This window comes from Chelon labrosus, assembly GCF_963514085.1.
Source record: "Chelon labrosus genome assembly, chromosome: 18".
NCBI lineage: Eukaryota > Metazoa > Chordata > Actinopteri > Mugiliformes > Mugilidae > Chelon > Chelon labrosus.
The window spans coordinates 3,117,654-3,350,470 of record NC_140351.1 but is presented as its reverse complement, the minus strand read 5'-3'; the positions used below and the strand labels follow the sequence as shown (position 1 = coordinate 3,350,470).

Sequence of the window (232,817 nt, the reverse complement as noted above, 5' to 3'; positions counted from 1 at the left end):
TCAATCATCTGTTCTAACTTGTTATTGAGATTTTCTTCCTGGTTCTTAGTTCAGTTGAAGCTTCTAAAGGTTTTAGATAAACACAGACAAGAGCAACAACTACTTTGTCAGAGTTAGAGTTTCTTCTTTCCAGCATGTGAACACATTAAAAACAGATTCATTGATTCATTGTCAGTCTGACACCACAGCACAGCAACTAACATACGTCCAGAGATGAACTCCAGTCCAGAGCAATGACAGTACTGACTGGAAAGTAGAAACTATTGCTACTGACTAAACTGTTCTGGTCACATTTTCCTTGGATCAACACAAATCTACTAATTTTGGAGGACCTTCAACAGACTCTGGTCCATCATGATTAATGTCTTCCACCCTCTACAGGACACCATAGTCAGACAGAGAAGCTGGTTTAGTGTCAGGCTGCTGTCTCTGTCCTGTTCCATGGACAGGTTGAGGAGGACGTTTGTCCCTCAGGACATAAGACCCTACAACGTCTCCCTGTGAGGAACCAACTGGACTGTGGTCATTGATCATACTACTGAATATTTTTCTACACAGAATTATATATTTATATTATTATATAACTTAAATATCTTTCATGGGAGGCACAGTGGTGTGGTGGTCAGCACTGATACCTCACAGCAAGAAGGTTCTGGGTTCTAATCCACGGGCCGACTGGGTTCTCTCCAGGTACTCCAGCTTCCTCCCACCGTCCAAAGACATGCTGGTTAGGTTCATTGGTGATTCTAAATTGGCCGTAGGTGTGAGTGTCTCTCTGTGTTAGCCCTGTGATAGACTGGAGACCTGTCCAGGGTGGACCCCGCCTCTAGACCAATGACAGCTGGGATAGGCTCCAGCCCCACCCCGCCACGACCCTCCAGAGGACAAGTGGTTACAGAAAATGAATGAATGAATTAAAGATCTTCCACATCTTCGACTGTCATTCCTCCTGTTTCTATGTAATGAGCCGACCGGACACCGAATCTCCCATGGGATAAATGAGAGAGATGGTGGCAGTTTTCAGGCAGGTGAGAACGGTAGCTTGCTGCAGCTAACGGTTAGAGATGTTACTAATACTGCAGCAAGTTGATGGGCACATGATCTCAGCACCTTCCCTGGTGCTCCATCCGGTCCTGGTGGTTAGATAGATAGATAGATATCTTTATTTGTGCTTTGACTGGACCTCAGTATTTAGTTTCCTGTACCTAATGTTTTGGAATGACAGTTAAAAACTTAAAACCTAGCTGAAGAGGGACAAACGCTGCAGCCTGGGACTGATGTTTGACATTTCCTCCACTAGAGGTCCCTATAAACCTACACAACAGGATGTGGAACCGTTACAGAGCTGACATGTTTTACATTTTTGTCCTATGTTTGGATTTTTACAAGAAGCACCGTCCAATTCTAGTTACCCCCCGCCAAAAAAACCCAAAACAAAAATAAAAACAATAAAATCCAGCCGTTTCTGTTTGTCCACCACACACGTGAACGTAATTCCCGTCCACCCGGTGACATTCCAGTTTTCAGGGCGGTTTAAGGGCGTCTTCCTGGGCCGTGGCCGTATCTAGAATATGTTCCCCCCGGCGATTGGACCGGCACCGTCCCGTAAAAGGAGTCAAACTTCTCCATTGTATGCGCACGCTGTCTGTCAAAAGTGTGTTTTGCGACGGCGGGGAGCCGGAGAGAGGTTTAGGAGATGTGATTGGACGATTAGGCCGTCACTCAGAGCTTTGCGTTAATCTGATTGGACAACGGGAGAGCCAGTCCGCGGCCTCGACACGCGATTGGAGTAGACGCTGGGCCCCGGTGGGAGGAGCAAGTTAGTCTGCGCCGCGCGGAGAAGCACTCTCAAGTGGGCGGATCGTAGCGGTGACAGCGACGCTCGAGACTCCCGACAAACTGTCAAACAAAAAACGAGCGGACAACAAACGGTGAGTCGAGTTGAAACAAAAACGAATGCTCGGTGCGTGAGTGTGTGGGAACCGGCGCCGTGTGTGAGCTGCTTTGAGAGCGGGGGTGGTGCGCGGACGGGCCGGAGTCTGTAGCAGTGAGAGGACGGTGATTTTGGATGAGTGATCTCACAGCACGCATCACGGCGACGGTGTACGGGTGTAGGTTAGTGCTGCCTTCAGGTGCTCCTCGGAAACTCTCGCTTTTCTGGAACACGTCGTGCGAATGCTACCAATACACTCGCCCTTCTTATCAGTTAATAGCCGCGTACGGTTGTTGTCGTCAAGTTGTTGAATTACCCCGCCACTCCTGACTATGAGCTTTCAGTTTCCCCTTCGTATTTATCACAAAGTTGGGTAGGTCATGCGCGGCTCCTTTATTCCGGACGGCCGTAGAGGCAGCGCGGTGAAGTTGCACTGTCACAGCAGACAGAGCAAAGTTATGCAAGCTAGCTCCATTCATTTGTGCTGTTATATTTAATACTGTAGCTCAATAACACACACTGACTTCAATCCATGGGAGTGAAATTACTAAGTGTGTTAGTATTTTGTGCAGAATAGTTGTATTAGTGCAAAATACATCTATATTTCACACACACATGCCTTGCAAATCATTTATTTAGTTCCAGTCTGTGCATAGCTGCTGTTGGTAGACATTTTCAGTTTCATTCAAATGTGCACTGATCGTGTAAAGATGAGCCCCTCTCTCTGCAGGTGCATGATGCAGAATTGTCAAATAAATATAAGTGTAAATATGTTGTATTGCTAATAGAGCTGAGCGGTGTGGTTGCAGTCATAACTCCACCAAACGACAAGGATCTGTAAAACCTCAGTAAAACCATCAATGAGCGCATTGTTTGTCTTTACGGGCTTTTGCCGAGAGCTTTGAGCCACATCTGTCGGCCCAAATTAGTGGATGAGGTTTGTTCCGCACTAACTCTGCTAATTCCATCCTTTGATAGAGACCACGTCATTCTCTGGATCTGTCTTCTGTTGGGAGTGGGCCGTATTTATTTGAAGAAAGGCATTTTGAAGTGCGCGCCTTTCCCACGGCACCGAAAACTCATGCAAAGTTTCACGCCGCCGTCGTTGAAACTGAACCTTATTGTACAGCTTTGCAGCAGAAATTTGACATAAAGCAGAATGAAAGCAGAGAGGATTGTCCTCTTTCCATCCCTCCCTCCCTCTCTCCCTCCCTTCCTCACTCCTTCTATCCAGATTACTCTCCAATCCTCCACCCGCCAGATTACTGTGTGGGGAAATAAGAGGTGGGACTGATCTAAGGCCTTGTATTCATTATGGACCTGATCCAGTCCCATCCCTAAAATACCCCGGTGCTTGTTGCTTTGCCGTAAGCCCACCCCGAAGTGATCAGGTATTAGGCTTGAGCGGCCGCCGGTTATCAAACAGGTCAGAGGGCTAGTTGGTGTGTGCGTCTCTCTGGTGAATCGCTGTCAGAGCTGCTTGGATCAGCAGAAACGCAGAGAATCTCTGCGTGTGTGATGTGTGGACGCACATTCTTCAATCAATCCCCATCAGAGGTTTCTGTTTGCAATCATCCGAGTCCCTCCCTGCTCCCCCGCTGTCTGGACAGACACAGACACAGATGTTGGCAGAGACAGATGAGTAAAGGTGTGTAGGTGTCCAGAAATCTAGTTTGGTCAAAGCGAGAAGGCTCTGGTTGTAAAGCAGATGAAGTTAACTCTACTGGCCCGACGTCAAGACCGTATTATGCATTTACTTAGCAGGGAGGTTAACGCAACGCTTGGTAGTCTGGTGCAGCGTGTCTCCTTTTTAGGTTTCTGTATTTTGTTCAGTGCAAAATCAGAAGTTAAGAAGGGAAACTACCTTTAAAAAAAAAAGTTTTTACTGGAGTAGTTTTATAGAAATACCACAGCAGCGCCTGTGCTAGTAAGGGCTGATATTTCCAAAATAACATCTGGTTATTTCCTTTCTGTTTTAGAAATACACGAGTCCAACTTGTCAGACTGTTGTACATTATCACTGTCACTCTCTGACCACTCACCAGTGTCTTCTAAAGAGGCCTTTTCAGTACTTTCATAGTACAGTTTTGGATTCTGGGGAAAAACTCATGAGTGAAATTAAAAGTTAAAAGAAGACTTAAACGTTGGGTTCTGCTGAATATCAGGTATAAAACTTCCTAAACCTGATTGGTGAATCATGTCACACATTCCAGGTCAAACCGAGTTAATAATCGCAGACACATTCTTAAATCTGATGACAGACATTAACCTTGAATAGAAAGCTTCGTCTGGGGAGTGTAATCGTAGAGTTAATGAGACGGCTGAAAGACAATGCGGCGCGCAACCTTGAAGCGACCAAAGCTAATGGTGGTGTTTGCACGAGCAGGTCAATTGTTTAGCCGTGCAGCCACACCCAGACTCGTATTAGAAATCTTTTCCTCATCAGCAAACTCCAGGAATTTGTCAGTGTTTGATGTTTGTCTTTTAACGTTGCGCAGCTACTGAGCTAACGTCCAAATCGTCACACCTAGATTTCCTTCCGATTCAGGGAGTAATTGATAAAATGTTGTTACAGTGACGCATGGAACGGTAGTTTGGTTCAGTTTCAGACGGCAGTTGAGGCAAAGCAATTATGATATTATTGTGATACGTTGAGAAAACAGCGTTTATGTATACGTGATGATAAAACCGATAAACTGCTGGGTTGGGTGCACGCTCTTGCAAAGACACATCAGGTAAACTGCTTGGTTTTTAGCATTATACCCATTATCGTAGTCTGTCTGGCTGCTGCACACCCAACAGTTTCTCTTCTTAGGTATACATTCACACTCAGTAAGGATATTGAGTGTGTTATGTGTGTTCACACTGCTCTGGGGAGCGATTGCAAGCAACCTGAGACCACCCCCTCCAACATGGCTCAGCTCGGTTGCTTTGTGCCGGGACGGAGCGCAATGGCTGCGTTCACGCCAGCCCAAACGAAACCGACCTGTTCCCGGTTTCCTAACAATGACCTAGGTGAGAAAGCATCCCTACTATTCTGCCTCCTTTTTAATACATTATTTAAATTGTCCTTTGCAGGGATTTTTTTCTTTATGACCCTGATGAAGGCCACGAGTAGAATAAAGTTTAATAAAGTTGTTCCATTTACTACAAGTGCTGCTGGAGTCTTGACCTTTGTACAGTTTCTTTTTCTCGTCCATGCACCTTGGTAGCAGGTAGCAGAAACTCTACTTTCTATACCTGATGCTCTGTTTTACAAATAGATATTGGTATGGACCAAAAATGATTCGAGGTTTGATATGAAGCCCAGTGCCCATTTAGGGAATTAAGGTTGGCATTGTTTATAAGACAATGTGTAATGCTGTAAAGCACACGCTACTGGCAAAAAATGAAATGTTTTCAATGGAAACCCCTGATATGTCGCTCCAAACTGACATCCAGAACATGTCGCTATGTGACAAGACATGTCTATGTTGCAGTGATGGGTGAACCAATCATATGCCTTTGTATCGGCAGTTGATTTATAAATGGAACGACAGCACAACATCTGCCAGAGCTTCAGAAATACTGAAAATGTGGCCGGCCATGCTTCACTTTTGTTGCTCGTAGTGTGGACGTAGCATGAAGAAGGCATAAACCTCTTCAGGCAAAGGACCACAAAACAAACTGAAATATCTTAAAATGCTTTTCAGTATCACATTGAGTCATTTGGAAGTATCAGATACTGTTATCCGGTAGTTCTTATTCTGATTTGTGATATCTAGTTGACGAGTTCCTCATTCGATTAAAACAGTTTTTCAAATTTATTAGATTAAATGAGCTGAGAGCCAGCAGCTCGTTGTCTGTAACCAACTAATACATAACTGGTCATGTATATGCTCCGGCATATGCTCATCATCTGCTTGTGTTAGACCGAAAGTATTTCTTAAAAGTATTTTTTCACCATTAAGTCTGGTGACCAGAGGCTGGAGGAAACAGTTTCCATCTGTTCTTTACTTTATAGTAAATGAATATTGAAGCTATTTTGGTTGTGTCAAGATTCCAGTAGTGTTTTCCACTACTACAGTATCTGAAAGATGAAGACAGGGTCCAGTCGTTTATATCCTGTTGTTTATGGTCTCTAGCTTTGGTAGCAATTATTAATGCTGTTTTTATCATTTTTCCTGGATAGTATCCTCTTTCAATAAAGAGTCAGACCGTGGCCCAAAGCAGACATGATCATTTCCCTTCCAGGAAGTCCCAAGCAAGGAATAAAAGTGATTTAAAAAAAAGAAATCATCTGTTCAGACAACAGTGGAGCTCTCACATCTTTGAGTACAGTGTGTGGGTTTGTTTTTCCAGAAATATGGGTGATTAGACAGATATGGTGGAGAGGTCTCTTCTGCTTTTTCTCTCCACATTTCTATGTTTTTATCCATAATTGAGTTGCCTCGTGCTTGGTGGTTGGTCCAGGAACAGTTGATTGATGCTATGCATTCAGGAAGATCTGCGGCTGGGGAAAAAAACAATCAAACTGTTAAATGTGTACCTTTCATGGTACTTTAAGTTGGACATTAATACACTGTATTTATTGAAGTATCAAGTGCCATTTGTGGGAAATTATTAAAATACCAGTATATTAAATCGTAAGGCAATGCACTTACTTTGTGCAGCAAAGAAATGGAAAGAAACCTGTCATGAAAATGTCAATGAATAAACATAAAAGGTAGGAAGGGAGACCCAAGGAGGAAGAAATGATGGAAGGAAGGGGTGAGTCAGGAAACAATGACCACAGTAGGAGGGGGGACGAGGAAGGAAGGGAGGAAGTATTTAAGCAAACAGGTTCCTAGAGTTACTCGGTTGGAGCGACCCTGAATTCTTCTCAGGCCTGTGGAATGTCAATTGACTGGACCCAAGAGTCATTGACTCCCTGTCGATTGCTCTCGACCCAGACATTCCTGGGAATCATCATTCATCCTAGAATGAGCCAGAGAAGACCCTTTGCAGTTGTGTGAAATTGCAGATATTGAAGCTTCTTTGGGAGTTGTCCGGATGAAGGAAGAGCCAGGGCTGGATGTGAAGCTAAGGAAAGCTGATCTGTGCTCCCCGGTCAGGGTCGTCCTGGCTGTAGCAGAATACTCTCTTCAAGGTCGGCCGAGTTGCTTCATCCCAGCCTCTGTCTAGGAATCAGGAAACGGAGGAAATCCATCATCCATTTGCTTCACTGCTGCCAAACAATGCATGTTTCCAAGTGCAGTTTAGTCTGGGACAAGGACTGCTTTATTATCCGTATGTAATGACTCTTTCTCAGTTTTTTTCTCACAAACCTACAAAGTTGAACAAGCTTTGCTCAATAGTTTTACTTCCCAGCCACTCCTTACCCGTTCGTGAATACATTTCAGACATCAGCCCTTTTATTGGTCCCATTATACTCTATTGCCGCTTGGATGTTGGGAATACTGGGGAGTCAGTCGCAAAGTTTCATGTGAAACACAAGCATCATGAGAAAGGTATCACCGCTAATAGAGTTACAGATATTTTTGGACATACTCCCCCATTCCCACCACTGGAAAGGTGTGGAGGAGGGAGTTTCAGACTATTTTCTTGATTCATTGCCTAATCCTTTAGTCTAAATGTCAGAAAAATGAGATTTCCTGGAGTCAGAGTTGATGTCTTGATTGCGTTTCTTGTCCAGCAGTCCAAAAACAAAATGTATTCAGTTCAGTATCACACAGGGCAAGGAAAAAGCCATCAGTTTAATATTTTTGCCTGAAAATATAACATAAGGGGCCGATTGATAGCATTTTTGCTTATACAGTGCCACACAAACATACTATCAGTTTCAGGGAATTCATTAAATAGTGGGCCACAGTAGTAGTACGCATTATTTTCATCTACGACACATTTTCCATATTATACAACCGAACAGCAGGAAAACCAAACGCATCTCCTGTTCCGGATCCATATTTACAAGCTCTGTTAGAGATGATCAAATATGTTCCTGCTTTGTCCAAAGCATGCTCATTGTACCAGGACAGGTTTACTGTCATGTACTTAGTGAGGCCACGCGTACCAGACAGCTTGACCCGGGAAGAGCATTTATGATCGGCAGTGGTCAGTACTCGGCAACGCGGTGATAAACAGCTCCAGTACCTCCGGTAATGCTTTCCATCAGCATTGACCCTGCAGCGATTCAGTTTGTTTACAGAGAAATCTATGGGGCTTTAAAACCCGGTGATCCATTGATGGGGACTGTGTTATAAGGCTTTTAATTCACTGAGCTGGGCTGGGCTGGCTGTGATTCAGCGGTTTTGGGACCAAAGCATTAGTTTTAGGTCAACGCAGCACCTTTTGTCTGTTCTCCACAGCTTAAGAGGTCTAATTTATACATGTTCAGTCAAGTCTATTGGCAGAAGAGTTTGTAGCTTAGCACATAGCCGGGTTGTAGCCTATCATTTAGTTTTGTCCAAATCTCAGATGACAAATCAAGTTGGACTTTGTGCTGCTGTCCATCTGCGTATTTGTCTTTTAATGTTGTCTTGGCTTGTTAAGAATCATTTTGGTGGAACGCAGCCAAGTGAATTTACGAGTCTTTCAATGCTGTATCAAATCCCAAACCCATTTTCATCAGGCTCTCCTTTTCCTTCCGGACAGAGAGATAAAAAACAATTTCTTGACTCAGGTTCAACTCTCTACTTTCAACGAATTATTCATTACTATTGATTTATATTACATCAATATTGCAGCCATTGCATGTCTAACTGCTCAAGAGATATGAAGCGTTCTAGGGCTGCTGCTAATTTTTTCTTTTGATTAATCAATTAATTATTTAGTCTGTTGACTGCAAATTCCAAGAACCCATGGTGATTATTTTTCTATCCGAACAACAATCCATAATCTGAGGATGTCCCATTTACAGTGATGGAGCACAGATAATCAGCACACCCTGGGAACCAGGAGCCAGCAATGTTTTGTTTTTCCTTTTTGCAAGTTAAATGACTCAAACATAAAGAGTTACTGTATGTAGTCTTTATTGCAGACAAACTTTGGTTAGGGAAACATAATATTATATATGTTTAGTCAAATATAATCTATTTACAGTAGAAAGGTGCACAACGTAGTTCATCTACATGTTATATGTGCCTCTAGGAACTCACAAAGCTACAGTGGTTGGAGAAATAACTGGTGAAATTACAGATACCACTTTAGCATTTATGTTTGATAACTGTCAGTAAGCTGAGGATCAAGACTGGTCAATCACAAAGAGGTAAACTATTCATCTTGAAATCTACACGATGCAACCAAGCTGTGTTAACCTGCTATTGACTACACATAATGGTTCTAAGTAAGGTAAAGAGCTCATGCTTTGTTAACATACACACGACAAACAGCCTGCAGATAAAAATCGATGCATTCAGTTGTAAAAGTATGGATGTAATCATGTATGCATTTATACATATATAGTAATTTTACATTAGCATGAAAGCCCAGTTAACCCCACCCACTCATTTTTTGTGGCGGAAAGTTGGTCTGGATTCAGGCCGTTGGGAACTGATTATGCTCCAGCCAAGATCTGAACTTTTCATATAGATGGAGAAATAAAGTCCTGTTGATTTCACCTTTTGGTTGCATTGCTGTGCAGTTTTATCCGTGCATGATACATATATAAGGCAAATGCAAATGACATCCTCTTTGTTTAGTTTCCAAAAACTCAAAATAGTAACAATAGAAACAGGAACTATAAGATTGCTGTGTAAAATTAGTTTTCTCAATGACTCAACTTTCCAAAGTATTCAACTACCTTTACTAATCTACTCTCACTCACTCATACTCATCCGGCTGTGATTGGTTGTAGGACTATCCAGTTGCCCACAGAGGTATTTCTTTTCTCTGTATCTCAACTTACTTGTATTCTCCTAGATCACGTGTGCACCAAGTGACTGGATTCAGTCCAATAAATCATTCTGTCAAAGTTAATGTAGTGTGGAGAGGGTAGCTGGTACCTTGTGTTCTCTACTCCAGAAATGTTCTGGTCATCCAACGCTGCCATCAACTCCCTAACCCTCTCTGGAAGATTTTTCTCCTTGACCCTGTCTCCAGAGGCTCCTTTTTCTTCTTCTTCTTGACACATTCTGTTTTGTAATTATTATTTGATTAAATGAAATTGGTAGTATTGAATAATCTCCTACTACCTCCTCACCAAACATCCTCTTACTCTTCTTAATTTTTTTTGGCTGCTTTGATGCTAGCCCTACACAGTCCAAGCGCTAGCCAGTTAGCCTGTTAAAACCAAAGAGGACGAAAACGTTTTGGTGCTACAGGAACGTGGTTTTGGTTTATCTCGCGATGCCGATCATGACATCCCTACTACGGACGTTCCACAGCTGTAAGAGTTAATGCTGTATGGGGACTAAAGGGTGGAGTCTGAGATTGCGTGACAACGGCGGATTGAATGAATGAAATGATGGAGGGATAGAGGGCTGGAGAGGATGGAAGAATGGGATGGTACAGAGTGAATCGGTCGCTGTAATCCTCCCCCCTCCCCATCACACATCAACAGTAGCAGCTGGACCAGTGTGTCAGCAACCGAGGCTTTACCGATGCCAATCAGCCTCGCTGGGAATTATGCAGCAGACTGAAGAGCCGGATGCTACACAGATGGATGGATAGGTAAACTCAATTTGTTCTAAACAATTAAAAACGGAATCTGCATTAAATAAATAAATAAATAAATAAATAGAAGACTTCCTGTTTACCTTCATTGCTCATATATAGTATCAGGAAATTGAAAACCAGTAGAAAAAACAACCTTGGTTCCTAAATTAGACACACGGGAAAGGCTAAAAATTACAAGTGTGGTGTCATCCAATCGTCAACAGAACATCTCACGTCTAAAGTCATTTAAAAATTCACACATTCACGCACACTTAACAGATTACGTAAGTGAGCAAGTCGGCAAATTTGCCACTGAACAAAACTTTAAGACAGGCCTCTGTCTGTCTGTTATAGTGCCCATAAAGTCTGCTGATTTCACATTTAAGCCGAGTTGCTCTCCGGTGCCGTGAATCTTAAATGCTAAAGGGCTCTTATCCTGTTCCTCTACTCATAAAACAAGAAGGCTTGCCCTTTCGAATGGAAGGTGCAAGGCTGCAAATGACATCCTCTTTATTTTAGTTTCTAAAAACTCAAAAATAGTAATTTTTAGAGGAACAGGAACTATAACATCACTGTGCAAAATTAGTTTCCTGAGTGAAACTGTCCAAAGCATTCAACCCCCTTCACCCTAGTGCTGTAGAGACTAAAACTGACATTGTCAAAATCTCTTATTTACCAAATACGATTATCAGACTTTTAATTCATTACTGTGTAGAAGCCCCTTTGACAGCAGGGGTGGGGTGGGAGGGTCACGTTAGTTCAAACTTGTCTTTGATAACAGGAGGACAGAGGGGTGTACACGTCATGAGTTCAGCTCCCTGTAGTCATTCACCCCTCACTAATACAAAAGGTTTTCTTCCTCACTTCCCATGTATTCGGTAAATAAGTGCCAATTTGAAAAGTCCCCCGCAACTGACATTATTGTCATTATTGAATAAAATATCACAAGATTACAGGACGTGATTTTGTTTTGGAATAATCATTCAGAGATAATTCACAGACCGTGCAACTTTCACTCACTGCAGATCTCTCACACAACTCCACAACAAATCTTCTCCTGCTTTAACATTTTTGCCGATATCACGCTTGTTCTTTGTCCACGATTCGTTTTCTTATCGCATTTTAAAATACACGGGACTTGCGGAAAATGGAAAGGAATCCGACCACGGTTGCAGTGTGCAACCATGAGGTATGTGAGGAATTTAAAAATCAAGTTCACAAGTCACTGGGCAGCAGAGGCACTTTTTTTTTTTTTTTTTTGGTCTTACATTGTCTCTGCAGATCAGGCTTCTGTGTGCACACACACACACACACTATAATTGAATACCCCCCTGACATGTCCATGTCCCAGGCCTGGATGCAAACTACCTGTGTGCGATGGTGTTTGTTTAGAGTTTGGAGTTCGACCTCTGCGTATCTGCGAGTGTGTGTCCGTCCGTGCTTTGCATTCCACTGCGATGAGTAAAGCCTCGCATCGCAACAATAGAGCAAAGAAACACTGTGTGTGTGTGTGTGTGTGTGTGTGTGTGTGTGTGTGTGTGTGTGTGGGCGAGACCACTGGGACATACAGGGAATTCATTCAGTGTTTTTTGCTGCCTGCTGTGTGTGCGCTTTCCAAAGGGGACACGATGTAGGGGTGTGGACATCGCTACCCATCCGTCCGTCCGCTCTCTAATATGCGCTCTAATGGGCTGCAGCAAGAGCTGAATTATAAAAACATGTCCTGAGAGTCCCGTGTAATTCTGTTAGTGGTGAAAGACTCTCTGCTCTCTCTCTCTCTCGCTCTCTCTCACACACACATATACATACACACTTACGATCAAATACCAAACACTAGCCCTTTCACTTAGCCCTCAAACAGGCCCACTGTGAGCTCCATCAAGGCGCTTGTGTGGGTGTTAGAGCAGCAGCAGGACGGACACTCACACACTCACATACTCTGGGCACATATTAACATTACCTAAAGTGGAGCTCTGTGAATGGAGCCAAGCATCAAAGACGTGGAGGCTGTTAGGAGTGAAACAGAAGGGCAGGCAGATTCAGACGAGTGCAAAGAAGTTTAGATTTGCTCTTTTTAACCGTCCAACATTTCTGCGGTGTCTGCTAGCGGATTTTGCATGTTTTCTCTCCCTACCTGCACGTGTTTCTCACTCCAAATGAGTGGGTAATCAGCAGATGCATGCTCCACGGGAGGAATTTCAAGAATTAAATGTGTTGCTCAGGTGCAAAATATTAGTCTGCACTCAAAAAATGTGTCGTATCACACTTCCAAAATGAATAATATATTCAAATATAGAAGAGAACCACTGCAGCCTGTCGACCCTGTGTAAGTGTGAGGCTGCTGATTGCTGCTGATTGCACAAAAACAGTATGATGACACATTTCTAGAATAAGGATGTCGCAAAACGCTGTCTAGGAGATTGCACCAAAACAGGAAGTGTGTTCTTGAGTGGCGGGAAAGTGTGATTATTACTTTAATGCTTTGATACTACCATGATTACTTCCTGGCGTCTTCTTCTTGAGGTTGCCAACTTCCTTAACCAGTTGTGGACCGGGATGTGAATTGTGTTTGCACCTGCAAATGAAAGAGGGATAAATTTTCGGAAACGGTCCTCCATAGCCGATGCTACTGGTTAAAGCTTTCGTAGGTTTATTTTTAAAGGACCATTATCTGGCTGGGAACTAGTGGCATCTAGAGGTAAGGTTGTAAGCCAAAGCTAGTAGAGCTCCCCCTGGTGTCTGGCTGCAGTATAGGTCATAAGCTCCACCCCCTCTATGTTAGTGGGCGGGACTTGAGCCAAACTAAAACACTAAAATACACATCAAATAATATGATGATGAATGATGGTTTCTGATATTTTAGGTATTTAACATTGATGCATGTTCAAGTGTCTATTGTTTGGATAAGTTATATGACGCTGTAGAAACAGGATGTGACATAATGGTGACTGCCAGTTGCCATGCCAACCGCTTCGGAAACCATGGGACTGTGAGAGTTGTAAAAAAAAAATTTTTTAAAAATAAGTACAGTGTATAATCCATCATTTCCTTGTGGAGGTAGATCAGAGCGTAGTATTAATTAAACCGAAACGTGAGTGAGTCTGGAGGAAGTGTGGGCGGGGCATCGATATCACGGCTCCACGTGGCTCCGCCCTCGGACCGTACTGATCAGACTCTGGCTCCAAAATCGCAAGATGGCGCCGCCCGTATCCCCGGGAAAATAGCGTCAGTTTGGACCAATGACAGGAAGTGGCGACGTATTGTCCATATTTATATACAGTCTATGTTTGCAGGCAATTTAACACCCCTGTCTTTCCAAAATGATATTGTAGAAATAATACTGTATATCCAATTACCTACTACCTGGACTTTTATGTTTGTTACTTAGCTTGGTGTGGTGAAAGGCTTTTCAACTCTAAGCTTGAGCCTTTCCTCCCCGGCAGATATTACTTTCGATTTTGTGTCATTCACTCTTCTTCTCCGTCAAATCCTCCACCTTAAATCCTTTTCTACCCATCAGAGGATAGATAGAGCCATCCTCTCCTCTCCTCTCCTCTCCTCCCCTCTGCGTTTAGCTGGTTGACAGATTTTGTTGGCCGTAATGGTTTTACATCACCACTGATTAGGAAAGCAGTTCTCTGTGTACTTTTTCAGAGCGCACACTCACGCACCCTCTCCCCTCAGTCAGTGACGACACAAACTCCCGGTGCTTTTGCCAGTTGCATGGGAAACCCCTTACAGACCCACAGCGTCCTCTGTATTATTCATCTGCACATATCCTGCTATTCATAATGTATTATGTCGGATACCGTGCATAAAAGCTGCTGTTACATAATGTCTCTGTCCATATGGTGGAAGTAAAGCAACGGAAAAGACTTAAAACCACATTATAAGGAAATACCAGGAGTTTCCATATCACCACTCGTGACATTTTAAAGCACCAGTGCAACGATCTTGTAGATATTTAAGTCACAAATAAGCAAAGCATGAGCAGGACTTTAGTTTCTGTCTGAATCACATCGGCCTCATCTGCTGGCGTTTCATCCGGGAAGGCGGGATTGATGGTGAGGTGAAAATTAAGGTTTCAATTTGTCTAAGCGACAGGTTTTTGTGGGGTAGGTGTGTTTGCTGCGCAGCGGCCCATCCCCGGGACGATCACATTATGAGCACATCAGTCTATTTTGGGCCGCTCGGTGTCTTACTCCAGCTCTAATGTATTTGGGACCCTGATGTAACTGTGTCTCGTCCGGGACTCTTCTGTCATTGCTCGATGGGAAACGTCCTCCAGTGTGGACACAGATTAACTTTGTGATTATATTCATGTGACATCTAGTCGGCTTCCTCTTTAATTATCCCTGCTAACGTTGTGTGTGTGTGTGTGTGTGTGTGTGTGATCGATCAGCTGTCCTCTAACTCGTACAAACTAACTCCAATACTTTTCACATAACAAGCTCGTAAAACACTTACAACCTCTGGCTTTTGATTCATTTTTACAAATTATGAATATTTCATCTGTGGATCAACCGCCTCCTTCTTTGGAAATGTGTGTGTGTGTTTGCTGAACCAAGTACAGGAAGTCAAAGAGCAAAGTTTACTGAGAGATTGCAGAATTAGCCAGTAGCAGGTGAAGGTAGGGGTTTTCCTAAATTAATTATTGAACAATACCTCCGGCCTCTGCCTTTGACTATCCTACAGCTCTCTCTTAATTAGTTCCAGCTATCTTTTCCCGGGCCCGTCCTGCTTCTTGAGCTGCCGCAGTAGTAGTTTTTAGTTTCTATTTGGATTAAAGGAGCAAAGATTCAGTGTCCTGCCTCAAGCTGTCAACATTTGAGTACAGTACATTATCTTAAAGTCCACCATAACACTATTTGAATATTTTGTTTTTTAAATTGCACGTTCAAAATGAAAGATTCCGATTCAGACGATTTATTTGTCTCCGGGACATGCAAGGACAAGACACTATTAACGAATAAAACAAAAAAAAATAAAAAATAAAATAAATAAAAAAAATATAATCCCTGTAATTCCTGTTTAAATTTGCAGTTAAAATATTTTTAGCAAATTTTTTAAAAACATTTTGTATATACTTTGTGTATTTTTTATTTTTTTATTTTTGGTATATAAAATTTTTTAATTCTATAAATGTTTTAATTATACAAACTGCAACTTTAAACATGAATTACAGGGATTATATATTTTTATATTTTTAGGGATATTATATGTTATTGCAGAGGAACTATGGAAAATAAATATAATATAAAATACAAATTTCAAATAAAATATATAAATAAAAAACATATAATAATACATATAAATAAAAAATAAAATACAATAAATAAAATATACAATAAATAAAATAAAATAAGGTGCTTAGGGAAAAAACTAACAAAAAAAAATGTGCGTGCGGTGGAGGAGTGTCCATGGGCAGCTTGTTGATATAAGTTTTCAACTATGAGTCTGGTCTGTTGTTTGTGTGGTTGGGGGTGCGTGAATGTGCTAGAGAAGAGTCAGAGTGTGTGTGTGTGTGTGTGTGTTTGTGTCGAGGGCGCGTAAAGCTTTTACTACCCAGAAGTGCTATTCATGTCCTGTTGTGAGGTTTTGCATTCTGTCCACAAAAGGAAATGATATTTTCACAGTGCGACTGATGCAGTCTCCACGAAATGAGTTATACATATGCACACACGCATAGACACACATAGACACCTATGCAGTATCCGTCATGGTAAGTGATGGATGCAGGATTACAGAACTGCACCTGCACGCCTCCCGAGACTAATTACAGCTCACAGCTAGTCTGCCTGTCTGAGACACCAACACACACCGACACACACACACACCCTTAGGCTGCAGGCCACTCCCTGGATCCTGTGACTAAGCAGAGGGCCGTGGGACCGTCCCTGTCTTTGTAGGCTCTGCCTGCGCCTCCGTCAGTTTCTCAACACCTGTAGTGGTCCTAGTAGTTCCCGCAGAGCCTGACGGTGGACATACCTGCAGCTTCTTACATAAACAGCCGTGTGTTTGTGTTTGTGTGTCGAAAGAGGAAAAGAGAGAGTGAGTCAGAGAGAGAGAGAGATCGAGGGCGGCGGGAGGGGGGCGCTGGTTTCATGTTGTCAGCTTGTGGTGTTTGTTAATTGCCTGAGTTGACACCTGAAGAGTCTAAATGTGAGCGAGGAGAAGCATGTGGGTGTCGGAGGTTATCTCGGAGGTTATGCGTGTGGGCGTGCACGCAGCTGGGTGTGTCGGGCTACGTGCACAACAATACGCTGCCGCACTTTCACACGAGGAAACAGTCTGTCACTAAGGAGGTAGTTTGTAAAAAGGTGTCGGTATCGGCTTTCGTTACCCAGTGAAACGTCCACTCCTTAATGACTGTTTAATAAGGTTATTACCAGATTATAATGCAAATGTTCAAACAAAAGGATGTAGAAAGGTGTATTTGACAGATCCACATTTTAAGAAGATTAGCATTGCAATACATCTTTTCTTGCAGTGCTTCCTTTATTGTTTTTTCCCTGCAGGTTTTGCAGCTTTATCTAGACAGTACTGTAAATACAAGCTTTGAATTTGCCAAAGGCCTAGGTGTGAACGCTCTGGACTTGGACAGAGTACCAGGATGTTTTACATAAACTAGGCATGCCAGAATATTACTCAGGCTCCACCAGAGGCTGCTTCTTGCAGCAGTCGTTTTTCTGTTTCAAAAGGATTCTCACGCCAGGTTTTCTTTCTTGTATTTGTATATGTGACCGTCGGGTCGTATACTGACATGGTGATGTGAAACAAACCGAACGGCCCGCTAGGAATGTCAGCGATAGCATCCCTCGCGGATTAGTGTCACGGCAGCTGGACGCAGAACACCTCGGATTTTTAAATCTAATTAATGGTATATACAGTGTCGCTTGCACCCGGCGAAATGGTCTACATTTCTGCGTAAAAGTTAGAGTTGTACTGAAAGTAGAGAACAGAAATATTAAGCTTGTGTTTTTGTTTATTCAGGAGAATGAGCCAATATTACATATCAGTCAGGCACATCTCATCAAGTTGAGTTCAAAGCCTAATTAGAGTCCATCTGTCCACTTCTTCATCAGAAGTGTTGTTCAGTTACTCGTTTTGTTTTAAAAAATCAGGGATTTGTCTATTGGTCTGATCTTCACAACAGGTTTGTGTACTCGTATGATGGCACTGACAAAGGAGTTGTCTCCTTTCTCTGTCCAGTGTTGTACCTAAAGTTCATATGAGGAAACCAACCAACATCTTTAAAGCGAAGCCGTTCTGTTCTGAGGAATGGGCTAAAATCCCTCCAAGCTGCTGTAGACGACAGATCAGCAGTTACCGGCAATGTTTAGGTGCTGTTGTCGTTGCACAGGGAGGTCACAGAAGATGCTGGATATAGAAATATTAAAACATTTTAGTTTCAGTTGTTTGCCTGGGTTCTCTTATCTACTTTTCAGGACTTGTGTGAAAATCCGTTGAGGTTTTGAGTCATTTTTATGCAGAAATGTAGACAATTCTTAAAGGAGAACTACCGTTTTTTTACAACCTTGACCTTATTTCTGGCATAAAATATGATGGTTTACTCACCCATATAACTTTGGTCATTCGGATGACATTTACATCTGCGTATATCCATATAGTGGGTGTGACTGGGGCACCGAAACGCTCTAAATAACGCATTATCTGCCGCGACACTTGTTCATTTCATCAATATTCAATGCGTTATTTAGAGCGTTTCGGTGCCCCAGTCACACCCACTATATGGATATACGCGGATGTAAATATCATGAGAACGACTCCAAATGACACTAAAGTTATATGGGTGAGTAAATGATCGTATTTTATGCCAGAAATAAGGTCCAGGTTGTAAAAGACGGTAGTTCCCCTTTAAGGGCTTAAGCACCAAAGGTATATGCTGTACACGTTTTAATCATTTCAGACACCTATATGTGATTTAATTGTGACAGTATTTCCTGATTTAGTGTTTATATTTAGTTTACATAATCTAATGATTGTTGCAGTTTACATAGGAACAAGCGCGTCGCGTCTTTTTAAGGCGCGACACGATGGAGGATTCCCCTGCGGGCGTAGTTAAGTCTTGATTTACTGGGTGTGAACAGGCATCAGATTGCGGAGTCTCTCACCTCGCTGCCTCCGTTCAGCTTTCCTGTAAACTTATCGAAGGCAGGCCGTGCTGTGTGCGAAGCGCCTCCGCGTCATGTGAGTAACGACACTCTTCCTAGAAGCATCTCTGCTTGTTGTAGACTGCGTCCGCTTCGCAGGGAGAAAGTATGAGGCGTTAACGAGCTCGACTGGCTTAATGTGGCGATGCTCATTTTTCGGATGCTTTGTAAATGAGGCAAAGAAAATGAACCTTACATGACAAAGCGTGGAAAATGCCAGGGCAAACTTACGCGAGCTAAACTGGCCGAGCTGGCACATCGAGAAAATTCCAGTCTCCTGCAAAGTGATAATATATTTGATTTATTGTGAGCCATAAGTAACCAGTCATTCCAGTAATAAGTCATTTTTTAATGCTTAAATGTGATGGTTTGGTAATTTATCACATGCTTATGAGGCTGTAAGTCAACCGTGTTTTCAACTGTTTCTTTAAGTCGGAAAGTTTTCATTTGTATTGTGGTGCAACGCAAGTAAGGAATTTATTCACATACTTGTACTAAATTACAACACGGATGTATTTGTACATTACTTCAGGATTTTATTTTAATGTCCCCTTATATTTAAACCACCACTAAACTTCAGGAAACATGCTTATAGCTTTACTTGCTTGTTCCTAAATTAAACTAAAGATCTCTTGCATGCCAAAAAAAATAAAAAATGATGTACAACATATGTGTCTCAGCAAAACTGAAACAAGTAATGGCTCAACTGCAGTAAAACGTAATCTGCGACTATTTAAATAATTTGTTATGCAAACACACTGGCGTTCCTGGTTTCTCAGATGTGGTAATTTGCTGCTTTGCTGCAAGACTTCAAGAATCATTCAGTTTATTTATTGCGTTGTCTATTGCGTAATGGTAGAATAATCCGTAAGTAAGATAATGGTAGTAGCGGCAGTCCTTAAAAGAAATATTGTAAAATTATCTTTAGTAGGTACAGGTACTGTTGATAAAATATAGCCGTGATAATCTAACATTAACGTTTATAGACTTTTAACTTGTGGCAGTAGAACGAAATGAAAGTCCATCACTGTAGTAATTTAGATGATAAGAACATGCACATAGAGCTGCTGCAGTGTCAGCTGTGAATTGATAAAGCTGTAGTTGCATGAAGTTGTGCAGTAGTTGTTTAAGCTTCAATTCATGTCCATTTAATTCAGTTGCATGTTTGATTCAGTACACATATGGACAACTTGTCCCCACTTCCTTACATTGGCCAACCTGATGCTATTTTCCCGGTGATACAGGTATCGCCATCTTGCGAGTTTGATAGGGACAGTGGACATTAATGAACATCTAGTCAGACAGCAATAGACGTAAATATGCTGGATTATAGCAAAAAATCAGCATCCACAGTCCCTAGGCAGGTAACACCCAAAACATGATAAGACATAGGACAGGACAATAGAGCACCATAAGAGCACATCACAAGACAGTACATCACTAAGAAGATAGAAGTCAATGGTTACAAGACTGGTTCCCTTTCAACCAAAGCTCATTTTTGTTTAATTAATACTGCCCTCTGCTCTACCTCCCACGGGACTTTTAATGTCAACTGGTAGTCCCCCATTATGTCACTTCCTGTTTCTATAGCGTCTAAAACAAAACTTATCCCAGAAATCAACACTTGAACATGCTTCAACATTATATCAGCTACCTTAAATGACAGAAATATTAGTGTTTTAGTTTGGTCCAAGTCCCATCCGCTAACATGGAGGGGGTGGAGCTTAAGACCTATACTGCAGCCAGTCACCAGGGGGAGCTCTACTTGCTTTGGCTTCATACTGTCTATGTGCATTGAAGCACATTGAGGGGAAAAAAAAAAGACTTTGGCATACTTGAAATTTCTCGAGAACCGGTCAAACAACTAACAAAAGACGGAATAAGTTGAGCCCCACTGATGACCCTACCTCCTTTCCTCAAAAAAGGCATGGGACCCATTCAAACTAGCGTGTTAGGAATTGGCTGATTGCAGCTGTAAATGGCCCCGATGATGATGATGGTGATGAGGGCCCATTGAGGACGAAGCATGACAGAGAAATCCTTAGTTTTCTATTTAGTAAAATATTATTTTTGTGTCTATGTAAAAGAAACCACTATCTCTGTTGAGCTGCGCCATCTTAGAGTTAAAAAAACTCACAGTTTGTAATTGAATCCTTCAGTTTGTGTATGAGCAGTTCCTGTGTTTGTGTGTGTGTGTGTTTGTGTGTGTTTTGCAGCCAGGGCTAAAAGTCCCTCGTCAGCTGTCTCTGTATATCAGATGAAACACAAACAGAAGTGTGGCTGCAGAAGAAGAAGAAAAAAAAAAACGAAAAATGGGGAAATGGACTCAAACACACACACACTGACAAAATAAAGTCATGTGCTCAGAGACAAACAGGACATACTGCACATATCACAGCCTCTTCAGCCCGCCTACCCACTTAAACATTAAAGACAGATGAACTAACTCTTCATCATGCAGTCCAGCGGAATCAAAGTGGACACTAATCTCTTGCGTAACGACGAGGACATTAATCCAGATTATGCAGCTGCAAGTTTATATTGTGTTAATGATTATTAATTATGTCTTGTGCCAGTCAGAAATATTATTCGTCAGTAGATTTCTTTAAATTCTGACTCATCCCAGGCGGTTAAGAAGACAAGCTTGTAGCAGTAACCACACATTAGCAAGTTCACTTTTTGCACACACACACACATTTTGAGTGTACACACCCATTTGCATTGTGAGTCGAGCATTTAGAGGAAGTCACCCACCTCTCTTAGACAGTGACATCAGAGATGAGCTCTCCGCTGTGCACTTTGTTTTCCCCTCTAACATATATTACGCTCTCAGCGCCGTGTGTGTGGGTGCTTCTTTATTTATTTTTTGACCATATTTGCATAACTTTTTTTTTTTTTTTTTTCTTTGAGAGTTGAGCACCAAAGCTCTTATAGGCAAGTCTTGCCAACTGGCATCTATCTTGGCGAGCCCCACCCCAGATAGTTATTTTTGGCAACCACCAACTAAATGAATGGGGGAAGGAGCCGTAGTTGTATTTTTAATAATCACAGAGATATATTAAAAAAAAAAGTGCATGCATTGATAGACTCATTAGTGAAATCAGATTTTAAAAAATGCTTAAAACGTTTGGTGAGTTTGCTTTTTTCCTCACAGGTTGGCGTGACGTGACCAAAGTTACTACAGCACTTGAACAAATGGCTTTTTAATTCACAATATGAAAAGCGATATGTACACTTGGCACCGCCTGCACCTGTTTCTGCCACAACACAGCTGGGATTGTTGTGAACCGCAACTGTACACTAGCAATACGACAACATGATCGGCTTGAGTGTCTTGTGAAGGTTCTCAGTCATCCAGAACATAGTACATCCAGAGAAAAGCTTAAACGAGGGCACCTGGAGCTTTTTTTTGAGGAGTTTATTCTGTTCTAAAAGACTGGAGGGAACATCTGTGGGTTTTGCCCATCAGAAATTGGCATACTTGTACCTGTAGATGTGTCCCCAAGAAGTTTACCTTGAGATCAGAGTTGATAACGGGTTGTTAGAGTACCGTTGGTTGGAGGAAGAAAACAGGATGAAACTGTTACCTCAAGCTACCTGTAATTATGGATTATTACTGTTTGTGTCTTATTTTTGTTGTCCCAACTTCCTGGTTCAGTTCTGACCTAGTGTACTGTACTTGGATGCACGCACATTGTTTTGGTGCAATGAGTGATTATTGTTTAAAATTAATTTTGTATAATGTCAGATTATAGGGAAATGCACATTGCAAATGCTTCGTATGGTTGCCCACAGAATTCTTATGGCGGAAAGTTAGTTTGGGGTCACGCCATTCGTAACAAACTGATTATGTCCTGGCAAAGATCTGCTGGTCCAATCAAATCGTTTGGGTGGTCTTTATGAGGTGATGGACACTGATTGGTTTATCCAATTATATGCAGAGTTTTATTTTTTTTTTCTCTGTATCCGCTGAAACGCATCCCATAATGAAATCCAAATATGACTAGTGAGTCTGGCTACACCAGGTGAATTGTATACAGTAAAGACTATAGACTGTATATAAACATGGACAATGCGTCTCCACTTCCTCTCATTGTGTATTTTAGTGTTTTAGTTTGGTCCAAGTCCCGCCCACTAACATGGAGGGGGTGGAGCTTATGGCCTATACTGCAGCCAGACACCAGGGGGAGCTCTACTTGCTTTGGCTTCACTTTTGAGGAGACAGTGTCAACTGCTCATATTTTATACATGTAAGTTTTATAAAGTGCAGTTTGCAGCTCAGTATTATCTTCTGTGTTCACACACACGGTATACAGTACATTCCTCCGTTGTCCATGTTAACTTTCTTTGCCAGATGTGACTTCATACAGCATATCTGACGGCCAGTGAGGTCAGCCTCTCAGTCCACGAGACCTCACATAATCATAGGTCCACATGGTGGTAATGTAGGAATATTTAACTGCCCTGTAGTTGTTTTACAGCCACATTGTCCTTGGACAGTGAACAGCTCCAACTGCCTAAACTTCCAAAGTAGTTAGTGTAGCTGGTGAAAGGCAAATATTGACACTGAAATTGCAGATTTTCATCTGTGCTGTCAGGTTTCTTTAAAATCTGCTGCTCATAAATACCAACTGGTGTGTTAGAGCCTTCCAGCAGCACAAGGATATCATTTTGAGAAGGGTGATAGCTGCTCAGCACTTTAGCCCCCACTCTGTGTGACGCAGGCTTTACCTCTCACTTTTCTCTCACTTTTTTAGCCATGTTACACCAGGGAAGAGACATTTGTCTTTTCACATGTCTGAGATAATTATAGTCCCTCACAAGTTTTTGGCTGTGGTGCCTTGCTCGTCGGCACAGTTTAAAGCATAGAACATATGGCATGGATCTGGTTTCAGACCTGCAGCTGGACTGTAGGGGCGTGCAGAAATTACACCGGCATATGTTTGGTCAAAAATTGTGACCAGAAATATTAAAATCAACTTGTGGAATGTTTTTTTTTTTGTTTGTTTTTTTTTGTGGATTCTTGGGACTGAGCTGTGAAATAATTACGGGTCAATGATTTACAAAGAGCAAACATCATTATAATTAATCCAGTACAACCCGGATTGTTTTTCAATGTTTAACCAAGGAAGATGAAATCTAATCCAGCTCATGCAGATTTTTTTCTCTTTATAAAAAAGCCAAAGGTGGCACCTGGATTATAAAAAACGACTTTAGGCCGAACCCTCTGGGCTCAGAAAGGATCTACTTTAAAAGTGTCCTTGAGATGCTAAAAGCTCCAAGACTCCTGACCGCAAACCTCCTTGAAAATTAATCAAGCCGTACATCGTGTTGTCATATGTTAAAGGAGCAGGAGGAGAAAAGTGCTGAAGGATTTATTGGATTAGAACGTACATGTTATGTCACACATCAGCCTGACAACAGCTGTGCATTAGATAAAGTCCATTTAGTTCCTGTCAGTCTGTAACGCTAACATTAACATTAGCTACATTGGCTACAGTCTGTCCTGTCAGTCTGTGAAGCTAACATTACCTTTAGCTACACTAGCTACACTATGTCTTTTCAGTCTGTGAAGCTAACAATACATTTAGCTACAGTTTGAGAAGCTAACATTAATGTTAGCTGCACTAGCTACTAGCTGACGTGTCAGTCTGTGAAGCTAACATTGCCGTTAGCTACAGTCTGTGAAGCTAACATTAACGTTAGCGGCATTAGCTACACTATTTCTTATCAGTCTGTGAAGCTAACATTCCCGTTAGCTACATTAGCAACACTATGTTTTGTCAGTCTGTGAAGCTAACATTACCGTTAGCTACATTAGCTACACTATGTCTTGTCAGTCTGTGAAGCTAACATTCCCATTAGCTACATTAGCAACACTATGTTTTGTCAGTCTGTGAAGCTAACATTACCGTTAGCTACATTAGCTACACTATGTCTTGTCAGTCTGTGAAGCTAACATTCCCATTAGCTACATTAGCAACACTATATTTTGTCAGTCTGTGAAGCTAACATTACCGTTAGCTACATTAGCTACACTATGTCTTGTCAGTTTGTGAAGCTAACATTACCGTTAGCTACACAAGCTACACTATGTCTTGTCAGTCTGTGAAGCTAACATTACCGTTAGCTACACTAGCTACACTATGTCTTGTCAGTCTCTGAAGCTAACATTGCTGTTAGCAACATTAGCTACAGTCTGTCCTGTCTTTATCATCCCATGTGTGCTTGTCATGGGGCAGTAATGTTTACATACAATAGTAGTGTGTGGAAGCAGATTAAATGAAGGCTTAACCTTCACCTCTGCTTATTTGGCAGCCGGGGGTCAAACACCCACCGTCCTGTCAGCCCACACACGTACAGGCTTACACAAACCAAAGTGCTCATGATGAATCCACACACGCACACACACACACACACACACACAGACATCACAATGGACGCTGCCCTTTCAGTGGATTTCCTTCCTTTGTTGAAACCAGATTATTTCCGAGTGACCAAACCAAAGTTGTGAACAGCGGGAGCTTGAAAACAGGAGCAGAAACAACAAAAAAAAGCATCTAATTTATGACTCTTTCTTCTCGGGAACCAAATCCATCCCACTGTAGGACCTATGCTAATGAAAAGCTTCTGCTCCTGTGGTCATGCGGTGACCTGCTGCAGAAATAGAAGCAGCTGAAGACGCGACAAACACAGACCTGTGCAGTGTTTAGACGACTGTGACAGGCCTCATCCTGCTGTGCATCAAGTCCTATTGGAAACTGGATGCAACAAATCGCTCGGCAGCTAACGGTGCAGCTGGTGCAGATGATGCACAGTATTCTAAACACACTGATGATGATGTGGGGTTAAATATGGAAACTGGGGCAGTGTTTCTGACCAGCATGGCTTTGTGGTGGAAGGCAGCAGTCTTCCCGAGACACACCCTGGCCTCCACACTGGGGGCTGATACACTGGCAGGCGTCAGGCGTGTAATACGTCATACAGTTTATTTATAAGCCTGATTGAGAAACTTCCTTTTGTGTACTACATGTAAACTTTGTAAGACTTTGTTATGATTTTATTTGATTTCTGAGTCTTTGTGACTAACTTTTTCTAATATACAAAATTAGGTCTAGATAGCACAGTGTGTACAGTAAGTAAAACAAGAAAATGACAATGATCATAAATGAGCTGCAAGGGCACCATTTATTATGCTTTCAAATTAAGGAAGCGTCAGCAAAACGGTTCAAAACAACATTAGAAATGTGCAGACAGACTGGCCTCTGATCTCTGGATCTGCAACTGGTGGTGCAACTTCCTCCAGGGGTCAGGAACAGGGTTGGTGAGGTTCAGTATAACTGTAGGATGATTTGCCTCACAGCTAGTGTGCATTGTGTTGGACAAATTATGACTTGACACGCCGCTTGTTCTCTGAGGTGATCTCAATTTTTTCTGGCAATTGGATTTAAACAACAAGAAGAACCACCGTGTAAGCATAATAGCCCTGATATTGGATTTAGCGACAACTAGCAGTAGCCTGTGCAGTTCACGTGTGTAGGAAAACTAAACAAAATGCTGTTGAGATGTGGCGTTCTATGGACAAATGTATGTAAGATTAAATAAAGTATCGGCGAATAAAACAACGTCATACTAAACAGTTGAGTTTCAATCTAACTTTGCCAGCTAGCACTTATAAAGTTAAGCTAGTTCGCGTTACGTCTGTTTCCTCCGGGCTTTGAAGGCCTAATTTTACAAAATGAATGTACAGGGGGTACCAAAGAAGAAGAAATCATTGAGGAGATAGCTCTGACCCTAAAGTGATGCTTACACAGCGGCTTCTAACCTTTTTGACAGCCAGGTGTATAAACATTTTGATAGCACAACAGATTTTGTGTAGTTATAACAAGATATTTATGCATGACCCTGTTACAGTAGCGTTAAGATTCATCCCACAAGTGTCTGACCAGGCTGAGGTTAGCGCTGTGTGCAGGTCAGTCACATTACCCCACACCAAACTGTAAAAAACATTTATTTTATGGTCTTGGCTTTGAGTTCTGTGACATCATGTGTGTGTACGTCCGTGTATTTGGCAAATATTAACCGTTACGTGGTTAATTATATACCGCCATAGCTCAAATCGCCTGAGTGTACCTGTACCTGTTCTCTTAGTAGTAACTGGGTAGATAACCCAGCAGATGGGGACAGAGAGTTGTGTTTTGATTGCAAGAAGAGTGTATTTCTATTGCGCATGCCGCTGATAAGGTCAGATCCACTGATAACGCCGTGTGCCTGCACTTTTAAGAAGGAGGGTCAACAGAGGAGGAGGATTTGATTGATGATTTGATTTAATTGAGGGAGAGATGATAAATGAATTGTCATGGTGGAGGCTGATAAACGCAGAGTCAGTGTGATGAGCAGAGAAAGGCCGGCTGCTGCTGCTGGCGCCCAAGATAATCTGGCATTATAGTTGGAAGATGACACAACATGACTATGCAGATTCTCCTGGCGGCCATTGGTCAGCTGAGCTCCTAGATGAGCTGATGACTGCCTGTGTGTGTGTGTGTGTGTGTGTGTGTGTGTGTGTGTCCCTGTTTAGGTACAGATTGTGCTTCTGCGTTTTTCCCGGTAATCTGTGTCTTTCATGCAGCACAATCCCAGGTGAAATTCTGCCCCTGTGTGGAAGGTAGTGGTATTGCATTCAGGTTATTTGTTTTTTGTGTGTGTGTGTGTGTGTGTGTGTAGATGTCCTCCAAAGAGGTCAAAGGTCAGACTAAGTCCTCGAAGCTGGTGGGCATTCATTGTGTCGCTCAAGAGCACTTCAGCAGGATGAATGCCTTCCACTACCGGGGTCTGGGTCCAGGTCCTCTGGTCTTGAGTTAGATGCCGCCCCAGGACGCACATCTTCAGCTCAGTTTACATCACATTTTCCCCTCTGATCACTAAAAGCAGCTATTTTTTTTTAAAACAGACTCCCCACGCAGTACTATGCATTCCAGAGTAAACGTGTGTTTTCTGCTCATTTTGCGACATTTGAGTTTTGGATTCAAATATTTTTTCTTCGCTCTCACTTCCTTCAACCGCTTCCTTTCCATTTCTATTCCTCGTACTCTCTTCCTCTTTCTGCCTGGTGTTATAAAAATGTCTGTGTAGAGATTTAAAGGTTTCACGGAGCAGTAGTGATTAAGGTTTCCCCCCCCATTATTTTCAGATTATTGCCTCCCAGGGATTTAAAAGACATTTTCTTTGATGTGAAAAAAAAAGCAGTTATCACATTGAACCATTTATGGTGTATTTTCAGCGTATTATGTTCTTTTTTTATGCACTTTGAGAGGATTATCTGTTAATTCTTTAAGTCAAATGCACCTTCGGGTGTGGTCCCCCATATATTGGTGAGAACTCAAAGGAATACACTGAACACCGTGTTTACTGTGCCTCTTGTTTATTCCCGTGTCTCTGTGTTTGTGTGTGCAGTCATGGCGGAGTTAGACCTGAGTCTGAGCGATGCGCTGACGGACACCGTCCCCCAGCCTGGCCCAGAGGGCATGGTGGAGAGGGACTTTGTGGCTCAGCTGGAGGCGGAGGCCTTCGACGATCAGGTCGGGGAAACGGTGGGGAAGACGGACTACATCCCCCTGCTGGACAACGACGACACCAGGGCAGGTGAGAGTCAAACGATGGGTCGTGCACAGTTTGTGCGAGATGTTAAGAAGGCCGGACAGGTCTGACTATACTTGGACGTTTCCGATTGACTCCCCGACTAGTTCGAGTCCCTTGAAGCTTTAACTTTGACACTTCAGTTTGCCAGAAACAAGACCAAGAGCAAGAACAGTTCATTGAGAGTCACATCCTGTCCCTCACTTCTGTTTGCGCTTATGACACCAGGACAAGGTGCGAACTGGGTGAAGAATAGGCGTAGATCATAACGTAATGTGACAATAAAGACAGAATGGTTGTAGGAGTGAGATGAGAGGGATGCAGAGCCAGTCCACATGTTTTCCTGGTTCTAATTCAAGATAGATTCATAAAGTGACCACGTTTGCATCAAGACTGTTGCATGGTAGTAAACTTAAAGCTGCAGTATTAGATTTTTGTCCACTTGATGGCAGCAGAGCAAGCTGACGTTGGCATTTTCATTTCTCTAAAACTGCAAATATACTCAGCGTGTCCACACGGAGCTACGTTGTCATTTATTTGAAGGAAAATCAAACAGTTTAGCTGCTAAATGTTCAGGGATGTTCACCAGCTACATGATGTCGTTATGGCTGCTAGGGTGCATTAACAGGATGCATGAGGAGGGCGCATATCAGCTGCCTTGAGTAGGAAAATCAAGTAAAAGGAAACCGGAACGAGATTTCGAGTGCATGCAGGAAATGGCACAAATCAAAAAAATCGATTAAAGGATTTTTATGAATTATTAAAACCTAGTCCCACAATCCATTGTTATTAAAAAAGAAAAAAGAAAAATCCAGCTTAGTGCTAAACTAACATCTAACTCGAGAAGTGAAACTTTAATTCATACCACTATAATATGCAGCGTATAATAGTATAAAGTATGTGCTGAACCACAAGTGACTCGTGAGTTATGTAACGTGAGCTGCAGCTGCTCCTAAATGACCGATACTGTCGGGCACTGCTGGACACTGGCTGCCATTTTGGATCCGTCTGGGTGTCATTCAGCTGCGGGGAGGGCGATAAACTAAAGACGAGCAAAGTGAGTAGCGGTCACTGATTTGACCATCTCAGCCGGCCGGTACTGTAAAACGCGTGGCATGTGCGCTCCGGCAAATGAGTTCCCCGTCAGAGCGGTTACTTTTCAAATGCAGCAATGGCTCCAGAGAAGAGTTCCACATGCATATGGTGATAATTCATCCAGATGCGACGGTCAGAGGCCCCTCCTCTAAATAAACATGTGTCCTTGACCAACTTGCTCGGTTAGCGAAAGGTTAATTAGCTGTAATTGGCCAACTATTACTGGCTCCTGCTACTACTACACAGTGCTCTTATCACTGTACATGTGTTTAACGCATAGACTGTATATAAATATGGACAATGCATCACGGCTTCCTTACGTTGGCCAAACTGACGTTATTTTCCCGGGCATACGAGCGGCGCCATCTTATGGCCTCTTAGTGGAGCCATGTGGAGCTGTGATATCGATGCCCCGCCCACACTTCGTCCAGACTCACTCTTGTTTTTGTTTATGCTTTGAGTGTTTTAGTGTTTTAATTTGGCCCAAGTCCCGCCCACTAACATAGAGGGGGTGGAGCTTATGACATATACTGCAGCCAGCCACCAGGGGGAGCTCTACTTGCTTTGGCTTCACTTTTGAGGAGCAGTTCCACCGTCCATATTTATATACAGTCTATGAGTTTAACCTGATTTAACTTTTAAAATCAGCTACTGCTTCATTTTGTAGTAAACCTTACCACTTTCATGCTTGTACATCTCTAAGTATGATATCAAATACACAAAGATAGTGATGCAACAAACACACACACACAAAAAAAATACTACTTTTTGATGTTCTGCAGACAGATCAGGACATCCAAACAGATACTGGACAGACATAAAGCAGTTTGTCTTTATAATTATAATGCTAATATCCCACCCTGCAGCGTGAGAGAGGATGTGACATAATTTATTAAGGAGGTGGATAAGGGAGGCACGCGAACAAACAGTATGTTGATCAGATAAACAGCTGAGAGAATAAGGCGGTAAAAGGAAGTGACAGTTAACAGGGTATGACTCAGCTCTTGGGCCTGTTTTGGTTACCCAGACACTATGGTCAGACAGTCAGACTGTGTGTGGGCCCTCGTCAGTGACAGCCGGCTGCAGGACGGGCCGTGGGTGGCGTTGCCAGTGATCAACTGTGGCACGCTGTGTGCATTTGGACAAACGCAGACGTGCTGACACGCCGAATGCCAAACAGCGGGGCGAGGCAGTCCGCAAGTTATTGTTCTCTGTCAGCAGGAGAGCGAGACAGAGGAGGCACAGAGTTGTTGTTGTTGTCTTTTCCTCTCTGACTTGCTGTTTGGGAGCCGTGATGCACATGTAACGTGCGCTCATGATGTCTGATGGGTGTTTCACCGACGTGCTGTTGTTTTTATTTTGTCGTATTTGTCACTTGCGTGTTTCTTTTCTTCTTTTACAAACTGTTTGTAGCTGGTTTGTGTGTGTGGTCTCACATGTGGTCTTGGCTCTTTTGCATGCCTGTACTTACAATGCTTGGCTCTCCATTAACGTGTGTATGCGCTGCATGCACCGACTGCTAAATGTCCTGGATTCTGCGCCGTGGCGTCTGCATGCTCTCGTGTGCATTTTGTTATCGAAAACAACATATGCAGAGGCCTTTGTCACAGAACAAGATTACTGGGTTAAATAGTAATCTTGTGCAAATATTTCAGGTAGCACATTGTTCACCATGGTAACCGATTAGGCGCTGCAATTTGAATTTCAAATTCACTAGTGCAGGGCAGCTCTGTGTTCCAAAAACATAAAGGCGCTGGCTATGGCATTACTCCCCTCACTGTTGGACTACAACACCGAGAACTGACTGTAACAATACATCTGGCTAACAAGAAACCATGCACATAGGGAGAACATCTGCAAATCGGTGTCAGCAAATGCACCACAAGTCGCTGTTTTGGGATAGTCCTCGCCGGTTGTATCCTCTTGCAAAAGCTAATGCAGCTGCAGCCTCGACTTAGCTCCACTGGATTACTTCCTGCTATCTCCACTGCAAAAATAAATAAATAAATAAATTATTTTTTGATACAAGTGCTCCCCTTAGATTCCCAGAGAGGGTGACTAGAAATCCAAGCTGAAACAACTTGTTCTTAATTCAGGAAAACCAGAAACTCCCACTTAGAACTGATGAAGCCACTTGGCAGAGCGCTGAAACATCTTCAAGAAAACGTCAAAAAAGTCCATTCACCTTTGTTTTAACTTTGTTTTTCCTATGCTTTGTGTTATTTCTGTCTTAGATACTTGTGTGTGTGTGTGTGTGTGTGTGTGTGTGTGTGATAAAGAAAGTGCGATGATTCATCGGTCAGATGTCACATAGCATCACCTCGTTCGCCATCTTCCACTGACACCAGCCAATATACGCTGCCCTCTGCCTGCCCTAGCCTCACCACAGCAGGCCTGTGTGTTACACCCACAGGCAGACGGCAGACAACACACACATCCAAGTGCACAACAACCGTTTCGAGGTGCCCTTTAAATAGCCTGAAAAGTTGGGGTCAGTGCTTTCCATTTGATTTTCTGACTCCGTCATATTTTTCCCCTGCACAAACCAATGTGGACCAGGGCTGATTTCTTTTGTCTCGTCGAGCCATTAGCACTCAGACAGATAGTAATGTGTTTGCTTGTTTTTTCGTGTGTGTGTGTGTGTAGACGGGGGTACTACATTGGAGAATGGAGAGCAGGAAGCTCATGGGGCGCAAAAGCCTGGTAAGAGATCGCGCTGCCGTCGGCCTGTTTGATGAGGCCATCTGGTCACTGTCATCCACCAATCACAGCCTTTTGATCTTCTTATTTTCTCGTCTTTTTCTCACCTCCTTTGCTTTCTTCTTGTTTCTCACCTCAGTTTGATTCTGAGTTTGTGTGTCTGTGTGTTTAAGCACCGCTTCTTATTTATTATTAGTCACCTTACAGAGCAGGATGTGCCCTCAGCTGCTCTCATTGTTTCCCAGCATCCTTTCAAGGGTCTCTTAAGTACAAGGCCTCCGCTCTTGGAGAAATAATGTTTAATTCTTTATTTATATACTTTGATTTAGAGCCCATATATGTAAAGTTTCATTCTAAAATGTCTACATTTAGTTCCCCACAGTGGTAATGAACTTAAACTCAACTTAATCCTGAAAAAAGTTCAACATTTTGGATCCCATCGCTCCATATCTATATAAAAATATGCATTCTGACCCTCACCCTTTGTTAATAGTGCTGTTATATAGATATTTTCTCCGTCACCTCATCACTTATGCAGTAAACATAAATATACAGCCAGCGACCGCTTTATTCAGAGCACCAGATTAATACCTGCTCCGACCTCCCTTTGCTCGCAAATAGTCTCATGTCGGATCCAATCCCTTCAGGTCTGGCTCCGTGTTATCATGATTGCATCACATCATTTCAGCAGATTAGTCAGCTGCATTAGCCCCGGCGTAGCCAGACTCAAATCTTATCAGAACATGAGAATATGGATCCTCCAGGATACAGCTGCAAATCACATAGATGTCGTACATCAGACACGAGATTACAAGATCCAGATCTGTTGGAAGTAAGCAGCGGAAACTGGTCAACAAAGAGCTGCACGTGATCAGAAGCAGTACTGTGGTATTTACACTACTACTGATTTGAAAAGCATTCCTATGCCACCTGCAGCAGCAGCAGCAGCAACCTGGACTGTTGACTCAATGCAGATGCCTGTTACACCCCTAAGTTGTTGGGATCTCTCTGGTTGCCAGGGACAGCAACACCACAACCGACAGTTCCACAGAGTTTGAGTGATGTAACAAATACAGGCTTTTTTAGCGACACTTCAAACTTAGATTAGGGACATGAGACGCCCGGCTTGACCTCTCAGGTGAGCTCGGTCTATAAGTCGTTACCTGTGGAGGGGGAAGACAGAGAGATAGTGATAGAGAGCACAGAACACAGACACATATACAGTTGCCCTTGCACATAATGATGCCAAATTCTGCAGCAAATAATGGAGATCATTCATTCATTCATTCATTTTCTGTAACCGCTTGTCCTATGGAGGGTCACAGTGGGGCTGGAGCCTATCCCAGCTGTCATTTCCATTCACATTCACACTCACACCTACGGCCAATTTAGAATCACCAATTAACCTTTGGATGTTGCGAGGAAGCTGGAGTACCCAGAGAGAACCCGTGCAGACACAGGGAGAACATGCAGACTCCACACAGAAGGGAAACCAGTCGGCCTGGATTAGAACCCAGAACCTTCTCGCTGTGAGGCAAAATGGAGATCAGAAATTTTTAAAATGTCTACTTTTTGTCGAGCAGTCCTCACTGTAGCTTTGGAGTTCTGTTAATTGCTGACAGGAGTAGAACCGGTTGTTGTAGCTGCATTCACAGTTGTCATTCTGATATAAATTTAACTGAATCTACTCACTACTTTAATAATTGCACAATTAAGCTGGTGAACAGCTATTCTTGATGATTGTGCTTTTGTACTTTTGTGTTACATTTTTGCAATCAAAACATAATTTGGAGCAGCTAGCTTATCCCGTGCAATCACACACAGTAAACATCCTTGACCGTTATCTCGTGGGTCGTAGCTAGAAGAGGGATGTGAAGGGCTAGAGTTGCGTGTTTGGACGTCCGTCGGCAAAAACATTGTTGACATTTCCAGTGAGTTCAAACATATTCATCTCTCTCTGTCTTGGGGTGGGATCCAACAGTCAACAACATTATATCTCCTCACAGCGCTGCACAGCACGAATTCACTAAGCAACGCCATGGAGCATATAAAAGTGGCTCCTGTTAATATAGTCTCTTTTTTTGGTTGTAATTTTAACAGAGGCAAAGACATGACAGAGAAATATGTCACCTCACACTGATGAACGCTAAATGTCTGCCTTTTCCTCAGCTCAGAAAAAAAGAGACTAGACTTCATTTTAAATCCCACAGAAACACAAATCAGCCAATTCACATAATCAATGCATTAAAACAAATGTTGAGAGACAGTCAGGTTGTTGCTCAGGTGTTCCACAGCTATCCTTTAAATTAACGAAATAGTCCGTCAAGGCCTTTGTTGCTGCATAAACTGCTCTAGTGTTGTTTCATATTGGGAATAATTAGCTGCAGAGATGAGATGCAGTCCCAGTGAAGGCTATTTATTGTGCCTAATGGAAAAAAAAAAGCCTACATCTTCCCCTCTGGCTGTCTGCTCGTACCGAAATAGACTGAGAGGAGAACTCTTTCTGATGTGTGTGGGTGTCTGCTTTAACATTTGGTCCATTTTGGAAAGCTTTTTTTTTTTTTTTTTTTTCATCCTCCATTTCTCATCCTTAAAAATATACATACACTCCATACACATCCCTGGTGTTTGGTTCACTTCATTTCATCATGCACATGTTCCATAAACTGCAGAGCTGCTGAGCATGTTTTACACAGAGAATTAATGTGTCGCCTCCTCCACTAAGAGCAAACAATTCTTTTAAAAGAGAATCACGAAAAAGTTTTGTTTAGTTTAGTAGTTTATAATATATTTAATCATATTTGATGAATCTTTACTTAATAAAATATTTTAGTAAACAGCAGGATGTTTGGTTTGTTCTGAAAATACCAACTGTTCAAATCTCAAAATTTTCACTTTATTTGAACTTTAAATTTATTCCCAATTTGCTGAAAAATATATGAACAATAATAAGCATTGTGATTTTCATTAAGTTCGATTTTTTATTAAACTAAGCTAGTTGGCATAGCTTTCTGTGTTAACATGTTCATGAGTGGCTAGCCTGTTAGCAGTTAGCTTGTTACTAAAACTAGCACAGTTAGTGTTTGTCCAGCCAATTGTTCAAATCTCAAAACTGGACAATATTTATTTATTTGCTTATATGTCCTAGCCTAAGCTAGTTAGGGCAGCTGCCAGTGTTAGCATGTTCATAAATCGCTAGCCTATTAGCAGTTAGCTTGTTACCAAGCTAGCTAGGACAGCTGTCAATATCAGCATGTTCATAAATCACTAGCCTGTTAGTGGTTAGCTTGTTACCAAGCTAGCTAGGACAGCTGTCAATATCAGCATGTTCATAAATCACTAGCCTGTTAGCAGTTAGCTTGTTACTAAACTAGCTAGCACAGCTTTTAGTGTTTGCGTGTTCATAAATGGCTAGCCTGTTAGCTGTTAGCTTGTCAGTTGCAGTACTTTGTGAGCAAGCACTACATCAAGACACTCGAGTCTCCCTTTCTAGTGGCATTTAAGTTTTTAGTCTGTAACTTTATTGACTGTCTTTTTCTCAAGAAGAGATGTACAATGGCTAGCCACTGCTACGCTGGGCTACAGAAGGCATACGAGATATCTTTTGTAGTAATTTATTTTAGGTATGCCATAAACCGAAACCACATCCCTGTAGCGTCAAATCGTCTTCTTCCTCCTCTATGTTAATGCCGGTTGTCTAAGCATCAAAGCTGCAAAAAAAAAAAAGCAGAGGAACAAAAATCACGTGACTAAATATGTCTGCTGTGTGGAAGAACTTTACTCTGGAAAATTAAATCAAGTCAGGCAGCAGTTTGTGTAATGTGGATGTTTGGCGAGGTGGAAGGTTGTCATTCAATACCAGGTCTCATATATGATATATAAATAGTTTTTAATGGTTGGGATAGCATCATGATTATGCCTGATTAGTATGGTTATTAAGCAAAACACCAGGGTCTCACGAAACACTGAATACTACCGACTTGATTCAGCACCTACAGAGTCCACTCAGGCAAAGGCTGCACCCACAGAACAGACATTGAACGCTGTTTGGCAGGAGGCTGGTCCATCATTTAAGTTTATTCTTGAAAAAAAAAAAAAAAAAAAGGATGTTAAGAAATGGAGCGAATGTCAAACTTGTCAGGTCATACTGTCGTCGTTTTCAACACGCTGTGCACAATCCGCTGAGAAGCCTCGGCGCCTATGGATGCCGTTGACAGTGGGAGGAGTGATCTGCATGCAAATCACCTGCGTTGGCATGTTCTCTGGCTCTTTGCATGGCGCTGCTAGCCTGTGTTACCGTGGTTACAGAGTCCTGTGTGTGCATGTGTTTCAATTTTTTATTTTTTTTTTATTTCTCCGTCTCTGATTCCCTCTGATACCACACTGCATGAGAACTTAGACGGCACACATAGAGAGAGAGTACAGTGTGAAATCTTATTATTTTTTCTTTCTTTCTCTGCGGGCCTACTTTAGTAGACAGAGCATCTGGCCTTGTCTAGGTGCGTTGGATCCATTCATCATTGTTATTCCCGCGGTCCCCGGGGAGAGGACACAGGCGGTATAAGTAGTAACTGGGTCAGAGAATTGAGAGCGCAAGCTGAATCCTGACAGAGCAAATGCAGATGTGTGTGTGTGTTTGTGTTTGTGTCGGAGATGCTGCATGTCACCTCTGCCTCGTGACGCATCTGCATGGCGATGTAAAGACCAAAGGGTTGTGATATGTTCTCCCAAATATTTGGCCAGCAGTAAAAAGAAAGAGACACCTCTTTGCTGTTTGTTGGTCAAGTATTTGACATTTTATAAAATGGTTTGATTTTGTGACAGCTTTACTAACCTGCTTTCTTCCCCTTTTTTCCTCCCTTCATCCCTTCCTCTCATCCAAACTTTTTTCTTTCTCCTTTCACATTTACGCTCTTCTCCTTCGTTGGTTTACTTTTTCGTTCTCCTTCCTCTTAACTGCTTCCATCGTTTTTATTTTTTACTCTTCGTTCCCATTCTCTCCCTCTTTTCCCCCTACCCCCCACGCTTCAGAGGACTAGAACCCGCCTCCACCGACATGCCGTCTATCAGTCAGCTTCTGCTTCTGTGCACCTCCTTCCTCCCTCTCTCTCCCTCTGCAGCACACACACATACTATAAGTCCTATCTATGGGCAACCACCCCACCCCACCTTGAATTAGCAGGAAGGAGAAGGTTGTGGACCAGAGCCCACATTGCTTCCACAGTCATGCCATGCTTCCCTGACTTCAGCACATGCTGTTCCTCCCAATAATGTGTTGGCACACTGTGATTCACTCCGCCGGGCAAACTGGGTGTCTCCGGCACACGGCTGTTTGAATTTGGTATCTATCTGGCTCTTCCTGGCTGCAAAAAACACAAAATATCCACCATGTGCAATGCAAATTTAATTCTCCCCAATGTAATTTTCATTCTGGTCGCTTTCTGTTACCAAATATATTTTACCAAGCGTAGAGAAAGCGGGTTTAGATTCTTTCTCAGGCACATTTAAAAAGGCCCTTCCCTCTTTCCGACTCACTTTCACATCAGACAGTGAGTTCATAAGTCCACGTCCTCGCACACATCAGAGGCTCGGACGCCACCCAGCAGTCCTCCAGCCTGAAACCTTTCAAACCGAGTCTCCAGCGCTACAAGCCTGATCTGTCAACACCCAGCAACCGGCGCACATGTGCACACACACACACACACAAAAACATATTCACAGACGTATCCACCAAAGGACTATTTGTGTTTTTTCCTCCTTCCTTTTCCCTCTAACCTGAACTCTCTTTCTCTTTTGCACTATTGTCTTCAATCAGCCAAATAAATAAAAAGAGGAGTAAACACTAAAGCCAGGCGTTCTGCAAACAATCATCGTTGTGAATAATGTCCCACTAGATCTGTGATGTGTTTTATTTCACCGGTTTGTAGAGCTGTATATCTCAAAGCTTTAAATCATCTTATATTTTAAATTGTTCTTTTGATAACCGAGGACTGTGAGTGGGAACGTCAGAGCCCGACTGATACTCATTCAAATTCTGATGTCTCTTTGCCGGACTAGCTAGCCAGAGAGCTAGCTAGCTGCTTCAGCAAACAAGGCTATGTTATAGTTTTATTGAAAATAGACAGTTATGAACTCACAATGCACTTTTTTATCTACTTATCTGTAATCAGTGGAGCTGCTGCATATCAGTCGGGCTCTGGTTTGTTGGTTTGTTGTGTCTGCTGCTGCATATTATCAATAAATATATATGCAATGAATTCAATCAGCCCAACACGTGATGATATGCTCACGTTAGCCACGAGCTAATGCAACAAACTAAAAATAAAAGCTTTTAATGGCCCTCGTCCGCAAATGTGCACACTATCAGAACATGCTGGTATTTTGGCACTAGGGAAGATTATGGGACAGGCAGCGGGACTGGGGTGTTGTGCCATGAAAGATGTCTTGAATAGTTTGTTATTTTTGACAAACACAATTTCCGTCACCTCCGTTGTCACAGGACGATGGCAGGAGTCTTCAATAAGTGCAATAAATCCCAACTTTTTTGGTGTAATTCGTCCGTGAGCGCACTTCCTTCTGTGTGCACGAGATCCCACACTTGGGCTACAGTCAAACCAAAGAAAATCTACTCTTCCTACTAATTGATCGTTTATGGAGGAAATCGATCGACAGCCTCCACTTGGCAGCGATCTTAACCTTAGATTGACCGATGAGTGAATTACTAGGCTCGTGTTTGCGATAAGAGTGCTCCGGTCAGTCGGCAGTCATTAATCAGTCGGCGACCTCTGTGAGGGTCGATCAAAAAAAGCAGATCATATGACACGTGGCTCGCGAGCTCATTTCCAGGCTCGCACCCAAAAAAAAAAAAACCCAGAGCAGCAGAAAGGCCCCTGCGCCCCCAGAGGAAGAACAATGAAGTAGCTCCTTGCATGCTACGTATGTTTTTTTTTTTTTTTAGCTTTGGCCCAAACAGTACGAGACCCCATCAGTGCACCGTAGATGAGCGTTGAAAGGGAGTGACTTTTCAGCACGGCAGGTCATATTGCACACGAGAAGAAGACGGCCGTTATCGGAGCGCCTCTAATTTGTAGAATATTTAGTAATTTTTAACCTAATGACAGACCAGCATGCCTTAGGGGGCGATTAACATGAGTTGACAGGCCGTCGCACGTAATGCAGACAGGTTAGCATACCATACCATGATTAGACGACATGCACAGTTAGTTGTCGAGCTGCGATATGCAAACAATTCCCAATCAAATTTCAAATTTCAAACCTTTTTAATAAAAATTAGACATGGCGTCCAGTCTGAGTTAAAGTTAAATAACTAGCAGGCTCCATTAGATTGGACAAAGATCAGCCTGGAATCAATAGCCCGGTAGCTGATGTAGCACTAACACTGGTGATTAGTGAGAATCTGGTTTAGAAGAGACACTTTGACTCTCTCTCTAGTTCTCTACTGATCTTCTTTTAGCTAATAACGGACCGGACGTCACTCTGATGCAGCAAAGACCTCAGCGGGTCAGCCGCAGACACAACAACAGCTGAGCAGAGATGTCACTCTGGGGTACGACGAACCACCAGTGAATTGTTTGTTTACCTGTAGGAAAAAGGTCAAATGTGTTAGACGAGGATTTACTTCCTGCCTGTTTTACGTGTCTGTTCCATTTAATATCCGTCTCCTTTTCTATAGACGTGCCTCTTTCTCTTTGTTGTCTGCCTGCACCTTGTGCTAATAAACCAATATAACCCACACTCACCTGGCTTTTGGTTTCTCTTTCTTCTAACCGAGCCGCGCTAAAACCTCTTAACTAATGTCTGAAAGTTGCTCTTTGTCTGCTCCTGGTTTCTTTCTATTCCTGTCCCTCACAGCCGCAGCATTATTCCCTTATATTCTGGAGGCTTTCTAAGAGAACAGCATGCTTAGTCATCCTGGCTGTAACCTTTGGAGACGGTGTAAAGCTTAGAGATTAGCGTGTGGTTGCATGAAAACGATTTTCTGTTGCTTTTGAGAGATGTGCTCTTTTTGGTTACAAAACCGATTTTTTGTTATTCCTCTTTCATTTCTTTTCTTTCTTTTTTTTTGGAAAGAGTACAAAGAAGAAGAAGAAAAAAAACGTCATTTCATTTGCAGTTTTTTGCTGCAGCTTTAAAAAAACACATCAAATGGAAATAAAGGGTCTTTTGAAAAGAGGTTTTGGCAGTTATCAGTAATTTTACAGCTTCCTTTTCAGAATTACCAGCTGGCTAAAGTCAGGATTCTAAAAACACATAATGATAGAAGCTCATCTGAATTGTCTGCAGCTTTTGCTAAATCTAACTAGTTCTCCAGCCTAAACATCATGACTAACTAACTAACCACAGATATTTGATTGCGAGATCGCAAACCTAGTCCACAAAGATATGATCACGTATCTTTTATTAACATTGATAATTCACCATCAGGCTCATAAAAAGGTGCAGTAAACTGTCTAATCTGAAGCAGGATGGAGCTGCTTCTGCATAACATTACAATCAAGAAACCACAGAGCCATTCAGATGAGCATTTTGTGATCAGTGCACAATGTACGCTGACCGTCCAGGCTCAACTCTTTGTGCTAATTTAATTTGCCCATAAAATAACCTGAGTCTTACAGAAATAACATCATTTACATTATATTTACTCTTAGTGTTGGTGGAAGCAATGATGTATCGACACAAACTAAAGACAGTGGCATCACAAACAGTCAAACATATAAAATCTTGTAGACTAACGAGAAACAATCCTCAAATTAATATTCTGTCACGTTTTTCCATATAGTTGTCTATCATGCCGACTACCGAGTTCCTAATGTTTTCCACAGTTTGAGACGTGACTCTCATCTTGTTGCACCTCCTCCTCCTGCAGGAGGCAGGAGGCATCTGGAGAGTTATCGCCATCAACTAACAGAAGAAAAAGTCATTATTTGCGTGGTCGCAGGACGTCCTCAGAGGCGGTTTCAGTCATTAAAGTTTCTGCAAGATAATCATCTAAGCTTTCATCTACAGTTCCAGGTGCTATCACATGACTTACATCAGTGGTGTCAAACTCAAATACACAGTGGGCCAAACTTAAAAACTTAAAAAGTTGAAGGCCAAAGTCGACTTATATATATAATGATAAACTTTTTCATATAGAAACAGACTTAAGTTGCTTAAACATTGAATTTGGAACAAAGCAAAGCAAATTTGAAATAATAGGCATTCGTTTCTTATTGTTATTTACATAAATAAAATAAATTCTTATGCCTCTCTCTGTAGTCTGTCTATCTGTAGTCTTTCGAGTTTATTTTCAGTGTAAAATATTTTTCACAGGCCAACAACAAAACAAAAAAATAATTTTCTTCACTAAAAATGAATGCTATTTATAGTCCTCGCCTTGCAGTAGCAGCACGTTTCCTTACAGCCACGTCGGCTCCACACACGAGGCAAACACGGAACCATTCAGATGACAAAATTGACTGAAGAAGTAAGGCTGGTTTGGAATTGGCACTGCAGTTAATCACCTTTTTCCAAGGGCACTCCCATAAAGTACGGTGAAAGGAGCCCAAACTTCTATAGGGTCAAAATGGGCAGTTTGGATCCGGTGCCAGTCCCATCAGATGTCTGAAGTTTCAGAGTTAACACCTAAGCCTCAACATGTCCGCCTTGACTTTTTTGATTCTGATCTTTAAAATCTGTTTATAAGAATGTAATAGCCTTCCGGGAGAGGAGCAAGTCTTTTAATATTCAGTATTGTCCGATCCGATCTTACTCCCCTGTAGCTTCCTAAAGTCTTTCCTTGTCTTCTCCTAGAGTGGACTGGATTCAGTCCAATAAATCTTTCTGTCAAAGTTAATGTAGTGTGGAGAGGGTAGCTGGTACCTTGTGTTCTCTACTCCAGAAATGTTCTGGTCATCCAACGCTGCCATAAACTCCCTAACCCTCTCTGGAAGATTTTTCTCCTTGACGCCGTCTCCTGGAAACTTTTCTCTTCTTTTGAACACAGCGTTTTTTTTTTTTTGTAGGTGTTGAATCGAGTTAGTAGTATTGAGTGACGACCTCTTACTTTCACCTTACGAAACATCCACGTTGCATAATTAACATGTTTTCTGTGTGACTGACTTCTACACAGTAGTCATGTTTAGTCACAAGATTTGGGTTCATCTTCTTCTTAGACTTTTGGCAGCTTTGATGCAAACCCATCGCCATAGAAACCGAAGAGGAAGAAGATGTTTTGGCACTACGTGTTTGGATGTGGTTTTGGTTCATGGCAGAACTACATCTAATCATTTAAAAATGCCTGGTTAGGTCCTGGTACTTTAAATGCTTTTATTTGATTGCCCCATTGACCTTCATCCTTTATTGTTTCGTTGAGTAGATTCCTAGCTGGGTAGCAATGAGACGGTGCCTTGTGTTGCTTTACCTCCCACTATACCGTAACCTCCAGAGATCAAGCTGACCTGCGTGATCCTCTCTGTCAGCATGTGCATGTTTGCGTGTGTGGGTGTATATAGGACAGCCTGCCCTACTTAGACTCACAGGGTTGTGGTGTGGCTGATGTAGGGAGAAAAAGAGAGAGAGATGAATTGAACGAGTCCTCTGTGGGAGCAGATGTGCTTTCCAGCGGAGGTATCGTCCCGCACCTTTCCAAGTGTACACCCCCAAAGACACACACTCGCATGCTCCAAGATCCCAACTCCAAAAGAACCTCACCTCAAACAGCTGTTCCTCTTCATTCCCCTCAAAGTGAGCTGAGTGAAGAACGACTGAAAGGATCAAGAAACACTTTAGGAGTCTCGTAGACAATATATTCAGATAGATCTTAGCCAACATCAACATGGCACAACATGTGCATGTGTCGGCCCACATACAGTGAAGACGTACATCATCTGCAGACCTTGACGTCTGGACATAATTGCACCAAGCTTTATAAATTATTGATCTGCTAAACGAAGACGTTACATAACATCCTTCTTTTTTGGATCATGCTAGCAGCATAGCTCCAGGGATGACGGTGTCCGTCAGTCAGTTCGTGAGTCAGTCCACCACTTTGGTCCAGACTGTGCAACGACTTGTTGTTAAAAGTGGGAGTTGGGACGTTGAAACCTTCTTCTTTTTTTGTAACTCGGTAGGAAGGCTGAGTGCAAGGCTGTTTGAACCTGCACCATCTGGTATTCTTGAAGATAGAAGTAACCAAGTAACCAGCTGTAGATCCATATAGATAGATAGATAGATAGATAGATCTGTCCATGGAGCAGGACAGAGACAGCAGCCTGTCACTGAACGAGCTTCTCTTCCTGACTATGGTGTCCTGTAGAGGAGTGGTTCCCAAACAGTCTCAGCTTGGGCCCCCTTTTATTTTTTTTTAATACTAAACTTGAAATACTTAAAAAAATACTGTGTAATTATGTTCAGTGTGACAGGTTTACATTTGCGTGGGAGCCCGTCAAAAACTTGTCCATCTCGCTAGCAGTGTCCTTTATTGATTCATTCATTCCAGAGGGTGACACGGGAATCAATTGTTGCTCCCATCCCATCCCGAGCCCACACAAATACTCCCGTCATATCCCGATCACTTGACTGCTCCCGCCCCCAAACAATCCTGTCCCGCAAACTCACGAGAGAAAGACTTCTAATTCTCGTCCCGCTCCCTATGTTGTCATTTTTTAATCTCCGGCTCCGTCCTCCATCCCGGTCCCGCCTGCTCCCGTTGATTATTTGCTCTATCTTGTCCCTATCACGTTACCAACAGTGAAATTGACTCCCGTACCGAGGGTGGTGGACATTGTTCATGATGAACCAGAGTTTTTTCAAGGTCCTTTCATCTGCCACTGATGTCAGGGACTCCAGCTCTGCCCCCCTACCACCGATCCCTCCTTCTGGATCAGCTTGTCCAGCCGTGAGGTGTCCTTCTTCTTAGTGCATCTCAAGGTCAAGGTGACAATCACAGTTTTGTGCTCTTGATGCAAATTAACACCAGCATCAATTCGGATGCAGTAGAATATTGTAACACCTGCATTCTACCAGATCTCTACTGACTGCTGTATCAGAACCACGGACAGCGCCGTTTGTTGCGTATGTGTGGCATGGCATGAGGACTTGGGGGGATGACACACATGTTGGAACAAGCTGTAAAGCCTTTCTCACCCACTGGAAGTAAAACGTTGAGTTATCTCCGCCCTGACATCAGGTGTTTTACTAACTTAACTACACACGCACGGCAGTTGACAAGCGACTCCTTAATGTGACGCGGGACGCATGGTGTGTGCACACTACTTAAAGTGGTGTTAATGTGTCCTCAGCGTGTACCACACCTTCAAGCTGGTCTCTTGTGATTGGAGCGCTCTGTGCAGATTTTATTGCAGGGTCTGAACAGAGGCTAAGTCATGACATATGGAGATGTCTTTGGTTTAGTATGACTGACACCACCAAACACAAGGTTGGCGTGATTTCAACTTTCATCCCTGCCAGTATTCTAACTGTAGCCTCTGTTGTACCACTGATGTCGGGTTGTGTGACTGTCAGCGTCCTGCATAAATCAGATTTTCTGTCAGAATGTAAAACACGAGATATCTGAAAAGACTGGGAATCACTTCCAACCTTTTTACACATCCTGGACGTGGACTTTCTATCAGTGAGACACCGTGACCCCTAACGTTTAGCCCGAGCACATTCTCGGATAATTTGATAAACTCACGCTGTCTCCCTGTTTTACTTGAAGAACTGATTTGGCGTGAGTGCAGAATAAATCTCCTTTAAATATTCATGGAGCAGCTTTAATCCTTGAAAGCCTGAAAAAGAAAAAAGAAAAAACCTAATTCTCCCTCTGTGATGTCTCCTCTGTAGACAGGACGCTGTTCATGTGACGGTGTGTGTGCTGGACTCTGAATGTGTTCAGGATAGCCTCATGTCAGGATACAGTGTGTGTGTGGATATCAGAGCTTTAGACTGGAATCTGAGCTTCATATGTGAAAGGCTCCGGATGGGAAGCATCAGCATGGGCGGCTAGTAAAACGCTTCCCGCTGCACTTTGAAGTGAGCACTTGTTCATCTGTTGATTTGACAGGAACTCGCTGCGCAATCCCTGCCGGTGGGCGCCGAACGCTCCTCCCTCCCCGGCTCGACGCCGTGAATTCCATGACAGTGAGAAGCGCTGGAAAAGCCGTGACAGCTGGAAATGCAAATGCGAACCAAGAGAATGCAGAGGGCAGCCAGAAATCCTTTGCGATGGGCTCCGCTCCGTCATCCCGCCGACGCTGAAAGCTAACGCGCATCGACACGAGGGAAGGTCAAGGAGAAGTTACTGCGCCACGGAGGGGTTACCCTGGCGTTGTTTGCTTTGTTCCAGACGAGCGCGGGCTTGTTTTCAGGCTAGGACGAGGAGGTGTGGAAGACGCGGTGACACGATGGGCTCGGATTCAGAGAGAGGAGAACGAGGGTTTCAGCACCAGCTGTGTTTATGTGGATATGTGTTTTACCTGCGGGTCCTACCAGCCGCCCGCCTCCTGCAGAAACATAAAACACATAAAAACACAGACACTATAAAGACATTGTCACATCTGATGCACCTTACCTCTCTACTGCATGTCAGAGCACATCAGCGTGTCACACACAGACATAAACACAATAGAAATTACTCTAATTACTTGTTTTTCGTCAGAATAGCACCAAAGTATTACCATATAGATGCATTCCTCCATCCATAACCCACCTCTCCCTCTTCCTCTCTTCACTCACATTTCTACAAGATCAGACACTAGACTCTGGCTAGTTCATACAGAAACAGTCGTAGGTAAAGATGCACAGAAGGTTTTCTTCTTAATATCTGATCCAAGCTGATTCAAAGGACACGGTTAACGCAGCAGCGCGGCTGAATCAACGGGACAGTGTCCTCGCCAGAAGGCAGCGCCGTGTCCTCTCTGCGAACCGTCACCGCGAGCCCGTGGTCCCGCGGCCCCGACCCAGCCGCTTCACAGTGTCCGTCGCAGCTGGAAGAAGCTGAGGAAGCTGGGGAGACGGCGGGGTCAGCCGGAGGACAGATGCTGGACCTCAGCCTGTCCCGCGAGCTCATCCCAGATTAGACAGTTTGGGTAAAGCAAACCATAGGGTGCCGCCCTGAAGCTAGGATGGAAGAAGATTGAAATAGAGCCAGGTTTGGTATTAAGCTTACGCGTCTTAAAGCTGCTGTTATAACCAAATGAACCGCCGTGTGTTTCTTAAATAGTCATTTTAAGCGACCGTTTAAAACCCCTAAAAGTTTCCTCATATGCTCATTTTACGAGGTACGCCTGGCTTCCTCTAGAGCGTGACCTTATTTCCCTACTTGATGGAAAATCCAATTCTCTCAAGCGTAGAGGTCCGAGGAGGACTCTGCCCTCCCCTCACGGTTTCATCGCACGCTAGGGTTTGCTCCGGTTTGTCACTGTGCTACCAGAGTGTCTCATTTCTTTGCTCCTGGTCTTGTGGCGGCCCCGACCCAGCCAGCACGGTTCATCTATCCCGTTTAGAGGAGAGGGGATCGGGGCGGATGAGCAGAGGCTTGGGTCAGCTGGGGGACAGCAACTAGCCCACAGGTTATCAGCCATACGAGAGAGAGAGAGAGAGAGAGAGAGCATAGTAGGGTTCAAGAGAAGGCAGTGTTTAGTGAGGATAAAGAGTCATAATGTGTAGCAGTACTGTCCATGTCCATGTAGGTTGATGATATTGATTGTATTACAGATAATAATCAAACTGAAGTACATAAAATGTTCAGATCCGGTCAGTATCAGGCTTCAGCCAATCCCAGTCCCAACCAAAACCATAAAAACGTCCCTGTAGCGTCAAAATGTCTTCTCCTTCTGTTTTAATGGCGGTTGGCTAGCGTCAAAGCTGCCAAAAACCAAAGAAGAAGAGGAACTTGAATCAGCCAAGGCACGAGCTACCCTCTCCTCGCTACATTAACACTGACAGAAGTATTTCTTCTACGTAATCCTGTCGCATCTAGAGGAATACAAGGAAGACAAGAAGTCTTTAGGTGTCTACAGGGGAGGACGTTTTGTGTAAGATTCCAGTTCTGGTTTAAATGAGACACTAGCCGTTCTCTGATATTTATATTTTCCATTCTTGTGCATTAATCACCTCAAAATGACCAGTCTAGCTGTACAGCAGTTTCACACCCTTCCACAGTTTGGAGAAGGTGAAGATCATGCTCACCCGTGGACGTAGAAGGTTCAAACCGGTGACCTTTTGGTCCCAAATCAGCTCTGCAGTCCGTGCAACGATCCCTTCTCAATACAAATCTGCCTCACCCTGAAATAAAGGTTGTGGCCTTTAAACATTTGGATGAGTGTCACTGATAGAAGTTTCATCCACGCCGACTTATAGATGGTTGCTATAGCAGCTACTGGACAAAATATGTCAGAAGTTGAATGCAACAGAGTGGAAATACTGTATTTAGGTAGACCTTGACCTTCTCTGATCGACAGTATAACATAACATAACCACGTTGTTGCACTGATGGAACTAGTGCTGTGTGATTTCTGGTGATTGGTGTGTTGTTGTCTCGACCTGAGAAGCCCTTTGTCTCGGTCCAGGCCTGGCACCGGGTCCCTCTAGCCGAGCGGAGGAAGGTCACAGTTGCTTCTTTGATACTTGGTCGGCAGCGTTTAGCGTTTCATGTTGTAGAGTCATTGTCGGCTAATTGAACCTTGAACTGTGATCGCACTGATGGATTTCTTTTATTCTTAACCCAGAATGAGGCAGCAGTAGTTGTCCTCATTCTCTTTTGCTTTGTTACCCAGGACTACAAATAACATTTCCTGAATCAGAGGTCAATCCCATATCAACTATTAACCATGCTTACCAGCAAGAACGAGGCGGGGTCGGCCGGTTATTGGAAGGAAATAACATGCTGCATTAACATTTTTTGCATCCTTCAGGCTTTTCTACGTTTCTAAATTTCTTCGCACTAGTCTGAGAGGTCACAAAAGAACCCAGGGTAACTTCTTTGCAGCTAAAGGCCAGTGTTAATGTTCATGAATCCACCATCAGGAGAACAATGAACCGTCATGGTGTGATGGCAGAGTGGCAAGTATCACAAAAAACATCATATGGACAAGACAGAAGACTACTGGGACAATGTTTAGTGGACAGATGAGACCAAAGTAGAATAGTTTGGTTTAAATAAGAGGCGTCATGTTTGGAGATGAACCTCATCCCGCCATCAAACATGGGGGTGCTAATGTCCTGCCTGTTCTGCTGCATCTGGTCCCAGTACGGCTTGTCATCATTGATGGACCAATGAATTCTGAATTCTACCAGTGAACTCTAAAAGAAAGTGTCAGGACATCTGTCCATGAGCTGAATGTGAAGAGAAACTGGGTCATGCAGCAAGACGACGAGCCCAAGAACACAAGTGGTTCTATAAAAGAACGGTTAAAGAAGAACAAGATGAATGTTTAGGAACGGCCAAGTCAAAGTCCTGACCTTAATCCAATAGAAATGTTGTGGAGGGACCTGAAGCAAGCAGTTGATGTGAGGAAACCCACCAACATCTCAGAGCTGAAGCGGTTCTGTTCAACGTCTGGTCGGCAGTTACTGGAAACATTTAGTTGCAGGAAGTCACAGCAGATGCTGAAAACGTCCGGGATCTCTTTGTCTACTTTCAGGATTTGTGTGAAAATCCGCAGATGTTTTTGAGTCGTGGTTTAAAGAAGTTTAGACTTCAGATTCTTCTTTCTCTGCCCCCCCGTCCTGCCGTTCTCCTCCCTGTCAGACGAATCAGGACAAAACATATCTGATTGTAGCCTGCATCATATTTTAGAAAGCAGGGATGTGATCATAACAAAGTTTGAGGCTGTGATCCTCCACTAACCCCGCCGCACCTCCTCAGCTGATGCTGAATCTGCTAGTTGTCCTCAGAACCACCCTCACAGAGCCCCGCTGGCACTTCTACAACTTGTCCCTGCATGAGTAGGATTTGGTGATGCTCGTGTGTGTCTCTGTCTGTGTGTGTGGGTGTGTGTCTGTGTCTGTGTGTGTTGGTGCACTTCGTCATTCTAGGCTATATTCATCCTTTTTATTCTGTCACATCAGCCAAGTGTCCCTCCCTGACTTTTTGGTTGTCTTTGTGCCATCGTCACCATGATTGTGCGCGCGTTTCCTACTTAACATGCACATGTGTTCATGTATGTGTGTGTGTGTGCGTGTTTATCCACATTAGTGCGTCTCCAGCAGAGCAGCTCCGAGTGTGCGTCCTCGGATGCCTCTGAGATGTTAAAGTTCATCCGTCAAACTGATAGCTGCTCCAGCCTGACTCGCCATCCTTCTGTCTCACCATCCTTCGCCCTCGTACCGAGGTCACGCTGTCCCCCCCCCAGGAGCGCCTCTTACATAATTTGAAAATTTCGCTCACACTAAACACAGCATCCGCCGAGATCTTCTCTATTCAGAGGCTACCGCTAACCCAGCCTCGACCACCACTCGGCTGACCCCGTGCGTCCCATGTCCCTCATCTGGATTTTCAGAAACAGTCCAACCAGACTCTGGCCTAGTAAAGCTACTGTGTGGGCTACAACCTGAGAAGATGGGCAACATTTCAATTTTTCTGATTAGTACATACATGTGGATGGAGTCGGGACACATTATGGGGTATGCACCGATCAGGCATAACATTATGGCCACCTTCCTCTTATTGTGCAGGTCTCCCTTGTGGTGACTCATCAGAGAATGGACATGGGGACATTTCTGAGGGTGTCCTGTGGTGTCTGGCAACAGAATGTTCTTAGTGGGGGGCCTTTGAGGGGAGGGGCCTCTGTGGATCATCCCACAGATACTTGATCAGGCCAGGTCAACACCTTGTGCTGTTCTTCGTGTTTTTCTTTTTTAGTTGTTCCTAAAGTGTTTTTGTGGCTGCATCCTGCTGGGGATGGCTGCTGCCATCAAGGAGTGTCATTGCTATGGGGTGGGGGTGCCTGGTCTGGTCTAGGTGGGTGCTACATGTCTAAGTAACATCCACACCAATGAATGCCAGGTCCAGAAGTTTCCCAGCAGAACATTGAATTATCACAAGATGGTTTTAATGTTATTTACTTCTCCTCTCAGTGGTCCTAATGTTGTGGCTGACCGGTGTACATTGGTGACGTAATCAACCAGGATCTAATTGTTTGTTTGTTTAGTTTCCTGTCTTGTGTTTGGCTAATTTACAGTTTCCCAGCAGAACATTAAATTGTCACAAGATGGTCGATGTTATTCACTTCTCCTGTCAGTGGTTTTAATGTTGTGGCTGATCAGTGTTTATTGACACAAGAAGTGTCCAAAACCATATTTAGCCTTTGAACAAGTAAATCCGGTCGTAGATGTGTCCGGTGTTACTCCAGAGCCTCAGTGGTGGCGATCGTTTCCGCTCTGCAGGGAGACGGTTGTAAAAGGTCAGGTAGTCATGATGAGTGATGACACTGTAACGAGCCTCCTGTCGGGCGCTGACTCACCTACCGGGGAACGGTCCACGGGACATGTTCCCTCGGACGGACACATAACACGCACATGTGCTACTTCACAGTCGGCCCTCCTTCCTCTTTCAAGCTGAGCAGTTTCTCTCCGCTGGTACATTAAACACTGTGCGGCGCGTTGAGTGCCGCTCCAGCATGAAATCCTCCCTCGTGGACTCGACTGAACTTCCCAGCATTTCGAGCTAGAAGACGGCCTTAGGTACGATAATATGTCCCCGGACAAAAATAGCTTTTAAAAAAACAATACCACGATTTCTCAGCAGACAAAAGTGAATAGTTATATAAGAATTTTATAGAGAGTTTTGACGTCTAGTCTGACAGTGTAATTACAAGTTATTTCTGAGATTTAGGAACATAGGTGTAGGAACCTGTGGTCCTCTTAATTCTCCCCCTCTCTGGAATTTAAATTTACGGAGTTGTTTTGCAGAAGAACCCTCCTAACAGATCAACCTTTTTCACCTCAGCCATAAAGGTGCCATGTCCGAACGTGGTACAGGCCCGCGCTATCGGACCTCCCTGATGCTCTGGACGTCATCTGAGCCACAAGGGGACAGATTTACAGTTCTCTGGAATTTCACACCCTCTTTCTTCTTCTAATCTTCCTCTTTTCACTTGAGGAGACATCAATACGATCCCAGGAATTAAAGGGGGATCTTAATGAAAGACTCACCTTTTTGGATTCGAAGGACAAAGTCTAGAAGCCTTAATGTGATGTTCAATTATGTTTTAAACTTGTGATGTACTAATTTTCTTTTTCAGAGACGAATGCAAACATACCATTTTAACAGGTTTTGCCCCCCCTCTCTTGGAATGACCAAGAGAGTGAAACACTGATAAGCCGGTCGTAAATAACTTTCTTTCCCCAGAACCAGACTCTGATCTGCATTTTCCTCTGAAAAGCACCTAAGTTTGATAATATGACTATCGAAAATGTAATAACTTGGTAAGTTATATATTATTGTTCAGGAAGTGCTTACGATCACAATGAGACGATTTTGATCCTTGTACGATAATGCTAGCCCAAATTCACATAATTTGTCACAGTAAGGATGGATCAACATTGCCATCAAGTGGCTATCTTTAAAAGTATTATCTCTCTTTTAACCAATTGTTGAAGTTAAAGAATGTTGAAACTTAGGTATGTTCTTATACTAATAGTAGCTATTAGTTGAAATCATAACTGTTGAAATTGTTATTTTAGAAACCCCGACCTTTTATTAGCAAAATGTCAATGTAAAGAGAACTTGAGTTTATTAATTTATTGATGCTTTTGAGTTACTTTGATGTGGTCATTCTGATACGTCATCTTGTCATGTTGTAATGTTGAGTGTTGTCGCATACGGAAAACATTGCTAACGAGTCATGATGAGTGATGGAATGATTAAATTTAGTAATATAAAATAGGTTAAGAAGATCAGGCAATAAGACACCTCAAGACAAAGGAGAAGGCGTTCTCTTCTCTTTCCGCGCGAAGATTCTGGAAACCCGATCCAAAACACGCCCTGAATAATTAACTCATAAAACCAGAGAGACGCTCCCATTTCTCCGCACTTTAGGACTTTTATACTTTCGCTCTTTCCGCCGCTCTTTCTCCAGACTTTTGCACTTTCCACTTTACGTACACGTTTATCCTTAGTAACTTTAAGAACAACTTGAATATTGACAATACGGTCCTTTTCAAGCTCTGTTTGTTTCTCGTCGGATGTTTTTCCCGACGTACGATTTTTATAGTGACTTAAATATTTTTCTAGTTTTATTCATTTTTATACTCTACGAACCGAAGTACTAACCAACATCGTTTATAAATTAGCCAGCGTAGTCAGCTGGGATATCAGAGAAAGACCCAATCTCTTCGACGGATCAAGAAACCAAGAAGCTGTTGCCATAGCAACGACATCAAGAAGACGTGACGATCCGACTTCTTTCTTCAAACACAAAGACATTGCCAAGTGTCATCTGCCTTTGACTGAACACCTACAGCGCTCTCAAGCAAAGCTGGGTGTTGGAGTTGCAGACCAAGCAACAAGTCCTGTCTACCGGTCCCAGAGAGACCTGCATCAGCTGTGCCGTTTCGTCACTGACCACCTCGTCACACCGACGCTCCTCCATCATCTCGTCACACCGACGCTCCGCCATCACCGACGCCGAGAAGACTCTACGGAAAAGTAGGCTTAATCGTTCCTACCGCTTAAGACAAAGAGTTGGTGTCACTACTTTGAAACTCCCTACTAACATCTTTTAGAGAAGATTGATTAGAGTAGATATCAAATCTATTCCTTTAGTTTAGGACTTAAACACCTCCATCTCTCACCATCGCTCCAGAAATTATTTCATACCTTATTATATTCGTTCATTTGATTACACTCCTATATTCTATTAGTCCCTCATTTATTCATAGTTGTCACTTCATTAAATAAATATTTGTTCACACTTAAGAAGTTGTTTGTGATGTTGTTTTACGGCAGAGAATGACTGGTACAAATTGTAGTAAAGGATTCACTCCTTCAGATATGCAAATTATTGAACTGAGACTGATAAATTGATTTAAACCGTGTTCTTCCTACGATAACAGGAGGTGGTGCCCTAACGAGACATTTAAAGGTGTAGAGTATCCTACATATTAATGGTGCATCCGCGTGAGGCTACGTATACCTGATTTCTCTGCAGTAATTTCATATTACAGACAAAACTCAACTGTGATAATTAAGAGTTAATGCCGTTCTTGTGTCCGCTGAGCGATCCAACATCGCTGCTTGTTTTCTGTGCTTCGGTTGTGTATGAGCTTTCTTTATTGAGTCACTACCTTACGTTAAACGTGTAAAAGAAACCTTGCAAGGATAAAATTGAGCAATATTTAATGAAACAACGTCGCCGTACGTTATGTCTGAGTCGAGTCGCTGCGAGTTTCCAGGACTCTGAACTGTTTGCATGCTAGAGTGTTGTAAGCACGCTCTCTTTAAAAGGCCTGTTGGTGGGTTATCAGTTGTTGCGAAGTTCCAAAACTGATTAACGTCGCCCTGAATATTAGTCCACTTTGCTGCGAGGTTCCAGAAAGTTTGACATATTCAGACCCTCTTGTGTTTTCTGGTTAGATTAGCTACCTAACCCAAAACAGCTGTGTTAAAGACAGTGAAAGAGGCTGTATTTTCCCCTCTTAAGTGATGACACGGGTTGTTGCTGTGGTAACGAAATTCTTACCACACGCGTATTTGTGAAAAGAGGAGTAGATAACTCCTAAGTTGTGCTCGTAAACGAGCTGAATTAACCTTGTGCTTGTTGTCTGTCCAGGTGAGCTGGAAAACTTTTTGTTGTGTTGAAACTTTAAAGGAGGCCGCTGTGCCCTGGAGTTTCTCTTGTGTGAAAAGTGGATTTCTCGCTGCTGAGAAATTAACCCTGTCCTGCCCAAACTGACACTGACTCAGATTCTGTTTGAACAGGGCGGTCTTTCAGTGGGCGGAGCTAAAAACGCCCCCTCGTGACGCATAAGACGTAACTTCCCTACATTTGTAGACGTAACTTCCCTACATCTGTAGAGTAAAATAAACGACACCGCCTCTGGTGGTTGATTTGACTAATTGCATTTGACTTGCAAACATGGAAGGTCTGAGCTTGTATAGACAGAGCCTAAATTAACTTACTCCATCACTAAAAACTAGTGGTTTTGTTAAAAAAAAAAAAAAACTAAAACTTATACCTAAACTCCCTTGAGATATACTATTAATCCAATTTACTAAACTAAGTTTGTTTGATTACATGTTTGAAGATATGTAAAGTATCAATATTATTTGGAAATTGTTAACAAAACACATTATATGCTTCTGTGTTTACAGATTCTCATAAAGGCTAAAGCCACTGTGTGTCAACATACACACAGGCTATTGAAATTTAATTTGAAATTAAATCAAGATTTAATTACTTAATCTATTCTATCATAAAGAAAAAAAACTTATTAATCAAAAAGTAAACTTTTCTAATTTTCTTAAAATTTGTCATTTGAGTCCTTTTTAATTTTCCATGTTCCTCAACCTAGTACCACATTAGGTTAGCATAGCATAATTAAATTACCACAACTGAAAATGGAGGACCCAACCGGATCCTTTCCCTCCAGTTTAGGAAATCCCTCCGAGAGCCTAGATTCAGCATTGATCGATCTGACTAGCAAATTGATGCCTGGATATGTAAATCAGATCCAGGAAACAAATCCCTCTGATCTAGAAGAAATAATGTCTGTGCTCGTGTGCCAAGCTTTAACTGAAAAACTTAAAGATAAAGAGCTAACTAAAATGTTAGGAAGCATGGCTATTGTCATGGCAGCGCAACTCAAACAGTCAGCTAAGTTGTTGGAGCAAAGCCAAACTAAAATAAGGGCCCAGCAACAAGATAATAAAGCCCTCAAAAGACAACTTGATGAGACTAAACAGTCTTTAACTGCGGCAAAGGAATGCAAAGATGACTTAGAATTTCAATGTAACACCAAAAGGGGGGTAGATAATAAATCGTCGGACGACGAAGGCACAGAGTTTGAAAGTAGGAATACTAGACTCAAACAAATCCTCCAACACCGCGAGCAGGAGCTAGCGGAAACAAAAGATCAGCTTCAAGAGTTGAGCAAACTTCTCATCCATTCTGACAATTGTTTTAAAGACGCACTAAATGAAATAAAAGACCTGAAGATTAAACTCAAAGTTCACGACCGAGCTAGAGAATTTGAGAAAAATCGCTTCCTCCACTTGAAGCAAGAACTACAAGAGGTCCGGGATAATGCTGGAGAATCCCGACGACAACAAGCAAGGACAGAGACAGAGCTGGAAGAGGTTAAAAGAGAGCTAGAATACTCTCTTGAGTTAGGCCTACACCAGAAAGAAGCTTTGGGTGCAACGTCCCATGAAAAAAGAAGAGGAGCAACACACCACAGGGACACTCAGACAGACCATCCCTCTCCTCATCCTCCGCCGCCCCCAGCTCTCAACCTTCACACTCGGGTTGGCGCAGCTATACCTGACCGGTTTAGGGAGACCTTGTCCCCTAAACCTCACTCATCTTCGGACACTTATCATTCACAAGGTCCTTCCGACAGAGACCTGGATAAGATCGCCCGCAACATAACCCGCTTCGAGCCCAAAGCTGGTGACACTCATGACACTGACCCTTACCTAAAGGACATAGAGTTCTACTTGAGGAAATTCCCAAATGCTACAACTGATGACAGGATCTACCTAATCAAGGTAACCTCAAATCATCGAGTTAGCAGGTTCATCGAGCGACAACCTCCCCATGTCAAGGAGAAATATGAAAGCCTCTGCGAGCTATTGAAGGAGGAATTCTCTGGCTACACGCCACAGACAGGTCTAGCAGCTGCTTTAGCTGTCAAACAAGGAAGACAAGAATCTCCCCAAGAATACTATCAGCGGCTCCACGAAGCCTATTTTGGTTCCAGAAACGATATACAGATGGAAGAAGAAATGCACTTCAAATCTCTGTTCGTGCAAAACCTCCATCCCTCAACTAGCCATCACCTCGGAGTCATGGCATGTCCAAAAACCCTCACTAGTCTCCAACTGCGTGAACTAGCCATGAAAGGGTTTGCAAAACAAAAAGAAACCATGGGGAAACCATCAGAACCCCACATCCTGAGTATCAACACCAGATCAATTCCCTTGGAGTTAGAAGGAGCTCCGAGGAGAGCACCTTTGCAGCCCACCACGTATCCTGCTGAACTATGTCAACCTGTCACCAGGCCATATCCTTCCTTTCAACAAAAGAAGCAAGGCCGCTGGCATTCACAGTCCACCTGGTCTGACAGAGGTCAGAACCAACCACACTTTGAGAGAAATTGGAAGCCTCCTGATTTCCGCCGAGACAGGCCCCCACGTAACCAGTGGAAGGACCGCCAACCTCGTGCTAATAGAGGACATGATCCACGTGAATTTCGAAACACTCCCTTTAGGGACCAGGAACATCATGATCACAGCTCCTCTGATGAGGAAGCAACAGATCAGAACAGGCGAACTAGCCAACGAAAGAGAAACAGCACTGACGGTAAGTATAATCAATCAGGTCTGACCAAGAAAGATCTTGAAACCATCAGGCAAATGATTGAAAATATATTCAAGAAAGAAAAGAAAGTCGACGTCTTTTCTGTAGCTTCAGCAAATCCAAAACCTTCTCCTCAGAAGAATCCAGACGACCAACCAAATGTCGTTGTGGAAGAAGTTTACTTGGGCCCCGAAGAAACTGAGCAGGTGCTGCCTCAGACTCAGGCCCCAACACTCTCAACCACTGCGCGTGAACAATCAGACGCAGGGAGAAAGAAAACAACCCCTCCTAGTGCAGTTCTGGTAGTCCAGTCGGACTCAAAAGAAGAACCATTCAAAGAGGACTCTTTGATCACTCAAGGTGAGCCACCTTTCCAACAGTTCTTGTGCCACCTCACCGAAAAAGGAATCGCTCGAAAATTCTACTTGCCTACGACACTTGAAAACGAGCTTGAACATGAAGCACTCCTTGACACTGGTGCAGATATCACTTTGATGTCATCAGCGCTTTTCGACAAGTTGCAAATGGTAACAAACCAATCCAAGAAGAACTTGAAATTGCAGAGCTGCCTTCTTGATACTCAACCATATTCTTCCACAAGCACCGTCTTGAAGGCCATGGCAGTGATTAACTTCACTATTGGACCAATGAGCCTTGTCCACCCCGTGTATGTGTCTCCCCTTGACACCATTCCTCTTCTAATCGGTAAAGACCTCCTTAACCGATTTGAGCCATTGATTGACTTCAAGCGTTTGAAGATCTGGGCACAGGTCCGTCGACCTCTGCCTATTTCTCTTTCCCATGCCACTGCAGCTCAGTGCTACACCCTTGAGACAAGGACCTTGACAAGTGACAACCTACCTGACAAAATACAACCAACCAAGGTTGATGAAGTGTCAGAAGAAACGAACAACATCCAGCCACCACCCTTGTGGCCCAAAGAAGAACTTCTGTCTCAGAGAGACACTTTCTTGTGCACGTTGACCAGTTCTCTTGAAGCACACAACTACAACCCTCAGGTAGTAAAAGGCATCAAACTTGAAGATGCTGATGTCAACGATGTGATCTTGACCCCCTGGACTGATAAATCAGCCATCAGCCGAGAGCTGTATGAGTCCTTGTCACTGACAAATCCAAATCTTCCGTTTGTGAAGAAATCTTTCTGCTTCCCTTTAGATCCCACACCTCAGGCAATAGCGACCGCCGACGGGATCTGCACCTTAAAGGTGGTATGGAACCACAGGGAGCTGAATCATCTTTTTCTGGTCATTCCTGACCTACCACACTCTGTCCACATTGGCAGTGATGTACTTGTCAGGCTTACTGCTCAAGTGGACACGATCAAACACATTCCATGGTCTCAGACAGGAGTACGAGGTGAAACCACCCTTCCTGACCATGATGACATGAAGACAGTAAAAACAACTCATGAAGCGAGCCAAGTGGCCAACGAACGCCACCCGCACATACCTGCTGGAATGAAGGACGTGTCTATACACTTCAACAGAAGACCGTTCAAAAACGAAGAGCTCAATGACCTGCCAGATACTTTGGCCAAAACAGGTGCCCTTGAAGGGACACCCTGGATACTTGACACTGGATGTTTTACCCACCGTCCCACCCCAGTTGTCTGTGCTCCTCGAATCGCCAAGGGCCTTCTTGTCCATGTCTCCGACGCACTCACTTCTCCTGAGTTCGTGGTGCCTCAGAGCCACAGGGGGGTGATGCTAATACATGCCCATGACTCTCCATGCGCAGGCCACAGAGGAGTCAAAGCAACATACACAGCACTCCAACAAATAGCCTACTGGCCACATATGCAGAAAGATGTAGCAGACTACATCAAAGGCTGCTTGATCTGTTGCCAATTCCAACCATCAAATCCACTTCATAGAGCTCCTTTGCAGCGAAAAGGCATTGCCTTCCCCTGGTCAGACCTCCAGATTGACTGGGTTGGACCTCTTGCCAAATCAACCAGAGGTAATAAATACTTCCTCACCGTCACGTGCGCATTCACCAAATGGGTGGAAGGCTTGCCAGCCCCAAACGACACTGCCCAGACCACCGCCTGCCTACTGATGAATCACATCTTCTCACGATTCGGTCTGCCTAGTCGTGTCAACTCCGATCGAGGGACACACTTCACTGCTGATGTCATGCAGCAACTGTGGCAGCTGCTGGGTGTAAAAGCCAGCTTCCATATCAGCTACCACCCTCAGGCTTCAGGTCAAGTAGAACGAGCCAACCGAACGGTGGTCAGCATATTGAGGAAGTACGTGGCGTCCAACCAAAGAGACTGGGATATTAAGTTACCCTTAGTCCTAATGGCCATCAGAGCAACCCCACACAAAGCGACAGGGTTCTCACCTTTCGAAATGATGACTGGCAGACAGATGACTCTGCCACTACACCTGCTCTACCAACCGGGCGAAGCCAGCATTGCAACGGCATATACAACACACCAGTATGTGACCGACCTAAACGCTCACCTCAAAGCCACCTTCGCTTTTGCTCAGAAAAACGTGGAAAAGAGCGCAGAAGGACACAAGGCCTATTACGACCAAAAAGCGTCCCACGATGAACTCCAAGTGGGGGACAAAGTATGGTATTACATCTTTGCCCAACCCACTGGAAAGCCCCACCAGAGCGCTGGGAAACTCGCTCGCAAGTTCCTTCCCCATTGGGAAGGCCCTTACGTAATCACAGACCAAGTCTCTTCCGCCGTGTACCAAAACAAGGTTAGCAAAGGTCAAAAAGAGCCAACCTTCAAATGGGTTAATCGCAACCAAATTAAACCACACAAAAACCCCATGGGACTTGTTGGGGACTCCAACGTCCTAATTAGGTCATAAACGATAGAAACCTTTAAACACCCAAGGGTGCCAAATCAATAGTGGAAAAACAAATAAGATTGCTGTTAACGTAAACTACTAAAATTAATTGTAAGATAGGTGTCCTATCCTAATCCACCAAACTCGATTTACTTTCCAAGTTAAAATCGACATAATCAATTAGCTACAAGTGGGGGTCAAACACCTCACACAACACAGTTCCCTTTTGGGCTCAACTCTATACATTTAACAGAACCCTATCCATGTGTGTTCTTTTCATAAAGATAATTTGGCTGATCGCCAATTATCGACTGCACACCCAAAATTTTATTTGTTAAGATGAATTCTCGCAAGGTATGTAGGAAAAACTTTCCTACCACCACTGATCTGACCAGCTGGGCTGGTAAGAAATGGAACAAGTAAGTTATAGAACATGCTAAAGCAGACACGCTCTCATGTCGCTGCGGTTGCAGAAGTTCACTGTCACACCATCAAAACTGAATGGGTATGTTGAGAGACCTAAATGGTTCATTGGAATTATGTCCGATTGCAGACATAAGGGCACAAACGTACAGACAACGAAATGAGTTGCAAACTGTAATACAATCATTGAATCATTTAATGCTCATAGTGAAACCTTGAGCAAGACTATCCGTGCGATAGTCTCTATTTTCTCAATTGTGTCTGTTGACTATCCTCATACACAACTGGTTAGCATGCTAATGACAGATATGTTGCGAGAGATCCTCAATGGACAGCCTAGCCATTAGTAAGATTTCCCCATATCTTATTCCTAGATCCCTAGAGTAAAACATATTATTCCCTGATATCCTAGAGCTAGCATCCTAGATAACCAAGTGATTCAGAAATTCAGTTAGGACTAGATAGTGACCCTGTACTAGATCCCTTTCCACTGATATTTTCCAAAAAAAAAATTAAAATAAAAATAAAATAAAAACACCAACTCTGGTCTTAAAGGTGGTTATCAAGTCAACGTCCCTTCGATGACAACAGGTCCCATCTTGTCGACCCGAAAGATCCCTGGACAGCGATCATTCGAATCGAGTGGGGGATATGTAGGAACCTGTGGTCCTCTTAATTCTCCCCCTCTCTGGAATTTAAATTTACGGAGTTGTTTTGCAGAAGAACCCTCCTAACAGATCAACCTTTTTCACCTCAGCCATAAAGGTGCCATGTCCGAACGTGGTACAGGCCCGCGCTATCGGACCTCCCTGATGCTCTGGACGTCATCTGAGCCACAAGGGGACAGATTTACAGTTCTCTGGAATTTCACACCCTCTTTCTTCTTCTAATCTTCCTCTTTTCACTTGAGGAGACATCAATACGATCCCAGGAATTAAAGGGGGATCTTAATGAAAGACTCACCTTTTTGGATTCGAAGGACAAAGTCTAGAAGCCTTAATGTGATGTTCAATTATGTTTTAAACTTGTGATGTACTAATTTTCTTTTTCAGAGACGAATGCAAACATACCATTTTAACAGGTTTTGCCCCCCCTCTCTTGGAATGACCAAGAGAGTGAAACACTGATAAGCCGGTCGTAAATAACTTTCTTTCCCCAGAACCAGACTCTGATCTGCATTTTCCTCTGAAAAGCACCTAAGTTTGATAATATGACTATCGAAAATGTAATAACTTGGTAAGTTATATATTATTGTTCAGGAAGTGCTTACGATCACAATGAGACGATTTTGATCCTTGTACGATAATGCTAGCCCAAATTCACATAATTTGTCACAGTAAGGATGGATCAACATTGCCATCAAGTGGCTATCTTTAAAAGTATTATCTCTCTTTTAACCAATTGTTGAAGTTAAAGAATGTTGAAACTTAGGTATGTTCTTATACTAATAGTAGCTATTAGTTGAAATCATAACTGTTGAAATTGTTATTTTAGAAACCCCGACCTTTTATTAGCAAAATGTCAATGTAAAGAGAACTTGAGTTTATTAATTTATTGATGCTTTTGAGTTACTTTGATGTGGTCATTCTGATACGTCATCTTGTCATGTTGTAATGTTGAGTGTTGTCGCATACGGAAAACATTGCTAACGAGTCATGATGAGTGATGGAATGATTAAATTTAGTAATATAAAATAGGTTAAGAAGATCAGGCAATAAGACACCTCAAGACAAAGGAGAAGGCGTTCTCTTCTCTTTCCGCGCGAAGATTCTGGAAACCCGATCCAAAACACGCCCTGAATAATTAACTCATAAAACCAGAGAGACGCTCCCATTTCTCCGCACTTTAGGACTTTTATACTTTCGCTCTTTCCGCCGCTCTTTCTCCAGACTTTTGCACTTTCCACTTTACGTACACGTTTATCCTTAGTAACTTTAAGAACAACTTGAATATTGACAATACGGTCCTTTTCAAGCTCTGTTTGTTTCTCGTCGGATGTTTTTCCCGACGTACGATTTTTATAGTGACTTAAATATTTTTCTAGTTTTATTCATTTTTATACTCTACGAACCGAAGTACTAACCAACATCGTTTATAAATTAGCCAGCGTAGTCAGCTGGGATATCAGAGAAAGACCCAATCTCTTCGACGGATCAAGAAACCAAGAAGCTGTTGCCATAGCAACGACATCAAGAAGACGTGACGATCCGACTTCTTTCTTCAAACACAAAGACATTGCCAAGTGTCATCTGCCTTTGACTGAACACCTACAGCGCTCTCAAGCAAAGCTGGGTGTTGGAGTTGCAGACCAAGCAACAAGTCCTGTCTACCGGTCCCAGAGAGACCTGCATCAGCTGTGCCGTTTCGTCACTGACCACCTCGTCACACCGACGCTCCTCCATCATCTCGTCACACCGACGCTCCGCCATCACCGACGCCGAGAAGACTCTACGGAAAAGTAGGCTTAATCGTTCCTACCGCTTAAGACAAAGAGTTGGTGTCACTACTTTGAAACTCCCTACTAACATCTTTTAGAGAAGATTGATTAGAGTAGATATCAAATCTATTCCTTTAGTTTAGGACTTAAACACCTCCATCTCTCACCATCGCTCCAGAAATTATTTCATACCTTATTATATTCGTTCATTTGATTACACTCCTATATTCTATTAGTCCCTCATTTATTCATAGTTGTCACTTCATTAAATAAATATTTGTTCACACTTAAGAAGTTGTTTGTGATGTTGTTTTACGGCAGAGAATGACTGGTACAAATTGTAGTAAAGGATTCACTCCTTCAGATATGCAAATTATTGAACTGAGACTGATAAATTGATTTAAACCGTGTTCTTCCTACGATAACAGGAGGTGGTGCCCTAACGAGACATTTAAAGGTGTAGAGTATCCTACATAGGAATATTAATAAAATGACATGAGTAGTCAGAGGGCTGCAGACGGAGTTGGTCTTCTTTCCTGATGCCTCCTAGCCTGATGCATTATGAGGTGTTTTTCAACCGATAAAGAGAAAAAAATAAATACCCCTGCATGCAATTTAATAGCCATTTTCTTGTAAATAATTCAACTCCACAGTGCTCAGATTGATTTGCTCTGCAGATCTTTGCTGGAGCATCATCAGTTCCCACCTGAGAGACTCCAGATCAACTTTCTGCTGCAAAATAATACCAGCAACCAGGAAGCTTTTCTTAAATTAAAAAAAAATCCCCCAATTTTCTTTAAAATCTCCAACTCTTGGCTGGTAGAAATATGTACGTACATATTAATCTGCAGGTGGCAAATTTATGAACTGTGCTGGAGTTGGCTGGAGGCACAGACTTGTCACAGGGATGCGGGAAAATACAGAAAATCTGCTAGCAGGGCGGCTAATTTTGCCCAAGAGACGTCTTCTTCAAGTGATGGACGCCTTCCGTGTATTTGTGTTACCTCTGCAAACATAATCCGTTGTCCACATCCTTAAATAAGGAAAAGAAAGTAAAGCCTAAACATGTATTAGAGGGTTTTACACCAGTGGCCCCTGACTTCCCTTTCTGAGCCGCTGATTTCAGCACCTTGGACAGCGGCGCAGCGCGGCGGAAGAAACCTCCGCTTGTTTTCTGGCGATATTTCTTTTGCTTCACTGATTCAACAAACATCAGAGCACTGTCATGAATGTGCACTTGTTCTGGTCGCCGCAGCCATGTCTGGAAGTCTGCTGTGACCTCTTTTGCTATTTCACCCCCCCAAAAAAAAAAAATTTGTGTTTACGACGTAGAGAGGGCGGATAGATGGACGGAATCGAGACTGCGAGCACAAGCTCTGCCGCACCAGTGTTCTCGAATCAATCGGTGACCCTGCCGACGGAGAGTTTTCTTTTTTTTTTTTTTCCTGCGTCCTGTTGAGAAAGACAATGCCAGCGCGGCCCCTGTGTGCGTCTCATACATGAAAGCGTTTTTGACTGTGGGTGGCGTCCTGTCTGTTCGCCTCACCGTCACCCTCTGTGGACGCTGCTGGGAGAGGGTCGCCATCGGTGCCTCCTTGTCTCCTCTGCTCCTCCCCTCGCTCCGTTACTCCTCTCCCTCACTTCCTTCCTGTTCACTCAGTATCCATGCTTTCCCTCTATTTATCACAGTCGATTCTTTGATTATTATCTTTTAGTCTGCTGAAACTCCCGGCCCGTCCCACCTGTCTCTCCTTCCTCATCTTAGCTTCACCCTCTCCTCCAGGTTTGTCTCTTACACCCACACCTGCTACCTTAAAATTGGGACACAGGCCTCTTCTGATCAGTCATGACCTCTTGGATGAGAGCGGTAGGGTGACTACAGGAGCGTAGAGGGAGGGAGTGGGCTGTGGGGAGTCGGGGAGCGCGAGGGGAGGCGCTAGCTGGCGGGACCTGGGACCTGAACCAGACAGACAGTGAAACGTCACCACACCAAACCCAGACTCCCCGACTGTGAACACATTCTTGCGTGTGTGTGTTTGTGGCTCTCTGCGTGTCTCTTTGTGTGGCGATTGTGTGTGTCCGTGTGTGTGTGTGTGTGTGTGTGACTGGGGGTTCACAGTGTTTGTAGCTCAGAGCCAGCCGAGCTGCACTGGAGACAGACAGAGACAGAGGCAGTGAGCAGCACTTAGCAAACGTCACTGAATGTTGAGTTGTGTGTTTCTGGAATATCCGCTTTTGGGGAGTAAAATTTGGCAGGTGAGAGTTTGCGTCCACGTGCGTGTGTTTGTGATTGTCTTCTCGCCAGTCGCCTGTGTGCGTAATTAGTTGTGTGTTTGTGCTCGGCGGAGTGTGATCTCCGCAGCCTCGTGTCGTTTAATCAAAGTTGTACGGTGACGCGTCATCAGCGAGCAGAGAAGGGGGGGAACTGATGTTTTCCTGACGATCCGTGTCGTCACCGCTGCAGGTTGCAAGCTGACCTCGGGGGGACAGATATCGGCGTCGCGCCCGGAGCCGCAGGGAGAGGTGCGCCCACACTCGCTTGACCAGCAGCAGGCCCTGGCTACAGACTTCTTATCAGGTACGAAGGTCGACAATAATTCTCCAAAGTCACTCTCCCATATAAAAAAATGTCAAAATACTGGTTTCATGCCAAAGCATCCTGACTGGTTCGACCTAAGTGTGTGCTGTTACGGAAAATACAAACGGGGAAAGTGATTTCGAACGATTTAAATATTACGTGGTCACTCATTATTGATTGTAGGTCCTGCATTGTGGAAACTGTTGCACTATAAACCTTTACATGCGTAGTTATATATATAATTCAAGACTAGATTAATAAAACGTTCTCTTACTTACACTGAAGTTCGGAACACATGGCCACACACTGATCAGCCATAACATTATGACTCATGTGACGTGAAGTGCACTGATTGTCTTGAGACATGTAAGGCAACAGTTTGTCCTCAAAGTTGACGTTAGAAGCAGGGACAAAACATTGACAAGTGGAAGGATTTGAGCAGCTTGGTTTGATGGGTAAGATGACTGAGGCAGAGCGTCTCCCAGACTGCAGCTCTTGTGGGGTGTCCCCGTTCTACAGTGGTCCAAGGAAGGAAAAGCAGAGAACCGGCAACAGGGTCATAGCTGGCAAAGGCTCAGTGAAACTGTTCAGGAATATATATATATATATATATATATATATATATATATATATATAATCTGTGGAAACTGTGGCACTGTAAACTTAATTTAAACCATAAATTTAAGACTAGATTAATAAAACATTCTCTTATTTACTCTGAAGTTTGGACCACATGGCCATACACTGATCAGCCATAACATTATGACTCGTGAAGTCAGTAGTATCTCGTTCTCATAGCACCTGACAGTGGGTGGGATATGTTAGACAACATTTTGTTCTCAAAGTTGATGCTGGAAGCGGGAAAAAACATCGACAAGTGGAGGAATTTGAGGCAGAGCATCTCCCAAACTCTACAGTGGGTCAGTATCTATCAAAAATGGTGGACAAACAAGTCCAATCCATGGAGACGTCCACCTGGCAACTTGCAGGACTTTCGTCTTGGTGCCAGATACCACAGCACGCCTTCTGAGGTCGGGAGGAGTCCATGCGCAGACGGGTCAGGGTCAGAGATGGTCATAATGTTATGGCTGATGGGTGTAATTTATACTTGAATCGCTTGACTCTCTATGACTGCAATTAAAATAAGTTATTTGAGGAAAAAAGCATGCAACGAAGCTATCTTGCAGCAACCGATTGCGTTGCTGCAATGGAAACGTCTGGCGTTGCACACCTGCAGAGATGACGTAGAAATAAAAGACCTGAACTTAAACTGGAACTAAACATGGTTCTTATTTCCATGCAAAACAATAACTAAAGGACTTCTTACATGTAAATCATTTTGGCCAAGCATGCTGACTCAGGTACAAAGAAAGAAGCTAACCATAGACAGCAAAGATAAAGACTGGAGCCTGTATCTATTCAGGCTTTAGCTTTGTTAAACTACCAAGTACATAAACTGGTAATGTGTAGCACTAATGTGGCAGATCAAACTGTATATTAGATTATAAGTACTACACAGTGCATTTACGACTCATTCTCTTAGTACTGTACTCTGCTCAGAGCCACACAGCGCCATTAAAACATGAAGAGATTTAATTAGTATTGCTTTTAATGCCTCTCCTCTTCTTGTTTCCTCTCTTTCTTGTCTACCTCTGCATCGCCCACTCTAAATTGTTAATGCCCTCATGCCCTATACCACTGCCTGTCTCCTCTCCTTCCCTTTTCCCTTCACCACAACATTCATCTTTGTTTCTTTCTCATTTCTCGACCACCGCCACCTCTCATCTTCTTACCCCTCCCTTCTGCCAGCCTCCGTGGCGGCTTATTCAGGCCCTCTGGGCCCTCAGACCAGCCCTGCCCAAATGATGGATACTGGCCTGATGGGGGCTTTTCCAGGTACACTCCCGTATATTTATTCCTCAGGAAAAGCAGGAAAAGCGCATGTGCTGCACGGCACCTCAGACAGGTTTTGCTCTTGTGCTTCGGTGTTGTGGCTTACAGGGAACTGAACTGCGTTTTCATTCGTGTGTTTTCTCTTCTGTCACGAGTCAAAAAATTCTGCTCTGAAATAATCTAAATACTTGACAAGTGCAACAGTGTGATTATATCCCTGTGCTGAAACACCTGTTGCCTTTATTTTTTTATATGATGTAATACTGAATGAATAATAATGACATTAGCTGCTAATGTTCTGAGCCTCATTCAGCTCAGGTTCTGAGATGCAGTATTCCTACACTAGCTTAAAAAAAGGCTAGCTTTGTTTCTGGAGTGTGTTGAGCATGGCAGCAACAGATGCAGCTTTCGGAATTTAAAACAAGCGACACTGCAGGATGTGGACATTTGAGGTGCTCGGGGAAATTTGAGGGGTTTCCTCCTTGCAGGGGCGACCCGATCAGCATTTTTACATCTGATCACCGATGGTCAACAGCGTCAACATGGTCGGTCTGAAACTACTTCAAAAAGAATCCTTATTTTAACTCATTTATATGAACAGAGAGTGGTTCCACACATGCAACAGGCCTTATTCAAGATGTGCCAACTAATAATGTAATGTAATATCGTTAAATGTCCAAACCAATGACAACATTTGCAAACATCTACTTTATAACTGAGCAGAAATGATTTATAAACTAGAATATCTCTAAATAAATCTGATCTAATCGGGACCTCGTGGATCAGAAACATATCGGTTCAGGAAATCTGCAGCGTCACCCAGCTCTAGGTTGAGATGCTAGCCACCCGCAGTAAAACGTTTGCTGCCATGTTTCTTGATAAAATGACTTTATAAACTCGAGTCTACAGCTGCCTGCACAGGTTTGTCCCGTCATCATCTAATAGTCAGCCCAACAGGTCTACTACATGGATAATAAATGTCTGAAGAGTCACAAGTTTCAGCTTCGTGAAGGAGAAGCAGCTCAGCTATGCTAGCGACAGCATCTTCAGTTATTAAAACTAATCTGCTTGGTCACAGTTGCTCAGTTACACATAAAAAAACACTAATAAAAAGAAAAATGGGTGCAAGATAATGGGTTAAAAGTAATAAATAATAGTATGAGGATTTGCACATGTACAAATATACAAGAAATAGAAATAGAATTAAATAAATACATAGGTCAGATGCAAAAATATGTTTTCCATTTGTTGTGTAATTTCAGCTCTAGGTTTGGGAATGGAGTTTTGAGAAAAGGGACCGGAAATGTAAAAAAATTCAGTTATTTTAACAAACATTAAAACCGCTGCGAACCACCACAGCGAACACAAACGCTACTTCAGCATCCAAATCTCTCGGCTCATTAGACGCCTTTGCTTTGAAAGGGCTGTTGAAAAATTCACCCTGATGAATGACTTGTGGCGAGGCAGCGCTTGTTAGTTGCATGCGGAGCTGTAGCTGTCTGGCTCGGGGTCTGCTGGTGCTCTGCAGGCTGACGCACACACACACACACCAACACACACACACACAAACACACAAACACACTCACAGTGAGAGCTGTGAGGCTGAGTTATGCCTTTCACCATGCCAACCTCTGCAGGCCCGGCTCTCAATGTTGCCCTAATGAGACCTGTCGTCTCTGGGCCACCGTATTACTGCTCTGGGCTCCAACGCACACACACACACACATGGCGTTCCCTTGCAGACATGCACGTACAGTCGACACGTCCACATCCATGAATGCTAATAAAATAACTCTCAAGCCCAAATTCCAACACTTTAGAGTTCACGCCATGCTCTCATTTAGACACTTAGTTTTGAAAACAATCACATCGATTTATAGACACAAACTCATATTGTCACCAGGCTCTGCCATTTTCTGTCACATGTACTGTGTGTATGCACTCAGACAGTATCCTCAGGAGCTGTAATAGACCACAGATTGGATGTGGTGCTGCTTCTTCTTGCTGCTTCTCCTCACTGCTGCATCCCTTCATCCCCTTTTGCTTGGTTTGCTCATCATTTTCTTTCTCCTCTTCATTTTATCGACATATAGTGCAGCATGTGCATCTTATATGGCTCCTTCTTTTACCCTGGTTACCAGTCTGTTCCTGCAGGCTGCTGGGAATATTCAGTTAATTTCAATTTGCCCATGCAAATTGTCTCGAGGCGCTTTGCAGGACCTAGCCTGAAACCCCCAGGGCAAGAGCTAAGGCGAGGAAAAAGGCCTTGTTAACAAAAAGCAGCCTTGAGCAGAACCTTAAGCTCATTTGGGAGGAAACATCTGCTTGAGGCCAGATGGGTAGAGACGGAAAAAGAGTCAAGGGGAGGTTACAAGTACAAGATATAGCTGATGATGTTAGATGAGAATAGTAAATATAAACCACATCATAGGGTCATATCACTGTTATGGTAGTTCTATCACATTTGAATTAGCTACTTAAATATTAGAGGTATCATAAGCAGATTGGAGAATGATGCATTAAGGTAGGAGTGGATAGCACTGGGCAGGTTGAGACCAGGACCACAAATAAGTAGCATGCAGCTCCACAGGTCAGAGATACTCAATATGGTTGGTTCCATATGATCCGGGCTCATTGGACTCTCTTTCATTAAATTAAATGACCACCCTCCATTAAACAAATCAGACCAGCCGCAGAGAGAACCCCGCCCACCCCCACCCTCCTCCACCCCAGCATTGATCTGTATTCCCGTTTGCCTCTCAGGTTTCACCCAGCCCGGAGGGATAGGGGTGAATGTGGAGGTTGGAGGAGCTGCACCCGTCCAAGCTGAGAAGCCTCCAAGTATAGCCGATCCCCAGCATCCGGCGCCACCGACGGGCTCGGAGGTCCCAAAGGAGCACAACCCCATGCTGCCTGAACCCCAGACTCCTCGCAGCCCTAAGGACCTGTCAGCAGGTAGGATACGTGCACATGAATGCACAGCAATGCTTCGACTTTGGATTTGTAGTCACACCTGGAAGCTGCTTCTCTGAGCAGCCCCTTGAGTACCAGTTGTTTGTCTGGGGATTCAGATATCTTCATTTTTCTCCGTTCCAGTACTGAAGCTGAGTATGGTCAGATACACAGAGCGCTAACACAATATCAGACACATATGTGTGTGAACGAAGACCATTATTGAATGTTTAAAATAATGCCTTTATCTTTTGAATGCACCGATCCATTTAATTTCTTACAAATTAATCTTTTAATTTTTAATAGAGGCAAGCTCGTTAAAAGGATTATGTAGTTTTGCTTTTAAAACTAATTAGCATAAACTGGGGCTGTCAGTAGATTAAAATATTGAATCGCGATTAATCGTTTGATTTTCATAGTTAACTCGTATTTATCTGTTATAAATCGCACAGATCTGTTTTGAAATGTTGAAAATGGGATAGTTTTCACACTTGCTTTACGCAAATGTGTGTTACTATTATTGCAACAGTCCAAAATATTAACAAATGTGCTCCAGAACATTGTTGGACCGATGTCTCCGTTGCATTTTATCCAGCTGCTTGATCCGGCGGTAGCTCGGTTCGTATCGACAGTAAATGCAGATAACTTTGCTCTGGTGGGACTCCACCGATCAAATGAGCCGCTCCTTTATCCGTTTAGCTCATTCTCTTTCTGCTTACCTGCTTCTTCTTCAGTTCAAGATGATTCGCTGCGACCGCACTTGAGATTCTGCTTGCTTTCCACGGCGTCACCGCTTGTTTGATCACTTCCTCATTTACCAAACTACGATCGTATTAATAAAACATTCACATGAGCGCAGGGATAAGATATTTTGATTTTTGACAGCCCTGGCACGAAGGTTAACTTTTCCACTTTTTGATAAAACACATGTGGCATGGGAGGATGTAGCCTCCACAGCTGCTTTACACATACAAATTATTGGATCTTGCTTTTCAGCAGTCAACAGTCTTAATTCTCTCCATTTACTCTGAGAACTCAGGTATCAGAGAACATTGTTCCTTCAGCTCTTTAGTCCTTAAATCACAAAATGTTTGTTCAACCTGCATTTTCACAGCTTTAATAACTGCAAATGGATTTCCGTACACTGTATACAGTATGTACATGAGTGTACTGCATGCATTGTCTGAAATGTTCCACAGAGGGGTGCAGTATACAGGTCAGCAGTCTGCCTCTGCTTTTCTTTAGTCCCTGCCTCACACACACACACACCCCCGCTCTGATTTAGTCACGCAGCTCAAGGTCAGTGCACATCTTGACGCTGACATGTATAGGGTGCGCCGCCATGCCTTGGCTTCTAGTCATACACTGTGTGTACGTGTGTTTGTGTTAAGATCTGGAGAGAAGCCGTCTGTGTCTCTTAATGTCCAGTCTCTCTTCACCAGCCCCTCACCCACCGCAGCATACCCTGCCACCCCCTCCTATAGAGGTCTCCAGGTCAATGTACATGTTGTCCTAGAGGGCTTGTAGTTGTAGTCGTCACCAGGCTGTAGATGGTGTGAACTCCCAGAGAGATGCTGATGTGCATGAAGCATCACAGGAGTGCTACACAGCGCGTGCCCTCTTTTAAAATAAATGAGGAAAGATGTTTAGAAGTACGCCAAAGCATAAGGTTTATCTTCTAAGGAGGAGGACGTTATTACGTAAAACGCAGCAGGAGCTAAAGAAAATAATAAAATGGAACAAAACGAAATCTTAATAAGCTCATGCTTAGTTTTTAAGCGTTTTCTGATTACTCTGATTGCTTTACCTGTGGGGAAACGATTTTATCATGCCAATGCATTCTCAAAATAATAGTGGCACGTTGAATGCATGATGAAGTCTGGGTAGAGAGCCTTTATGTTCTTAACTCTACAAACTTCTGCACGTCTAATTCATCATGAGGAACAAGGATATTATATGTTTTGTGCAATTGCTGTTGAGCATTTAAGACTGAATAACAAGTCAAAACAAGATTGTTCACATTAAAAGCCTGCAATGTGCCTGGAAACTCAGGGATTGTGTTTATTGAGGATTTATTTATTTATTTTTCGATGCAACATGTGAGCTCTTCTCTTAATAATGATTCTGATACCTCATCTCAGGGCGTTACTTAATATGGACAAAACCTGTGTTTTCTCAAATCAGTAAAGTTTAAGGACTGAACTCAACCAAAACTCATAATGACATTGATCTAGAAATATAGTATGAATCCGCCTCTTCATGATGATATCTCTAAAAGACAGCTAGGGAGTTGGGGTTAGAACTGATCTGGTGTAAGGTTGGTGCATTCCTACTTTTAATGTGAAACATTTGCACAGGCCAGTAACTTGTCCGTCATCCAGGTGGCTAAATGTCCCAGTCATTATTTAAAAATGTACAATACTGTTTTCCCCAGCTGCTAAAAATGATAATTAAAGGGCTGCAGCTTGACTCACTCTGCAGTAGAAGGAGATGACTCATTTATTAAAACTAGTTAATAAATCATATCAATAAAGCAGTAGAAACTACTGTTGCTTGTTCACCCTGTGTGCCTGCAAAACTTCTGCCAGTGTGTCTGTGCGTGCAGCACTCAGTGACTCAACAATGCAGCAACCATCGACGCCCCCTTTTCCCTATCACAAGATGCAGAGTGCAGATCCTCGAAAAACCAAAAATATCCCCGATGCTTAAATGTACTGAGCTGATTTAATTACCAGCAACATGAATCCCTCGCCGACCTAAATTGAATTGCAGTTGTGGGCCACGTAGATGGGCTCGTATTCCAATAATTGAAAGCTGAAAAAAAAAAAGTTACAACCCAGTAAGTGACATCTGAGGAGATTCACCTACCCCATAGCAATGACACTCCTTGATGGCAGCATCCAAAATAAAAAACCAAAAGAAAAAACATGATGAACAGCACAAGGTGTTGACCTGGCCTCCAAATTCGCTAGATCCCAAACTGATCAAGTATCTGTGGGATGAGGAGCCAGACGCCACAGGACACCCTCAGAAGACCCATGTCCATTCTCTGATGCGTCACCACAAGGGAGACCTGCACAATATTAGGAAGGTGGTCATAATGTTATGCCTGATTGGTGAATATTGGTGCTCCATGTCACAGCTTTACAGTATTTGTTGTACCTTTGGATGTAAAGCATTTGGTCAAAGCCACACTTCTTGCATCCGTTTAATCATTAATAATTGTAATAAAATGGAAACTTCAACGTATCTACTGGAAATGCACACGCAGAGATATCGCTCTTCTGTGAATTTCCTAATGAGGCCGTGTGACACAACATTTAAGTCATCCCGCTCCATCGGTCTGACGTGTTCATCAGCCTCTCCCAATTACAGCACATCCAGTATAGAGAGCAGTGTTTGTTAATATGAAATATGCCCCCACCCCCTCGAGAGCCACCGTACTGTATGGGCCCTGACAGCTGCTCCACTTTAGATGTTCTTCTTTCCTCTATTTGTGAAAATCCAGAAACAAACTGGGCCAAAGCAAAAAGGACCAAGCCTGTCTCAGCGGGCGGCGTCCCTTCTACTCTCGTTACCGCTCATCTACCGCGCTTCTCTCCTCCCTCCTGTACCGTCTTCCTCGTAGAGTAGATCCAGACTGACCACAGCCATCTATCATAATTGCCCTTTAGAGTTAAACCTTTTTCTGCAGTGTCCCCAAACGGAAAGAGGCTGTTTTGGTAATTGACCTCCATTCTTTTGTTTTTGTGTGTCTTTCTTAGCGTCTCCATATGTGTATGTTTTGTTTAGTTTCAGATAGATACCAGAGTGGCTTTGTTTGTTTCTGTTTTATTGTGCAAAAGTATCAGTATTAGTTTCATTTAATATAAGGTATTTATAGAGTAAAGATTTCAGAGGTGCAGAAAAAAACATGCAGCAATGCCTCCTCATGCTTGTTGTGTTGACAAATTGGACCAAACTGACTAAAAACTAAAGGCATTTCTTGGATAATTAAATTTTGTAGTTACACAGTGTCATTTCATTCAGTTTTTATTTTATTTTTAAGTTAAATAAAAGGTTTTTCCTCTGCATAGTTCGCTCCTGTCAAATATCCCTGTTCCATTCCAATCCCAGAAGAACGAATCCTTTCCTCTTCTGTTCGCAATTCGAATTTTATTCAGAAGAAAGAAAATAGTAAAGAAAACAGAACTTTTATGTATAAAAACGGACCTTCTAGTGTTATTATTATGATTTTAGGTCCCGCTTATCCTCATTTGCTTTGTAATTTTACGTCCCAATCATGTGAGGAATAGTGAAATTGACTCCCATGCTTGGGGAATCCTACAGGAATCCCCCCCCTAAAAAAAAATGCTTTTATGTAACTGTAGCTTGAGTGTAAGTTCTTCATTTGTCTGAGTTAATGCTTGCTAGCATGTGTCGGTGTGGAATTACAGGTTGGTTTGGATTTTACCAAGGACTTTTATTTGGTTGAAAAGTTTAAATGAATTAAGAACTCAGTCCTACAAGGTAAAATGATAATGGCTCAAAATTTCTGGAACAACTTATAGCCATTCTGGTATTTTTGTCCTCTGTCTGGACCATTCTGACACCTCCTCAGCAAATCACCAAATAAAAATATCCATATTATCTATAATTTAGAGCTCTTCAAATATCTTGAGTATCTTCTCTTCTGTTTTGTGTTTTCCTCTTTGTGATATGATCTGAAGTTTCTGTTATTTTCTGTTTGAGTTAGACTACAACAACCAGTTGCACATATCCACCCCTCCCAACTTTAAACTCTTCCCTCTTCACCCATAACAAGGTGCCTGGCCAGACCAGGCTGGCTGCCTATCGACAGACCTCCCTTTCACCCCAAGCGTCTCCATGATGATCACTCGACATGTCGGCAATCTCGGAGCCAGCCCCGAAGACCCTCCTGACAACTGGCCCGGCCGCGAGAGCGTCGCCTATGCCGGGGGCGACGAAAGGGAGGGAGACGGATCGGACCGAAAGCAGAAGAAGAAGAAGAAAAGGCGACAGAAAGATGAAGGATCTTACGAACACCTCGAGGGCCAGCCGGAGATGCAAGCGCAGGGAGAAAACACCCCTCCGGTAGAGGAGTTCTATCACAGGATTGGCCCAAGGAGGGATAGAGGAGAGGGCAGCTGGGAGGAGCAGATTGGGAAGAGTGGAGGTCGGGGGAAGAGGGGGAAGAACAGGAAGAAGCTTCCAGAGGAGTGGGGAGTGATGGCCGAACCTTTTGTTCCATCCTCTGCAGCGACCTCCCAGATTACAGAGGACATGTTTGTGGATGTCGTGAGTTCACCTCAAACGAACCTGGACGCATCCTTAGGAGACACCAGCCAGAGCCCCTGGAAAGAGGAGGTGTTCTCAGAAGAAGGCCTGGTCCCTGCCCCTGTGTCTCAGGATCTGTCCTCTTCAAACGCCGCTCCAATTAGCCCTCTGGTCTTGAACAGCGAGTTGAAAGCCACAGCGGCTCCATTCACTATGCCCTCCAACACCAGCAACGCAACACCCGGAGCCTTTCCCGTATCTACTCCCCCTGGCGATGCGTTTGACTTCTTGATGGACGCAGAGAACGCCAACTTGGGCGACGCAGTCAAGGCGTTTTCTCCACCGTTCTCTCCAGAGAGTGAAGCAACGTGCGGCGACATGGTTGACAGTGGCATGTTTGACAACACCGGTTCCCTCCAGGAGTCTTGTGTGCAAGGCTTCCTTGAGGGAGACACCTCGGCTTTCAGCCCTGCCTCCCAGACGAGCATGGGCGTTTCCCCACAGGGTGAGGTGTTAGCCTCGGCCCCGCCTCTGTCACCCTCGGATGCTTCGTGGCTCCTGAACGAGTCCCAAATGAGCACCAACAGTGATCAGTTCGACTTCAGCGACTTGAGCGCTCCCGGTCTCCCTGTACCCCTAGGGCTCTCCTTCGACACCCCGAGCCCCGCGCCTCTTCGCTCCCCTAAAACCTCCGCACAGGAATACCAACCCAAAGAGCAAAAAGATGCCAAATCAGCCCAGAAACAATCCAAGAAGCCGCGTTCTTCGTCCTCCTCGTCTTCCGCTAAGAGTCCCACCTCCCCACAAGCTAAGAAGTTCTCTCCGCAGGCGTCTCCCGTCGCCAGCCCCTCTTCACCCCCGTCACTTTCACCTCTGGGAGTTCCAGCGTCCGGTCTGAACCCTGCCGCTAAGCCCTTCTTTCCCAGCTTTGCCGATCCCGTGGAAGACCCGGACGTGGCCCCTCAAGTTGTCCCCAGTGTCGAAGGTTGGTTTTAGTCAGCCCTGGACGAAAGTAGACGTACCTAGAGTAACTAAAAGAAAGAGATGAATGGTTGTCGTGCATGATCTTTCTATCGATCTTTAGTAGTTCCGATATTTGAAACCGTTTTCAAATATGCTTTTTTATTTTTTTTTTTGTGGGCTGGACTTATTGCTTGTGTGTTGTTTACTCATCGCGGGTTCGATTACAAATAACACCCATCTGCACTGTTCCTTGCATGGACACGTTTGTCTAAAAACTTGGCTGGGGCTTCTTGTGAGTGACTAATGCATGAAGGCAAGCGTTGACCCGCTGGGACTAAGGGTTGACTTTAATCTGTGAGTATCCAAATTCCCAATGATCCACTGCTGGGGTGTTTTCATAATTAACAGTGTTACTGTAGCCGCGTGTGCCACTACTAACCAATCACAGTTTTTCCTCCTTAGCGACACCGGTAGGCATATTCACCAAATCGAAAACCAACCAACTCTCTCGTTTTCTCTTGTGTCCAGGTGTGCGTTAACACTATAACCATACTCCCCTTTCCTTTGCATCCAGGGATGAGGTGTCACTATCTTCTCTCTCCATTTAACTCTTGTTTCCCTCAGTAGCTGTAGCTGCCTGTGTCTTTACAACTTCTTCTGTGTAGTAAAGTCTGTTGGTGTCGCTCTTACTCACCAGCGTTCATATTCTGGTGTGTTTCATGAGAGTGAAAACAAAATGTCAAATTGTAATTGTGCTTTTTTCTCCGTTTTACTTTCCATGTTCCACGTCACGATGGCTGCTTCTCCGCCATAGGTGAGTCCTGTTTTAATTCGACTTTTGTTTTGTTCCATGCATCATTGTTGAATCGCTCGGTTATGGAATGATTGGCAGACAGGAAGACATTTGCTTCTCATGAGCAAGGCAACCGTTGCTTAGAGCAGAAAGACATTGGGGTGCTGCTGGATCCCAAGAACTTTCTTTGCGTTCTCAGGCATATTCATGACGGGCATTTGATTTTGGAAAAAGTTAGGCTACCTCTCTTGTTGATGATTTTATTACTGGGTGATCTATTTGGTAGTATTATGGTGCAGGTTCCAATGTTTGCAGATGACGCTCTCCTGTGCAGTGAGCACAAGCGTATGCTGCACTCCACTGAGTCTGAAGTCAGAGGGAGGGACAAACGACCTCCTCAACCTGTCCATGGAGCAGGACAGAGACAGCAGCCTGTCCTATGGTGTCCTGTAGAGGGTGGTGGACATTGTTCATGATGGACCAGAGTTTGTTCAAGGTCCTTCCATTCACAGTCTTTGCAATTGCCGAAAAGAAGTCTGCCCAAAGCAGTCTCCTGGGCCTAGCCTTAAGGAAAGGGTTAAGAGTTTAGACAATCTGAGATGTTTTTTGGTGGCAGTTGCACCAAGAACGAACAGTTTGAGGCGATTTGAGCATTCGATGAGGATATTTCCTAGACATCTTCCTTTAGAGTTATTCATGGCAGGTACATCCGGGAGGACACCCAGTGGCACATTGTGACTAGAATGTAATATAGCCTGTGTGGCCTGGGGATGCCTTGGGATCCTCCCCTAGGAGAGGAGGTGCTGCAAGATTTGCTAGAGACGGCAATGTCTGGACTACCTGTAGCTGTCTTGTCCACCTGGACTACCTATTGTTGTGACTCATTAAGAAGAGGATTCAGCAGAATGTTCATGGCAGCCACAAAGGGGCAGTTAAAATAGAACAGTCCGACCCGTCTGTTCTGCGTTCTGTTGTTTAGGTTTAAGAAGGAAATTGGTTTTTCAACAGATTTGGAAACGGTGAGTTTCAGAGATGAGGCAACTAAAAATTAAATGAGTTGTTTTGTTGCGGGAGTGGGCGTGTGGATGCTGTTTTGTGGGGGTGCATGACGTCGTAGAGGTTTAAATAGACGTCTGGTTGCATGTGTGCGTGCTGGCATGTCTGTGTTTGTGTGTCTGAGGAGGTGAAGTGTTTTTACGGAGACGCAAAGTCAAGGAGGTTTCGTTTCCTTGCATTTCCTTTCAACACTTCCCGTCTCTATCACGAGGTCCGTAGCCCCCCCATCCCACCCTCCCCACTCTTCATTCTAGCACAAGAACAGAAGGGCTCATCTTAGTTGTATTACCACTTTGAAGTTATATACCATACACAGAAACAAGTTGCAGCTTCGTGGATGAAGCATCTGCTTATTGGTTTGTATTTTTCATTCATGAATGTGGATATTTCTGTGTCCTGGTAGTACTGTCATGTGTCTTACCCGTCCTCCATCATCGTGCACACTGTGCGTGTGTTTGTGGGTACAGAAGGTACACATGTGTTTGAATTTAATTACAGCAGGAAAAAAAAGGAGACAGAGCCAGCTGCACCGAGCGCTCTGTCTTCTCTCGGTGTAATGAGACCTTTTGTCAGTGTCCAGGGGTGGGTCTTTGTCACCAAGAGTGGTATTTAAGCCTTGTACAAAAGATAAGAAGGCATGTGGAGCGCTGCAAAGAACAAGGAGAAAGACTTTGCAGGGTTGCGAGGTGGGTGGTGTGGAGGGGTGTGGAGGGGGTACAGTACAAAGACTGAGGAAAGAGATCAATTTTCAAATAATTTAAAAAGAGAAACGGAGGCGTGGAAGTGCGAGGAAACATATTAAAAGGAGAGGAGGGGTTTTAAAACAGACGGGTTGCAAGGTTTATACCTTGGGAGGGATGCTGTTGGAAATACTGAGTGAGAAACATTGACATTTGGAGCATGACAGGGGTTTTCAAAAAATATGCCAGCACAGGACAGTGTGGTGCTGGATTCTTTGTATCTTCACCTGTCAGTTTAACTTACTGGAGCTATTACTTGAAGAGGATACTAGTGCTGTTTCTCATTTTTAGGGAAAGGATTAAGAATTTATTTTTTAGTAAAACTGGAACAGGATTATTTCACTATCCAGATTATTTCACTTCTAAAAGTCTAACCAGCTGGGAAAGAGCTTCAGGCTGGATTTTATTTTAACTCACGATCTTCCCTTACCTGATGGTGTGTTAAATCACCAAGGTAGCAAGTCCACAAATACACCAAGATCTTTTATTTGATATGTGAAAACTAAAATAACAAAAGTACAACTGAGAAATTAAGTGCAAGGAAGTATAAAAACTAAAAGGTTAGGCCACAGAAACAATTTCTTTTGCAGCTAAAAACTCAAAAGGTACATTCTTTTAGGACATTTACCTGCCTTCATCGTTACGGCCTCCTCAGAATGAACCCGTGGCCCATTTATGAACCTCAAACCATCACTTAAAATAGGCTCATTACGTTACCTTTTCACCTTCTACCTCACCCTCGCTGTTTCTCGCTTCCCACCCTCTTCCAAACTTACTAATTTGAATAAAAAAGTCAGAGCCGGAGGGACGCATCACAACAACACCTGTTCCCCACCACCGACGCTGTTCACCCCCCGTGTCAGACGACAAACGAGCCACCGCCGCTGCCGCCGCCGCCGCCGCCCCCGTCTCCCTCCAACTGAGTCATCAAGCTATTCGAGGACAAGCTCAAATCCTCAAAAGGCACACACGGGCGCGAATGTACTGTATCAGCAGTCTATTTTTACCACATAGTGCTGTTGTTTGGGCTGCTTCTCATTGGAGCACAGGCTGGTTAGATGGTAGCCCAGGAGGGACGTTTGTACAGTACGGTCCCGCGTCTGAACCGGGGTGAGCTAATGCCTTCTGACGGCGTTGTGGGGGAGGTGTTGGGATTTTGCCTCGTTGGAGCCGTAGTAAGGGTCAAAAGCTAACTCTGGGACAGCCGCAGCGTGTGTTCTCCGATTTACCAAGATTTAGTAACAGCTTCTCAGCCGTGCAGAGATGGCTGCAAGGCGGCGGCAGCGGAGCAGCAGCAGCGTGGGCAGTTCTTTAGATTTAATGCATTTTGATACTGACATTTAAAAAAAGCAGTTATATCAGCTCAGTCAGTGGGAACTCTGGTGAGTTAGGAGCTTGGCTCTGAATGTGCTTGCACATGACGGAGGGATAAAAATAATGTTTATTATTTTGGGGTTGCATAAGCTGATTTGTATCCCCACGTGTCGATTGGCCCTACAGCCTCCCGTCCAAACCATGTCTGCTGATACTGCAGTAGATAGACATGATATGAAAGATATTTAAGTTTTATCTTATGTCCTGAGGGACAAACAACCTCCTCAACCTGTCCATGGAGCAGGACAGAGACAGCAGCCTGTCCTATGGTGTCCTGTAGAGGGTGGTGGACATTGTTCATGATGGACCAGAGTTTGTTTAAGGTCCTTTCATCTGCCACCGATGTCAGGGACTCCAGCTCTACCCCCCCTACCACAGAGTCTTCCTTCTGGATCAGCTTGAGGGCACTGGCAACGATAGTCTGGTAGAACATGTCCAGCAGCTTCCGGCAGATATTAAACGACCTCAGCCTCCTCCTGGGGAAATAGAGACGGCTCTGACTGCACGTTTGATTCAGTCTGAGTTAGATGTGTTTTATTGTGTTCTGCATTTTCAGATAGTAAAGATGCTCGTGGAGGGAGGATTTAACGTGGCCGGCTGAACTGTAAGGTCTTAGTTTTAGTCAAGTTACAGATGTATTGCACGAATAAACTGGTTGTATTAAAGTAAATAACCATAAGTAACAGGTGCACCAGCCGTTCAGCGTATAGCTTAGAAAATAAAATCACCAATCTGTCCGAGAAACGTCTCCTAGAGAAGATCCGGGATTTAAAGATTTTCTTGTACGTCTTTGGCTCCTTGTTCTTAGAGTCTGACATGCAGATGGTTTCCATTAGTATTTGCAGACTAGAAGCGATCGAGAATTGTCTATCTCAGCTCAGTTTCAAGTTTTGTCACCAAGGGATGTCTCTGCCGTCACAAAAACACCAACAGTCATGTCATAATAAGAGTTTTAAAACTTTGCTCCCCTCCTTGGACGGATGTGAGTCATTAAAAGACTAGACATGTGACAGTGACATGATTATTGACACAAAGATCATAAATACATAAATTTTTTTAAATGGTTTTGCTTCTTGTCTTGTTGGAATTATTATTTTGTAACTCGGTGAGTATATTGTGTTAGTCTAGCTAAAAGATCTCCCTCTCCCCATGTGTATGAGGATATGCAGGTGTCAGCTTGTTTGATTGTTTGTCTAGTAGCCAATCTGTATCAATAAATAAATATATATAATAGCATGTAACCATCAAACTAACTTCAGTGAGATGTCTTTAAAACTTTAAGGAAAGAATTTAGTCTCTGTCCGTGGTGCTGAAACTCCACACGAAGGAAGGCAACATTAATTTCTCTCATTAAACTCACCCACTATGTCATCACTCTCATTGCAGCACACTGTTTTATAATTGCCGCTTGTGACAAAGGTTGAAGTTTACTTTGCTCTGATTGAATAACACTAATCTATTTAGATCATCGCTAGGCTGGCATTGTGTTTGTAAAATACACATTTAATGTAAAGATGAAGGTCGGATTGAAATTGTTATTTTAAAATTAAGATCCATTTTATCTAGGATAGTCCTTTAATTTATTCCACAGTGGGATAAATAAACGTGCTTGACACATACACTCAATCTCTTCTGTTCGCTTCTAAAACTTCTCCACCATAAAAAAATAAAAGGAGCAGAACTGACCTGATTTCCAGTTTTAGTGGAAGAGCTAAAAGAAGCTCTGTACTGTACAGTGGATTATATATCAGAACCCTGTGAAGGTACAGTACAGCCGTAATGTCAGCTTTGCTGGGAAGGAGTGACATAAAGGTGTAAAGGCAGTTTATTCACACATCTCAGGGCGTCAGTATCTGTGTTTTGCTGCAGTATGTTTTCAACCTGTGTCACAGACAGACAATCACCTGGATTTTGGCTTTTACTAGAAAGCTGCATTTAGCTGACGCTTACTCTGCGTGCGGCGCTAAACAGGAATAAACAGAAATGGATGCTGAGACGAAAATCTGAGATCTGAAATCAGAGGAGGCCTGGCCGCTCTGCTGGCCGCTCTGCTGGCTGGCTGGCTTCAAACTGACGGAGAGAATTTAAGAAATCAGAACGACAGGAAACAGATGGATCCGAGGCAGACGAATGTCCAGAAGAGCAAGGTTGACAGGCGAGCAGGGAAGTAAACAAAAGGCAGGACGGTTTAGGCAGGGCCAGATTTATGGATGTAAAGGCAGAGAGGCATATAGACAGATTCAGTAGTATACTAAATCTCATTGTTAGGAAGGCAGATGAAAAAGAAAGGACAGGAAAAGCTCATGGATAGATACATGGAGTCATACGCAGTCTGACAGGACGACAGACCGCAGCAGTACATGGACACAGGACATACTTTAAGGCTAGAGAGTCGACTGGGTTCTTATTTGAAGACGCTTAACTTGATGAGTAAATGTTGGGACAGATGGAAACGTGGCAAATCAAATGGAAACGCTGGGAGAAATGAACACGCAAACATTTCAGATGTAGGTACTTCTATACGAGGACTGAAAGACGGTCACCTCATCTCACATCGCAGAGATTGTTTTGTGAGTTAAGTCCTATTCGCACGGGACTAGTTTTAACCCGGGGACCTCCAGTAATTTGGAATAACGCCGTAGTTCGTCTGTTATCTTGAATCGGCCATGTCCGCAGTTTGTAAAGTAAAAATTACACCACAAATTTCTGGTCCCGTCATAATGCTAATCCAGTTCAAATTGGCATCTTTAGCCCTATTAGTACGGGACTGGTTTTACCTGGGGACGTCCTGTGATTCAGAAAAGACCGCCCTACGTCTGTGGTTCAGCAGCCACCTTTGTCGATGAACACATTAATGCTTGATACCCTAATCTGTCCAGACTTTGATTTACAACACATCCTTCATGATTCTTAAGTGACAAGAGGCAGAAAAAAGCCGCGAATCAAACAAAAGTCGTGAAAAAAGTAAAAATGCACCCCCAAATCACAGAGAGGCTGATTCACACTGGATTAGTTTTATCACAGGACCTCTGTGTTAAGAGAAATATGGAAGGTAATCTGTGGTGTAATTTTTCCTCCGCTATTATTACAAATGACCCCAGGGGTCCCCAGATAAAACTAGCCCCGTGTGAATAGGGCTTTTGTGATTCAGGGGGGCGTTTTTACTTTTTCAAGACTTTTGTTTGATTGCTTGCTTTCTTTCTTTTTGCCTTTTGTCACTTGAACATTGTGGAGGACGTGCATTAAATCTAAGTTTGGACAGACGTTAGGGTGCAAAGTCAAGATTTTGAGAATTCATCGCGAAAATGAGCTTCCTCACAAGGAAAACATCTTTATTCATTTTTAAAAAGTAAAGCGTAAAGTGTGTTTATATCCGGTTTCCTTGTTCCCTCAGTCTCGGTCACCATTTTCCCTTATCGTCACCAAGTCCATGATGAATGGATCATTACACATTTAGCATCTGGGCTCCCTTCTCATCCTTACCCAATAGGAACCACCAAGTTCCATGCAGCTAGCAGCGCTTGGAGTAGAGGATATTTTGCTGCTTGTGTCCAGGAATGTGAAGGTCAGGCATTTAAAGCTACGTGAAAAACAAAAGGTCATTTTACTCGTTATTTATTGATGCTTCCGTTGGAAATGGCTGCCAAATAATTCTACACCAGCAGCTTTGACTTCCTTCAAAAGGCGCAGGACTCTCAGATTATTACACAAGGTTGATGAGCAGGTAGCACTGTGATCAGCTTGACCTTTACGCCTCAGCAGCTAGAGGTATTGTCGCAGGTATATTTCTTTTTGGTAGAAATGTGTCTGAAAAGCATCCCGAGGAAAATAAACGCAGCAACTCTAGTCTTTTTAGGCAATGAAGCTACCAAAAGCAGTCACGTTAGCAATTTACATCCTTAACTTGATAATCCTCATCGTAAAACTGTCACACAGTTCTTAACTAATCGCCAACGATTATTTTTTTTTTTAACGATTATTAAGAAAATCATGGATGTGAAATATCTATGAAGAACCAAGTCGCTGTTTCCAAGCTCCCACTGTTAGACTAATAGATAGAGATGTGAAGTGGCTCTGGGGGGAAGAGGCAAGTGTGAGGAAATGATCATTGGGGATGGGGTTGCCATAGAGACTAAAGATCAGTTAATGTTGCCGTAGGAACAGCAACAGATGCAGGAGTTAATGAGACACTGCTCCGACAGCACGCTTGATGACACGGCTCCCTGCCGGACGCCAACATACACTAAACTATTAGATGGACGCTTAAAGACACTCTGCTGTGTCATTGTTTCAAATGAACTGTATTTATTTTCTACTTTAGATAAAGAATGGCCGATTAATTACCTAGTTTTCTCTTATTGTAACCTGTTTGATGGATGTCCACAACGTGAAATAGATTTAGTTTGGATAAAACAAAGCCAGTACACTTACAACATACAAGTTATACAACCTAGAAGAAGTAGATATACCACGCTACCTACCCAGAGGACGTCAGGGCATCCGGATCAAGTTTTTTTGCCCCCCGATCCAATACTGATATTTTAATATCACTCAGCCAACCCAAGTAAATGTCTTAAATTTCCTAAAGTTTTTCCTTGTCTTCTCCTAGACTCGACTAGATTCAGTCCAATAAATCTTTCTGTCAAAGTTAATGTAGTGTGGAGAGGGTAGCTGGTACCTTGTGTTCTCTACTCCAGAAATGTTCTGGTCATCCAACGCTGCCATAAACTCCCTAACCCTCTCTGGAAGATTTTTCTCCTTGACGCTGTCTCCAGGAAACTTTCCTCTTATTTAAAACGCAGCGTTCAGTGTTTGTTGTTGTTGTTTGGGTGCAGCCTTTTAGCCTGAGTGGACTCCATGGATTCTGTTCTTGTCTTGTTGGTAGTATTGAATGACGATCTCCTACTACCAGCTCACCAAACATCCACATTACAATTTACAAATTTCTGTCTGACTGACTAAATTTTCCAGAGTACCTGGACCTGGTTTTGGTTTAAGACACATACACCTAAAATAAATAACTTCAAAAGATCAGGTTTGGCTGAAGCCTGATACCGATCCAGTCAGTTTAAAAATGACTAAATCGGCCCCCAATACAGACCGGGACAACCCCAGCACAGCAGAATACATGCACATGTAAAATTCTAGCACAGCTATTTTATGACCTTATTCTTAAAATAATATGCTGCAGGTTTCAAATTCTGAACTGTTTTGCAAGATAGATTGCTAATAATTGATCGTTTATCATCTGGGACACCCCAGGGTTCTATACTTGGACCACTACATTTCTCTTTTTGTTTCCATCATTATCCAAAAACATGACATTGGACTGTTATGACAGCATCACCCAGGACTGCCTACAACTTATAGCATACCTAGTTAACTGTTCAGTCCCTGCTTTAAGCCTTACTTTGTCTCCTTTTGTCTAGTGATGTCGAAGTCTTGAAGTTGACATTTGCTTACCTCCCTCCGCTGAGGTGCACTTGAATCAGCTCTGTTGTGTTTAAAGGGTTCAACAGACAGGATGTACAAACAGGGTAATGGTAACAGCTTCTAGAATCAGACAGAGCAGACATGACGCTGTCTGGGATTTGTGTGAAGTGATTACAGTGCACAAGCAGCGGGAGGCAGTTTAAAAGAGAAAAAAACGGCAATGCCTCCGTTTGCAGCGTCTTAATTATGCAAAACAAGTAAACACGACAGACACTGGTGCATTTCAGTCACAGTGTGTGGAACGTGGAGTCATCCCAAACACCAGTAGACACCAGGGAGCATGGGTGGAGACAGAGAGAGAGAGAGAGAGACAGGAGGGAAGACGATATGATGAAAAATATTTTGACTTAACACCATCAAAGAAGTGTCAGAGCCGAGCGCCGGGCCAGATCAAGCTGCACACGTCCTACACTGAGCTATGCAAAGTTCAGATTCCCGGCGCGTGTGTTAAATTCTATTGAAATGTTTTGCCATTTATAATTTGCTATAGAAACTGAAAGCTGCATTTAAAAAAGGAGAAGGAAGAAGGGAGGCACCGATACAGAGAGTGAGCTGTCACTGGTGTGAGAAGTAATCTTCCGCAGCCTGGAAGAAGCGATGGTAAAGTGCCTGATGCAGCAGGGATTTTATTTTTTTTATTTTTTTATTTTTTTATTTTCCAGCCTGCGACTGCCTGATGAGCGTCTGGCTCTCAAACGGGTTGACTCATCCAGACTGTCGATGGAATGGAAATGCCACTCGAGGCTTGAAATAGGGGCTGGGTTCGGACATTGGAAGGAAACTGACTCTGTCGTATCCTGTAACACCCAACAGCCTGAACAACAAAACCCCATTTAGTCTTCCTCTGTTTGTATTTAAGGGATATCTTAGCTGCCTGATCTGGAACAAGTCTGCCATCATTTACAATCCTCTCTTATTCCTAATCTGTGAAAATAAACACTTTAATGTAATTCTGATTTTAGCTACAGGGGCTGCAAGTTGTACAGCACAAGGTTTGGTCTGAAACATCTCCATATTATTGCCGTCGGAGTGGGCACAGAGCATAGACTGTGTAAATATGGACGGTGGAACTGCTCCTCAAAAGTGAAACCAAAGCAAGTAGAGCTCCCCCTGGTGGCTGGCTGCAGTATATGTCATAAGCTCCACCCCCTCCATGTTAGTGGGCTTCGGACTTGGGCCGAACTAAAATACTAAAATGATGGATTCTGTCATTTTAGGTAGTTAATATAACGTTGATGCATGCTCAAGTGTCAGTTTTTTGGATAAGTTTCGTTTTAGTTAGCTATTTGACGCTGTGACTACCAGTTGCCATGCCAACCGCTGGGTGAAGCGGTCCCATGTGACTGTGAGAATTGCAAAAAATAAATAAAATAAAAATAAGTACAGTGTATAATCCAACATTTCCTTGTAGCTGGTGGAGGTAGAGCAGAGCGTAGTATTAATTAAACTAAAATACGAGTGAGTCTAGAGGAAGTGTGGGCGGGGCATCGGTATCACGGCTCCACGTGGCTTCACTCTCAGACCGTACTGATCAGACTCTGGCTCCAAAGTCACAAGATGGCATTGACCGTATCCCCGGGAAAATGGCGTCAGTTTGGCCAGTTAAAGGAAGTGGGGACGTAGTGTCCATGTTTATATACAGTCTATGCCACAGACATTTGAAATGACCATAAGATCCTAATCTTATTTCACCTGCAAGACTACAACCTGTCAGTGGACTGGTCCTGCTAGCATGTTGTTACTAGCTTGGTCTTTATCCCAAAGAAGTGTCAACAAATTTGAAGGAAGTCAACAGAACACAGTGTAAAAGTTATGATGTGTAGCGAGGATGTGATGTGTAGCAGGGCACGCACACAAAAACTAAAGGACCGGATGAAATCATTTATAGTTTAATGAAGATTTACACATGAGGTAACGTAAAGCTCTGCAGTGAGAGGCAGGCTAATCCAAAAACAACAAATTGTCTGTCATGTTTTTTTTTAAAAATACCACAAATTCTAAATGGATTCATTAGTTTCATCACATTCTGAAACCTGGCTGAATTATGAATGATGTGTGAGTAAATCTAGGATAACACATGGGGCAGACGTCGCATCTAGCATTAACGGTAACAGATATGAATGTCGCATTTTCCAATTTTCCCGCAATTTCATGTATTCTGCATATTTACTTGGTCTCTCTCAGCATGGGGTCCCCTGCCCGGGTAGCTTTAGTTTTGTTGACCGAGCTGACTGAAATACTGCATGGCCTCTGGGATAATGAGGGCAGTGGTAGGAGGAGCAGAAGATGTAAAATATCTTTTCATACGCGATGGTGGCTGTGGAGAATTATTTATCTATTTATTTTTTTTATATGTGTGTGTGTGTGTTTGTGACGGAAACGAGGAGAGCGTTGGGATTTAGCAGATCAGACTAAACCAGCCGAGGGCGTCGGACTCATTCATTATGAAGGATGAACTCAGATCAGACTGTAGCAGCAGCTGCCTTGTAGGGAATAGTGAAGAACGCTGGTTGTTATGTCATTAATTAATAAAAATGAATGAGACACTCTCTCCTCTCCCTCTTATGTGCTCTTCAGTTATAGCACTTTTAATCATCGAGCACTGCAAGAAGAGCGTTTACATGGATGGATTATTTTGTATCTTATACTCCTCTTGTTCTCATATCCTCATTTTACCAACAGTTTGATGTCCCACATGTTTCTGTTCAGTTATTTGGATTTTTTCCTTTTAATTGTAGACAGAATTAATTCGATTTAGCCCCTACGCAAGATAAGTATGGAAGCACTGTTAGTCCAGGATCTTAGAAATTTCCCATGCTGGCTTTAGTATCTTGAGTTAAGATTAGACAACTGAAATCTACAGATATCAACTGTGATCTCATTTGCACCTTTACCCAAAATCCATTGACTGGAAGATCTCTTGCTTGTTTATTGTGGATGTTTCAGTAGATGTGAGAAGTTCCTAGCATATATTTCATAGCAGTCTTTCAGCGTTGCCAGAAGGGAAATGAAAAAATATCGTACTGTCGATTTAAAATGATCATATTTTGACCCAAACTATCGTATGTACTAAAACAGCTTGAAATCAAAGCTGTATATGTGCATGTAACTGCAATAACCTCAGGAATAAACACAGAGGCTTGGCCGTCGTCAGTCAAATGGCAAACTATCATTTTATATCGTATAGGCCCTGAAACTATCGTAGAAATAAGATCATTATCGTATATGTGGCAACACTGGTTGCTATGGATAGTCAAAGGATGCAACTGTTGGAATATTAATACTACAGCAGTGGTCATGCCAACAAATGGAAAGACGGACTAACTCTTCCTCATGACCTTAATCTGAAGTCTATACTATATGTGAGGTGTCATCTGTTTGAGTTATTAAAGCCAAACTGATATCCTCACAAGGTCCAGTTGAGCAGCGGTGGATTTTTCTCATTCAGTTATATTTAAACAACGGCACACTCACATTTATCATCAATGAATGTTAATGTAGAGGTTCCATTTATAAATGTAATCTAAACCTCATGTCAGTCTGGGAAGGTTCTCAGTCATCCAGGTCATCGTATGTCCAGAAATAGCTGAAACGAGGTCAACTGGACTTGTAGAGATACTTGAAGACGTTTCTTGTCCAGTTGTCCTTGTTTCAGATGGATGAACCTTACGTAAGCCGACCTTCGACTGCAGGGGGGAAGCTTGAGTAAATACGAATGGAAATATACCTGAAGTGAAGAGAGGCAGTGATGTATGATATGAGATTTGGGCCTGTTTTAAATATTTTTTTAAAAAAAGGATCCTGTTGAGTCTTCTTACGATGTGTCGGCGCTATATTCGTGTGTTTTCCTTTATCCGCACGCGATCTCCACAAACAGCCACGTACAGATCCCCACTTAGATGTCAAGTCACATTGAGTCAACTTCTTTTTTTTTTGTTTTTTAACAAATTTGCCACGAGGGGTTTTTACCGTCTTGGTTGTGGAGAAACTCGGCAAAAATCCTCTTTAATAGAGAAAGAAAACAGAAGAATCTCTTGACTCGTTTCCAAGGAACATATTTCTTGCCTGATGTCTGTGATTAAACCAAAGCCGCTGCTGATGGGGGTGAAATCTTTAGCCCGTGGCAACAGGCAGAGCAGATTAGCATAGTGGAATACCCTCCCTGGGGTCTGTGGCATATTAATAACCTCCCCCCTCCTCTCACACACACACACACACACACACACACACACACATATATACCCACAGTGCTGGCTTTCACTGCCATCATCCATTCTCACCCCTCACACTCCGAACCAACACCACCGAATGCGCCCCGAAACCATAGCCCCCCCACCACCACCACCACCACCTCAACCTCTCGGCACGCTGATGATGAGGAGCCGGTTGCCATAGCAACAGGAGGCAGTTGCTTCGGCGACTGATGTGGAGATGGGCTACCGAGGAAACAATAGGCGTTTAGCGAGCGTGGGGGGGGGGGGGTGTTGTGACGGGCTGCGAAGGAGATGCGACCGAGCTATAAATAGACCTCGCCGAAGACCGTCTGTCTGTCTCCCTGCATCTCCAACCCGCCCCCAACCCCCCGCTGAGATTATCCTCCTCTTCCTCAACACCTGTAAGCACCACTCCCCTCTTTTCCAGCCTCTCTGTGGTGAATTAGCAGAATAAAGGTCTATATTCAGGCCACAGCAAAGAAATGTTTCCCCTTTATTTATCAGGTGGCTTCAGATGTAGCCTACCGAATCTCATGAGTAGTACATGAATGGGAATGTATATATATGTTCTGTGCTGTATTTCTTTTCAGGATGGAAAACATCCTCGTGCATATATTTGAATAGAGTGACACCAAGATTTAAAGGTCAGAGAAACAAAACAAGACGACAGGGCTGTGTATTATAAATGACAACACTTATTGGGATTAGCCTAGCATAGCCCGACTGGTAGCACTCTATTGGGACTTTATTATCAGGCATGCTTGAACTTATACAGAGAACTTACACACTTGTTCTTTAAAGTTATTTCACTGCCAGTGTCTTGTACAATAGATGTGAAAGGGTTTAGGCTTCTGCATCAATTTGACGTCGTAGCTATGGCGACAGCCCAGACGCTACGCAGACCCCACATCTCCTCAGAAATGTAATTACACGTCGCGGCGATGCAGACCGCCAAGAGATGTGATTGGACCGCTTCGTAGTAGCGTGTTTCCGCTTTAGTATTTCCGGCTGCTTCTCCATCTCCGCAATTTTCGAATTGATTGTTTTAGATCAATAAAGATGGAACACATCAAGGAAAGGTTAACTGAGGAGGTTGGGAGATATAAGAATTTGTATCCCAAATTTCAGCGAAAGTTTCAGTCGCCATTGTTGAAAGTGAAGCAGGAAGTAGAAACAAAAAATAACCCAACTGGCTAAAAAGACATCACAGAGCGAGCTGGGCTGACGAGCGCACAAGTATAAATGTCTCGCATCGGTGTAGGCTACATACGTAGGTTACAGCAGTACCTTGAATGAGCCTTAACCGGTTCGCTTCTCTCACGGTAACCATAAACAAATTGAATTCCATGGCGCTCAGTTGACGTGTAAGACTACGTTGCCTTTACTCTTCAGTCCTAAATGATTTGATTGGCCCAGCAGAACTTTTGCTGTAGCGTAATCAGTTTCCAACGGAGAGACTAGAGACAAACTTCCCGGCATTTCAGTTGGCGTTTTATCTATTTTAACGATGATTGTGCCGTTTTGCGGCCTTCCTTATAGCCTATTCAATGCTTCATTAATTGTAGTGTGATGAATTTCAATTCAGTTCAGTTTTATTTGTATAGAATTATCCATATTTCACCTATAGGAGGTGTGGCTTATGACTTATACAGCAGCCAGCCACCAGGGGGAGCTCCACATACTTTGGCTTCACTTTAAAAGGACCTGTCATGGCGTCCATTTTTTTATACAGTCTATGGTTTCAACACACTGTATGTAGTCACAAACCGAGCTAGTCATGACCACTTTATACAAAGTGTTCTCTGAATGCATCGTTGGTAGCTTAGCGTAGATCAATGGACTTTATGATAAAAACATTGTGGATGAAATTAAAGCAACATGGCAGTGTGAGAAGGAATTATGTGTTTTATTGTGAAAATCCCACCAGTTTCCTGTCCGCTTTACCCTGAGTCAGTTTAAGCTGTTTAAAGGTGGCATTGATCGACTTTAATGGCCACAGCTTTTGTATTGTTTGTCTGCCATCCTAGTGGCCTGCGCGGGTTATTAGGCACAGCGCTTCTGTCACCCAGTGGGATTATATAACAGCCGACCGGTCAGACAGGGTGAGGTCATTCATTTGGCGGGGAAGAGGGGGCCTGTGTCTATGTCTGTGTGTGTCTGTGTTGTCCTCATGGGACTCTGGTGTCAGTTTTGTACTTCAAGAGGCAAGCAGGGAGGGAGTGAAGAAATTTCCCAAAAGAAAAGCAGACAGATGTGACACACAGAGGCGGTGGCGGCTACACCGGCCCCGAGCATGTCTGCCTACCTGCCAACACGTCTACCTTAACAACCTGTCTATCCACACCTGCCTGCCTTTGTGCCTTCCTTAAAGTCGTGATGTGTAAAAAGTGACATGGGAAGCGAGTGGCGACGGGGCAGCCCTGGGGTTTCTGATGCAGACAGACAGTCTGGGGGGATGGAGCAGGATGGAGCAGGATGGAGCACGACGGAGACGATGCGACTGTACCGTGATTGAGGCGGTTGACATTTTGGGGGAGACGTGCCGTCCAAATGTGGCGACAGGCTGCGTTTTAATGTTGTCCAAACATGTAGGCGTCAGCAGGAGCTGTTTGGAATGATGGGTGGATTGATGGAGGGAGGAAGACAAGCTCGGATCAGCTGGTGAACCACTTCACCGCATAATATATAAGAGACAAACTGTGGCAGGAAGCAGGCAGAGAAACAGCCAGGAGTTACAAGTCATTATGTTATCGTTTAATTAGCAGGTATTCCCCAAACGTACCACAAAGTCACAGTGAACTGATTTCTAACTCCGTGTGTTTGGTTTCAGTATTATGTCTCTTTTATCTGTCTCGATGATGATGACGATGATGATGATTGTGCTGTTTTGTGGCTTTTCCTTTAACCCTGTTCAAGGCCGTCGATATATAATTTTTGGGATATATCACAAAGATTTCCGATTAAAGAGAAGTTTGTTCTCCTCCCTCGTTTGGGAGATCTTGCAGCTTTTTCTTGACACATCAATCGGGCAGAACTTTTTTCTTCGGGTGGCGTCCGGTCACTATTCTTTGATTTGACAGAAATTGGAAGTGGGCGTGGTTAATGCACAAAAACGGAAAGGCTAGCGGCCAGATGCTAATATTCGCAGTGTGACCGTTAATCTCTCCTGGGTAGAGATCAGCGCGATCCGATGGACATGGTCATTGAAACGACTGGCCAACATCACAGAAAAGCACCTCTCGTCATTTGTCCCCCGCTTCTCCCACAATGCTTAGCACGTGCGACGTGTGCTGCAGGGGGAGGGGCCTATGAGGACTTCCCTGGAGTTTGGCGCTCAATTTTCTTAAGTATAAATGACCTGGCCAGAATGAACTTTTTTCTTGTTCTTGCAGCCCAAGGAGCGAGAACAAATTTCTGGCCTCCTATTTTAGCTTTTCATGTCTTTTAAAACTGACCTCTCTCTGACGGCAGATATTTTGTTGCTCACAACCTCAACTCCACGGCGCTCGGATTGCTGTTACTCTTCTGTCCATCACCACATGAAGCCCTGCCCCCCAAATGATTTGATTGGAGCACAATCAGTTCACATATTCTACATTAGGCTAGTGTTGTATTGTTGTTCCTTTAGATATGGCTACATATATTTTTAGTTTTGTCTATGGGCAGGTACTGAGGCTCTGTCTTCTCCTTTGCTTTTGTGTTCTATTAAAAGGTCTTGTTTCCACCTTTCTTTTTTCCCATGGCAGCTTGCTGTGACTTTTTTTCCAGGTGAAAACAAAGCTCTTATTCATTTAGTGTTTTATGAAGCAATACTTCCTCAGGGTATCAAGAACCACTTCCAGTTGTGCTTATTTTTTTTCTTTACTAAACCTTCTTCATTTTATTGATTACTCTCTAGTTTGAATCTTCAGAGTCGGGAAATACATTTGGATTTCGATTATAATTTATTATATGCTCTAGATGTACAGTAGTTGCCTTCAAAGAACAAATGTAAGTCTGTCAAGACGTCCTGACATCCAGTGCCAATGTCCCAAGAGCTTTTCACTCTTGCTTGTCTCCAGCAGAAAGCACAATGCCGAGTTGTAAAAAAAGAACGCAACCATTGTTCCCCTAATCCCCGGCCCTGTCTTGTCCTGTGATAGTGGCAAATGATTTACCACTGCCCTCATTCCAGTCCCTCTCCTCTATTTGCTTGTTCCCCTTCCTTTCACTTTTCCACTCCTCTGCTCTCCCCTCTTTCTGTCCTTATCTGCCTGTATGCTCCTCATCCTCTGTCCCACCGCCCCCTCGCTGTGTCCCTGTGTCCCTGTGTGCCCGTCTGCCTGTTACCCATCATTGTTTTCTGCCTTCGTCCAGCCTTTGGTCCAGACCGACAGACGCAGGAACGAATGTCGCCACCGGCTGTTGTGGCTGTACCCCGGACGAGCCCACTTCTTCAGATTACTTCATCTGCTTTATTTGTCCATACAGACACACACATACCCCGATCAGGCATAGCATTATGACCACCTTTCTAATATTGCGTACGTCTCCCTTGTGGTGACTCATCAGAGAATGGACATGTCCTTCTAAGGGGGGGGCCTCTGTGGATCATCCCACAGATACTTGATCGGTTTGGGATCTAGTGAATTTGGAGGCCAGGTCGACACCTTGTGCTGTTCTTCATGTTTCTTTTTAGTAAAGAAAGTGTTTTTCTGGCTGCATCCTGCTGGGGATGGCTGCTGCCATCAAGGAGTGTCATTGCTATGGGGTGGGGGTGCCTGGTCTGGTCTAGGTGGGTGCTACATGTCTAAGTAACATCCACACCAATGAATGCCAGGTCCAGAAGTTTCCCAGCAGAACATTGAACTGTCACAAGATGGTCGATGTCATTTACTTCTCCTGTCAGTGGTCATAATGTTGTGGCTGATTGGTGTATATATATAACACTTAGCCCAGGCCACTTGCCTCAAATTCCTAGAAACCACACTGGGTGAAATTAACTGCAAAGTGATGCTAAATTCAAGAGGCTGACATGTGACACTGACTTCCACTAATGGATTCCAGTCACAGTCATTTTTTGTGATCGATATTTTCAAGAAGCATTCTTAACGGGATTATTCATCAGGGTTGCTCGCACCCTCTGTCGTACGATCTTTTGTGTTTTTAACGATTGTTGCCCAGCAAAGATTTTATGGATGCGCATGGATTCCCAGGCTTAATGTCAGACAGTGAACAATATGAACGGTTGTGTTTCATTGACTGATGTTATACAGCACTTTTCTCTTTAGTAGCCTTTTACATTTTTTGCCTCTCTTTCATTTACACTCACTAACTCACACCGATGGCTGCAGGGCCGTCATGCAAGGTGTCCGCCTGCCATTGTTAGCAGCTTAGGGTTGAGTGTCTTCCCCGAGGACACTTCAAAATGCGAACGGGAGGAGTCGGGGATTAAACTGCCAACCCTTTCAATCGTGGACATCCCTTTCTACCACCTGAGCCACAGCTTCCCCTGTAGCTATACAGTATATTATCTGAAAGGAGGTTAATGTGGAGGATTTGCAGCAAATTAAAGCTGCAGCCAGTCAGAAATAAGGAGATATCTCCTAGGAAAACAAAAAATCCTGTTATTTTACATTTTTCGTGTATGAAACAGGTGTTTTTCCCCCTCGCGTTAATGTATAAACTCCACTAACAGCTCATATTGTATGAGTACTAAAGAATGTGCTACAGATGCTTCCCACTAAATGGCTCCTCCAGTAAAAGTTTGCCTCTTTTCATTAGAAATTGCAGTTTTTGGGCGATCAGGAGGACTTAATAAGCCAAAATGGAGCCATGCAAGATGCCAAGCTGATTCCCTGTTAAACGCTCACAGACTCAGCTCGGTGTGCTTCTCCGATTTAGCCTGAATTATTTCCGCGACTCCATTTGTGCATGTATAAGCACGTCTGTCTCTTAATACTCATACATACATGTAATGTGGCAGAACGGTTACTCAGGAGCTGCACTGTGTGTGTACACATCGTATAATATACATGTGTGTTAATGTGTATTTTCAGAAAGGTTGTGCGGTGAGAGTATGCAGAATTTTGCACATGTGATGCGGTCTGACAGCTCTCTGACACTTTGAAATTAAACTGACTCACGCTTGGAAGATCTGTCAACCAAGAAATGTGCACACACACGTTTACGCTCACAGTTGTTCACGGTATCGTTTCTTCAGCCTTCAAAGCGTCGCCCGCTGCCCTTTCTCACCTCTCGGTTTATCTCACACACGACAGAGCAGAAGATGTCTGCTGCCGTGCAACAGGGACCATGCACTGGTTTTTAAACAAAGCATTCTTAGAGAGAGAACAGAACAGACCCTGGATTTAGACTAGGAGCCCAGAACATTTTACATTTTGCCTTAAAGAGCAATTAAATTACAGCAAAATGGAAAAATTGCAAGTGTAGTAACATGTCATGATACGATATGTTGCTCTCGAGCGTGCCTACATGAATGCGTGCTTGTGAATGTTTTTGAAAAGGTCTCGAGTTCAAATCCAATCTCCACCTGCAAACCTACCTCAGTCAATCTGCCCCAGGGGAACACAGAGCTGTGTGAGCACTTTGTGGTTTCCACTAAGGCGCAGAACAAGAGAAAGAAAATGGGTTGAGGGGAAGAAAAACGTGGAGTGCAACAGAAAACTAGATGGGAGGAGGAGGAGGAGGAGGGTGGGGGAGGTAGGGGAGGGGGGCTTACTCGCTCCACCAGAGTGGGCGGGATCTGGGAGCTGGCAGTAGCCACTTGGCTTCCACAACTGGGTCACATGACAACTGCATTAATCAGAGAGAGCGAGAGAGAGAACGAGGGAGAGAGCTGCACATCCAGTTCAGCCTCACTGTGTGATTGGGTTCAGACCAGACACTCATACACAGAGCGCAAAGCACACCTGAGTGACTGAACGCTAACAAAAACCCCCAAAAAACAGCGAAAGACAACAAAGGAAAGAGGGAGAGAAGTGGTGAAGATTACCTTTTGACACCTGACACTGAGGCGGTCAGACTCTGAAACAAAGAAAGGTGGAGAAAGTGAACAGAAAGGAGAGACAGCATGTCTTCTCTCTCCGATCAGCAGCCCGGCTCTCCTTTCTCAGAGTACAGCGAGCTGTGTAAGGTGCCGTCCCTGTCGCCCAACGTGCCGGCGCAGAGCTGGGATTGGCAGCACCCCTCGGGCGTGGAAATGGGCGCCGCGAGGGGCCTGGTGGGCGGCGGTGGAACTTTGGCGTCGGCTGGACTCACAGATGAAGACAAGCTGTGCTTCTTTGAGCAGCCAGGAAGGGGCAGCATGGACGCGGAGCTGAAGGTGCCCGGCAGGAATGGGGGCATCTCGGGCAGCACTTCGTTGGGTAACACCTCACTGGGCAGCGCGGGGGAGAGCCCAGACAGTCCCGTCTCCTCCTCCCCGTCCCCCTCCCCAGCATCCCCAGGCAGACTACCCTCTGCCCTGGGATGTGGTGGCAGCACGAAGGTCTCCCTACCGCCAGTTCCTGGATCGCCCGCAAGGCGCGTGGAGCTGTCTTCGCCCTCTAGTGCAATGCCGCCACACTCAATGGGGGCCTCATTGCTGGAGGCGTCTCCAGTAGATGACGACTCTCCGTCTGAACCATGGAACAACTCCAGTTTTGTCGAATCCAGCCCAAAGGTAGCCATGCCCCAGGTGGCACCTAACTACTGCGTGTTGGGAGTTGTCAGTGACAGGGACATGGAGACGGGGGACGAGGTCGTGGCCGGAGCCGGGGCAGCCCTCGGGGCCCGAAAGTCATCTGATGGCTCTTCAGGGGACAACAGTGAGGAAGAGGAGATAGAAGAAGAGGAGGAGTTGGTGCCCTGCTTCATGGGGCGGGCTCAACAGCAAAGGAAGGCTATGAGGCGGGCGATGTCCGAATGCTCCCACCTGTCAGTGCCCACCAGTCTGGAGCTGCCTGATAAATACCCAGGTGGAGATGAGGACGGGATGGACCTGCTGCCATCACCCGTGGGTGGTCCTCGCCGCTCTGCCCACTCCATGAAGCGTTCGCTGACCGTCGCAGAAGATCAACCCCCGACCCCGCCGCCCACCCTCTCCGCGGCCGGCACCACACACAGCGACCTTCGGCAAGACCCGCCCGAACCTCGCCTGTGTCTCTCCCCGTTCCCGCCGCTGAAGGACGGCAGTGCGGCCTTTCCCCTCTCACCGCTAGAGCCGCCCGTGGACGGCTTCAAGGTGGAGAAGGAGCCGGGTGGCATTGTGCTGCCTGTGCCACTCAGCCCAAAGGGGGTCAGCAGAGTGGACAAGACTTCTGTAGACAAAGAAATGGAAGCTGGCCCAAAATCTGACGAGGTCAAAGATGCAGTGTTGTATGGCAATGGAAAGGATACCAAACCTAAGACTGATGCAGGTGTAGACTTTGGAAACGCTGATGATGGTGACCTTGGCGCTGGTGGGTATGCCAGCTTTAGCCTGAACACCAAACCCGTCATTGAAGCGGATGGTAGGTGGACATTACTCCATTTTATACTCATCATAGAGTACGCAAGACTTAAAATGTGCATGCAAACAGTAAAACAAGTAGTTTTCTGTTGTATCTGTCATAAATCAATCTCTACGCAGCTTATCTCTGACTGTTACTGTCTGGTGATAAAAGACGATTGTCTGTCTTTATTTAGTGCATTAATGAAACCGATGATTCATTGTTTGAACGCTTATCCAATCAGGTTTAGCTTTCTGGTCCGTGCTTGCAAATGGCTCGGGGTGAGGGATAGTTGCAGAGGCAGACTGAAAAGAGGAGTGTCAGACAGCGAGAGAGACGGAGAGTAAAAAGAGAAAGAATGAAAAGCTGAGGGAAGTCGACAGCAACGGAGCAGCCCACTCCCTCCCTCCCTCCCCCCCTCCCCCCCGCCGTGGGCTACTTGTCATTCCATGATGGTAGTATATGTCTGGTTGTGTTGGTCGAGCACAGAGTGCCAATTTTAAGCTACAGGTTTCCCACAGACTGTGTGTGGAGTGAGTGAATAGAATAATTGAGTAGTGTGGGAATACTTGGAACAACAGGTACGTCTTCATCGTATTTTTTTTTCATTTGTGGACACAGTCCTCGGCCGTCCTCGTGTGCAGCTGAGCGTGTCCCTTCATGTCCGTGCACATGTGTGGTGCAGCACAATGAGCTTGCAACAGGAGATCGTGTAGTAGCCGAGTTTCCAGCTGACTCTTGGATTCGGGGTCGGGATAACGCGGCTCATTATGACCGATGGAGGCTCCGTCTTTGTCCGTCCTGCTCCCACTCCTCCCTTCATTTTCTGTTTGTCTAGACTGCTGTCTCGTTCTTGCTGCTCTATCTTCTGTGGTCCTATTACTCCGAACGCTCATTACATTCCCTGTGATAGACAGAGCCAAGATGGCTGAAAGCAGGTCACGGTCACGTCGGATGATGACTGAGCCAAAACAGGGTCACTGAATCTCTCCTGAGTTTATCTGCCTCAGACTTTTTCTCTCCTCTTCATCTCTTTGTCTCTTTTCTTTTACTCTCTGCTGGGTTGTTTCCGCCGCCCATGACAAAGCTGAGTGTGGCAGATGCTGCCAACCCTGCCACTGTAGAATTAAAGGGGCAGCGATCTTCTTCTTCTTCTTCTCCTCTGCCCTCCCCCTGAAGTCCAAACAGAATCATGGCAGAGTCATGTGGCTGCAGGCCATGTGTTGTAGTTACGCATCTGTTTGCTTTCGTACCAAGGTCATGGAGATGTCCGTGCAGCTCGCGTGTGAAAACAATCTTACATCCTCACGGGGTTAAAGATAAAAGACAAAACAAAACCACAAAAATGATACAATTCGAATGGGTCGTATGGGCAGTGATGCAGTGAAAGCAATGCACGACGCTGTGCTGTGTGAGCAGCAACATACTCCAACCTGGTCTTAGCTCCAGCTCTCTAGAGGGGTTATGTTGAATGATGATAAACAAAGGAAGAAGAAAAGAAAAACATCATCACGCATGGTGGGAGTGACGCAGATGAATATGCATGACAAGATGCAAAGTAGAAGGTGTAGGATTTGATTAACCCTGCCTGGATGGATGAAGAGAAAGAGTTAACTTCATTCAAGCACTAAACAGATCTCGTGCTGAATATGTGTGCAGCATTCCAGGAACTACTTTTATGGAGAATGTTAGTTTGCTAAATGCTAAACCATTATCCACTCTACTGACCACTGTTTAAATAGCCAAGAACTTCATGTAGTGCAAAGCAGCAACTAGTAAAGAACTTAGATGAGACTTCTTTAACTTACTGACCGTGATGGAGGCTGTAGAAATATTAGTGTGATGAACCCTTGAACGTCGTATCCTTCCACCTGATTTGTAGCAGCCATTGTAGCAGCGTGCTGGTTCTGGTAGGCTACCGTCAACCCTCAGAGATCATTAACCTATCACATGACAAGGATGCACATTTTGAAAGACAGCCAGCCCGTATAGTTGTATCCTGTCCGATATTAGAATAACGTCGTATCGTGTCAAAGTCCCGTCTCATCTCCTTGACATTTGGCTTGACCTCTGGACGGTCGCGGGGGAAAGAGGCGGGGTCCACCCTGGACAGGTCTCCAGTCTATCACAGGGCTAACACAGAGAGACACTCACTCCTACGGCCAATTTAGAATCACCAATGAACCTAACCAGCATGTCTTTGGACGGTGAGAGGAAGCTGAAGGCCCCGGCTGGCCAAGGGATTAGAACCCAGAACCTTCTTGCTGATTAGTTTTATCTCGTTTCATCTTAGTTACAGAAAAAAAAGACATCTTTGTCAACTAAACTGGCTAGAAGCATGTTATTGCCAGTTGTCATCAGGGTCATCATTGCCAGTGTGTTGACGACCTGTGGGTATACCAGGTCTACAGCCTAGTTACACCCAGCAATCTTTCTCCAGAACCCTGTAATTGTGTCGTAGCTGAGCTGACAGCCCAACACTTCAGATAGGATAATAAATCACAAAGTCCACTCTCCACGCCGCCACCACTTCACGCCACTTAAAAGTGTGCCGTGCGTTTGATGTGCTACCAAAGTGATGGAGTGTCTGAACAGCGTTGTCAAGGCTGACGAACAGGGAGCTTTTTTGTTTTTTTCTGTTTTTTTTTTGTGTGTGTCGTGTTGTGGAGCAAAGAGTGACAGCGTTTTAATGAGACGCCGTCTGTAAAAGCTGATTTACATAATCCACTCGAGGAGCCAAATGAGGGCCTTAGAAATGAGTCCTGAATAGTTTATTACAACAGAATCAGAATTTCACTGAACTGCTTCTTTGCTTTGGATGCTTCATGAAAGTTTGAGTTTAATGACCCGTTTTAATGGCTCCTACCTAAAGACGTCGAACTGTGTGCGAAAGGTTATTCAGGAAGTTTGAAGAGATGAGATTTTCCTAAAAAGAGGCGGCATATGCATTAATATTAAATGTTCTAGATTACAATTGTTTTGTATTTTTTAACCTTTCTCTTAATTAGGAGTCAGCTCAAAGAGGAGCTTTTACAGGACGGTATGTTTAACAGACCTAAATGAGCTGTAAGTGTTATCAGTATGCTAATGAAACCTTCAAATGGCCTCATTGCAGCCGAATGCTCATTGTTGTCTGTTGTTCTGAGCAACAAGAACAGCAACATTATCATGATAACTGACATCGTTATGCAACCTTTGCTTATTCCTTTCGCTGTTATTTTATTTTTCATCAGGTTTGCTCTTGCAGGTGTTCCGAGTCTGACTTGGCGTATCTGCTTTGAGAATAAACCTTTTGATTCCACTCATGTAACCAAAGCCCACTCAAAGACGATTGGTGAAAACTGCAACGGAAACAAAACCAAAAATAGAAGATTGGGCGTAATCAACCGGGATTGCCAATCGGTCTGATTTCAACTTACCTGCCCTCTAGAGAGTAATTTTCTCACAATAAATACATCACAACAAATAATAGATTGAGCTGGCATAACATTATGACCACTGACAGGAGAGGTAAATAACATTGACCATCTTGTGACAGTTCAGTGTTCTGCTGGGAAACGTTTGGACCTGGCATTCATTGGTGTGGATGTTACTTAGACATGTAGCACCCACCTAGACCAGACCAGGCACCCCCACCCCATAGCAATGACACTCCTTGATGGCAGCAGCCATCCCCAGCAGGATGCAGCCACAAAAACGCTTCAGGAACAACTAAAAAAAAACATGAAGAACAGCACAAGGTGTTGACCTGGCCTCCAAATTCACTAGATCCCAAACTGATCAAGTATCTGTGGGATGATCCACAGAGGCCCCCCCCCACTAACAACATTGTGTTGCCAGACACCACAGGACACCCTCAGAAGGCCCATGTCCATTCTCTGATGAATCACCACAAAGGAGACCTACACAATATTAGGAAGGTGGTCATAATTTTATTCAGTTTATTAACTTAAAGCGTTAAATTTATATCATTTTTGTGTTACATCAAGTGCTCTATTGTTTCTGACTGACATCATTCGTGACCTCCACTCTGCCGGGAAATGCCCCCACCCAATCACCCCCATCACCCACCCTCGAGGCACCGCCCGTGTCCATGATTAATGCTTCCAATCACAGACTCTATCAATAATTCATGGCCGATGAATCTCCCGTGAATGATCTCATGAACGCAGACATGTCGCACAACAGAAATCATTAGAAAACGAACCGCTGCAACGCTGCAAACAATGAACAATGTGCACAAATGAATCACGGTTTCTTCTTTGAATCAGATCAATGAGAAGATGTGCGATAAACAGGATACAGGCGGGTGACTCAGCTGATGACAGCTTCAGCCACTACGAGAGTTACTAAGAGTTCTCATGTTCCTGCACCCTATCAACACCTGTGTCTGCGGTCATAGTCATTTTATCTGCGTGTGTTTGTGTTGTGATGACAACAGCGACTGCGACTGATGAGGTTGTTAATGGCAGGGTCAGCAGAGATGGTAAAGTAGAAAGAAGAGGAGTGTGATAGTGAGTAGGCTGGGTGTCGCCTCCTGCTGCTTCCTTAAACAAAGCCATTTCCACCGGGCTTTCCACAGCTGTGACACGTATCAGGTTTCAGCCGTGTTTAGAGTGAAAACTGAAGGCTTCGTGTGTTTGATTGCTCTTCTTTTTTTCTTTTGTGGTCACTCGCGGTACGTTCTGTGAGCTAATCTCGTCAATTTGCCATCCCCTTTATCTTGTTCCCTCCTTTCCTTCCTCCGATTTCTTCTCGTCCCTTTCTTGAAACTGAGGTTAACATAAAAACAGATAAGAAAGGGAATTTTTCCTAATCGGTTTGTCTGTTTTTCATCTTCATTAGTCGTTGTTCACGCTCTCCTTCTGTCCTCCCACTCACCTCTAAATCTACTAATCAATATTTCCCACTCGCGTTCTCAGGAGGCTTGGACTGCCTTCGCCGTCTTTGTCTCTGAACTGAACTCCTGTTATGAAAATAAGGGTGATAACGATTTAATACCAGGGCTCGAGTCCCACGTTTGTGTTGGCAAGCACTTTTTAGAAACCCCCCTTGCTCACAGATACCTATTAATACCCTTACACTGCACGTCCAAGAAAGTGCTGGATCATTACCTTGAGTCCACAATCTAATTAGTTTGTTATCTCGAGACGCCAGAGATCATTTTCTCAAAATAACGCATCGATTTATCTTGTTATCTTGAGAAAAGAAAAGCCGGATTCCTTGAGATAACGAGATAAATTATCACGGGGGCGAGACTTTAGTTTTATTGAGATCACAGGATAATTATAGTGAACTCCAACGCGGGGGTCTGGCTCATGTCGTCACGTTTGATTTTAGCCTTCGAGATCGCTGGCCTGTGATTTCCCTGTCTTGCTGAAACTGATAGGGCTGTTTGAGGTGACCCTGAACCCTCCCTTCGGTATGCTGCTATACTCCTAGGCTGCTGGGGGGATGTCCCATGATGCACCGAGCACCTATCCTCTAATTTCTTCTCTCTCGCTAATCATGCATTCGTGTGCTATTACTACTACTGACAACACACGTACAGTTTGGTAATTTCATTATTTCCTCCTTCGTCCCGGCTCCGGTCACTGATATGATCGAGCCACACCCCCGAATCAAATGACGACAAGGCGATTACACAGGTGGCCAAATGAGTCTTTAATCCTGCTGAGAAGGTCTAAAATCACAGAGCCCATTTACCATAATTAGGGGATAACGACATGACATTTTAATCATGAATTGCTCATTGAATGCAGGTGTGCTCTGCCTAATGGCCACCTGTGGTTGAAATTCAATACCAGTAAGTGTCATGTGCACAAATATAATGTTATTGTTCACACCGGCATAACTGGTTCTCTTCATCGGGGCTGTGAGAACGACTGTGGCCTTTTATATTAGACAACAATAGCAGAAGGTTTCTAAAGCACTTCATGCTGCATAGATATAACATTAATAAAGGTTTAGACCACATGGTTTGCTTACTTTTCTAATTCTTTGCTTCACAATTACTACTTCAAGTTCAATTTACTCAAAAGCTCTAATCCGTTGTTCATCCTCGGCCCTAGAACGGTCTTTCCCTCACTTGAAAGCACATGTGTACTCTTCGCATCCCGATGGGCGTGAGGCTTGTCAGGGTTTCTTTGTGACCTACCGTTCTGTTTGATGGATTGTGAAGGTTTCGTGGGACAGGCCGCTTCTATGCTCCCCAGGATCTGGAGGACAGAACTGAAGGTGTCGTGTCGTACTCGTTTAAGAAACGTGGACATCAGAGCGTCCGGCTCCTAAACTGGGACAGAGTCAGCAGCTCTGTCTGTGTTCAGTGTTATGTCATCATCACCTGAGGTCAGATGATGCACAGATTGTACTTTAGTGAGTCAGAAATATTCCAGTTTACTACGTTTTCCTGTTTCCTTGAAGTGATCATTATTTTCTATTGAACCCTAAGGCAAAACTGAAATATCAAATAAATACATTAAATATGCGAATAGATTTTTATCAAACGCACTAAAACACCATGGATTACTTTCATTAGCTAAACTCCATATTTCACTTCATCTTGCTTTCATGAAATGATCATTTTAAATATCTTTTAACAATATTTAATTGAGGGCTGTCTTTATTTCCTTTTGGTTTTGTATTGATTTTGAAATTGATCATTTTCTGGAACATTTTCTTGGACATACCATAGCATAGGTTAGCACAACATAGCATAGCACAGCATATCATGACATACTGTAGCATAGCTTAGCATGTCATAGCATACTGTCACACAAGTTAGCATAACATAGTATAGCACAGCATAATTTAGCATAGCATAGCATATTGTAGCATAATTTAGTATATCATGCCATAACATGGCGTGGCATACCATACCATAACTTAGCATAGCGCAGCATAGCATAGCATGGTATGGTATGGCATACAGTAGCAAAACTTAGCACAGCATAGCATACTGTCACATAAGTTAGCATGACATAGTATAGCATAGCATAACATAGTGTAGCATATTGTACCATAACTTAGCATAGCATAGCATAGCATAGCATAGCATGGTATGGTATGATTACTGTAGCATAGCATAGCATAGCATAGCATAGCATGGTATGGTATGGCTTACTGTAGCATAACTTAGCATAGCATAGCATAGCATAGCATACTGTTGCATAAGTTAGCATAACATAGTGTAGCATACTGTACCACAACTTAGCATAGCGCAGCATAGCATAGCATGGTATGGTATGACATACTGTAGCATAACTTAGCATAGCGTACTGTAGCATAATTTAGCATATTATGGCATAGCATAGCATAACATTGTATATCATAGCATAACATGGCGTAGCATACTGTACCATAACTTAGCATAGCGATGCATAGCATAGCGTGGTGTGGTGTGGCATACTGTAGCATAACTTGGCATAGCATAGCATGCTGTAGCATAACCTAGGATAGTATAGTATATCGGCCTTTCTTTATTCCTAAAAACCTACAGTCAGTTTCAATGTGTGAAGCATGAAAACATCCAATCAGAGCAGGAGGGTGAAGACACCAGAGGAAGATTTAGAAAGCAACAGCGAAAAGGGACAAGAAACGACAAACAGACAAACACAAAAAGCATTTTACACAATGACCTACAGCACCTCCCTGAGGGCAGACGGGTCGGCTGTAATACCTGCCCTACAGATTACACATTGGTTCATGTGCTACAGTGATTGAGTCGGTTCAGTGAGTGTGTCACTGTGGAGTAAATTGTCTCACTTGGTGTAAATGATGCTGTGGGGGACAGACAGCACATGGAGATCAGTTTAAAGTGACTGATATGAATGAGCGTTTTCTGTGTGGGCTGTGAAATCAAAGAGAGGAGACTTCTTCTTCTTTACTCTTATTTATTTTTATTCTTATATAATACAGTTACACACTATACATGGGCCATCAGTAATATTTTGTGTTGTACGGGATTGTTTTGTTGCATCTGTCAGTGGTGCAGAAAACATAGTGAAGCAACATTTTGCTGGTGTGCAAAACCTCCACAGTGTTGGACGAGGTGTGGAGACCCCCTTTAATGCTTCTGCACCAATGGGCTTGTTCAGTCGTAATCCATGTATGGGCCACCTTTAGTGTCTGTGAGTTTTGGAGGCATTGAGTCGATGTTTTTGAGGGAAACCTTCTACTTTCATTAGCTATTTTGTCCACCTGGGACTGGAATTAAAAAACCTTTCTTTTCTGTCTTTCTCTTTTCAGTAAAATCAGAAAAGATGGAGCAGGCAGAGGAGAAGAAGGAGGAGAAGAAACTTGAAGACACCCCAAAGAAGGTGGACCTGTTTGACCCTCTGGACAAAGCCGAGCAGAAGGGCGTGAAAGTCGAATTCACGAGCAGCGAGACTCCGGCCAAGGTGGAGAAAGACACAGAGAAGGACAAGGAGAAAGAAAAAGACAAGGAGCCGGAGAAGGTTAAGGAGGAGGTGAAAGGGTCAGACATAATGAAGGAGCCAGAGAAACAGGTGGAAAAGGTGGAGGAAAAAAAGGTGGAGACAGAAAAGGTTAAAGAGAAGGAGACAGAAAAAGCAGAGTCAGTGCAGAAGATGGAAGAGAAAGAAGATAAAATGCACAAGGCAGAAGAATCACCAGATAAACTGGAAAAGGCAGCGAAAGAGGACAAGATGGAGAAAGTGGAGAAGGTGGAGGTGACAGACAAAGTAGAGAAAGCAGCAGAGAATGTGGAGAAGGTGGACAAAAATGAGAAACCCAAAGTGGAAGAAAAAGCTGAGAACAAACCCGCCGAGAAGACGGAGAAGGTAGAGATGAAGGATGACAAAGAGCAGCTCATAGCTCAAGTGGAAAAGGTCCCAGAGCAGCAGCCGACACCCGTCAAGACTGATACGAGTCACGACATGCAGGAGAAGAAGGCTGAGGCGGAGACAAAGGTGACGGCAGTGCTGGAAGACACCAAAAACGAAAAGGGCGACACGGAGACGAAGGTGACGGCAGCGCAGGAAGACACCAAGAAAGAAAAGGAAAACACGGAGACGAAGGTGACGGTCACGCTGGAAGACACCAAGAAAGAAAAGGACGACGCGGAGATGAAGGTGACGGCAGCGCAGGAAGACACCAAGAAAGAAAAGGACGACGACGCAGAGGCGAAGGTGACGGCAGCGCAGGAAGACACCAAGAAAGAAAAGGACGACGACGCAGAGAAGGCCAAAGAGGTGGAAAAAGAGGACAAGGCCGCAAAATCGCCTGAGAAGGCCGCAGAGAAACCGGCGCCGAAGGTCGGCAAGGAGGAGAAGCAGGAGAAGACGCCGGCGGAAAAAAAGGCAGCGGAGAAGAAAGACGACAAGAAGGACAAGGCCGCCAAACCAGACGCCGGAGAGAAGGCCAAGAAACCTGCAAAGCCTGCAGCTAACGGAGGCAGCGCGACGCCGAGCAAAGAGCTGGCAAGTGCGGAAAAGAAGACTAAGGTAGGATTTACTGGAAGGTATGAGACAGGTTTCTGCTGTTTGTAGTGTTAGACGGGGGGAAGCACGTGATTGGTTGATGCGTCAATGGAGCAACAGAAAGAAGTTGAAGCCAGCTCAGCTTTAGCGTGGTGACATATCTCTGGCTGCCGTTGAAAATGTGTCCTAGCTTTTATCTCTCTCTGGTAGTGTGGACGAGCCATAGCAAAGTTCATCAGCAGGTCAGATGTCATAACGTTTCCTCATTTATCAAATAAACGAGTCAGTAGACGTTTATGTAAATGTAAACAGTCTACAGTTGGAAGACTTTACAGACTAGTCTTAGAGGTGACCGTTGAAGACTCTGTCAGCGTCTCAAAAACACAGAAGGTCACTTTTGTTCGTTCGTTCCGAAAGTTTCGAGCTAGGTCGAGGCTAGCAGCTCCTTAGCACGTCCTCTCCCGGGCCGCTCTATTCACGGAACGTACGGAGACAAATCTGATATCAAGCCTAATTTCTAACTCTTGGAAAGATGGCAAACTTGTAATTTTACATTTCATATCCCTTAAACTAATGGTATCTGAAAAAGTGCACCTTGTACAGCAAAGGCTTGCACAAGAATACTGATAGAAACAACAGCCTTTTTGTGCAAAATGGGACTCAAACTTTCTTGGGGATAGGTCATACTATACTATACTCTGGGTAAGGTGCTAAAGGGCAACTGTGGTTCAGTAGGTAGGGTGGATTGTCCATGAACCAAAGAGTTAGCGGCCATGGCACATGGACCAGATGCTGATGCAAGACACTGAACCCAAGTTGCTCCCAATGTGTGAACGAGTGGGTAGATGTGTTGCCTACTTACCTTTGATAAAGGATCAAGATAGGGGAAAGCAATGCTTCTGCCATTGCTTTGTTCATGCTGACTGTACATATTTATATCCATACATACACAAAGCAACCCTCCCATACCTATTTAAGGTCACCATACCCTTAAATACCCTATATTCACATTCAAACATCAGTTCCATCTATTATTTTTATTATTATTTTTACTCCATGTTTGATTCAGTTGCTTCTCAACCCTGCCGCCATTATCGTTCATTTTCCTTATTTTTCTTTTCCCCCTTTTTCTTTGCTATCCTTCCTCATTTTTGGTCCCTCCATCCGTCCCTCAGCCGGCAGTCGGGGCGTCCAGACTGAGCGCCGCCGCCAAAACGCGGCCGAGCTCTGCCGGTGGCTCGGCCGCCGCCCCCATTAAGCGCCCCACACCTTCCTCCTTCTCCACCACCACCACCACCCACACCCCAGACAAAAAAAACACCACAGCCAAGGCACCATCCACAACAGCTGCTGGGCCCAAGCGGCCGTCCACCACCTCTACCAGCCGCCCCTCATCCTCCACCACTGCGCGTGACGTTAAACCCAAGGTAAGTGTCAACCATCGAGACGTCCGTCAGAGGAGGCTGAATGTTACACGAGGCGAGCCAGCTGCATTGAACTGATGTAATGCATCGTGATGGATCCTTTCCAACGGCACGCTCCGAGCTCTCATCTCAGAAAAATCAGAAATCAGAAGGTCATATTAAATTACATCAAACTGTAGGTGCACTTTAAAAAGAGCATGCATGATGGCTTTGACTCTGTTTAGAGTGGTTTAAAGGTTAAAACACTGTTAAATGTTCACATTTTCTACAACAAAATATGTATTTCCCTCTGGCTCAGGGAATTTGGCCATCTGGTCTCGGCCTCTTAGCACGCACAGGGTGCATTATTAAAACGCTGCGATGAGTCAAAGGGCACAGCTTTAGGGTTGGCAAGAGTGAAAACTGCACATAATGAAAAACAAAAGCTGTTTTACTCCAAGAATGTTAACGCATTGATGGAACCAGAGACACTGCGACGTGCCTTTTCCTTTAATGAGATAAAGTTGGGCTGGTAATCAGGGTTGTCTGGACGATACCTTAAATAAATCGCATTAACCAGGGGGATGTGGGCCTATCTGATGCTGTGAGGACTGTTCATGTACTCTCTAACTAGCCTTTGGACCCCTGGCTTGGGTCTATAAGGGCACAAAGTGTGATATACTGAAAGTATGAAAGGGTTTTGCAAAGAATACATAGGACGTAATGGTGTTATTGCACCAAACACTGAAGTTTGTGCACTTAGTGTGAGTTTAGAAGAAGCTTAGTGTTTATCCATCTTCCGGCATGACATTTACAAACCTTCAGTTTTAAATGATAACTTCAGTTTTCCTCTTATTAAGATGCCGTCAGGTACCTAGTTGTAAATATTGCGATGATCCATCAAGGTTATGTTGGTGCAGAATAAACACCGGTGAAAGGAATGTAAATGTGTTTCGATTCAATCTTAGTTCTTGGCCTTGGGGGTGGTATCTGAAAGAACAGTCTCATAACCAAGTACATTAAGTGGGTGTTAGGAGTTATGAACTTTCTGTTGTGACACATGAAGTGCTTTCAGACCTGGAGGAACTGAGGACCGAGGATGATCGTAGTTCCTCTTAGTTCCTCTTAGCCTTCCTTTAGCTCTTACCCTGGGGAGGGATAGATAGATCCTTTATTAACCCAAGCTGGGAAATTTCAGTGTTGCAGCGGCAATGTACAGGCTCTCAGCATGTCATACATTATCTATAGAGAAATATATAGACCAATCAGCCACAACATTATGACCACAGACAGGAGAAGTGAATAATGTCGACTATCTTGTGACAGTTCAATGTTCTGCTGGGAAACTTTTGGACCTGGCATTCATTGCTGTGGATGTTACTTAGACATGTAGCACCCACCTAGACCAGACCAGGCACCCCCACCCCATAGCAATGACACTCCTTGATGGCAGCAGCCATCCCCAGCAGGATGCAGCCACAAAAACACTTTAGGAACAACTAAAAAAAAAAAACATGAAGAACAGCACAAGGTGTTGACCTGGCCTCCAAATTCACTTGATCCCAAACTGATCAAGTATCTGTGGGATGATCCACAGAGGACCCTCCCCTCAAAGGCCCCCACCAGACACCACAGGACACCCTCAGAAGGCCCATGTCCATTCTCTGATGAATCACCACAAGGGAGACCTGCACAATATTAGGAATATGTCATAATGTCATGGCTGATCTGTGTATATTCTTAAAAGTCTAAACCCTGGGTAGGGAGTGTCCTGTACATGACAGGAACTTGAAGTATGTGCTGATTGGGCCAACACATAAATGCAACGCTAAAATACCATATAACCAACTGTTATCCCATAAGTCGGATTGAAACAAGGGGAAATAGACTCTGTGTGGATTTATTGAATCTACTGCACCCGCGATGATGTATGAGGTGCAGAAGTAATGTTGCTAAACCGACATTTGGTTGGCTTTTACGACGTAGTATATTCCTACTGGCAGTGTGAATGCAAACAGGTTTGTTCAGCAGACGTCCTCAGACAGTTACTGTAAATGTTTGGTCTAAAACCGTCTATGATGTTCCTCTTTAGCTGCCGTTGCTCCTGTTGCCACTGAACTTTTTTATAATGCTTTCTAAAGAGAACATCTCTAAAGTTTAAATTTTAAATCTAGATCGATCCAGTACTTTTACTAACTTGACGTAATGCTTTGATTGATTTGTTAGAAATGAACTCTGAGTGATCTTTGAAGTCTTCATGCACAGAAACAGTTATATATTACAGCATCAGCTTAAATTACATATTTTATGTACAATATATTGTCTGCAGCACTAGCATGTGTCTGTAAATCAGTGTCATATTACCGGTGGCTTCAGGACGAATCGGTAAAACTGGGCGTTATTGTCCCATGACACATCTCCCTGCGCCCCTGTGCCCTCAGAAGACCTTCCCTCACCCTCTTTCGGTGGCCTCCTTAAATGCAACCAGTGTGACACAACAACCACTGAATTAACAGCCTTTATTTAGCTCCCCAGCGCCCCAGGGGATGAGGGGTGACTCAGTTCAGCGTGTCCAGTCAGTCTGTTACTGGACGGCTCGGCTGGATGTGGAGCAGGGCATCATCTTGTGGGTTACGGAGGGGAGGGGTGGGGTGGGGGAGATACGCTGCCGAATAAAAAATGTGCAGTCACAGTTGAGGGCCGTGGGCTCAATCTTTAAAACATTGGGGCCAAAACGGTAAAATGTTTGACCTGGATTCCTCAGGGACGACAGTTTGAAATAACGACGGCAGCAGTCGTATTGTGTCCCAGTTTATAGTTGATTCATTTCCCTGCTGCCTTCACTCATCACTCTCTCCTCTCTCTTGATTTTTCTCCCCCTTCTCATAGACCACCACGGAGAAGCGCCCCCTGGTGCCAAAGGCCAGCACCGCCACCTCGAATCAAACGGGCTCCGCCACCGCCGCTGCCACCAAAAACGGAACCGCCACCGGTGCGGCGGCCAGTAGAACCACCACGTCGGCGCGCACAGCCGCATCCACCCGCACGACCGCCGCTGCCACAGCCAGAAAGCCTCTGGGTGTGTTCAGAGTTTTTAGTCTGCTCATCATTTGGATGTTTTTTCACTCATTCATTCACTGACGATCTGTGTTTCAGCCTCTAAGACGGACAGCAAACCAGGAGAGGAGAAGAAGCCCAGCACTCTGAGGACTTCTACAGGTATTACATTATTAAATCACAGTTTCTTTACTGATTAGATGAAAGTTTAACACTCCAGTGGGTATGAGGCTGTTCCTTTATAAATCTACTGCGTCCTCTGGAGGGTAGCGGGGGCTCTGGAGCCTATCCCAGCTGTCCATTCTCTGATGAGCAACCACAAGGGAGACCTGCACAATGTTAGGAAGGTGGTCATAATCATATGGCTGATCATCTCTTCCTCTCTTCTTCTTCTTCTCTGTAATCCGTTCCTCAGTTTCCTCCACACGTCTCTCTCTTTCTACACAGTTACAGCTTTGCCTCCTCTTGTTGACAGATTAGTTTACATTTTGGCAACGGGGAGAGCTGTCAGCAGGAGTGTGACAACGCACCGTCCCACCGCCGCGCAACAATGGCGCTGGGGCTCGGCGAGAGAGCGGCTTAATAGCTGAAAGGCTGCGGGGAGTTTAAAAACCTTCGCCGCGGCAGCAGCCTGTGGATTACTCTCTCCCCTCGCTGTTGACAGGAGTTTGAGGCTCTTGCTGATGCAGCCCCGGGTTGTCTAATCCGCCCGGGTTCATACAAAAAGTCAAATTACTCTTTGGAAACGTGGAGGGGAAGAGGGTGGAGGGGGGCTTTCCTCAATTAAACATGTCTTAACGGGAGCTGGAGATATTCGAAAAAGGCTCTCGGGGAGGATTGACAGCAGGACACGTGGCTCAGCATGCCTCAGCACTTTAGAGAAAGAGCTGACATACCGTACGGCAGAGTGTGTGCGAGCTGACGGATTTTAACTGGTGCAATCATCGCCTCAGTGCCTCAGTGCCGCGTGGCTTAGGAAGTAAAGAATGATAAAACTTCTCCTCTCACACAGGAGGAGAGTTTAATATAGGCTGCGGTCAAAATGAAGACTCCTTTCACCATCTTAAAGGATGCATGGGTCTTTATTTTGTATTAAAATAATAATTGTTTGCTGACATAATCCATGCAAGCAAAGAGCTAACCAGAATCAAAATTATTTAAAAATCCTATAAAGCTGATTAATGCCTCTCTCCCTGCAGCCGACTCCACCAAGCCCAAGACCACCACCACTACCGCCACCCGCAGCACTACTTCCTCCACGGCTGCCTCTCGCACTCGAACCACGGCAGCCAAGGCGGCCGCACCATCCTCCGCCCCTGGCGCAGCTCCAGAGAAGAAGCCCCCGGTGCCCCGAGTTCCCCGGCCCTCCTCCTCAGCCTCAGCTACCACGGCAACCGCCGCCTCGAGGACCACGTCTCGCCCCGGCACGGCACCGGCCCCCGACATCCGCAACGCTCGCTCCAAGATCGGCTCCACCGACAACATGAAGCACCAGCCTGGAGGAGGGAAGGTAGGTCCCACCGTGGCTCGGGCTGCTTCTGAACTAACAGGAAATGTTCTCTTCCTACGTTTATTTCTCTTCAAAATCTTCTCTTGAAGGATCAGCCTCTTCATATAAACCAGCCATAAACCTGAGAACGTAAAACACAACTTTGTCTCATTCATTTCACAAACCTTTTTGGTGGGTTTTTGGTTTCACCGTTTATGGCTGTGTTCTTTTACTTTGTTTCATCAGTCAAACTTTCCATTATTTTATTGTCTCTTACACTTCGCATGTTCATTCATTGCACACATCCTCCAAACTAGAAAAGCTGCTGCTGAAACTTTAGAATCACCTTTAGAACCTTTTCAGACCCATGTTTTAGTCCTTTTAAATCCACATTTTAGCCCCTTTTAAAACCACATTTTAGTTCTTTTAAATCCACGTTTTAGTCCTTTTTAGACCTATATTTTGGTCCTTTTATAAATCCATGATTTAGTTCTTTTGAACCCATGTTTTAGTACTTTTAAACCCACGCTTCAGTCCCTTTTAGACCCACGGTTCAGTCCTTTATAAACCCATGTTTCAGTCCCTTTTAAACCCATGGTTTAGTCCCTTTTAGAGCCACATTTAAATGCTTTTTAGACCTATGTTTCTGTCCTTTTAAAGCCGCGTTTTAGTCCTTTTTAGACCTATACTTTGGTTCTTTATAAATCCATGTTTTAGTACTTTTAAACCCACACTTCAGTCTTTTTTAGACCCACAGTTCAGTCATTTATAAACCCGTTTCAGTCCCTTTTAAACACGTTTTAGTCCTTTTAAACCCACATTTCAGTCCTTTTTAGACCCTGTTTTCAGTTCTTTCAAGCCCATGTTTCAGTCCTTTTAAACTTATGTTTTAGTCCTTTCTAGACCCATGCTTTAGTCCTTTTTAGACCCATGTTTTAGTCCCTTTTAAACACGTTTTGGTCCTTTTAAACCCACATTTCAGTCCTTTTAGGCCCAGTTAAACCCAGGTTTCAGTCCCTCTCTCCCAGTATGTTATTTCTTATTTTCCTCCTCTGTATTTCTTCTGTTTTTACCTCCATCTCCTACTTTAATATTTAACATCTCTGACCTTACATCTTCCTGCTCGTCTACCATTTCTTTTCTACCCTTGCTATTAATACTCTCATATTTTTTCATCTGTATCCTTATGCCCTATTCTTCTTTATCACACTTTGCATCCCACACCCTCATAATAACCCCTCGCCCTTCCTCCTGCACTGCCTCCTCTCCTCTTGTGTTGTCATGAGTTGCTGTCGTTGACCCCGGGGTGGGCTTGTCTCCCCAGGTGTCATCTGCCTCTCAGAACAGGGGCGTCACCTCCAAAGAAACCAGCCAGGGCAAAGTGAGTTCCCTCTCCATCCTCCCCTTCATCACCACACACACTCATCTTTTCTGTTGATGTGTTTTCCTTTGTTCTTTCCTTCATCTTTTTTTTTTATATATATATAAACTGAACAACTGATGGTACAAAGCCAGGCTGGAAAGTACCTGCACCCTTTTCACACAGTATGGTCACATTTAACGTTACCACTCGTGTTCTATTACAGGTGTCGCTCAGAATTAATTAATATCTCCATAAATGTCTCAGTAATTAATATTTGTTTCACAAGGTAGGTTGTTCTCGTTGATAATTAACATCCACAAAGCCGTGAAGATAATTAACCTTGAGTTAAGGTTGCAGAGGCTCTTGGAAGCTGATTTGGGATTTACTCCCGAGTCGAGGGGGTTTTACCTTGAGCTATGACAAATAACTTTTTTAAAGTAATGAAAGCTGACACAGTAATCATCCCCCTCCATCCCAGCCTGGTTACACTTCATGGAGAAGAGATTTCATCTGCAGTCGTTAAGGATCCCGGCTGGATCTGCTATTTTTATTATATTAAGTCTTTATTTACCAAGGCTGTTGTTACCCAAAGACCACACAAGTAAAAACAACACCACACAGATAATTGCATGCGAATACATTGAAAATGTATGATTCAGTTAAGTTATGTGTTTACTGAAAGCATACAATTTGTCACCATGGATTTTTCGGATGCAGCTTTAGCATAACAACAGGAATATGTTAGTTTTTTTGTGCATGAAGAAAATCGCCTGGAAGAAAACATGAATGCGTTCAGTCTTATTTAGACTGAGGTACACGTGCCCTACAGCCCCTTGTAGGGCACGTGTACCTAACTTAAATTTGGACTTTTTATTTTCACATATTTTCAGCGTAAAATACATTTTTAATCTCTATAACAACAACAGGGTTGAAAACTGTTCGGATCAGATTTACAAAATGGATTACAAGACTATTTTTTCTTACTGCCCTCTGAGGGCTTGTGTACCTATACCTATACTATATTAATACATATAAAATGTGTGGTCCTGTAAATATCCCTCATAAATATGCTTCTATTAAGGCAATGAAAGTGTTTTAAATTAGTATTTCCTAACTGTACGAGCTTAAAATAATCATCTTAGACTCACGCGGACACGTATTTGTACCTGATTGGTTTATAATAACACTGCTTCAGACACAACAGACACGGTTTACCGGTGGGAAGCTTCATGTTTTTGTCCCTGTACTAGCAGCTTGTGGTGGGCGGCCATTTTCCTCTGTCTGTGTCTTGTTGTAGAATAAAAACAAAAACCTGTATTTTTAACACTAATCTGGATGTGAAATGTGTGTCCAGCAGCCTAATCCAGATCATGTCTGTGTTTAACTCTAGTCTGCTAACGACCCATTCTCTGAGAGTCCACTGTATTTTACTGTATTCATTAAAAATAGGTAAAAACATCTGAAAACCTTCCAGTCCCTGCATATTTCAGCCACCTTTCAAACTATTCAAAGCAAGTTTTCTTTAAATATTGGTCGTAGGACCTTGCACCCTCCTTCTGTCCTTTCCTTTCTAACCCTACCTGTAATGCTGACTTCTTCTCCCCTACACTTCCTTTTGTTCTTCCTTTTCTCTTCCTTTCTTCTCTTCTTCTTCCTTTCAATCCCTTTCTTTTCAATTCTTCTACTGTCATCTCCCTCCCTCCCTTCCTCTCCCATTTCTCTGCTCTCCTCTCCCTTCCCTCTTGCTGCTATGCTGTGTCCATATAGGTTCAGATAGTCTCCAAAAAGCTGGACTTCAGCCACGTCTCCTCACGCTTGGGCTCCAAGGACAATATGAAGCATGTTCCTGGTGGAGGGAATGTAAGTACCGAGCTCATAGGCTCTGGACCGCTAGACAAGCAATCTGACCTCATGAAGTGGCTAGAAATGAACAGCGGAGCAGCGATGAGGCATTGATTTCTTAATCGGACCTGGAATTGTAAACCAGTTCGCGAAGAGGAAGTAGAACATGTTAAAACCAAACCAAAACTTCAAAACCAAACTCCAAACTGAGATAGTGGACAGCAGGCTAGCAAGCTGAATCTAGCAGCTCTTTCCCCGCTTTATGCTTCACCCTTGCTTCCTTTAAACTCCTCCTGTGTTGTCCCGCCCTGCAACTAACTTACTTACCAAACCCCAGTCGGACAAACCTCTGATTGGCTCTGTCTTTGTTGACGGTCGTCTGCTGCTATGAGGGAGGACAGAGTCATCCTCACACACGGGTCATTCGGGATTTCTGATCCCGTCCTGTCCCGTTGCTGCCGTCATGCTTTCAGCGCAAAAGTATTTCACTATGATAAAATGCACTGTTCTTGACAACCGGCATTTTGTAATCGCCACAACACAGAGGACGCCGCAAGCTGTTTTGTCTTCTGGATATCACCGTTTAACCCGGTGGCATGAAATTCCAGAAGGATCCTTACACATGTACTTTTGTCTGCCTCGGTCTGGCGTTTTCACAGAAATAAAGTTTTGAATGAGCGTTTTTTTGTGACATTCAACAGGTGCAGATTCTCAGCAAGAAGGTTGATCTGAGTAAGGTGACGTCAAAGTGTGGCTCCAAGGACAACATCAAGCACAAGCCTGGTGAGAAATCTTGATATGCCCCTACTGTATAAACCTGTATCCATTGACCTTTATTAGTTTCGTTAGAGTAGCCAGACAGACAGCATCTTATTCTTTTGGGAAATGGTTGAACATGAGAAACACAACTAAAGGAGGACGTGATGATGTGCTGTGTGTGCTGCAGGCGGCGGCGTCGTCAAGATCGAGTCCCACAAAATGAACTTTAGGGAAAAGGCCCAGTCCAAAGTGGGCTCCATGGACAACGTGAGCCATTTGCCCGGCGGAGGAAACGTCAAGGTAAGATTACCAGGCACAGTCGGTTACTCACTGTGTAATCTGTTGAAACTGAAACTAACGCCTGCTTAACTTTGGTTTTTCGCCTCGGCCCGTCTTCGTGAAGCTGTGTCCGGGTTCACAGTCTAACAGATGAACCACATAGCCGTTACGGAGCACGATCTAAGGTTCTGGAGAGTCGCGTCTAAAGTTTGGTGATAGTGACACCTGCTGGAGCGAGTGTGTTACGATGCAGCCGTGTTTGTTGTCACTTCCACAATATGTTATTACCACACTACTTTTACTACTCTAACTACTTCTATTACAGTATGTTTTGACACAAAGCACACAGAAGAATATATATATACGGAAGATATGCATGTAGAATTTACAAGAGGAAATCTTTATTTGGTCCCTCCTGTTCGCAGTTAGTTTTCTACAAACCAAGCCCTGAAAACTTTGATATAGTATTTTTTCTGTAACGTTAAGCAGTCATGGCTAAATGAGCTAGCGATACATTTAAAACAATACTATAAAGACTCCTAATCTGCTTCATCAGGACTGTGCCGGTGTTGTTTAATCAGATTAGACCCATGGCCGCTACACAGCTCATTGCCTTTCTGTCTAAGCTCTGCCCACTTTAAGGAAACAGAGGATAGGATAGAATAGGACAGAATAAGTTGTTAGGACAAATGATCATCACTGACCTCGACTGCTTCAGGTTGCTCAGCACACACTGACGTCACTGCTGGGTTTGGTTACATGGATTTTTAGGGACATCAGATTTGAAAACTGCTTTCAGATACTACTGGAGGAGCTACCTGCAGGAGCTTGAAAATGGTTCTTACTATGGCTTCGAACTTCCTTGACCTGTCAGTTCACCATCTTTAATGTGCTGCATTCAAACATGGATGAAAACTAGACAAAATCATCCTGGTGTGATCAGTTCCTTCATTCTCTGCATGTCAGTATCTAAAAAAAAACGTGTGACAGGAGCGTTTGTGTATGAGGAAGGATTCATGCTCGTCTCGTTCCACCACTGTTTTTTTATTTATTTTTTTCATTACGACATCTCAAAGATGTTGGTGGCTTCAAGCTGCAGTCACAGATAATGCCGACCGCCCGTCATCAGCCATGTGCAGCCGCCCGACAAACTCCACACCTTCCTCCTGACCTTTTGTGCTTCTGGATTCTCTCCTGCAAGGCACAGCACATCTGAACCAAGTCCAAGACATTTAGAGATAAGGAACTCAGAGAAAGCCGCCGTGATGGCAGTAGTAGCTATGAGTAAAGTCCTCCTCGTTTAATGCAAACATCTGGGGGTGGTTGTGGATTTTAAAAATACAAAAAAATGCCGCGTCATTCTATGAAATAACGGGCTAATTTATCATAACATAATGATGTCACCTGTCCCCTCAGCCTATGGCAGCCCATCTGTGTTTCATGACCACTGCATGATCACATCATTCACTCACATCTTCATCCACAGCTCTGCACGCCCAGTCATCGTGATGATTGCTAAGAATAGGATTCACACAATAAAAACCTTCTTTTTTTATTTTTTTTTATTTCTTAACAAGTGAAGTCTATTTTTAAAAAATGATTTGCAGAGCTTTTGTCAGATTAAATAAACACCGTGTCTCACGCCCCGCCTCATGCTGTGTCACTGTCAAACATCTCCCACTGGTGGGTGTTCATGTATTTACAGCAGCAGTACTGTTATACACAGAGTATTGTGTCTTCTCCAAAAACAGACATTCATTATCATCGTACACACAAATTATAGTTCACATCATTCCGGCTCAGTTCCACATCCACATCCTGCTCCAGATACTCACTAGAGAGGGACACACAGTGTTTAACATGCTATAGAGTAGTACCACAGAATTGCATGAGTAGTAACAGCAAAGAAATTAGAGGACAGGAGCTCATGCCAAAGAAAAGAAATTAGAGGACAGGAGCTTGGTGCCACAGAAAAGAAATTAGAGGACAGGAGTTCGGTGCCAAAGTACAGAAATTAGAGGGCAGGAGCTCATGCCAAAGAAAAGAAATTAGAGGACATGAGCTCGGTGCCACAGAAAAGAAATTAGAGGACAGGAGCTCGGTGCCACAGAAAAGAAATTAGAGGACAGGAGCTCATGCCACAGAAAAGAAATAAGAGGACAGGAGCTCATGCCAAAGAAGAGAAGTTAGAGGACAGGAGCTCGGTGCCACAGAAAAGAAATTAGAGGACAGGAACTCGGTGCCACAGAAAAGAAATTAGAGGACAGGAGCTCATGCCACAGAAAAGAAATTAGAGGACAGGAGCTCGGTGCCACAGAAAAGAAATTAGAGAATAGGAGCTCTGCCATAAAAAAGAAATTAGAGGACAGGAGCTCGGTGCCACAGTAAAGAAATTAGAGGACAGGAGTTCGGTGCCACAGAAAAGAAATTTGAGGACAGGAGCTCATGCCACAGAAAAGAAATTAGAGGACAGGAGCTCATGCCAAAGAAAAGAAATTAGAGGACAGGAGTTCAGTGCCAAAGAAAAGAAATTAGAGGACAGGAGCTCGGTGCGTTTTGTGAAATGACAAAGTCTTTAAAAAATGAAAGAATTAGTGGCCTGCTTTTGCACAGGCCAACTGGTCATGAACTCATGAGTGAAACCTGGTATCTATATGAAGGGACTACAAGACATGAGGCGTGCAAAACTAGAAATTTACTAATCCACAGGGTCGTATTGAATTCGGAGGTAGAGTAGTAGCATTCAAGCTTTTATCGAATGTGTTTGCGGGTTCGTGTTCCACATTTTGCACTTTACATCTGCTTTTTTATACGATGTGCTCGGCTTTAAAATTTGTTTTCTGTCACTGCATTCATTAGGGCATGTTCGGTTATGTACTTAAGTTGTTTTTGTTTATTGTTTTTTATAATTCCATGTCTCTTCATCTTAGCCTGGCTCCAGATTTTTATTATAAAATTATAAAATGTTCTAATCGCAGATTATCTGCCTGAATGAGTTTTAAATCTGAGGGGTACGTCTCAGCCAACCTGATCTAGATCTGGAGCCAGGTTCTTCCATCCCCACCCCCACCGATTGACGCGCCCTGCTATGTGTTTCTTAGGCTGAGGGGGCCCAGGAGGCAACAGAGGGGAGTGAGATTCCCCTGAGTGGCAGCCCGGCCCCAGCCCCAGGCTCCGAGCCGGGGCAGGCTGGGAGCCCCGCTGCCCAGGAGAATGGGCTGAAGGATGGGGCTCCCTGTGATAGTGAGGGCCTCCGGGAGCCCCAGGCTCTGGACTCGCGCATCCCAGAGACAAGTAAGTGTGTGTGAGTGTGTGTGGCGTTTGACAGGAGCAGTCAAGGATGCCCAGCCATCAGGAACATCTTTAAACGTTTTTGTTTTCTCTCCTCAGCTGAAATCACAGTGACTTTGTGACTGCATCGTGTTTGTGCTGTATTCATCAGAGCCCCTCATCACACCACCGCTTTCTGACTTCTTATCTTGCAGGCATCTAATTCTTCTATCCCTCTGCCCCCCTCATCTCAACTTCCCCCCTCGACATCAACCTCCTCCCTCCCCCTCCCTCCCCACCTTCTCTTGTCTGATTTATTTTTTTCTCCCCCTCTACCTTCCTCCCCTCTCTCCCCCCCGAACCTTTCTGCTGCAGATTGAGTCTTTCAAGCTCAACTTCCGCGAGAATGCTCGCTCTCGTACGGACCACGGCGCCGACATCGTCACCTGGCCGGCCCCCCGGGACGACGACAACAGACCCCACCCACACGGCTCCTCGTTCTCTCTACACCAAAACCACCACCACCACCCCCACCCGGCTCCTCGCAGCGTCTCCCTCATCGAGGCGCTGGCTTCCTCCGGCTGCGTCGCCTCCCCCTCTGCCCCCTCCTTGCTGCAACTTCAGGTGGAGGCGCGGGGGGACGACAGCAGCTCCTTAAAGGGATCTTGACCTCTCCGACCCCCGGTTGTAACCCCCATTTATCTGAAATCTGTTAGTGCAAAAGTTTGAATCATTCAACCGATCTGTCGTCATGCCGTCTTCTCTCATATCCACCGTTGCCCTCATCATCGTCGCCCCCGTTCTCCCTCATTTGGCTGAAGTGACTGTATAGACTATGCTTGGGCCATGGTGGGAATCTTATATGAAGGGGGAATGTGGGGTTCCTCACATGTTTGGTTTGCCTCTCCTCTAAGCCGGCCGATCTGGATGCTCTGGTGGACTTCTTTGGCTCTCTGACCCCCTCGTCCTCTCTCCTCCACACCCACAAACAACAATAGCTTCATTTGTCAACCGGACAAACCAATGTCAGAGTCGCTTTTAACTTCTGTCGCACGCTTCCTCTCTTTCCCTTGTGACCTGCTCGTTCCCAGTCGCCCTCTGCTAAAAAATAACGTCACATAACAGTAATTCAGTGTGCAATCATCTCGTCGTCACTTCCTCTCTCTTCACTATCACTCACCATAAAACAACAATAACAACAACAAAAAAAAAAAACAGGTAGACCGGTAAACAAGTAGGCTGTTTCAACCATTTTAGGCTCTTTAACTCTTTATTCTCTGTGTTTGTGATGATGTGTTTGACTGACAACATGGTGTAAAAATGAGCTTTGGTGTTCTTATTTTCCGTCGAGTTTTCCTCTTTTGATTTTGAAACACGGTTGTATTTATTTATCGTATGTTTTATTCCTGTATGAGCAATACAACGGACGGTCTTTTTTTTTCCTTTTTTCCTAGTAGCCTAAAAGCTTGGAACCACGCACAGGTTTTTTTTTTTTTTCGTAAGCCAAGACACACAGCGTAGCGTAGAAGGAGATGACGTTTAGAAGGAGAGAGAGAATGTTGAAGACAGACGTGTGGCTAGATATTTAAAGACGTAGCTCGAAAGTGTCCGAAACGCGTTAGTGGAAGTTTGCTGAGACGATGGATAGGAAATGTCTCTGAGGCGGAAGGAGCTGTGTACGTCGTATGTGCCTCCTTGTCCTTCTTAGCCTGAAATTTGCAACGGGGTGGACGCCGGCTCACGCCTAAAACTCCTCAAAGGAAGCGAGAGTATCAGTGAAATGAAATGGTTTTAAGGGAAACTCTGTAAATCAAGCTGTCCTGATAGTTGTTGTCTCGTTTCAGGTGTTTCTTCGAGGGTCACGGTAGCACGTCGTTTGGCATTTTGACTAAAGCTGCAGCTGAACATGAAAACAACCTCCAGTAGCGCGCGCTCGTCTTCTCGTTGGAGCTTAGGCGGTCGAACGTGGCGTGGCTTTATCTTCTCCTCTTGTAGCAATGTATTCAACTGTTGCCTCCGATTGCCTTTATAATGCATGGCCAGATAATATATTATATCATAACCCAGAGCTGAAAGCCTACGTGCATTACGACTCAGAACGAGTGTTGTGGTTTGGTATTTCGCGCGTGTGTCTCGGGGTAGTTGAGTTTTAATGGTAATAGAACTAGTTTATGACCGTTTTCGTTTCAACCTTTTGGAGGAACGATTTAATTCCACTTCTGCAGACTCCAACTTGTCGACTCCACCGCTCAAACAAGCAGTGTTTGACTCGGAAAGTAGAATATTGAACTGATTACGTTCTTTGTCCTCTCGTCAGGCGTATCGCTTCGGTTGTTGTAAGTGTAGGGCAAGGCAACAACCTCTGAGGCTGTATAAAAATAAAAAAGAAGCCATGCAGAAGTGCCAACAATTGGCCATCCATTGAGGCTGGATAATAAAATAAAAAAAATAAAAAAAAACATTAGACTGTAAAAAAAGTGGACGACATGACAGCTCCTCTAAAGTGAAGTCAAAGCATGTGGAGCTCCGCCTGGTGGCTGGCTGCAGTATGGCTCTAAAAAACAATTTGTGATGTCATAATGATTGACAGTTGCCATTGACAACTGTCAGTCAGTTCCACAGGAAACACCAGTGAATCTAGTGGAAGTATCCCAGGGATACTAGCGTCAGTTTGACCAGTGGGAGAAAATGGAGTCCATATTTTCTACAGTCTATGTCCGAAAAAGGCGGTTTACAGCTGGTTCCAAAAAAAATATATAATAAGATTTGGTCTCTAAAGCTAATTTCCTTCTTCGTAAACACTATATGAGGGTGAATTTTGGTATAACGCTCCCATTTATTTGACAGGACAGTAGCCTCCAGAAAAAAAACCTCTGCTTCATGATCCACTGTGTTCACCAGATAGCTGCTAACTGTATCTGCCTTCTGTTTGGTGCTGGACGGATAGCATGCTGTGGGTTAAATAGAGCTGAAAACATTGTTGGCGAGAGTAGTGAGGGTGTAACCAAAGCAGGAACGTTCCAGACCGTGAAAAAACCAAAACAACGAGCTGAAAGACACTAAACAAATATTCATCAGGTTCCAGATTAGTTTGGCTTTTGGCGGGCTTTTAAAAAAAACAACAGCCCTAGAAAAAACAAGAAGTTACTACCAGCTTTTAAAACCACAGTTTTATTTACTGCTGCCCCCTAGAGATGACGTCAAACTACAAAAAAAAACACTTCTTTTTGTTTTTTTGTTGTGTATTCAAATTAACACTTTACAAATGATTTGCAGAAAAGCTTTGATGAGACTTAATTGCACCTTAATGTTTTCATATATCAAAGAGGGCTGACTGTGCAGGAGTGGTGGCATTTAACTATAGATTTACCCCCTTTATGAATAAGAGATCCTAAATTACTGCTTTACGTATATATAGATATATATATCTATATATATATATGAGCTTTTTTGCATGGTGACATAAACGCAGCAATAAACTGAATTACAGTGTCCCCTTGCTTTTCCTCTACTGTTCAGCTATTATATATAAATATATATATAAATCCTTTTCTTGACATAAATCGGCAATAACTTCTATTACTGTCTTTGGAAAGTTGGGACCTTTCCCAAACGCAGATCTGGGAGTGTCGCTAAGATAGTTGAGCTGCTTTGTGCCACAGCGGTCTTCTAGAGAAATCCTTCCTCGTGCCTGTAAAACTTAAATCGTAGCTTGGCTTTTTAGCTCCATAGTTTTTAACTTACCATCACTTAAAGCGATTGCACATGGATGTACATAGATATGTTATCTGCTGACGCCCTGAAGACGAGAACGAAGTGCAGCAGCAGCAGCAACAATGGAGGGCTCGAGGTCGCTTTTATTTCCACGCACCTTTTTAATGGTTTTTAATGGGAGGAAGCGTTTTTATCGTGACTATTACGGCTATTATTCTGATTATTAGTATGACAAAAACGAAAAAAAATAGTCTGCCTTTTTCATTGGAAAGGGGCCACTGAAGTGAAAAAAAGAATGTCTTTTGAGATATATTGTACTAAAGACGCAACACTTTTGTATATGTATTTATCGTTGTGTTCCCGTATTCTTGTGGTGGTTGTGCTCTCGCGGTTTGAAAGGGGGGCAGGATCTAGGCCTCCGATAGATACACCACTTAAAAACTGATTTCATTTGAAGCGCTCGTAACAGCAGCTTGATTTAGAGATGCCGAACTGGCGACGTGGAGCTGAATTAATTAAATAATCATGATATTTTGCAGTGCACAGGTGTTTCCTGCACACAGTTAAATCGCGCCCACAAGCCCAGTCTTAAGAGATGAATATAATGTTCTGATTCGCTGGTAAGCTTTTCTGCTGGGGTAACAATGACTGTAGGTTTGTATGATGAAGCTAAACGCACCTGAATCACACATACAGGCCTGTAATTTGGAAATACTGCATATCTAATCACGTTGGCCGCTACGTTATGGTATACATCAAAGAGCAGCAACCTCCCTTTGGAGAGACCCTAACACATTCTTGTTTGAGGTTAAGAAGACTAACCGTAGCTGTCAGGTTTGTAATAAACGCTCCTTAGAGCTTCATTTACTGCTACCGCACTCATACCAGACAAGTGTAACACTAGCTAATGAACACCTACTGTACCTGCAGAGCATGCTGAAAAACAATGGGATGTGTTAGGTAGACTTACTTTGTCATTTGCAGAACCTCCTTATTGTTTTGTTTTTTTTTTTTTTTGTGTGTGTTTTTATTTTTTTCATTAATTTCTTTTTTTTTTTTGGTTTGGAAAAAACGTGTTTATTGTGATTACTTGTTAATTAGTGATGTGATTATTAAACATGAAATAAATTGGACTAAAACTCACCCGTGTTCCTGTTGTTTTTTTGTTTTTTTTCATCAACTGTGCTGAGATTTCTGAGATGTAACTGTGCTGAGATTTCTGAGATGTACCAAAGAGTCGGTCAGTTTAATCCACTTACACTTAGGCCCATATACGCCGATCAGGCATAACATTATGACCACCTTCCTAATATTGTGCAGGTCTCCCTTTTGCCTCCAAAAACAGTTGTGGCCTTTGGGTCCTATGGGTTGAGGGGTGGGGGATTCTATTGATCAAGCTTGTTCCAGTTTGGAGGTGATGGAGACCTCGGCTAGCACGGGAAAAAAAGAAAGGGACATTGTCCAGATCCAGGAACAGGCTCTGGGAGATCAGCTGAAGCGTGAGCTGGCAGTGAAGGAGGAGAGCTGGAAGAACGAAGAGGAGAAGGAGGAGTGGCGCTTCACAGGCAGAAAAATGGAGGAAGAGATGAGACACACACTACCTCTGAAGATCACTTTGATTTGGAATAACAACTGTCTCGATTAATAGATTGTTTTGTGTCACATTTAGCCTTCAGTAGAGTATATACAATTATGTCAACATCTTTCTTTACTTCTAATAATCAAACTACTGTTCAGATCAAACTGCACTCTGGTTTAGGTTATCTTTATATTTATATATAAATATTTATATTATTTATATATCTGGTTTGTGTCCACAGTTTGGCCCAATATGCAGATTTTAGTTAAATACTCAAGTATGGGCAGATATTTGACTTGTGTAATTCCTCTGTTGGACGTTGGGGGCAGACTTTCAACTTGTCGCAACCCCAATTTCAAGCGAAGAAGAAGACGAAGAAGCCGGTTACTGGGGTAACGACAACATCAGCTCAAGTTGCTAACTGGCTTTTAGCTAGCGCTTCACTCTGTAGTTGACAAACTAACAACACAGCTCCTTCGGTTAGAGGGAAATAAAATACCGAGTAGAGGATTCATATTTAAGGTACGAAGCATTTGCTGCAATAGCCAAGCTATTCCGTGTTAACAAGCTAAAGCTAAAGCTGTTTGTTTGTTTTAACTCGACGCTAATAGTGATAGCATAAGTAAGCTAGCTAACGGTGTGACGTTTGCTGATAAATTAAAACAGCTGAATTAAATTAATCTGTTAACGATCATATTAATTATGTTTCTGTTAGCGGACATCATGTAAAGTTACGGGTTTAAACTAACGAGAAGCAACTTAAAGTCTTATTGATTAAAAAAAATAAAAAATAGTGCTGCGTGTGTGTTAAAGGTTCATTAGTATCAGTGTATTTTCACTCACAAGTTAGCTTTAAGCTAGCATCAAGTGGACAAATCTCAGGTCATGAGACTACTTATTTATTTATTTATTGTAATCCTTTACCTTTTATCCAAATGTTAAAACAGAACACGGGGTGACTTTTTGCCTTAAAGAAAATTAATATACATAAAATCATATAAATGACCAAATGACTAGTGCAAATTAAACAAAAGAAGATAGGGCGTCTGGGTTAAACATATTTAATTTAATCAGAATTTAATTTCCTGCAACTTCATGGAGAAAATGAATGTTTTTTGGGGATTATTTTGTACCAATCATACAAAGAGGTTTGGTTTAAGCCACTTTTTAGTGATTGGCTTTTCAATCAGCTTTAATTCATTTAGAAACCCAGTATAAAATTCCATCCCGTATAAATATTGTCTGTGCCTCATATGATTTCACATCCTGTATGAATACTGCTCAAAAAATAAATTATTAATGGACATGACCACAATATGTGGCGACGATCGATTGATGGAGAAACTCTCACAAAGTCAGAGGAGCCTGAATGATGAGACTTTTGAACAGGGGTTAAATAAAAAACTACTTACACATTTCCAACTACTTGCTCAGGTTATATTACATAAACTTCCTCCGTGATTCCTCTGGAATGAGAGTATTAGTTTCCTTGTGCCATTGTAGTTCAATGTCAGTAGATAGTGTTTGCAGTTTTTACCTCTATATGAGACGACTTTAAAAATGCAAAATGCATCTTACTAGCTCTTCAATATGTGACACAAAATAAAGAATCAATTTACAATCTCAGAACTGTGAAGGCTTTTCACAGAATCAGCCGTTGCGATGTCACAAGAGTTAGTGTATTCTGGAAGAAAAGGACATTTTTGCACCTTAGGAGCCTCATCTGCTTTTTTGTTTATGTGCATTTTTTATTTAGTTTGTAAGCTTTTTGAAAGAACGTAATCAGTTACAGCTTGATCTACAGTGTAGATTTCTACCCCTCTTCTCACACCATCATAGCTAGATCCAATGTGTTTTGCCATTTGCTGCTTTTAATGTGTATTCTGGTTTTAGGCATCATGGCGAGCCAGCGACCTCCCTCCAGCGTAGGCCGGCCAATGAGCCGTAGCGGCGGATCTGTGGTCCCTGGTGCAGGAAGACCCCCAACAGCCGTCCGTCCTCCTCCTACGGCTATCCGTGTCGCAACTGGGGTAAGCCTGTCCCGGTTTTGATTTCTTTTCTCTTAACATTAATGTTCTCTTCTAATGATCTAATAGAAACTAGGATCTTATGAAGTTTAATTCCTGCATTTTCATTTCAGATGGTTCCAGGTACCAGTGGCCATCCTGGTATGAGGGGTGGCATCCCCATCGCCACCCCTGGAGTCCTGTCGGCACAGATCAAAGTCACTGACAGGCCCGTCACCCAACAGGGGCTCAGTGGGATGAAAACTGGCATGAAAGGTGCGTTTGTTTTCATGGATTAATGCATTCATTGATTCTGGTTCGTATCTAACATGTGACTGCTCTCTGCGTCACTCTCCCATGACCTCTCGTCCCTGTTCTTTTCCCAAAAGGACCTCAGAGACAGATTCTGGATAAGTCCTACTACTTGGGCCTCCTGAGGTAACACATGCAAACTGCCCCTAACAATATTATTATGTTAGAACTCATTTCAGAAGGTCATGCACACAATTCCCAAGATGTTTTATATATATATAGACAAACTGAATCATAGATTTTGACTGCAGTAATATTAGATTTATTGTTTGTTACCATTTTATGTATACTTTTCTGTATACATTATTTTTAATGGTGAATGTTATTGTTGTTTTGCTGTCAGGAGTAAGATCAACGAGTTGACCACAGAGACCAGCAAACTGCACAAAGAGATTGACAACTACAACCAGGAGAATTCTGTCTACCTGTCCTACGAGAAGAGGTGGGTGTCTTTGCTACTCAGCTCTTGCTGTGCCAATGTTTCTGTGTCCACCTTCCTGATTTATTGATGATACACTGAACTAGTGAATATTTATGAATGATAGTTGCAGAAGACCACCAACATTAAATTAGCTGATAAATCACCAGAAGTAAATATATTTCCACTAAATATAATAGAACAAGCAAGTTACATAGAAAAACTAAATTTAATTAATGTCTCTCAGTGTCACGCTGGTGCTTTAACTCCACTCAGGTGTCCTACACAGACATCTATTTTTTTACCTTACCATTCCAACCATAAAAATATCGGCAGCTCTTCTAAATTATTAATTAAAACTGGTTTGTTTAATATATTGACACTGTTGCCACTGTATATGCAGGACACTGAGGGGTTTTCACACAAATAAAAAAAGGTCTGCAGCATTTTCTAAAACTCTTTGATGTCTTGTATTCCACTACAGAGCTGAAGGCCTGGCTGCAGAGATTAAGGATATGCAAGGTCAGCTGGCCGACTACAACATGGTAAGCAGCGGCTGCACACTGCAAACTGCAAACACTACACTCCTTAAAAAACAATCATACCCACATATAGTAGTAGTGCAATCAACACCATCAGCACCTGTAAACACCACCATGCGCCAAAGAAGACCACACCCTTGATCAAAGCTGGAGAGAAACCCAGAGCACGCCCACAGACAACAACAGGCCTCCTCCACACAGCCCCAGACTGGCAGCTGCAAGTTGACCTGGGAAAATGGCTGAGGTCCCCCCAGCATGTCGCAACCACATCCCTCCGGCCAGACATTATCATCACCACCGAGGTCACAAAACACCTGATCATGCTGGAACTGACAGTGCCTTGGGAAGAGCGGATGGAGGAAGCCAACGAAAGGAAACGCGCCAAGTGCAGGAGCTGGTGGAGGAGGGCAGGGGCAGGGGCTGGAGGACTTTTATGAGCCCATAGAAGTTGGCAGTAAGGGCTTTGCAGGACGTTCATTATGTGAAGCACTCGGCCACTTGGGCATTACAGGGGCAGCCAAGAAGAGGGCCATCCATTCCGCCACTGAAGCTGCAGAGAGGTGGCTTTGGATCAAGAGGGCTGATCCGTGGGTTGCTACTGGGACGCAAGTCGGGGTCTGATCAGCCCCGGCTGGGTCGCCTGGGCGAGGGTGTCTGTTGCAAGACCCGTAACACCTGTTGACCCCAGGAAACAACACTGATGATGCGTCCCAGTGCATCCAGAAGACGTGTCTTAAAGAGCAATCAGCACCAGTAGATTTAGTCAAAAGACAAACTGAAAGAAGTCTCCTCAACTCAGCAACTTAAGGATACATGCTCGGTCACAGCTGTCAGTGTACATGGAGGCCACTGAACATGTGCAACTTGTACATTAGCGACGTATTTCAAAAGCTAGGACAGAACAGCCTACACTACACTAATCTTTTAACTCATGTCTGTTCTTTATTTGTGTTTCCAGCTGGTGGACAAGCTCAACACCAACACAGAGATGGAGGAAATGATCAACGACTACAACATTGTAAGCATAAACTATTTAAAAGAGGCGATTCAGTCGGCTGATTCTAGGACAAGAGCTTATTTCAAGTACAATAAGAATTCCTTTAAGTTTCCTTTTTTTGTCCCTCCCCTTCCAGCTGAAGGCCCAGAATGACAGTGAGGCACAAAGCATTGACAGCATCTTCACTGAGAGGAGAGAGTAAGTACAAGTGCTGCTAAGTTTATCACACAGTGTTGACATTATGGGGACAGAGGTCTTCGTTCAGGAATTATTATTCTTATTTTTCCACAGCAAATAGAACTGTTGCATTAATACAAATATTTACATGGTAATCTCTGCTGAGGAGGTTAGCTTTTGAGAAGGTGAACTGCTTTTAAAAGGCTTTAAAAATGACAATGTGAAGCAGAATCCCTGATTTATGGACAAGTTGTAAACATAATTAATAATACGTTTTATATAGCTTAAGGCCAAAAAGCTAGAACGTAAAAAAAATAGTGTAAACTCAACGATAAGCACCAGGTGTGTCTACTTAAAAAACTAACCTGCAGTTCAGATGCAGACCTGCAGTCACACAAGTAAAAGCTTAAAACGTACCCCGTAAAGTTTTCTTAACAAAAGTTACTCCTTAAAGATGTAATGTCAAGTGCATTTCCCTCCTCAAAAAAAAAAATTATTTTAAATCTCGTACCATTTTACATTTATATTTACTCGCTTTTAATCGTCACTCAAGGGAAAACACTTCCGCCACAGTGATCTGGCTCTTCTTATTAGCGCCATGCTAGCAAGTGTGGTTCTGCTGAGTAAAGACCCTCATCTGTGCACTATTTATATCAAAGTAAGACATGTTAGATTTCATTTCTTGGCCAGAAACTGGGGAATTTTACTCGAGCAAGAGCTCAAATGGAATTTGCGTGAAGATAATAAAGAATTCTACAAAAAATTACTTGATAAACATCAATCTTGCAGTGCTTTAGACGATACATCGCTGGCTAATTTACTCACGTTATTCACCTAATGTGACATATATTAATAATCTTTTGTTCCGTACAAGACCCCCTCAGTGACTTTAGAGAACACAGGCTGAGAGCCTTCCTCGTTTTGTCCCTGGTTCTCTAACTTCTTCATGGTTTTACTAGAATCACTTCCCCTGCGTGTCACTCTTCACTCTTGATATACGGATCCTCGAAGTACACGTCCCCATCCCCCTCTTCCTCCTCCGTGTGCCTGTTGTGACGTACGAAGGTGAACGTCTGATGAGCTCCTGTCTCTGAAAAGACGTTCGGCGCAGTGTCCTCCTCCCTCCCGTCGTCTTCTCGCAGCAGCCGGTGTCGGTAGTTGTGGAAGAGCCTGTACCAGGAAGGGCCCTTGATGGCGCATATAATGAGCATGCCGGTGGTTAGTGCCAAGGCTATGATGCAGGACGTGAACTTCCACGTGTTGCCGAGCGCAGGTGTCTGGCCTGGTTGTTGATGGAGGGTGGAGACAGGGAGGAGAGAGTTAATCCATGTTTTATTTGTGCATCTACACATGAGAGAGAAATAAGAAGAAAGGTCGTACCTTCACTGAAGTTGTGGTTCTGACTTGATGACAGTGTGGTCGTCAGCAAAGTGGACGAGCTCCGAGAGTCTTGAAAGTGACCTGGTGTTGGAGGCTGTTGTGTGGATGTTGGTGATGGTGAGCACAGAGCTGTAGCCTCTAGAAGATCTCTTCCAACCTGCTTTGCTGGAGATGCACAGGTGGCTTTTGGTCCCCCTGTAGAGCCACGCATCATTTATTAACATACTTATATTATTTTCAGAGTTCAGTTCAGGTTCAACGTCCTGTACTTAGAAGTCTTACTGTGGCGATGATGTCAACATTTAACAGTTCTAGGTCAAGTTCACCTGACACAATACGATTATTAAATTATTAAACTCTAACTGAAATCGGGCCTTTATTTAATTTCTTCTGTGATTTTATAATTGTATCTTGGCTTCACACCTGGAGCTTTGCCCACCCATACTTACGTAATAAACCCTCAACATAGCCAGGCAATCTAAAAATGTTAAAACCAGCTTGGATAAGGGTCACAAGTCAGTCTATTACTAAAATGTAAAACTGTATAATACACATTACTACCAATGGTAACATTTGCTGCTTTTATCTCTCCAATGGCTCTCAGAAGAGGACAGGAACAGTTCCAAGGATTTCCATGTAGGTTCAGCGTCTGGTGGAACCAGACAGGGTCATGTTAATGGATTTATAATCTATAAAAAGGACTTGGAGCATTTTGGACATTTTACCTGTAGACTTGTTAGCTGTCTGATTATCTGTGCAGGGAGACTTGTCAGCTGGTTCTGGGACAGGTCCAGCACTGTCAGGGCATCTAGGCCATAGAAAGCCTTGGGGTCCAGGCTGTAAAGGTAACAGGAAGGTTTCACCACACCAATGTACGTTAATAGCAAATATCATGAGCATCCAGACACATTTCATATCAAGGTCTTTGGTCGCCTTGTGCGTGTGAACAAACCAATATGGTGCCGCCATTTTAATTTGCTTTCTATTTACCTGCTGATGTTGTTCCTGGTGAGAGACAGCACTCTGAGGTTTGGTAGCACAGAGAAGTAGTGGGCTGGTATAGTAGTCACCTGGTTACTATCCAAGCGGAGTTCGACGAGTGTGGGATAGCTGGCTAGGGCTTTTCGGTCTTCATCAGTCAGAGTAATAAGATTCTCCATAATCACCAGATTTGTAACATTGGAATTGTTTTTATTATGAGGGATGGAGTGTAGAAGGTTGTTGGTCAAGTTTTGTACCATCTGATGGATGAATGGAGAGATATTACAACAAATCTGCACATAAAACATGAATCATAAATATTATTAATGGCTAGAACTTTTCATACCGGTTCATCATCAACAGCCTCAGCAGTATTTTCTACATTCATTACTAATCCTGCAGTCAGCCACAGCAGGAGAAGAGGTAGCCGCCACTTTTCCATTATCCTGCCCTGAAAAGAAGCAAATACAAAATAGTCTCTTGGTAAAAGAGGCCTACAACACACAAGAATATTTTAAAATGATTAGTTTGTTTTTTGACATATACCACAACCTTGTAGACTGAGAACCTTCACAGACTTTTCACAAACTAAAGCTGAAACAAATGCAGCTGGACTTTTTTTTCACTAGGTGTGAAACCGTTTGGGTGCCCCCATTCACACCATGAGTCTGGATTCTCTGACCGTTGATTTGTTTTTAGAGTAGAGTTCATTGGGGGATCAAAACAAAATTCTCCTGATTACAGGTGAGTATCTGTTCGTTACAGAGCCTAGTCATGTGTGTTTCTAGTTGATACCACCCACAGATGTTCATAATAAAAACCTCAACTCCTCCTCAGTCATTTGGAGCTAAAGAAACTACTTAGAGGAGTCCGGCTATCTTTGTTTGTGAGATTTAATGTCTGAAGTGTTCTATTATAGTGAATATGCCTTTAACAATTTATCCAAGCTCCCGGTAAATTGCTAAAACTGCTTGTTAGCTTAGCTCACTCTGCAGTCTAAAGAGAAACTGGTTTATCAGTTCCAAATATATTATAAAGAGAAAAGCTCCCTGCATTTAAGAAGATGCAGTAGAGATTGCATGAAGGCATTTAATTTATTTTTACATCAGGGTTTCTGCGGAGTCATAAAAAGTCTTTAAAAAAAGTCTTAAAAAGTCTTAAATTTGATAATGCCAATTTAAGGCCTTAAAAAGTCTTAAATATGAGCATATTTTGCATTGTAGGTCTTAAATGACATTTCGTCAAGTCTTGAATCCTTACGTCCATTTACCGCTTCATTCACATTTCGTTCAATGCGTCGGTGGCATTCACAGTTAGTACCGTGTGTTCTGTGTAGTTCTTTATTAAATATAACTGTTAGCAGTACGCCGAAATTAAACTACAAATGAGACATAGAAGTGGAATCCGGTGTTCAGCCCGGTTTGTAATGTGTTGCAGCACCGGGTATTCGTCACGTAACGTTATAGATTTTTGCCTCCTTTTGGATTCGAGACTTCTTCTGTCACATGAACCTCGTTGTCAACTTGGTGAACTGCAGACTCTTCTGATTCTGCTGCCTCATCATCATAAAGTGAGGCTCCCGTGGCTGTTTCATGATAAGGATCCGTGATAAATAATCTATTTAAAGTGCGCCGTAAAGTCTGACGGCCTGAAATCACCACTGGCTCTATAAATCTTTCCTCAGTTTTCCTGCCAATATGGCGGTGTCAACAAAAGAAGTCACGTGACGCCCGGAGCTCTATAGCTGTCTACAGCGATCTGTTTCAATGCCATTTAACTACACTGAAATACATTACAAATCTTTGCATGGCACATTGGATGAAGGAAGTTGGGACATGTCTCAATGCATGTGAAATCACATCTAGAGGGTAGTTGATAGGTGAATGACAATACATTTTGTTATTTTGAAAGTAATACTGGGTCTCTGATTTTCCTTATTTTTGTACTTCAAGTAGGTCTTAAATTTAACCTATAATAGTCTTAAAAAAGTCTTAAAAAGTCTTAAATTTCACTTGCTCAAACCTGCAGAAACCCTGTACATGTCTTGAAGTGCAGTTTATTAAATTGCACATAAAGATGTAAAAGCTGAACGTTTCTGTAGGAAAGCGTTTAGTGTAGACATGGAAAGTCCTTCAGTTGTAATTAAAATCAGTTATTTTGAAAATTCCCACTTAGGACACTTACCTGGGTATCAAATTATTGAACAGACCAATTATATTATCACCTGATCTTGATGTGTTTCGTCAAAATAGATATTTTCTTTTATATGCATGTGAGCATAAAACCATGGTCACAGTACAGTGTACATGAAATCACGTCATCTATAAGTAGACCGATGAACTAAAGCGTTTCTTTTTATCTTCTATCTTAAGGAGCAAATAAAAACACTCACGTTATTCAAACAGAGATTCAGCGGAGAACAAAGCAGCACGTCGTAATCTGTGAATTTAATCTCACTGCGTTACTATTCTACACTGAATAGAAACTCAAGACGCTTACCTGTGCTGCTGCACGCACTAAGATGAACTCTTTTCACCTGTCACCCTCACACAGCCAGCACAGCAATTGACCTTTGCTCCTTATAAAACATGGAGGCTGGAATACAGTGTTCCTGCTAGCTAACCATTTATGATCAGTCAGGGCCGTCCTTCCTTTCCTTGCTTTACTTTCTTCCTCTTCAAGGCTTTGCTTGGACATCCCCCATTTAAAGAACACAAACAAATACTAGTCCTACTGCCTTTTCTTTAATGTTTTTGGATAAACAAATAATATCCTAAAACTCTGCTGCAAATGAAAGACAGTGTTTACTTAAATCTTCTTAGGGAGAAAGTGATTCATCTCCCCTTGCACCGTCAAAGGAGGAAAAAGTGGGAGGTCAGATGATTGATTGTTTTTAAATTCAACCTAAATGAATCTTAATTTTTCTTTATCCAAAAGCTGCAGCCTTTTCTGTGCACGTTCTTTCTTTGAGCCTATGATCGGTTTCACTGCACCATTTACAGTCTAAGGTGCGAAAGGCTGTGTTGAGCCAGGAAAATGATTCAAACTCCAGTGCAGCCTGGTGGCAACTTAGTGAAGCTGTAGTTGTCAATGACATTTGATTTTCAAGCCTCTAGTGTGGATACAGTGAAAAGCTCTTTGTGGTGAAACATGGAGGAAACTCTGGCCACAGTTAAAAAGCTCATTCTATGTCCATATGTGGCCAAGTTCTAATTTAATACCTAATAGTTCACATAACATGCTTTTACATTTAGTGAAATGTGTGGCTTCGTTATCCAAATCCTTCTCTGATCCAGTACCTGCGCTGTCATTGTTAAGCAAACAAATAAACCTAAAAATAAACCTAAAAAATAACCTGTGTCCTTGATTTAAACGTGGCCTTGGGTCTTTGCTTCATGTGTGTTTGCTCTGCAGAAGGGAGGAGGCGATCCGGGCGATCGAGGAGGACATCAGGAGGGAAAGGCGGGTTGCAGATGAAGTCGTGCAGGCAATGCCGGCCGCAAAGCAAGAGAAGTACTTCACCATGACGGCAACCAATGAGGAACTGCTGCAGGTATGTTTACCTTAAATAAATCTCCTGCTAAAGGTTGATCCATCTATCAGTATTCTGCAAAAGGCCTGTAAAGCAGGTAGCAATAACATTAAGCCCGTTCCTTCTACTAAGATTTCTGTTACTCATACTATAGTTTAATACTTCCGTGGCACCATGTAAAGTAAATGTCATTTACTGTATTTGTTTTTTTACTATTTTGCAGGAGCTAACCGTTCTCCAGGAAGAGCTGGACATTCTCATAACCAGGAAGGAGGACTATGAAGTAGTGAGTTGGGCTAAAAAGAGGAAAGAGTGCTGGAAATGTTTGGAAGGAGAAGTGTGGAAAAGAAGCAGGAAAGAAAGAAACGTACAAAAATGGGAAAAAAGGAAGTAAATGGATATAGCTTTTATTTACATCCCTCGTCATGGAACGGTACCGGCAGTAATATATCTAGCTGCAGTAGAAGTTGTAGAAGTAGTGGTTGCTTTAGCCGACATTTTCTCGTTTGCAGGAGCTGTCCCACTCGCAGATTAAACAGGAAGTGGTGCGGCTTCACGAGACGCTGTCGGCGCTGGTGGCGAAGCGTGATGCCATGGAGGCTGAGCACAAAAGCCTGGGCTCCCCCCTGGAGGAGAGAGAGAAGTTACTTAAGCAGGTTAGCTTCAAGTATTCAGTTTCTTTCTGTGCCGACAGCGATCACTGGATCACGGTGATGCTGAAGAAATGTTAAAAACTCAGGCTAGTTCTGAAGCCTCGTTCAGATCTTGCCTGAGTTTTTAAATAGTGTTTGAATAGTTTTTGTGAATGCACTGTTATTTAAAATAGTAAAATAAAAGAAGCTTCTTTAATTTAAAATCATATAGTTACTAAAACATAACTTAATCTTAATTTAAAGTAACTTCTGATGTTCAGAGGTGCCATAATCTGTGAGATGTATTGAAACGCTGCAGAAGAATCTGATCCTCGATAACGTTTTCAGTGTGAATCGCTGCACATGTAGCTGACACTTAATGCATCAACATGTCCAGTATTAAAGAAACAGTTCTGCACTAACCCTGTGACCCAGGTGCTGCAAAATCATGTTCCTTTGGCAGCAAGGTGCTAAGAGAAGCTTCTTCTTCTTATACAGATTGTAGAGAGAAACAACAGACCACATTCAAGACAAATGATCTGATTAATACCAGGAAGTAGATTTAAGCTGTTGTTCTGTTTCCAGGTGAAAGAGGACAACCAGGAAATTGCCAGCATGGATAGACAGTACGTACCGATGTTCATTAATCATTAATCGGTTTGAAACACAACATTACCTCTTTTATAATTGTGTTGTGTTTGTGTGTCAGACTTACAGAGATCAGGGACAAAACCAGACAAATCACAGAGGAGATCCGGCACCTGGAGCAGGACTCAGAGGCGGCTCAGGGTAACCCACTCCATGACCGCTCTCAGATTCCTTTGTTTCTTCTCTTTAAACTTATATATTTTAACTTTAAAGCATCTCATCCAGTTCTAATGTGATTTCACATGTTAGCATGTCAGTTTATTAACATCCATCTAGTTTTAAATAATAGAATAAATAACTTGACAGCATTAATGGAATCATTACAGGCCTCCATATCTTTATACTTCTGGGCATTTGGAGCATCAGTGCCTTTGGGATTTTATTTATCTCATAACTTCCTGTACTTTATTTATTCTTTTAAAGGAAACATGATGGAGAATCAGGTTTTATTTACCACAGTGAAACAAACAGACCTCAGCACTTCTCTCTTTGGATCGTAGAGACTATCATGATGAAGAGATGGTTTATGGACATCAAACTACAGTTCACTTCTTATTTATTCAAAGTTTGACTTATAGTGGAATCTTTGTAAACCTGGTGTTAGATTTTAATCTCCATCAAACTCTTTATTTTCAAACAGACTGTGCAAGAATGCTATGTATGAATATTATGAATAATAATGTGACTATTTTGTGTTTTCTTCCAGGGGAGTGTCAGCAGAAATACAAGGAGCTGAAGAGGAAGGAGGAGGAAATTGACCGTGAGTTTGATGGTTTGATATAAAACAAAAAGAGAGAGGTTTATTTTTGAGCCCGGTGAAACATAATTCTGTTTCAAAGATTAAAGCTAAACTTCAGATGATTCAAACTGGTGTCAGATGCCTTAGAAACATGAGACTGCAGCAAAGTGTCTGATCTATAAATATATGAAGAAGTGTGGCTTTGGTGGATCTAATGTCCTGCATGGATTCAAAAGCAAAAAGGTGGTAAGATTCAAAACCTAAAGCTTATGTGACTTTATTAACAAAGTGATGATATAAAATCACAAACAAACCCTTCTCAGTGTCACCTGTAAGTTTACTGAATAGTGGTTTTAAAGCTCAGTCTGGCGTCTTACAGTCATCACCATCTGACTCCACTTAACTGGGCTGGTGCAGTTCACCTCCTTTACTGTTGTAATGAATGGAGAAACTACCTGTAGAGAGCAGAACTGTACCAGGAAGTAAACATGTTTACTTCTGCTGTAAAGTTTAGCATTTTAACTTTGGGGTTAGGGTCATTGAAATTAGAACATTATCTTTGCGAAGATTTCACGTAACTAAACTATGAGTGCTAAATAAGTACTTTGACAGACTAAGTAGAAATCCGTCACTTGTCAGATGATAGTTTTATAATCTTATAACTTTCTGTATAAAGACCAGTCAATCAGCTTGTGAGTGTAGGTATATATCCAGTCATCACAAGCACAGTGTGTCATCTATGTACCTCTAGAAACACAAATGCTGATGCAGTTACTGTATCTGGAAGCAGACGCTGCTGCAGATATTGGATTCAGCCACAAGGAGGCGCCAACGTTTTCAAATCCTGCAAAGAAGAGCTTGAGATTCTGCCTTAAACCAAACACACCATGCAGGTTACAGTACATGGAAATAACTTTGCTTTGTTTCAGGCTTCCTGGACTCGTTTGAAGACTCCAGGGCTCAGGAGGAGCAGAAGATGACCCAGAGTGAGGAGAACATAGTGTCACTCCTGGAGCACTGCAGCAGGGTGAGGAGAGAGGAAGACTGGTGATTGATTATAAGAAGGAAGGAGCGTAGTGTAACAGAAAGACAGGGTGTGGTGCATTAGATTAAGTGTACATCTACCTGTATGTGTATGTGTGTGTGTGTGTGTAGAACATGTTGCGACTACGTCAGGTGGACACGGTGACAGCTAGTGAGCTGAGGAACATGCAGGAGGTGCTGGTCAGTAAGGAGACTGAGGTGGTCCAATCAGAGAGCACCGCCCAAGGATTGACAACAGGTCAGCAACACGCACTCAAACTCAAACTGTCGTGTTTATATATTTAATTTAACGAGTGACTTACAGGTCAAATGGGAAAATGCCACCTTGTTAACTTTGTCTTCTACCACCCAGAGTCCCAGCGCCTGCAGCAGGACCTGGAGAAGGTGCAGCAGTTGGAGGGGAAGATCTCAGGAGAACTCAGCACCCTGAAGGAACGAGTCGGCACCATGGAGTCTGAGCTACAGACCTACAGAGACCTGGACACCCTGAAGCACACGGCCGAGGAGAGGAAGAAGGTAACGCAGGCTGCACAAGTACACGCTGAGTGATCACGAAGCATTAATGTGTGTTTTATTCATAGATGGATAGATAGATAGATAGATAGATACTTACACACTACTTACACATAGACAGGAGTTACAGTCAGCAAAGAAAAAGAAGAAAAAAAAATAGAATAAAAAGGTATATTATACAAAAATACAAAGTATATATAAAATATAAAATAAAATATAAATATACAAAGTATATATAAAATAAAAAAGTATATGTAAAAAAATACAAAATATATATAAAATATACAAAAAATATGTAAAAAATTTTAATTATATAGATATAGATATATAGATATATGAAAATATATATAAAATATACAAAAAAACCAAAACAATTTTCTGGTGCAGAGACTACAGGAGGACCGGGTGGTGCTGACGGAGCGCAAAGATTCATTTGGACAGCTGTTGGATGAGATGAACCAGAAATATGAAGCTCTGAAGAACAAGCTGCAAGAAAACGAGACTCACGCTCAGGTTAGAACGTTTCACAGCATCTTTTCATCACTTTTATCAAAACAGCAGATGAAGATACTGTATAATTAGAGTCTTTCTGGTTTGACTCTTACAGAAGATGTGACGTAGATAGATATCTGGGACCTGATGTTTGATAATCTTGTGTGTGTGTGTGTGTGTGTGTCGTGCAGCTGGCTAACCTGGAGAGGAAATGGCAGCACTTGGAGCAGAACAACTTTGTGATGAAAGAGTGTATCCTTCAGAAAGCTGGCTTAGTTAATCAGTTGATAGATGTGGTGCTGCTCATCACATCCAGGGGTAACACTACCTTTTTATTTTTCAAACTTTCCGTCACATGGCTTCTCATGCAAAGAAGGTGTCTGAAGGTGAAGATGTTGGCGTTACTGAATTCCTCAGCATGTATAATGTATAAACTGACTGCTTCTATACCTTTAATGTGGTAGTAACAGTTCTTGGGGCATCTGCTCAACGAGGTGACTGGGATTTTGCATTTGAAGGAAGTAATAGAATGTTTTTCTCCTTGTATAATAGTCTGCCCTCAGACATACACGTCTCTCAGGTATGTTGTTTTATTCCCTGTAAAAGATTTTTCCTAAACGGCAGCTTCAGTCATCGCCTCTAAATCTCAAGAGAGCGACTACGCCTCCGTCGCCAAGAACGTCTCCCAGCAGGTGACGGAGTACAACAGGAGCCTCATCGAGTCTCTGCAGAACAACAGGAGTTGAACACACACGTCCACGTTCTGACTCTCAGGCAAACAGGTTTCTGAAAACTCAACCTTTTCTACTGTTGCCTTACTCATCTAGTTTGTGAAAATGTTTTCTTTCAATTGTAGCAGGATTTTTCTATTTAGTATTTATATATAACATGTTTTATATTTAATCATACAGAGATTGAGTTTCTGCTAAATTTTCCATCAGTCGTTCTCTGTCGTGGTTTAAATGTAGCTTCACATTTAAGATAATTGGAATAAAAAGTTCTTGAGAACATTTAAAGTACAATTCAAAACAAAATATATATCTACATTTACATTTAGCCAATTAACTCGCTGTTAATTGGAGTAGAAATGTCACAGTGACACTTTAAAGCCAGAAAGCTCGACTGTTTCTTACAACTGTACATAATATCTCACTGTTATAGTTGAGAAGTGATGTAAAATATTCCAACAATAAATTCAAATTCAATGAAATCAAGTTATTTTTTTTCCCATTTTTATATTTATTGCTTTTAATTACAGGAAAAAAAAAAAACAGATCAACAATTTGCATAAAATCCAAATTCCGCTCTAGAAATATATTTGACCTTTCCAGTACATAGATATCAAAGAGTACAGTAAACATTACAGCTGAGGGTGGCAGCAGAGAGACCCCCCCACCCCCCACCCCCCTTTTGCAAAATGTACAGTACAGCATTTTATTTAATTTTCTTTTTCAAATCATAAAGATCAATTAAAAAAAAAAAAACAAAAAAAAAAACCCACGACACTTGGGGGCTGTTTGGTGCGTCCTCTGTATGTACACCACAACAGTCTGACTGGTCCACGTCTGCTCGGTGGCTCGTGATCCAGAACTCAGCAGGATCTTCAAGTCTTGAATCAAAGGAAGAACTTGGCGGGGGGGGGGGGGGCGGTAACGGTTTGGGACCTACAGTAAATAATGGAGACGGGCCGAGCTTAACAGCAGGGTGTTTTTAAAGGGTCTCATATATCTCATAGTCTCCACCGCCGGTATTTTAAACATTCAGGGGGAATAAAAACCAGGTGAGTATGCATAGATCAATACTTAACTAATGCAGGAGGCTTAGCAGTAATACAAAAACAAGCAGCACGTCCACAAAGGCCTGACAACAAGTTGCTCATTAAATGGCTACAGGGGAAATGGGATGGCTTAAAAAAAAAAAAACGATAGCATCAAAAAAACCCATCCACAGATCATCTAACACACTTCAGTGCAGGCTATGAGATGTTCAACGTCATCCTGTTACTTTGTGAAATGAGAACTCCTTCCTCATATGGAACCCCAAACTGTTAAATATTAAATACAATGTTAAGAAATCATTCACGATAATATATTTAAATCCAACTCGTTATAAAATGTCAAAAACACCTCTTTTCAGCAAGCTCGACAACCGCTGCAGACGTTAGCCTAATTGAATAAAACAACAAATTCTAAACAACTATCCCAGATTTGAGAAAAAATTTTAAAAAATAAAAATAATCAGGCAGCAGTTCACTCTCGTACGACGCAAACATTGACGAAAGCTTTAAGAACCACGGTCGTGAAAAGTGACATTAAAGGACCAGTGTGTAGTAAATAGTGGCATCTAGTGGTGAGACTGCAAACTGCGACCAATTCTATACCCCGGCCCAATCCTCTGAAGCGTGTAGGGGGAACCAATAGTGACCAGGAAAAAAAAAAAAGATCTTACAACATGGCAGACTCCATAGACTCCATTCCCACAAAGAAAACATAATTAGGAAATACTACATTCCATTTCTGCCATTTCTGCCAATACGTCCCTCTAAACCCTACACACTGGACCTTGTGTCATTAACAGCAGAGACTGTGAAATATGAACGAGCTTAGTTCCAATAGTTTCTTAAATGATTGGTTCAATTTATTATGGCTTATTTAGGGCTCCATATTCTTACATATCAACTTTAATGTTTTTTGTCTGACACGTCCAAATATATAAAGATGTGAGCCTACAGTATTTAGTATTAGATGTGGTGATACAAACTGTATTGTGCGTTGAGAATCGTCCAAGATGAGCGTCATCTTCAGGAATCTACTAACTAACTGCTGTTAGTATTCTTAGTGACCAATGACAATGAATTTCAACTAAAAAGGCCAAAGGTTCTGTGGAAAAACAAAATAAAATAATAATACTACAGAGAACAGGTGCTGTAGATGTCAAGATACCTTGCTCTGAAACACATGATGTCTGGAATCAGGACAAGACGACGTTATGTATTGTAATTTAAAAGGCCGAGGGATCTGATTCACTCTAAAGTGTTAGGATAAGAAAGCTGTGCACACGTGAAACACTAAAGCATCCCAAAACAAAACGGCCCATCGGTCTCCATTTCATGTCGATCTCAGGTGAAAACAGATCAGTTCTTCCGTCAGCTCGGCTTCCTGCTTCGCTCTAGCTCATTTCATCGAGCAGAAAGAGCTTTAAAATGAGAGATAATAAAAGAAATGGAAGAAGCAGCAAATCACCTTTCAACCAAACACGTCAAGTGGCAAAAAAAAAAAAGATCCAAACACGTCGATACAATCAGACTGCTCAGTTTGAAATGAGGTGTACATTCAACAACCTTACAGCAAAACTGAAAAACAAACATTAAATCTATTTTGCTTACATTACTTTTTTTTTTTTTTTAATTTCTTAATCTTTGAAAACCGCTGCACAGTTCTGTCAGACGTTAAAATCCTAAGTGAACAGTAATGACGAGGAGAAAAGCATCAATCTGCTGCTTTAGAAATAAGTGTAAGAACCTTTTTCAGTGGAGACTAAAATCTCCACGTTAATGTAAAAACTAAATTAAAAAAAAAAAAGAAAAAGAAAAATCCCCCAAATCTCTTCGCTTCCTAATAATTAAGTAATAAGTTAATTGTCTCCGATGCTCAGTGCAAAAATATCAAAAACTAACTGAAAGGGAAGGGGCTGGGAGTCACATGGACTGAATCATCCCCATGGGAACTAGATTTAGTTTTTTTTTTTCTTCAGGCACAAGTTCTTAGGCTTTTTGTCCACTGAGCCCTTGGCAGGTCACTCTTTCTTTTTGAGAAGCTTTTTTTTTTTTTTCTTCTCTTCAGTGCACCACTCACACAGAGGACCATCGCTGTGGAAACGAGGCCGGAGGAACTCCTCTTCGTCCTCCTCGTTCTTCTTCTTCTTCTTCTTCTTCAGTCGGCGTTGTCTAGAGCCTCGGCTGCATACTTTAACCGGAAGCCACCTGCGTCACACACACAAGATCTAAGATCAGTGGACGGCTGCAGAATTATTCATGGAGGCACTAGTAAAGGTTTTCGGACATCGTATCCTAGGATGTTACCTCGTTGTTCACGTGCATTCCCAAGCCTTGACCGACAGAACCAACCTCACCCCACACTGTGCCTGACTACAGCCTATTTCCAATCTGATGGAGGTTTCTACAAGTAAAAACACGGCTGTGAGACGGGGTCACCAGTGTCACCTCTAGTGTCTGATCTCTCTGTGGAAGTGGTAGGTGTGGACATCACCCAACCGTGTGGCTGAAAGCTTTTCAGCATCTTTTTATATCTAGTATTCAACCACTTATGCCCTCCATTTTCTCCAGGTGAGACTAGGTGAGATCGACCGGTGCGGCTTTAGTAGTTTGGGTTCCGTGTCTTTACCAACTGCCAGAAAAACGGCTTCTATCACCACAGATCTGGCGAGGAACGTGACTGAAACCTGGAGCTACATCTTGGTGCCCGCGTGGATTTGTTACCATTTTTCCGTGGAGTAACATCTGCTGAGACTTTTTCTTTCTTCTCCTTTGAATAACTTGTGGACTTGCAGCCAACATGGGAGGGTGGCATATAGTCGTAGGTGTCGTGCTGGTGTTTAGGTGCAGCCGCACACCAAGCGTGCCTGAGTCTGCAGTTTACTGCAAGACATTCGAATAAAAGTCCACTGTGACGCATCAGGGGCTCAAAGTGTTTTAAACTGAACCCACTGGTAATGTCTGAACCACTTCAAACATGGACGCGTCCCAAGGACAGCTCAGAAGTGGCAGCACAACCATGTGAGAGACCCAGTCTGGACTGAGGAAGTGTCCAGTGACACTTTAAGGAGAATCAGGCTGCAGTTTACTTCTCTGTCTAGACTGATACACGTCTAATACGATAAAAACTTCACTCGTGTTTTTGGAATTCTGTTATAATCACAGTAATATGTGGTGTATTCATATAAATTGATGGAGCAATCCACTGTAGCTAAAGTTAAACAGTTGGAAATACCCTTAACTTCCTTTAGTCTGGGCTGAATGTGAGACTTGAGGGCCGGTCTCACCACTTAAAGGCCCTCAGCTTGTGTCTGCTCTGTGTAGCTGTGTTACCTTGTTGTGTGGAGTCTATGGAGGGCTGGTTGCAGTCCTGAGCGTAGTGACCACTCACACCACAGTTATAACAGGACACGCTGCCGTTGTTCTTGTTGACCCCGCCCCCTCCCAGGGCGGCAGCCGGCAGCATCCCCAGAGGCGTTGGGTACATGTGCTGGTAGACGCGCTGGCAGTACGTCGCCCCCGGCGCCATCTGCTGCTGGAGGCTGTAGTTTGCGGCGGCGGCGGCTGCCACTGCTGCGGCCTGGGTGCCCAGCATGTGTGATGGCACTTCTGCGTGGCTGTGAGAGTGAGTGTGCAGGTAGGGCGGTGGGTGAGCGGGGGGCGGGGCGGTGGGGAAGAAGGTGGGCAGGGTGGCGGTGCCGTTGGCCTGGTGAGGGGGGTGGGCCTGGGTGAGGTAGCTGTTGCTGCACAGGCTTGTGAGCTGGAAGAGAGGCGGAGGAACGTTGAACACGTGGCGTGCTGCCGCCGCCGCCGCCATCTGGTGGGTGGGGAAGAATAAGGGCGCCTGGCAGCCAGAGGCACCGCCCGCGCTGTTGTTGGTGCCTCGGCCGCCACAGTTGTTGTGACAACCACAAGTCCCACAGCCCATTGGTGGCTGCTGCTGCTGTGGAGGCGTCGGCTGCTGGGGGGGCACTTGCTGCTGCTGGGTTTGCTGAAGGGTAATGGCGTTGCCATGGGCAACAGGGGCACTTCCACAGGAAGTGCTGCTGTTGCTGTAAGACGTACAGTCGCTGTGTGCCGTGCTGTGAGTGAGTGCTGGGCTGGGGCTGGGGGCGGGTCCAGGGGTGTGAGTGGGCACAGCTGGAGGAACAGCTGCTTGTATGTGTCCAGGAGATGGCGCTATTCCAGTGGCTACTGTGGCTCCTGCAGTAGGCATGACAGAGGTGGGGGGGACAGGGGGCATGGGGGGCAAAGCATAAGGAGAAGGCATGCCAGACGGCAGGGTTAAACCGGGGTGCTTGGCATGGGACGTCTCCACATGTGGCAGAGAGGAGGCCAGACCAGAGCCGATACCAGCCGGGTCCTGGCAGGGCAGAAGAGAAGAAGAATAGGACGTGGGGCCGGAGGACATGACACTCATGGCTCTTACAGGACCCTGTTGTGAAACCAGCGCGGCTGCAGAAGTAGAACCGCTCCCCGGAGCTCCGTCAGCTCCACCCGGGCTCAGAGACACGGCTGAAGGGAACCTTTGAACCAGAGGCTGCACAGCAGGCTGGAGGCCAAGAGGGGGAATCCCAAAGGTCGGGAGCACATCCCTCTTCGCTGGGTCTCCCACAATTCCAGGTCCCGGGATGTCTGGAGGCACTAGGGGCATCTGCATCATCAGTGTCCCAGACGAGGGCTTCCCATCAGGAGGAGAAACCAGAGGAAGTCCAGAGTCTGTGGCCCCGTTGAGCACGTAGGGCAGAGACTGCATGAACGTGAGAGGGGGGAACTCTGCGCCGACGTCCCCTACCACGGCCGGGTCAGGCTGGTGGGCATAGAACATGTCAGGGCCCAGACCTGCATTGCAGTCATCAGAGTGGCTGTCTGTGTCTGAGAGGGACGGAGGACAACGAGACAATGAGACAATCAGACAATCAGAAGCTGAATCACAGCATCGTCTTCTCTGTGCAGAGTGTTTGTACGTGAAGTGTTTTACCTTTGTTGTGGTCGTCCTCACTGTCTAGACTTTCTGGTCCTCTGTGTTGAGGGCTGGATGGAGAGCTGTAGCTTTCTGACGACGTTTCACCAAAGATGTCTGGACCAGAACCCACATCTGCAACAACAGGTCTGAGTTAAACTACAACCAGCTACTGAACATTAATGGATGTTTTTCAAAGGTCTAGTCCATCATCAAACACTCACCTTTCCTCTGAGACGACAGGATTGGTACCAAACCACCATTGATCACATAAGCACCTCCTTTAGTCCTCACCTTCCCCTTGTCCCTGGAAACAGACAGAAATGGGAGACAAAGGGGGACAGGAGGGACACGTGCAGTTAATGAGCAGCAGAGACAGGAGACGATCACAAACCTTCAAATTGAAAATGTGCAGCGTCATCGCTGTGGACGTTAGTGTTTTATCAGACGACTGTAATTGTGGATTTAAAGCGCTAATCTCAAAGATTTACATTTAAAAACGTCTGCAGGTCATCGAGTCAACTGTCACCTCAAATGAAAGGACATAAAAGACTTTGCATTTACAGGATTACCAACGGGTTTATGTTTCTGACAGAACGGTTAGGTGGAGCCAGTGTCTTCAACTATCCTGTGAGTGAGATGGCATTTTGTTTTTTGTTTTTTTAAAGTCGTAAATATGATCATGTCCAAACAAATAAAAGGCTGATAACTATATAATAATAATTTCATAAAGGCTCAGGTCAGGTGCCAACTGATTGTCCAACAGGTTCCAAAATACAGCTAGCCTGGAAGACAGCCCAACCGCCCCCACCCACCAAACGTTCATGTGAGAAAGTTGGTCTGGACTCTATCCTGATTGAGCTCCGACCTGCCGGGCCAATCAGACGGTTTGGGTGGGGCTTGATGTTGTGGTGGACAGATGGGTGACGGTGACGCAGAGCGCTGTGGACTGGAATATGTGAACAACAAAATGATTCTGACTGCACAGAAACGTAACTGTCCTTCAACCAGAGAGGTACCGTTTCTCTGTATCAGCTGACACACGCCCCACGGTGACTCATTCTGGTGAGATCTGAGTCTGGATACACCAGCCTGAACCACAGCTACAAGCATGTGACCAGAAATGCTGCCAAAAACTGAGATCTTTAAAAGATCTACGGCTGTGAGGCGCTGCCCTACCTGTCTGTGGGCAGGACTCTGCTCTTGGTTTTAGTGGCTGGGTGGCTTCTCTTCTCTGAGTCCTGGTGCTGTAAAGGAGAACAGGAGTCAGAACAGGAGTCAGAACAGGAGTCAGAACAGGAGTCAGAACAGGAGTCAGAACAGGAGTCAGAACAGGAGTCAGAACATTTCAGACGTCGAGCTTCGAGTTTCCTCCTGAAAACAATTTAAAATTCAACACAAATCTGCCGCCATGTTTGTAGTTACATAAGTGTTATGAGTAAGTTACTAAATATAACCACAGCAGTGAAGAACAAAGATACTGTACATGCTGAGTAGGAGACAAATCCGTAAAGACAGATTAAATGATTAATTAAATTTTCATAATTTAAACAGAAATGACTCCATGCAACATAGATAATAATATAAATCAGCATAACAGGACATTATATCACTGTTGATGATAACACATGGTCTCATAACGATTCAGAAATATTTTTGCACGTCTCAAACAACGCTGCGCTGGCGTTGTGTTTTTCCTATTTGATATTATATCACAATTTAATACTGGATTATTAAATCCAATATTGGTTGTAATTCATGGGCTGACTGGTTTGCATGTTCTCCCTGTGTCTGCGTGGGTTCTCTCCAGGTTCTCCAGCTTCCTCCCACCGTCCAAAGACATGCTGGTTAGGTTCATTGGTGATTCTAAATTGGCCGTAGCTCGAGACAGACAACCACTCACACTCACACCTGTGATAGACTGGAGACATGTCCAGGGTGGAGCCCTCACAGGACAAGCGGTTACAGAAGATGAATGAATGAATAAATCTAATATTAGCATCATTACGGTCATTTAAAATATAAAACGTGTGCTCTTATTCTACTTGCAGACATTTCATATAACAAACAAACAAAAAAACTCTAGGGTCTTGTGAAATCTTGTCCTAACAATAATAATAATAATAATAAGACAGTGAAGCTCTTGAGAAACGACCCCATAGAACCCTAACACTCATCAATAATGAATTTTATATTATTATCCAATAAATACTGCAGCCAGTGTCATGACACCAACATGGAGTACGGAGCCGTGTCCAGCAGCAGGAAGGATTTTGCTACGTGTTAATCTCTACTGTGACAATGACAGGAAGAGAGGGAGGGAGGGAGAGAGGGAGAGATGATGTGCTTCATCAGCAGAGTGTGGTGTCTCTGTGTCTCTTGTCTCTCTTGTCTCTGTGTCTCTCTCTCATGCAGTCTTGACCTATATCAGCGAGATAAGCGCTGAGCATTCCCGTTCACGTGGCAGCGGGTGACACATCCTGTCAAACACACACACATGCTGCCGTTTCATTTGTAGGAGCGAAGGAGCAGCTCCGTGAAGCCGCGGCCTCTAATCATTAACTCGGGTTCATGGAACAGTGCTAACGCCGAGCTTCAGCCGAGTTAATCATTAGAGCGGCGCCGGTAAATACATCTGCTGCTGCAACGACAACAACAAAACAGTCACGTCGCTTTGACAAATCTTTAAAACACTTCTGCGACGTCCTTCGTCTTGTTTTAATACTCAAGCCTTTTACAGAGAGCAGGCTTTATAATCTAACCCCTCTATGGAGATCAGGTGGTACGAGTGTCCGTGGCGACAGATGTGATTATTTCTACCTACACTAGATTAAAGTGGAAGCTTTGTTCCTGATTCACCTCAATCAGGGGAAGAAATCAGAAAAACGAGCCAGATTCTCTCAAATTCTCTCTACTCCTGGTTTTTAAGAATATATTCTAGTTTATTCAGCTGCATCCCGACTGGGACAAAGTGCAGGTGGCAGCGTACGATAAAATGAAACAGATAAGACCAGAGATTATTTATAGCCCTCTGATTATACGCTCACAGTCCCACCCAGTAAAAGGTTCTGGTGAGTCGCTGTGTAAGTAACAACAACAACATTTATATGACTAGAACTCAACGCGTAGTAAATGTCTAATAGTTGTAATTAGTCCTGGTGAAACTGTAGGTGAAAACAACATTTAGTTTGCTTTTAATAGACTCAATCTGAAATAATGACATTATCTTCAGTGTGAGATCACAACAGGAATGTTCCCTCGGTACGCCCAGCTCCAGCATGTGGACGATTATTATTAACAGATGACGGCGGATGTCTCTAAAGGTTTGTGTTCACACTGATGACAGTAATGGTCACTAAATATCTGCAGGAGGACTGAGTCTCACAGCTGTCTACAGGGTGACAAAGACTAATCTTTAAGGTTATTGAAGTCAGCCTTTGGGTGATTTGGATGTTCACCTCTGCCAGTGAATGCCCTTTGACTCAAACATGTCACTTCCTCATTCACACGGCCCACATCAAACAGCTCCTTCAGGTTCAGCAGGAGACTAAAACTCAGAGAGCCTGCCAGAGGCGAGGTTAGCTTCGCAGAGCTGCGGTTACCGCGGTAACCGACTCAGATAAATGTGAGCTTTGTTTCCGGGACAACAAAATGTCTCAGCTCAGGGTTTCACTTAGCTTTCTTTCTGAAATACATCCCAGGTTCTTGAATCAATCATTTCCAAGTGCACTTTAGGAATGTAGAAATGTAATCAGCTGTCTTAACGCTCCTGAATAAAAAATACATTATACACGTGGATTGTATGTGGCATTGATTTCAAAATGCCTATTTGCCAGCGTTTCCAATCATGTGATGAACTTCCTGATGCTGGCGTGTATTTCAGCGGTATGCAGACGTACTTCTTTTAATCGTCCGACACCTTTCAGAACAAAAGCAGCCATTCAAAGCAGCGTTGGGAGCATAGCTGGCCTCACCTGTTCAACTTCCTGGCTACACCTCAGCGTACAGCTCTTCTTCCTCCTCTCTGCCGGGCCGTTGAGCTCTGCAGCGTGTCCCCCTCTCCGAGCGTCCGGCTGGGAGCCTTTGGTAGCGGACAGACTGGGGGGGACAGCAGAGGAGACTTTTTCAGCTCTGGCTCTATTCATACTGTTGTTTTTATTACTCTGTAGCGCTGTAGTAACGTTTTCAGCAGGGGGAAGAGAATGTGAGAAACTACTCACGGCGGACATGGACTCTTGGACCCGTGCTTCTTCTTGTGTCCCTGAACGTGCAAGTCTAAATCTGAGAGGGGAAACGCAGAAATTACAAATCTGAAGCAGAAACAGAGATTTATAGTTACACCACAAGTACTTTCCATTATTATTCAATAAACGAGATGTAATGAAAACACAAAATCTGCAGAGAATTTGAAGATGAAGAGAGAGAAAAAAAGCACTTCAATCCATTCTACTACATCTCCTTCTATTAACTGTTTTAATCTGTAAGTGTTTGGTTTTAAATAGGATTATGTGGGGTTGTAAAAGATATCTGGTTTCTGATTATCTCCATCATTTTCAATATTAAAAAAAAAAAAATAAAATACGTACCATCTTTTAGATCAGACATAGGATAGCCTAACGTGATTACAACCTGCGATTAATTCCCCTTGGTTCAAAGCTACTTAAGTTGTGTTAATAATTAAAAAGAAGCAACAATATTCAGGCTAATTACAGTTACTGACAACATAAATTATTATTATTTGATTTATTTATTTATTTTCCTCTCGCTTTCTCATTTTGAATGCATCAGTTTCACATGAGAACAGAGGAGGAAGTTCAGAGGGAGAGAGGATGGGCTACTATATGATAGTTCTTTTCTTTGTCTAGATTTTTAATTCAGCATATTTCTTTCCTATGTTTTAAAATAAAAAGATGGAGCACTGCATGAGCAAAACAAAAAGTTCTGAATAAAGAAGTCAAATCAAACATATTTATGTATAATATGCAAAAAATGAATGGAAACTCATTGCAGTCCTGCCACTGACTTATTGTTAATTATCATTTAACTACACCAATAAGACTCTTTCACCAAATGACTGTGTGTCTGTAGGTTAGTTCCACCATCCTTTATATTTAGACGGAGAGCAGGGCTGATTAATTATCATGTAATTGGGGCGATGCTTGTATTTCTCCTCTGATTTCAGTCTTTGTTTCCAGCACAGAGACCGGTTCAGACCAGATTTAACTAGTGGAGCACAGACTCTAAACTATCTGGTTCAACATTTCTTCAGTCTGTGTTCTCTACTGTTCAGTTTCCTTTTGATGAAAGCTGACTGACTGGTTCAACCTTTAATTACTTGATCAAAACCAGTAGAGATATTAGTGAGTTAAACATTCCTCTGGCTTGTAGCAGTAACCGGTCTGATGCTGAGGAAGCCCGGGGCTACTGCCGGGTCACTGCCGGCCGTCCTGACCTCAGTCCAGCACATGATCGGGCAAATATAGCCGTGAAACATGAGGATTTGAAACAGACTCAGCCTTTCCAAACGGCCTCCAAAAATAAACACGAGTTGGTTTTTCATGCCTTCTACGTGGCCCGGCCCTGCGGCTGCAGCCCCCGGGGTAGTCGGCTGCTCCTTTGCTTTGTCTGTGCTCACAATCAGACCTCATTCACTGATTACACATGCTCTTGTGCTTTTCTTTTGTCCCTGCGGCTGATGCTTTACGCTCTACGGAGTCAAAGACTTGTCAGAAAACAAACATCACAGCGGGAAACGGGCTGTAAAAGAAATGCAGGCGCTCTCACCTTCCTCCTGGCTGGAGGCGTCGGAGCAGTCTCCTTGGTAGGCCTTCCCAGCCTGGCAGTTACCTGTTAATAGATGATAATTAAATGATTTTGGGCTCAGTGACAGTTACTGTGATTCAGTAGCTCATTCTGTGGCATCGGGTTGCACCTCTACATGTATGATTAATCTGTGTGTCTGTAAACATTGTGATTAAACCCACGGACAAAAAACATCCTGGAACATCTTATTGTCTGATCAATAGTTTGGCGTCCAGGTCCAGAAAAACAAATTCTCACATCAGAGCGCCTGCAACCAGAAATTTATCTTGAAAAATTACCGTTTGATTTTTTCAAATAGCTCTAAGTAGCGAGATGTTATCAACAACATCCTTCAAGAACTATTCAGATCGTGACAGCAACATTTCCGGTGCAAAGAAAACTGCTTTAAAGAAAAACCAACATTTCTGCATCTGATTAAATGGAAATTAAATGTGCTGTTTAACAGAACATGTACTCATTAAACTGAGACTCTTTAAGTAAAACTCTTTCTCTATAACATTGTAAGGCCTTCACCTTATTATGCACTATATAAATAATGATATACATTCTGTAAAGGAGGACGCGAGCACACGGTGTTGTAGGGAAAAGATCAGATCACTGACTCTTCTCCAAAGGACAACACAGCAGCATGAACTAAACCAATCACCTCACAGGTACCGTGTCAGTAAAGAAGTACGCACAAACACACAAAGGAAGTAATACTCACATCTGCAGCAAGTAGGTTTAGTAGAATAACTGGAGTCAGAGTTGAAGAAGTTGCATGCGTTTCTGGTCTGTCTGAAGAGTGGAGGAGCAGACAGGAACCTTTCCCTGGAGGTGGACAGACAAAGAGGACAGAACATAAGAGACCTAAGTGTTCTGTGGCTTTATCTAAAGGCAACAAACACCAAACACACACACAATCAGAATACTGAACAGCTGACAACTGACACTACTATTACTTCTGACTGTTTTATATTCAGAGAATGGAGCGTCTCTAACGTAGAATTTTTGCCACAATGCTCCTGAACGTGCAGGTTGAACTTAACGACACTGAGCCTCTGCCATCATTGTTAGGTCTCTCTTGGAATGTGGAAATAATGAAGTTATTGTTCTAGTTCATTTAAAAAGACAATGGGCTGGGCTGTGGATGAAAAAAACCTGAGTTCAGACTGATAGGTTTCACTTTCCACAGTTTCACTTTGTGCAAAATGAAACTCCTGGATCGACTGTGCGCTGCCTGTGTGTGTGTGTGTGTGTGTGTGTGGGTGTGTGTGTACAAAGCCTCCGTTGTTGACAGTCCATCCGACCATGGCAGACAGAAATAATTCCTTGTTTAGCAGCCCTGAAACTATGTGTTACAGGGAGAAGTGTTGATTAAGGTTCTTTAAAACCATAAGCACCAGATTCATCCATCCATGACAAGCATTACTCTCCTCCTCTGAATCGTAACCAAATCAAATCTGAACACACATGATTCAGATTTTTTTAAACTAAATGTGATCTCCAGTTTCGGAGGATATTACTGAGTATAATCTCCACAGTGGATATCTATCCATAAATCAGCTTGAGTTTTCTTCATCATCAAAAGACAAAGAGTTCTAGTTGTTGCTCACAGAATAACTCACATTATGTTCCCTTCTCACATTCTGATAGATTATAAAAATTATAAAAAGCCTCAAACCCATCAGAGAAGAATAACAGCAGTGCACTATCAGCACATTTGTCATTTTCTTAGTGAACTGTGTCACAGTAAGGGATAGAACAGGAATGTGTTCCAGAGTTATTACATACAGGAAGTGACCCTGACAAAGAAGGTCTCTGGGTAAAATGAGACAGACACTGACCTGTCATCCTTCAGTCTCAGAACAACACAATGACCACAGGCGAGACGACGGTGGCAGTTTTCATGTGTGTACGCCAGAAAACACTAAACAACACTACCATGTTTAATAGCCAGAGATGAAATGAGATTTATTTTACCTCCAATCCAGCAGGATGACGGGCTACTGAAGGGGGATTTTAGTCCAAAGGTGTGTTTGCACAACCTCGGTTTTGTTTATTTGACACATCAGATAATTAAATGGTTTAATTTGACGTAAAGTTACCTGAGGTTCTTCTCCACCTCCCTGGTCTCGCAGTGGTCCCCCTGGTTCAGAAGTGTAAGGATGCTCTTCTCAAAAGACTCTGTGCACTGGTCCTTAGGAAGCTGCAGAGGAAACAAGAGGGAACGTGAGCAGCAGGTGGGAGGTTTGCACAAACACAGCACACATCAAAATAAAATAAATTAGAGCCGCAGTTAATTAGAGCTTTAGCCACAGAACGTGGAACATACAGCGTCTGAAGTCACTCTAAGGCTTCCAGACTCCCCTGAAGGGGATTTATGAAACTGGTTAAACTCTTATGTGGCTATTAAAACCCTTAAAAAGGACTGAAAGTCATAGAGACCGTGTGTAAAACAAGAATAAAATTAAGTAACTGAGATCTATTCTAAACCTTTTTTAGTACAAACAAGTCCTCCCCTTCTTGTAATCTCATGCTTTACTGACTAAACCTTTTCGATGCCCTTTCTGTACAGATAGATGTTTTCAGATCAGGCATTTTGTGACTTGTCATATCAGCAGAGACACGGGGGGGGGGGGGGGTTACTAATTTATGACCCTAACAGTGGCTCCGGACCAAAGGGTCCCAGTAAGTCAGGACAGGGTGACAGTGACCCAGCATGCACGACACCAGGACGACACCAGGACCCGGACTCTGACTCAGCTAAACACTGTCCTGCACTAAATCTTAGCTTCATGAAGGTTCTGGTATTTAGCATTTGATTAAAATAACAGACAGAGCTGATGATTCAACTGTTGAATCGTACCGTGTTGTACAGATACATGTTGTTGTTATTTTAGTCGGTAAAACAAGCTACATCCTCCAAAAATGATGGTACAGTCCAATTAGCACCATCCTGACGCCATTTCATTTTAACAATCATTAAGCGTGAGTACCTTAAGAAGGAAGTTCTCCAATTCCAAGTGGGTTTTGGTCACATTGCTGGAGGAGGAGTCTGACCACTTCACCTGAAACGCAGCAGGAGACATTTTCAATCACAGCAACGGTGAGACAAGTAAAGGAAACACAAACACAAACGACTGCAAAGATCACACGTCATATTAAATGAAGTAGAAAACGTGAATAGAAGATGAGTAGATAAACACAACTCCTCTTCCCTTAGGAATATGTTAATAAAGAGAGTACGACACGACTGGTTGATTCATTACACTGATTGATCAATGCTCATTAAGTTTCCTGGACCACTTCAGCAGCGTTCTCACATCAATGATGGCTGCACCAGACAGCAGCCTGCGTCACTTACTATCTGTTTTTATTTCTAAACAGCAGAGGTGTGACTGAAACAGCTGACTATGACTCAGCGTGGCACAGTGAGGCTTCCCCGTGTCAAGATCACACAGACAATCCTAAATGATCTGCAGCATGCTCAGTAAGGTCACCTTTACCATATTTAAACTCAGGAGTTTGATCATATTATTGTGGCTCAGACTTTCAGTTCATTGGAACGACAACACGACCAAACGTTGGGGAACTCTGTCATTCAGAATAGACGGAAGAGAACTGTTTAAATGGCGTAGAAATAATGATAAGACACTTTATTGTCACTGCAGTCACACACCAACATTACATCTGATGACTCTCAGACAGGCAGCATTAAAAACGTACGCTGCCTGTCTTCCCTTCTTGGAATACAGTGTTCTCTTGACAACACTTCCAAATGACAAAACTTTCTGCTTCTGACACGCCCCTGTTGGGGTATGAAGCTGTGTGGAGGTCAGACTACAACTGTGTCGCTGCAAGGGACAGGACAAACTCCGCCCCAAGTCCGGGATTTAACTTTTAGCAGTGTCACTCTAGCACAAACTTTTACAAAATGTCTAAAATCAAACATTAAACCAGACTGGACTGAGCTTGAATCCTGGCCTGAGCATCCCTCTAGCAGTATGGGGGCACGGTGGAGTCATTTAAAGCAGCAGCTGCTCGAATTTTCCTACAAATAAACCGTTGATGAATTTATATCAAACAGGCCTACATGGACGCAGTTAAACAACGTGTGAGAACGTGCGCTGTGTGTGAGAATGTGTGCCTTGCTATGTTGTTCCAGTAAAAGCAGATGGAGAGTGAGGGCGACTCGCCGGAGTGAAGCACTGTTGGCTTGACTGTGGAGGCTCAGTCAAGCCAACAGGACAGTTAGTCTGTCCTCTCCATCTGTCTTGATGAAAACGTCTCTCTGTAAATGAGCAATAATCGTATTAGTTACTGTTATTAAGAGAAACAGATCTCTGAAGGGAGTGTGTTTAAAAGGCCACTAGCTGGGGTGTTTACAGCGTCACGCTATGGGACTGGAAAGTGGGATTTAGTAGAGCGCAATGTCCAACTGGGTCAGGAAAAATAAATAAATGAATGAATGAAATACAGGAAATGAGGACCGCTAGCTTCAAGGGATTCACACACTCATAACTGCACATGTAACCTGAATTTAGTTTTTCTGCCAAAAATGTTGGTTGCTACAACATATTTGACAGCCGTCCTGTTTCAATCCTATAAGACCCAAGTAAAAACATCTTCTCTCTGAGGCTGAGATCCGGGCTGGCGTCTCCAGCACCAAACACTGCAGGGAGAGAGGGCCACCTGTCAGAGAGCCCCTCCATGCACCATCTAGGACACGGAAGCTGTTAATGGATGGCTGCGTATAATGAAGAGCTGAGTCCAGGATGTGTTGGGACACAGCTACAATAATCAGGACTGTTGGTTGTCTTGGGTCCAGACAACAGAACATCTGTCTCTGGTAATAAGGTCCACAGTGTCAGACCACACAGTGGACACCACCATCTTGGTAGTTCCTGACCTAGAGGTGCCACACCCCATATTACGCATAATGTTTAGCCTTGATATAACCTAAACTATATATTATTACATAAGAATGTACCCCATTTTACTATGACAGTTGACATGAATGTAGTTTTGGGTTTTCAAAATCAGTATTCTGATTTTTTTTCTTTATTAAATGCCATTTCCTGCATCGTCAGGTTAGAAATCTTGCTGCAGTCCCATGAGACTGGTTTTGCATAAGTGGTCTTGCAAGACTAGTCCAAGCATAAGAGAGCTCTACAACTCAACAAGAGCAGAGAGGCCTGAGAACTGATGTGTGGCAGCATTTTGGATTTAAAAAGTAATTAACGGAAGCAAAAGCTATACGTGCCAACTGGATGTGGAATATTGTGGAAATACAACAAATCTACAAAACCATTTGTTTCAAAATCAAAATCACCCTTTGAGAGTTAGAATCTGATGAACTTGGGAAATCAGTCGCAACACTATATGAAAGGAAGAATTAGCTTAAGAGAAGATTTTTATTTATTTATTTTGTCTGGGCATTTTAACATGGAGATCACTTTAGAACAGGGGTGTCAAACTGATCCGTGAAAGGGCCGCTGTGGCTGCAGGTTTTCATTCCAACCATGCAGCACCCATGCAGTGGGTTTGGCTGGCAAGTTCTTGTTCCAATCAAGCAAGAGGACACCTGAAATGACTGCGTGAAGGCAGTTCAGTTGATTGATTGAGCCAAGTCAGGTGTGCTGCTGCATGGTTGGAATGAAAACCTGCAGCCACAGCGGCCCTTTCATGGATCAGTTTGACACCTGTGCTTTAGAAGCCAACGATTCTGTGGCCTTCCATGTTGGCTTCATCTATCAGCCTCAGAGAAGCTTGTGGTCTTTCCTACTTCTGTAACGTCATGAAGGATCCCAGATGCTACATCGTTCTTCTGCGCTGGATAAAATGATCAACTGCTCTGATGCACATATTTGACCCTTACACCCTTCATCTGTTTTTACCTCGGCTGAGCTTTTTAACCTAAAACCAACCGTGTGTGTGTGTGTGTGTGTGTGTGTGTGTGTGTGTGTGCGTGTGTATGGAGTCGTTACCTACCTCAAAGTTGTATTCCTTGTCTATTCTGGTCCGAGTGATGCTCCTGAGCACAATTCCCTCTATATGAACCGCTGCAACAACACAAAAAAAATAAACACACTATTATGACTCAGTCAAGTTTAGGAGGGAAACAGAAACGCTGCCGTTATGGCTCAGCAACTACTGACTCTAAAAACACTTACTACTTCTACTGCATCTACAGAAAGCCTATTTAAATATTTAGGCCCATACAATTATCAGAGTCATAACAGGACCTACCATGAATCAATCTGTACTTACTAGAGGAACTACAGAAAAACAGGAGGGGGCTATTATTGTTGCAACATAAAAACCATTACGGGATAAACCAAATAAATGCGTATAATTATAACAGGTAGTAACAAACATCCCTTACTTGAGCAGGTATCTCTCTCTAAGGCTATAAACCAAGCAGCTGCACTGTTTCCACTCACCTTCTCTTTGTGGTGCCCAGCGGCTGGAGCGTCGACTCTGACAAGGTTGATGAGAGACTGAACATTCTCCCAAACCGAGCGCCGAGGAGGACAGGTAATCCGTGTTCTGACCCATCAGCTCCTGGAAACCACAAGGACACCAAAGTAGTTACCGGATCACACTAGCTCATTGAACTTTTAAAAATACAGCATGCCAAAAATGTGGTTTGCAGGTTTCAAATGTAGCTAATTATGAATCACACTGCTGAAATACATCGACCTTTATGATTTGTAGAATCATCCAGTGATGATTCTCAATGCAAGTGGCCATCTTTAAGGACCTGTGTTCTACACATGAGGTTCCAGCCAGCACTTGAGATCTGATCTCACGTTTTGCGCTCCATATGCAAATAAATACTGTCATAATGTGGGACGCAGTAGAATAATGAACAGCCTGGCCTAAAAAAAAAAAGTCACCACCTGGATTTAACTAAGCAAATAGGTACGAGTCTCCTATTGGATAATTACTGCCGGCAAAAGTTATTTAACCCCAACTGATGCAATGAGTAGCTTCTCATTTCTTCAACAACCACGTCTAAAGACACATCCTGTGGTCGTGGAAAAGAATGAAGAAGAAGAATGAAAAACATCTAAGGAGATTGTAGAAACTACTAAAACTGGGTTAAGAATTGTCCAACGCATTATTAAAAACTGGAAGGACAGTGGAGAAGCATCAGGGTAAGAAGAGAGGCAGATGAAGTGATGCACCCATCATGCCTAGTGTCTACTGTACAAGCCTGTGGGGGCAGTGCTATGATCTGGGGTTGCTGCAGTTGCTCAGGTCTAGGTTCAGCAACATTATGTTGCCCAAAGAATGAGGTCAGCTGACTACCTGGATATACTGAATGACCAGGTTATTCCATCAATGGATCATATTCCAAGATGACAATGCCAGGATTCATGGGGCTCAGATTGTGAAAGAGTGGTTCAGGGAGCATGAGACATCATTTTATATATAATTTATTAGATTATTACTGGACATTTCCATAGGCATAGTTTCTTAATGGAGGATTTACAAACCGTCTACTCACATTCAGGCATTTAATTTGTAAGTTCTCGTTAAGATTTATTTATTATTTACTTAGTTAACAGCTACAAAGACAGAATATTCACACCACCAAAGGAATGTGGTCAAATGCATCTCAGACCACCGGCATATGAGGTCGGAGATTGAATCTGTCAATTCGCCCCGGAGAGATGTTAATGCAATGGCTGAATGGAGCCTCTAATATTCATGGGAATTCCTAACGCTGGAGCACAGTGCTCATTTCCATAGTCCACACCAAGACTGGTTTGTTTTGGTTTTCCCACCATGTATTGTAGGAGGTTATTTTAAGGCTGGGAATATGGGACACCATCCCAGTGTCTGCTGGTATATTTCTGAGTGGTCCACAAACTGCATTAAGACTTCCTTCTAGCATACGCAGCATTTTTAAGAATAAACAGCCTAAAGTAAACATGCTAATCTATGGTGAATTTCAATCCAGCACGAAATACAAACACACACTTAAAATGCTGAGCAGCCAGAAAACAAATATAAATACACGACCACCAAAGGAAAGAGCCAAGCTACACTATCCATGTAAACATAGCCTGTAGGGCAAATAATGCCCAACTGTGGGACAATCAAAGAAGACCAAAGAAACACGGCTCGTTGCATGACCTTCCTCTCACTGTTTTTTTTACCACACTTGACAGTAGCACAGTCCAGACAGTGCCAGTGCTCTAAAAATGGCATGTGTGATTTTATTAAGGGCAGCACATCTTCACCAGGCCAGGCTCTGATTCACAATGACTTCAATCTCAAGGGCTCATGTGAAACAGAGACAGCCCCACAGAGTAGGAGCGTAATCCTCCAGTCACTAGCCTGCAAACGAGATAAGCAGCGAGCTACAAGGGGCTGGGAACTAATTCCTTTTATACCTCCACACTCAACTTTTTCCAATTTGTAGTCCCTCTTCACTACACAAGGAAACACAGAAACATAAACCGTAGACACCAACTGGTGGACAACAAGTGTTTGAGTGATGTTGAAATAAAACTATTTGGATGAAGTGGAGCCGCGTGGCTTTGTGGTTAGAGAAGTAGATTTTTGACTGCAGGGCCACCAGTTCAGATGCCCCTCATCCATGACTGAAGTGCACTTGAGCAAGTTACCTAACCCTTAAACTGCTCCCCGGGCGCTTTGTATGGCTGCCCACTGTCTCTAGTGTGCTCACTACTCAGTGTGTACCATTGGATGGGTTAAATGTAAAGAACAAAGGTATAAATTGGAAATTATTGGAGCTCCATGAAGGTTATGGAATTTAGCATTTGTTTAAAATAGCTGAGATTCAACTTGTGTTTTCATTTAGCCGTACTATTTAATTGTACTGCGTTGTACCGACACATGTTTCTATTATTTTGACAACCCCATTGTAATCAGTGGGCTAGGCTGAACGACACAAACGCTTTTCAGTGTTCAGTTCAATCCAGTTTAACGGCAACCACAAACTACATCGTCTAAAATGATCATCTATCTATAAATCAAGAAGCGTCTGTGTGTCTGTCTGTGTCGCGAACCGTTGGCCCGATGGATTTGAAACTGGGCAGGTGTCTCGCTACGGGCACGAAGATGTGCACTGCTAGGTTTGACGTTGTTTGGATAAGAAATGTAAAATATATCGGTAAAATAGGTTTTCTCCGCTCTAATATTTCCACTACTCCGGTTGCCATGGCATCAAAAACAGCCACTTTCAAAAATTCACCAAAAACGGAGAGGAAGAGGCGGAGCATGCGCACAAATCTTGAGCACTGTTTACAAATCGGCTTTAGAAGAAACCAAACTCAAGGAGAAATGATATTTTGCCCTGGTAACCCTAATAGGCTCAATATCTTCTCCGGCAGGAAAACTAGCATGTCTGTGTGTGTGTGTGTGTGTGTGTCTGTGGCACGCATATCTCGCGAACCGTTGGCCCGATTGATTTGAAACTGGGCAGGTGTCTCGCTACGGGCACGAAGATGTGCATTGCTAAGTTTGACGTTGTTTGGATAAGAAATGTAAAATATATCGGTAAAATAGGTTTTCTCCGCTCTAATATTTCCACTAATCCTCATACACAGCACCTGTAGGCTCCCACTATAGGAATACATACTTCCGACGGGCACTGCACTAGTACAGATAATTTACCGCCTTCCTAACGCAGAATCAACTCAACACTAGAACGGTCATGAAGGAGGATTTATTCCACAGCTGTTATATTAGAATCCATTCATTTTTTTCTAACAGTAACTACCATCGTCGAGGCTTGAGTAGATTTTACATTTCCTCCAACAGCTACTTGACGCTGGCTCCAAGAAACACCAGGCACCACCAAATCGTCGTGAAGGTTTCCAGCTGCTCGGTTCAAATTTTCCAGTACAGGTTGAAATGGCTTTTGATTGATTGACAAGTGTTCAGCACGCAGGCTCCCCCCCCATTTGGTCAAATATGGATTAACTGGTTTGCAAGTAGCACATCCAGACTGTGGGACCTGTTGCAAAAAATTAAGCTTTAGCCACGGATCTGGGTGATCTTCTAAAAGGTTGAATCCCCTCAAGTGTAAAACGTGGACCGGTGTAAAACTGCTCACCTAAAAAGACAGCTGGCATCTAACAGAGGTATGTTTATCTTTGCTGGTTTGTATGAGAAACAAATTTGCTCCTGTAACTGAGATCTCAGCAACTATATCATCCTGTTAATCCTTAATATCTTATTGAGAACGTCACCCTAAACAACATGAGCAGGTAGGAGGGGGAACCTCATGCAAACTGAGAAATCCAGGGAAGGACCTGCTGCTGCAATGCAAATAAATCCTCCCTGGTGCATGTCTCCATTTAAATGTTTGATTTGGTTGTTAGCAGAAACGAAAGTGACTAAACCAACTAAATAAATAAGAGGGAACACTCCGCATAATGAGCTGCTGCTGCTGCTGCTGCTGCCATGTTCACCTGCAGACGCCGGTGCGTTTCAGGGAATCCCTTCTTTAGCCAGACACCTGTTACTACGACCAGGGCGCTGCGCCTCCATGTAGCTTTAATAAGGCCACCGCTTAGCGCTCGGTTAATCCCGTTAATGACTTTAAAATCACGGCACCGACAACTTGTAAGTTGCATAACGGCACCACAACAACTGAGTCATCGGTAGATCCCCGTACAGACGTAGAGCTGAGCGGTGTTGGAGCTAACCGCTGACGGCAGGTTAACCGGCGTCCGGCTAATTCTGTTAGCATTAGCTGAACTGCTAATGCTAGCAAAAAAACACATTTTCACCTAAAGTACGTCGAATATTCGCACAATATTTAATTTAATATAATGTTTTTTATAATTAAATCATTATATATGTGTTTCCAGTATGATTTTACCTAAAAAACACAAGTTAAAGTTGGGCAAGTTGTGCTGTAGCTTAGCATCTAGAAGCTGTTTATTGCTCGTTACCGTTGCCTGGGCGTTTATTCTAAGCTGGCTCTGGCGGATCTCCTCCTCTATGGCGAGCTCTATTTTCTCGAGTTGTCCCCGGACGACCTCTCGTTGGTGGAAATGGAAAGCCGGGTGCAGAGAGGCCATGGTGAAAAGCAGCGCCAACTGCTCCAGAGGTCCTGCGGCCGCCTCGCCACCGGAGAAGCCGCAGGTCTGCTGTGCTGACCGCCCGTACACGTCCCCGTCCTGACACGGTGGATGCGGGTGGAACGAGTGGTGGCGAGAGTCCCTGAACGGGGGGAGGGAGTAGTCGTAATTTTTGTAGAACAAGGCCGGGTCTGCATGGCTCAGTATCCGAAAGAGTATTCCAGCACATTCCCTGCTGTCAGACCCGAGCAGAGACAGGCAGACCAGGAGTTTGGACCGGATCACCGGGTCGACCACGTCCGTCAAAACGCCCAAATCGCTCGGGCTGTTCGCTCTGAACTCGAAGTCCCGTAAAACGTGGTAATCTTTCCTTGCCAGGTCCTCCAAGTAAGATCCCAAAAAACGGAGCTCCAGGGGTTGGCACATATGCAGCAGCCCGCACATGAACTCGATCCGCTTAGCGGGGTTCAGATGCAGGCCGAACCACTCAAAAACGGTCTCCTTGTCCAGCTGCGACGGGCAAACGAGGGGTCTGGTCAAATCCTCCACCAGTCTGTCGAACCCCGAGGAAGGCGATGCCGCCCTGGGGATATGTTGTCGGTGCTCCGGCTGCTCCAGTGAGTCGTCCTCGGCCGTTTCGTCGCCCCCTTTCTCGCCCGTTTTCCTCGGTAGCTTCATTTTCATCATTATCAGCGCTACGGAGAGAGGCTTCAAAGTGTAAACAACGGATCAAAATACATTACTGACAACTTCCAACGGTTCGTAGCGCTAAAAACAGAAGCGAACTGTCAGCCGCTTGACAGTGTTGTTACTATTAGCTAATCAACTGACGCGGAGACGGTACTGTAGACGTTTTTTTTTTTTTTTTTCCTCCCTAAGTTACATTTCTTCTTCTACGCTTCAGTTCCGGCGGAGTGGCTAAGCGCCGCCTGCGGATTGCTGCCACCCCGCGGCCGCTGGGGGAATTGCACCAAAATAGAAAATGTACATTTAAAAGCACAACTCCTCCGAACAATTATAAAATAAAACATGTCAAATTAAAGCATTGCGTTTCAGGTTAAGCAAATATATCTGTAAAACTGATAACCTAAAAAACGTAGCTGGCATCTAAAGGATGAATGTTTGTCTGTAGTGTTTTTATATATGAGAAACAAATGTGCTCCTGCACCTGTGCAACAGGTAAACAACAAAAACACTACAAGGAACATTTTTTAGCAACGTTTCCCCAAATTTACAGTCCTTCTCCTACTCTAAATTTCCATACGGAATGGCTAAACCTTGTCAGCGGAGCTTCCACCATGTTTTGTTCCACAAAATAGAAAGTACAGCTTTAAAAAGATAAGCACAGTTTTAGATTTCAGCTTTAAGTGGAGTAACTTAGTATTTATAGATCCATATGAGTGTTTTACTTTAAGATAAGATGAGAAGTTTTTTTATTGTCATTGTCCAGTAAAAAACAATGAAATACAGTTTAATGGAAGTAAAAATAAAAGCTATAGCAGCAACACACAAGAAAACCTATAATAATATATACAAGTAAAAACACACAGTAAGGCACACATGAATGTAAGCGGCAACAGTGGTAAATTAAAGTGACTTTGATATAGAATAGTAAACTGCTGTAAATCAACCAATGTAAATCAACTGTGTCACAGACTAACAACAACAGGTTTTAACAGGGTCTAAGTTAAAATAAATCCCAGAGTGTTGCAACAGCAGACAGTTTAAAGACACTGCACACAGTAGATAAAAAAAGTACACATAAAAGAAGTTAAAAAAATAGAAATTTAAATATAATAGAAGTCACACATATGTATATTGCACACGAGAGGATAAAGGAATGTAAACATAAGTTGGTGCAGCCTCACAGCAGCAGGAATGTAACAAGGTGTACTTGAATAAAAGGTGTCTCTTGGTCAGCTGTGTGTCTTTCCAGTGTATTAAAGCTGTACTAAAACCTCATGAGATCCAGCACAGGTGCAAACCCCTGGTAAGACATTCCCCACACACACATCTTTGTACATTGATGTAGATCTGAGCTGAGGCATGGAGCTTTAATGTAGTACAGGTCACTGACTTAGGCAGCACTGCCCTCTAGAGAAATGAGCTGCAAATTACAAATGAAAGGGAGCCAGGTTGAGTGTGTAGCTGCTCGTTTCATCTCTGCTCACTCTGTGTTTCAATGTTCATGCATGTTCAGTGAAACTGGCTGCAGGAGTGTTTGCACGGACTGGATCTTACAGTTTTTCTCAATTGCTAAAACACAATTTCTGAAACCTTGCTCCATTTTCTCAAAACCTTAAACACAAAACCTCAGCTTCAAGCACGATTTACAAAACCTCTGACTCCTCTTGCAAAATCAAACTTTGGCCTCAAAACAGTTTTACCTGTGCTCAAAATCAAACACTGCTCTCAAATAATAAACAAATTGCTCAAAATTACATACACTATCAAGCAGTCAGTAAACAATACACCAAAAAATAGAAAACACATAGTTCAAAACATATAGTTCTCAGGGAGAAGTACATTTTTAATCTCAAAACAAATTTCATATGTTTCTGTCATTATACAAAAAGCTCAAAACTGATCAGAAATTACTGTGTTTTGCTCTTTGCATTTTTTTTTGTTCTTCCTCCTTCTTGTACCCTTATTTTTACAGTGCTGTACCCTGCATCTCAAAAACTTTATCTCTGTGATACTGTAATTCTTGTTCTTTGATGATATGAACCTGTAACCAGTCGAAATCTATTGAGCAGTCAGTACTGAAAACAAATGGAAAGCACAATGTTCAGGGCTATACAATTTGTTTATTGTACCATATACAGCCAACAACATGGTCTATGATTGTTGCTCGAATTTCATCGGATATTTCCACTCTTCCTCTTCCTCTTCCTCTTCGTCCTCCTCGTTCTCTTTCTTGCCCTCCTCCTCTTTCTCCTCGTCCCCCATCTCGCATACGCACTCGTCCTCGTCCTCTCACATAAATTCTTCTGTCCATTCTCACACTTTCTCATTCCCACCTTCAACAACCTGTTTGCTCTCTGAACTGGCTTATATTGGTTGTCACATCATTTGAAACAAGTGAAATCAATTTTGACTGATTGTGTTCAATCAATGACATTTCTGCTCTCTTTATATGTAATTGTTGCCACTTGTGTTTACCAGTATGGATGACATGTGCATTAGAGTGCAGAATGTGTTTTAAGAATGAGAATGTGTTTAGAGTTTTGCTAAACCATGTGAAATGGTTTAAGGTATTGACAACAGACTGAACAGTTAGCTTAATGAGTTCAAGCAACTGAGAACTTTCTTCAGCCAATGGATTTTAGTGTTTTAGCAACTGAGAAAAACTGTAAATGACTTGCCTCCTCTTTTTCTGACTGCATGATTTGCAACCCGGCGCGTTGCTGCCACCGTGTGACTGTTGACGATACCTGCTCTAAACTATAGAAAACATATGCGCCATATGCAAAAGATGAATGCTCTATGTGCATGGAGGAAAAACAGAGAACAGTGATGCAACAAACTGAGTTGCATCAACACTCTGTGCTCCCCTGGAGCAATAAACGGAGACTTGGAGCTCGTCACGGTGTCGTCCAGCCTCATGCGGTCCATAGTTGGAGAGGAGGTGAAGCACAGACTGTATTTGAGATGATTTTGTATTCTGATTTAGTTCCAGAGCTGTATTTTATTTTATTTATGCATTCCCTACGCTCAGACAGCACCGGCCGCGTCAACGCCTTTATCGCTGGCAAAGAAGGAGCAGCAGCAGCAATGATTGTAGGGGTCAGGAGGTCACAGGGAAAACAACGACTACGCGACGCTCCAACAGAGGGCAGTGGAGCAAAAATAAAAAGAAATAAAAAACAAATAACAGGCAGTGTGTGTCAGCATTATATTTCTGTGTTTGTGATTTTGAAAAGTCGTCCCTGCTGTCGTATTACTACACCAGCAGCCTCCCAGTAAAATGTACTGTACTTCGCAGAGCAGCGTCTTTTGTTGCTTACGTTTATCTGAGCTGATGTTTTAATGCCGTGCACGTGTCCAGACTCTCATTTCACTCTGTTCTTGAGCGATTAAGACAGCACAATGTGGCTGGTGAGCATGTTTTTTCAGTTCTTCAAAGCTTGCTTTATTTGAAAGGGAGGCATATTATTATTTACTTTTAAAAACCTGGTTAGCGCTGATGCCTCACAGCCAGAAGGTTCTGGGTTCTAATCCATGGGCCGACTGGTTCCTTACTTGGTTTTGGAGTTTGCATGTTCTCCCTGTGTCTGTGTGGGTTCTCTCCAGGTTCTCCAGCTTCCTCCCACCGTCCAAAGACATGCTGGTTAGGTTCATTGGTGATTCTAAATTGGCCGTAGGTGTGAGTGTCTCTCTGTGTTAGCCCTGTGATAGACTGGAGACCTGTCCAGGGTGTACCCCGCCTCTCGCCCAGTGACAGCTGGGATAGGCTCCAGGCCCACCGCCCTGACCCTCCAGAGGACAAGCAGCTACAGAAGATGAATGAATGAATGAGGACATGGGCCTTAGGTTTAGACTCCCAGCTTTAACTGGACTGTTTTCACATCTGAATTGGAGGAAAGATATAGGATATCTAACAATATATGTACATATGCTGCATTCGAGTGCCCATCCAAACCAGTGGGACGTGGGACTTATCCTACCTGAAATGTACTAGCTCCTACTTCTAAGCGTTCGAGGCAATTGAAGTGGAATGTAAACAGAAAACATGGACGACCGCCGCGCTAAACTGATACTCGCTTTGTTTTTGAAGAGGCATTTTGACTGTCAGCAATTCAGTCTACTTACATACACAAACGAGATGGAAGAGGCCAAACTGCGGATGAGTAATTATGCACTGTAGCCTTCGTCGTTGCTAAATTGCTTCTAAAAAGTCTAAAATCATCTAAAGGTCACATACAAAATATGTAACGTTATCCATTTGCATAGTTACGTGTTGTCTTACCCCTTCCCCTATTAAACGCTACAAAACTGTATGACAGTAAACAAATTGCATGTTTATATGACAAAATTGTCCTGATGTAATGTCAATCAATATTGAATCAATGAGTTTGAGCGCACAATATAAACGACGTGAGACTCCATGGGCGCCGCCATTATCCTCCGACTTAATTTTGGTGAGGTCGGGGTAGGTCGAGCTCCCCTGAGTTCGCCGGTAGGAGGTTCCACTTCGACAGGCATTCCAGTGCACTTTTCCTAGTTGGAGGCAGGATAAGTCCCACGTCCCACTGGTTTGGATGGGCACTCGAATGCACCAATAGTCCTGTTTTCAAGAGTTAAAAATAATACAATTCATTATTATCACAATTAAAATGTTAATGTTCTGATATTTTATGCAGAATTATTTGCAGGGCATTCATGCCCGGACATCACCAGATAACAGGGTTTCTCCTTCGTGATGCTTTTCCAGACTTTTCCTGCAGCTGTCTCTCAGTCGTTGCGTTTATTCATCTGTCTTTCCTCCTTTACTTTTGTCTTCTTTGTGCATGATTCAGCATGTTTGTATCAGATGCTGTCTCTGCAGAATATTCTCTTTCTCTACCTTAAAAAACCCCTGGGCTGCATTCACAGTATGTTTCAGTTCACTGTCCCCCTGCGCCGTGAAGCTCCATCATCCCTGTACACTTTCATCTGGCTGCTTGTGTCACGTCATCAGTAAACTCTGTTGTCCCCGAGCCTCACTGCATCACGCTGTCTCCTCTTGTTGTGTCTTTCAGATCCTGAGCCGTTCCAAACCTTCTCCATGCTCCCTGTCATTCTGCCACGGCTTCATCTACGTTTCATCTGTCCAAAGGATTCTGTTCCAAAACTGCTCTGGCTTTATTTCGATGCTTTTTGCCAACATTTAATCGGGTCTTATTGTTGCTGAGGCTTACAAACGACTTTCACCTTGTGGCGAACCCGCTCTATTTGCTCTCGTGAAGACTTGTGTTTGTAGTAAACCTGGATAATGACACAGAGAGGCTTCTTCACTCGGCTCAGTGCTGCTGCTGTGGTTTTCTTGACCTCGGACAGGATCCTGTGATCATCTGCCACTGTTGTCCTCTGTGGACGCCTAGGTCTTTTTATGTTGCAGAGCTCACAGTTGATTTACAGCTGCACTGACATCTCCATTGAGCCGCATGCTGTGGGTCCACAGCAAACACTTTTTAAAATACAAATGCCAATATTATGAAGGTATGAATATCATCAAACTGAAGCGGACTGTCTGCATTCCAAGACCACATTCATTAAATAACTGTTAATTTGAATTAAGTTTGATTTAAATGAATAACAATTTGTAAGGGAAGGACTGTAAGGGAAGAAATGTTAAGACATATACTGATCAGGCATAACATTATGACCACCTTCCTAATACTGTGTAGGTCTCGTTTGTGGTGACTCATCAGAGAATGGACATGGGCCTTCTGAGGGTGAATGCCAGGTCCAGAAGTTTCTCAGCAGAACACTGAACTGTCACAAGATGGTTTAAAATGTTATTCACTTCTCCTGTCAGTGGTCACAATGTTGTGGCTGATCGGTATGGTTAACTTAAATGTGAGGTTTGACTGTGTTTGATTCCTAAAGGCACCAAGAAAGAAAGTTAGATTTATTCAGGAGGTAACAGATAATGAAACACTTTAAATTTCATTAGTTAATTTTGAACAACACAGACATTTGTTTTCCAGTTTAACTTTACAAGCTGCAGCTTTACACTTTTTTTCTCTGTACTGCAGATTGTTGTGCTCTGAAAAGGTTTCGAGCTGTCGATGAAAGGGATTTTATGTATCAGTGGATACTTTTGCCTTTCCTTTAACTTTTTATTGTGCAAATAAAGATTTTCAGGATAAAACTCCATGAGCCTGCCGGCATGCATGGCTTAATTATTGGTTTCATCCACTAACTTTTAGATAAATATCTTTTCCTACCACCTGACCCTTGGGGGGGGGGGGGGGGGGGGGGGTTCAGATAAAGTAAAACTCACATCCCTTTGTGTCGGTGATTGTGACATAATGACGATGATTAAACACTGATGCTTTTTAATCTCTTGCTGCGGAGCTTCTGCAACTTGTAATTTAAAGAAGCCCCTGCACAGCTGCAGTAAAAACACGCAGCTTTTCACACACATCTCCCTAATTTCAAAGTCGACAACCTTTAAGCCACACAGTTGCTGCTCTCACCGGTCTGTGACATCGCTCAAGTAACTGAAAATCTGGAGAGACTGCTCTTGTGACTTAATACCGAAGGAAAAGCAGATGCTACCAGTGATTCAAAGTCAGACGATTAAACACTAATGCGTTTTCACACTGCGGTCAGTCCACACATCAGATGTGACTCTCTGTGTGTGTGTGTGTGTGTGCACATCCACTCTGGATCCACACTGGTCTCTGTTGTGTCACATTCTGTGGTTGAAGCTGGCCACGATTTATAAAGGCTGGCCCGACACTCCCACCACTCCCTCCCTCTGCCAACCAGAGGGAGGACTGTCACTGCAGAGCCAGGGCTCCTCTCTCTTCACCTTCTCCAAAGCAAAGTGGCATTAATCAGTGGCTCCTTGCAGCTGAAGGAGGAAGGTAAGTCTCTGTCATCACTTCTTTGCTGCATGTGCCGTCATGTGGAGGGATTTCATGCAGGGAGTCAACCATAGAGCCTAATACTCTCCAGTTTAAGTGATCTCTGCTCATGTTGGTGGTTGTTTTATTTCTCTTTTTACTCTACAGTACATATATGTGGTATCTAAGCATGTACCATATGTTTTTTAGTAGTCTTCTCCGTACCATACTTTGGGTTTGGTGTGGCAAAAAGTGACCGGCCATCAGGACAATGACAAGCTAAATATACAGTATAACTGCATATGTGAAGCTCTGTGATTATGGGTCAGCGAGGTCCTCTGCTTTAGTGCAAAGCACCAGTTTCTTTCGCTCTGTCTCTGTGTCTCTTGGCGTTTCAGAGTTATGGTGTTAGTTGAGTCCGTTGCCTGAAATAACTTCTAATTACCGTATGTCAGAGTACAGAATGAATTGGATGGAAATAAAAAAGAAAATAAGGTGTGTGGGGTGGTTCTGAAAGATTCTTAAGGATGAGGTGTGGTGTAGTTTTCTTCAGAAAAAGAAGAATTTCCTCGCAGGATGTCTGAAAAGCAAAGTTTTTTAGAAGCGGCCGGCAATTATGTATCATCAAGAGGTGACGGCTAAAGTGTTTTGGTCCCTGTGGTTATTTTTTCCACGTTTTTTTTCATTCTGTGTGTATGCAGGCTTTCAAAGAAGTAATAATAATAATATTCCTCTCAGGTTAAAGCATTGAAATGTGGTTTGGTACGAGCAGTGGGGAGAGGAGAGGAGAGGACAGGACTCTCTTGGTCTGTCGTGTCTCCATAACTCCACCTGTGCCAACTGTGAAAGTGTGGGCAGGTGTGGAATAGAAATATTTATGTCCTTATACAACATGTCATCACTCTTAAAAATACCTTTGCAAAAACCGCTGGCTGCTGGATGACGCGTTGATGATACTTTTCTCTGACACCTGAGTGGTGAGCTCACAGATGTGGTTACTTTATTTTATTTTTTTAACAGTAGTGAGTGAAATAAGGAGCGTGGGGACTTTAAATAAACGTTGCTGTAGAAACCGAAACCAAGATTAAAAAAAACAGAAAATTGGTTTTAAGTAGAAATTAATGTTATTTAATTCTATTTACCACAAAGACGCAGATTTTAAAGTTACTTCCTTATTGATATATCTTTTAAACTCTTGCATTTTTTGGACTAAGAACCCTCTCTAGTTTTTTTGCCAATGTTACACGCCGTCCTTGCTCCATCGATAGATTTTTTGTTTTTAATTCTGTTTAAATAGCACAAATTAAACATCCTCCTGACTACCAGTAGTTCAGATCTGTCCTCTGTGAAGGACATTTGTAAACCTGAATATCTCCCACCCACTGCATACTACTGAATTACCTAATTCTGCTATCTCCAGAGGACGTTCAGGGCTTTTCAGTGATGCCAAATAAGTAATAATAATGGGGAAATTGCATCCATTTGCTCACACTGTAGTGTGTACGGTTGGAGCAGTGGACTGCAGCCTCTAAGGACTGCACTTTGGGGGTTAGATGCTTGCTCAGGGCACATGGTGGGAGGCTCCCCCAAATGTGAAGTTATGGGGCTTTGTTGCCTTCCTCTTACTCATTAAGGAAAATGCTGTCCATCAGTTATATGATATCTTAAAAATAAATTGTGATTGGACAATATTGTATTTCCTGGTACTCAGGAGGCTATTGAATCTCCGCAGAAGATGGTGCAAAACCACCTGTGGAATCTCAGCCAATATCAAAACTGTCTGGAAAACCAAACGTAATAATCTTAAATATACTAAAATTAATTTGAGCCTTGCAGGCAGATCACAGTCCCAACAGGTCCACGCCCATCAGGTTTGTTTTTGTCTCGTTATGAGTGGTGTTTAGTTTACGTCATAATTATTCTCTGGCACTGTCAAACTGAGTGTGCACTTTAATCTCACTGCAAAATAATGAAATGGAACCTCACATCTAGATTTGTAGTTGAAGTTATATTAGCGTCTCATGATAATAAACTGAAGCTCAGTCATGCGGCGATTTCAACTGACTGTGAATAACGACAATTGTTTGTTAATTACTCGCTGCTTTAAAGTTGCTGTAAGTTAATTTTGACATGAAACAAAGTGCAGCGAAAACAACGGAATGACTGGAAAGTTTTAAAACCACATGTAACATCTAAAAACATGTAACTCAGTAAATGCATAATGTGCATTCCAAGCTTCAACACTCTATTTTTAAAGGTGATTAATGCACATCCTCACTGACCAGATAATAATCATCCAGACCCTACATCTTATAAGTCATTGCAAAGACCAAATAATAATCTCAGCCTTGAGTCACAAACATAGTGGATGTGAACATCTTAGGAATACACGGCAGCAGAGAACCCTAACCCTGCTGCTGCCGCCGCTGCTCCTGCAGTCATCTCTGTTTCATGGACCCACCAAAGGCGCTGAGCAATCCCGGCAGCATCTGCGCACAAGGAATGTTCTGTGATCCCGAAGCCAGCGGCGGCGGCTCATGTGGTCGGTAAACTGCACTTCTGGTTTGCCAAAAGCAGAGCGAAGGTTTTTGGAGGAATTCAGGTTTTAGCATCCACCTATCCTCACATGTGTGTCTGTAATGACAAGCGGGCTTTAAATTAAAGAGTGAGGTGCAGAGGAGGAGATACAGTACGAAGGTGGATATGAGGAAGATGAAAAAAAAAGAAGAAAAGAAAAAAAGTAGTGTCTGTGCAGCCTTTTGACTGGAGGAGACACTTTTAGAAAAGGCCAAACATTTGAAATATTCTCTTACTGGGAGGTTCCTGAACTGAAAAGTCTCTTGTCCCATGTTCTGCGGTGCCTCTAACACCAGTTTGTCTTCATTTTTAACCAAAGTTCTGGAAAAGCAGCAGAAGAACGGGCTGTGTTTCGTCATCCTTCCCTAGTCTGTCACCACTGTGGCTGAGGTCTGGTTAGATTTGTATACAAAACAACTTGTTTAGGGGAAGAGATTGTTTACAGCCAGGCTTAAAAGACACAATGAGTGAAATGAGAGATTAACCTAGACGTGGTAGATTGCATGTAGGCATTTGGACAATGGTCAGTTGATGTCAACGCCTCGAATCAGTAGCAACAACATGGCCCAAGTTTATGGAATGAAAACTTTTCTTCTGGGTATTTACTTATATTTTTAAATGTCTGCAATACCAAGCTGCTTGAAGGGAAACTATCATTATATACTGACTGAACTGAAACTGAAGAGACACAGCTGGAAGTCAAGCAATGAACTGCTGATTGGGTTCAGTAGCAAACCCTATTTTACAAACGCAGAGTCAATATACACCGTTTAGCCACAACATTATGACCACTGATAGGACAAGTGAATAACATTTAAACCATCTTGTGACAGTTCAATGTTCTGCTGGGAAACTTCTGGACCTGGCATTCATTAGTGTGGATGTTACTTAGACATGTAGCACCCACCTAGACCAGACCAGGCACCCCCACCCCATAGCAATGACACTCCTTGATGGCAGCAGCCATCCCCAGCAGGATGCAGCCACAAAAACACTTTAGGAACAAATAAAAAAAAAAACATGAAGAACAGGACAAGGTGTTGACCTGGCCTCCAAATTCACTAGATCCCAAACTGATCAAGTATCTGTGGGATGATCCACAGAGGGCCCCTCACCTCAGCACCCTCAGAAGGCCCATGTCCATTCTCTGATGAGTCACCACAAAGGAGACCTACATAATAGGAGGTGGTCATAATGTTATGCCTGGTTGGTGTATACTGGCTATGGATAAGGTCCTCATTCAACCCACTTGACTGTTAATATATCACGGCAACAGGTGAAGCAAATGCATATCATTTGTTGACGCGTCAATGCATCATTGGAGAGCCAGCTCATCTTTCATGTCAAGATGTAGCGTCCGGTGTCAGATGTCAGCTTGTTGCTTCACATCATTGGCTTTGGTTGAAAATGTGTTATAGCTTGTAGCTGCTACAATATGTGAAGAAGATATTTTATTCACTGAAGCGGATAAATGTCACGTCAAACAGAAACTGTAGAAAAACCTGAAGCATCTCATTTAGAGGAGTGTTTGTGAGATATATGCTTCAAACTTTTACCAAGAAGGATCGTGAAGGTTTAGTTTGCGGCATTTTGCCATGACGCTTTAGGGCAGTGGTTCTGAAACATGCTTCATGTAAGAGATGTAGGTTTGCAGTCCCTGCAAATGAAGCTTTCATGTATCAAACCGTTGCAGTCGTCATGGTAGAGAAAGCATTGGAGCCATTGGGGATCTGTGTCGTTTACTTGTACAAATAAGCCATGTCAATGAGCAGCCGGAGTAGTTACATGTGTCTTTGTTGAGGTCTACTTTACCACAGATATGAGCGCCTTGAAATGTACTTGTCAGCGTTCACGACTGCTGCCTGCTTTTAATGTGAAAACCACAGTTTTATGTATATTGACTTGTTCTCCCCATTAAAGCAGCATGCTGTCTCTTTTGCTGGTTGACTAAAAAACAATGCAAGATTTAAACCTGCTCTCTCTGTCTCTGTCTGTTTCATCTATATTGGGGTCCAGACTAAACCAGAGCTGTGGCAACTTATGGCTTGTTCCCCAGAGTTATTTTAAGCCTATGGAGTAAAATTTACTGCATTTAAAGAACCATTCTGGTTTATTTAAACGCTGACATTCTGGCTTTCTCGGTCATGCTGTCTTTGCACTCACCACTTGTCCAAAGAGTTGCACAGACCTGCATATATTGGGGCTAAAATCGGACATTGGCTTTTGCAAAAGTCAATTTAAGTTTAAATACAAACCAGCAGCTAACACACGGAAAGAATGCTTACTTTTGCTTACTGCATAGGGATCTCCTGCAGGGAAGACTTCCCAGCTAACCATTGGGTTAATTCAGCCATATAAACTGGTTTGTTCACAGGCATGAGGTTGTGGATGGCTCTCGGTTTAGCTTGTCTTGGTGCTGTTGAAGTCGTAGGAAACATCAACCTCGCACATGTAAAGGAACCAGCATGCACAGATGCAGGTAGATTAGGTCAGATGGTGATTATTCTTGGAAGTAGATCCCTGATATAGGTTGGCAAAATGATTAAGTGCAAACTCATATTAATTGGAAATATGGAGAAAAACAAATCTGTCTAAAGACAGAACAACTCAAGAAACTTCCCCGTCCACAAATATTTTGTGGCAGAAAGTTGGTCTTGAGTCACTTTGTTGGGAACTGATTATTCCCCGGCCAAGATCGTTTGGTCGGGAAGAGTAACAGTAGTCATACATGACATCTAAGCGCCGTGGAGTTGAATTTGTTTACAACAAAATGGCTCTGATTGGTCGGAGGACTATTTTTCTCTGTATCGACTGAAACGTCACAGAATGAAATCTAAACGTCGTGTTACCAGACTAATATACTGATAAGAGTTTAAGTTTTACTACAACAGGCTAAAACAAAGCTGAAAATACTGCCATTAAAACACGACATTTGCCATACAATGCCAATACTATGGTGGCCCGCCAGGGCCTAATTTACTCCGCTATTGTCTCTTTTTGCACGTTTCCCTATTGCTCCCAAAGCGGCCTCCCCCCCGACCCTCCATAAACACTGGTCAGTCACCTGATATGTGCTGAAATCAACCTGACGGAGAAAACGGCACTCACGTAGCATGTGAGGCTATTTGTGCTGTTCACTAGTAAAATTTTACTTTAATGCCACTTTTTAAAACCCGACGTTTGTGCTCTTGAGTTTTAAGACCATGGAGATTTACAATTATTTAAAGAGAGTTGGTCAAAAAACCTGGAGGTAAAGACTCCAGACATAGCGCTAACTAGCTAAACTTTACAAGAGCTAGCTAGCAAAGTTAGATTATCAACAGTTTTCTTAAAATGCGTTTTATTCGCTGATACTTTATTTAATTTACATACATTTGTCCACAGAATGCCACCTTTCAACAGCTTATGTTTTAGTATTGCTGTAGAACCCAAATGGTGTGTTAACAGATTAATGTAGTAATAAGAACTGAGTCTGTCTATGACAAGTTGCAAGCAACAATTTGCGACCACAGCAATAAAGGATTTTTCGATGGCAGTCTCCGCATTGCTTCAAGCTGTTCGAGGGCCTGACGATGGTGCAGCTCTGTAGCAGTAATCTATCTTTATGTAGCTTGGTGAATAAACACAACAGTGACCAGTGCCATTTCCACTTTGCTGTTACGACTCCAAAAAGGGAACTCATTTGAAAACTTTCCCTTTCCGTACATGAAACCCCAGCAGAAGCCTGTACCATCAACCCACATGAACCACGGTGGGACCCATGTTATTGGACACATGTGGGTCTCGTATAGAGTCCATATTTGGTCCATGCAGGGCCCTCACAGTTTGCCCGTTTCAAGCCCACGGCCCACTTGCTACCCATGTCGCCCACATGTATATCATATGGCGTGCACATGTGCATTGAGTTACTGAGGGTTGCAGTCATGCACAAATACCAGTTTAAGTTATTTAGATTTTTTTTCCAGAGATTTGTTTATTATTTCCTGTTTAGCATCCATTTTGGGATGAAGAGACATTCAGTCCCAAAAGGTAGAATCAGATGAGTATGATTCGATTATAATGAGTCCCATGCAAACAGAGAAGCAGGTTTACGGGAGCCGGGAGGAGGCTCGGTGAAAGAATGGTTGTGGCAGCTGAACTTTCTTGAGCTCACTGATCCTCCCCCGTCTTTAAAGCCTCTGCCAGCACACTGCAGCCCTCTCTGCCATGTTTATATTTCTGTTTTGCCGTCCCAGCATAGTGCTCACGTTGTTATTTTCTCCGGCCCTGCCTTTGCGGTTGGCGGAGATCATGTTTGCGCCACGAAGCGAACACGAGGAGGGCTCGGCGGAAAGCGCACACTTGCGGGGGCCGTCCCGTCTGTGTCGCATGGCATTGGGGGGTGTGTGTGTGTGGGGGGGGGGGTCTCACAAAAAAGCGCTTTACGCAGGAGAGGGTGAAGGAGGACAGTGGGGACAGAGGAAAAGACAGAGATGTGGTAATTACACAAGGCAGTCAAGTCTAATTCGCAAGCCATATATCACAGAGTGTATGTGCCAACTCGACGTTACAACACAGTCTATTCATTGTTGGACTGAAGCCTTGTAATGTTCAAACACACACACATATACTGTATACTGTACAACCTAGAAAGTAAAGCCATGTATCTTGAATATTTGCCTAAAGAAAATCATCAGAGAGAGATAAATGGAACTCTTTTTGTCATATATCGAGAGATGGGCTGAATATGCAACAGTAGACCACCTGATTTTATTTCCACAAATCGATAAATGTCCTGTACTCCCTAGTATGTTGAGTTTTATTTTATTTTTTTTTTGCTTATTTTGACTATGAAAAGTCAGAAAATATCCTGTGAGTATAAATGCTTTTGCCCATTCTTGCCAAAATACCTAGAACTTTCAATCTCTGGCAGTTACTTACAATTTACTGCATGTTATAAGAGCGTAATAACTTTCCAGGAGAGGCGCAAGTCAAATTACCGTAACGTCTGTGAAGCGAAACATCTCAGCTTCCGGAAACCGCTGGAATTTTTCCGATTGTGCAAACCGTGCTCTTGTGAAAATGTGCCGGGGACATATTGGGTTTTAAAGGGTTAAAAATATAAATAATTTTGTGGAAATAGGGCTAGAAACACACAGGAAAGAGTATATATTTGGGGTGAAACCCTCCACAGGCTCCTCATGACAGCACAAGAACAGGCCCTAGGTACAAGAGCCATAGATGCCAAGATCTACAAGAGTAGATCAGATCCAAGGTGTAGACTGTGCAAAGATGCCCATGAGACAGTCCAGCTGGGTCAGCATACATGGAAAGACACAACCAAGTGGCTAGAATAGTGTAGAGGAACATCTGTAACCAGTATGGAATAGAAGTACCCAAATCCCAATGGGCCTCACCACAGAAGGTGGCTGAGAACAACAGGGCCAAGGCTCTGTGGGACTTCAGCTTCCAGACTGACAAACAGGTCCTGGCTAACCAACCGGACATAGTGGTGGCAGACAAAGAGCAGAAGAAGGCGGTGGTGACAGATGTGGCAATACCAGCTGACGCCAACATCAGAAAGCAGGAACACAAAAAAGTTGAAAAGTACCAAGGGTTGAAAGAACAGCTGGATCAGATGTGGAAGGTCAAGCCGAGCGTGGTCCCCGTGGTGGTAGGAGCACTCGGGGCAGTGACCCCCAAACTGGGAGAGTGGCTCCAACAGATCCCAGGAACAACATCAGAAGCCTCAGTCCAGAAGAACGCAGTCCTAGGAACAGCTAAGATACCGCGTAGAATGACCCAACATCGCTGTTGCAGGTGCAGGGTTCGGTTACAGGCAGGTGCAAGTGAACACATCTTAATGCAGCTAACAATTTGGTGCAAAGTCTCCCTGCTGACTCTTTAAAAGTTCTTTTACATCATATTATGTAATTCCACAAAATAGGGATGCCACATCTGAAGAAGTGCGAACAATAAAAAATGGTAAGAGGGTAAAGAAAAAGCTAGAGATGCATTTTCACACGGGAAGAAACAATAGCAAAGGGACGGAGATTACTCGCGTTTGAATCTGATGTGGCGTCACTTCTGAACGGATGTTGCAACGAAGAAATGCAGAGGGCTGACAACAACAGAGGCCTTGTGTCTTAAGTAGCAGCGATTGTCTGACTGATTTATGTCTCTTTATTTCAGTTTCTGTGTGTAGCTGCACCGAATCAAAGAGCACACACAAATGTTTTCTTACTCTGGTTCCCACACATCTCTTACCGCTGCGCCCTTTTTAGACTTGAGAACACATACAGAACTTTGATATTTAAGATTTACTCCAATAAAAAGTACAAATGAATATCCACCCATATCATTCTTTGACAGTCTCTCCAGGAACGTATTCAGCTGTTGACTCAAAAATTGCCACAAATAGTTGAGTAACATTGGGAAAACAGGCCCGGACATAGAGGTTTAATCCTTTGCTCTATTCTTACCACCGTGAAGCTGACCTATCGCTGCACTAAGTGGGCGTAAATGTTTGGGGCGTCAGTTTCGGGAAAGTTATAGAAATGGTTCAGAGCCACGCTCAAAGAAATAGCTCAGAAAGTTATGGTAGTTGGCCTGATCCAGATTTGGAGAAGCAGAAATAAGAAGTACTGACACGGAAGCAATGGACTGTAGAGGCCGGGCTCGGCAGCAATGTTTAAACAACAACATTCAGAGTATTCTGAGAAGTTTAACCTTGCTGTCAGACTGAAATCCCGCCCTCCCTTAAATCCTTGTGTCGCTGGCAGATTAACAAATGGCTGAACATGTTTTCTTGTCTGATCTAGGCTGGTTGGCCCGGACACTTTCACTTCAGAGACATGTTGCTGTGGCCACTATGGGGCGCGATATTGCTACTGACACCGCTGGAGGCTTCAGAGGAAGAGGACGTCCGAGCAGGTACACCTGAGAGAGCCCAACGAAAAGTGACTTATTAGATACTAACATGACATTATAGCACTGGGTGCTGACATCTGGGGGCTGAAATGAAATGAGAAATCTCAGTCTTTCAAAGAGTTTGCTTTGTTTACACCAATACAGCCACAACATTAAAACTACTGACAGGAGAAGTAAATTAACATTGGCCATCTTGTGACAATTCAGTGTTCTGCTGGGAAACTTCTGGACCTGGCATTCATTGGTGTGGATGTTACTTAGACATGTAGCACCCACCTAGACCAGACCAGGCACCCCCACCCCATAGCAATGACACTCCTTGATGGCAGCAGCCATCCCCAGCAGGATGCAGCCACAAAAACGCTTTAAGAACAGCACAAGGTGTTGACCTGGCCTCCAAATTCACTAGATCCCAAACTGATCAAGTATCTGTGGGATGATCCACAGAGGCCCCTCCCCTCAAAGGCCCCCCACTAACAACATTCTGTTTCCAGACACCACAGGACACCCTCAGAAGGCCCATGTCCATTCTCTGACGAATCACCACAAAGAAGACCTGCACAAGGAGGGTAGTCATAATGTTATACCTGATCGTTATATGTGCTATGTGTGTCTAACAGGCTGCAGCACAGCTGTCAATGACCTGGTGTACATCGTTGACGGCTCATGGAGCGTTGGCTTCTCTGACTTTGAAACGGCCAAGCAGTGGCTCATCAACATCACCAGCCAGTTCGACATCAGCTCCCACTACACCCAGGTAGTAACACCATCCACATTCTTGTCTAGCTGCAACTTTCCTTTTTAATTTGAGCTCTCGTTTCTATTGTTGGATTAGCATCTTTGTCAAATCAACACTGTTCATGGTGTCATCCATCTGAGTCAGCTGCTTGCTTCTGTTACATCTCCGTTCCAAGTGACAGCTCTGTTTGTCTGTTGAAGGTTGCCGTGATCCAGTACAGTGACACCCCTCGCCTGGAGATTCCTCTGGGGATCCACCAGGGCGGAGCAGAGCTCATCCAGGCCATACAGACCATAACCTACCTGGGAGGAAACACACAGGTAAGACCGCATGTTTTCTCTTTACAACTCCTTAAGCTGTGATTTACACAAGAATATAGAGCACTGTGTTTACAGTAAATATTCACTACATGGACTTAAACATGTGGATTTTGGTTTATTATGATTTCAATAGATTTTGAGCTTTAATTGTGCAAAATTCCCTTCAAAATGAATCTTCCAGCAGTTGCCTTTGTATTCTTGATATTAATCAACCTGACAGGTCTTTAGACCATTAGCAATTTAAAGGATTATGAATTAATTTATTCAAGGGGTGCAGTTGTGCACGGGTGTGGGAGGGCTCTTGTCTTGGCTCGATTGAAAGTGATTATTGTAAATGATTAAAACTCAAGGATTCAAACGCAAAGTACAACAATGCCATTATGTAATCTGCAATGCTGTTTTGCACGATTGCCGTTGGTTGGGTGCAGTAGGATGGTAACCAGGAGTGTAAAACAGACTTCACTCTTGATACGTACTATTAAAAAGTCCTACTGCAAGCTTGCCTTCCACAAGGTCTACGTCCAAAAACAACAAACTAACAAAGTGGAGCAAGCTGAGGCAGGTGCATAACCACATGGCATCACCACAAGCTCAGAAATGGTCAATAAACACTAAAAAGAACTAAAATTGCATGTCCACCCCTCTTAATTCTACGTCAGCCACTGGAGGCTGTTAGTTTTATTAGCATTTTCTCTGTTGCAGACGGGCAGGGCCATCAAGTTCGCCGTGGACCACGTGTTCTCGTCCTCCCAGCGGGCCAGCGCGGTCAAGAACCGCATCGCTGTGGTGGTCACTGACGGCAAATCTCAGGACGATGTGGTAAATGTCACTGGAATGAAACCAAGACGAGTTTATGTGGGCAGCCCTGACAGTGACAGCGCCACAGAGCTGCAGCCGCAGTTTTCCGTTTACATTAAAGTACATTAACTTTTCTTTCATTAGGTGGATGCCAGCATGGAGGCTCAAGCTCAGGGTATAACGATGTTTGCTGTGGGAGTTGGCAATGAGATCACGACCTCGGAGCTCATCTCCCTCGCCAATAAACCATCGTCCACCTATGTCCTATTTGCTCAGGATTACACCAACATCGAGCGTATCCGGGACTCCATGGAGCAGAAGCTTTGTGAAGGTCAGACAATGAGTCCATCTCTTTGTCTTGTCTCTCCTGGCAGTATTATTTTTTTGTGGCGACAAACACCTGGCTGGTGAAGGAACTGCTTACCCCCAAAGCAAGTTAGCAATTCAATTTGATCCAAAACAATCCACATTTTCTCAGGTCGCTTTACAGAACCCATGCCATGAAACCCCCTGAGTAAGCACTGAGGTGACGGTGGCAAAGAAAAAAACTCCCTCTGAACAGGAAGAAACCTTGAGTAGAACCCATCTCATATTGGGGGACCCATCTGCTTGAGGCCGGCCGGGTAGAGAGACAGAAAAACAAGGGGTGGGATAAAGCACATGTGCAGCATATAACCATGAAATGAACAAGAGTGCATAATACCTGTAGCTGGGAGACTGATAAAGGAACAGATAGAGCAAGCATTCAAAGTACAACTGAAGTACAGGAGCATGTTTTGGCTGATATTCTGTAGAAATATAAGAGGTGCTACAAGCAGGTTGCTTATGCTTAACATTTACGTAAGAAGTGTAAGCAATGGACACTGGTCAGGTTCATGGGGCCAGGCCCACAGATGAGAAACATGCAGCTCTGCAGAAAGAGATTAAGATGTATATTTAGAAGTTGATAGAGACCAAAATATTCAACTTGAGTTCAAAAGGCTACTAGAAACAAAACTATGAAGGAATTCTGCTGTTAGCCATGCTAGCTTTGAAGATGCTATGCTGTGTCCTGGCCTCTGTCTTAGGGCTGACCCGAGCCCTTCAGAGAGCGAAGACAAGCCTGAATTATGGAGTCATCTGCTAACCTGTCACAGCATCAATCTCCATTACATTGCGCAGCCCAAACAAACAGCGCATTAACACGTGCTCCTCGGATGGTCTCGTTTTCCTGAGTTGGGAACTTGTTTGTATGACTTCGCTGTGTTTATGAGCTCTTAGGACAGAATGCGGATACGTTTTTCCCTTCCATGCGTTTCAACAGCACATGGGAGAGCTGTTTCCAGCACTTGCAAGGCAATTATGCACGGACATATGTATGCTGATCGCAAACCAAATATGGTGTTAGGCGCAGTTTAGGTTCAGGCTTCTGCGAAAATGGCGTCAACAACTCAGGAAGTCATCTGACTTGCTGTAACATTCACATGTATTTTTCCAGTCAAGGAACTCATTATTCAGATTTTTCTTACGTCACATGAACACACAATACTGTAGCACAACGGAGTATGGTATGGCTTAATTTGAAAGTGGCTGAATAAATGACACTGCTCTTCCTAGAGTCTGTTTGTCCCACGCGAATCCCGGTCGCATCCCGTGATGAGAAGGGCTTCGAGCTGATGGTGGGCATGAACATTCATAAGAAGGCCAAGAAGATCACCGGCTCTCTGGCTTCTGAGACAGCCTACGCCCTGACTGCCTCCACAGACATCACTGAGAACACCAGGTACTGTTTCAATAAATCAGTATCAAGAATATCAGCTATAAAACAATGAGATGTTTTACTTTATTTCATCTTTCTTCCGTCTTCCATCCAGGGAGATTTTCCCAGAAGGCCTCCCTCCTTCATATGTGTTCGTAGCCACTCTGCGTCTCAAGGGGACTTCTAGCAAGATGCCCTTTGACCTTTGGAGAGTGCTGTCAAAGGATAGGCAGGTCCAGGCTGCGGTGACGCTGAGCGGAAGAGATGAATCTGTCACCTTCACCACCACCAGCATGACAAACATGGAGCAGAGAGTCATCTTTAAAGCAAGCTTGGTGCAGGTTGGTGCTAGGTCGGAGTGTCGATAACGGATCAGTGTGGGAGGAATTTTTCTCCCTTGGCTTGATGACTTTTGGTTTTGATTTTAAAGTCAAAGCTCAAACTTTTGTTGGCCTTTCTCTTCTGCAGTATCTTGCTACTCATCTGGGAGACATTGACCTATATGAATATATAGGCTAGGGTTAGTGGTGTAGTGGTTAGCACTAACGGCTCACAACAAGAAGGTTCTGGATTCTGGGTTGAAACCATACAGCCTATGGTTGGATCTCTCCCTGTGTCGGCATGGGTTTTCTCCTGGTGCTTCGGCTTCCTCCCACAGTCTAAAGACATGCTAGGTTAATTGGATGTGATTTTGAAAGGTTGTTTGTACCCCGCCTTGCCTCTAAACGATAAGCAGCAACAGATAATGAATGCATGACTCAATCAGTGGAACAAATAAAAAGGTATTCTTCTCCACCTAAAGTTCGCAAAATCTTGAGTTCTTGGGAATAATGGCCTGAACTTTGCCAGCTAGGTGATCTAAAGATTATTTCAGACCATTGTTATCTACGTTTCAGGGCACTTGTAAAGCTACAACTGTTGTACGATGCCGTTCTTGGGTGCACCAGTATAAACAATGAGGACCTTCAGATTTTAAGTAAACCCTCTCAGTGTGGATAAAACTCCCGCTGGATGTCTTCTGTCTACTGCATATGTTCAAAATATGATTTTTGGTCAAAACTGGGGAAACTGTGCACGTCAATCAACCATGTTCAGTGCTTCTTTAAAACTAAATTAAAAAATCTCCCTTAAAGATCATTTCGAGTTGGGTTCGTCCAGTGGAAAGTTCTTGTGGTCCTTGTGGAAAGTTCTTGCAGTGAAAATGCCTCCACAATCGAAAAGTTGGTTTAATAAGTTGGATATATAAACTTGTATTGGTGAGTGTAGTCTGCTGTGCTACCGTCAAAGAACACATTGTGTTATTCGAGCGTCTCCTCAGATCTCTGCTGTCCCTTCATGTTAGCTGCTGCGAATGAATCCGACTCGGCCGGCTTGCAGAGAGCCAAAGCAGCAGCTATTTAAACATCACCATCATCCCCCGCGCAGTCCAGCGCGCCGCTGAACTGGTGAAGATGTAACGTGATGGAAGAAGGAGGCTCAAAGAAAATGTTTCCTACTCTAAACCACTGTGGAAACTCGTCGGTGGATGTGTAGCGCTTGGATGCATGCCTCTGTTTCCATGGCAGCACAATGTAATGACCGTGCTCCTTGCCGGGTTATTTTTTCCACGAGGCACCCACCTCCCTCCATCGTAGCACACACCTAGACCTCAGCGTGGAGCTCTGAACAGGGTTGTAATTATGTTGAACGTGTGTTTGCTCGTGTTTGATTTGATTCGGTTTGATGTGGCTCAAGGTAGGAGCCTGTGATTTGTCATTTGGAAATGACGGCCGAGGCCCGGGCCCCAATCAGACAATAGCCGCTCTGTCTCTCCCTCTCCCTCTCAATGGTTTTGAACGAGTTGTGATGGAAAAAAAAAAAAAGGAGGAAGGAGTACTCGCTCTTAATACCTCGCCACTCACAACTATTTGCGGAGTATTTAGGGAACACACAGTTTTGGCCCCGCTGACAACATTAGATTAGCTGAGACACATGCACACGCACACGGGCTGCCAACAGAAACGGAAGACTCAGTGAAAGAAGATTTGACAAGTTAATAATTGTTTTCACGTCCAACTTTTTCTCACGAGTGGAAGCTTGAACAAAGATGCGCTTCAGCCTTCTCCCACGTTAATGCATCTCTGTATTTGAGATGACCCTGAATAAAGGAAAGTATTCATGCAGTTCATATTCTCTCTCTCTCTTTCTCAGACGCTGTACGATGGAAAATGGCATCAGCTTAAAGTCCTGGTGAGGCCGCGCCGGGTCACCAGTTTCCTTGATGATGAACTGATCCAGGAAGTCCCGTTGGAGCCGGTGGAGCCCATTTACATTAACGGGAAGACACAGGTGTCTAAGAGGCAGCGGACAGACCTCACTGTGCCTGTGAGTAACAAACCTCATCAGCTCCAAATAACACTGAAACTACATGTGATCTCTTGAGAGAATATTAGATGACTGGAGAGCTTAATTTACTGGTTTTTGCACGATGAAGATCAAGTAGTGTCTAAACATTGTGTTTTGGGAGTTTCATTGCCGTTGGTTGTTGACAATGAACAGATGTAACATAGTTACATAAGAGCAGACGGATGGCATGGAGTTAAAAACTCTTCTTCAGCCTCTCAGTTTTTATCCTCAGGCAGCGGAAACGCCGGCCTGATGCCAGTAGGGAGAAGAGAGAGTGTCCAGAGTGACTGGGCTGTTTCAGGAGAATTGTTCCTTGCCTAAGGAACAATTTGAGTTGAGAAAAAACAACTGCACAAAGAAAAATGAAGCCATTTCCACAATGTTCAGACTAAAATGGATCAGCAAAATAATACAGCTGATGCTGGAGTTAATGTGGATTGAACAGATTAACTCATAAACACAACATGACAGCTTGAAGAGTGAAGAATCCAAATAATTCTGCTCTAATGTCCTGCTGTTGCCTTGTGTTTTTCATGACGTATTAGAACAGGGGCGATTCAATAGCCCTCAATTTCTAGACTTGGTCACATGACCAAGGCACACTGCTAAGTCAGCTAATGTCAAATAAAGAACAATATATATAATGTGAAGTTGTTTCATTCAAATGTCTCTCCACCATCATTAAGGCAAGACAAGCAGCATTCACTTTGCCATTTAATATTATTAATCAATATCATCTGCTTCGCTCAGAGTTCAGTAACTTTATTTTCATTTTAAATACGGTGACGTTGTTATACCTAACTACTTTAAAGAGTCACGCTCAATGACAAGTAACAGGATTAAGCGTGCAGAGTTGTGTCCCTTCAGGGTGGTCACTGAAAACTTTGCCACATTGCCAGTGCTGTAGTTTAAAGTTTGTCCTCCCTCAGGGGCCCCCTTCTGTCCTGGGCCACCAGACAGTTCCCTTCTTTGCTTGTTGACAAGTTTAGCCCCTAGATTAGGAATTGAAGTTTGCAAGATGCCATCTTTTGCACTATTGACAGTACTCATTGCGTACTTGGTCACACTACTGCATACATTTAAGAATGCAGGTCATGTCTGATACCTTATTGCCTGTTGTATATATTGTATATACACCTGTGTTATTTAATAAAAAAAATTATTAATAAGTTAATAAGTTTTTGTTTTCTATTGCTTAGACATTTTTCACTTTTTTTGTCACAGTTTATGACTTGTAGGTGGTTTAGGCTTCTCCGTCAATTTGACACCGTAGACCGCAGACCGCAAGAGGTGTGATTGGTCCACTTGGTGGTAACGTGTTTCCTCTTTAGTATTTCCGGCTGCTTCTCCATCAATTTTCGAATTGATTGTTTTGCATCAGTAAAGATGGAACACACCGAGGAAAGGTTAACTTGAGGAGGTTCGGAGATACGAACATTTGTACGACTCGTCTAAGTTGAAATTTCGGCAAAGGTTTCAGTCTCCATTGTTGAAAGTGAAGCAGGAAGTAGAAACAAAAATTTACCCGACTGGTAAGAAAGCCACAGCGCCGACTAGTGCTTGGGTGGAGTTGTTACAGAGCGAGCCAGACTGATGAGGTACAAGTATAAATGGCTAGCGCCGGTGTAGGCTACATACGTAGGTTAGGGCGTCTGTGTCCCGCAGTACCTTAAAAGAGCCTTTAATCTTGCCTAATAATATTATATACAAGTAATAATATATAAATATATATATTTTGTTATTCAGGTGGAGATTCAGAAGCTGCGTCTGTACTGTGATCCCTATCAAAGTGAGAGAGAAACGGCGTGTGAAATCTACTCTGTGGTAAGATCCGACTTCTATCTGCACTTCAAGAGTCACACTTAAAGGTCTGTATGTGGCTGCAAAGACGATAACCATTATTTTATTTTCTCTTGTCCCATCTCTCCATCGACATACAGGATGATGAAAGGGTAATGTCCTGCTTCTCGCACATTTTAGTAAAACTTAGCAAATAAACATTTTGCGCTGAAGTGTTGTAAGCCGTCTCTGTGTATCCTCAGTGTCCTCTGAACCGAACGGCCACAGAGGAGGAGGAAGACTGCAACTGTGCTCTTGGCCCACCGGGGCAACGTGGCCCCCCAGGACGCATGGTAAAACCATAGATGACTTACCCCGTCCTGATAGTTCTGACACCAGGGGCCTCCAAGCGCACATAAGTGCGTGGAGCTCTTGAAGCAGTTAAATGTGGAATTCCGTTTCTGGTTTGATGCTTCGTCTCAATAATCACCCGTCCCAAATTGCATGATTACATATTGGAAGTTATTACGCACGCTTATCCACAGTGGTGTGTGATGAATGGAATAGGAGGAGAGACCACAACATGCAAATTGGAAACCACAGTACTGCTAGCTTGGTGCGTATTTGATGTGGATTTGGTTCATCATACAAAAACATAACATACATATCAGGATGTTCACTCCTCATGTCCTATGCTAATGATCTCTAATGGTGCATGGTTGCGGTGACTCACTACTAATGAGTCTTTCTGAAGAGCTGCCTAAACATACAGCCTGATACTCATTTATATCTTTTTTTTTTTTTTTTTTCAGATGTGTTGGAGATGCTTTCTGTTCAGTTCTCTGTTTCACTATGTTATTAACTGAATTCAAAAACAGTTATTTAGACTAAAATGGAATAGAAAAAAAGCTTGTTGGTTTTGGGTGTGTTGGGGGAAGGTTTTGAGAAAGACAATGTGGATAATATATAAATAAGCATTTAAATTTACACTTAGCAAAACAATGCGCCAGAGAAAACAACAAATGTGATGGTAGTAAAAATATGAGGACCAATAAAGTTATTTCCATTCGCTGTGAGGTTCAGCTGTCGGGATATTTCAACCTAAGTGATGTGTGCTTATTTAAGCTCATGTACTTTTATGCTTGTAGTAATAGAGTGTTTTGATGCCGTAGGGTTCCCGAGGGGAGAGAGGGAGAGAGGGACCACCAGGACCTGATGGTAAGCCTGTAAGTGTTAATCAGTTTCTCCATCAGTATTTCTTTCTTTACCACTTCATGCACGGTGTTAGGACTTGAATTATAATTCAGATAGATCTGGTTGGTGAGAATTTCCTGAAAGTCCGGAGTACTGTGATTTCAGTGCTACATATACCGACATGGCCAAGCTGTATACAGTATACAATACAATATAAATACAATTAAAAAGTATTTCAACAAGACATTGATCTGTATAAAACAAAAATAGTTAAAAACATATTCTAATAAAAAACAGTTTAAGAAGAAATGCTCCACCGAAATATGTAAGGATTCTCAATCATTTATCAGCTATAATTCCAGATCCGTGGAGGATGTGTGGATCAAGACCTGACCTTTATTATGATGATGGAATTACTGAATATTGTCTCGCTTCTAGGGTAAAGATGGAAACCCCGGTGAACCTGGCCCTCTGGGATTACCAGGATTGGAGGTAAAAAGCTTGTGCATCATCATACCTATGAATAAAAGAATGCAAATCAAACTTTCCAGTTAGATTAAGCAGCACTTGCTGTCTTCCTCTGACCCTTTGGAATCTCTTCTTCCCGTCTTATTCGCAAACACGTTTAATTTAAGAAACAACACAAACCTCGGTTCAGCTGTGTCTCTTGCTATGCAGACGATATACAACTTTATGTTTTTTGTTAATCCTGGACACCAAACCTTCTCAATAAGATTAGTGCCTGGATATTTTATAGTTTCTTGGTGTTTCTGATCTGTAGCACAGTTAAAATTTGTTAAAAAATTCTGCTCACTGAATTTACAGTCTCTTGGCATTGCCCAGTTTGAATTTCACAATTTGTGGTGATCAAATCTTTTGCTGTCCCAGTTATCGGTCTTTGTTTTGGGGAGGAAAATGAAAATGTTCTGCACCAGGGGTGTTCAAAGTGTGACACTGTGCATCACCACTCAGGCTAAAACAAGATGACTACAGTTCCCACAGTGCACGGGTACTGACATAAACAGGAAAGGTTTCCACAGTGAAGAAAGTTAAGAAGACGATGATTCTTAGGCAAATTCTCAAGGAATAATAATTAGTAAGATAGCTAAAGTAAGAAATTATACTTGAAAATATCATGAACAATGATTTATGTCATTTATTTGAGTGAATTAAGGTGTTATGACTTGTCCAATCTATTATATTCTCTTTGCTGGGCAGGGTGAACAGGGGCCGGCAGGACCAAGAGGGGAGCCTGGTCCTAAAGGTAGCAAGGTAAGTTTGCATCTAACCAGAATGTTGGGTCTTTTCCCAGAATTGACAGTCCTGACGTTATTACTGATTCTTTCCAGGGAGACTCAGGGGAGCCTGGCATACCGGGAGAATCAGGGCCCATTGGACCCAAGGTAAGAGTGTCCATTACCACCATGCCGTACAATCAAGTAATTCATAACACACACATAAAATGATGTAGATGTGTTTGTTTTCTTCAAACTTGTAGCCCAGGTCTTCAGATGACTCACTTTGTCGATCACAGATCTTGTACAAGCCAATTCAAATAAATCTGACCATGAAATAACAATAAACAAGGCAATTACAACATTTGATTGGAAGTAGAAGCCTGTTCCAAAGCTTCGGAGCTGACACCCCAAAGTCGTGAGAGAAAGCAATGAGCTAATATTTCAAAGCAGAGTCAGGATTGTAGCAGACCTCATCTTACTGATGATCCTGGATGCGTCCTGAACACTTAAAATGTTAAAAACACGACGAAATTGTAATACGTTAAATACGGTAAATGCTGTTACATATTACTAGCAGCCTTCTCTGTGTGCAGGGTCTTCCTGGGGACAGAGGTGAGGCAGGGCCTCCAGGAGAAGCTGGACCAATGGTGAGTAGCAGCTCTGTCTAGCAGTCATGTCTATATTAAAGCAACTTAACCAATACTTACAGGATGTAACGCATGAAATGTCTGGGGCCAGTACAGTAAATAATTCTGCTTTAAATGGAATATTAGTGTAATTATGTTGGATTTGGTTGCTGATGCTCTTCTACATTGACTGTTTTTATTCTCCAAACAGGGGAAACCAGGACTACCAGGCATGGGTGGACTGGTTGGGCCACGGGGACAACAGGTCAGTGCAGAATTTAGCCTTTGGGAGATTAAGTGGACATGTGTATATTAAACTCCATCTCTGCAGAACATTCATGCCGAAACCATATGCATTAATATGAAGCTATAACAGCCTGCTGGGAGAGCTTCATTCAAGATTTCTGCACCCGGCTGAAGGGGTTCTCTCTGGTTCAGACTCAAGATCATCAGATTAGACGCACTGATGATTGGTGATAACATTCAACAATCCAGCTCATTCCAAAGGTGTTGCAGAGCGTTAAGATCACGTCTCTCATACCTTGAGGTACAGATGCCAAATTCTTGTAAAGCAAGGGTTTCGAAAAATGGATTCCACAAAAAACAGAAGCATACTGTTGTCTAAATGTGTGGTTAGCCAAAAGTAGAAGTGCCTTCCGCTATTTGCATGAATTAGACTACAGGAGTGTTTTGTTTATTAAACCGAAACAGCTGGTAGAGCAAGTAGTTGATTTTTCATTATCACAGAATATTGGCTAGATAAGACCATGACAACAACCGAAGGTCACGGTTAAACTAAAATAATAGATCTCATTTTGGAAACGAACCTTGTAGCATTCAGACCTGTTCCATGTGAACACAGAGGCTGTTTTAAGCCGCACTGCTGCACAAACTGTAGCACACAGAGTCATCGAGTCATATCTTGTTTCACTCACGGGAAAGTGGAACAATCCTTAAAGCCCCATTTGAGGGGGATTAACATTTCAGGAGGAGGTCAGATATTCCCTGTGGTAATTCACCTCATTGTTCATGATGATTGAAAATGACAGGATTTGATTTGTAGTAGATATAGTTTGTATATTCATCAGAAACAAGAGAAAGAAAAAGAATCAATCCACGAATGTGCTTTGGTTTCTTTCGACTGCGATTTTACTAATGAAATAGACCCGATGTTAACATGGTTCTGCTCTAACTGTCAATGGGAAGGTGATGAACAATTATTTTTTTCAAAGCTCCAGCGATACAATGACATGCCAACCAATTGTACGCATTTCATTTTTAAAATGAGTGACGACATCCAACATCGAGGAGCACTTCAATGAGGAATTGCTGATAGAGTAGCACTACCTGACCACGCTTGGCCGTTTTTAACCTCTGCTTATCGAGTGCCCGCAGCGTTGGAGTGAACACTTCATATCTAGACACGGAGAGGGTCCTCCAGATGTTTTACTGCCATGTTTCTGCAGTAGCCCAGAGCGTTAAAACCAAACACTGGCTCCAGAACCTCGTTCCCCCAATAGTACATTCTCTTGCTTGCAATTTGCATCACTAGATACTGCAGTCACTTACACTGGCCCTTTAAAAGCAAGAACACTAAAACCTCTTGTGCTTCACTGCAGAGTCATTGTCTCTCAGTGAAACTGACGCCACTTCAGTAGAACAGCCCATGACCATACAGTACATGGTATGGCCCCCCCTGTGGCAACTTGAGAAATGAAAGAGCTCATGCACACATCTGCAAGCATGTAAACACACCCACCAGCTACAGGCGTGTGATGCTATTTTTGAGTCTCCTCTGAACTTGACTCGCAGCCACCCGCTCAGTAATTTGGGTCTCTTCCTGTTATCATAATAAACTACTTTCCCCGAGAATCTGGAAGTGTTCTTGCGCCAGGAGCGAAGGGTACTCGTGCACAGTTGGTCGCCATGTGTGGATGGAGGGTTTGTGCGGTGAAAGCGTGTAGGAAAGACAGTAGGCTGCGAACTGTTGAGTTGCTTTAAAACAACAACAGCTGCTCATATCAATTTGCTACCGAGCTTTCCCTTTCGAGGAACCAAACCTCCAATTTTGGTCTTTTTTTGGAATTTTTTTTTCTCTTTTTGTCTAAAACTAGAGCTGCCGTCACTAGCATGTTAACTAACATAATGTATGAAGACTGGAAACACTGGGCAACGTGCCTCGCTCTGTACAGAAGTTAAAAAAAAAAAAAAAACTAAACACATTTGACTGGGGTTAGGGAAAAACATTAGTCTTATATCAAAACTGATCAGCACTGATTTAAGGATAATTTGGACCACTAAAGTTTTTCTTTTCCATACTCCTTTTATTAAGTTTCAGACATTATATAAAAGTAAAACACTACTGTACTAGCATCTAACCCCCGTCCCTCCCTAACAAACTGTTCAACGCAAAACATAGTCTGCTAGTGTTATGTTACTAGTTGGTGTTTGGTAATTAAAGGATCAGGGCTAAAATTAAAAAGTAGCTGGACTGATAAAAAGTCCAGGAAGTCTAGGAAAAAGGGTTTGCCATGTACTTATCCGTAGAAGTCCTCCAGAGTGCATGAATCATTTCCAATTCACGGAAACTAAGAACATCTCTGATCCGAGCCTTGTAGGATAGAGGAGGAGTAGTATAACCCGGCTGGCTAATTTTGTCAGGATGGCTATGAGGTCTGCTGTAAGCTTTGAGATTGATGCATCTCGATCAAGAAGGACCTGGGGTATCTACAACATAATTTTAAATATATTGGACCAATCGTTACAAAGCAACGGGCAAGACCAGGACATGCTGGCTGCTGGCACAGACCGTCCAGGGATTGTGATAAATGATTTTACGTTGGAAGAGGAATATCTTCTCATATCACACTCTCAATTTCTTCATCTACATCTTTGACCGTCTAATGTTAAAGTGTTTTACACGGCCAGCATCCACCCAGACCTCCAGACCTTCACATTGTGACCTCCCCGTGCCGTGTGAACATCAAATTGGTACTTATGATACAGTTGCAAGTTGCTGTTTGAAATTAGTTGTGAAGAAACTGTGGACACAGTAATTGGATAACTACTCCTTAAATAGGAGAGGGTTACGGTTTTTACTGGCTGGATGCAATCTTTTGATGCAATCTTTTGAGGTTGCTTGTACTCTGTTTCCCAGATATGAATTGCTTCTTGGACCCCAAAAAATCAGTACACGGCAAAACAAAAATGCACGTAAGACTAGCTTTCCTGCCAGACGGTGGACTTATCACCAGTTCCTGGAGCCAGCTTGTGACCTGACCTGCATCCCAGATGTCGTAAGACCAACAAACAGGCTAAATTTCTTCCTGCAACAAAGTCAGGCAACATTGAACGTTGTAATGATTTGCAGGAATTGGCCTGCCTTCAAACTTTAAAAAAGAAATAGCGGCTTGTTGAGTGTGACATTGGGATTTAACAGGTAGAATTTAGAGGCTTTACTCTGTCAGATGTAGTCGCTCTAACTGTTTCAGGTATTGGAGAATACTGGGTCTGTGGTGAGATTTTAGTCTAATAGAGAAGCACTGAGATGATCACTCTCACATCAATCTTTGTTATTTGCTTTTCCTGCTGAGATGCTGCCGGTCGTAGGGAGGACAAGAATCAAATGTTTCCCTGGTTTGGCCGAAGCGGAGGTACAAAGTGTTTTGGCTGCATTTTATTTGAAGTACTTTGGATGTGCATGTTGGGTTTTCTCTAATATTTGTTGAAGTCTAACAAGGACATTTACTTTGGAGACGGACCTAAATATAAGCACACCACAGGTGAGGTGGGTGGACAAAGTTTCAATTCAGGTCTTGTACAAGAAGCCACTGAGAAAAGGACTTAGAGCTGCCACTGGGAGGGAAATCTGGACTTCCTAAGTCTGACGCACATACACGTCTTCATTGGACAATGAGCAGTAGTCCAAGACTTAAATTTGTGTGTTAAGTTCTGGACTGATTTGTCACGGTGATGATCTATGACCCATTAAATGTTGCACAGCGCTTTGAGGCTCTGCAGTTTGATTCTGGTTGGAAGTGACTTTGCCAGCTGTGTTTAAGGGGCGACTCATTTCTGCTCCATTGAGTTTAGGTTTGTTTGCTCTCCTCTTTAATGCCTTGTAAAGTGAATTCAAGTCACAGTCATGGCTGGATTAACCCCCCAAGGACCCCTGGGACAAGACCCCTATTAACCCCCTTCCATTCATAATCGTATTTTATAACTTTCCCAGGCACCAAACAGATCTAGAGACTAGATCATTTAGATGAATAAACTGGCAACAACTCTGATCATCTTAATTAATACTTGCATATATTTATTGGATTGCACTTTGTTGTAGGTTTAGGATGGAATGCCCTTTAAACTAAAGCATGATTTAAATACTGCCTGAACAGATGCGTCCCTATTCTTAACAAAACTACTGTCTTTCTATAAACTTAACCTTAACATAAAGTATTTTTTTGTTAACTAGCAAAACTTGCAGGACTCAATCTCCAACACAGTCTTCTCAACATGACTTTATTCCGTGGTTTCTTGCACATATACATTACTTTTAGGAGATGAGCATGGGCAGAGAGAATTTGAGCTCAGAGGGACATTTATTCAGTGTGTTTACATGGACATGAGTATCCTGTTATGAGGCTTATCCTTGGTTTTATCCCATTTGCGATCTTTATATTTACATGGGACACAGAGCAATGTGGTTCTGCAGGGGCTCTGTGTGTAGAGCGAGTTCCATAAAGGATGGGATAGGTTCATCATGATACCTACCACCTCGTGAATCATCCACACTGCATTAGAATGAACAAATTTCTGCCTGACTCACTTCATTTTCCAGAGTAAAGTTCTTCCATGCAGCAGACATGTTTAGTCACGTGATTATGGTTCCTCTTCTTCTGTGATTTTTGGCAGTTTTGATGCTAGCCAACAGCCGTTAAAACAGAAGAAGTAGACGACATTTACGTAGTAGCACTTAAACCCCCAATAAGTTGGATGTACTGTATGTAACCGTCAAATACCTTTCTGTACTCTAGTTAGCATACTTGGTTCTTTTAAAACCAGGATCTGGGCTGATCCTTGTTTCCAAAAGCAGGATATGATGGAATATGATGTTCACAAGAAGATTATAGGACGGATTCAGATTTCAACTGCATCTTAGTGGCTCAGAATAATTTGTAAGCCAAAACTTGGAGCGGTGGAACATATGGTTGTGTAGCCCGTGGTCTGCAGCATGACTCAAAGGTCATGTTGGGATTGTTTCTGGGAATTTTGGGAATTCGGGCAAAAAACAGAGTAATAAATGGTTGTATAATAAATAGTTAACTAGGAGTCTCTTACTACGAAAACACATTTCCCATTCAACTTCTAGTGATAGTAGTAAAAGAAAAAGAAACAGATGTGAACCAAATTAGCTCTCGGTGTGGTCACTGCCCGAGGAAACATCGCTCATCGACTGTAAAGAATTTGTGCTCACTCATCTGTGAAGGCTCCATTGAATGTTAATGGGCCCTAAACTTAGAGATTCTGTAAAGGCTTCAGGCTGTCAGCGCGGCCTTTAATCACAAACGTAAAGCCGAGCCCTCTTTCAGCATCACACTGCACAGCGGCTCTCTAAACCATTTAGGATTTCATGTTTCACACCCGAGTGAAGCCGGTTAAAAGATGATCAGCTCCGTGGCATATGCAGGTCTCTTATTATCAGGAAGAGATTTTACACCCAGAGTTATGGGATTTCAGATGCAGCTGTGGGAGGTTTTCATGTCACAGAGAGATAAAGATACTGCGTGCCCCACATGCTGTAATTACTAATTGTTACTGTTGTCTGTAAGGAGAAGTTTAAGAGGAAGCTTTGGTGGTTAAAATGGGAATTTTCTGTCCACGCTTTAAAAATCCTTTAAGGCTAAAGATGCGACGTCATCACTGTAGAAACAGTTGGATTAATTAAATGATGCTGCTTGTGTGTGCAAACAAATGACAATAGTCTTCCGCTGCAAATTAAAAAGGAAGCCAGCGTGCATTTAAGCCAAGTTTATTTTTAACCCCAGTGCTTGTAATTTAGAAGCAAGTTCAGAGACCTCCTAAATGTTAAGTTACAGCTTCTCCATCCTCCGGGCTGCTAGAGCTCCAAATCATCAGGTTGTTCACCACAAGTGACGGACGTACAGAGCCTCCCCCCGAGAGGGAGAACACACTGATGTGGTGAAGCAGGCACAGGGGTTAATAAAGTGAACTCTCACTTTAGAAACAGATAAGAAATGTGTGATATTTATGTGGACGGAAGGAGCACTTGAGTGAGTTTCTTGAAACATAGATTTTGGTATTTAAATGTATATGGGATCACAGATTCATAATAATTACAGCCTGTAACATGACAGACACACCAAAAGTTTGTTGATGCGTCATCATTTATGTGATTTAATTTCATTTTAAACTATTGCTTGTGGTGTTTAAGGTTAGGGTTACTTTTGTGCATTTTTTAATTTACACTACAAACAATCTCATGTCATAAATTGCGACTAAATAGCTAAATGAGTGACTGTATCATGGGGTTTGTGGTTTTCCAGCAGGTAAGCACATTGTGCAGGAGCCTTTTTCTGTTGGCTGCATGTAACCCTAACCCTAACCCTAACCCTAGGGCAGGAAGTTAAAATGTCCATCTATTTATTTTGGTCACTTAGCCTAAAGACAGCGGGCCTACCTACACAGCCTAAGAAGCTATCCTTACAACAGTACTGGATGCAGTTGTATTTCAGCTTTTTTACAAATAAGTGCATGAGCAAAGTGCGACATACTAGTATCAGTATTGGTGTATCGTTAGTAAATGTTGTAGTTCTGTAAGTGTTGGCAAGACACGAACTCCTGACTCATGTCGTTAGCATTTTAAAACCTCCAGCTGTAGCTGTGGCGCTGATTTAAATGCCTGAAAATACAACCCAAACGTTGAGTATCAGAAACTCATCTTAAGAGCTTCCCTCCTTACGCTTTTCACCGTCTCTGCCCATAACTAACGAGATGTGACTGAACAATCACAAATAACTGCTCTTTTTTTTTGTTTTTACACTGATAACTCAACAAGGACTCCAGCTGTCAGCCGCTCCAGCCCTCCAAGTCAAACACGAACAAGCCTTACCGCTCGCCATTCAGCCAAATATCTCGAGAACAATTCAGAGCAAATAAACTGTACCGACACAAATTAAGCCGTTTTAATGAGCGTTGCACGTTAAGCCGTGTAATGAGGTGATAAATCACGGTGATTATGAGGGCACATCAGGTGCCGCTTTACTCACGTGAATGCACAGAGTGAAACAAATGAGGCGCTTCCCTTAACACATGCTGACACCCTACACCCCACCCCCCAGCCCTAAGTACACACACAGGATATGCTGTTTATACTGGCAGAGTACACAGACATGGGTTAAGGTTGTAGTTAATCAGTTAGGTCTGCACTTGCTTACAGTCTGCTTTCTTTTTTTTTTGTCTATCCATGTTATGGAGAGTGGACCGTTGAAACTCCTGCTGCAACTGGCGAGTTTATCTAGAGTCACTGTGGGGTAGGAAAGGATGGGGGTTGTTAGTGCATGAGTCGTGGAAGAAGCTGCACAGTAATAGTTTTGTTCTCTCAATTAGTTTCCGACAATCGTGTTAGTGTTCCTTGCCCTCTCTGTACCAAAACATACAATTAATTTTGAAACTAATATCAGCCTAATAAAGCTGGTTCTATCTTGTCTGCAGATTCTTCTCGTCTTATGTGTCCAGGTTTTAATATTCAGACCTTTAAAGGTTTCTTATCTACACTCGTCGACACCCGATTCCCCGTCTCAGTCTTGTATTGTCTTACCTGGAGCCTGATAATTAAAACCCCATGTGCATCCATATCCTGGCTGCAGATATAGCATGACTGTGCATATGCAGAGAAACATCTGATACAACATCAAATGCTTCCCAACAACGTCTCCCAAACCACATGCTCTTGCTCCTCCTTGGGGATCCCAAGGCGTTCCCCAAGACAGATGGCACATGAAACCCCGGCAACATGTTCTGGGGATACCAAAGGGTCTCCTCCCTTTTGGTGAGCCCAGAAAACCACTAAAAGGAGGCCAGGAGGAATCCTTATCAGATGCAACAACCACCTCAAATGGATTCCTTTTGACAAGAGAGAACAACAGTTCGTTCTCCTCCTCCACAGCAGTAACCTGACAGAGCAGATGCTTGAATCAACTGAACAGATTCCTGGGGGGTGATTAGATTAGCCATCTATCATCCTCAATTGTGGACTAGCTTCAACCAATTCACGTTTGTTTGGCTTCCAGCACACAGCTTGAAGAAGCAAGATAAAGTGCGACACAATACTGTGATCTTGCAAACCTCCAGTCCACCAGACATCTGGACTGGAGGCTCACCGCCCACGTATACTTAGCCAGGACTGGGTTCTGGAGGCAGCAGTCCAAGCAAAGCAACCAAGGTGGGTCAATCTCTAGCCGCTAACCACACCTTTTCCTGGGTGATCCCAGGTGATCTCAGGTCGAGATGACCTAGGTCTGTACCGTGACTCACTTTCTGTTAAATGCACTTGGAATACCTCCAGGTGGCATCCTGGTCAGATGCCCAAACCATGACCCAAAACTCCTAAACATTGGTGAGATTTATAATTCAGTACAACTGTCAGGTTAACGCCAATCTGCGTTCCAGCCCCATGCCCTCAAAGATGCATGAACTATTTCGCTTTAGGCAGGAAGTTACACCCAATGTGGAGCAGTGTCATCCTTTTTGTTTTAAAGGACGTGGTCAGACATACAGTAGATTCTGCTCGATGTTATTCTGTTGTTCTACCAGCTGGCTTTATCTTTTATTGACTCTTCTGTCAGATCTCTGACCAGCATCCGTCTAAGTGCAGTTTGCCTCCGAGATGTCAGGCTGCCACGGCCTCCTCTGTCTTTGTGGCAGGGTGAAGTGGTGGATTAGTCTGCTTACATGAAAGGACAGGGGCAGGCCTCCTTCCGCGCACTTGTCTATTTTCTCTTGTCCTAGACGTGCAGAGATTTATGTCATCTTGTCATTTATTGGGCGGTGGGCGTCCTGGCTGTGTAATTATGAGGTCTGCTGCTCTCGTGCGTTTATGTGCGCAGTGCGGCGAGACACTTCAAAAGAAAACAGACGCGGTGGAGAGCTAATTCAGTTGCTTCCTCGCTGCCAGCAAGCAGTGCTCTGCACTCAGAAATACACGCTGGTGGCAACCTCTGTGTCTGCAGAGAGCTCGAACAGAGAGAAAGTGTCTGAAGCCTCACGTCATACTTGAAACCCTGCAGAGCTCTGATGACTCCGGTCTAAAGTTAGAGGTTAGAACAGGAAGGCCTGGCTCACCGTAGCTCATCTCAATTTCCAATCAACACAAATGACTGCACACGATTTGATCAGTTAAAATACATTTATAAAACAATGAGATCTTAGTTGAGCTGCACGCTGCATGTCTAAAAAAATGTCAGAACCTGTGGTTATCCATCTAGTTTGATTTTATTGCTTTTATTTAATTCTTTAAGGCAATAAAACATCCACAGAAGGATTTTACAAGAATGCCAGTTTACAAGCAGAGCAGCTCTCCATCCCTGTAATTATAACAGCACTTTTAGCTAAATGCTAAATGCCAGCATGCTAATGTGGTCACAATGGAAATGTAGCCAATAGTTTGGCATGTTGTGGATCTGCACCCGTGTTGCTCGTCTGGTTGAGCGGTTGATCCATAAACTGAAGCTACAGGCCTCAATACAGGGGCTCAGGTTTGTGTAATTCCCTGCAGCGCATCCCCTCTCTCTCTCTCATCCATGACCTCCTGTGACTCTCTACTGATCTGTCCAATTAAGGCATAACAACACTCAAAATAACCGAGGTTAATGCAGCTCATCTTGTGAGTTTCTGCATCAAACTTAAAGGCAGTCCACCCAACAGTTAATGAGACATGTCACTGAGTTAAATTCTTACGCTTTAAGGGCCTTGAATATTTGCAACAAATTTCATTGCGGTCCAATCCAACGGTTGCAGAGATCCGTCAGTCTGGGCTGAGGTTTTGAACCCACAAACACTGTCATGTTTTAAAAAAGTGTTGGGCCATGTGGAGAAAATGTGTCTCAGATCATGATTAAACAAACTAACATGGTGGTTTAAGACAACATGTGACCAAGCTTAAGACTTTTAGGCTAAAATGATGTGACAGCAGCACATGATGCAGATGTGGAATATTGAAAACAGGCCTTATTCAGGTGCACTTCTATAAATATATACACTGATCAGCCACAGCATTATGACCACTAACATTTTAAAAAATCTTGTGACAGTTCAGTGTTCTGCTGGGAAACTTCTGGACCTGGCATTCATTGGTGTGGATGTTACTTATAATAATAATAATAATAATACATTTAATTTATAAGCGCCTTTCAAGACACGCAAGGACACTTTACAAAACACAAGGACACAAAACAAGACAGAGCAGAAAAAATAAGATACTTAGACATGTAGCACCCACCTAGACCAGACCAGGCACCCCCACCCCATAGCAATGACACTCAGCAGGATGTGGCAGGTCTTTGAGGGGAGGGGCCTCTGTGGATCATCCCACAAAAACACTTTAGGAACAACTAAAAAAAAAACCACGAAGAACAGCACAAGGTGTTGACCTGGTCTCCAAATTCACTAGATCCCAAACTGATCAAGTATCTGTGGGACGATCCACAGAGGCCCCTCCCCTCAAAGGCCCCCCACTAAGAAATAAGTCGTTACAAGGGAGACCAACATAATATTAGTAAGGTGGTCATAATGTTATGCCTGATCAATGTATATATAAGATGTTGTAAAGCCATACATGTTCAGAGGCGTATTCCTGAAATTACAAACTTTTTACTGCATTTAGCATTACATTTTAAAGATGTAATGTTTTAGCTTGTTTGGATTCGTACAGCATGGATCTGAAATATTAGGAAATAAAGAGAGATGTATAACATGCAGACACCAGAGTGGAATTGAAACGATGCGACTGAAAATGAGTTAAATATTAAACCGCTAGACCACGGGACGCGGAGCAAGACTGGATCTAAGAGAGTAAACTCCAGAAAATGTCTCAGTTCAGTTGATGTTTGTTCCTGCAAGCGTGTAGATATGAATTGTTCACAGTATGTGGGGACAGTGCAGCATACGTGGAAATCATCAGACTGTTTTGCATACAGTTGGGACTAACCGTGGTGTAACTTCACAAATGAATGGCCTGCAGTACCAGAATACTTTTTACAGCTCGCCAGTGCCAGTGTATTACAGTGGCCCACACTGGAACCAGTTCACACAGCCCACTTTGCGTCGTAACACAGTCGTAGTTAAAATAAAGTAAAGCATGGAGAGGCCTGAGAGGATTATGCTGGTTAAAACTTTATTTGCGTGTTGTGTTGTGGCTTTAAATGTGTTTGTTTGTTGCCTTTCATTCTCGCTTTAATGAGGCCTGTCGGCCCTGCTGCGAGATCCCCGACCGCAGGACTTGCCGCGTGAACCGCGTCCATGCGTCAGCGCGGAACCGCTACCAGAGATGAACTCACGACACGACACCAAATTCAAACAATTCCCAGAGAATAAAGTAGCACAGATAGAAGATGTTCCTGTGTGGAGTTAATAAGATATAAGAAGAGGACAAAAAACTTTTACAGTTTGCTAAATTGTAGTCGTAGTCTTGTTAAAGGGGAATTCCACTCGGTGCACACATCAAAGTCAGGTTCCAGGTGCTGGGGAGTCCTGCTGAATATATAGCGTCTCCACAGGGAGATGTGTGAGGTCTGATATATAACTTCAAGAGATTTGAGTCAGCGTCAGTTGTGTCTGAAGAAAAAACATCAGTTGTGAGCGTATCATGCTTTAACAGCAGCTCCACATCTCTGCTGCAGGCTGCAGGCGACTTCAGTCACTGCCTTAACGTACCTTTGACAGTAGTAAAGGCAAATATCATTGCAATGTGGGGATAAACTTCACTATCGTGAGTAAATCTGCACAAGAGAGAGCTAAAATATGTAAAACAAATGCAGTGCCCCGAGTGTTAACCTGCAGCATCCTGACCTTCATCCACTTAATTTCAATTTAATAATTTCAATTAGATGAGTTGTTGTTTGTTGCTTAATAAAAATAGGCCCTGATTTAAACGATTTGATTTGATTTTGTCACTCTGCCTGCTCGACGGTAGAAATCTTTCTGCAGAACATAAACCACGTACAGAAACATGTCTGTTGTGTCCTCAGGGAGAAAAGGGCGACACCGGACCAGCTGGAGCTGTAGGAGCTAAAGGCGCCCCGGTGAGTTGATACTGATTATACTGTGTTAAACATTTTACTGTAAATGCATGAATGCAGCTTTGTATTAATACACATCATTATAGCTTAATCAACTAAGTGCTCATTGCTGCTTAAAGAATACGCTCCCTGTTAACTCAGCACTCTGATCACATAAAACAACAAAACAATATGTTTTAAATAGACCAATAAAGATTTGAAGGAAATGTAATCAGGACATAAAACACGAGCTTTCGTTAATCGCTGCTTTAACACGGAGCTTGTGTGCTAGTAAAGTCACCGCGACCACAAACTGCAGGACCAACGCTAGGCAGATAAGGCCACACGCTAGGCTGAGGCTTTGTGTCTGGACACAGTCGGGTTTCCCTTCATAAAAACGGGACTCTGTATTGAACCTGTCAATCACTTTTACTGCTGCTTTCTGGGACGTGTTACTGACGTATTCTGGCCACAGAATGAATAGTCGCGCAACTAATTCACTTTGACCTCATTTTCTATGAACTGCTGCAGTAGTAATGTTTGCATTCAGTATTAATCCTCAAAGGCCGTTGTGTACGTCCTTGAAGTAAAACAAACAGGTTGGATGCATATTCGTCATCAGAAAATGTCTGCAAGGACATTTTAGATAGATAGATAGATAGATAGATAGATAGATAGATAGATAGATAGTTCCTGTCTGCAGCCAATGACGGAGCCAGCCTTCCTCATCAGTTTGTTCAGTCTCTTGGCGTCACTGGCTGCAGTGCTGTTATCCACACATGACAGAAAAACTCTACACGTAACATGAAGTCCTTGACGATCGCCTTCATAGTTTCCACTGTGTTGAAGGGGCTTTCTACCACTATTCAATGGCATTTATTTAGAAACAGGGAAAACCCCTCAGCTTGTGATCTATCCTCTTCTGTGGCTCTTGAAGGAGCCTGGTCAGAAGGCCTTGAACTGCCTATATATAACAGAAAACAATGTCCCAATCAGTCCCAGTCCCTTGAGTTAACTTCACAACATAGCCCTGAGTTCTACTGTTGTTTTTCTTCCATTTGATTTCACCAAACGTTTAAGTGATCACCGATCACCATCAATCAGGATTTGTTTCCGACCACATTTCTTCCTGGAAGACGATGCTTCTCCACTATCCTTCCAGTTTTTAATAATGCGTTGGACAGTTCTCAACCCAGTTTTAGTAGTTTCTACAATCCCCTTAGATGTTTTCTCTGCTTGATGCATGCCAATGATTTGACCCTTCTCAAACAGACTAACATCTTATCCAAGACCACAGGATGTGTCTTTAGACATGGTTGTTTAAGAAATGAGAAGCTACTCATTGCATCAGTTGAGGTTAAATAACTCCTACCTATTTGCTTAGTTAAATCCAGGTGGAGACTTTTTTTTTTTGCATATAAATAATCCAGTGTTTTTAATGGTTGAAATAAAAAGGTGGGATCTGATTAAATTATTATTAAGGTCACACATCCAACACCGAAATCTAACTCTGGAACTCAACATATGTGCAAAACCTTCCGTCTTACATTACATTAAGAGGGGAGCAGCCGTCATATTGTACTGTATGTTAACGCTAAATGGTTTTGCATTTCTATAACGCTTTTTACACAATGATGAATCTACCCAAGCAAACTCAAGTTCACACACCAGTGCAAGAACAGCAGGAGACTACTCAAGGTTCAGTTTGTGTACCAGGGACCAGACTGCTAACCCTCTGGGTCGTGGACAGCCCACTCTACCTACCTACCGAGCCACAGGAGAGAGAAGCGAAACGTATCGTGTGTTTGCAAGAGGTTGCAGGAGAATTCAATGACATGTGGTGAATGTTAAGTAGTGAAAGTGTGGAGGTTAGGGTGACAGGGTGGGTTTTAATACTTAATGTTGACTTGTTTTTTTTTTTTTTATTGCTGATTTTTGCAGAGATAGATCGATACTGATTTAGTCAAACTCTGCACATAGTATCATGTGGACAAACATGGGTGAACATGCAGCAGTGGTCATAAAGGCCCTGCTTTGACATACCCTGCAAACAGCTTGTGTATTTCCTCCTGCTTTATTGCTTTAATATCAGCCACATTCTCATGGAAAGTTCCTCCAGCCCTCGAGCTAAAACGCTGCTCCCTGCAACAACACGCTGTAACTCCACATGTTCAACGCTGCTGGATCCTGTGTCTATAAGCGTCTGGCTGGTAAACTCATCAGCATCACACCCACAACCACACACTTGCACTTTATAGAAGGCAGCGTACATACATACAAACACACATGAAGACTGAGAAGCTTGTTTGCCATGTTTCTTTTTGCTAATTGCACGGTGATAGATCCTGATATCTTCACACCCAGTAACATGTGTTTCTCCGATGCAGTGCTTGTACACATGTTAGTGTAGAGAACACACAGACATTGGCGTGTGCACATGTTTCAGGCGGCATCGCGTGCCGAGCTGATCTCCTCTGCATCTCAAAGCCAAACCCCCTCCCTTCTTAATCAAGATGTTTACATGTCGCTCTAGGGAACTTAAACTCTGAATGAAGGTTTTATGATAGTAAATAGTTTAAGTACTGTGTTGTCCAAGTTGTTATTGCCTTGTAACAAAAGCTGCAAAAAAAAGAAACAAACAAGCAAACATATCCCTGAACCCTCTGGGCTGGAGATGACCTTCCTCCGTTTACAGAATAATACCTGTGCATGCATCAGATATTCATAAACAGAGTCTAAACAGATGTCTGATTGGTTGTTGTCTTTGGACCCTCCTTTAATATGGTACAATTAAATCATACAGTGTGCAGCGGGCAGACAAGGCAAGCAGACATGTGTTCCTGGTAACGTGAGCTCATTCATCGCATTATGAAACGCTCATCTTCTAATCAGTTCCCGGAAAGTCTGAACGCCGAGTCAAAACGCTCTGACAGTCACCTTTCATTCACACAAACTGCTTCTTAACACACTCTGCACAAGTCATAGCGAGGAGGATAATCAGATTTTTATTATTATTTTTTTAGGATCAGCTTCACTGTGGAGCCCCAGCTGTCCCTGCTACACTATAATATTGTTTCCTCGGTTACCAAGAAACCAACCAGTACCCTAGAGCTAGAATGCAGACGATAAAAACATTTCATCGTTTTTATGCAAAAATACCAAAGAATATTTACTAGTTTCTCATTTTTCTTGGTTTCTGTGAAAGTAAATTAAATGAGCATGTATTTCTGACTAAGCAGTTTAAACATATGTATGTATACACCGATCAGGCGTAACATTATGACCACCTTCCTGATATTGTGCAGGTCTCCCCTGTGGTGTCTGATCAACAGAATGTTGTTAGTGGGGGGGCCTTTGAGGGGAGGGGCCTCTGTGGATCATCCCACAGATACTTGATCAGTTTGGGATCTAGTGAATTTGGAGGCCAGGTCAATACCTTGTGCTGTTCTTCATGTTTTTTTTCAGTTGTTCCTAAAGCGTTTTTGTGTGTGTGTCTGTGTCAGGCTGCATCCTGCTGGGGATGGCTGCTGCCATCAAGGAGTGTCATTGCTATGGGGTGGGGGTGCCTGGTCTGGTCTAGGTGGGTGCTACATGTCTAAGTAACATCCACACCAATGAATGCCAGGTCCAGAAGTTTCTCAGCAGAACATTGACTTGTCACAAGATGATCAATGTTATTTACTTTTCCTGTCGGTGGTCATAATATTGTGGCTGGTCGGTGTATCTAATCTAATTTATCGAATGATTGATCATGAGTATAGCAGCTGGTTGTGGTTCTCTGTAGTGGTATTCAGTGTGTTTGAAACCATTTGATGAACTTTACAACATATGATCTCAGTGTAAAATAGTATTTTTCATGCATATTAAAAGTATTGCAACCAACAGTGTACACGGATAACACCTAATCTCCTAGTCCTAATCTTTATATTTCTCACTGGGACCAAAGAAGCTAAAGAGCAAAGCTGGATAAGCTTGTAAACCTTGATCTTTCATGCTTACTGTCACATACAATACTTTCTTTGAGGTTTGGTCTAAACAGATTCTCTTCTGAAACATATCCAAGTTAGCTGCTGCCCTCCTCGACTCCTCCGGCCTCTTAGTTCGTCTGTCATCTCACCCCTTTCCCCGTTCTGCGCTCTGCTCGCCTCCAGTTCAGGGTACGATGGTGTTTTTCAATAACCAGATCTGTGCCACTGATTATATATCATCACCACCTCGCAGACTTACGGGCGCATCACTGGGCGATAGATGAGCGAGACGAGGGCTGTGATGCAGGACCCGCTTAGCTACGATGCGCTGGCAGTTTTGCGGAAGGGTAAAATATTTGTTATCGCCACGATCACTGCTCGTGTTTTTACCTGGAAACAGCCGAGGCCTACCGTCAGTAACATAATCCTGACTTTAAAATGATTTCTGTCATTTTTGACATGTCTCTCTTCCACAGTCTGAAGAATCATTTTAATGAGATGACATGACAAATGACAACGATTAAATCTTTTACCGGCAGAAGGATATAAAGGTATAAATAAGTCAGAGAGCACACAGGATGTCTTGCGCCCTGATGTTGTTAGTGAAGTAAAGCCACCATGTCACACTATGATATAAAGATCTATCAGACTTATTTAAACCCCAAAGATCACACTTGTTTTTTAACTTCATCACAAACACACACAGGACTTATCGGAGGTGGAATCACTGTGCAGGTTGTGCAGGTTCACATAAGCACTTTGATCCATTTGATAGGTTTGGAGTCCACGCTTCAGTGGAGCTGCTTTCTCAAAAGCACGTTCGTTCCAACATCATGGGCTGACACCTGATGAATAATGAAAGCCTGGCAAGACAGGACGTCGGATAATGTGACCCCTGTTCATATTTACTAGATCGAGGTATACCAGTAAGTCTCTCGAGACAGTTTCCTAATTCTGGGATTCTGTTTGCACATTAATAGTAACGGTTATGTTATGTGGCGATCCAAACACTGGACACGAGGGGCGACAGGAGCAGGGAAGAAGAAGAACTTTAATGAAAGCTTACTAATCGGAACAAAAATCCAAAACACAGATCTAAAGATGGTGAAATCCAATGAAAAAGCAAAGAGAAAGCAAAAACCATGGTATGTAGAACGAGGGAAATGCATGCACAGATGGGCAGAGGGGTTCACAAGACAGAGGTGAGACCAGTGAGGTTAAGGAGAAACCAATCTGACAATCAAAACGCAGGACGTAAAGCAAGAAGCAAAAAAAAAAAAAACAAGGGAAAAAAACTACAAACGGGAAACACAAAGAAAACCAGAGTTACAGAAAACATTCAAGGTCCATACCATGATTACAGTGAAATGCATAGTTGGAGGAAGATTTTCAATCAGCTGTTGCATGCAAACCTGTGCACTGATGATTTGCGTCAACTTGCGTCAACATCACCAAGGAAACGGACCTTTGAACTTGCGTTCATTAGACTGAAACACGAGCTATTCATGCAGACAGCTGAACTGAGCTGGAGAGCTCATTCAAGTTTTGGAAAAATAATCTCATCACGCTCACTTTATGCACAAAACTACAACATTTAGTAAATGGATGTGAGGTGAGACTGTTCTGTCTGCAGAAGCATTGATTAGAAGTCGTAAAGGTGCTGGGAATACTGGGATATGTGAATATGCACTGAAGGCCTCTGCACGGTTTGCCTATCCCAGCTGTCATTGGTCTAGAGGGGGGGTCCACCCTGGACAGGTCTCCAGTCTATCACAGGGCTAACACAGAGAGACACTCACACCTACGGCCAATTTAGAATCACCAATGAACCTAACCAGCATGTCTTTGGACGGTGGGAGGAAGCTGGAGAACCTGGAGAGAACCCACGCAGACATAGGGAGAACATGCAAACTGTCAGGTACATTCTCACAGTACATATATTCATATTAGTGGCACAGTCACAATGACACATCTACCCATGCACATTCACGTGCTAGTGCCAAGCATTGGGAGAAACTTAGGGTTCTTGCTCAAGGATGCACTTGGGATCAAAATGCCAAGCTCCATCTACCGAGTCTACTGAAGAAACAGTTCACAAATCACAAGCTGAGTGGACTTCAGTAGCACGGACCCCAGCTGAGGATTATATAAAAAATACAGTATATTGTAAATATAATGCAACATGATGTGTTCTCGTCATCTGCAGGGTGACCGGGGTCCTCCTGGCGAAGCAGGTCCTCCAGGACCACCGGTAAGCTCCGACATGAATGTGTTTTGTGTCAGAATGTTTTCCCGGCGACGTAAAGTGCTAACTGGTTCCCTGGTGTCTTTTTAGGGTGAGAGCGGGTTACCTGGGCCACAGGGTCCACCTGGAACCAAGGGGACACTGGTCAGTAAAACAGAAACACTTGTTACGTGGTGCTGGGAGGTTTATGTGTCCACATGCAATGTGAAGAATAAGAACTTGTCTTGTCTGTTAGCTTTCGTTGACGTAGCCCAGACTGACTCTATTAGCAACCCACATACAAAATGAAACCACATGCTTCTTGTTTGTGATCTTAAATAAGTAGAATATTGCTGGGGATTGTAGTACAGCTTTCCCTGAGCAACTGTGTGGATATCAGGGTCCACCTGTCCACATTCGTCATTGCAAGTTTTATGTGTCTTCTCCAGAACTCCACACTCGCATTGCAGCGTCTGCAGCGGGATCGTAATGAGATGGTTCATTTGTCCCAGGCTCCTCGTGGTTTGGTCCATTTGATTTATTCAGCGATGTCATTAAAGTGGCGGAGCGCTCGTTAATTTAGGCCAAAAGTCAGATGAGTGTGTGTGTGTGTGTGTGTGTGTGTGCCCCCATGGTAAACAAGATTACAGGAAGAGAGATGCAATTACAGCAGAGCTCAGAGACAGATCTCCATGGTGATGACTGGACTCTGTGGTAACAGCTCTGCTGCCCTCTTGTGGCCAAAGTCTGAAAGCACAGATACATGTCGTGAGGATTATAGATTATGAAGAGGCAGTTCATGCAGATTATAAATATATATTTATACATTTACATCGTGGAAATCTTTATCATAGTATAATCTGTTCCTTATCCAACATCTGACATAAATTGGACCTGTTTCAGTTAAACTGTGGTCGTTTAGACTGAATTAGGCTCATGCAGCCCATGCAGCCTCCATCCATCTATCTATCAGGATGTGAGGCTGCACAGAGGTCACCTTTCCACGACCACGAGCTTCATCTTTTAGCCCTCACCCTCCTCGTTCTATTCCCGTCACACTGCGCTGTGGTGGACGTTGCGCCTGCAGCGGACGGCTGACTTATCTGACACGCACGCACTGAGTCAAGAGGGAAGAGAGAAGGGGAAAGCCAGGTCCGTGGGCAGGATGAGCCACCCGTCGTATCCAGGCAACCACATACCGTCTTGTGATAATGAATATACATGGGATTCATGCTAACAGTCAGTTGACCCGGCTGACACCAATCACATTTGGCATTTCAGCTGCGCCTGCCTCTGGTTTAATAGTTTCTTTTTAATCAATAGACGTGCAAAGGTTTGTTTGCCTGCAACCATGTGTTTCTTTTCTGCTGGGCTTCAAAACAAACCTAGGACTCTTCTGACACGGGGTATAGTTGTTACCTAAAACAGCCTAAGGTCAATATGACTGCGACAAGAGGAGGAAATAAGAGGCTCATATCAGCAGGTTGTGGCAGGAGAACAGTAACCTACATGATGATCCGCATCTCTTGCAGACATGTCGATCGTTTGTTGTCGTGAAAGTTGCCGCCACAAGGAATTCACTAGATCCCAAACTGATCAAGTAGCTGAACAGAGGCCCCTCCCCTCCACCCACAGGTCCTGGCTGTCCCTCACAGATAGACATATCACTGGACAGTAGAATTTATTTGTGTGTGTGTGTGTTTTTTTCTTCCTGTGCTGAAGGCATGCGGGGAGCTGTTCAAGCTGGGTCCTTGAAACGGCAGAATGCTTTGTTGAATATGTAAACTCCGTGTGTGTGCTTGCGCGCAGCAGTGTGCAAATGTGGCCACGCGATTTTCTGTGTGTGTGTGTGTGTGTGTGTGTGTGTGTGCTTGTGGTGTGAGTGGACCCGAGCCATCTCATTTCTCCCTCAGTGCTTCCTGACTAAGCCGTCACGCACTCTGTCACATTCAGCCCAGAGCTCTGTGTCTGTCTCTTTCATCTCATTCTCTCCTTCCCTCTCTCTCTCTCCACCCCCCCTCCTCCAATATCTCTTTTCATCCAGGGAGTCCAGGGGCCCCCGGGGCCGCCCGGAGAGATCGGCCGAGATGGTCCCAAGGTCTGTGTGTTGAACGTTATAATTGGTTATTATGCTAATGGCCTGCTGCTCCCCAGCCACTTGGCTATTCTCAGCCTGTAATGCTGCACCCTCCCTCCCTCCCTCCCTCTTCTCTTGATGTTCCCATGGAGAAAACTGCATTTTGCCGAGAGAGATTCAGCTTGTTTGGAATCAATATGTAGGTGTTTCTGAATATGTGATAAATGCCATCCTGCCAAGGACGGTTTAGAGTTGAACTGCAAAAACATTCATTCAAAGCTCCAGTTTTTATCCAATTTGCACGACCTACACGAGACATTAAAGTTGGCAGATTTGAAAGAGACAAATTAGAACAAGATTGCAGAAAAACAAAAGCCGGCGTTCTGACTTTTCGTCTCCAGAAAAGCCGACATTTAAACTGACCTTTACGTGGAACCCGGACGACTCGAGTGCCGCTTTAAGTGCACCGTTTTTATCTTCCCAGAGGCTAGCACCGGGGGGCACGAGGACTTGTTCGCTTTACTCTGACCTTGAGATGCACATTTTCCTGTCCCTTTGGAAATGTGCATACACGGCGCGGCGTGCACGGCGCAAAGAAGACGGAGGGAGAGGAAGGAGTGGGAGAGGAAGGAGTGGGAGACGGCGCTGAGTCGTGCGTGACAAGATGACGCACTGAGAAACAGAAGCAGGCCACACGCCAGCTACTGCCGAACTGGTGGAAAGTCAGATACAGTTACTCGTGTGTACTTAACTTAAGTGTAATTATGATTATAATATTATGCTAGCAATTATGAGGGAAGTGGAGAGAGTGCTGTGTCTGCAGTTAGCTAAAGCACTGTTGGTACTAAAAGTTGGAAATTTCTAGAAAACTGGAAGTCAGTGAACAAGTAATTCACCCTTTACATCTACTGCACTACAGGAACATTTGGCTTCTTTATAATGAAAGCCCATTCACCCACTATGAATCAAATGTGACAAATTATACATCATTGATTTTTAAAGCACATTTTGCTCAAAAGCATTTACTCTTTTTAATCTTTTAAGCAAAAAAAGTAGGTGAAGTTGAAGCAATTTGCACTACAGTTTGCACCAAACCAAGTAGCACTTTTGTAGTTTACCCCTAAATAGCAGCTAAGTTTTGGGAAATTATGAGGAAAGTTTGCAAAAATTATCTGAAAAATATGTATTTTCCAAATCTCAAAGATTAAAAATCCTGTTTTAAGAGTGTACTGGTCACTCGAAGCTGCAGCAACAAACCACAAAACATCAGTCTTAAGAATAAACCGCAGTGTATTGTGTGGTGTGTGTTTTGCAGAGTAGATCTAGACGTAAAACATATTGCATCCAAAAATTACGTTTTGCAGGTTTAGATGAAGTTGCAAAAGGTTTTAGTTCAAGTTTTATCCGTCCAGCATCGATACCAGTTGTCTCAAGATGATTTACAGAACATCCAACGTCCGTGCAGAAGGTGCAGGACGTATAAAGACAAAAAAAAAGGGTGAATCGTAATCAGCTCCGTTTTTCAACCATATGCACGATTAAAATACTGCTTACAAGCAGCACTGAGTGTGTAAAACTTCAAATTCTCACGCTGGCCCCAGACAGCAGAACAGAAAAACTGCCTGTCCTCTAAATGTGCTTCTGTGATTGGCACAGCTGGTTAACAGGGAAGAGACCAGTAATGGGACCGGCTGAGAGGATAATGATTAATCACTGCACGCTGTGATTTATATTCCACTTCACCGAACTTCTCCTTCTGCAAGTGCCGCCGCCGCCGCCGCCGCACCTATATGAATGCATATAGCAGCTATGCTCTGATGTGCCCTCAGTGACCCCCTCAGTGTGCTGGTGTCTGTAAACGGTTAAATGCATCGGCGAGGACTGGATGAGAGCTGAGAATGTGGTGGAAGAGGTAGAAGGTCCTCAGAAGTCTGCTGACAAGTGTGTTTGTTTCATTTTAGGGGACGTGCGGTGATCCAGGGATCGTTGGTCCTGTCGGTCCACCCGGCCAGAAAGTGAGTGAAGGGCTAAGATTTACATCGTGCCTTGTTTTGTTAAAGCTTTCAGATATAACTTCGGTTTACAGAGGTTTACAGAGCAGATATCAGCACAAAAAAGGAGGCTGTTGGAAGCTGTCAGGCCCGATGGAGACTTCAGACCGCGTGTTTTCATGTTCCAGCTTTGGCCCGAACCGTTTTGATGCGGTTTCCCGTTTCCAGCTGAGTAAGATCAATCTCGGTGCCAGCAGGCTGATGAATGATGCCATATTCTGTTTGTTTGTTTTATTTATTTATTTATTTCTTCTTCTTTTTTTTTTTTGGAGTCTGTAACTCCCCAGGATTGCCACCCAAGCATCTAAATCTTACTGATTAATTGCGCCGTGCTGCTAATTTGCACGGAGGCCTGGCTAATGTCAGCACCTTTCAGAAAACTTTAAGCGAAGCAGTCCGAGCTGGAATTACAGCAGCTTTGATTAATTCATCCCCGAGCCCAGAACTGATGGTGGACACAGTCCTGCAAGTCCAAACTGGCAAAAAAAAAAAAAAAAAAAAAAGTACCAACAACAAAAGCCATCATTTTACACCATCACAAATTTAATTACAGATTTATCTGGTTTGTTTTTAATCGAGCTTTCGTCTCCGGTCTTTTCTGATAATGTAAACCAAGTGACGCTTTAAGAAAGAAAGGAAATCACGCGTCTGTCCCATAACTGATCTAAAGGTGCTGCAATAAATTAACTTTCATCCGGCTCCATCTCGATGAACACGCCGTCGTCGAGCCGTTATCTGACAGAGTGTGCATTGTTTGCGCCTTTGTTTCCTCAGTTTCTCATTAACTCTACCCCGACGCCCACGCAGACGCGAGGCTTTGAGGGAATTAAGCTCGGCCCGGGCTTTAGATTCGTCCCCGTCGTCGCCGGCCCGCGCTCATTTCACCTACCTGCGAGCCCGGATGAGTGGCAGCTGCGCTTTTAATGCCATTTTGTTTGTTAAGTGACAGGTTTCTGAGCAATTACTCCCACAAATGCCAACCATTGTGATTGTTTTTTAAAAAAAGAAAATGACAAAAACAGTCTCTAATTACAGGTAACGGGTTGTTTTCAGTGTGAAATCTCTCAAGGCACATGTTGCGTCAGAGTTTTAGAAGTGATGATACCACGAGGAAGAGGAGCGTTTGAAGAGCTGTCACTCAAACGTCTTTATAACCCGTGTTTAAGCCGCCTTGATTATTAGCTGCGGCAGCCTGAGACAGAAGAGACACACACCTGGATTTTCTTTTAAACAGTCTCCTTTTATGTTCCCGTTAAAGAAGTTATTTTCTGTTGAAGCACGCGTTGGATGCTACTTGTTTCCGCTCCACTTTGCGCACAATCCGCCATCCTCCAGATCTTTTCTTTCCCCCGGAGATCAGTAACCTTTCGTCTTCACAGGGCTCAACGGGCGAGCCTGGCTTCCCGGGGCTACCAGGCGCCATGGGTCTGCCGGGGTTCAAAGGTCACAAGGTAAACTCACACACGACGACGACGAAGTGTATAAATAAAAGAAACCATCCGCACGGTTTTATTTGCTCTTAATGAAGTCTGCAAATGGCAACAGGGGCGGAACTTTATGAATGATTTATGGGTCTCGCTGTCAGGAGCTTACACGATTTACATGCTGTACTGAGGAAATGTTGACAGCCTAACATAATACATGCTTGTCCATGCATTATTCATCCTGTGCTTAGATGACACGATTAATTTTAATGGAGCTGAAGGTTGTCCTTCACACTTCAAAAGCAGCACGCCCGGGCACGTAAACACAGAAGAAGATATCTTAATCCGCATCTCAGCGTTCAGCGCGCTGGTTTTGGGTTGCCGTACTCAGACTGCAGCTTCTTGTTTTTATTGAGACGTCACACTGTCTCCTGAAATGTAAGGTGGACAGGTTGTGATGATCAGTGTTGTCTCGTTATAGGGCGAGAGAGGAGAGGCCGGCTCTCAAGGACAACAGGTATGGTGGTTTTATTTTTTATCTTTCACTTCCAACAACTACTGGAAAGTCTTGTCAATGTTCAGTTTTGGACTCTAACACAAGTCTTCATGCACTTATTATGACTAAATTTCACACTGATGTCTAATGGGATCAACTTATGAATGTATGACGTTATATATCTAAAAGGTCAGGGGTCAGCTTCACTGGAATCACAGTGTTTCCTCTGAAGAATCTGGACGGACGTAAATGTAAACTGCAAACTCGACTAGTCGGCATTAATCCTGGCTTTGAGGACTAATTAACTGAAAATAATTTTGGGTAACAAAAATCATCAATATTAAACAGTTAGAAGGTTCACCAGCTAATGAGAGCTCAAACAAAAAAAAAAAAAAAGAAATCCCTCCAGAGAGGTGCATGAGGAGGAATCTGAGCAAGCTGGAAAATGGAAATCTTCTTTTTTTTTTTACCCCCGGTGCAAAAATAAATGAGTTGAATTAGAAAATTAATCAGAAATGTGTTCTGCTTTCCTGCTGCTCTCAGGTAGCACCCTTTTTGTCCAGCAACCATCAACCAGTACCACATTATCACACGGTGGCTGATAAAAAATTGTAGCTTCCGGTGAAATTATGAATTGTAGATTCATTTATTTGGTAAATGTTTGGGAGGATTTATTCATTTTTGCAATTATGGGACAGCAGATGTTGAGGCCCAGTGGCTCGTACTATAACCATGCGGCTTTCCTGAATGACATACATTTCTGGTCAGCTATTATTGAGCCTGTTTGTTGCATTTTGCTTCATTCTAGAGGAGCCGTCATGGCGTCCACTTTTTATACAGTCTTTGATTTGAACATGCAATTTGCACATCTACAGTGGTGGCTGTACAAAGTCCTGACAGCCTGTTAGAAAGCTACTGCCTCACCATGTGTGCTGCTGTGTGTAATCAGAAGGGTTAAGCAAACAATATGGCTGACATTTAAAAAAAATGCTGCCATCTTCAGTACAGGCAGAACGAGACAAAAATACTCTCTATTGTGAAGACATCGTTCATTTAGTGGATTAACATACCATAATGGTGCCACTGATGCTTTTACTGCCCTTATCTTAGAATGAACCAAATACTAGTCTCCTTTAAGTGTTCTCATGTTTACTGTAGCCTATACATCATGCAAATCTGGAAGTTCGATAAGGTCTCAGTTCTCTAGTGGAACGTTCTGGTAACTCATGTGGTACATGGCTGCTGCTTGCCTTCACGAACATTTGATGCCAGCTCACAAATTTCAAAAGAATGTTGCAGACCTGATTCACGCTCATGGGCAGGTCAAAAGTTTAGCTCGGTTTATACTCCTGCAACAAATCTATGCAGAGCCCACGGCATCATTTCGTAGCTACGCTGCTAAAATGCTAGTTGGCAACTCGTCGGCAATCTTGAGTTGAGTGAGCGTCGCATGTAAGTGTTGGACAACAGTTTATTGTGATGAAATCACTGCAGGACAGACAACAGAGATAATTTGGAACCATTGCATTATAGTGATTCCTTTGGCTCCCGACAGTTTACCCCTGGCAACTGTGACAAAGAAAAAAAATTCTTATTTTAAAACTGCATGGATTATTTCCGTGTACCATATATTTAATACTTTAATGATTCTGATGTATCTTCACACATATGCAGTACATGCACATGCAACTATGCAGCAGCAAACTTTTAAGTGCAGGCTGGCAGGTAGAAAAACAACTCTTGGCTTATCTGGACAATATTTTTGGTACTTCTTTTCAGAGCAGCTGAAATTAATTAATGAGTTATTCCAGAAACATAATTAGCAGCTCTTTTCATAATTGATTAATCATTTAATCCATTTATTTTTTTTTTCTGGCCACAGTGCCAGTCCCAGCTGTGATCATTTTCCTCACTCATATTAGGCCACAATATTCTGCAGCCTAACCATAAATAAAGGAGGAAAAGGAGACTTTTAAGTTTATTTATTTTTTATATAGAGTATTTTTTACATCTCAGGTGAATAGGTTCAGTAAATCCAGTCTGATATCAGAAAAAAAAATTACATTCGACACCTCAGTATCGCTGCGGCGTCTGCACCTTTACCGCTGGGAAGCGTCAAGTCACAAATTGAACAGCGCTCTGATTCAGTCGGTTCCCTTTACGCCCGCTAATGGAAGACGGTGTGATGGCCCAGAGGAGCACAGAAAGCAGAGCGGCGCGCTACAGTGCTGCAGGATGTGGTCGGAAAGCCATACGGACGAGATAAAAAGTCAGGTTTGTTAAAGGTCACCCGCGAGCCAATTCCTATCCACTCTCTCCCTGGGTTTCTCTTATTGGCTGCTAGTGGTAATCATGACCTTTTCTCCACACACACACACACACACAGTCACACACACACACACACACACACACACACACACAATGAAGACATGGACAGGCACGCACCAGTACACACACACACACGTAAATCCACAGAGCGTCCTAACACACACACCCTTGGCACGCACACACACACACATGCACACACAGAATGAAGCCATACCAGTAAACAAACTTCCTTCAACCTCCAGTCAATCATGGTGTATCTCTTTGCAGGGGGAGCGAGGCACGGACGGAGAGCCAGGTGCTCCTGGTGTACCTGTGAGTGCAGAGTCTTTCTCTTTCCACTAGATGGCAGCGATGCTTATGTTTCCTTTAGCACAGGTTTAAATGTGTGTGTGTTTGTGTGTGTTTCCCACAAGGGCATGAGGATGAGAAACAGTCCATATTTACAAGGTGTTACTTTAGACTTCTCTGGTTAAGACATCAGCTCTGCTAGGATATTAGTGAGAATAGAGGTTTGCAAAACTCGTATAAAGCAAAATAAAATATTACAAATCCAGTCTTGTGATGGCACCTTTACCTACACAGTTTTTAAGATATATTTTATGAAATCTCTCTCTATTAAATAGCATGAATCACCTGAGAAAACTAAATATGATATTATTAAAGTGACTTTACCAGGTGCTACACAAGATTATCACCCACCATTAATCACCCACCGTATAAAGAATACATAAGAACAAGCAAAAAGCAGTGCAGAGAAACAAAAAAAAGTTACCAAATAAAAATGCAAATGAGAGAATAAAACCTCATGGAAGCTTCAAACGACAATAACAAAAAAATAAAAAATAAAATAAATCCTAACATATAGTTTAAAAGTAAACTTTCAGCAGAAAGAGGTGGCTGACTTAGCCGAGCTAATCTGTTTAGGAGAGTTGCTCGAGACTCTCGGGGCCCTCATGGCAAAGCCACGACCCACTTCAGTGCTCAGACTTAACCTGAGAACCACTCCACTGAGGATCAGAGAGCGACTGTGAAGAAGGCCCAGCACAGGCAGTCTGTCACAGTTACAGACATCAAACTAGAAAAGGGCGGTCAGTATGTAGACGTACAGTTTTATGGTTGTATGAAGCATAGACTGTATATAAATATGGACTACACGTCTCCACTTCCTTGCATTGGTCCAAACTGGCGCTATTTTCCCGGGGATCCAGTCGGCGCCATCTTGCGAGGTTGGAACCAGAGTCTGATCAGTATGGTCTGAGAGTGGAGCCAAGTGGAGCCGAGATATCGATGCCCCGCCCACACTTCCTCCAGACTCACTTGCGTTTTCATTTAATTAACACTACGCTCTGCTCTACCTCCACCTGTTACAAGGAAATGTTGGAAACTTGAAACTTATCCAAAATTGACACTTGAACATTCATCAACATTATATTAACTACCTAAAATGTCAAAAACCGTAAAGTTTGGCTCAAGTGGAGGCGGAGCTTCTGACCTATACTGCAGCCAGCCACCAGGGGGAGCTCTACTTGCTTTGGCTTCACTTTTGAGGAGCAGTTCCACCGTCCATCTTTATACAGTCTACAGTATGAACAGACAAACTAATCTGAACACGTTGCTAGAAAACGGTCTTTTTGTCCTGTGGAATTTTCAAAGCAGTGTTGTAGCTGGAGAAGCATAGTTGTTATTAATGATGTTTGAACTTAAAGACTTTCATGACAGTTTAATTATTGTCTCTGAGTCTCGTAACATTTTCTTCCAACATCATTTTACGCTTCAGCTCACGAATATTTCTGAATCTGTGGGATCGCTTGTTTTTGTGGAACAAGACGGTGACCAGTCAAGTTAAGTTTACATATAGTCTTGTGTTTTTTTGCGGTGTCATGACCTGGCTCAGGCCAGCACAGTCTCCTCACAGCAAGAAGATTCTGGGTTCAAATCCACCAGCCTTTCTGGGTGCAGTTTGCATGTTCTTCCTGTGTTTGCGACCCTCCAGAGGACAAGCGGTTATAGAAAACAAATTAATGAATGGATGACCTGGCTCAAGTGGCCACAACGACGAGAAGACACACCACTAGTTTGATTAAACAATACTTTAAAACTAAACCAAATTAAGAATCAACATTTGAGATGTAGAAGTCAGTAAAGTCAGCATATATTGTGCATGAGTTAAGCGTGTGTGTGAAAATGTTGCAGAGTGTAGGAGACATACTGATAACCTAAACGAACAGAACTAAGCAGGAATGAGAAGTGCCTGAGAAGAAGAGCAGAGAGAGACTGATTAGACAGGTAGGACCTTTGTAATCTTGGCACACTGGGCGCCACAGGTGCTCCAGATCACACAATCAGCTACCTGCAGACGAGACAGAGGTTACTCACAAAACATACCCAGAGATGACACCAGGGCTCATCACAGAGGCCTATAGAATTTTCTACATGTCTGCATAAAAAAAAAAAATGACTCAAAACATCAGCGGATTTTCACACGTCCTGAAAATAGACAAAGAGAAACCAGTCATGAAACAAAACTATTATACTTGTGAATGTGTTTGTTCAAGAAAATGAATCATTTGTACACAGCGTGAGGTGCAAAAGTAACAGAACCCTTATTTCCAGTATCTGCTGTGACCAACTTGTGCAGCAGCAACATCTACTAAACATTTCTGGTAACTGCTGACCAGTCATCTATGAACTGCTTGCTTCAGGTCCTTCCACAACATTTCTATTGGATCAAGGTCAGGACTTTGACTTGGCCGTTCCTAAACATTCATCTTGTTCTTCTTTAACCGTTCTTTTGTAGAACCAGTTGTGTTCTTGGGCTCGTTGTCTTGCTGCATGACCCAGTTTCTCTTCACATTCAGCTCATGGACAGATGTCCTGACATCTTCTTTTGCGATTCACTGGTCGTATTCAGAATGCACTGGTCCTTCAACAATGACCATCTGACTTTTGCAACTCAAAAAATGCATGTATGAATAATGTCTGCGTGTATGAATTTGAATTGTCAACTGTTCAGGAAAATCTGCTGATGTTTTGAACAATTTTTTGTGCAGAAATGTAGAAAATTCTGAATGGTGCAAAATCTTTTTTTGCATTAGCTGTTTGTATTTTAGGGCAGCACAGTGACGTGGTGGTTAGCACTGATGTCTCACAGCCAGAAGGTTCTGGGTTCTTATCCAGGCTGACTGGTTCCCTTCCCTCTCCCAGGCACTCCAGCTTCCTCCCACCGTCCAAAGACATGCTGGTTAGGTTCATTGGTGATTCTAAATTGGCCGTAGGTGTGAGTGTCTCTCTGTGTTAGTCCTGTGATAGACTGGAGACCTGTCCAGGGTGGACCCCACCTCTCGCCCCCGCAACCCTTCACAGGACAAGCGGTTACAGAAGATGAATGAATGAAATGAATGTTTGTATTTTGCATTAAATCCAAAGTATTTCTTTGTTTTCAACAAGCAGTACTCATCGTCCTGAACAGCATACCGCGGTGACTCATTAAACCGCTCCACATTCACGTGTCAGTCTCCTCTGCTGTTTCCCTAAGTTGTCTTAAATCTGTGGCGGCTGAAAGAGGAACATGTGCCACCTTGTTAGCCGCAGAGCACGACACATGTCCTTGGCAAGAGGCAGAATCAATTCTTCACCGAGAGTGAAAGGCTTCTTGGCCTTAGCGTTACGGCCGGCCTTTAAGTACGACACTCTCAGAGCTGCAGCGTTTTGTCGAGGTGGATTCCTTCCTGCTTGCTCGTGTGCACCACCTGTCAGGGGGCAGCTTTTCTGTGGAATGAATGAAGATTTTCCTCCACAATTAGAGATGACTCAAAATAGCTCCACTTTTTGTGCACTTGTAGACTCTGGTAGCCGTATAAGGCATTAGTTAATAGAAGAAAGTATGATGAGGCCAACCTGTATCAGCTGAAGACTGAGAATAGGACATGAGTTAATGCCGAACAGATGGAATTTAAGTAATCCAGGAGGAAATGATTTTCAAACTATCTGCAGTGAGGACAAGATTCATTGTGGGCAATGAGATGAAATCAGATGGCTTTGAAGCGTGGCTGCAACACACATTTGGGATGTTTGTTCACATTGAGATCATCATAACCATCATCATCATCAATAATTGGTAATAACCTCACATATCGACGCAAACGGCGACGCAAGATCTGCAGTTTCTGCCGTTCGAGCCCGGCCTTGTAACAGATGACTTCTCATCAGCAACAATACCAAACGAGAAGCATTTAGGAATTGATCAGTAGGTATTGATCACGGCGGCATCGATCTTCACAGTGCACGTGTGTGTGTGTGAGAGAGACGGAGAGAGATTGAGCGAGCGTGCGCAGCAGTATTGCATCACGCGGGAACAGAGTTGTGTATCCCTGCGTCTGACACTCGAGGCGGAGAGACAAAACGATTGTATTTCTCGGCGCGCGGCTTAATGTTCGCACTCTGTAATTCCGCGGCGTTTTGAGAGCGGCCCAGCCTCCGTGTGACACGCGCTCAAGGCTAAATGCATCAGCGCTGAATCACAAGTGTGTCACCACTTGAAATGGATGTGACATATTTTTGTCTTCAGACAGACTTCCTAATTCCTGCTGGGTAAAATAAATATGGCTGCACTGCAGTTGAGCAGAGGGAGAGGGGGAGGGTGCGTTCCATTTAAATTGTTTCCCCTCTGTCACTTGTCTTCTACTGGGGAGTAATGAAGTGTTCACATGTGGTGGCTTTTAAGAGTAGAAAAATATTAACATTTAAAAATCTGCAACAACTCAGCCTTTAGACAGCTCTCTGCGCTGTACTTCTGCAAAACTTTCCCATTTAACTTGATTTCTTAAGTTTCCATACAACAATTTTTTCAACTTCTTCCAGGTTTGAGCAGAAAAAAAAAAAACAGGTTGTGCTTCAACGCCATGTGCAAGATGGCCGGTCTCGTGTATCCTGCACTAATTTGGAGCGTGCAATAACACACATTGTTGTATGTGTACGCTCAGCGGGTTAATCCAACAGAGCAAATCCTCAAAATACTCTATTTGGCCTCTCTGTCACTTGTCTTCTACCAGGAAGTAGAGAAGTGTTCACATGTATGTGCACGGTGGCTTTTAACAGCAGAAAAATATTAACATTTAAAAATGTGGTGACACTTTGAGTGTTTAGCCTCAGCATTTAGACAGCTCTCTGGTCTGTACTTCAGTAAAACTTTCCCATTTAACTTTTCAAGTCTCCAAATAATAATTGCTGCCAAAGATAAGTGCATTTCAAGAAAAAAAAGAAAAAAAAGAAAAGTCAAATGGTTCCACGTCTTAAACTTCCTAAATCAAGGAGAAAATGCTCACATTTCACATGTTTGGCTCACATATAAAAAACAAAATCACTCTCATGTGAGAGCCTTTCTCAGAGCGTTACAGTTCAGTTATATTTTGGCAGAGTTAATACACAGCTGAAGGGTTCTACCCAATCACTTTCTATATCCTATAACTCTGGTTACAAGTGCCAGAGTCATCACAATCACAATCATATTATTTATCCCTTTATCCATTTTGACAAGTTTTACTTTACTGCAAACTTCATTTTAAAGGGGAACTACTGTTTTTTACAACCTGGACCTTATTTCTGGCATAAAATATGATCGTTCACTCACCCATATAACGATATTACGATATCAGAAATACAATATTTACCTTCGAGTATATCCATATAGTGGGAGTGACTGGGGCATGATACGCTAGTGCTATTCCCCGTTGAGTCTGTTCTTATCTATTGGCGGACGTGCAGCGGTTTGTTGTTCTTTGACCAGCTGTTCCTTTCTCTGCCTCCTCATCCTCCTTTCAACGAGCTCCTCATCCGTATACTCTGGCTCATAACGGTAAGGACGACCATCATAAACAAAGTCGTCGTCCACAACCTCGGAATCGGAAAAATATTCAGCCATGTTGCAAAAATCTAGCAGTAGCAAATTACAGGTAAACAAGCCGACCATCACGGGGTGTCCCCTCAGAGATGACATCATCCAGGTCAGAGGTTAGTAGGTACAGACCCCGGATGATGATGATAACAGTTAACTCTGGACTCAACGGGGAATAGCACTAGTATCATAACAAAATATTGGTGAAATGAACGAGTTTCGCGGCAGATAATGTGTTATTTAGAGGCTGCTCCCACTATCTGGATATACGCGGATGTAAATATCGTCCGAATGACAATATTTAATGCAACACTCGCTAAAGAGGCACATTTCATCTGATGAGTCAAGTAAATGATCCACTGGACATTTAGTCAAGTGACTCAAGTTCTTGTTAAATATATGTGATAATAAATTAAAGGTTATTATAAGACTGTACATCACAAATGAACACAGTTAACAGGCTAAACAGCTCTACTCCACCATGGAGTGAGTTGAGTTGAAAGCAACTAAGAAAGAGCTACTCTGTGACGAGGAATCAGTCCGAGTTCATGAGCAATGCTTTTTCAGGTTATGAGCAGTAGCACGGTCTTCGAGTGGCTTCCCATTTTATTTATTTTATGCATCTTGGCATCTTTAACCTTAACACAACACTTGCTAAGAGGTACACTTCACCTGATGAGTCAAGTAAATAATTCACTGGACATTTAGTCAAGTAACTCAAGTTCTAATGGTAATAAAAAAAAACATCTAGTCAGGTAGACGCCATAATAAATGAAAGGTTTCTCTAATATAAGTTATGATAAGATTAGTACGTCAGCTAACAGGCTAAACAGCGTCACTCCATTTTGGAGCTGAAAGCAACTAAGAGCTACTCTGTGGCGAGGAATCAATCTGACTGCAAGGTTGTTGCTCCTGCCTCCCGGGTGACATTGCATGAACAATGTTTGACCACCTTTTAGAGACTACGAGTAGTAGCACATTAATGCTTTCAGGTTTTTCAAGGTTCACTGAGTGGCCTCTTGTGTATTTATTTATTTATTTTAATGTTCTGGGCATCTTTAAACTTAATGCAGCACTTGCAAAGAGGCACACTTTTCATCTGATGAGTCAAGTAAATGATCCATTGGACATTTAGTCAGGCAACTCAAGTTCTAGTTAAATAGATGCAATAATAAATGAAAGGTTATTTGGAAGTAACTAAGAGCTACTCTGTGACGAGGAATGAATGTGAGCGCGATGTTGTTTCTCCTTGCATGTTTGAGCACCTTTTGCAGGTTATGAGTAGTAGCACATGTCTTCAGTTTTTTTTAAGGGTTATTGCACACTGAGTGGCCTCGTGTTGTTGATATGACACATCATCATGTGTGGCCTTGGACAAAGTGTCCTAAAAGCAGCATTCTGTTCAGCTCTGCCTTATTTGTCTCCTTCAGCGCTAAGTGCGACTGAAATCAGTTACTAAGCTCGGAAATAGCGGAAGACATGTGGAGCAAAAAGAGGAAGGATTTTATGGAAAATGGAACACATCCACAGCCTCAGACGTAGCAGAGGATGGTGCTTAACTCTACAACGATGCCTTACAGAATTGGGGTACGAATGGATGGTTGGTTTTTAAGGACGAACAGATCCACAGATGCATTATTTTTTTATCACATTACAAGAAGGAGCAAAAGCAAAGGAAATCTTTTGGGGATGCATTACAATAGCCAATCTAAAATGTTTTGTAAGCCAGTGGTTTTGACAGAAAAGAGAGCAGCTCTGCATCAGCAATGCAGAGCGGCGAGCGTAGCTCCTCTGACATACTGTCTCAGCCTTTGATATGTGAGCAGAAGTTTCTAACTGTCTCTCTCTGTTTCTCCCCAACCCTCCCTGCTCTCTTTTCTTCTTCCGTCAGGGCGAAGTGGGACCCAGGGGAAGGAAAGGAGAGGTTTGTCGAATTAGACTTTGCGGTATTAGATATAATCCATTCTGTCTTATTCTGAACCGCGGTGAGAAGCCCTGTCAAGCCGGCACGGCTGCTATAGAAGACTTACAGAGCCAATACCTTCGGGCCTGGGGAAATCTGGCCCCCCGGGCAAAAATATACATCACAAAAGCACTCTTTTCTAAAGGCGCACACATCTGAAATATCAAACACTTACTGTACTGTCTACAGAATCACAATTTATGGAAATACAGCCTTTCCCCTGTTGCTGCCATTTGTAGGATGTCATTTAATACAAGTCTGCACTGTATTACCATGCTTTGTGATTACAAAAAACGGCTTTAACACAACATTTAGCCCTAACTGACTGTCACTGTTACTAAACCTGCCAAGCCTTCTGTTCGTGTGCAGTTTGACATCAGTGACAGACTTGCAATTCTCTGTAATTGTAAAAAAAAAAAAAGTAGCAAACACTGTCAGTGTCATCAGTGAAAATGACAGTTGATGTCGGCAGATTTTATTCACTGTAGTCAGCTAGCTACCTACTCAAGCTAACGTCTGAACACGCCGTCTTCGGCTGACTGTTAGTGTTTCCAACTGATGTGCTTTAAAAATGAGGATGGTGTTAAAGTGTCTCAGAGCTGAAAGACCGAGGTAAAAGCAGAATGCGGAGCAGCGAAAGGTCATCTCATCTTCTCTTCTGACTTTACAAGAGAAAGGTCTTTGAAGTGAGGGTACTCGACGAAGGTAACGCGCCGGGTGGGGTGTAAACTTCCTCAAATCCCGTAAAGAGAACGACAGAGACGTTAAGGTTTGACGAAACTCTTTTAACAACCAGGGCCGACTCCAGCATTGCAGGGAAATACAGTACAATACATGCCAATGAACGAGGTATAGAGATATATACGAGAAGAGATATACACCGATCAGCCACAATATTACGACCACTGACAGGAGAAGTAAATAACGTTGACCATCTTGTGACAATCCAGTGTTCTGCTGGGAAACTTCTGGACCTGGCATTCATTGGTGTGGATGTTACTTAGACATGTAGCACCCACCTAGACCAGACCAGGAACCCCCACCCCATAGCAATGACACTCCTTGATGGCAGCAGCCATCCCCAGCAGGATGCAGCCACAAAAACACTTTAGGAACAACTCAAAAAAAAAACATGAAGAACAGCACAAGGTGTTGACCTGGCCTCCAAATTCACTAGATCCCAAACTGATCAAGTATCTGTGGGATGATCCACAGAGGCCCCTCCCCACAGGACACCCTCAGAAGGCCCATGTCCATTCTCTGATGAGTCACCACAAGGGAGACCTACACAATATTAGGAAGGTGGTCATAATGTTATGCCTGATAGATAGATTTGATATATTCTAAGGACTGCAGCAGAATACTGAGCATATCCCACTATGATAAAGCTTGACAGACCTTCGTACCAGTGCAGGTGTTTAAAGACAGTCACATAAATTAGTCAGATCTTCTTCTTTTATAATGTGAGGTTTATTGTTGTCCCCGCTGCTGCCTCAGAACGGAGCGACGGGTGACATGGGCCCCAGGGGGCCTGAGGGAAAGAAGGGCGACATGGGCCACATGGGTGTCGTCGGTGCCAGGGGGTTTCCCGGCCAGGATGGGTTGCCGGGCCAACCGGGCCAGCCAGGATATCCTGGAAAACCTGTAAGTGAACCTCCTCCTCACCATATCTTCTTCATGGGTGTTAAAACAACAACAACAAAAAAAACTGCTCGAATGATACTGTCATTGTATTCACGCCTGGACTGTGTGAGTTATGTTTGGGAGTGATATCAACGGGACTGTGTGTATGTGTGTGGGCTACGATGGAGAGCGGAGGGGTTGGGGTGATCCTGTGAATCTGCAGGCATACTCAATCACAGGCTGAGCCCGTGTTCCCAGTCCCGGAGCAGATTCAGCTGAATCAAAGTGTAATTGTGTGTTCCAGGGCAAGCCTCCCTCAGATGAACATCTTCTAAAGCTCTGCACTGATGTTCTGCGCAGTAAGTAAATCTGTTTGTTTCCACGTCGCTCTGCTGGGAGCGGGAGAGCGGGAGCCGTGACCTGAAACAGATGTCTCAGCACACACATACTTCACATAAAAACCTTCTGAGGTACACACACACAATACAACACAAGCTCAATCTACTGCAACGTCTGCAAACGGGTCTAATGACACAAAACATTTATATGAGCACGATTTACCTTTGCATTTACTGAATATTAGTAATTAATCACTTCCTGATGTTAGCTCTTATCCAAAACCAAAAACTGGATGAACCACATCCACCAAATGAGCCATTCTTCAGTATTTTGCTGAGACACATGATGCAAATCTTTTTACAACCTTCAGTCCTAGAATTAATTAGTGTGTATTAAACCTGCACTAAATAAGCGGTTACAGAAAATGAATGAATGAATGAATAAACCTGCATTAAGGACTGGGTTTCGGCCACATGGGGGCAGCACTGGTATAGCCCTATAAGATGATATGCTAGCAGGCTCTTTAGCTGCAGAAACTAGCTGGTGAACATTATATTCCAGCCAATAACTCTCTGCATGTTGGTGCTGTGCATGTAGATTAAAGAAGAGAAACTGTAGATGGCAATTCATGGTTCAAGGATATTTTCATTCTGCACATGGAAAACATGAAGCAAACAAAAGGTAGAACTCAGGTCAAGACATCTTATGGAAAGTTCTTAGTAATTAGTGATAGTTACTCGCTTATCGAACTCGGCAGTGTACAGAGGGGATCCCCTTTTCACATTATGTTAGTGATAAAGTAAGATAAACACCTACAGCTTGCAATAATTAGGTAGTGTGACCTGTGTTGCATCATTTGTGGTGACACATTTGTCGTCACCCTCGCAGAGTGTGACTGAGATAATTGGTTCGTGGTCGGCTGCAGATGCTTTCAAGGCTTGATATGAAAATTACTCTTAACTGCTGCTACTGTGCAGCCCTGGTTTTCAAATAAGTATTTAGAAAAATAATTAAAAAAAAAAACAATGACATACACTATATTGTGAAAAGTATTCCCTCACTCATCCAAATAACTGGATCCAGGTGTTCCAATCACTTCCATGGCCACAGGTGTATAAAATCGAGCACCTAGGCATGCAGACCGCTTCTACAAACATTTGTGAAAGAATGGGTCGCTCTCAGGAGCTCAGTGGATTCCAGCGTGGTACTGTGATAGGATGACACCTGTGCAACAAGTCCAGTCATGAAATTTACTCTCTACTAAATATTCCATAGTCAACTGTCAGTGGTATTATAACAAAGTGGGAGTGATTGGGAAGGTCAGCAACTCAGCCATGAAGTGGCAGGCCACGTAAAATGACAGAGCGGGGTCAGTGGATGCTGAGGAGCATAGTGCACAGAGGTCACCAACTTTCTGCAGAGTTGACCTCCAAACTTCATGTGGTCTTCAGATTAGCTCAAGAACAGTGTAGAGAGCTTCATGGAATGGGTTTCCATGGCCGAGCAGCTGCATCCAAGCCATACATCACCAAGTGCAATGCAAATTGGACTCTAGAGCAATGATTCACACATCTTGCAATCTGATGGATGAATCTGGGTTTGGCGGTTGCCAGGAGAACGGTACTTGTCTGACTGCATTGTGTCAAGTGTGAAGTTTGGTGGGGGGGGGGGGGGGGGGGGGGGGCGTTATGGTGTGGGGTTGATTTTCAGGAGCTGGGCTTGGCCTCTTAGTTCCAGTGAAAGGAACTCTGAATGTTTCAGCATACCAAGAGGTTTTGGACAATTCCATGTTCCCAACTTTGTGGGAACAGTTTGGGGATGGCCCCTTCCTGTTCCAACATGACTGAGCACCAGAGCACAAAGCAAGGTCCATAAAGACATGGATGAAAGAGTTTGGTGTGGAAGAACTTGACTGGTCTGCACAGAGTCCTGACCTCAACCTGACAGAACACCTTTGGGATGAATTAGAGTGAAGACTGTGAGCCAGGCCTTCTGGTCCAACATCATTGTCTGACCTCACAAATGTGCTTCTGGAAGAATGGTCAAAAATTCCCATAACCCTTGTGTGGTGTTCATATTTATGTTACTCAGTCAGTGTTCGTGGGTCTGGGGAGTGCAGTTGCAAACTTTTTATATATTTGAACTTCATTAGAAATTTAATCCATTTAGATCAGTTACTAGATCAGTCGCAAAATTGGTGGAATTCAGAATCCTTTTCTGGAAGGAATCTGGGATGAAAAGCTCAAAAGAAGACTTGATGTCCTGCACACGAGTCACTGCCATGCATGTTGGCTCTGGTTGCATCTATATCCATATTTCTTCATTTGCTAGCTGATGATGGTCTTGTCCTGGTCCTGGGGCTGGGTGCTGACAGGCTGGCCCTATGGTTTGTCTTCATTTTGGAACTAGCTGATGCTCAATCTCGCCATCTTCTTCAAAATCACTGTCAGACTTTGACTTTTCCTCCACGAGACCTCTTCCTCCACGTCATCATAAAAAGTTTCTCTCTCTTCGTTTATTTATTGTGTCCCGCCTTCTATTTGCAGCTGGGACAGAGTATGAGCAAATAAAAATAGATGGTAAAATGTGCGTGAATGTGAAAGCAAACAGATGTCGGTGCTTGAATTTTGCCACAACGCTGCAACCATATACGGGAACGGCAGAAACACCAAACTCTCTCACACACACAGACACACACACACACCAACAACAGGCCCAGACAGGAGACAGAACTTAAAGTTACAAAGGACCTACAATTTGGTGGAGGGGGTGTACAGTGTGTGGTCATTGAAAAGTGATTGTGATTGTGAGCTGAAATGAAAACAGGTCCCACAGACCCAAACACCATACAAGGGATAAACACACTCCTAAACCTTGTGAGAAACCTTCCCAGAAGAGCTGAAGCTGTTATAGCATCAATGGGTGGGCCGACGTCATATTAAACCCTATATTCATATGGTTTAATATGATGGGATGTCACTTAAGTTCATATCAAGATCAAGCAATATAATGTAGTTGCTAAAATGCATATTTATTCAGGTTAAACACAAATCCAAAACACGTAACCTCACCTGTGCTATCAGCTAATACAGCTATATATGGGTGTACCTCTGAGAACCTCCCTAATAAGTCAGTGGCTGAACCAATGCACGAGAAAGGAGTCATTAGCTGAAAGGAAAGCAAACCGACTCACAAATTCCAATGAGGCAGTGGGAAAGTCATAGTTCAGAAACTTTGAATATTTCCCACAACACCAGATTCAAAATAAAAATAAACAAAAACATGCTGACACTTTTCAAAAGCACTTACTCGTGAACATGTATATGACTTTTCTGTGTGGTTAGACCACACTGCATTATGTGGTCAGAGACAGTTATGGAAGAAGTTTTGATTTAGCTTTTAATATACAGTGTCTTCTGGTTGTTTCCTGCAGACCAACTCCCAGCACTGCTCCAGAACCTGGCTGCTCCATCCAGGTGTGAACACTGCCACAGCGTGAAGGGACCCCCAGGTGATCCAGGAGCACCAGGACCCAAAGGCTCCATGGGAACTCCTGGCTACCCTGGCAGAAGTGGCTCTCCCGGTTACCCAGGACCTCCTGGAATGCAGGGCCCCGTGGGCCTCAAAGGTTGGATGTGACACCTCAGGACAGGTTTATATTATCTGAAAGCGGTGCCTCCACTTAAAACGGCAGCGTTTGATCGACTGTGTCAAAAACCATCGAATCCGATCGCCTTTATTCTCGTGAAAACGAGCCGACAAATAGCACCATGTCGTCGTGAACGAGAGCGAGAGCGAGGACGAAATTTACTGCCGCTCTCATCAACGATTAAAATCAAAAACGGTGTCAACGACTAACAAATTGGATGTGT

General features: G+C 43.3%; 5 protein-coding genes across 9 annotated transcripts; 3 read left to right on the top strand and 2 right to left on the bottom strand.

Annotated features, from left to right (window-relative positions):
• The first annotated feature begins 1,843 nt into the window (after positions 1 to 1,843).
• Positions 1,844 to 121,606, top strand: LOC311503481 (uncharacterized protein). Of its 5 annotated transcripts, none has more exons than XM_084566210.1 (16): positions 1,844 to 1,931; positions 28,195 to 28,383; positions 32,119 to 32,175; positions 64,852 to 64,965; positions 69,622 to 69,813; positions 74,615 to 76,072; positions 106,439 to 107,655; positions 108,807 to 109,058; positions 111,924 to 112,113; positions 112,191 to 112,253; positions 113,291 to 113,601; positions 114,905 to 114,961; positions 117,487 to 117,568; positions 117,732 to 117,844; positions 120,925 to 121,117; positions 121,309 to 121,606. In XM_084566210.1, the coding sequence occupies exons 2-16, from the start codon at positions 28,197 to 28,199 to the stop codon at positions 121,314 to 121,316; spliced, it is 4,494 nt and encodes a 1,497-aa protein (XP_084422336.1). In that variant the 5' UTR covers positions 1,844 to 1,931; positions 28,195 to 28,196; the 3' UTR covers positions 121,317 to 121,606. The 5 variants fall into 5 exon arrangements, with proteins under 5 accessions (XP_084422336.1, XP_084422337.1, XP_084422338.1 ...); XM_084566211.1 differs by having other exon boundaries at positions 121,469 to 121,601; XM_084566212.1 differs by lacking the exon at positions 32,119 to 32,175.
• A 5,127-nt stretch (positions 121,607 to 126,733) lies between these two features.
• ift74 (intraflagellar transport 74) lies at positions 126,734 to 141,982 on the top strand. Its single transcript, XM_084566167.1, has 20 exons — positions 126,734 to 126,908; positions 128,280 to 128,416; positions 128,527 to 128,668; positions 128,782 to 128,830; positions 129,048 to 129,146; positions 129,607 to 129,667; positions 130,623 to 130,682; positions 130,798 to 130,859; positions 136,614 to 136,752; positions 136,955 to 137,017; positions 137,244 to 137,387; positions 137,949 to 137,989; positions 138,073 to 138,152; positions 138,718 to 138,771; positions 139,680 to 139,777; positions 139,906 to 140,032; positions 140,147 to 140,310; positions 140,695 to 140,820; positions 140,991 to 141,051; positions 141,430 to 141,982. Exons 2-20 carry the CDS (start codon positions 128,285 to 128,287, stop codon positions 141,543 to 141,545), a joined length of 1,818 nt encoding a protein of 605 aa, XP_084422293.1. The 5' UTR covers positions 126,734 to 126,908; positions 128,280 to 128,284; the 3' UTR covers positions 141,546 to 141,982.
• LOC311503449 (uncharacterized protein) lies at positions 131,816 to 133,708 on the bottom strand (the record flags this gene model as incomplete). The annotated part of the gene is made up of 6 exons (XM_084566168.1): positions 133,546 to 133,708; positions 133,209 to 133,459; positions 132,944 to 133,055; positions 132,780 to 132,867; positions 132,219 to 132,413; positions 131,816 to 132,120 (listed from the first exon to the last, which is right to left on the bottom strand). Exons 1-6 carry the CDS (start codon positions 133,639 to 133,641, stop codon positions 131,816 to 131,818), a joined length of 1,047 nt encoding a protein of 348 aa, XP_084422294.1. The 5' UTR covers positions 133,642 to 133,708.
• A 63-nt stretch (positions 141,983 to 142,045) lies between the features above and the next one.
• On the bottom strand, positions 142,046 to 165,264 carry zcchc2 (zinc finger, CCHC domain containing 2). Its single transcript, XM_084565709.1, has 14 exons — positions 164,279 to 165,264; positions 159,785 to 159,905; positions 159,333 to 159,403; positions 156,338 to 156,409; positions 155,447 to 155,547; positions 154,066 to 154,169; positions 153,321 to 153,383; positions 151,757 to 151,817; positions 151,511 to 151,634; positions 148,716 to 148,783; positions 147,761 to 147,843; positions 147,555 to 147,671; positions 145,907 to 147,448; positions 142,046 to 144,781 (listed from the first exon to the last, which is right to left on the bottom strand). Exons 1-14 carry the CDS (start codon positions 165,092 to 165,094, stop codon positions 144,732 to 144,734), a joined length of 3,393 nt encoding a protein of 1,130 aa, XP_084421835.1. The 5' UTR covers positions 165,095 to 165,264; the 3' UTR covers positions 142,046 to 144,731.
• Positions 165,265 to 171,956: 6,692 nt separating this feature from the next.
• Positions 171,957 to 232,737, top strand: LOC311503480 (collagen alpha-1(XXI) chain). The gene is made up of 30 exons (XM_084566209.1): positions 171,957 to 171,984; positions 181,341 to 181,452; positions 182,070 to 182,206; positions 182,389 to 182,508; positions 183,211 to 183,327; positions 183,451 to 183,637; positions 184,903 to 185,068; positions 185,160 to 185,385; positions 187,235 to 187,408; positions 189,176 to 189,253; positions 189,370 to 189,381; positions 189,472 to 189,561; positions 190,381 to 190,434; positions 190,841 to 190,894; positions 191,621 to 191,674; positions 191,752 to 191,805; positions 192,234 to 192,287; positions 192,478 to 192,531; positions 204,530 to 204,583; positions 210,734 to 210,778; positions 210,863 to 210,916; positions 212,796 to 212,849; positions 214,790 to 214,843; positions 216,259 to 216,330; positions 216,785 to 216,820; positions 219,395 to 219,439; positions 226,912 to 226,944; positions 228,481 to 228,627; positions 228,911 to 228,965; positions 232,379 to 232,737. Exons 2-30 carry the CDS (start codon positions 181,374 to 181,376, stop codon positions 232,582 to 232,584), a joined length of 2,565 nt encoding a protein of 854 aa, XP_084422335.1. The 5' UTR covers positions 171,957 to 171,984; positions 181,341 to 181,373; the 3' UTR covers positions 232,585 to 232,737.
• Positions 232,738 to 232,817: the final 80 nt, after the last annotated feature.

Bases quoted from the DNA above. Each gene is read 5' to 3' on its own strand.
- LOC311503481 (XM_084566210.1), top strand. From the start codon at position 28,197: ATGGCGGAGTTAGACCTGAGTCTGAGCGATGCGCTGACGGACACCGTC. The intron at 28,384-32,118 runs GTGAGAGTCAAA...GTGTGTGTGTAG, and splicing joins CAACGACGACACCAGGGCAG to ACGGGGGTACTACATTGGAG. The intron at 117,845-120,924 runs GTAAGATTACCA...TGTGTTTCTTAG, and splicing joins CCGGCGGAGGAAACGTCAAG to GCTGAGGGGGCCCAGGAGGC.
- ift74 (XM_084566167.1), top strand. From the start codon at position 128,285: ATGGCGAGCCAGCGACCTCCCTCCAGCGTAGGCCGGCCAATGAGCCGT. The intron at 130,683-130,797 runs GTAAGCATAAAC...CTCCCCTTCCAG, and splicing joins TGATCAACGACTACAACATT to CTGAAGGCCCAGAATGACAG. The intron at 140,033-140,146 runs GTCAGCAACACG...TCTACCACCCAG, and splicing joins CGCCCAAGGATTGACAACAG to AGTCCCAGCGCCTGCAGCAG.
- zcchc2 (XM_084565709.1), bottom strand. From the start codon at position 165,094: ATGATGAAAATGAAGCTACCGAGGAAAACGGGCGAGAAAGGGGGCGAC. The intron at 159,906-164,278 runs GTAACGAGCAAT...TGTGGTTTCCAG, and splicing joins GAATAAACGCCCAGGCAACG to GAGCTGATGGGTCAGAACAC. The intron at 154,170-155,446 runs GTAACTTTACGT...GTCCACCTCCAG, and splicing joins GAGGTGGAGAAGAACCTCAG to GGAAAGGTTCCTGTCTGCTC.
- LOC311503480 (XM_084566209.1), top strand. From the start codon at position 181,374: ATGTTGCTGTGGCCACTATGGGGCGCGATATTGCTACTGACACCGCTG. The intron at 216,821-219,394 runs GTATGGTGGTTT...ATCTCTTTGCAG, and splicing joins CCGGCTCTCAAGGACAACAG to GGGGAGCGAGGCACGGACGG. The intron at 228,628-228,910 runs GTAAGTGAACCT...TGTGTGTTCCAG, and splicing joins CAGGATATCCTGGAAAACCT to GGCAAGCCTCCCTCAGATGA.